Raw genomic sequence first — 260,132 nt, 5'->3', positions numbered from 1 at the left:
AACTCTGAGATACCACTACACACCTGTCAGATTGGCTAAGATGACAGGAAAAAATAATGATGAATGTTGGAGGGGATGCGGGAAAACTGGGACACTAATGCATTGTTGGTGGAGTTGTGAACGAATCCAACCATTCTGGAGAGCAATCTGGAATTATGCCCAAAAAATTATCAAATTGTGCATACCCTTTGATCCAGCAGTGTTTCTATTGGGCTTATATCCCAAAGAAATACTAAAGAAGGGAAAGGGACCTGTATGTGCCAAAATGTTTGTAGCAGCCCTGTTTGTAGTGGCTAGAAACTGGAAAATGAATGGATGCCCATCAATTGGAGAATGGCTGGGTAAATTGTGGTATATGAATGTTATGGAATATTATTGTTCTGTAAGAAATGACCAGCAGGATGAATACAGAGAGGACTGGCGAGACTTACATGAACTGATGCTAAGTGAAATGAGCAGAACCAGGAGATCATTATACACTTCGACAACGATATTGTATGAGGACATATTTTGATGGAAGTGGATTTCTTTGACAAAGAGACCTGAGTTTCAATTGATAAATGACGGACAAAAGCAGCTACACCCAAAGAAAGAACACTGGGAAACGAATGTAAACTATCTGCATTTTTGTTTTTTTTCCCCGAGTTATTTATACCTTCTGAATCCAATTCTCCCTAAGCAACAAGAGAACTGTTCGGTTCTGCAAACATATATTGTATCTAGGATATACTGCAACATATCCAACATATAAAGGACTGCTTGCCATCTAGGGGAGGGGGTGGAGGGAGGGAGGGGGAAAAAAAATCGGAACAGAAACGAGTGTCAATATAAAGTAATTATTAAATAAAAAATTAAAAAAAAAATTCACCAAATGAAATTCTGAGCCGGAAATTCAATAAAAAGTCACAGTGACTTATTTTTCCAACTCAGAGCACCTTACAAGATGAGAAAAGAGAATATTCCAGATATGGTGATATGGGAGTGGGAGAGAAAGCCTGTGAAAATGCCAAGAGACAGGAGATGGAATGTCTTCCTTGAGGACCAGAAAGGCATGATGTTATGGGTGTAAGATATTAAAAAATAATAATAAGCTAGACAAGATTATGTGATAGACGTGATTCTTTTCAACAGGGAGATGATTCAGGCCAGTTCCAGTGGTCTTGTGATGAAGAGAACCATCTGCACTCAGAGAGAGAACTGAAAGTGGATCACAATGTAGTATTTTCATTTTTCTGTTGTTTGCATTTTGCATTTTGTTTTCTTTTTCATTTTTTTCCTTTTTTAATCTGATGATTTTTGTGCAGGATGATAATTGTGGAAATATGTATAGAAGAATTACACGTTTAACCTATATTACTAGACTTGACATCTAATGATGACATATCCAGTAAAATTAAGTATAATATTGAATGAAAAAAATGGACATTCAATGACTTCTCAGATTTTCAGGATTTTGTCTCAAACCAACCTGAACTCAATGGAAAATTTAACATATAAAAGCCATCATCAAAGATAATTTCAACAATTTCAATAAAAACCAAGTATTTATGGCTTATACACGTATAACCATATGGTTTACATTTGTCTAAGACTGGTATTAGTAATTGGGGCAGTAAGATTAGGGTAGAGCTGAATACAAATAGGAATGGAATAAAAAGGGAGGGTAAAGGTAGGAGTGGGAGATGATAATGTTTTTCTGTCTCTTTTTATTTTGCATGTAAGTTTTAAAATTTAAAAATACAAATAAAAATGCCAAATTTTAAATGTATTTTCTACCCATTTATTTATAAAGAGTCAAATATCACAATTATCTTAATGGAAGAAACACATCTCACTTTAAATAAAGCTGCAATAGAATTTTGTTTAGAACAAATTCATTCAAATCAAATCTAGATCTATAGTTACAAATGGTATCACACATAATCTCAATTTTTCCAAAAGCCATTCACTCCTGGCACTTCAAAATAGAAAGACCTTGACTACTTTCAGCAAGTCCATTGCCAAACATTTATGTGGTGATCTTCTTCTCCCCTTTTTGTAGTCAGTGAGGCCCTTCTAAAACAAGGAAATTGCAAATCCAAACTCTATTACATAGAAATGAAAGATAAATGTTTATTATCCAACATAAATATAATATATTCTTCTATTGATCCTTCAAGGGCAGAATATGCTATATTCAAATAATTTTATGCTGCAAGTTTCTTTCAATATTCTTAACTTAGGAGATGTCATAACTCAATTTTAAATCATGATTTATGATTCCAATTATCTACATCAATAAGAATATTCAAACTATGCTCAAAAAGTTATCAAACTGTGCATACCCTTTGATCCAGCAGTGTTTCTACTGGGCTTATACCCCAAAGAGATACTAAAGAAAGGAAAGGGAGCTGTATGTGCCAAAATGTTTGTGGCAGCCCTGTTTGTAGTGGCTAGAAACTGGAAAATGAATGGATGCCCATCAATTGGAGAATGTTTGGGTAAATTGTAGTATGAATGCTATGGAACATTATTGTTCTGTAAGAAATGACCAGCCCGATGAATACAGAGAGGCTTAGAGAGACTTACATGAACTGATGCTAAGTGAAATGAGCAGAACCAGGAGATCGTTATACACGTCAACAATGATGTTGTATGAGGATGTATTCTGATGGAAGTGGATCTCTTCGACAAAGAGAAGATCTAACTCAGTTTCAATTGATCAAGGATGGACAAAAGCAGCTACACCCAAAGAAAGAACACTGGGAAATGAATGTAAACTGTTTTCATTCTTGTTTTTCTTCCAGGTTATTTTTTACCTTCTGAATCCAATTCTCCCTGTGCACCAACAGAACTGTTCCGTTCTGCACACATATATTGTATCTAGGATATACAGTGACATATTCAACATGTATAGGTCTGCTTGCCATCTGAGGGAGGGGGTGAAGAGAGAGAGGGGAAAAGTCGGAACAGAATTGAGTGCAAGGGATAATGTTGTAAAAAAAAATTTACCCAGGCATGGGTTCTGTCAATAAAAAAATAAAAAAGAATATCCAAAGTGATTAAATAAAACTCAGAAATCATGAGAAATCTCTAAACTAATTCTAACATGCATTTCTTGAAAGTGTTCCTAAGTTTATAAATACAAAAATATTCTATATTCTTTTTATCTCAATGAGATTCATAACCTCAAATTGCTCTTTCCATATTCTGACAGAATATTATACTTGCCTTTTTCACTATATTTAAATTTACATTTCCCAGTCATATTCCAAGTTTATCTTAAAAATTGGTTTCTGAAGGGCAGCTAGCTGGCACAATGGATAGGGCACCAGCCCGAAATCAGGAGGACCTGAGTTCAAATGTGACCTCAGACATTTAATGCTTCCTATCTGTGTGACCATGGGCAAGTCATTTAACCCCAATTGTCTCAGCAAAAAAAAAAAAAAAGAAAGAAAGAAAGAAAGAAAAAAGCAAAAGAAAATTGGTTTCTATCATTTCATTGAATCTTTTTTTTTGCAAATTAGCACAAGTTTTCTTATATAGTGCCAATGAACTGCAAATTCAAAATGGAAACTAAGATTCACAGATAGTTTCTCATCTTTGTCAGGTAAAATTTTTGTAATTTGGTTCTTTGAGAGGTTGCAAATATAGTCTATTTTAATTCTTTTTAGGTGACCTTGCTTTTAAAGTATCTATGCAATCAAATTCCGTAAAATCACAAGGAAAAAAAAAAACCACCAGAGGTAAAATAAGACATTGTTCTAAAAGTAAATTTTGCTTTTTAAAAAATCATTTGCTTCCTGATTTGAAAAAGTCTCTTTCTTTCCAAGATGCTTCTTCTTGTTGTTGCTATAAAGGTTAATTCTCCTCCCAGCCCCGAGAGCCCTTGGAGGGGCTGATGGAATTAAATCCTTTCCTTCTCTTTCAGGTACAAATTCAGTCTTTGGCACATCCAGTTTTCAATAGTGCCTTCACCAATATCTTTGTCACCCCAGACAAAACAACAATTCCTTATCATCTTTTTCTTTTTCCTTGCTTTTACCTTATATATTTTGGCAATTCGTTCCAATTACTTAATTTATCTCCCAAGGGACTACCTACCGGTTATTTTCTGATCATTTTTCTCATTTCTCTCTGCGAGGGCTGGCTGGGACTGGGCCACACCCATTGAATTTGGACGGAATCTAAATTCCAAAACACCTAAACACGCCAATTGTTGCCAATTGACTTCAGTTACCGTAGAAGGCCTAGCCAAGCCTATCCTGTCCAGAGACCCAAAGTTTAAGATTTCAGGCCTCACAGGGTCCTGTCCAGAGACTCCTCCAGAGTTTATGACTCAAGGGCCTCACAGGCAGCTTATCTCTGGGTCATTGCGCAACAAATTGCCTGACTGATCTGTCCTCCACCGACCTTTTACCTTTTACCCTGGAGTTTCTCCCTTTGCTTTGCTCTGAGTTTCTCCACTTCAAGCCCACTTTACCTTGAGGAGTAAGGAGTAGCCATGGATGCTGGCGGGCTGCCTAAATCAAGGCAGGGTGCCACCCCGCTAGCATCCCAAAGGTTCATCTACTCATCACAAGTAGTGTGATCCCGGACGAGCCCCCAAAACTGTGTGGGTCAGAAACTATTTAATAAAAAAACTGGAGAGATCTCTAGAAGCAAAGCAAAGTTTATTATACGTTCTTGCGAGTATTGGACGTCTCACCCATCGAGCAGACAATGGAAGGGAGGAAGCACTGTAGAGGGCAGGATCAACACTTTTAATCCCTAACACAAATACCCCCTCCCAACACTGACCCTCATCCTTATTGGCTGAGGATCTTACATTCTAAACACGGGAATTACCCAAGAAATTGAACTTGACCGATAAGTACATAGTTGCCCATATTTGACCTAAACAGAAAGACACTGATGTCATAGGAGGATAACAAAGGGACTTAAGTATGCCTTTAGGAGGATAGCAGGAAGGGGACTTAAGTATGCCCTTGACTTAATGCTTAAAGTCCTTCAGGCCTACTCAAATTTTGAAATAGTTGAAGCCTTACTTTTACAACTGTCTTGAAAGATCTCACCTCATCTCGTTCAATACTTTACTGATAAAACTTTGAAATTAGTTTCAGTTCTGTTTATTCTCTAGTCAGTAAAATCTTTTTCTTCCTTTACAGAACAAATCTGTTACTCTCCTGGAAAATAATAGAAGTATGATACTTATGTGGGAAAGAAATACCAGGTTATTGCAAACCACCAAAACTCAGTAGGGTTTTCTGCATTTATAAAAACATTAAAATCACATTCTATCATAATTTTGGAAATTTACAATAACAGATTTCCTTTCACTTTACAAAATCAGTCTCTAATTAATTTACAAATACTACAAATTTCTGTGAACTAAGAAAGGGGATCTACTTCTCTCTTATCTCTTTCTTTGCACTCCTAATCTGAATTAGGAATTCCACAATCAGAAATACAAATGAGATTATGCATGTGAAAACTTTGAAATTCTTGGGCAGTTTTTCCTGCTAACTCTAAAATTTATCTCTCACTGAAATTTTAATGAAAGGATCAGTAGATCTTATTTATTGGAGAAAAGAGCTTAGCTTCAGAATTGTACTAATAACTGTCTTCAAGAAGAATTGATTTACATATGAAGCTTCAACAATTAATTATGTATGAAATATTTCAAAATCAAAAGATTCTCCCCGGGGATTAAGGATATTTTATTTTAATCTTTACTATAGAGCATACTTTTTTTTTTTTAAACACAGAGTTTAACCAGACTAGAGTCTCCAAATTAGAAGTAGATTTCAGCAAGAATAATTTAGCTTCCTAATCTATGGGCAAATGCCACATATCAGAATTACTAGAACCTAAAAAATATCATAATGATTTCTGCTTAGTCAAAGTGTAGTTATGATAGATTTATATCATTAGCAACAGGGATTCCTTCTACCCAAGAATAGATAGGGAAGGTTGCCAAGACTATAGCATCTACAAATGACAGACAGGAAATCACACAAATATACAAAACACTAACCTATCTCCATAATTTTTCTAAATCAGACTTATTCCTAAGTAAAAGATGGAAATAGTTGTCTGCAATTTTTTTATGTTTTTATGTTTTATGTTTATGTGTACAGTCTCATTTGTATATGAAATCAGGGACCCTAGACCATTAGCTTCAGCAACTTTAAATATATAAGTAGCATAGAAAAATGGAATTTTATGGAAAGCAGAAGGGGAAGATAAAGATAATATGTCTGGAAACAAGTAACAGAAGAAGGAAGATAAAGACATTTGTTAAATGGTCAAAATATGTCTGGGGAAGTTCAAAATAGAGTTGTACATAATGGTAGCAAGAAATCTTTCTCATATCAAAATAGCAGCAAAAGATCTGAGTCATAACTTCTCTTTTTGTGTGTATGTGCATTTTTACCTTTTTTTTTTTTTTAATTAAAGCTTTTTATTTTCAAAATATACACATGGATAATTTTCAACATTCACCCCTACAAAATCCTGTGTTCTTATTTTCCCCTTGGCTTCCTCCAACACCTCCCCCAGTTGACAAGTATTCCAATATAGATTAAATATGTGCAATTCTTCTATACATATCTCTATAATTATCATAATGCACAAGAAAAATCAGCTCAAAAAGGGAAAAAGTGAGAAAGAAAATAAAATGCAAGCAAAAAACAAGACTGTAGACATTGAATATGGATCACAACATAGGATTTTCAACAAAAAGAGTAAAAATGCTATGTTGTGAACCACATTCAGTTCCCACAGGCCTCTCTCTGGTGTAAATGGCTCTCCTTATCACAATACCATTGGAGTTGATATTCCCTTTTGAGTTGGTCTTTTTTTTGGGGGGTGGGAGGGACTGTAGTTTTCATTTATATTGTTATCATTATGTAAATTATTTTCTTGGGCCTGTTTATTTTATTCTACTCCAGTTCATGTAATACTTTCCATGAATCTCTGTAATCATTACATACATCACTTCTTAAAGTACAGTAATATCCCATTACAATCATACATCACAATCTGTCCATTCCTCAACTGATAAGCATTAACTTTGGTTCCATTTCTTAACTATCACAACAAAATGTTTCTATGAATCTTTTGGGATGTCTATAGATTTTTTATTACTTGGGGTATAATTTTCCTTACAATATAAAACCAGTCATGGTGTGGCATTTAAAAGGTTTGAGAGAGAATTTCTGGATAATTTAATTATTTTATTGATAATGCAAACTAAAATAAAAGGATGGTTAATTATCCATCTCTCTCTTCGATCAAAGACAATGAATGGTAGCAGGCTCAGAGTTTATATGTGGTTGGAAGATGGGGTGTTTGGGAGGATGACAATCAACTTGAATTGGTACAATTAATGAGAGAGTGAATATTAAAAATCAGAACCTCATTATTCCATTTACTTCTAAATTACTCCCAACCTTAAGCAATCTATTCAAAGAATATATTCCTCACCCAACCCTGAGGGAAAGGGAGTTTCACCTTAGATTAGAAGTCTGATGTAGTTGGGTAGAGTAGCCATACCCAGAATGAGCAGAAGGCTAATCCTTTTCTTCCATCAGCAGGATCTTTAAGAGATTGGACAATGAAATGGGATAGGGAAAAAAATCTGGGGTCTCCCCTATTTTAATATAGAACAAAATAATTATCTCTGGTTCAAAGGATATGGATTTTTTTTTAGCTCTTATTTGCCTAATTCCTAATTGATTTCCAAAATGATTGTGATCCTTTCACAACTTCAACAATTGTACCATTTCATAACTCCCCCAGCAATCCTTTTACAATCCCTATAGCACTGACTGTTTTCATTTGGGGGATATCATTTTTGCTAATATTCAGGATGGGAGGTGAAATCTCAGGGTTGTTTTGATTCATATTTCTCTTCTTACCAATGACTTGGAATATTTTTCCATGTTGTTGTGAATATGTTCAAATGTGATTTTAAGAACTCATATCTTTATTTGCCATCTATCTATTGGGGGGAATAGCTACTAGACTTATATAACAGTTATGTGGGAAAATAATTATGGATTTTAGTGGACTGAAAATGATATGGGAAAGATTCCTATCTTTGATTCCCAACCTTCTCCCCTAGTTAATGTAATTACCCTTTAACTCACAAATCCTGGTCCCTTTGAATTCCAATAGAAGATCCCAACCTGTCCTAGCCCCACCCGGATCTGAGCCAATTTTGGGGCTACACCCAAAAGCCCCTCGAGCTAAATCTCCCATTATAAAAGGGAGATGCTGGGACCCCCTCTTTGCAGAGATTCCAAACATGCTAGCCATGTGAGGACCCTCTGTCCACTGGACCCTCTGTCCGGTACCCTTCTTATTTCTATCTTTGCCTATATTTTAACCTTGCTTACCCAATAATAAATCTCTTTTATCAATCTAGCTCTTGGGCCTATAAATGTTTTTATTGGGGACTCACACCTCTACTAGACCTCATTTACTGCCATATCTTTGTGCCAAATCCAGGGGGGATTGCAGGGGAGCTCTGTTTGACTCTCTGTATCCCAAACTTGCCACTAGACCTTAACTAAAACTTACTTTCATTTAGGTACCCCAAATCTAGACCTCAACAAAAACTCAATGTGAATCTTCCCTGGGATGTGGCAGCCAAAAAAAAAAAATCTAATGCCATATAGGACCTCATTAAGCGAGAACTAATTTGATGGGATGATATCTAAAAATAGAAGTGAGAAAAATGTATTGGGAGAAAGGGAAAGATAGAATGGGGTAAATTCTCTTACATAATAGAGGCAGGAAAGAATTTTTACATTGAAGGGGAAGAATGATGAAATAGCAGAAAGTTCGAATCTTCTTCTCATCAAAATTAGCTCAAACAGGGAATAGCATACACACTCAATTGAGTATAGAAATCTCTCTTAATCTACCTGAAAATAGGAGGGGAAAGGGATGAAAGAAGGGGAAGGCGGTGGTGATACAATGGATTGGGGAAGGTGGTAGTCAGAAGCAAAACACTTTTCAAGAAGAACAGGGCAAAAGGACAGAGAATTAGAATGGGGGTGGGGGAGGGAATAGGATAGAGGGAAATAGAGTTATTAAGCAAAAACAAAAACAAAAAAAAAAAAACTGGAGCAAGATAAAGGCTTCATTTCTTAAATATATAGAGAAATGGATCAAATTTATAAAAATAAGAGCCATTCCCAATTTATAAATTATCAAAAGATATAATCAGTTTTCAGATGAAATAATCAAAGCTATCTATAGCCATTTTTAAAAAATGCTTTAAATCACTATTGATTGGGGAAATGCAAATTAAAACAATTTTGAGATACTAATGCATACCTAGATATGACAGATAATAGGATAGAAAAGGAAAATGACAAATGTTGGAGGGGATGTGGGAAAAGTCAAACAGTAACACATAGTTGATGGAGTTGTCAGCTGATTAAAACATTACATAGAGCATTTGGAACAATGCCTGCAAGACGCATAAGACCATGTGTACCTTTTGACCTAATTATATTACTGACTATGTCTGTATCCCAAAAGAAATAAAAAAACAAAAAGGAAAAGAGCCTTTATGAACAAAAATATTTATAGGAAGCTCTTTTCTGGTGATAAAGAATTGGAAATTAAGAGGATGCCCATCAATTTGGGAATGGTTGAACAAGATGTGGTTTATGACTGCAATGGAATACTATGACGCTGTAAGAAAAGATGAGATTTACATGAACTGCTGTATACACAGTTAAAGTAATATTGTAAGAGGATGTAAGTGAATGACTTAGCTATTCTCAGTAGGCAATGATCTAAGACAACTCTGAAGGACTTGTAAAAAATATTATCTCTCTCCAGAGAAAGAATTGATGAAGTCTGAATATGAATCAAAGCATATTTTTAAAAGTATTTTTTATCTTGTGTCTACATTTTGTTTTACAACATGAATAATGTATAAATATATTTTGCATGTTAATACATGTATAACCTAGATCAAATTGCTTGCCTTCTCATTGAAGGGGATGGGTACGGAAAGAATTTGGAACTCAAGATTTAAAAAATAAATGTTAAAATTATCTTCACGTGTAATTGGAGAAAAATAAAATACTAAATAAATAATGAGAGAGAGAATTTACTTGTTTAATACAGATTCCAGAATAAGGAGGTGATAATCCCATTGCACTTTGTGTTGGACGAAATCAGATCTCATCTGAAATACTCTTCAGTTATTAGCACAGATTAAGCAGGATATTGATAAGCTAGAGAATGTCCAGGAGTCCATATCATATGAAGATCTGTTGGAAAAAACTGGAGATATTTATTCTGGAAAATACTAGGGATGGGGTCAGGGAAGAAAAGGAGCATAACTGTCTTCAAGCACTGGAAAAATTGCCAGGGAATTTAGTCTTATTTTGTTTGACCTCCATAAGGATTCAGTCTAATACATTTTCTAATTTGTTTGTAGTTTGTAGAGAGCTCAGCTATACTTCTTCCTACTATGCTGCTATCTTCATTTCTCTTTACATCAGTCATCCCTGTTGATTCTCATTAACTTGTCTACAATCAAAATATATGTCAAGGTAGCACTTGAATCGCCTCTATCTATCTCACCATGCTACTTCTTCTAAGGGAGGTATTCTACATATTAGTAATTTCATTTATATAGAAGAGAACACTCTCATAGAAATTCAATGACTTACCAAGGTCACATAATTTCAGAGTTAGACTTCTGATTCATTTGGTTTTTTTCCCACTCAACCAAGTTGCTTTGAAAATTTTCTTTGTCTTTCTACAGGATTCTTAGCATCTTATATAATTCTCAACTAACTTCAAACATTCTGAAGTAGAGAAAGAAAATAGTATCACTACCAATAAATATTTTTTGAAACCTGTGAGTATGAGTATAGGTGTTTTTAAACATAGTAAATTCCAGTCCTTAAGTCATATTAATTAAAATTAAGGGCCAGCTAGTTTAGTTCAATTTTCTTTCTGGGAGAAGAAAATGGTATTTATTTATTTTTATTCTGAATTTAACACCAAATAGAACAGACATTTCCTTTCCCATATACATAGAAAGATACAAAAAAAAAAGTTTTTACATGAAACTGTGAATTCCTCTTTTATACAGGTTGGTTTACTTTTACTTGTAATTCAATAAAAGAATTTTTGAAGCTACATTTCTATGATTCTTTCTGACCTTACTTCAGTTCTTTTCTGTACATTTAAAAATGGTTCTCTTTTATTTTTCTTTTAAGTTTGTTTTTGATTTTTCGCCACTCTCCTCTCCTCATTTATCTTACTCAACACCATATACCCCAGCAGAAAAACACCTTTACAACAAATATGCATAATCAAGCAAAAAAAAAAAAATCCCACATTGGCCAAGTCTGAAAATATGTGTTTTACTTTGTAACTTGATTCTATTCCTTCTATGTCAAAAGGGGGGCAACATGCTTTATCATCACTCCTTTGAAGTTATTGTGTTGATTATATTTTTTAAGTTTTTCAAAATTTTTTAAAATGAGGCTGTTACTACTATATAAATTGCTTTCTTGGTTTTCCTCTCTTAATGCAGCACTAGTCTATTCAAATATTTTCACTTTGCTCTGAAATTATCCCTTTAGTAATTTCATAACAACATTCCATTACATTCTTATATCATGATTTTTTTAGCTGTTCTTCAGCTGATGGACAAATCCTGTTTCTAGTTATTTTTCATAACAAAAAATGCTGCTATAAATATTTTTGCCCTACTATTCATTTCCCTCTTTCTTTGATTTCTTTAGGGTTCAGACCTAGTGGTGATATTGTTGGATCAGAGGGGAACTTTGGGGACATGATTCAAAATTGCTCTACAGACAGTATGAACTAATCTATACTTTCAATAATACTGAATGAGTCAGACAATAAACATTTACTAAGTATCTTGTATATTATTTTTACCATGTTTAACATATATTAGATTACTTGCCATCTAGGAGAAGGGGTGGGGAAAAGGGGAGGAAAAATTGGAACACAATGGTTTGCAGGAGTTAATGTTGAAAAATTATCCATGAATCTGTTTTGAAAATAAAAAGCTTTAATTAAAATATGTATTACATACACCCACCCACCCACACACACACACACATTAAAAAAAGTATCTTGTATGTATTTAGCATTGAGGATATTAAGGAGAAAAACAGAGATAGTTCTTTCCTTCAAGGAAGTTGTAATAGAATGAGGAACAACAACATACAAGAAAATAGAAAAGGGAGGAGTTGGATGAAATTCAAAAGAAAGCAGCCAAATAGGAAATGAGAAAATGGCTGGTGTGAACACTCTCCTTAAATGGGGATTTGAGGAAGAGCTCTTTCCCCTCTATTTTCCAATTAGAGGAAAGGAAGTACCTGGGGGAAATGAGGTGTGTATCTTTCAGGATGATGAGAATCATGGGGGCATGATGAAAAAAGTCTAAAGGAGCATAGCTGGTAGGAAATAAAGAACTGGCTGGCCTGGGTACCCTTCTTAAAGAGAGATTCCAATTCTTTACCTTTCAATTATAGGGGCAGAAAGTATTGATGAGGTGTGAATTCTAGGAGATGATATGATCTTGCATGATGGTGAAATTCCTAGGTCAGTATTCCTATATTCCTATCTTCCCACATCCCATCCAATAATTGAGATTTTCATTTCCACCCCCATTATTTCCCACTGATGTGAAGTTAAATCATAGAAATGCTTTAATTTGCATTTCTATAATTATTGGTGTTTTGGATCATTTCTTCATATAGTTACCAATAGTCTGTATTCTTTTTAAAACTCTGTTTATATAGTTTGACCAATTATTTATGTGTAAATAGCTATCATTCTTACATGTTGAACTAATTCCTCATATATCCTTTGTATAATATCTCCCTTTTCAGAGGAAATTGGTACAAAGTTTCCCCCTCAACTTTTTTCCCTTTCAATTTAACTGCATTGGTTTTTTTTTTTTTTTTGTGCAACAATTTTTAAAATTTCACTAAACCAGAATCATCTATTTTATCTTCTGTGGGTGATCTTTTTAATCCCTTGTTAGGTCATAAAGCTTTTTTCTCATCCACATATGTGACAGTTATTTTTCTCACTTTAATTTGTTGAGATGTGTGACACTTTTATATCTGTCCTGATCTTTCTGGATTGCAATAATCATGATATCTGGTATGAGATTTTGATCTCTATCTAATTTTCACCATACTGTTTACAATTTTCACAGGAATTTTTGTCAAATAGTTAAGTCTTTAATCCAGAAGCTAGAAGGTTTGTAGTCATCAAACTCCAAACTACATATATTCTAGTTGGTTCCATTTGGTTAACTTCTCTATTTTTTAACCAGTACCAAATTGTTTTGAAGATTACTGCTTCATATTACATTTGAAATAATGCTAGGACCTTTTCCTTTTGATTTTTTTTTTCATTATTTCACCTGAGATTTGTATCTCCACATGAATATTATTATTTTTTCTAATTCTATAAAGTAATCCTTTGGTAGTTTGATTAGAATGACACTGAAAAAGTAAATTTATGTTGTATTATAATTTCATTATATTGGCTCAGCCTATCCATGAGCAATTAATATTTTTCAAGTTTTTAAATTCCATATTTCTATAAAGTATTTTATGTTAGTTTCAAAATACTTTCTGCTTATATCTTGTTGAAGTAGATATCCAAATACATTTTGTAGTTTTAAAAACATTTTAATAATTCATTTATGGAACATTTTATACTTCACATGTCACCTACATGAACTCATTTCATACTAACAACAACACTATGAGTTACACATATGAAATAATTTTCCTAGTTAATTACAGAAAATTTTCAGGGAATTGAAACCCCATAGAAATAAAATGCTTTGCCCAGTTTCAACAACTTACATCAGATTTGGCATTCAAACTGAAGTCTTTATATATTTAGTCCAGTGTTTTTCCCACAATATATTACTTCCTGGTTGACGTATATCAGAGCTTTGACCTGGTAGATAGAGGAGAGAACATTTATTATGTAGTGATTTTATTAGTCTTCACTCTCCCCAACCCAGCTCTAGTTTTATTTTTTTGTTTTCAGTTTTATAATCTCTTGATTTTCCAAAATTTCTACAGTAATTCAGTTGGAAATTGTTTATTTCTTGTTTTTTTACTTTTCAAATTACATATACAATTCACTGATCTGCTTTTTTCTCTTTTGTGGACAAAAGTGTAGAATTTTTCTACTAAGGGCCACTTCAAATGCACCCCATTATTGTTTTATTGTCATTTTCTTCAGTAAAATGCCCCCCTCCTTTTTTTTTTGGCTGAGGCAATTGGGATTAAGTGACTTACCTGTGATCACACAGATAAGAGGTGTTAAGTGTCTGAGGTCAAATTTGAACTCAGGTCCTCCTTGACTTCAGGGCTGGTGCTCTATCCACTGCACCACCTAGCTGCCCCCAAATCCCCTATTTTTCATGACTCTTTTTAATTTGATAAAACAACTAAACTAATTTAAAAATTAATTTTACTGAATACTGTTGGAATCTTTACAAACTGTTAAGTCATTAGAATTGATAGAGACAATAATTATCTAATTTAGCATGGTTCAATATCACTGATCTGATCTTACAAGGAGATGTTTTTGGGCCAGAACCTGAAACAAGGTACAAAGTGGAACTGAGAAACAATTATTGTGTTCACAGCTTTACTCATTGGAGTTCATACGTTTGGGAGATTTCAGGATATCCGAATTCACACGTCCCTTGAAGCTCTTAGGGCCAGAGAGCACTATGGAGAAAACCCATAATCCCGCTCTCTGATACATAAGAAAGCAGAGGCCCAGTGAGGAGAGATCAGCTGAATTAGATTGAAGAGGAGCATGCTGGGACAGACGCAGAGCATTCTGGGAGATTGAGAGCCAGCCGCCCTCTCTGGGAGGTGAGAAAGATTCATTACAACTTTTACCTTGGTGCTGGCTGGCGCCAGAGGCAGAAGCAAAGGACAAAGCTGCAAGAGCTCTTAGAACCAAGGAGAGAGAGAGGCCTCTAAGAAAAACTAAGCAGGTTATATTGGAGACAATAAAAGATCTGAACTTTTAACACCTGGCTGCCTTTTGGGTGATTATCACTTTCAACTGAAACTAAGGCTGCCTCCAGAAAACCTCCCTGAGAAACCTGCTCACTCCCAGAGAGAACTATTATTATTATATTTAAAAGAAGAAAATCACCACAAATACCTTTATTAAATAATAACTTATTAAAATGCTATGTGGTCAGTAAAGGGTTTTTAATATTTCTGCTTTTTTACATTTGTGAGATTTTTATGACATAATACAGGTTCAATTTTTGTAAAGATAATGTGTCTAGTATGTAAACTCCTTTTTCTTTCTTTTCAGCAACTCAGAAATATATACTATTTGCATTTTCTAAAGTTTTATTTGGATCAGTTAGGGTTGGTCTGACTCAGGGCAGTATTCTAATAGTCCAGATTTAATGTTGGAACTAAATGAGGCACTCAGAAGTTATTAAAGTTAACAAAACAGATTGATACTTATCCCCTCCCTATCCTTGCTCCTTCTCCTCCCTCTCCCTACCCCCCCCCAAAAAAAAAAAAAAGTTACCATACAGAAAATAAGAACAGTTGAAGAACAAATGCAAGAAATCTTAGACTTTTCCTACTCCCTTCAGAAGGACCACGTTTCAGATTTCAGAGATCTGGGATAATTCTAAATATTTGCAGTTCACTGTGAATCTCACATTGCAGCAGATTACCAGAAGCAATACTATTAGGGAAACAGCGCAGATGACAAAACTTTGAATAGTCATACACAGATTCTTCTCCCATTGTGACAACGAGCAAGAATTATAAGATTATTAGGGATATAGCACAGATGATAATTTCTCTGGCACAACCAATTCTTTATCACCTGTCAGTGTCATCTGTAGAAAGTGACTTTCTACAGACTAAGAGACCATAAACTTCTTCCATACAAGCTATCCAGGATCTAGCTTGATACTGAGACTTGAGAGCTTGAGGATATGACCTGGATGAGGATCCACCAAATGGGATTTCCCTTTTACTCGAGGACAGGCCCCGCAGGAGGGAAGACCTAAATTCAAGGGCCAAGACTCTCCCCTTCACATGGGCGGCTCTTCATGTCCAGGGAAATGAGTGACCCGGCTAACTGGTGGAGCAGGAGTTACTTTGTGCTGGGGCAGATGAAAGTGTCCCCCAGACATCTCTCTCGAAACCCGAGACTGAACAATATGAGATGGAGTATGTGGTAGCAGAAAGTTCATACCTCTTCTCACCTGAGGCCAGAGTTCAGGTGGGAAAAGCATGAGGTAGAAGACAGGCAAAAAACATTGTGTGCTAGGCCCTGTACTAAGTGCTGGAGATACAGGTACTGTTTTTGTAGATGATACAGGATCCCTTTCCTCCAAGTAAATAAACATTTAGCAGTACCACCCACTTTCCCCCAGAGGTTGAAACCATTCCAAAGGAAAGAAATTGAAAGTGAAGTTGTTCAGTGGTATCTGTGACCCCATTTGAGTTTTCTTGGGAAAGATACTGAATGATTTTGCCTTTTCCTTCTGAAGTTTATTTTATAGATAAGGAAACTGAGGCAAACAGGATTAAGTGACTTGCCCAGAATCACACAGCTTCTAAGTGTCTGAGGTCAAATTTGAACTCAGCAAGAAGAGTCTTTTTGACTCCAGCCCCAACACTCTATCTATTACCACCTAACTGTCCTATTGAAAAGGACCCAAGCTATTTCTCCAGGGCATGCAGAGTCCTTGGTTGATCAGGGACCTCAAAAGACTCATGCAAGTTTGTGCTGGGCAACAAAAGAGGTATTGCTGGAACTATAAGAGAAACCCTCCCTAGAGTGGCATTAAGTTAACACAAGCATGATTTCTGGATAGTTAGACTTCTGATCTGGATAGTCAAATGCATGATTATGTGGATACTGATTAACAGGGGCAATGGGCCAAGAGGGATAGGATTCCAGGTGCAGATAAGCTGAAGCCCATTTGGGTGAGGCAGCTACTCCAAAGACAGAAATTCACTTGGGCAGTAACAAGAATCTAAATCTGAGTGACTAGAAGGATAGAGGTACTTTTGACCATAATGGGTAAGTTAAGAGAAGTTGGAGAGGAAAGATCAAGTTCATTTTTTGGACATATTAAGGAATCTATAGTATATCTGAGATATTCAATGGGTTATTGGAAACATAATGTTATGCCACAGTTTTCTTTAACTGTCCTGACTCAGTTTCCCTGTCTCAGTTACCTTAACTGTTCTGTCTCTGACCCAGTAAAACTAAGGATTATTCGCTCTCGGGTTGTAAATTAGCAAGATAAAAGAGTAGCTCTCCTGACTCTTTTATGGATTTACAATATTCCTTTAGAATATTCCAAGACCAACCCATGATATCTTTACTTCTTTGTCTCTGGAATTTTTAGGTTTTATGGCTTCCCCTCCCTGATAAAAAAAACCTACCCTCCCTTTCTCTTCTTTGTCTCCAAAAAGGTATTTAAGAAGTTGGGGTTTTTCCATTCATTGCTGGAGAATGGTGGCTGGCAGCTGTATGCTGGACGCTGGATTCTTTGGGTCCTCCAGCCCTGGGACCAATATGGATTCCTTGGTCCCAGTATACTTATCTCTGTATGACTGGATAATCTGAGACGAGAGTCCTGTCCAGTCAATCTTACTCTCCCATTAATAAAATATTAAAAACTCTCTAATCTCTCTCCTGCCTCAGTTTCTCCGGCATTACAATAAGACTGCAAGGAGAACCATTAGAGCTGGATCAATATATTTGAGAATCATCTGCAGAGAGATGACACTGGAACTGATGAGATCACCGAGAGAAATAGTTTAGAGGAAGTGTTCTTGGCCCTCTTGGGCCCAAAACAGAGATTTTAAAAGAGACATTCCTAGTTAGTCTGCAGGATCTCAATGAATATGCAGCAAAAGAGATTGAGCAGGAGCTATCAGAGAGGAAATGAGATTCAGGAAAGAGCATTATAAGGAAAATCTAGAAATAAGGAAAGTATTAATTTAAAGTGGGTAATAAATAGTATCAGAGTTATCAGAGCTGCAGAAGTCAAGAAGAATGAAGATTGAGAAAAGGCCATTGAACCTGGAAATTAAGAGATCATCGACAATTTTGGAGAGAGGAGTTTGAGTTAAATAATTAGGTCAAAAGGCAGATTGCAGAGTAAGAAGCTGAAAGGAAAAAGAATTGGACTGATTACAGACGGTCTGTTCAAGATGTTTAGTCACAAAAAGGAATAGAAATATAAATTGATCGTTAACTGGTATGGTTAGATCAAATGAGGGTCTTTTTTGAAGATCCAGGAATCATAGGTATGTAGGCAGTAGGGAAGTTGCCAGAAGACATAAAAAGACTGAAGATAACTGAAAGGGTGGGATTGATAAGGTGCCAATCTATTGCAGATAGAATTGCATTGCTTATGCAGGTAGCTTTTGCCTGTTGAAGGAGATTGCCATCTGAATGCTATGAAATGAGGAAGTGAGGGAAAGAAGCTCACAGTGAATGGCCTTAATTTTTTCTTTAAAATACTCATAGCTTAAAAAAAAATACTCATAGCTGACAATATAAGGTAAGTCACTGGAAGTTTGAGGAGGGAAGAAAGGGTTTGGAAAGCCTTTATGTTGGATGGGTTGGTGAGTCAATTAGGAAGAAGTAAAAAAAATTTATTGCATTACCATAATGACGGACCAAATGAGATTATAAAACACAAATTTATTGTGGACCCAGTCAGCAACCAAATTATCTAAGGCAAGCTTGCAAGAAAATGTGATCGCCTAGCTGATTCCATTAGTTTCATTAGTTTCTCCCTCTTAACACTTTTTTGCTTCCTAGATTTGTAAATTGAGAATTTCTCTGCCTATTTACTCTCAAGATTTATCTTATAAGATTGTCATGGAAAAAAAAATCCCAAAGGCAAGCAGGGGATATTAAATTTCCAACTGTCTGTAGGCATTGGCTTATTTTTACGGAAAATCTAGCTATCAATTTATACCTAAGACCCTGTTTCTAAACAAAACCTGTGGTCTTTCATCACTTAAATTTTTAAAAAATGTTCATGAAAACCTGAAAACCATTTGCAGTTTCTCTTAATTGGAGAGGAGGGGGCGGGGAGACTATGCACTTTTAAGCTGGGAGGGATGCGAATAACAAAAAGTTAGGATCCCGGTCGGAGAATCCGAATGCTACAGTCCGCCCAAATGTAAATATACATTTCATCAGCTCATCCAGTACCTCATTTCCTTCTAACATACTACACTGCATTCGTTGCATTGCAAAGTTTGCATTATCTAATGCAAACCTTTCATTTTGCAAAGGAGGTCAGGTAAAAAACCTTTCATTTTGTAAAGGAGGTCAGGTAAATGAAGCAATTCGTCCAAGGTCGGAGTTCAAAGTTTGCATCCACCACCTCGTCCATTCTTTCCTGTCTTCTCCCGCCCCCCAGTCCAAGAGTGGCCTTAGAAACAAAAGGGAAGCTCAGAGTCCAAGGGCGCCCGAAGGGAGACCATCCGGGCGCTGCCAGCTGCCAGCTGCCAGCGCAGCGCTGCCCCGCCCAGTCCCGGAGGTCCCAGGCGCTAACCCAAGCGTTAGGCCCCGGTCCACTAGTATGCCACCTCCGTCTTCCCCCACACCCACCACTTTAATCACTCCGAAAGCGAGGAGGGCGGGAGCAGAGAAAGGAAGAGATTCGGAGGGGGAGGGGGTAAAGCCTCGCCCTGTACCGCCTCCCTCTCGCGTGGCGTGGAAAAGGGAAGTACGGTAACGAACGAGGCAGGCTCAGCCAATGGAAGCGCGACAAGCGAAGCGGAAGACCGGTGATTGACAGCCGCCGGGAGCGGCTCTCTCCTGAGCCCGCCCCCTAGGCTGCAGAACCTGGCCCCGCCTCCTTCCTTCCCGGCTCCTCCTGCTTACTCTTCCCGCAGCCCTCGCTTCTCTCTTCTAATCTGTGGCAGTGGGCGGTTTGTCCTCCTCTGTGCTCCATTTTATCTTCTGTCTGCGCTCGCCCAACGGCGCGTGCTGCTTCCCTACTCCTTCCCTTTGGGTTGTTTTTCCTCCCTTTCTAGTTCTTGGCCCGCCCCCTCCTTTCTTTTTTTTTCGTTCCTTCCCCTATCCTCCTGACCCCCGCCATGAATGAGGAATACGACGTGATCGTGCTGGGCACCGGCCTCACGGTGAGGGCTGGGAGGGGGAAGGGAGGGCAGGAGGCTGGGCCGTAGGGGGTGGGGTGGGAGCCACCCGCGGGTGGGGTGGGGCGGGGGGAGGGGAGGAAGCTTTGCTTTTGGAGGGCGAGAACCGCAAGGTGGGGAAAGGATAGAGGGGCTCCCCTTTGGGGAGCGTGCGTCGAGTGGGGGCTGGGTCCTGTGACAGTGGCTGCCATCGCGTCTCGTAACGCTTCCTTCGCTCCCTTTCCCTGCCCGGGTCGGCGCAGTCGGGCCTGGGCCGTGTACACGTACCCGGTCTCGGGGATGATTGGCGTTTCTGTTTCCGTATTGAAGACTTTGTGGAGACAGGACTTAAGAAGGGAGCAGTTTATTCTCTGATGCTGTAGCTCTTTGATTTAGAGCACACATCTTTTCCCTTTAAACAGTCTGTTGTTGGGGAAAGGGCGCTCTGGACTGATAGTCTCCCCCAGGTGGGTTGAGGACGCTTGAAAAAGCTTAAGGAACCATCCTGTCCCTTTTATAGGAGGGCCCAGGAAGTGGTTTAAATCGTTGAAGGAAGAGGTCTAGATTTTTTACTATTTAAAAAAAAGCTAATTCTCTACTTCTTCAAAAGAGATAAGACTGGTAATTTTTTTTTTTTTTTTTTTAACTAAACAAAACCTCAAACCCGTAGCCTGGAATTAACTTCTCCAGATGGGAAGCAGAGAGGAAGGCTAAGGATGGAAATAGTTTCATGGGTCCTTAAGTTACTAAAATTCCACCCCTTGCATCTGTAAACAGGCAAAGAGATTGTGTGATGTGAGAACTTTCTGTGTGACAACTGTTTGTAAATGTTAGCTAATCCTAAAAAGCTTCCAGTGCGGCATCTAAACAAATGTCCTGAGACTCCGGTCAAATGGATGCCAAATGTTAGTTTTTGGAAAACCTAGCTTCTCCCCACTGTGGTATTATAGGACTAAACTATATGTTTAGAAGCTAGAAATGAGAAAGACTTGATGTTAAATTTTGGATTTTTCTTATTTTCCTGTATTTGGTTTTTTTTCTTCTTTCAATCCATTATTTGGCATTCCTGCTGAGATGTGGGTTAATGGATAGTAAAAGGCCTGAGAACTCCATGACACCTTCTTCAGGGAGTTGAAAGAGAAATCAATAAATGTCTATGTGAGTGTTTTCTTTACTCCATAAATGGCTTTGCCCAATTTGAATTGGTTTGTGTGGAAAAAGGGGACAAAAAAATGCTTCTAGGCCCTATCTTTGGAGAATTCGTTTTTTTTTCTTCCCAGAGATAAACTTTATATTTTAGTATTCCTATTGAATTTTTTTTTTAAGAGATCATGACTGTAAGAAAACATTTTAGGTTGGATAATTATGATCCTAATACTGCTGCAATATAAAAATACTAATAAAAGGTTTTCCTATGACTTTGGCATATTATATTGATCTCTAATGATTTGTTCATACTTTTTGGATAACTGCAAAAAAAATAAAAGGTAAATAAATTCTCAGTTGAATATCATTTTATGTTTTATTTTAAATTGTGTAAATATTTGTTGGTTGAATGAACAAATAAGTATTCATGAGAAAACTGCTGAAGGACAGGGTCAAATCGATTTGAACTCTCACCCCTAAAAATCTTAAAATTTTGCTGTCTTTGAGCTGTATCTTGTCCTAGCATTATGCCTTGTGTTATCTGACTCATCTTAAAATTCCTGAGTTGGTGTTAAGCTTTTATATTCATGAAGCAATATTTGAATATATCAGTTTTCAGTTTGCTCTTAGACATATTCTTACATCAGTATATCACTTTTGATTGATGTTAAAAGAATTTTAACTAATTTGGTTGGTTGACCTTTTACAAAATATTTATAGTAGGTTTTGATATTTGTACTCATCTTTGTCATCTCATTACAGACTAAATCTGTAAACTGTTCCTATCAAACGTAGCTATCATGGGGTTTTAAAAAATTGGGTACTATTATTTAATTGAAAAGGTTTTTTTTAATGATTTTGAATTATAGAGATTGAATTGAATCTGTCTGTCTTATATTGGAAAGCTGCCAGATCTTTAAGAAAAACAAATTTGTGCGTACATAGTTTGTCGTGGATTAGATCAGGTAGCAAGAGCATAGTACTAAGTTCTTGGACTTAGATTCTTGCATGAACCTTCATTTTACTATATGCCTGTGAATTTTCAGTCATCTAGAATGGTAGATGAGACCTAGCATGGGTTCATCAAAAACCATGCCAGACGAAGCTCATTTCCTTTTATTGTTGGGGTGACTAGATTAGGAGTGCTGTGGCCTTGGGGGTCAGGAGAGACAAGTTAGATCACCATCAGGCAATTCACTGAGTTTCAATGTTCTCATCTTTAACAGGACAGATCATTCCTGTAATTTTTAACTTGGGGTTATTGTGGTCTTTAAATGAGATGATGAAAATGCCTGAGATAGATCTTCTGTATTAAGAACCTGGAATTATAAAGATTAAAAAAAAATCAAATATATTGTGCCTTAGGGAGTTTATATTTTATTGTTGTTCAGGAATTTGTAGTTGCATCCAACTTTGGAAGATTTTCTTGGCAAAGATACTAGAGTAACTTGCTGTTTCCTTCTTCAGCTTTGCTCATTCACAGTTGAGAAAACGGAAGAAAAAGGGGCTAAGAGACTTGTCCAAGGTCACAAGTATGAACTCTATCAGCTGGCCTCCACCTAACTGCTCCTACATTTTTGGGAGGAGAGATAGTAGATACAACCTATTTAAAATGTGCCAAACAAATAGAAGGTAATTTAGGAAAATGCTAAGTGTTAGGAGCTGGGGAAACTGGAGAAAGACTTTGTACTGAAGGTGATGTTTGAGCTGAGTTCTGAAATAATAGGAATTTTAAGGACTGGAGATGAGAGGCCGATCCAGGCAAGAGGGACAGCTTATTAATATGACCAAAATTAGCTGTCTTGTTTTAAGAATATAGATAATAGGTTTAACCAAAGTGCATTTGAAGGAGAGCAGCATAATAAGACTGGAACCAGGCTGTGAAGGCCTCCAGATGGGGAGTGTTTAGCCTGGATACCATACCATAGAGAGCTCTTAAATATTTAAAGATGGCCATATAGATAAAGACATTAGACTTGTTCTACTAGTCCTATGTATAAAAATGCTAATGATGAAGGTTATCCAAAATTAGAATTAATACTTTGCAATTCTGAGAGGCAGCCTGGTGAAATGGATAAGAAAGAACATTCTTCAAAGCCAAGAAGATCTGAGTTCAAGTTCTGCCTGTCACACTGAATGACCATGTGACCCCCTGGTACATCACTTAGTTCTACGTGCCCCAGGATGCTCTTTTAGGCTATGTTAAGAGAAGGTGCCAACTCGCATTGGCAGAAAAATTTCCTCATTTAGAATGTTACCTTTATCATTGAAATCACGGGTCCAATTCCTGTCTCTATGTTCGCATCATTAAAGATTGTTAAGAGTGTAATTAAATCCTGGATTTAGGATTTGGGTATATGTTAGATTAGGTGATTTATAAGATCATTTGTTTGGCCATTTTTAGTATAGGTTCATTAATACTGGCATATTAATAAGCCAAATTCAGTTTCTAGTGTTTTAATGTTTTCTGATAGTTGACAAATAAAAGTACTAAAGAATTCCATGAATTTTGTTTCACCTTAAGTTAGAAAGAAATTTACAATATTGTTACATCACTAGAGTTTCATTATTTATCATGAAAAAAGAAACGAAAAAAAAAATTCTGATGCTTTAGTAGTGGGTCAAATGAGTTTTATCTTTATTTTATTTTTCTTCCTAAGGATAATTTACCATATCTGTATTTTAAACAGTTTAGGTAGGTCACTTCCATTTATGTAAGAAAATATGAAGTGCTAAATGGTGGGGGAGTCATAACTTGGATACTGAAAATAGTGTTGTAATTTTGGTTTGACTTTTTGGTATATGTTGTCATTCTGGTCAGCTCTTTGTGGATGTGCTCCAACCATGGTAATTAAAAATGAATAGTATTTGGTAGCAACTAAACTAACATTTTTGACATGTGTTAATTAATATTAGGTAGAAGTCATTAATAAAATGATGAAGCTATGCCATTAAAAAATATAAAGGGATCGAAGATTAAATAAAGGGGAAACTTAACTGAAGTAACATTTTGATATTAATGTTCTTATGTAATATATTTCTGTTATTAGTCTCTAAAATATATCTGTAATAATGCTTTTCCACTTAATATTTTTTTCCAGTTACATGTAAAGATAGTTTTTAACATTCATTTTTGTAAGATTCAATTCCAAATTTCCCTCCTTTTTCTCTTCCTCCCCAAGATAGCAAGCAATGCAATATGGGTTATATGTATACAATCATTTTAAACATATTTCCATACCATCTAACATTTCTGATTGTATAATAGCAAATTTTAATTTTTATGCTTTATTATAAAGGATAATACAATTTTAGGATTTTAAAACATGTAGATAAATTTTGTGTGCTTGTTTTAAATGTTGAAATTGATTTCCTTTATTGCAAGGCTTAACACAAAACCAGTTGTATAGGATTTAGAATTAGTAGGGGTTCAGAAAATTCTTCACCTAAAATTTCTACTAGCACCCTTCACATTTATTGTGAACTTCATAGTTGTAATTTATTCACTAATTTAATACATAAATAATAGTAATAATAAAATAGCTAGCATTTATACAGCCCTTTAAAGTTTGCGTAAAGATAAACAAGTAGAAAGATTAATGCTAATTTAGTCCAATTCCCTCTTTTTAGACATAAGGGGAAAAAAAAGTCCCAAAAGTCACAGTGATATCAAAACTAGGAGTTGAATCCTGATTCTTTGATTCTAAATCCTTTATTTTCTCTACTATTGGGAAACAGTCCTTAATTTTTTTTTTTTTTTTCCCAAGCCTTACTGTTTAATTTAAGTGCTGTGATTTTTTTTTTTTTTTAAGAGTATGTGATCCTATGGATCCATACTAATTTGAATGGAGTGTGAAATGCTGTATATTTTAATAGAGGCGGTGTGACACTTAAGCACTTAAAATATATATGTGGATTTTTCTTCCAAAAATGGAGCCCTGACATATACTTGTGCCATATGGAAAGATGGTTATTTGGGCCCTTAAATGGTTCATCTTTGCATCTCATAGTGCTTTGCAAATAATAAGGATTCACTCAGTATTTGTTGATGAATAGAATGCATAAATATTTTAGAATACATTTTGAATTAGTAATTATTACATTTACAAACTATGATAGTAATTTATTTGTGCTCCTTCTGACTTTAAATCATTGACAACATCATCAATTTTATTTATTTTTTGCTGAGGCAATTGGGGTTAAGTGATTTGCCCAGGCTCACACAGCTAGGACATGTTTAGTGTCTGAGCTCAAATTTGAACTCAGGGCCTCCTGACTTCAGTGCTTCACTGCACCACCTACCTGCCTCCAACATGATCCATTTTAAACTGGTTTATGTTAACTAGAATTGCTGTTTGCATATATCATTTTAACTGTGGATAAGTTTCACTGTATATCTTTAAGGATTTAGATTTCCTTTATCATGTTTTACATAAGGAAAAAATATTATAAATACCATTTCTTCTGTTGCAAAAGCAATGTCTACTCAAATGGACCCAGAGGAACAAACATTGGACTTTGAAAATCTGACTTATCCAGTCCCAGCTCTGTTATCGTCCAACTGTGTGACCTTAAGAAAAGCATTTTCCCCTCTCTCAAAATTTCCTTATCTTTAAACTTAAAAAGGCTTAGGAGTTAGCTTGGTCTAAGACTCATTCTAGTTCTAATGTTGTATGATTCTGTGATAGCTGCTCAGACTGTATTAGAAATGTAGTATTCTGGCAAAATTCTCAAGGGAAATAGGATGACTGTTACTTTCATTTGAGATATTTTGAGATGTTACTGCTAGGTCCTATTCCTCCCTTCTGTGGCAAAAGCAATGTCTACTCAAATGGACCCAGAGGAACAAACATTGGACTTTGAAAATCTGACCCCCCCCCCCCCCTCTCTTTCTCTCCTCTCTCTCCCTCCCCCTCTCCCTCTCTGGGTTAAATGACTTGCCCAGGGTCATACAGTAGGAAGTGTTAAGTTTGAGGCCAATTTTGAACTCGGGTCCCCTCCTGACTTCAGGGCTGGTGCTCTATCCACTGCACCACCAACTGGTACCCCAACCCCATTTGGGATTTTCTTACCTAAGACATGGAAGTGGCCTTCCATTCCTTCTTCATCTGCTCATTTTGCAGGGGAGGTTACTTCGGAAAACAGGGCTAAGTGATTTTCCTTGGGTGGGACAAGCTACTGAGTTGTCTGAGGCTGAGATTTGAATTCTTTCTGACTCCAAGCCTGACACCGGGTCTACTGTACTACCTTTTCCTGCCCCCTTGTTATTTGCTACTAGTTAAAAAAGAGGACGATCAGCTACAATAGATTGTATACTCATAAATACAAGCAAATGCATATATTAAAACAGTCTTTAATAAACTCAAGGCTCTTAAATACTGGATCAAGAATTAACATTTGAAAAAGTTACTGGGAAAAGTGGAAAAGCAATCTGGTAGAAATAAGATACAGACCAGCATTTTATATACTCTAAATGTCTATATTATCTCAAAATGAAATGCCAGATCATATAAAAATGAGAGGAACAAAGGAGAAATCCTTTTTTTTCCAACTACAGGTTTGTGATATTAAAAAAATAGAGAAGAATATAGAGTAGAGAAGATCACAGAAGATAAAATAAAAAATTTGGATTACATAAAATTAAGTTTTTGTACAAACAAAACCAATAGAGTCTAAATTAGAAAAGGAATAAAAATTTAAAGTGAGGGGTGGGAGGTGGAAAGACTTTACAATTAATTACTCTGATAGAAGATTTGACATCCAAGAAAAATGGTTTAAAATATGTAAGAATGAAAGCCATTCCTTAATGCAAAGTTTGGTGTAAACTGTACATAGTAAATATTTTAGGCTTGTGGATCAAAAGGCACAATCAAGGATTATAGATGTTACATAACAAAAGAGGAAAAAATTTCTGGTGTAGCATTTACCTCTTGTCAAACCTCTTTTAAAAACTTGCAAGACCCAAGACTGAGCTGTCCATAAAATTCTGGAATAACTCGATCTCGAATCCCTCAAGAAAATGGCAATATGACCAACTAGCCCAGACGTTTCTTTCAGATGTTTTGAAGAGCCTGGCCTTAGCAAGTGAGGATGGAAGAATGGGCAAATAAAAAGAATCCCACTATTAAAAGCTATTATGGTGACATAAATTTAAAAAAAAATATTAAAAATACAAATATTGCAAGCAATCATAAAGAATTCAGGTACCAAGGAGTTATGGACAGGAAAACCATGTTTGATTTAGCAGTTGCCATCATAAAGGAGTGGAGAATTTGGTAATACAATATTACAGAATTTAAAAGATATAGGCTTACAAGCAAAAATAACTTAAACTCTGAAACATGTAAGTTTAATCCTAAATGGGCAAAGTGGACATTTAACAAAATAGAGCATTTATAAAGAAAACACAGGAGTTAAAGGGAAAAAATAACCATCCGCAAGTAAATTATAAAGGACTAAACAACAATAAAATGTTTCATTCTTTAATACTGGGAGATGATACATGTGTCCCTTCAAATTCCCATCAGGGACAGCCAAGAATTAATGAAGAGCAGAACCAAGAGAACATTTGTTATATGCAATAACAGCAATGTTATTTTAAGAACAACTTTGAACATCCAATGCATTCAGAATACCTGAATCAGGAAGATGGCATTTGAATCCAGAAAGATTACTGTGGTTGTAGGTAATGATCAGCAAGTTGATTCAGAAAAACATGGAAAGACTTGGACTTATGAAGGAAGATGCTACCCACTTCAGAGAAACAGATGAAAAGAGGAAATAAGCATAGTATGGTCTTAAATATATGTGTATGAGTGTATATGTGTGTTTGTTTATAGATATCTATAGATATGTGTGTTTATATCCATATTAGTTGTAGCCTCCTTTAAGGCTATAGGGGAAGAGTAAGGGGAAAAAATGAAAAGTTCATAGCAGAGAACAAAAGAAAAGCTGGGTAGCTTCAGAAATAGAGTATAAGTTATATAGGTTTTTTTTAATTTATTGTTTTAAATTGAATCTTACTGAAAATTACTGTCTTAGGGGTAGGTAGGTGGCACAGTGGGTGGTAGAGCACCAGCCCTGAAGTCAGGAGGACCCGAGTTCAAATTTGGCCCCAAGACACTTAACACTTCCTACCTGAAGCAAGTACCTGACCCTGAGCAAGTCACTTAACCTCAATTGCCTCAGCCAAAAACAAAAAAAAAGAAAGAAAGAAAAGAAAAGAAATTTATTGTCTAATTGAATTTGCTTTGTACATGACATTTTTTTCCTTTAACATGTCTTGTATTCAAATAACAACAAAAACAAAAAAGCATTCTCAACAGTAATTATAGAGGGCAGAGGATCTGGGAGTGGTTGTTAACAGTTTGTCGATCTTAATAAAAGAAGGGAAAGGGGGAGGGCAAGAAAAATATAAGAGAAAGAATAGGAAAACTTCCACATAATTGGGGTATATAACTAGAAGTCTGTGCAAATAAGAAAGTGGGAGCAATTAATAATTGAACCTCACTCATCTAAATTAGTCAAAGGGAAGAAAAATTTTACTCAATTAAGGAGGCAAAAGAGAAGGAAGGAAATGGGAGAAGGGGAAATAAAAGGGATAGGATAGGGAGAGGAGTAATAGTCTTAAATCAAAAACTTTTTTTTAAAAAAATAGCTATTTATGATATTATTGTGATGGAGTACTATTTTGCTATAAATAAGATGAAGATAATGATTTTAGAGAAATCTGGAAAGACATGTATGAATTGATGTAAAGTGTGGTGAGCAGAACCAAGAGAATAGTTTTAATATTGTGACAACCAAATAACTTTGAAAGACTTAGAAATATGGATCACTGGAATAGCCACAATTCCAGAGGATTGATGATAAAATATGCAGATTTAGATTTGTTTTTAGACAGCCAAAGCAGGAATTTATTTTCCATCACTATATAAATTTACAACTGTGGTTTTATCTTTCTCAGTTGGAGGAAGTGATGGTGTGAGGGTGAAGTAGATTTTTGTTTATTGAAAAAAAATAATTAAAAAACAATCTTTTGTTGTTGATAAAGATTAATATATTCATAGCCTCAATACTGCAGTTAGCAAATTCCTAGTGTGTGTGTGTGTGTGTATTCCTTATTATTCCTGGTTTCATTCCTAAGAGTACAGTTATTTTTACTAGCCTTTTGATAGCTTTATCATATAAATTCCATTTAAAACCTTGATTCAGTTAAAATGGTTCCTCGTCTTACTGCCTCCATTAATTTTTTGCTTTGTAAAAAGTATCATCCTAATTATGAAGTATTTGTCAGTGAAGAAGTAGTAGCTAGGAATTTTTGCTGTTGGCATTTGTGACATACCTTTCTACCTTTTAAAATACTTACTCTCTTCATCTCTTCATATAGGAATGTATCCTTTCTGGGATCATGTCAGTAAATGGAAAGAAGGTCCTTCACATGGATAGAAACTCCTATTATGGAGGTGAAAGTGCATCCATTACACCACTGGAAGATGTAAGTTGTAGTTAATAATTCATTTTTGTATTATCAAATGTCAGATTTTTAAAATTATCTCATTACATAATGATGTTGATGTTTACATGGGGATTATATTTGTATAGTATTTATATCCTTCTGAATATCTTTGTTCTTCTGAACAAAAGTTTAGTACTACTAATAGGCTGCTGTTTCATGCAGTTTTTTGTTACTGTTTGACCCGTGATTTTATTATTGTAAGGAAGTTCTGATATTTCCTTTACCAATGCAAAATGGTAAGAATTCGTCAAATACTCTGAAGTACTGAGTAAGATTAGGTGACTTGATTTGGAGATCTAACTTGAAAAAGCATTTTTAATTCTTATTTGGGATTGGAATAATAGAAATTTTGTGACCTTTGATACCTACCATTTGTAATTGATTTGTTATGATTGTCATTTTTATGCTTAATTGATTGTGGACAAGAAACATTGATCTGTTCTTTTGGTACATCTTTCGCATGAAAATTTTGGAAACAACATGCCTAATTCAACATTAAATTATCTTGTTAGTAGAAATTTTAGGAATTATACAGAATTTTGTTTAGTTGCATGCTTATGAATTTGAGAAAGCTGAATAATATGAAAAACAAATTAAGTGAATTAGGCTTCCTTTTCTAGGATAAGAAATAACCTATCCTTCTGTATTATCAACACTTGTTCTTATATTCTTGAATATAATATTGGCAGGTGGCTTTTTTATATACATTATCTCCTTTGAACATCAACGTAACCTTGTTTTATTTGTTTATTTTGAGGGGCAGTTGGGTTTAAGTGACTCGCTCAGGAGCACACAGCTAAGAAATATTAAGTGCCTGAAGCTGCATTTGAACTCAGATCCTCCTGACTTTAGGACCCGTGCTATCCATTGTACCATCTAGCTGCCCTTTGAATATAGTATTTAATATATTCTTGGAAATTGTAAACATAGATTTAAAAAAAAATTGAACAGGTTAATTTGATTTGAACCCATCTTAAAACTATTTTGGCAGCTGAACGAATTAAATCTTGTTTTCAGCTTTTCTAATCTGTAGTAATAGAAAAACTTGCTCTTATAACTTGTTCAGTGAAGAAATGAGTTTTAGATTATTTTTACAAATAAGGGATATTATTGAAGGCAATAGAGTAAATGCAGGTTGCTGATAGTATTTTTTTCTTTTGTGAAGTAGTCCTGGGTCTGTAATTAATGCATCTAGTTCTTGCTACTGAAATGACTGTCCAGTTACTTTCTATAGATTAATGGAAGAGAACTTTTTTTTATAATAAAGGAGATAATCCTTCAGTGGATCTGGACTTGAGCCTTATTAAACAGTCCAACCTGAGAAGGCTTCACATATGAGAGACATCAAGAACTGCCTTCTACTAAAATTTCACTAATTTTAAAGTATTGGTATTAACAGTGCAGAAACTGACAACTTTATCTTTCTTTGAATCTAACTTTACATTGAAATGCATATTAAAATTCAAAGAAAAAATAAATGGGCAATTAAATATGTACTATTTTCTTTTTTAGTTATATAAGAGGTTTAATATACCAGGAACACCACCAGCCTCAATGGGAAGAGGACGAGACTGGAATGTGGACCTAATCCCCAAATTCCTTATGGCAAATGGTAAGGAGTACCAATGATTTTGGTTTTCTCTTTTTTATATCCAGTTTCTAAGTAAAAAAAAAAGGTTCTGAAAAACTTAACACTGGAAAATGTGAGTAGCATTAAACTATTCCTTCTACTTCTATCAGCAATAGGTGTTTAAAATATTGATACTTCAATAACTTTTACATTTACATAGGGGTGATGTCCAAAATCATGGTGTTCCTTTTGCAACAGTGTGTTAAATAGCATGTTATATTCAGATCATCAAGACTAAATATTAAATTGAGAGGATCAGAAAATATCTTCACATAATAACATTAAAGCCTTATGGTATGATGGCAAGCATTCATTACAGATATGTTAGTCATACTTTTGAATTATCATAAAAATAAGTTAAGGATTGTTTGATTTTTAGCCCACATGGTTTTGAATTTTCTCCAAGTAGAATAAGCTTGTGAGTCCATGTCAAGTTATGAAAAAGTTTTCAGAAACCTAAATACTAACTTTAAAATGATCGTTTGCATAAATTATTCACTAAGTTAACTCAAGTCATTTATTTGGAATACTTTTTTCTTACAAGTATGAAAACAATAAATATTTATTTAATCCTATTGTGAGTAAACTGTTAAAAAAAATTACAGGTCAGGAATTAATGCATCTAGAAACAATGGTTATTTAAATATAAATTGAATCACATTTAAATGTAAATTATTTAAATGGTTACTTAAAATATAGACTGAAAGGATTGATCTATAAGTTGTACACCGGCACTTTGTTTGGATAGATGAATTTCCTATATTTTTGCTCATTTCTGAGATAGTATTTCCTAAATACCTAAGTAATACAGGTATGAGAAACTTAGAGAATAGATTCTCACCTATTGATTCTCCCTTAGTTCTTTCCTGTGCCTTTTCTCTGTTGATTATTTTAAATTTCCTCTTTGTAGATTATTTGTAAATAGTTATTTGTATGTTGCCTTCCTCATTGGATTGTATCAGGAAGTGTCTTCTCCCATTTTGGGGGGCGGGAAAGGATGGCAAAGTATCTCTAGCACTTGGCGCAGTACTTGTCACATGATCATTTAATAAATGTTTGTTAGCTAACTTACTGAAAGATTTATAAGGTAAAAATGGATGTTCTAGTGCTCAACTATAGCAAGGCATGATGTGAGCATTTTGTGTAGTTGTTTCTGTAGTAGCAGCGTAATAGTATTCATAATTTTTAATAGGAAGGAGAAAATAATGTTTATAATCTTGAATTTTTTTGTCAGATTTCTTTATTAAGCAAGTACAAATAACAGTTTTGTTAAATCTTTATGATATTAATCTTTTTTATAGGTCAGTTGGTTAAGATGCTGCTTTATACAGAAGTCACCAGGTATTTGGACTTCAAAGTAACTGAAGGAAGTTTTGTCTACAAAGGAGGGAAAATCTACAAAGTTCCTTCCACAGAGGCTGAAGCCTTGGCATCTAGTAAGTAGTTAAACTTTAAATTTTGTTTTCTTAAGTTCACTGAGCTGGGAGGGATCTTAGAGATAAGTCCAGTTCCTTCATATTAAAGATGAGGAAACTTAAGATACACAGAATTTACAGAAGTTATCAGTAAATGCTTATTAAGAATTTATTATGGACTAAATTATTGTGCTAAGTCATGGGGAGGGATACAAAGAAAGGTAAAAATAGTCCCTTCCTCCATGAGCTTATGTCCTAATGAGGAAGTCACATGTAAATAATTGAGTACAACAGAGTAAATGGAAGATAACTAGTAAATGGCAGAGCTCAGAGTACAACTCAGCTTCTAATCCCAATGTTCTTTCCATGAATGAGCTTCTCCATTCAACTTTCTTTTGGCGCCTCCCTACTTCCTCTCCCCTTAATTTGATGGGACTTAATTTTTAACTTTAATAGAAAAATCTCGTTCAAATTGATTTTAGGCACATACTATAAGTCATTTAACCTCTGTTTCCTTTAACTATAAAATGGGGATAACAGTGGCAACTACTTTCTAGGGTTGTTATGACAATCAAATTGTAAATTCTTGCAATTATAAAGCACTCAGAATTCTTAACACATAGTAAATGCTATATAAATGTTAGATATTATTAACTTCCTAGCTATGCTTGCTATTCCTTGATTCAGGAGGAAAAATAATCTGGGGAAGAAGGATGGATTTCAAATTTTCTAGAGAAGTCTGCGGTACTGAAATATCTCACCTATTAGCCTGTTATTCATAGTTTAAATGGTACCACCATACATTGATTCTTTTGGAATAGTCTTTGCCAAATTGCTCTTTTTAAATGAAGTACATTTTTGCTAGGAAATTTCTATTATCATCAACATAAGTTTGAACATCTGCAGAGAATATAACACTGTGATAGAGTTAGATAAAATAGTTTCTTCCATCATGGAATTTTATAGTCTAATTGGGGATATAGAATGTAAACACCAAAATATAAATAGCAAGATCTGATAGCATGTAAAGACCTGTTGGGTTGGGAAGCTCCATTCAATTTATAATAAGATTTTTGTCAATAGTTTTCTTTAACACCACATATAGTTCTAACTTACTCTTATATTTTCTATTTCTGTGAATTTGTACCTTTTATTTCATAATAATCTATATATAATCATATTTGTAATAGAATTATATAATATGATATAATATATAATTATATAATATAATAAATCCCTGAGAAACTAGGGATATTGTTAGGAATTATACCTAAATTCCTGACTATTCATTTCTGAGCCCAAAGTATATGTGCCGATGGACTATCTGTCATAGTCTATAGGTATCTGAGTAGTTAGCTAATTCTTTTGTGACATTATGGACATTTTAGAAGGCTTGGTAATGATTTGGTAATTAATGCCATACACCGTCTATAGGGAGTCATGGAGAAGAATTGGGACTCTGTACTAGGCATTCACTGTGATGTAAACCCTTTTGGCAGGGATGTCTTGTTCTTTTTTTAAAAGCCTTACTTGATCAGTATAGCTTTCAAGAAATTTTTTATGATTTTTAGAAGTTGCTTTTAAGGTGTTATTGCTGTAATGAACCTAATATTTATTTTTAATCAACATGTGTCATATACTTTATATTACATGAATCATATTTTCTATATCTTTCAATCATATGACTTTTTTTTTTCCCTCTGAGATAATTGGGATTAAATGACTTGCCCAGGGTCACACAGCTAGGAAGGTTAAGTGTCTGAGGCCAGATTTGAACTCAGATCCTCCTGACTGTAGGGGTGGTGCTCTATCCTCTGCACCGCTGCCCCAATCATATGATTCTTAAGATGTGATGTGACTTAATGTGAAATATGTTTTCATCCCATCAATCATCAAGGATACTTTTGATGCATATAGAGATAATTCTCATTAAAACATTATAGACATGGGAAGCATATGTTATTTCTTTAATATTTTCCTTTTTTGGTAATAGTAAGATTTGAGATTTTCCACGAGTCTTTTTATTATTCTTCTCTCTTTCTAATAGTTTGAGATCAGTTAATACTTTAAAATTGTGATGTTTCCACTATGGCCTTCCTTTGTGATCTCGACCAACTGCTCTTTTCATCTTTATTTTATTTAGTACTATTTCTACTACCATTTCTAACTGAGGTATTATATAGGACTTGGATGTTAGGCACTTATTGATAGTTTTTTATTTAAAAAATTTCAAGTCCTTTTCCATTTTTTTTACCTCTTGTACTTTTTTTAAAAAATAATTATAACTTTTTATTGACAGAGCCCATGCCAGGGTCATTTTTTACAACATTATCCCTTGCACTCACTTCTGTTCTGACTTTTCCCCTCTCTTCCTCCATCCCCTCCCTTAGATGGCAAGCAGTCCTATACATATTAAATATGTCACAGTATATCCTAAGTACAATATATGTGTGCAGAACCGAACAGTTTTCTTGTTGCACAGGAAGAAGTGGATTCAGAAGGTAAAAATAACCCGGGAAGAAGAACCAAAATGCAAACAGTTTGCATTCATTTCCCAGTGTTCTTTCTTTGGGTGTAGCTGCTTCTGTCCCTCGCTGATCAATTGAAACTGTGTTAGATCTTCTCTTTGTCAAAGAAATCCACTTCCATCAGAATACATCCTCATACAATATTGTTGTTGAAGTATATAATAATCTCCTGGTTCTGCTCATTTCACTTAGCATCAGTTCATGTAAGTCTCGCCAGTCCTCTCTATATTCATCCTTCTGGTCATTTCTTACAGAACAATAATATTCCATAACATTCATATACCACAATTTACCCAGCCATTTTCCAGTTGATGGGCATCCATTCATTTTCCAGTTTCTAGCCACTAACAGGGCTGCTACAAACATTTTGGCACATACAGGTCCCTTTCCCTTCTTTAGTATTTCTTTGGGATATAAGCCCAATAGAAACACTGCTGGATCAAAGGGTATGCACAGATTGATAACTTTTTGGGCATAATTCCAGATCGCTCTCCAGAATGGTTGGATTCGTTCACAACTCCACCAACATTGCATCAGTGTCCCAGTTTTCCCGCATCCCCTCCAACATTCGTCATTATTTTTTTCTGTCATCTTAGCCAATCTGACAGATGTGTAGTGGTATCTCAGAGTTGTCTTAATTTGCATTTCTCTGATTAATGATTTGGACCATCTTTTCATATGACTAGAAATAGTTTTAATTTCATCCTCAGAAAATTGTTCATATCCTTTGAACATTTATCAATTGGAGAATGGTTTGATTTCCTATAAATTAGAGTCAATTTTATATATATTTTGGAAATGAGGCCTTTATCAGAACTTTAACTGTGAAAATGTTTTCCCAAAGACAATGTGGAATGTTGGAGGGGATGTGGGAAAACAGGGACACTGATACATTGTTGGTGGAGTTGTGAACACATTTAGCCATTCTGGAGAGCAATTTGGAATTATGCTCAAAAAGTTATCAAACTGTGCATACCCTTTGATCCAGCAGTGTTTTTACTGGGCTAAGTGAAATGAGCAGAACCAGGAGATCATTATATATCTCAACAATGATACTGTTTGAGGATGTATTCTGATGGAAGTGGATCTCTTCGATAAAGAGAGCTAATTCAGTTTCAGTTGATCAAAGATGGACAGAAGCAGCTACACTCAAAGAAAGAACACTGGGAAATGCATATAAACTACTTGCATTTTTGTTTTTCCTCCCGGGTTATTTATACCTTCTGAATCCAATTCTCCCTGTGCAACAAGAGAACTGTTTGGTTCTGCACACACATATTGTATCTAGGATATACTGTAACCTTTTTAACATATAAAGGACAGCTTGCCATCTGGGGGAGGGGCTAGAGGGAAGGAGGGGAAAAATCGGAACAGAAGTGAGTGCAAGGGATAATGCTGTAAAAAATTACCTGGCATGGGTTCTGTCAATAAAAAGTTTGAAAAAAAAAAAAAAGAAAATGTTTTCCCAGTTTGTTGCTTCCCTTATAATCTTGTTTGCATTAGTTTTGTTTGACCAAAGGCTTTTTAATTTGATGTAATCAAAATTATCTATTTTGTGATCAATAACGATCTCTTATTCATTTTTGGTCCAAAATTTCTTCCTCCTCCACAAGTCTGAGAGATGAACTATCCTATGTTCCTCTAATTTATAATCTCGTACTTTATGCCTAAATCATGGACCCATTTTGATCTTATCTTGGTATATGGTGTTAAGTGTGGGTCCATGCCTAATTTCTGCCATACTAATTTCCAGTTATTCCAGCAGTTTTTGTCAAATAATGACTTCTTATCCCAAAAGTTAGGATCTTTGGGTTTGTCAAACACTAGATTGTTATAATTGACTATTTTGTCTTGTGATTCTAACCTATTCCACTGTTCAACTAATCTGTTTCTTAGCCAATTCCAAATGGTTTTGGTGACTGCTGTTTTATAATATAGTTTTTAGATCAGGAACAGCTAGGCCACCTTCATTTGATTTTTTTTTTTTTCATTAATTCCCTTGAGATTCTGACCTTTGATTCTTCCATATGAATTGTTATTTTTTTCTAGATCATTAAAATATTTTCTTGGGGGTCTGATATAGCACTAAATAAATAGATTAGCTTACCTCTGTTGTACTTTTATGATTAAATTCTTAAAATACCTTTTGGATTACTACTTAACTGGATATGTTGACAAGCATTCTTGTATTATTTTGGATCGGATCTGTGATTTAATTGGTGTAAGGCATTCTTGATGAGCAGACTTCCCTCTGTCAAAGCACATCAGCACCTATTCTGTACCTTACTCTGTGAGAGTTATCCGGGGCATTGAGAAGTTAGATTACTTGTCCAGCGTCTGAGTCAATCTGTCAGAGACTGGTCCTCCAAAAGATTCTCCTGACTAAGGCCAGTGTGCTCGTACTCACTCACACATACAGGCTTACTCTTACTCTTTGCTCTCTCACACTTCACCAAACTTTCTTTAAAATTATCTTTTGTTTGGCAGCTTTAAAAAACTTTTTTTTTATTTTGAGATGATATTACTTATAATCTTAGAACATTTTTTCTATAAGGTTAAAAAGTTTTACAAATAGAATTTATTTTTTTGAGTATATTTATGGTTTTTTTTTAAAACCTTATCAAAAATTTCCCCAGACAGCCATTTTTAAAAAAGAACTTTTTATTTAGAAGTTATATGCATAGGTAATTTTATAGTATTGACAATTGTCGAACCTTTTGTTCCAATTTTTCCCCTCCTTCCACCACCCCCTTCCCCAGATGGCAGGTTGACCAATACATGTTAAATATGTTAAAGTATAAATTAAATACAAAATAAGTATACATGTCCAAACAGTTGTTTTGCTGTACAAAAAGAATCAGACTCTGAAATAGTGTATAATTAGCCTGTGAAGGAAATCAAAAATGCAGGCAGACAAAAATAGAGGGATTGGGAATTCTATGTAATGGTTCTTAGTCATCTCCCAGAGTTCTTTCACTGGTTCAATTCATTCCTGCTCCAGACAGCCATTTCTTACCAAAAAAATGTCCGGGGGGGGGGGGCAGTTAGGGTTAAGTGACTTGCCCAGGGTCACACAGATAGGAAATGTTAAGTATCTGAGGCTAGATTTGAACTCAAGTCCTCCTGACTCAAGGCTGGTATTCTAACTACTACGCCACCTGGCTGCCCTCCCCCCCCCCCCAAAAAAAAAAAAAAGTCATTTTTTTAAAGAAAAAGAAGTGAAAAGTTTTACATTGGAAAAAGTCTGAAAATAGGTGCAGTGTGTATCTTCCAGCTCAGCAAAGGGACAGTGTACGGGGTGTCTTCTTATATCCCTTCTTTGAAGTCATGTTAATTCAAAAGAGCTCATAATCTAAAATAGGATTACTAGTGACTGTCACATCTCTTGTTGGCTGGCTAAAGTAGTTTCTGGCTTTCCATGGATTTAAACTTAACTTAGGAAATATAGTAATAGTTTGTGTTAACATAGTGTTTTACACATGTGTCATTTTTTTCAATGTTAGCAGTTTGTTTAAATAGGTCAGTATGACTCAATTGCATGCCATTCTTCCAGCTTGATATTGATACAATCTTTGTCTAATACTAATAAGAAGCAAAATAAGTAAAAACATGCGAGATGCTTTAAGCCATTTAGTGAGGGAGAGGTAATTATTACAGTTGTATAGGTGAAGAAATAAATGATGGCTTTGTCTTTGGCTGCAGAGTCTGGACTGAAGCTAGGATCATTCTGACTATAAGGCCAGCTCTTTATTCTGACCACCTAATTGCCTAAGACACAGACATATGATTTGAAAATGTTTCCTACATAAGTAGTATGTTTTTTGCTTGTCAAAATATTTTATGATTTATATGATGGTATTTGGTGCTTCTCTGACATTTTCTGTTTGGAAGAAAATATTGATGATATTATGGCATGAATCTGTATTCATGAATCTGTATACAGATTCATATATAGACTGCAACACTTTGACTTGTTTCATTTCTTACTCCTGAACCATTTTTTTAAAAATCATTTTTTGCAGTCTTTCTATAATGCTTACCTTTGTAATGAAGTCATTGAATGTTAAAATATTTGTTGATTTAATTTGGAGAGGCTTATCAAGTTCTTCATAGAATTCTTTTTATTTTCTGCAATTTTTTAGTACATAAACTGCCTTTATTTTCATGATGATCTTTTTTGGTAAATGCTTATCATAAGCACTACCAGATAAGTTGTTCAAATAACACATCAAATGATTTCCCCCCCTTTTAATGTTTGATAAAATCAACATTTCTGGTTCTTTTAAATTACTTCTCCAGGGGAAAAAAATTCTTTGCATTTAGCTGCCCCTTACTTTTTCTTTTATAGTTTCATTTATAGAGAATGTCAGTACTTATGATTTAGATCATAAAATCAGGGGTATATATAGTAAGTAAAAGGAGAAAAAAAGCATACTGGAATTTTGAAATGTTGGCCCGTGCTTATTTTCTGACCTCAATCAGTGGTTCAGCTGCCCAATATCCATTGCTAAAGGAATAGCGGCAAACAGTATACCATAGAGGAGTTTTTTTTTCACGCTATCTGTTACACTGATCATGACATCTAAAGATGTATATTTCATTTTTCACTAATTGATAGTGATTAAAACTTAGAAAGCTTTTATAATTATATTTTATTTTAAAATCTATAACTTTGATTTAGTTGTTGTACTGTCAGTTTTGGGAAGTTTATGAAACTGAGAATGTATTACTTTCCTATCCTAAGACAATCTCTATCCAAAGTGCTTCTTGTAGTATATATTGAAAATTATATTGGATTCCTTATTCCCAATTACTCACTTTGTTCTAAAATTTTCCTCTTGAACACCTTGCTACTCAATTCTCATTTATTTTGTGTTTTTTTTTCCCCCATGTGTGAATATATTTAGGCTTGATGGGGCTTTTTGAGAAACGTCGGTTCAGGAAATTTTTAGTGTATGTTGCCAACTTTGATGAAAAAGACTCCAGAACCTTTGAGGGTGTTGATCCTAGGAAGACTACAATGCGAGATGTGTACAAGAAGTTTGATTTGGGCCAAGATGTCATAGATTTCACTGGCCACGCTCTTGCCCTTTACAGAACTGATGAGTGAGTTTTTGGCATTTTAGTATTCTTAATTTTGAAAAATCTCTACATTTCCCCCAAGGGTTCCTTAATTTTTAAAGTCCTAGAAATGAGCTCTTAGATTAAAATTTCTACCATAACAGTTTAGAAGATGAAATTGTAACCCTCATTGAAAACAGCCTTATTCTCTTCAAATAATAAAAATATGTGAAGAGGTCTGCGTAGGTCATATTTTTTAGAATATTTTAAACTACTCCTTAGTTTTTCATTTAAGAAGCAGCATGGTGTCCTGAGAAAGACAGGAAAAACTTGGGTTTAAGTCCCATATATTAATACATACTGACTTTGTGTCCCTGTGCAAATCAGTGCCCTAGGTGACTTCCTTAAGGCTTGAATTGTCATTCTGCATCATTGAAGGGAATTTCCTCACCGGGAGTTCTTATACCATTGAAATCAGAGATTTATCCCCTTTTTCCTCCAATGTTTGGACACCTAATCCAGATAACCAAGTATCATTTAAGTGTGTTCTACCCCTAAAATCTTCATTGTAAGTTTTATACTATTGTTTAAAGATAAATTTTCTTTTTAGCGCCTTTTCTCAGTGCATTCTTCAGTAATATACCATGTTTCCCCGATAATAAGACCTATCCCAAAAATAAGCCCTCCCCTTACTGTGTAAGATTCCTCGAAAATAAGCCCTTCCCCGAAAATAAGCCCTATTGAGATTGCTACTGTAGTGAAGGTGCTCCCCTGTGCTACACGCTACGTTATGGTACCCTCTGTATGCACCATCCCCTCCCCCACCCCCACCCCCCCTGAAATGCACACAGCGCTCCGAGCTGCATCCAATCAGAGCTGCAGCAGTGAGCGCATCATCCTGTTCTTCCCCAGTGATTTGCTTGCTGGCGCCATTGAGAACATTAAAATAAGTCCTCCCCTGAAAATAAGCCCTCTGGTGGGGTTTTTTTCCTGTCCAAAAAAATAATAAGACAGTGTCTTATTATTGGGGAAATACGGTATCTGTTCTGTGATGTAGGCATTTTAATGAAGCAAATTATATCCTAAAGGTGAAGTAAGTCAGGTATTTAGTTCCAGGATAGTTGAAGAATGAAATTAGTGTTAGAAACAAATAACTAAGTAAAAACCTTTACTAATTGCCATTACTTTTTTTTTTTTTAAGCTATTTAGATCAACCATGTTATGAAACCATCAACAGGATTAAACTTTATAGTGACTCTTTGGCAAGGTACGGCAAAAGTCCATATCTTTATCCACTATATGGCCTTGGAGAACTGCCTCAAGGATTTGCAAGGTAAAAGCTCCCATTTCTGTTGCTTGAGTAACAATGTGGTCTTAAGTTCAATTAGCTGATACTAATGTGCAGCATGGAAAACTTCATTGAGTTGTCACAATAACATAGGCATATATCCTCTTTATAAGATGACCCTGATATGACTTTATTTGAATTACCATAATTCCATGTTATTTTCTTTTGAATATTCTTCATAATAGAAAAACTGTTCTTTAAGAGTGAATTTGATCTTTGGGAAAATCCAGAATAATTCATAGCCAAGTTTAGGGTTAATTAGGCAGGTAATAATATTTTGTCTCAGAAAATATGACTATGATACAAAATTGAATTTTCTTGATCCTGAAGTTCTGAAATTGCTGCCGCATAGTTGCATTAAATACGTGGATTCCCAGAGTGACTTCTGCAGAAATTTAACATTCATTTGGGTATTTTAAGTTCTAAAACATTTTTAGAAAGTCTCATTACCACATAATTTGTGATGACATAGAATTGACGTCTTATTTTGAATTATGGTGTTTAGCAATAATTTTTCTTTTCTCCATAGTAAAGTGTCTTCTTATGGGGACAAAACAAACAAAAAACTTAAAATATCAGAGAAATTAAACTACAAAGGAGAAGTAAAGGATATTACAAGTAAACAGAACTCAAAGTTAATAGAGCTTTGGTTCTGGCCCTTTTTGCCATTTGCTCCTTGTGTTGTCATTTTGGACAGGTTATTTAACCTCTTGGAACCTTTGTTTTCTTCTTGTAAAATGAGGAAGCTAGATCTCTCACTTGAATTCTAAGATCATTAGTGTTGAAGATTTTTGGTAAAGTAGAATGCATATAATAACAGTTCTCTTTAATTTATAAGAGCAATATTAATCATGATCACTTCTTTTTGGCTTTGAAATGAATGTCATCTTGCAGAAATTTTGTATTGAATATCCACTGTGTATTAGACATAAATAAGTGAAAAATAAAAGAGAAAACATATATTCTACCTTCTAGAAACTTCACATCTGGTTGGAAAGCCAGAAGATTAAGCAAAATAGAGTTATGGTTACCTTTAAAATAAAAATAAATACTATTTCATTTTTGTACAGTGATCAGCCTTCTCTCCCTCTCACTTTATTCCTCGAGAAAGAAAGAAAAACAAAACTATACTAACATGTATGGTAAAGCAAAACAAAATTTCTAATTGTTCATGCCTTTAACAAATGAGTATCAGTATGATAGTCTTTCTAAGCTAAGCTGACCACCACCATCTCCCTGCCCTCCCCCTCCAGTTGAACTTTGGTGATTGACTAAATCAGATAAATACTTTTAATTTCCAGCTTTTAAACCACTATATCCTTGATAGTAAGTAGTGTGCCAAAAGTGAAATTTAGAATGAGGGTTTCCCTTTTTTTGTCATAAATGCTTTCTTACTGGGCCATTTGGAATTAACTTTATGTGCATATACATGTAAATCTTGATTATTAAACTTCCCTTTATCTAAGTTGAGATGAGAGCTTTTGTTTTTGACTAGAACTTAATGATGTCATTATTTTTAGTCCTCAAGACCTCTCTTTCTAATTTCCCTATAAATGTTGAGGATCCTACCATCCCACTAGGAAGCATCACTTCCATTAAGAAATTGTAGCATAATTGAAGAAACTTGTTTTTGGAAAACACCTTAGGAAGCTATGTTTTTATTTTTCTTTTTATTTAATTTAATTTTTTTTGCTGCTGAGGCAGTTGGGGGTAAGTAAGTGACTTGCCCAGCGTCACACAGCTAGGAAGTGTTACGTGTTTGAGGCTTGATTTGAACTCAGGTTCTCCCGTCTTCAGGGCTGGTCCTCTAGCACTGCTCCGAGGAAGGTGTGTTTTTAAAAAGAAAACTTTAAATCACTCTTTCTAGCCTATCTCAAAGTAAAGGGGTCAGTAATCTTTGAATTAATAAAAAAATTCTTAGCTTTTGAAAGAGACTACACAACTTTAACTTGTGTTCTTCATTGTTGCTCTTGATGATTTTTTAAGCTTTTATTTTTCGTTCAGAATTTAAACATGTAAAAAGAGAATTTTTATATTCATAGAGCATGAAAGACAATTGTAAAAGAAACAAATCTCCAATTTCTTAGTGCTTGCTTTAAGCAACAACAACATAATTCCACATACTGCTTTAAAAACTGGTTATCTGGATTTCCTTCTGTTCCTCCTTGTCATTCTTTTTTTGATATCACTATTGCTAACTTTCCCTCTTTCTCCTCCTCCCATATTAAAAAATAAAGAGAAAAAATTCCTTATAACAAAAAAGAATTGTCAAGCAAAACAAATCTATATGTTCCACATCCAAAAATGTGTGTCATTTTTCACCCATTGTTCTCTATAAGGAGGTGAGTAGCATATATTATCAGTCTTCTGGAATGTGGCATTCTTAGGTTTTTCACATTTTTTTATTTATAATAGTGTTTTCTTGATTGCTCACTTTACCCATGATTCTTTGAAATCATCTTTTGCACACATTTCTTATGGTTCAGTAATAGTCCATTCTATGTATATGCCATAGTTTAGCTAGTTGATACCCCTTTAGAGTCTAGCTTTTTACTTTTTTGTTTTACTTTTAATTTTCTCAGGATCAGGAAGTTAGGGCTTTCTGGTAACTGTTCCCTCCCCAGCATTATCCCTTTTCTCAAGTCCCCGTTTCCAGTTGGTTTTCTGTTTGATGCATTTCTACATTGTTTATTTTTAATTCATCTTTTATCTGTTTCAATAAGATAGAGGTTCACCTCATGCCCAGTTCACTCTGCTCTTCCATTGTTTTCCTATACTCTTTTCTACACCTCGGTTATGAGCAATGGCAATGTATTTTTTTTATTTTCCCTTCTTTTTTTCCTTTTCAAACTCTCAGAATAGAAGCATTGTACCTGCAGAATCTTTTCTTTCTTACTGAAGTCCCTTTGAACATGTTATGGTTCTGAAGGGACAGTTGTTTCTTCTCTCCCTATTAGTACTAAATCATAAGAAATAAATAAATTTATCTTTCTAGATTTCTCTGGATTTTTGTATTTGTATTTCAAAATTTCTACTTGGCTCTGGTCTTTTTTTTCATCAAGAATATACAAAAGTTCTTTATTCTACTGTTGGTTCCTGTAGGATTATACACAGCTTTTCAGAGTAAGTTATTCTTTTGCCTTTTTGGAATATTGTATTCCAAAATCTCCCTTTTATAATAGAAGCCACCAATTCTTTTGTGATTCTGATTATAGTTTCTTGGCACTTGAACTGCTTATTTCTGGCCACTGTAGTAATATCTTTTCTTTGACACAGGAGCTTTGAATTTTGTTTATGTCATTCCTAGTACTGTTTATTCTGGGATTCCTTTTAATCAGTGGATTCTTTCTGTCTTTCTCCTCTGATTCTAATTGATCTGGTCATTTTCATTTAATGGTTTCTTGAAATACGGTATCTAGGATTTTTTTTTTTTTAAATCATGGTTTATAGGAAATGGCAATGATCCTTAAATTATCTTTTCCTTTACCTGTTTTCTAGGTCAGTTTTTGAGGTCAGACATCTTACCTTTTCTTGGATTTTGTTCTAATATTTCTTGCTGTCTCATGAATACATTGATTTCTATTTGTTCTGTTCTAGTTTTCAGGAAGTCCACTTCTTGGGTAAGGTTTATCACTTTCTCTTCTAAACACTTCTCCCAATTTTTTTCTCTAGAGCTTTTAATTTTTTATTTCTAGCTTCATGTCTTTTAGGTATTCAAGTAATCTTTGTGGAAAAATTCACTTTTCCTACTTAGTTTCTCTCCTTTTGGGTAGATCTCTAGATCTGTAATACATTTACAAAAGAATCGGTGTTTTCTTTGGTTTACTTATCTCCAGCTTTAGTTCTTTAGGACAGAATTTGAAGTATTGCTATGCTTTTGGTTAGGGTGATCTTGCCTGAATCTTCTGGATATCTGTGTTTCTCTCCCCACCCAGAGCTTTTAGATTGAGAGCACTGGATCTTCTGGGCCCTGTCTGATGTCCCAGGCTTGAGGGACATGAGAGCCCTCCTTGCCTGGGGTCTTCTGGTTTAGGTGTGGCTGCCTCCTTCCCTCTTCCTCCTCCTTTCCCCCCCTACCCCCTTCACCACCCATTAGTGCTTCATGAACTATTGAGATCCTCACCCTGGGCCATTTTGACCTTCTTGGGTCTTCCTCTGGGGTGGAGTAGGAAATTGCTATTATCTTTGAACCCTTTTGTTCATATTGGGAGGTTGCTACTGTTGCACACTGAACACGTGTCTGTACTGGTTTTGGTGGCAGTTTCTTTTCCTATTTCCCCATGGCTTCTAGCTGACTTTTTATGCCAGGGAAGAAGAGTCACCTACTGTAGGTTTCCATCTGGTCTCTTCATCTTTATTTGGTCTAGTGTAGATTTCAGGTTTTTGCTGGAGTTGATATGTGGTCACTGTACTTGTTCAGGCAGCCATTTTAATTAGAAGTTTTTATTAACTTTTAAGTCAAAGTCTTCTAAAAGGAAGTGAATAAGTGGATTGATGGAAGTGTCCTTTATAAAAGCTATGAAGAAAGTTTTTAACAGCTATAATTAAAAACTTTTACTGAGGTGTATTTTTTTCCCTTTCATTTATAGGCTAAGTGCCATTTATGGAGGTACCTATATGTTGAACAAGCCAATTGAAGAAATCATTGTAAAAGATGGACAAGTGGTTGGTGTGAAATCTGAAGGAGAGGTATAGTAGCTTTGGATTTGGGAAGACATCTAATATTAAATTTTGTCATTTAGTGAGTACTTAGGCAACATCTATTTAATACTTCTGATAATCACAACTAAGATATATATATATATATATAGAAAGAGAGAGAGAGAGAATACTTAACATCCTGTGTGGAAAATTACTAATGACTATTTTGAACTTTATTGGGTATAAGCTATGACACTTAAGTAGTAAAATATTGTTTTAATAATGTCTCGAGTCATAAATTTTAGATGTGTTTTAATTGTAATCTTCAGAATTATTCTTTACACAAAATGCATTCTTGGCACTAAGTTAGCTTTGTTGGATTTAGTTATGCTTTACTTTAGATGTGTATTGGTGTAGTAGAAAAATTATTTTGACTGGAAGTCAGAGAATCTAGATTCTGAGTCTGAGCTATTAAGGTTGGAGTACATGATCTTTAAGGTCTCTTGCAACTCATGTACTGTGATTTTATAATTTAATCAATGAGGTCATTTGGTTAACACTAATAGCTTGTACTTGTTTAACATATGGTAATATGATATGTTGCTAGTCTTATAATAAGATACTATTAAATTCATTTTTGGAGAAGTCTTTGGATCTTGACTAAAGTACAAATAAACTTGAAAGAGGTAAGTTAGATTATTAGATATTTCCTAATGAGAATGAAGAATGGATGGCACAGTGGATAAAGCACTGGGCTTGCTGTCAGGAATACCCAAGGTTCAATTTGGCTTAAGTTATTTCTAATCGTCTGCCTCAATTTCCTCATGTTATAAAAAGATCTAGAGGAGGAAATGGCATACCATTGGTATCTTGGCCAAGAAAACCCTAAATGGGGTCAAGAAGAGTTGGACATGACTGAACAACAGTGAAAATGAAAGATGAATAGATTTTGAAGGATTTGGGAAAAGGATGTTTATATTAGGCTGCTGTGGGACAGAAGGAAAGGAAGGGAAGAGAGATTATGCCTCTGAGTTGCTGCTTGACTTGCTTTGTAATTTTGTATAGGAATAGCATAGATATTTGAATAGGCAAATCATTTGTTATGTTCTTTTCTCTTATTTAAGCATTTGCTCTCAAGGATCCTGTCCAAATAATTCCTCTTATTTCTTGGCTTAGTTGATTAAATATATTATGTAGGCTAGCCTGCAAACTTGAAGCCAGGTAGGAACAATCTGAAGCTTTAAAATTTATCTTTGTGGTGGTCTTAATAAGGTTTATAAAGGGAAAGGAATATTTGTGTATAACTGTCCTAAGTGGTACCAGGTTTGCCCACATAAGCCTTTATCCTTACTCTTCCTGAGACAAACCTTAATACTGATATGTGCAATTTGATTGTGAAATGGCTTGTAGGACAAATCTTTTTTTTAAATGACCTTTTTTTTTTTTTTTTTGCCCTTCATTCTTTGTTATAATGTAGCCATTTTTTTTTTTTTTTAAAGAATTTCAGATTTATAGTTGATGCTGTAAGAAACAAAAATCTAAATATATGTTTATTGGAAACTTCTGAAATACTATAAACTTAAAAGTTTTCAATTTGTGAGTGGAGAAAGTGACTTTAGGTGTCAAATACTTTTAAGTGGTATGGTATAAAATTCATATATGTACTTGAAAAAATTGTTAAATTGCTGTCAAAGTAGTGCAGTATATTGAAAGAGGCATAGACTGTAAGCCTGAAATTGGAAGACCTGGAGTCTGAGCTGGCGCCTCCACAACCTTTCATTTTCTTCCATCTCCCACCAGCCTTCTAGTTATTCCTATTACTGCCAACTAAATCACTCTAAACCTTGTCACTCAGAGGTTTGCAAGTTCGGCATAATCCTTGACTCTTGCATTCACTCTACATGTACAATCTGTTGAATTTTGTTATCTCTACTTTTACAACATTTGTTTTATAGGTCAACCTTCTCTCCATTGACATAGCCACTATTGCACTTTGCAATAGCTTCAAATGGGTTTTCTTGTCTTAAAATTTTTCCTCATCCCAGACCCTCCATCCTCCACTCAGCTGTGATTTTTCGTAAAGTTCTCTGACCATATCACACTCGTTCTACTTGGTAAACTCCAATAGCAACCTGTTAGCTCCAAGCTTAAATATAACTTGTTTTCATTTAAATCTCATAACAACATGATTCCTCTCTACATTTGTCTTCTTACACATTACTCTCCTCCATTCTAAGATAGAGCTATACTGCTCTAAGACTGTTTCATACCAGGGACACTCCATTTCTCAATTGGCTGTTCTCCCATGTACAGAAGTCTTCTTTCACACCTCTGCTTCCTATTTTCTCTGACTTCCTTCTGGACTTAAATTGTACCTCCTATAAGAAACCTTTCCCAACCCCCTGAGATTACCTTCAATTGACACTTGTGTGGGTGTATCTTGTTTGCAGACAGTTATTTGCGTATTGTCTATTCCTTCTTGAGAACAGAGACTGTGTTAGCGGGTTTTTTTTTTTTTTTTTTAATATCTCTAGAAGTTAGCACAAACACAGCAGATACTTGGCACATTAACTGTTTTTGCCTTTGCTTGTACATGTAGCACCACTTAGCAGTGCCTGTCATGTAGTAGTACGTTGATTTGACTTGACATTACTATGCATTTGAGTAAATCCTTATTTACTAATTTTCCTCTCTGGGTTGTTTTTTCATCTGTAAAATAAAGAGATTAGACTAGATGATTTAATATCTAGTTTGTTAATTCCCAGTAAATTTATTTATACATTATACAACTTCATAATTAGAGCCTTACTTAATTTTTTTCCAAGAAGCCATCATTGGAACTTTTTACACTATTAACTGGTGCTTTACTCTGCTGAACAATATAGTAAATCAGTTTTCCTATTATGTTTCAGATTGCTCGTTGCAAGCAGCTCATCTGTGATCCTAGTTATGTAAAAGACAGAGTAAAAAAAGTAGGCCAGGTGATCCGAGTCATCTGTATCCTAAGCCACCCAATTAAGAATACCAATGATGCCAATTCATGCCAGATCATCATTCCACAGAACCAGGTCAACCGGAAATCAGGTGAGCTGTAAAGATTGGAGCATTATCAGAAGCTGTAACCTTTGCAAATTTTTGTTTCATTATAGTATTTATATATTAGAAAGTGTTATAATGAAAGAAATAAGTTTCTATCATAAATTGGAAATTTTAAAAAGTTTAAGAATTGAAATTACAAATTAAATTTATAGGGAGCTTAAAGTGAATTTCTCTCATTTCCAGACTAATGGGACAGAACTTTTTATGCCAATTTTTGTCTCATTACTTAATTTTATTTGTATGAAATTTAAATTGCTATTCATTAGCAGGTTTCTTTCTTACATGATAAAATCAGGGTTTGACAAAAAGTAGATGACATCTGGCTAACATTGATGTATATAAGCGAGTATGAAAAAATGGAAAAAAAGTGTGGCAGAACCAAATCAAATCCCTTAGGGAGGGAAGTATCTTTTAATCTCTGTTTGGGATCTAGCTTGATCACGACTGTACATAACAGATTTTTATTGCCCTTTTTGTTTACATTATTGTACCAGTTTACATTATTGTACCAGTCGTCATAGATGATATTTTAAAATAGATGTTCACTCTATTTCCATTCATGTTTGTAATATTCATACTCCTTAAAGAGTTTCGGCCATTACATTTATGTATCATGTTTTTAATTAGCACCCAGTTGTTGGGCACTAGATTTTCCCCCAATTCTTTGCTATTATAAAATATACTATTATGATCTTTGACTGCTGTGTGTTTGTATGATGTTTACACTCAAGTTATGTAGTTACATTAATGCCTTAGATATTTGGTTTCAATTATTCTGCAGAATTGTTTGGGGCAGTTGAGGAGTAGGACTTGCTCTTGGTTTTTTAAAAAAATTGAACTTCTTAAAAAAAAAGTTATTGATTTGATGCTAAGTTGGGGGGGAGGGGCCCACGGAGAGAGTAACAGTGTATAACCTTTTTTCCTTAGAAAAAGCCTCTGTTTTTAATTAAGGAAAAATACTCATCAAAAAGAAGGTTTTTGCCCAAGATTGTACTCTAGGTGGAAATATTGATGATTTAGAATTTGAGTCTTTTGACTCCCAGTTCCTTTCATTGATATAGTGCTAAGCTATTTAAAATACTGGCTCAGCAGTACATGTAATCCTAACAAGGAACTTTAAAATGTAAAGAAGAAATTATATGATTTTAAAATGTATAATCACCCAACACTTTTGATGCAGAAAATGAACTTTAATGGTCTGTTATAGATATCTACGTTTGCATGATTTCTTCTGCACACAATGTGGCTGCACAAGGAAAGTATATTGCCATTGTTAGTACTACTGTGGAAACCAAAGAACCTGAGAAAGAAATCAGACCAGCATTAGAGCTTTTGGAGCCAATCGAACAGAAGTAAGTGTCTTATTTGTAAGTCATTCCTCCTAGTTAAAAAGCAGGTCCTAGTAATTCATTCTGCCTCCCATCTTGGTTCCAGATGAGGGCACATAGCTGCTATAGATATCTTTACAGAACATCAAATTTACGTGCCTCTTTGTGCTTTGGCCTTGACTGAAAGCCGTGTCACTGTGTTCTCTTCAAATGTAGGGAATGTTTCTGTTGCCAAGTAATTTTGGGAGCACCAAACCATTCATTTAGCAACATTCAAGTGCCTGTTATGTGCTATGTCCTGGAATAAATATAAAGATAAATATGGTCTCTGCACTCATGCAACTTATATTTTAATCCATTCTCTTTTCAGATTTGTTAGCATCAATGATCTGTATGTTCCAACTGACTTGGGAACAGAAAGTCAGGTTAGTATTTAGAGGCTATGGAAATTTGGGCTTTCCCAGGAGGCATTGCAAAACCATTTATATGTCTTCAACTTTCAACTTTATTTCTCCAGATCTTCATTTCCCGCACTTATGATGCTACAACTCACTTTGAGACAACTTGTGACGATATTAAAGACATCTACAAGAGGATGACAGGGTCTGAGTTTGACTTTGAAGAAATGAAACGAAAGAAAAATGACATTTATGGGGAAGACTAATAGCAGTAATATGCCAATATCCAATTAGGAGAAATTTAAATTTCAACTAATACAGAATTATATCAAGAACCTAATGAACATTATATGAAATCAATATTGTATGGCCTGCTTTTGTAATCACTTCTTTGAAATTGAAGAGTACTGTTGCCCCTAAATGTTCCCTTCTATTCTCCTACCCTTCCTCCGTCCTGTCCCGTTCCGTTTCCCCCCCCCCCCCCCCCCCCTTCTCCCTCCCAGTTTAATATCATGTATTACTGTCTTTCTCCTGGGATGACTGTCTAGAAGTTACAGATTGCTAACATTATGTTCAATTTCCTCAAGTGTGAGAGAGAGAGAGAGAGTGTATGTGTGTGTGTGTATGTGTGTGTGTTTTTAAGAGAAAGCACAGTTTAAACATACATTCATTGAGGCAGACAAATAGAACTTGATACAGTATTTGTATCTTTTAATAGTATAGCTTTTTCAATTGTATGCTTATTGGGCTCCTGTTGATTCTTTTAAGTTCATGTGCTATCTGTTCTCTTAAACATTACTCTAAATTGAACACTCCATTATTGGGCAGCATCCCTCCAAGTTCCATAAACTTCAGTTTTTGTTTTCATGTCAAGTATTTTGACAGTGCCCAAATGTCATAGTCATTAGTTATGGGCGTAGATTTCTAACGGAGCTTTAGCTTTTGAAACTGTTCACATAATTTAGAAGAGGCCTGTGTGCCTAAAAGCTGTTTTGGTGTTTTGACCTAATAAAATGGATTTTAATTAATAGCAGGCAAGATGTGAAAGTAACCTATCCCCCCTTGGCTTTTTGGATGGACCAAACCACTGTAGTGTTAATTTCCCAGAGCCTCCTCCAAGTCCATGATGTTTCATAAAATGGCTCTAAAGGATTTCTGTACTGCAAAGTAAAGCCAAACTCTGGAAAACAGTACCTCTCTGTTTATTGGTCTGTTTGCTTCCCTTTATAATAAGTTGGCCATACCTGCTTTTCCCCCATATTAAGACTTTTTGAAAATAGCATTTTCATGCACAGGCATGTTCCCACCCACTCAGAAATGACCCAGGATGACCTGCATTAACCATTAGGTAATAGTATTATGTTGTACCAACTCTGTAGGATTCTGCTTTTATGCAGTTAAGCAAGAATTGACTATAAAGTTTCTAAATGGACATCATGTGTCAAAATTAAATCTCAGTCAGCAACCATTTCAAGAGAAATGGAAAAGAATGTTTTGGTATGTGGAAGTTAGTCGAAAAACTTTTTTTGTTTGCTTCCAGAAGACCTGTTAGAATTAATAGTGAAAAGACTTTGACCTGCATCTATAGCCTTTTTCCAATGAGTGCACTAAATTCCATGCTTTTTAGTAAACTTCCACCTTAGAAGGGAACCTCCTAAAAGGGGGATTGGCATAGAGTGGGAATGCTCAAGGGGGAAAAGATTGTCAAGTGGGATCCTCTGCTATGAGAAATTGGCCCAAAGCTCTGATTTTAACCTTGGCAACTTTTGTTAAATGTAAAGGCTCATTTATTTTATTTAGGCATAGTTGTAGTTAAAGGAATGATGACTGTAGGTTGATAATAGATGATGGTGGGAAGAATATAATATGGAAGGTGTTATCTTCCTTTTTCTAGTATTCCACCTACTTTCAAGGAAGGAGTTGGTAATAATCTAACTTTGAATTTTCTATCAAGGGATTAGTCTGCTCTTCACTGTCTATAAGCCTAAAAGATGTAATACAGTGGCCTAAAGCTATTTTTTTATAATAAGTCATGTATGGCAGAAAAAACAGCCACTTTAAATTAAAAATTGCCTGATAAATTCATGTAACTACAATTGTGGAACACAAATATTATCCATGGAAATAAATCTGTACCTCAAAAAACAACCAATTTTTTTAAGGGACAGTGGCACTCAGGTTTTAAAATAGTATTGATAAGATATATTCCCAGTGCTAAAATTTTCCTTTTTAATTACTGAGGCAATGTGTTTGTTGGTTTAATATATTCCTTGTCCCTGGATTAACTGTAAAAGTGGATAAGTCACCTCTTAGAAAAGCTCCAGGGATCTCAGGAGATGCTTGAAATAAGAAACACAAAGCATGGAAGTAACCAGCCAGGACATAATTGGGATTTTAATTGGCTAATAAGACCCCCTAGTTATAGATCCTCTTGTGACTTGCCCAGGGTCACACATCTAGGAAGTGTTAAGTTTCTGAGTCCAGATTTGAACTCAGGTCTTCCTAACTTCAGGGCTTATGATCTATTCACTGTGCCATCTAGCTGCCCCTCCCTATAGACATCTTTAAAAAAACCCAAAAAACTAAAAATTGGCCCCAGGGAACAGGACATCAAATCTGGATCCCTTAAAGAGCTAGTTTCTAGTGAAGTAGTTTTTTGCATTTAATTTTTTTATAGAGAATATAATTTTTAAGAAGTGAATAACAGCAAAATTTAAGAGAATGACCTAGTGGGGAGTTTTTGTTTTTAAATGTATTATAAAATCATTCAGGGAAAAATATTTTATTTGTTTTTATTTTTTAAAAATTAGGTATAAAACCTATCCTCCAAATAGATACCACATCTTATACAAAGTTCTGTTTAGCTTTGAAGTGTTCAAAGACTACTATAGAAATTTTTGAAATATCATAAACATATGATTATTATTCAGAATATTGACGCTGTAATGAGAGCTATTTACAAAAACCGAACAATTGCAAATAGGTACCATTTGAGAGAAAAAGAAATTTTAACTTCACGTAGTGTAGCAGTAGACTAATACATTTAGATTAATTTTCTAGAAGATGGGAAATGTGTATAAAAAGAATTTCAGACCATAACATGTACTACTTATGCCTTATTTACATAAACAACCATAAAAAATACACTTGTTAAATGACATTACAGTTTTCCAACTTGTAGCCTTTCAGTAACATTTTCCTATTTTTTTTAATAATGTATGCTACTAGTTTGTTAAAATGCATCCTGTTTAAAAATAATTTAAAACCCTATAATCCAAAGCTTAACAATTAAGTCTACTGTGCCATTCTGAAATAAATCACATTTCAGCAGACTACATTGAAAGGAAAATGATCCTCTAAGGATGTCTGCATTATAATGGAAAATTTATAGTGTAATTGTGAAAAGTGGATTCATTTCTTCCTGAAGGTGTCTGGGGTTGGGGAGGGCAGATCAGGAAGACAGGGAATTTTTTCATCATTGTAGTTAGTCCTGGATCATCATCAGATCTGGTACTTGAATCACCTAGACAAAAATAAAATTCACAATGATTTAACAAAGTGTCCCAGAGCTAGGCAAATTTGGGTACTTCTGTAACAAATCAGAATTAAATTCTTCTAGAAATCAAAGTCCTTGAAAACAATTGTCTATTACTGAGATAAAAATCAGCAATGGTTAGGTGGTAATGCATGCTTGTGAAATTCCTATTCATGGTGAAAGCAACCGTTTTGATTCCTCTAATTCCCTATGAACTTTTTAATGGGGGTTTGTAAATTTACATCTATATGGTTTAGTAGAAATTCACCCTGATGCCTTAATTGTAGTATAAGTTCGCAAAGCCTGTGCTAGCAGAACATAACCAACTCCTACCAAAATTAAAAAGTTTTAATTAAAAAATTAGTGACATAACAAATCCACATTCTGGACCTGTCCATTGTCCAAGATTTAGCTAGTCGTGTCACCACCAAAGTGGTTAGAGGAAGCAGTCTATATTTTCTATATTTAAGGCCCAGAGGAGTTGGAGTCTGCATTTATAGAGGGGGTATCTGAGATAATTTGTTACTCGAACTGAAATAGACTTGCTTGTTTTCATAATCCTTATTAGCCAGTGGAAACATTTTTCTCTTGAAGATGAAGGAATTAAATTTAGAGTACAATTATTAGCAAGTTGCACAAGATTACATGGCCATTTTAACTAGATTTCTAGAATTTTCCTGTTTTGTTTTGTTTTTTTAAACCATGTTTGGATGTGCATATGCGTGTTTAGCATTGATTTTTAAAATTTATTGTATGTTTTTAATCACACAAGGTAGATGGAAAAGGCCATGAAAAAATTATACTCACCAATAGGTTGCCTTAAATGGAGCTGCTTTTTGTACAATTCCAGCAAAATTATTTATATCAGTAACAAGGATTCCATTATTTTCAAACATCTCTCTGCAGGTATTGAGTTTATCTATTTTTTTAAGAAAAATTAAAAACCATTAATTACTTCGTTGCCAAAAAGATCATTAATGCAAGTTCAGTTGCTGTTTCTGCTCCCTTACCAACCCTTTTCCCTAGATAGCGATTGGCAGCATCTTACAGGTCAAGGTTTCTTAAACTTTCTACTTTTTATGTAATCCACAGGAATACAGGTCTATAAAATAGGTATACAAATCAGACACTTTTAATTGTGTGACCCACCCCATAAAGGTGTCACAAATCATGGTTTAAGAAGCTGAATTATGGGTAAATAGCAGTAAACACTAATTCTCAGGATACTTCCAGGAAAGAAAGCAGCTGTAAATTGGCTCCAAATGCAAGCATGCACATTGTGGGTAATAAACTAAATGAAGGCTGAGGCTTGGAATGACAAGGCAAGGATTCTTCAAGGACATCTTATTCAAATAAAACAATAGTAACATATCTAACATATATAGTACTGCTTGCCATCTAGGGGAGGGGGTGGAGGGAGGGAGGGGAAAAATCGGAACAGAAATGAGTGCAAGGGATAATGTAAAAAAATTACCCTGGCATGGATTCTGTCAATATAAAATTATTATTAAATAAAATAAAATATAAAAAAAAATAGGTTAAAAAAGGATGAAGCACTATATATTAATATACTGTAATGTGAAAAAAATCTAGCAGTGAAGAGAAAACCTGAGGAAAGATGAAGGAAGGCTGAAAGAATTATTGTCACATAATATAGATGAGAAATTTGGGAAACATCACAAATCTGGCATAAAGGCATGGGACAACTTCAGTTATCCGGCCATATACTGGGACTCTGTCAAAAAGCAAAAATAAAGAACTGATTTGTAACATGTATAATTAAAGAACAAGTAGATAAGGTTACAAGAGTTTATGATGGAGAAAAGTAAAGCCTTGGATAGAATCTTACAAGCATGCTTTTGTTCTAAGAAAAACTTAAGCTATTGGGAAGAAAAAGATGAAAGGGATATGGTGCATATGGTATAATATTGAAAGACAAAAGGAAGAAATTTCTTCCTCTGAAGTGCTGGGGAAAATTATCCTTGGACAGAAAGGACAGAAAAAGAAAAAGGGCAAATGGAGTTGGGACCAGTGATGTCACCTTGGAAGAAAGTGCCTCAATAACATTGTTATTAATAATTTGGTTTTACTCTCTTCTACAGAAGATAAGCAACATAGTTTCAATTATCTGAAAAAAGCTGGTGAACTGGAAAGATGAATAAGTTTTTGGACACTGGGCATAGATTAAGAGAGTAATGGGACATAAATTGCAAAAAGCCAGATTCAAGCTTGATATAATGGCAAAAGATGGATTATCGTTTGTTGGGTATAGTGTAGAATGCATTCTTTTGCTAGATTTGTGGGCCTAGACATTATCTTCTGAGTCTCTACCAACTTTTCAGAATTTCTGATTCATACTCATGAATTGTTCCCAATCATGAATTTATACCACACTGAATTGCTCTAAAAGTAAAATGGCAAACTTTGTAATTACAGCAGAAAGTTAGTCAGATGTAGTGAAATAACAAACTACCTAATTTCAATGTAGCTATTAAAGAATACATGCATACAGACTAAAAATGAATCCTATTTTGTATGTCACTGGAAATTACTGAATATTACCAAATAGTCATTGTAAACATCTTGTAAAAAAAAACTGGCCAACATCTATATGTTGCTAAATATTCTAACGTTCTAGTGACTATAATAGAAAGGTGAAAGGCAGGTTTTAAATAAGATTTTAACCAAATATTACCTGTTAGGTATACAGCAAACCTGGCATTGATACGTAGAACTTGTAAGTTCAGTAGACATTTCAAATATTCTGATTTTGTCGATGATTTGGAATCACACTGGTGATAATGAAGCACTTCAATGATATTTGCACTCTGGTATGATTTCAATATTGAATTCTTACTATGAGCAACTGAATCTACTCTGAAAAAAGAAAACAGAAATGTTATTTATTCAATTTAGCTGGAAAACATAATCTACAAACTATACATTCATTCCTAAATATTATTCCTCCTGTATATATTTATATTCTAACAACATTACCACATTGTCTCAGACATTTAAATTCCCAAATCATAATTGCTCTTTAAGGGTTACAAAATGATTTCCTCAAAATGACTATGAGGAAGAAAGATCAGCTAGTATTTGTTTTTGAAGTTGTTTCGATCATATCCGACTGTGACCTCATTTAGGGTTTCTTTGACAAAGATACAGGTGTGCTTTGCCATTTCCTTCACCAGCTCATTTTATAGATGAGGAAACTGAGGCAAACAGTTAGAGTGATTTGCCCAGGATCAAACAGCTGGCAAGTGTCTTGAGGCCAGATTTCAACTCGGGTCCTCCTGAATCCTGGTGCTCTATCTACTGTACCATCCCAGGACTCGTCAAAAGCCTTAACAACAATGCTTCCAGTCTAGTGTCCTTGGCCATCAGCCTGAAAAGTGTTCATTGTGTTGAGGCAGACTTAAACTGCTCACACGTGTCAAAGTTACTGAAAAACCAGAAAGAAAGCTCGTTACTAATGTCCTTGGTACTCCAAATGGTTCAATATCAGAAATCTAATCATTTTGTTAAAGGATATAACATTTAAAACACTGAAATCCTAAGGACTATAGAGCTCAGTTTCCCATGTGTTCCTTATTAGAATTTGAGTTCCGTGAGAACTTTTCCATTTGTATCCCTGGTACTAAATGCGTTTGTTTATTCATTTATGTCTGGCCAAAGCTCCAAATCATTATTTGTTTCTGGGTGATTATATATTAAAAAATAATTATATATATATATTTTTTTTGGGGGGGGAGGGGGGAAGTGGGGTGCAGGGAGAGATGGTGATGGTGATACTACCACCTCAGCAACAGCAAATAATACTGGAAGGTGCCTGCTTTATGACTTGAATATAGTACTTGAAAGGATTACCTGAAGAGTGGGGAAAAATGTATCCCCCAACCAGTGATATGTTAAAATTATTTCTGTATTAAAGGAATATATTCCTACCCATTAAGCAGGTCCACATGCAATCAAACCATTTCCCTTATGAAATATATTCTGATTTTAATGACCTTTAAGTGTAAGGTTTGTTCTTCATAAGCAAACAGTTTCCAGCATTATATACCTATTGCTGAAGTGAAGTTATTGCTAACATTCATATACTTTGACACCTCCAATTAGAATATTCAAAGAAAAGGTAAAAGAAGCCACATAAATCTGGTTACTCCCAAATAAAAGTGCTTTCTCTTGATGAACTGAAAATTTTAGAATAAATTTTTAATAAAAACTCAAAAAGCCTTACCTTACATCTTCTTTTAGCTTTTTACTTTCTCTATAATGAAGCAACCATTTCCATCTTCCATTTGCATTTAGTTTTTCCAAGATTTTGACAATTTCCTTTAGCTGAACTATAAAAAGAATTTATCGATTTCAACAGCAACAACCCACTGGACCACTGGACTAGTTATTCTGGCTTACAAGAAGCATACTTCTAGGTATAACTGAACATTACTAATGCCACATTTGGACTTAGGCAATAGCTGTCAATTCTATTCATGTATGCTACATTTGAAACACACAGGCCTTTTGGCCTCAAACTCCATGGCAGCTCCCTGATACTACAAATTATGGGGCAGGCCCAACAGTTTAGTAACAGGAACATTTTATTCATTATAGCATCTGAAATGCTGGGGTGTTGTAAAGCATACAAGAAATTAAATGTTTGGCTCTCAGATACTACACCTTCAAAGGAAGTATTCTCATGGTATTTACAAATACACACTATATACTTGTATTTCACTTCTAAAATCTCCTATTTTGGGACTAGGACAAGGGACTAGGACTGAGTAGCCAGGGCAAGATATGATCATAACAGAGAAGCTTTTATCCTAGTTCTTCCATGTGAGGATTCAAACAAATTTTCTGGATTTTAATGGAATTTTAGCAACCATAATAAGATTCCGATATATGAATAAAATGAGATGATCATGAAAATTGATTCCTTTGAATTGTACTTATCTGCACCCCACCTGAGTGACAACTTTCAAATAAACCATCTGCCTGAGTTCTAAAGAAAAGGGGAGGGAGGACAAACCTAATGTTACAGCTTCTAATACTTTTTCATCGGACACCACGAAGCCTCCTGTACGAAACAGCTCCTGATAGGTACCATCTAGGACATCACCTGGGCTGTCAACTCCAGCAAACATGACACTGGGGAACTGTTTCAGTCTCAGCAAAGAAGGAATCTGTCCAAAACAAAATGACTATCTAGTAAAGGCAGATCCACGGGATTCTGTTTAACAAAACACATTTTCCACTTGGTCTTTTTTCCCTGTCATTTTCTAGGCTTTTATATATGGGTCTAAAGAGAAAAGAACCTGGATGACAAGAACAATTTCACATTTTTAAAAAATGTAATCATAATCACTGAAATGAGAATCCTCTTGATTCAAGTTGGCTATTTTTATAGAAGTGTGCCACAATGTGGAGGTGCTTTGTGAAAAAAATTAAAGACTACAAACTAAAATTTAAGCCATCAAAAGAAGTTTTCTGAACTTCAAAAACCAGAAATATAAAACCATCCCAATAAAAAAAAGGTATGAAAAATAACTGGTTCTCCCTTCCAGCTGCTCACTTCTACTTATCATAATCTCACACATTGGTGCCAGTGATACTTATAGATTTCATGTTATAGTAGGCTTATGGGAGACCACTTGTAGAATGTACCCCATTTGTGTTAAGCAAGCCACATCCCTGAAATATGGAATATGAGACAGCAAATACCCATTTAAAAAGATACAAATGCATTTATCATATATTTTAGATAAGCAAGAATTTTGTAAACTTTGGTTTTTCTGATGCTTTAGTAAAGGCTTACGTGTAAGAATTATGAAAGAAGTATGGAAATTTTGCTAACGGGTGAAAAAGAAACCAGTGTGTATTCTAGGGCAAGCCATGTTTCTGAGTATTTCTTAGCAAAGAGATCCACTAGAAAAGGAAATTCTATAAGGCCTTACCAACATGTTTTGAAAATATATTCTCTGTTGGAATATATTTCCATATTATCAAGAACACTATCCTTTCTCATCATCATTTGACATCTTGAAGTATTTTAAGTCTTTATGATGGATAAAAGGCCAAAAAATAAAAACAAGAATACACAATCACTTTTTAATATATTCCATATGCTTAATAAAGCACAATGTACTATGGTATTTTCAAGGTACGTCACACCCATCAAACTAAAAAAATTAAGCAAAAATAGAAGAAATAAAGTATGTATATAGAAAGTGCATCAAATTTGATGACTTGAATTGGTGAGGTCTGGAAAAATAAGTGTACTCAATTCATATATTGCTAGTCTATGAACACAGGCACCTACCCAGTAACAGCCTATGGAGTATCTTAGGAATTAAAAGAGGATAAGGTTTTAATATTTACCAAGGCAAGGAGGCGTCCCAAATCAACACAGAGGGATCTAATCCTGTACAGAATAAAGGAATAAGTCACCAAGAAGTTCTCTCACAAAACTAGTGGACTGAGAGAATCTGCACTCAGGGTGACAGTCCAGGGTGAGGCCAGTTGAAGACGCTAAGCTAAAGACAACAAGCAAGTTCAACAGTGAGCAGCAACTAAGAAGCTTTGACCCCAGCAGTGGGGTGAAATTTCAGTTCCAGTATGAAACCTGAAGAGAAATCCAAACCAAGGAGAAGCTTCTACTTCTGTTATTCCTTATCTGAAGAACTCTGCAGCATGCCAAGAATGGAATCCAATAGTAGTCTATTGGAAATCCAACTATGGGCAATTGCAAGGTCCAGATTCAGGTCAGGAATCTGCAGAACCCAGATCAAGAAGGCAGTGATTAGATTTTATTCTCAATCATAAAACTCTTGACAGCACCAAAAAGCTTGCAGATCCCTAGGCTGATCTATCTTTCCTTGAAAACCTAAAATAACATAGTACTCTACCCCCAGGATAGCAGTGAAAAGAACCAAGATGACATGATTTCAACTCATATATTCTCTCCAGAAGTGTCAAGAGACTGGATCTGAAAGCCCAAACTCAAGAAGTAGATTAGAGGCTCAATTCCAGAAAGCAAATGATTAGATCAAAAGAAAAAAAAAGTACACAGACACAAATGCCACTAAAAATCCTGGAAAAGATGAAAAAATTTTAAAACCAAATTTAAAAACAAAATTAAAGTACTGGAAAAAAAAGTTGGGGGAAAGAAAGAAGATATGAAAAATAGTTAACAGCCTAAAACAAGAGGTATAAAAATCTTATCAAGAAACTAGTTGCCTGAAAATCAGAAGAGATCAAAGAGAAGTTAATTATTCCATGTGATAAGAAATATTAAAGTCAAAAGACTGAAAAAATAAACCATTAAGAGATAACTCAAGAATAAATTTTTTAAAAAGAGTCTCAACAAGAAATTTCAAGAAATCTTAAAAGACAACTGCTCAGATCATTCAGAACCAGAGGTTTTAAATAAAAATGGAAAGAATCCATTGGTTGACTCTTAAGAGCTCACTCAAAATTAAGCTGCCCGGCTACACGATTGCTAAAAACCAGAGTTCAGAGCTTCTAAGTCAAAGGAAAAACAATGCAAGCAGTAAGAAAAGAAAAAATAAAATACCTAGGAGCTTAAGATATCTGAGAAGGACTTAAGGTCTGTCTGAATTAGGTAGGGGGAAACACAGCCTGGCATGGGGAATAGGCGGCTTTTAGCCCAAGTACAGCAGTACTGGCTTCTTTGCCCTGCTTCAAAGGGCCAGTGGATCATTAGTGAGAACTCCATCACAGTCAGAGAAGGTAAATTGTTAACTCCTAACCCCCTGCATAACAATAGGGGCTAGGCCAACCCAACCCAGCAGAGTGGGAGAGTGTGCAGTACCCCTGCAAATAAAATCACAAACTCTGGGACAGTTTGCCCTGTGCCCCAAGGAACAGAGCTCAATTCTTAAAACTGAGTAAAAAAGAGCCCTTTACTATGAGCTGACAGTGAAGATAGGAACACAGACTCCAAAGAGAACAGCAATGTCGAAATGGCTACATGTGAAGCCTCAAAGGAAATATGAATTGGTCTCAAGCTCCAAGAATTCAAAAAGGATCTTAAAAGAGAGGGAAAAAAAGGGGGGGGGAGAAAAATGAAAGTTAAACAATAAAATTATGAGTTTTTTGGGGAAAGCCAATAGCTTAAAGAAGGGAGCACAGAAATTGAGAAAACAACTCATTAAAAAAACAAAATTGGTGAGATGGAAAAAAAAACACCCCATACTGAACAAAACAACTTTCAAATGGTCAAATGAAAAAGTAGGTGACAAAGTTAAATGAAGAAAATATTCACAAAAATTTAGAATTGGCCAAATGAAAGTAAATGACTTAATGTGACAAGAAATCAGTCAAATGGGGAAAAAATGTACAATGCTTCAGAAGAAAAAGAATCAATCTGGAAAACAGACCCAAGACAATCAATCTAAAAATTACTGGACTACGTGAAAGCTATGATGGAAAAAAAAAAAGAGTCTGGACAGCATTCTTTAAGAAATCAACAACAAACAACAACCAAAAAAAAAAAAAAAAAAAAAGAGAGAGAGAGAGAGAAAAAAAGAAAAACCTGCTCTAATACCCTAAAACCAGAGGGTAAAATAATCATTGAAAGAATCCACTGATGACCTCCTGAAAGAAATCTTAAAATGAAAACTCCAAGGAATACTGTAGATAAATTCCAGAATTATCAGATTAAAGAGAAAATACAACCAGTCAGAAAGGGAAAAAAAATGTTGAGGAGACACAATTAGTATTACTCAGGACACCTAGGTAGCTCCTACAATAAAGGATCAAAGGGCTTGGAAAATGATATTCCAGAAGCAAACAAGCTCATACTACAACCAAAAATCAACTACTCATCAAAATTAAGCATCTTTCAGGGGAAAAGATGGACATTCATAAAATAGGGGATTGTCAATCATTTCTTTTTTTTTTTTTAATTTTATAATAACTTTTATTGACAGAACCCATGCCAGGATAAATTTTTTTTTACAACATTATCCCTTGCACTCGCTTCTGTTCTGATTTTTCCCCTCTCTCCCTCCACCCCCTCCCCTAGATGGCAAGCAGTCCTATATATGTTAAATATGTTGCAATATATCCTAGATACAATATATGTTTGCAGAACCGAACAGTTTTCTTGTTGCACAGGGAGAATTGGATTCAGAAGGTAAAAATAACCCGGGAAGAAAAACAAAAACGCAAATAGTTTACATTCAGTATTCTTTCTTTGGGTGTAGCTGCTTCTGTCCATTATTTATCAATTGAAACTGTTAATCTCTTTGTCAAAGAAATCCACTTCCATCAGAATACATCCTCATACAGTACCATTGTTGAAGTGTATAACGATCTCCTGGTTCTGCTCATTTCACTTAGCATCAGTTCATGTAAGTCTCTCCAAGCCTTTCCATATTCATTCTGCTGGTCATTTCTTACAGAACAATAATATTCCATAACATTCATATACCACAATTTACCCAGCTATTCTCCAATTGATGGGCATCCATTCAATTTCCAGTTTCTAGCCACTACAAACAGGGCTGCCACAAACATTTTAGCACACACTGGTCCCTTTCCCTTCTTTAATATTTCTTTGGGATATAAGCCCAGAAGTAACACTGCTGGATCAAAGGATCACAGTTTGATAACTTTTTGGGCATAATTCCAGATTGCTCTCCAGAATGGTTGGATTTGTTCACAACTCCACCAACAATGCATCAGTATCCCAGTTTTCCCGCATCCCCTCCAACATTCATCATTATTTTTTCCTGTCATCTTAGTCAATCTGACAGGTGTGTAGTGGTATCTCAGAGTTGTCTTAATTTGCATTTCTCTGATCAATAGTAATTTGGAACACTCATATGAGTGGTAATAGTTTCAATTTCATCATCTGAAAATTGTCTGTTCATATCCTTTGACCATTTATCAATTGGAGAATGGCTTGATTTCTTATAAATTTGAGTCAATTCTCTATTTTGGAAATGAGGCCTTTATCAGAACCTTTAACTGTGAAGATGTTTTCCCAGTTTGTTGCTTCCCTTCTAATATTGTTTGCATTAGTTTTGTTTGTACAAAGGCTTTTTAATTTGATATAATCAAAATTTTCTATTTTGGGATCACTAATAGTCTCTAGTTCATCTTTGGTAACAAATTCCTTCCTCCTCCACAAGTCTGAGAGATAAACTATCCTATGTTCCTCTAATTTATTTATAATCTCGTTCTTTATGCCTAGATCATGGACCCATTTTGATCTTATCTTGGTATACGGTGTTAAGTGTGGATCCATGTCTAATTTCTGCCATACTAATTTCCAGTTATCCCAGCAGTTTTTATCAAATAATGAATTCTTATCCCAAAAGTTAGTATCTTTGGGTTTGTCAAACACTAGATTGCTATAGTTGACTATTCTGTCTTGTGAACCTAACCTATTCCACTGATCAACTAATCTATTTCTCAGCCAATACCAAATGATTTTGGGGGCTGCTGCTTTATAATATAATTTTAGATCAGGTACAGCTAGGCCACCTTCATTTGATTTTTAAAAAATTAATTCCCTTGCGATTCTTGACTTTTTATTCTTCTATATGAATTTTGTTATTATTTTTTCTAGATCATTATGTCAATCATTTCTGATGAAAAGACCAAGGAATACAGAAAATTTAAGTTTCAAGTACAAACTTAAAAAAGAAAAAGTAAAGAGAAAAGGAAAAAAAAGGAATTTTTTTGAAGGTTAAAATATTTACACTCTTTACAAGGGAAGATGATACTTGTAACTCTTGAAAACTGCATTTTTGTCAGGGCAGTTAGGAGGAATATATATAGACAAAGAATGTAGGTATAAGTTGACTATTGTGATGATATAAAAAAAGAAATTGGGGTGGAAAAAGATTATACTGGGAGAAGAGGAAAGGGGACAAGGCACAAAAGATCTATTACATTGGAGGGAAAAAAGGGAAGAGGATATTCATTATTTAAATTATAATTTCACTGGATTTAACTCAAACGGGAATAACATGCATACTTAGTTTGGGTATAGAAATACATCTCATTCTATAGGTTAAGTAGAAGGGGAAAAGGGAGGGGGGGGCTAATAGAAAGGAGGACAAATTGAAGTAAGTGGGGGTCAGAAGCAAAACACTGGTGAAGGACAGGGTGAACGGAGAGAGAAAAGTATAGAGGGAAAAAAAAGAGGATGGCAGGAAATCATTAGTAATCTTAATTAACTGTGAATGTGAATGGGATGAACTCACAAAAAAATGGAAGCTGATAGTAAATAGAGTGGATTGTAAATCAGACTCCTACAATATGTTGTTTAAAAGAAACACATCTGATGCAGAATGACACATACAGAACAAAGGTAAAAGGCTGCAGCAGAATCTATTATACTTCAGCTGAAGTAAAGAAAAGTAGGGATTAGCAATCCTGGTCTCAGATCAAGAAAAAGCAAAAATAGATCTAATTAAAAGAGAATAAGGAAATGACATTTTGTGAAATGGTACCATACATATTGAAGTAATATCAGTATTAAATCAGCATTCAAATTCTTAAAGGAGAAATTAAAGTGAGTTACAAGAAGAAATAAACAGCAAAACAATACAAGAAGGGGAATTTCTCTTAGATAAATCTAACCATAAAATAAATAAGAAAAAAAAGGAGATGAACAGAGTTTTAGAAAAGTTAAGCAAGATATACCCTTAAGAAAAACGTGAACAAGAATAGAATGTTTCTGTTTTTCAGTGGTAGATGGCATCTATACAAACATTGACTATGTATTAGTCATACATAAAAATCTCAATCAAATGCAGAAAGGCAGAAATAGTAAATGCATCTTTTTCAGATGATGATGAAATAAAAATTGCATTTAATAAAGATCCTTAGAAAAATAGGCAAAAAACCAATTCAAACTAAATAATATATTCTTTTTGAGCCAAATTCGATGACATTAAGATTCACACTATGCTCATTTCTCCTCCCTTCTTTCCCTCAAATATAATAGGTCTTTTTTGATTCTTCATGTAATATAATTTACTCCATTATATTCCCCTTTTCCCCCAGTACAATCTGTTTTCCATCTTTAGTTTCTTTTTTATAGTTATCAACTCGTGAGATTTTTATGCCCTAAACACATCAACTTATCATCTATCTATACAGATATATAAACTTATTAAGTTTAAAAAAAAAGTGCTTTGTCAATTTGGAACTATGCTCAAAAAGTTATCAAGCTGTGCATACCCTTTGATCCAGCAGTGTTTCTACTGGGCTTATACCCCAAAGAGATACTAAAGGAAAGGGACCTGTATGTGCTAAAATGTTTGTGGCAGCCCTGTTTGTAGTGGCTAGAAGCTGGAAAATGAAAGGATGTCCATCAATTGGAGAATGGTTGAGTAAATTGTGGTATATGAACGTTATGGAATATTATTGTTCTGTAAGGAACGACCAGCAGGATGAATACAGAGAAGACTGGCGAGACTTACATGAACTGATGCTGAGTGAAATGAGCAGAACCAGGAGATCATTATATACCTCAACAATGATACTGTTTGAGGATGTATTCTGATGGAAGTGGATCTCTTTGATAAAGAGAGCCTTAATTGATCAAAGATGGACAGAAGCAGCTACACCCAGAGAAAGAACACTGGAAATGAATATAAACTGCTTGCATTTATGTTTTTCCTCCCGGGTTATTTATACCTTCTGAATTCAACTCTCCCTGTGCAACAAGAAAACTGTTTGGTTCTGTACACATATATTGTATCTAGGATATACTGCAACCCATTCAACATGTAAAGGACTGCTTGCCATCTGGGGGAAGAGGTAGAGGGAGGGAGGGGAAAAATCGGAACAGAAATGAATGCAAGGGATAATGCTGTAAAAAATTACCCTGGCATGTGTTCTATCAATAAAAAATCATTAAAAAAATAAATAAATAAAGATAAATAAATAAATAATTTATACACTAGGGGAAAAAAAAGTGCTTTGTTTTTTTTTTTTTCCCTGTTTATGCTTCTCTTGAATTCTGTATTTGAACATTAAAATTTTCTGTTCAGCTCTGGTCTTTTCATCAAAAATAAACGAATTCCCCTATTTCATTCAATGTCCATCTTTTCCCCTGAAAGATAATGCTTAATTTTGCTGGATAGTTGGTTGATTGTTGGCTGCAGTCCAAGTTTCTTTGCCCTCTAGAATACCATATTCTAGAACCTTCAGATCCTTTAAAGTAGAAGCTGCTAGATTCTGGGTAATGCTAACTGTAGCTCCTCATTATTTGAATTGTTTCTTTTTGTCTGCTTGAAGTATTTTCTCCCTGATCTGCTAATTCTGGAACTTAGTTATAATATTTCTTTGAATTTTCATTTTGGACTCTCAGGAGGTGATCAGTGGATTCTTTCAATGGCTATTTTACCCTCTGGTTCTAGCACATCAAAGCAGTTTTCCTTGATGATTTCTTGAAAGATGTCATCTATGCTCTTTTCTTCATTGTGGTCCAATAATTCTTAATCTCTCCTGGATCTATTTTTCCAGGTCAGTTTTTCCAATAAAGTAATTTACATTCTTTTATTTTTTTCATTCTTTGGTGTTTTTGTTTGACTGATTCTTTTTTTTTTTTAAATTTTATTTTATTTAATAATAACTTTGTATTGACAGAATCCATGCCAGGATAATTTTTACACAACATTATCCCTTGCAATCACTTATGTTTCGTTTTTTCCCCTCCCTCCCTCCTCCCCCTCCCCCAAGATGGCAAGCAGTCCTATATATGTTAAATATGTTGCAGTATATCCTAGATACAATACATATTTGCAGAACCGAACAGTTCTCCCGCTGCACAGGGAGAATTGGATTCAGAAGGTAAAAATAACTCGGGAAGAAAATCAAAAATGCAAATAGTTCACATTCATTTCTCAGTATTCCTTCTTTGGGTGTAGCTGTTTCTGTCCATCATTTATCCAATGAAACTCAGTTAAGTCTCTTTGTCAGAGAAATCCACTTCCATCAGAATACATCCTCATACAATATCGTTGTCGAAGTGTATAATGATCTCCTGGTTCTGCTCATCTCACTTAGCATCAGTCCATGTAGGTCTCTCCAAGCCTCTCTGTATTCATCCTGCTGGTCATTCCTTACAGAGCAATAATATTCCATAACATTCATATACCACAATTTACCCAGCCATTCTCCAATTGATGGGCATCCATTCATTTTCCAGTTTCTAGCCACTACAAACAGGCTGCTACAAACATTTTGGCACATACAGGTCCCTTTCCCTCCTTTAGTATCTCTTTGGGGTATAAGCCCAATAGAAACACTGCTGGATCAAAGGGTATGCACAGTTTGATAACTTTTTGGGCATAATTACAGATTGCTCTCCAGAATGGCTGGATTCGTTCACAACTCCACCAACAATGCATCAGTGTCCCCGTTTTCCCGCATCCCCTCCAACATTCATCATTATTTTTTCCTGTCATCTTAGCCAATCTGACAGGTGTGTAGTGATATCTCAGAGTTGTCTTAATTTGCATTTCTCTGATCAATAGTGATTTGGAACACTCTTTCATGTGAGTGGTAATAGTTTCAATTTCTTCATCTGAAAATTGTCTGTTCATATCCTTTGACCATTTATCAATTGGAGAATGGCTTGATTTTTTATAAATTTGAGTCAGTTCTCTATATATTTTGGAAATGAGGCCTTTATCAGAACCTTTAATTGTAAAGATGTTTTCCCAGTTTGTTGCTTCCCTACTAATCTTGTTTGCATTCGTTCTGTTTGTACAAAGGCTTTTTAATTTGATATAATCAAAATTTTCTATTTTGTGATCGGTAATGGTCTCTAGTTCATCTTTGGTCAAAAATTTCTTTCTCCTCCACAAGTCTGAGAGATAAACTATCCTATGTTCCTCTAATTTATTTATAATGTCGTTCTTTATTTCTAGGTCATGGACCCATTTTGATCTTATCTTGGTATGTGGTGTTAAGTGTGGGTCCTTGCCTAATTTCTGCCATACTAATTTCCAGTTATCCCAGCAGTTTTTATCAAATAATGAAATCTTATCCCAAAAGTTAGAATCTTTGGGTTTGTCAAACACTAGATTGCTATAGTTGACTATTCTGTCTTGTGAACCTAACCTTTTCCACTGATCAACTAATCTATTTCTAAGCCAATACCAAATGGTTTTGGTGACTGCTGCTTTATAATATAATTTTAGATCAGGTATAGCTAGACCACCTTCATTTGATTTTTTTTTCATTAATTCCCTTGAGATTCTCGACTTTTTATTGTTCCATATGAATTTTGTTATTTTTTTCTAAATCATTAAAATATTTTCTTGGAAGTCTGATTGGTATAGCACTAAATAAATAGATTAGTTTAGGGAGTATTGTCATCTTTATTATATTCGCTCGGCCTATCCAAGAGCACTTAATATTTTTCCAATTATTTAAGTCTGACTTTATTTGTGTGAAAACTTTTTTGTAATTTTGCTCATATAATTCCTGACTTTCCTTTGGTAGGTAGATTCCCAAATATTTTATGCTATCAACAGTTATTTTGAATGGAATTTCTCTTTGTATCTCTTGCTCTTGGATTTTGTTGGTGGGTTTGACTGATTCTTACTGTTTCGTTGAGTCACTCACTTTTATTTGTTCAATTCTAGTTTTTAATGAATTTTTTCTTCAATTAGCTTTTTTACCTCCGTTTGCATTTGGACAATTGAATTTCTCTCTCTCTCTCTTTCTCTCTCTTTTTTTTAAATAACTTTTTATTGATAGAACTCATGCCAGGGTAATTTTTTACAACATTATCCCTTGCATTCACTTCTGTTCCGATTTTTCCCCTCCCTCCCTCCACCCCCTTCCCCAGATGGCAAGCAATCCTTTACATGTTGAATAGGTTACAGTATATCCTGGATACAATATACGAGTGCAGAACCGAACAGTTTTCTTGTTGCACAGGGAGAATTGAATTCAGAAGGTATAAAAAATAAAAGAAGAAAAACAAAAATGCAAGCAGTTTATATTCATTTCCCAGTGTTCTTTCTTTGGGTGTAGCTGCTTCTGTCCATCTTTGATCAATTAAGGCTCTCTTTATCAAAGAGATCCACTTCCATCAGAATACAATTGAAACTGAATTAGTTCTCTTTATCGAAGAGATCCACTTCCATCAGAATACATCCTCAAACGGTATCGTTGTTGAGATATATAATGATCTCCTGGTTCTGCTCATTTCACTTAGCATTAGTTCATGTAAGTCTCGCCAGTCCTCTCTGTATTCATCCTGCTGGTCACTCCTTAGAGAACAATAATATTCCATAACGTTCATACACCACAATTTACTCAACTATTCTCCAATTGATGGGCATCCATTCATTTTCCAGCTTCTAGCCACTACAAACAGGGCTGCCACAAACATTTTAGCACATACAGGTCCCTTTCCCTTCTTTAGTATCTCTTTGGGATATAAGCCCAGTAGAAACACTGCTGGATCAAAGAGTATGCACAGTTTGATAACTTTTTGAGCATAATTCCAGATTGCTCTCCAGAATGGTTGGATGTGTTCACGTTTCCACCAACAATGTATCAGTTGGACAATTGAATTTTTAAATGAGTTTTTTGTTCACTTGATTCCCCCTCCCCCACCCCGTTTCACCAATTTTATTTTTTAGGGAGGTGTTCTCTTTTCCCATTTTGCCAATTTTTTGAATTCTTCCAAGAGAGCTTTTGAGTTAAAGACCAACTCATATCACCTTTTGAGGCTTCATCTGAAGATGTTACCCTTTAGTGTCCTCGGGATGGAGGTGTGTTCTTCTCTATCTCCATAAGAGCTCTCTATGGGCAGAGCTCTTTTTGCCTTTTTGCTCGTTTTAAAAGATTGAAGTCTGCTTTTAGGGGAAAAAGGAGACTATCCCAAGCTGCTTCTACAGTGTGAAGCCACGATACTGCTGGCTTCCTTCCTGTGCTGGGTGGGAGTGGCTGGGGTTCAGGGACTCACTATTTGCTTTCTATAGTTGCATTAAGAAGTCTTACAACTAGTCTGCTGATCCAATGGCTTCTGAACCAGATACTTTAAAGTAGAAGCTTCTGTAGCCAATATTGCTATATTTTGGCTAAGAGCAATATTCACCAGTAGGGAGGCCTCTCCGCCCTAGGTCCCTGTGCTGTGTCTGTGCTTAAGGCCGCCTCTCCCTCACCTCTGACTGAGCCAGACTTTTCCTAAAGTTCTTCCAAAAAATCTTCTGCTGTAAACTTGTTACGTTGCAAACATCTGTGGATTCTGTCACTCCAAAACCCGCCCGGCAGCTTCATCCGCCAAGAAGAGCTCAAAGACCTAACTACTCTCTGCCATGCTGGCTCTTCCCCCTAAACTACCCCCTCCCCAAACAAAAGAATGAGTGGGTCAAACAATAAATCATAGAAACAATCTATAAATTCATCAAGAGAAGGACAATAATGAGATAACATATCAAAACTTATGGGATGCAGCAAAAAGTTGTTCTTATGGGAAATTTCTTAGATCTAGATGCTTATACTTGGCTAAAACAGAGAAAGAAGACATCAATGAACCACAACTTGCATCTAAAAAAAGGAACAAATTTTAAAATCCCAATTAAATACAAAGGTAGAAATTCTGAAAATCAAAGGAGTGATTAACAAAAATGAAAGTAAGAAAACTATTGAACTAGCAAATAAAATTGTTTGTTTTATGAAAAACCAACAAAATAAATAAACCTTTGGTCAATTTGATTAGAAAAAGCAAAGAAAAGCAAAATACCAGTATCAAAAATGAAAAGTGTGAACTTATCACTAATGAAGAGGATATTAAAGCATTAATTAGAAGCTCTTTTGCCCAATTGTATGCCAATAAATCTGATAATCTAAGTAAAATGGATGAATGCTTACAAAAATATAGATTGCCCAGATTAAAAGGAGAGGAAAAATATATAAATAATCCCATTTTAGAAGAAGTTATGGGAGGATTCTGGGAAGATGATGTCATAAGTAAATTTCAAGTTCTTCAGATTTCCCTCACAAACAGAACAAATTGGTTCAGCATAGCAAACACAGACTGGAGAAAAATCAAGACAACTTGGGGGCAGAACAAGAGTTCTGTTGGGATAACCCAAGAAGATCTTTAGAAAGACCCCAGGCCAGGGATTAACCAGTATGAAGTATAAACACCTCTGGTCTAAATCCACAGAAACAGAAAGTGAGGAACTTTGAGGCTAGCTGAGTTTGGCTAGAGTCTCAGCAGGAATCACAGAAACTTTCACCTTCTGGATTGTGTGTGGAGTTGGGGATATGAGTCTAAGAAAACTGAAGGAATCTTGGCTGATGAAGAACACCAAGCCCAGCTGTGTTACAAATACATGACCTTGGGTAATAAGAAGCCAGTATACGCAGTAAGTGCAGAAGCAATAGGGCAAGGATGCTGCTGGATATGGGCACTTGCTTGGGGGTGGTGATGCACACTTTGCTTTTTGGTTTCGGGTTCTAGGTCAGAAGGGAGAGTTTAATTGAGGCTAGAGACATCATTCCCTCAGCACACGGTTTATACTGATACTTCTCATTTAAAAAAAAAATGCACAGGCAAAGAATTTGATTATAGAAACTTACTATGGGAATAAGGAAGCCTGGGATTCATTTTCATAGGACACTGAAGAAAGTTTTTTTTTCCCCCTCCCTACCCAGAGAGAATTTATAGAACTCAAAAAAAAATTAAAAACCAAATGAGACATTGAGAAAAAAACAAAAACAAAAAACATCCAAGAAAAAGAAGAGGACTATGAAAAAACTTAACCAACTAGAAAAGGAGATATAATATATAAAAACACATAAAGATGAAAATAACTTTGAAAATTAAAATCAAGCAAGGGGAAACCAGTGAGACCAAGAAATAAGAAAACACTATAAAGAATAAAAAAAAGAACAGGATGTGAATATCTTATAAAATAAAAACCCCAACAGATCTAGAGTATAGATCAAGAAGAGAAAATGTAAGAATTGGACTATCTGAAAGCTGTGACCAAAAAAAAAAAAAAAAAGAACTTGACATAATACAAGAAATAATCCAACAAAAGTATCCTGGAGTGATAGAACATGAGGGGAAAGTAAAAACACAAAAAGATCCACTGATCATTATCTTAAAGAGATCCTTTGTGGAAATCACATAGGAATATTACTGCCTAATTTCAAAACCCTATATCAAAGAGAAAATTTTGCAAAAAACAAGGAAAAAAAATACAATTCAAATATGCTGAAGCTACACTTAAAATTGTACAGGACTTAGCAACAGCCACAATAAAAGACCACAGGTCCTGGAATCACATATGCTGGCAATCAAATGGAACTTTGACCTATGGCCAAAAACAACATATCCAACAAAATTATCTATAGAACATTGAATGGAAAAAAAAAAAAAGGACATTTAATGAATTTGCAGATTTCCTGGACTTTCTTTCACCCAAATCTGAATTCAATAGAAAATTTGACATATAAGAGCCAATATCAAAAATTAATTTCAAGGAACGTAATAGTGACAAATTGTTTAATGTTTTTTGGAAATGTATACCATATGTGTAAGACTGATATCAGCAATTGGGTAGATCAAAAGAAAGAATGGAGCAGAGCTGAGTATGATCTTACTTGAAAAATCAAAACTATCTAGGAAAAGGTAAAAAAACAGCAATTATGTTATATAAATAAGGTCCAGAGAAAGATAGACACAGAGACAGAGAGGAGAAAAGGGCTTGCAGTTCTGAAAACTTAATCATATCAGGAATAAATAGGCAACGCTACATATATATACCATGAAGGATACAGCATTCCAAAATCTCTAAAGAAATAAGGAAGGAATGGGCAGAGAGGAAGCAAAGGGTAAGGAAAGAAGACAAGAGAGGGATCCATGGATGGGGCAGGGGGGGGAAAGGAAGGGAAGGAGATTAAATAATAGTAAGGCAAGTTAAGAAGTTGAATTAATGCAAAAAGGCAGCAGGATTGGGTAAGAAGAAATATACACAAACACTATAATAAGGATCAGGAATAGAATTTATCAGGAAAAAAATGATCTTACACAATGTCAAACTTGAAGATTTAGTCGAAAGAAATCTGCATTATATGCCAGTCATATTAATATTGTTTTAGATGAATGTTTACATATGTATGTATATACACACACACACACACACATATATATATCTGAGCCTATGTAAATATATATGCATATTGCTCTATATATGTGTGTAAATATAGATATATATATATATGGGTTTGTGGGTGGGTGTGAATGTATATGTGTGTATGTGTGTGTGTGTGTGTGTGTGTGTGTGTGTGTGTGTGTGTGTGTCTACCTAACTATAGCCTGCTTGGGGGATGAAAGGGGGAAAAAAAAGAAAAAAAATTTAAAGTACATAGCAAAGAAAAAAAAAAACAAATCTATAAGTAAACAAAGAAAAGAGGGACAATTGTGAATAATTTCTTCTACTATCATATATATCCTTTCTTGAAGTGTAAATTTATTGTTATATATTTTGAATCCTCCCTGATGTTCCTGCTGGGCACATGACAATGTTCTATTTTGTTTTGTTTTTCTGTTTCTTTTTCCTATTCTAGTGTATACACACACACACACACACACACACACACACACACACACACATTATTTTGAAAAATAGGGGAAGAAGAAATCCTACCAAATTTCCTTTATGACACAGATATGGTGTTCCAATCCAGGAAGGATCAAAATAGATACAGAAATTATGGAGCAATTTCTCTAATGAATATTAATGCAAAAAATCTTCAATAAAATATTAGCAAAGAGATTACTTCCTTTTTTCAAATTTATAAGACTACAATTTTTTCCCAACTGATAAATGGTCAAAGGATATGAACAATTTTCAGATGATGAAATTGAAGCCATTTATAGTTATATGAAAAAATGTTCAAATCACCATTTATTGAGAAATGCAAATTAAGACAACTCTGAGGCACCTCACACCTCTCAGATTGATTAAGATGACAGAAAAAGATAAATGATGAATGTTGGGGGGATGTAGGAAAGCTGGGATACTAACACATTGTTGGTGGAGTTATGAAATGATCTAGCCATTCTGGAGAGTAATTTAGAATTATGCCCAAAGGCTAAAAACTGTGCATATGCCCTTTGACTCAGCAGTGTCTCTACTGGGCCTGTATCCCAAGAGATCTTTAAGGAGGAAAAGGGACCCACGTGTGCAAAAATGCTTGTGGCAGTCCTTTTTGTAGTGGTAAGGGACTGGAGAGTGACTAGATGCCCAAAAGGAACTGGAGAGTGAATAGATGCCCATCAATTGGAGAATGGCTGAATAAGTTATGGTATATGAATATGATGGAATATTTTTTTATAAAATGATGAGAAGGCTCACTTCAAAAAAGCCTGGAAAGACTTACATGAACTAAAGCTGAGTGAAGTGAGCAGAACCAAACATACATAGTACACATTAACATCAATATTATGTGATGATCAACTATGATGGACTTGGCTCTTTTCAACAATGCAGTGACTGAAGGCAATTCCAATAAACTTGGATTAGAAAATGCCACCTGCATCTAGGAAAAAAACTACAAAGATTGAATATGCATTGAAGTATAGTATTTTCGCTTTTTAAAATTTTTTTGGTTTGTTTGCTTTTTCTTTCTTATGTTTTTCCCCTCCTTTTGTTCTGATTTTTCTTGCACAACATGACAAATATGGAAATGTTTAAAAGGATCGCACATATTTAATCTATATCAGATTGATTGCTGTCATAGGGAGAGAGAAGTTAAAGGAGGGAGAGAAAAAAATTTGGAATACAAAGACTTACAAAAATGAACGTTGAAAACTATATTTACATATATGTGGAAAAAATAAAGCAGCAATGTGCTTGGAAAATATTTCAGAAGGCAAAAAGATATAAACTTATAGCCAGGAATAAAATGGACATCTAATGATATAGAAGTCTTCCAAGTATTCCTGATGAAAAAACTAGAGCTGAATAAAAACTGGATTATAACCCAGGAGTTTTGATGACTCTAACTAAAGAACAGTCACTAATCATATGATGTCAATATGGAAATAGGTCTCTAGTAGAATGTCCTAGGGATGTGTGTCTGGTTCTATATTTTTAAACATTTTTATCAGTGATAAAAGGCATGGGTGGCATTCTTAAAATAATTTGTATTATTCAAAACCAACACAAATAAATAATATTGGATGACAGAATTAGAATCCCAAAGAGAGCTTGACGAACTATAACAATTGACTATCAAATTCACTTTAACAAAGATAAACATAAATGTAAAGACTTAAAACTTGGTTTCACAAAAACCTGCAGAGTCAATTTAAGTTAAGCATTTTGTTTGGCAGAGAGATGACACTTTTTTCAAGAGAGCCACTGGAACTTTGATCAGAATTACCAAGCTATGTATATTATCACCTTGGCAAGACCTAACTGAAAGCTAATGAAAAATGGAATAAGAAACTATAGGAATTTTGCTTTTAGTTCAGTAAAATGACCTAGTAGTTATGAAGATTAGTTCAAGACTTTAGTGAAGCTAAATCACTCTAATTTTAGACCAGCTTTTGGAAAACAGAAATTACAATGAAAAACCAGTACTGTAATTTAAAAATGTAGAGAACTGTATACATAGGAAATTTAAGACTGAGATAGAAGGCTAAGAGATCCATATCATTAGGGAATGAGGAGATAAGAATCCCATTATACTTTGCCTCAGATCACACCTGAAAAATTATATGCTGATCTGAGTGCTAGGAAGTACACACTGATTAAGTTGAAAATTAGCTACAGAAGGGTGAGCCTGATATCTAATTGCTTCCAATTTATGCCATCCTATAACCGCCTGAGGGAATTGGTGTTTTTTGTCTTGAAGGAACTAAAACTTAGTAAAACTGAGAGCTCTGTTTAAATTCTTATAAGGTTTATTACATAGAAGAAATGAAGACATATTTTGGTTATCTCCAATAGGTAGAAGATGCACAAAGAAAAATTTAGCCTTAATTTAAAGACAAACTTTCAAATAACAAAGCTATCCAAAACTGTAAGGGACTGTTTCAGGGGATTGTGCTTTTCAATGGAAGCCTTTAAGCAACAGGCTAGATGATCACATATTGAGTATGATAAAGCAAAGGAATTCTTGTTCAGATAGCCTAGCCTCTGAGGTCCCCTTCCAATGCTGCAATTCTGTAATTTCACAATTCTATTACAGGTTACAATTCTCTAACAGATATGAAATGTCTAAAGCAAAGTCTAACAAGATTGTTGTCTTTTTATACCATAATGATTTGTCTCTATCAGCATTCTATTTCAGTCTTAAATATATGAAATATGCAGAATTCTCCAAATAAAGTGGCCAACATCCTGATTATTGTGAAACCAACTCAAATTATTTGAAATCAATATTCTGTAAGAATTTTTTTTTAACCTACTTGATGCACATGTGTTGCTATGTCCTCATTTTTAATGATGACTATTAGTGTGTCAGTCTCCCTGTGCAATGCCTGACAGAAATGCTGAGGTTCAATTTCTTTGTGACCCTCTTTCCTCAGTAAACTCTGAAACACAGGAAAATAGCCATGTTAGCAAAAATAACATATTTCATTAAAAATAATACAAATACAATGGTTTACAAAACTTGTCAAATTATGTTCTAGCAAAGAAATATAAATAGCTTTTACTTTTTACTATCAATTATGTGATGATATTATATAAAAGTAACCTTTGATTTAGTACCTTTCTGACAAAGGCATGACTATAAAATATTAAGTTTTTTTTAAAAAGAACAATGAAAAATTTTATAATCAAATGTATACTGTCCCCTTTCAAAGTAGTTATCTTGGAAGACTTTTCGTTCAAAAATTTTCATTATTGCCTTCATAATATATTCAGTTAAATAACTTGCCAATCTTTAGTTATAATAAACCAAATACTACTCATCTATTTTAAGATATCTGGTGCCTATAGGTACTTTCAGAATTCCTGAAATTTAAAGAAAAAAGAAAGTATGTTTCTTATCTTATGATGTCATACCCAATCTACATTATTCCTGTAAAGAATAACTACTGTTATTCTAAGCACAGACCTTTCCCTGAGAGGCCTGCAAAATTCATGTAAAATACTAGAGTAAAGTAATGAAAGACACAACAAGATGGACATGGATGACTAGTTTTTAACAGCCTGCAATAAAAGAGGAACTAAGAAATTAAATCAAATCTATAGTATTTTTTCTCTTAAAAAAATGAAAATAAATTTCTAAACAAGCAGATAGAACTCTTACAACTAAAGATGGAAAACAAATATCCACATGAGAATATCTAATGAATGAATCAAGGTTATTAACTCTTCTACTTGACTGATAGTCTTTTTTTTGCATTATGAGTTTCCTATTCTGGTCCAATTCCACTCAATTGCCACAGTGATATCCCTAAAATGCAAAACCAAAACTACTGGGGAGAAAAAATGGTAGTCCTTCACTGAACTAGACAGATCTTCTCTTCTACAATGGATGAACTGCAAAACATTAACATAATCACAGAGAAAGAGAAAAACATGAAACAGGATAATCTATCAGGGGTCCTCAAACTATGGCCTGCAGGCCAGAAGCAGCAGCTGAGGACGATTATCCCCTTCACCCAGGGCTATGAAGTTTATTATTTAAAGGCCCACAAAACAAAGTTTTTGTTTTTACTATAGGCCGGCCCTCCAACAGTCTGAGGGACAGTGAACTGGCCCCTTATTTAAAAAGATTGAGGAACCCTGATGAAATTGTGGATTATGCAAAGTTTCAAAGCACTGATTAAAAAAATCCAAATATATAATTCACTTATGGCTATTATTGGACACAACAAAGGCAGAGCATTATAATATTAATTAGAGTATTAATCTTTTAACAGATTGTACACAAGACCTTGATTTAGCTAAATATTCTTTCCATATTAATCAGCTCAATATTTAGCTATGTGGCATAATAAAATTTTAAGTATTTTTCTATTTATTTTTTTAGATGGAATAATATAACATCCAAAAATGAGTCTCTTAAAATACAAATATTTACCAACTCTTACCTTTCCAGAACCTAAACAAAACTGTCCTGCTTTAAAGTAATGCTTTCTGTTCCAAAAGGCATATTATGTATTCCCAACAAAGCAATACAGAATAAAATTCTGAAAAAGGTTAAGATTAATAAATTAAATTGGAAATCTGGTTTACTTTCTAGTTCTTCCTAAAGTCAATTCTTCCCAGGATGGAAACATTATTCAGTTACAAATACTCAAAAGGATTTATAATAAGTTAAAGAAAACATTCCCAGCATACAAGAAAAAATGAAATTCAAATTGAAATTTAAAAATGGTGCCAAACACAAGCAATTCTCCATTAACTTTACTAATATTAAACTGGAAGACCTTTGAAGGAAAAGAACGTCTTTTGCCTCTTTTTTGGCACAGTACCTGGCATGTAGTATATACCTCAGCATTATATCTATGTAGATTACATCATCCCAAAGTCATGTCTGGAAATTCTAAAATTCTAATTAGATATAAGTTAGTCAAATTGATGATGCTCGATTTTATTTTTATCCCTGGTATGGATATGTTAAGACTGTCCCTACAAACAGCAGTACCACTCCACTCCACACCAGTTTTCAGAAGAAGCCAACTGCACTACCTAAATTGTATTGTATAATTTGAAATATGTGAAGTAAACAGTATGATTCAAACCAAGACTGTTGAGATTAAATAAATCAAAGTAAAGGAAAATATAAGAAAAAGTTGATGCCTTACCCTTGTTCTTATAAAGAATGAACTATCTTCTGTTTCAACCAGGCAGAACAGGAAGGCGCTTTTACAAGCTTCTTTTATAACATTTTTTAGTTTGACGTGCAAATTGGAACACAAATCTGTAATCATGTGTTCATAGGAAGCCATCCTTCTTGGGAAAGATGCTATCTTCGGCGATGTAGTCTTTCCAGAGTTAACACTCAGATCATTAACTTGGTAGTTCCTTTGGCTATTATTAAGCATCACCTTATTGAATTCAGCATATTCACTAAGAATGAGTGAAATGTCATTCCGAGATTCTTTCAGCTTACTATCATATTTCAACTTATTGAGGTGGAAGGAAGTGGCTGGATCTCTCTCTGCATTTGGAACAGTTCTACTCTGGCTACACTTGTCTTGTCTAGAAGAGGAAAGACTGTTAAAGTCACTATGCTTTTGACTTTTTGTGTGCCAGTTTGAGGTATGTTGTCTTGGTTCCGAGTGTACAATTGTTACTAATAGAGGGCTTCTGCTTCTAGAGGTTGGATGTGTAACTGGAGTCTCAGTTACTTTTGTCAAGGGAAAGACTCCAACAGTTGTCTGAATATGTGATTCCTTTGGCAAAGGATTGGAAGAAGTAGTAGAAAGCTGAGATTTCCCATTCTTTACCATTTGTTTTAGCTTATGTGCAAACCTCAAATATTCTAGATCCAAAGTATTCTGGGTAGGATCATCTGTCACCTGCCAGGTACTTGTCCAGGAGCTGATCAAGCCGCACCGAGCTGTGACACAGGGGTGCTGCTTCAAGTTATGTAAAGTCCTAGTGGTGTCTTTAAGCTTCTTAGTTACAGTAAAATTAGTATAAGTCCTGGGAGTGCCATGAAGATCTCGGATTTTAATGTAAAAGGGTACATACTTATCCCCTTTCTTTAATCCAGTTGACCAGCTTTTTTGTTTGGTACCTCCGTTTGCTGCTTGACCTTTATGAGAGTAATTCCAACTCTCTATGTCACTACTTGTTGTTATAGTTCTACTATCCATCAAAGTATCATAATCAGTTACAGAAGCTTCTTCCACTTCATTGGGATGATTGGTTCCCAAGGGGCAAGGATCATCTAACTGCAATTGGGAATGTTTAATATCCCCAAAACATTCTTGGTCAGATTCTCCAGAAAGTGACTCGTAATAAATTTCAGTGTTCAAGTTCATATCCATATTTCTATCAGGGGATTTTATATCTTTCTCAGTTCCAATTCCCTCTCCTGCACTCTCATGTTCTACAAGCTCTTTAGCGGCCTCCCAAGGAGGTTTCTGAATAATTGAAGCAGAATGTTCTTCCTCTGTGTTTTTGGTTATGTTAGCCACATTTTGATATGTACCATCACATACCAGGTTAGATTCTTTGGTGGCAAAAATGCCACTTGACTGATCTTTTGTTTCACATACTGATGAAGCTTCTTGATGAACCTGTGTGTTCCCTTCCCCTTTTGACAATGATATGAGGCTTGACCCTAGGTTAGTTCCTTTAAAATTGATGGATTCTTCATGTAAAGTAGAAATAACTTCATCATTACTGAGAACTCTAGACTCTGAAATTCCATGCTCTTGAAATGTCTCTTCATTTACTTGTCCTGAACTACTTATATGTGAGGCATCATCCATGGAAATACAAATATCTGGGTTCTTTGAGGGTCTACATATAAAATCAGATTGGTCAACTGAAGTCAAATCCAGAGACGACTTATGTAAATAATCATATTCACTTTGTCCGTGTAAATCCTTTTTACTGTCTGAAGGGCTATTCTTATGTTCCAATGAATTGTTTGTCAGGTTTGATTCAGTTGAAGAATGGATTTTTTCAGCTACAGATCTATTTTCTATTAACTTTCTAAGACAAGGTGGAGATTTATGGGTATCCAAGCCAGTATGTGTTGAATTCAAACTTTTGATTTCCTCACTAGTTTGTTGCAAAGGATTCTCGGATCTTTCCAAATCCTGAAAAGAAGTCTTAAAATCCTCACACTCTGCAATAGAAGTAGTCTGGTTTAATGCTGTATCACAACACTGAAATTTCCCCTGGAAAAATCTAGCATCATCATACTTATTTTGGACTACATGGTCTTCTGCTGCTCTTCTATGAATGAGTAAAAGACTTTCTTTTTGTTCTGTATAATCAATTAAGGGCAAAGCCATTTCAGAAGAAAGCTTTGTAGGCTTTCCCTGTGTAGCAGTCGGCTTTTCTCCTGGTATCCCAGGACTGTCAGATGCGTGATCTTCTTCTCCTGAAGATAAATCTATTGACTGCATCTGGGAGGCTTTACTAACCTCCTGAGATATTGTATCATGAAGCTCTAACATCTGAAGGGGCATATCCTGAGATAGTGGTGTTTCTTTAGATGGCACTTGATCATCAGGAATTGAAGCTGGTGATACTGGCTCAATTAAGGCACCATCAAAGGGTGAGTTAGTGATAATATTAACTTCCTGTCCAATCTCAAGTGCACATGGTTCCTTAGTAAGTACCAAAGTAACTGGATCCAGAACATCTCTTTTACACTCTTTATTTTCTAATGGTTTTGGCAACACTGCAGTATGAAGTGAAGAATAGTCAGAAGAATTAGTTTCTCTCTTTTTGGGGAAAGCTGTTACTGGCTCAATTATTTCTTCAGCTACAACTTGAAGTTCCACATTCTCTAGTGGAACAGCCTGAATCTGCATAATTTCATCAGACTGTGCTTGGTCTCGAGGACTTGTAGGTGGTGATATTGTTAGCGCTAGTTCAATATCTGAATCATCTGATAACTCTATGCTGACTGCCTCTCTGCCCAAAGATATGCAAGTTTCTTTGGTAAATGCCACGTTGACTGACTCAAAATTCATTCTTTCACTGTTTAAGTCACTCCCATTTGTCTCCTTTTCTAAAGAGTAATTTAATTTAGTAGCTCCTGATGAGATATAACCAGCTGAAGCTGTTTTTTTGCTTTCCAAAGGTGCAAAAGTAGGTGTTAAAACAATTTCTTCAACCTGAGCTGACTCTATAACCTCTTCAGAAGATATGCTATAGAGTCCTGGAGTCTGTAGAAATGTGTCTTGAGGTAGTTTCATTTCCTCAGAGGTTGCCTGATCACCAGAACTGACAACTGATGAGACCGCCTCAATTAACACTGTATTAGCTGATGATGTTGACAGTGGAATGGGAACTTCCTTCTCAAGTGAACCAGTTTCTTTAGCAAGAGTCTCTCTAGCAACAGAAGAGGTACAGAGGTATTTAGTTCCTGTTGATACAGATGGTGCCATAGATGGAATATCTTGGAGATCCTGATTTGTAGATGAAGCATTTTGTGCTTGGGCTATTTCATGGAAGGGGATTTGTTGTCTAAGACTTTCAACAGGTGATACTTTTTTAATTAGTTCTCTATCAGAGTCTGGCATTTTATCAACTCCATTAGCAAATCCTGTTTCTATAGGTAGACAGGCATTTTTTTCAAAAGTGAAAGTAATTGGTTCCAAATTGATCATTACATATTCCAAGTCACCATCTTTGTTTTCTAATGACTCCTGACTCTCTGTTACTTTGTTTCTGGGACTACTATGTTCTGTTATGTTCTGTAATGGACTTGCTTTTGTGCCTAGTGCTTCATAGAGAGAGTCTTCTCTGTTTTCTAAAGCTCTGTTCACAGAAATTCCACAGTTCATTGTCTGATCATTGATCCCATTTTCAGAGACTGCTCCTGAGTTAACAAGTTTCTGTGAATTTTCATTTTCATCAGCAATAGAAGGTTCTCTAGTTTGGGTACTTGCATTACTAGAAAGCACAACATTAGGTGTCTCTATATTACTTGGTAATTCCTGTTCCACTCTTTTTCTAATTACCTGAAATGATAAAAGTTTAGAGTTTAGTATGTCAAATATCAAAGGGTTTTATTTGTGTATATGTTAAAGCAGCAAAATGTAAACTGCTTGCAGGCAGAGACAGCTTCATTTTTGTCTTTTTCCCAGCACAATAGCATAAATTAGGTGCTTTATAAATGTTAGCTAAAAAGTAAATGACCATTAACAAGAAAGTTTATGAAAAAATTATGATATATTAATATAATGGAATGTCATTATGTAGCAAGAAAACAACAAATTTCCAGACACACATGGGAGACTTCTTACTAGTGAACCAGGTGAAGGAGAACCAAATAATAATATGAATAATAACTACCTCTTACTATAAACTGTGTAAATCACTAAAAAGGAAGCCAAGTTGTGAGTAATTCACAGATTAAGGATCATGGCTCCCTTTTCATGATAGAGAAGTGGAGGACTACTAGGGTGAAATGCTACATTCATTATAAGATGTAATCACCGTAATAGAAAATTGTGCAAAATTGTTTTCTTTGCCATGATAGAATTTGTTAATCCAGTTAGTGGTGGGAAAAGAAGTCCAAAAATGACTTCCATGTAAAGACAAAAATCTAGAAAAACCAAAAATGTTTGTCACCCTCTGTCTGCTCTGCTTCTACTCATGTACTACTAAACAGAGATGGAGAAAATTCTAAGACTACTGCCTAGGCACATTATAAATTTGTGTTACTCAATTATAACTGGGCCTTCATTGCACAAGCAAAACAATTCTTTCATTCCTCCCTAATTTAATTAATTCCCAACCTCTTGCATGGGAAAAAAATGAAGGCCTTTCACCTTGAACTCTCTCTTCGGACTTGCTATTAGCTGCTGCCCATCCCCACCTCCTGTGATAAGAATGTGATCCATCTTTTTGTCAAGGTAAACCCTCTTCAGATTCACTCAATCCAAACTCCTCCTACCTTTTTCAGTCAAGTGTCAACTCAACTGCCCTTTTCCATATCCTCACCATCTCCCAATTTACTGCTTTCTTCCCTACCTATTCTCAAACATAAGGTTTCTCTAATCCTTAAAAAATGCATTAGACACTAGATACCCTTAAGCTCACTTGCACTCTCACATACACAGAGATATCTATGATCTATTCCGTTCTCAGCCAAACTCCTAGAAGAGTTGTCCATTCAGTGCTTTAACTTCATTCTATCATTCACTCAACCCTTTGAAAATCAGGCTTTTGATCTTGTTACTCAAACAGAATTATCAAAGATCTTTTATTTGCCAAATATAAAGAGCTTTCCTTGCCCCCCAGTCTTAATCCTTCTCAACTTCTAGGCTGCATTTGACACTATTGATCACTTTCTCTACATTTTTATAACTTTCTTGGTTCTATCCTTCCACCTTTCTGGATACTCCTCTCATGCTCAATACACACATATCACAAGCCCCAAATGGTATATTCAAGGCCTTCTTCTCTCTTTTAACATTCATTTTTTAAAATTTTGAGTCCCAAATCCTTCTCACCCATTGAGAAAGCATGAAATATATATATATGTACAAGGTTATACTAAATATATTTCCATATTAGTCATGTTGCCCCCTTCCCTCACCAAAAAAGACAAGATAAATAAAATAGAAAAAAAAAAAGTTTTTGTACTTAAGAATTCATCAATGAATAGATGGATAGCATTTTTTCTTAAAATCAGGAGTCCTTCAGAATTACTGTGGAGCATTATTATAATAATAAAATGCCAAGTCTTTCAAATTTGATTATCATTATATTACTTTAACTGTATACAATGTTCTACAATGTTCTCCTGGCTCTGTTTACTTCCCTTTGCGTCAAGTCATAGAAGTCTTTTCAGGTTTTTCTGTACCTATCCTCAGCATCATTTCTTACAGGACAATAACATTCCTAACACAATCATATTCCATAATTTGTTAAACCATTCCCTAAATGATGGAGCACATTGTTAGCTCTCTTGAATTTAATTATCTTTTTCATGAAGGTGATTCATAGAGCTATATAATGATTCCTATTGAATATTTCAAATTGAGTGTTCTGCACACTTAAGCTCAACACATGCAAAACACAGAACTCATTAATATTTTGTTTTTACCATTTTACATTAAACATTAAAATTTGAGATTTCCTCAGCACTCTCATGACTTAACACTAATTTTACTACAACTAAGAATCTCAAAGACACCTTGGAAGTTAATATTACCTGAAAAGGCACCCCAATTTCAGAGGGTGATGAGACTATATCAACTCCTGGACAACTACTTGTAGCAGCTGAGCCTCCTCTTATCCTTCCATTTTTTGACTTGTATTACTCTGCTCTCTTATCTTACATGTTTTTATGATAATGATTCTGTACCATTACACTTTTTTACCTATAAGACTATAAAGCTTCTGAAATGCCTGAACATTTTAAAAGCACTTCAGTAAATTAAGTACATAAAATGCTTATCAAATTTGGTTTCTGGTCTGTCAAGTCTCTCCCTATTCTATTCTGAATATCAGTAGAAAGAGGGGTAGTGGTATGTCACAGAAGAATAAATAACTCAAAGATACTGTCAGCATTGTGTTGCCCAGTCATTTCAGTTAGCCCAACTCTTCATGATCCCATTTGGAGTTTTCTTGGCAAAGATAATGGGGTAGCTTGCTATTTCCTTTTCCAGCTCTTTTTACAGATAAGAAAACCATGGCAAATAAAGCTGAGTGATTTGTCTGGGTAACACAGCTAATATGTTTCTGAGGCCAGACTTGAAGTTAGGAAGATGAATCTTCCTGACTCCAGGTCTTTATCTACCATACCACATAGCTGCCCTTTAATGCTATACCAAACAAAATAAAAACTTCACAAGCATATACTTTTAAAAAATTTTCCTTCTCGTTTATGACTTACAAAGATCATATTAAAAATTTCTTCGGACAACAGTTAATAAAATATACATCTTAATAAAGAATATTTTTGAATCAAAGACTTTATAAAGTTATACTTTGAAATACAACTGTTTACTCATCATCTATATAAATAAGATTTACTTCTCTATATTCTTAGTTCCTTTAAGATAAACGTCTACAAGGACTATAACAGAAGAGCTCTGACAATACAACATCTTAGAGAATGCTACAACTATGGATTTTAAAATGGTGTCTACCCTTGTCATTTTAAGAATCGTGTTATAACTTTTACATTTATGCCATTTGAGGCTCTGTATTCGTGATACTTAAGGACAGGTAGGAAGGAGAACATTTTCCATGTCCGAAGAACTATTCCATGTGGATTAAAATCTTCCTTACCTTTGCAACTTTCTTTCCTCTCTCAAATGAACAATTTTCTCAAGCACACAGTTAAGATAAGACTTAGCTCTCCCTCTTTTATCCATCAACAATACCTCATTAATTTTGTAAGGAACTATTTTTCACATCTAAAGCTTTAGAAAAACTTTGTTATATTACAGTTCTTACAAACTAATTTAATGCCATATCCTAAATATTTTTACTTAGCAAAACAATGAAAAAAAAATACCTTCTCTTCCTCATAAAAATCAACATTTGTTTTATCTAGTCTTACCTCATTAGAAGAACAGATAGTACTCTGGAATTCTGGGGCATCTTGATGGTCTTCTCCTGCTAAAGCAGCTCTCTCTTCCAAGCCACTTGTAGATGGCTTGATGTTGGTGCAAGCCAATAATATTCCAGTGGTAGAATTACTTGAATTCCAATTGGACTCCAATGGAGATTCTACAGAATGTTGTTTCATACCTAGACATTCTTCACCGACTTCACTGAAATCCAAGGGATCCAAAGTACTATTTATAGAAACATATTTTGCTGGATTGCTATGCTCTACTACTTTTCGAGCTGAGGGTATGACTTTATTTTGATTGCTATAAAATAGGGCTACCCACATATGAAGAATAAGCTTTACTTCTTCTACATTATCTGGCACATCAGCATTCCAGGGTCTGAAGAGATCAAACAAGAAAAAAAAGTCACATTGAACCACTGAGAATAATTTTTGGTGAATGTATTAATGAGCAGAAATTCTTTATTCTTGTAGATACATGCATTTAAAAATATACAAAGTATGAAGCAACAATTCAAAGAAAAATGGAGATGATAGATTGACAAATGAATAATATTAAAAGATTCAAACCATTTCTGTAAACCCACACTGTAGGTCTCTTTCATGCGTGGGGAACTGTCCTCAATATAGGAAGCAGGCTGAATTTGGAATCAGACTCTGAGTTAAAATTCCAGTTCTACTACTTCTACTTAAAACTTAAACAAGTAATTTAACTTTTATGAGCTTTAATTTCTCATCTGTAAAAGAATAGGCTTGACTTGGATATTCTTTCCAATCTTCAATATGAAAGGCTTCTTAATATTCACATTAAGAGCTAGAGACATAGTTTACATATATCCTTCTTGAACAGTTAAGTTGTATAATTACCTTTGTATATGAACTTATTCTTTTAACAGATCTAACTTTATATTTTTAGAAAAGATTAAAATTTTTCTTAAGTTCTGTATTAAGGGTGCTTTCCTTCCAACAGTCTAATTTGAAAAAAATTTTTTTATTCTTATTTTTTGATAAGATCTTTTCAATTTTAACTGAAAAACGTTGGTCCCCTCAAAACATTAAAGTCTTCATTATGCCTAAACTATTCATCTGTTAAATTATTTTTTTTACACTCAGATGAAGCCAGTGGCAGAATCAGGCCTACCATTCCCACACCTAAAATCTGTCTTGTAAATCTGACAGTGACATACTAGTACTTCCAACTCTGGTTTTCTCTTTCCTCAATAGGAATCCAAGGCATACAAACGACTCTTTTGTATAAGTTTAATGTAATAGAAACATACTAAAATCAAGTTTTATCCATACTTACCCATGTAAAGCTCTTATTACAGTTTTCTCCAGTGGATTGTTAGTATATTTACTGTCTAAGCTGAAGACATATTCTGTTTCACATTTGCAAGTAACCTTAAAGGAGCCATCACAGCTAAATACTGTGTGAGAATGACAAAAATCTTCTTTTAAGTTAGAAGGCAACAATCTACTCTTATGTTTTATGACTGGATCCAGCAAAAGCTTTTGAACAGGTGGAGTGTTATGTTGATGCCGAAATGGCATCACTTTGCCCACTGGAGTCCCTGCCTCGGGGCCTTTTGTACCATTCTTTGCAAAGGTAGGACCTTGTGTTCCACGTTGCTGCAGATGTTTCTTTGAATGTTCAGCAGTGAGTAAGGCATAAGAATGTTCTATGGCAATAAAAGAACTATTGCTATTGCTTTCATCTGCAGATTCTACTGTCTCTTTAGGAAGTGCTTCCTGGGTCACAGATATTTGATGATATGGAGTCAAGTTCTTTTCACTCTGGCTATCAGGTACACTTGTCCGTGAATCAATTTGTTCATAAGATGGCTTGGATAGTTCAAGAGAATACAATGCACATCTTTGGTTTTTAGCCAGCCTGTGATATTCATGATCATAAGTACTTTGCAAAGAATTTTCTTTACAGAATAAAATATTGTTTTGTGTTAAGTCAGAGGAGGAAGACAAATCTCTATGAATAGATGATGAAGTGGTAGAGGTAGCAGAGCTTAGAGCCAGATCAGCCAACATATTTAGGGCTTGGGAATCAAAGTGACCAATGCAATTTTCTTGAAGATCTGATTGAACAACAGCAGTGCTTCCAAGTTGAACCGTATTTTCAGTATGATCATTTCCTTGATTATTTGACAGAATTTTAATTGGTGGTTGGGAAGGAATCTCTCTTTTGGCTAAATCATCCAAAACAAAACAAAACAAAACAAAGCCTGTATTGATTTACATGAAATTAAGTATGCTGCCATATAATTGCCTACAAAATTTCATTATGTTATTTCATTATATGCTGTCTATCACCAGTCCCCCAAAGTCTTTCTAGTGGGACAGACCTTTCCAAAGCTTGTATTGTGCTAGCACAATCTTTAAGAAATTATCATTTCCACACTTCTACAGGACTTCAGAAATCCATGGAATAAATGAAAAACAAACAAAACAGTTTTTAAAAAAACTAACAAAAATCTCTATTAAATACTATTATACATTTGTAAGAAATTTTTTTTAATATTTCATTTCTTAAGTTTCTAGGCATGAAATGAAACTAATTTGTTTAAAGTATCTTCATTCTTATCCTCATTAATTTACATTAATTGATCAAAAAATTCTCAAATATTTATTATGCTTTTATTATATGATCAGCATGAGAATGCAAAGATGAAAGTGAGTCAGTTTTTGATCTCAAGAAGCTTACATTCTGAGAATAAAATGCATTTATGAATGTGTTGAGTGCATCTACATATATCTATATCTATCTATATTTATACATACACAAATATATACATATAAATATGTGTCTTAGTATATGCATACTCCAAATAAATAAAAGGGAGTTTGGAAGGAAAGGCATGACTAGTTGGAGGAGTAGGAGAAGTCCTCATACAGGAGGAGATGCCTGAAAGAAGTGAAGGATTCTGAGATGAAGTTGAAGACTTGGGAAATAGCTAGTACAAAATCTTGTAGATGAGAGATGGAGTACCTTATTGAGCAAGGACAAGAAAGTATGTTTGGCTACACTACTGAATTCAAGAAGGGAAATGGTATATAATGAAAAGCATTAAAATTAGTGAAGAGTTGTGAAAGGCTTTAAAAGACAAAGTGTATTTTGTATTGGAAATAATAGGGGAACATTGGAGTTTACTAAATAGGAAATGGTATGGTTAGACTTCTGTTAAAGGAAAACAAAATTTTGGCAGCTGAGAAAATTTAGATTAGAATGGGAAGGGAATACAATTTATAGACAAATGTAATGTCTAGAAGAGAGGTGATGAGATCCCGGACTAAGATGATGAATTGTGAGTAGTGAGGACAAGGATGCAAGAGATGTTGTAGAAGTAGTAAAGGCAACAGATTTGGCAACTGGCTACTTCTGTGGTTGTTTGAGAAAATGAGGATTTCACATCTTAGGAGAAAGACTGGATTTGGTAGGTTATCTGCATAGAGATAAAAAATAAAACCTATGGGAGTAAATGAAATCATCACATGAGAGAATAGAAGAAAAAGAAGACCCACAAGACAGAACCTTGGGAACACTCATGAGGGTGTAATGATCATTTGACTGAGAAGGAAGTCAGAATCAGTAAAAAGTATTATCATACAATTTAGAAGGAACAGCATGAAGGAGAATAATAGCATGATCAACAATGTCAAATGTTAAAGAAAGGTCAAGAAAGATGAAGAGTGAGAAGAAGATATCAGATTTGTTCATTAAGAGATCACTCAATTTTGGAGAGAACAGTTTCTATTGAATAATACAAGTTGTAGGATAAATAGTGAAGGGCTTAAAAGTGAAAAAGAGTGGAAGCAAAAAGGGCAGAAAGTTTTTTAACTTTAAAAGGGAGGAAAGAGAGATAGGACAATAGCTTGGGGAAAATAGGATTTAGGGAAGGATTTTTTAAGGTTGGTAGAGACTAGAATATATATGTACGTTAAATGGAAAGAACGAGTAGATGGTGAAAGATTAAAGGATAAGAAAGAGTAGAGATGTATGTGAGGGGGATATCCTGGAGAACACAGGAGGAATGTTTGTGACCTGGACAAGGAGAAGAGTCAACTGTTATTAAAACAGAGTAATCAATAAAGCAAAAGGAGTTTTAAAGTCAAGAAGAAAAGAGGAGGAAGCTTATGAAGACAAGTCTTTATTTTCTCAGGAAAGTATGAAATGAGTTTCTAAACTAAGAAGGGTAGATGAAGAAAAAGTATGAGAACAAGTTTAGAGAAGGTTTAGAATGGCTTCTATGGGGAATAGAATAGGACAACAATTAGGAGAGTAGTAAAAGAACTTTCTTGCTTTGGTCCTGAGGGCCCAGTTGAGGTTAGGCAACAGAAATCTGTGATGGACTTCATCAGCTATTTTATGTGAAAACTTCCTTGAACTTACTTCAACAGCATTAAAAATTAGAAAGGCTATAGTATTTCATTAATCTCTCTCTTTTGGCAACTTCATTCATTCCTATGATTTCAGATATTCCTTTCAAACTGAAAATTCTCATACCTAGAACTTCAACCCTGATTCATGTTTCTGTTCAGATATCATACTAAAATCTCAATCTCAACTATCCAAATAATACTTTGGGGGCAACTAGGTAGCACAATACCTAGGAGAGTCTGCAGTTCAAATCTGGTCGCAAAGACACTTGATGCTAACTGGCTCTGTGACCACAGGTGACAATGTGATTGTCTTCTCCACCCCTTCTATTACCCCTACTTTCCCGCCCCCAACCTCATCCTAAGATAATTTATTTTTTACCTTAGAATTTGTTCTTTCTTTTGACTTCTCTTGTTGCTATCAGTGGTATTATGATTCTCACCTATTATAGCCATTACTTAAATCCATTACTTCCTCTCCATTCCCACTAAGCTATCCTTAAATAGTCCCTCAAAACTACCATCTGCAGTAACTGCCTATTAGGCCTTTTAACTTCCATTCCCTTTTGTTGTACATTATTGGTATAATTATGCAGTGTACAGAACTCTATTCAAGAAGGCCTGAGTTTGAATTTCACTTCTGATGTAAGCTATGTGAATATGAGCAAATCATTTAATCTTTCATAGTATCCTCTTCTGTAAAATGGGGAAAACACAAGTAATATGGGGATAACAGGATTGCTATAAAATGATGTGAGGCTTATATAAAATAATTTGCTTTACAAACTCTTATGTATGTATCAGGTATTTTTGTTATTGTTATATTAACTGGAATTGCCACAAAAATGTTTTAATTATCATAGAAAAGATAAATTTAACATCCTGATACCTTTATTCAGATATTTTAAAAAACAATTATTTCCTCTAATGGTGTCACAGTCTGTATAATGTTAAATATAAAAGAATAATATCAAGATAGATATTTGTCCCAGGATTATTGCTATCAGAAAAAATACCAGAGAAAAAAGATGAGAATGAGATAATTAAGAACACTAAAGATGTATTCCTTCTACACAGAAGCATTGCAACATGACAGATTAGAAAGCTGCCCTCAAAGTGAGAAAAACCTGGCTACGTGTCCCAAAGCAAGTCAATGAAGCCCAGTGCCCTAGGAAACTTTCTAACACTATGATTTGTGTTAGAATATGCTGACCTGCCCAAGTGGAGGAAGTGCCTCACAAAGAAATTCCTGAGATCAATAAAATCACAAGTTCTATTCTTATGTATAGATATAGCTTATAGCTCTATGTGCCCCAAATCCTACTGTCTAATGACTTCAGCACAGAATTCTTTCTCAGTCATTGAATCTCTTCATAATACAGTGTTATTAACTTTTCCAGGCTTAACTCCTTTCAATATATTCTATTGTAACCAAACTCAAGCTACTTGTTTAATGTCCTATGTTTTCCCACTCCCTTGACTCTGCTTTTAGTCTTCCTAAGTATACCCTAGAATTTAGGGAAGAGATTTGAGCCACATATGTAGATTTATGTGATAAAATCACCTGTAATGGGAATAGATGAAATCATTAAGAGTTGAGAGAGAAAAGAGAACTTATGTCAGAACTAACACCCACATTTTTTGAGCAGGGAAGGAGGAGCATGCGTAGATACAGGAAGAGATAGACATTTAACCCCTTTCTCAGCCTGTTTTCTAATCTGTCAAATAGAAACAATAATAGTACCAAGAGTTCATAGAGTTCTTGTGAAAATCAAATGTGATAATATACATAAAGGGTTTTGCAAACTTTTCAGAGCTATATAAAGATTAGACACCGATATTATCATCAAGGATCTCTAAAATTCATGAATTAGACTTGCTATCTTCCAATTTCTATTTAGTTAGGACTATAGAATTTTATTTCATCTGGATAATACAGTCTTACCAGGTTGTAGTTGTTTTCTCATTCTTGGATTTTGATTGCTTTTTACTATATTTACTCTCTGTTTCTGTGGAGGCTTTTTCATGGCTTGGTTAACCCTTGGCACCGTTTTGATTGGAGATGTTTCTGGTTTCTTTACTTTTTTAGCATTTGTTACCACTGGCACACTTTCAGAAACAGAAGTCTCTTGACTTTTCTGATCCAACTTTGTTGTTTGTATAAACTGTGCTGTCAGCACTTCAGCACCTCAAAAAGAAAAAGAATTTTTTTTTCCTTTAAGGAACTATTGTATCTTCAGATTTAAATCAATATCAGCATGGTTTTTCCTTTTTTTAAAAATGATAAAAACCTGTTATTTATACAGATATATTAGCTCTTTAAAAGAAATGCTAATATCATTTTTGGGGGTTTTCTTTCTAAAAATAAATTTCAACAACAATAAGCAAAACAAAATTTTGAGTTTATCAAAGCAATATAAAGCTATAACTTAAAAGTTCTCAATTAAATTACATAATTTTAAAATTTGTTAAACTTCATCCTGTAAGCCAAAGAATGAGAAATATAAGGATTTGCACAACTATAAAAATAGCAAGTCACAATTCAGTGCAAATTTCTAAATTAACACTATTCTGAGAAAGATGAATCATTTACAGAATGGTGAAGGAAAGAGCAATATAAACAAAAGTATATTGAAATCCATGGGGCATCTAGCACAGTGGATAGAACATCAGACATGAAGGCAGGAAGACTCATCTTCCTGGTTCAACTCAAGTCAATTAATTCTGTTTGCTTTAGTTTCCTCATCTGTACAATGAGCTGGAGAAGGAAATGGCAAAACTACTTTCTTTGCTAGGGAAACCCAAAAATGCAGTTACAGAGAGCTGGACATGATTGAAATAAATGAATCACAAGCATAAAATGTTGAAATTAATCTAGAAATGAAGGAAGAAGGGGAAAAAAGGCATTTATAAGCATTGACTATCTGCCATGCTTAACTTAGAAGGCAGGAAGGCAAACAATCTGCATTCTGATAAATCATTTAGGCTTAAGTACCACAGAGGAATATTTAAGAACTCACAGAATCAGTAAGTAGTAATATCAGCATGACAAAAAAAACCTTAACTATAAAAGAATTCAGTGAAGTATCCTGTGCCCTTATTTTTATATCTCTTCTATCCAAAAGCACTGTTATAATTGCAGTGTGTTAATAATTCAACATCCCTTTGGCTTGTATTTTTCCACATAATCTGGAATCCAGTGATCTCTTTCTATTCCTTGAATACATCTCCCAACTTATTTGCTGACTGGCCCTCACACCTTGAACTTTCCGTCATTTCTATCTTCTGGTTCTCCTAAATTTCTTCAAATTGTAGCTAAAGTTTTACCTTTTATAAGAAGACTTTCACAATCCTCAGTTTTCCACGTTCTGAGATTATCTCAATTTATTCCGCATATATCTTTCTATACATAGTAGTCTGCAAACTGTCCTCTTCCATTAGACTATAAGCATCTTTAAAGTGAGGATTAGCTTTTTGGGCTCTTTATTGTATCACTGGAGCTTAGTGAGTACCAGGCATAGAGGAAGTGAATGATAAATGCTTCTTAAATGATTCTCCCCGGTAATCCAGATAAGTAAATCTCCTGGGTATTCCAGCTTAAAACTGCTTAGGTCACTTAAATTGCCTATTGATATTCACTGATAGTTTAGAATTACATCAAAATGAAACTTACCTCTTTTCCTCTTCTGAGGAAATTGACCTTTTGCTAGCTTAACTGTGGTTTCAATGGTTGTTACAGGTCCTGTTTTTTTGGAGAATGGGCGGCATAAGTTCACCTTTTTATTTTGCATCACGACTGACATACTTGCTTTTCTCTTCGGCTGGATTCTCAGATTTGATGCTGGACACAACTGTAGAGTATTTTCATCCTTACCTGTCCCATCAGAGTTTTTGTTTTTATCTGTTTCATTTTTCACTTGAGCCTCTGAGTCAACAAATTCAGGATCCGGAGGCATAAAGAGAGAGAAGCCAACATCACACATTCCATCAGAAACAGAAAAAGGTGATGGAGAATGACCTGCTAGTAAATCCAAGGCTGTGGTTATTTCCAAAGCATAACCACTTGGATCTGAAAAGTAAGACTTGAGACGAGTTAAAGTCTTCTGAGAACATTTTTCAGAATGAAGACCCGACTTCAATTCACTGGACAATGTGTCACATGGAAAAAATTCTGGTTCCTCAAATGAATTCTGGAAAGGCAATGAAGAATTTTTGTTCTGCTTAGCAAATTCTTGGAAATGATGCTTCACTAACACATTTGGATGAATTTCTTCCTCAGACAAAAATTTCTTCGCTTCCAGTAGAGCATAATGAAGGCTAGGCAAAATGGGTACAACTCTCATCGAAATGTCATCTTCACCTTTTGATTCTTTTCTACCTAAAAAAAATACACAAGCATAAAAATATATATGCATATACACACATAATCTATAATTATATTACAACTAAATGGGACTGACTGGATGAAGTACTGTCTCAGTATTGAGTCACATTGTTCCCTGTTTCCAGAACTGAGACCTTGGGGAGGTCATTTACTCTCTGGAGGAATAAACTTTGAACCTGAGATACAGGAAGTTACAGGAAGTGACATGACCTGTAAGAGGCAGCCAGCATTAGTGATCATTGGTCAAGGATGGTTACATCCTGTTAGTCTATATCCAATGAGAAAGCTCAAGTCTTTTGCTTTTAAACCCTGGACAAGCCAAAAGCAGGTTAGGTTCCAGGAGCACATGGTGGGAGTATGGGATAGGGTTGTGCCTGGGCCTCTCCTTGCAGGGATTAAATAAATGTTTTCTCTTTGTACTTGACGTCTCTGATTAGATAATTGGATTGGGAAGAAGGTTCTGGCATCCACACATCCATAATACAAAACTAATCCTTTAGATTTTATATATTCTGAGATAGTAAAAAAAAAAAAAAAAATGACTGTAGTAATTCAAAATGATATTCTAACCAGTGATAACAATGTGGTTATTATATATCTGCTGGTAGTATCTAAATAATGATAGAGAAAAGAAAATGAGTAAGAAAAAACAAACTTTCAGTAAACTCCCAATTAAACCAGAGAGGAGGGACTGGCACAGACATGGAGACCAAAGAAATGACTCCATTTACAAATGGAAAATCTAGTTAAGTAAATTCCCTCTACTAATGAAGGTCAGCATCTTATCTACAACTAATGATCTTAAATGGTTGCCAATACAACTTACTAAATGCGGATTACTAAAGAACTGCAAGAGACTGATCAGATTTATCACTAGCCGACTATTTTGTAAATTTCCTAAATTCTTCCAAAGCTTTCTCTATGGACCTTCAAAAGTTATAAAAAAACAACTTACCTTGTAAAACTATAGATTGTTCCCATCTGCTAGCTCTTGCAGCTCTTCTCCCTCTGTGCAGCTGCTGCTTCATATAACCCTTAACTTTTGCCACATTGGCCATTTTCTCATTAATTCAGGTTGACACCAAATGGTCAAGTGATTTGCTCAGTCACAAAGCTAGTACACATCAGGGGTGGGACCTAACCTAAGCTCTTCCAGGATCTATGATCAACACTCTATTCTCTCTTTTTCTAAAAGTTATTTTTATTTAAATTAAAGCTTTTTATTTTCAAAATATGTGCATAGATAATTTTCAACATTTACCTTTGCAAAACTTTGTGGTCCAAATTTTTTTTTCCTTCCCTTCTCCCCATCCCATCCCCTAGATGGCAACCAGTATGTTAACATGTGCAATTCTAAATATATTTTCAATTATCATGCTGCACAAGAAAAATAAGATCAAAAAGCAAAAAAAAGAGAAAGAAAACAAAATGCAAACAATTAAAAATGTGAAAAAAATTAAGCTGTGATTCACACTCAGTTTCCACAGTTCTTTCTCTGCATACAGATGACTCTTCTCTATTACAAATCTATTGGAAGTGGCCTGAATCATCTCAATGCTAAAAAGAGCCATATCCATTAGAAATGATCACCACATGAGATGACTGTGTATTTTAAAATCAGCCAGAGTCAGGAATTCAGGTTAAGGGAAAATCTTGGATTTTTATTCTCTGTGGAGGGGTAAGGGGGATTAGTAATGTGAACAGCCATGACAGGAACCCAGTCAGCAGTCTCTCTCCCTCTCTCTTCCTGCCCCTCTGCCTCCACCCACCAAAATCATCTCTACGCCATTTCCTATACAATATATCAGGACTTGACTTGCACAAAGAGTGGGCGGGGGCCATTCTTTCTCCAAGTATATATATTAATAGAGTATGGTCCAATTACTATTTAGTCTCACGTGCTTGGGACCTCAGTGCATCAACTTGAGCCTCAGCCCATTACAATCACATAATCTTGTTACTGGCGTGTATAATGATCTCTTGGTTTTACTCATTTCACTTAGCATCAGTTCATGTAAATCTCTCCAGATCTCTCTGAAATCATCCTGCTGGTCGTTTTTTACAGAACAATAATATTCCATAACACATTCAGCCATTCTCCAATTGGTGGGCATCCCTTCAATCTCCAGTTTCTTGCCACTACAAAAAAAAGCTGCCAAAAACATTTTTGCACATGTGGGTCTTGTTCCGTTTTTTATGATCTTTTTGGTATACAGTAGAAACAATGCTGCAGCAAAGGGTAGGCACAGTTTGATAGCCCTTTGGGCATAATTCCATATTGCTCTCCAGAATGGTTGGATCCATTCACAACTCCACCAACAATGTATCAGTGTCCCAGTTTTCCCCACATCCCTTCCAGCACTCATCATTATCTTTTCCTATCATCCTTGCCAACCTGAGAGGTATGTAGTAGTGGTACCTTAGAGTTGTCAATTTGCATTTCTCTGCTTTTTTTTTTTATATGACTATAAATGGTTTTAATTTCTTCATCTGAAAATTGTCTGCTCATATCTTTTGACCATTTATCAATTGAAGAATGACTTGAATTCTCATAAATTTGAGTCAATTCTCTATATATTCTAGAAATGAAGTTTTTATCAGAACCCATGGATTTGTAAAACTTTTCCCCCAATTTATTGCTTCCCTTTCAATCTTGTTTGCCTTAGTTTTGTTTGTACAAAATCTTTTTAACTTAATAAAATTATCCATTTTGCATTCCATAATGTACTCTAGTTCTTCTTTGGCCACACGTTTCTTCCTCCTCCACAGATCTGAGAGGTAGACTATCCTTTCTTCTTGTGATGTGCTTATAAGATCATTCTTTATGTCTAACTCATGAAACTATTTCCATCTTATCTTGGTATAGGGTGTTAGGTGTTGGTCAATGCCTAGTTTTAGTCATACTAATTTCCAATTTCCCCAACAATTTTTGTCAAATATGCAACTCTCTATTCTCTATCAGCACTCTGTTATCTATCAGCTATCTAAGAGATAATTAAAACCCCAAATAAGAATCATTTAAAAAAAAAATCAGACAAAACGAATCCAAGAAGAGCATTTTATTGTCTACCTCATTCTGCTCTCTTTGATAGAAGTATTAATTTGAAGGCAAACAGCCTGAAAGAAACCAAGAACTCTAAGAAGGATGAGAAGTATTGATGGTCCTCTCAAGTTCTATACCCTATAATCATAAGAGACAGGTTAAATGTTAACTAGATAATCAGCTCCTAGGAATATCATATTTAGTACTGCCAATAATAGTGAAATCCCATCAATCATTAAAACCCCAAGGAAGTTATCAAATTTAATATACAGAAATAAAAAATGTATAATACATCTATTCAGAAAACGCCAAATAAATATAAAAAATTCCTTAGAATATTACTGGTATCTTAAGTGACAATAAATACCTGCTGTAAAATAAGAGAAATGAGATGCATAAAAAGAATAAGAAAAATGTAGTCAAAAATTATTTCCTTTGTAGTTTTTTTTTCCCCCACTTTTCAACTCCCTCTTGAAAATTAACCATAGTGCCCCTATGGGCATAGGGGCATAGCTAGGTGGCATAGAGCACCAGCCCTGAAGTCAGGAGGACCTGAGTTCAAATCTGACCTCAGACATTTAACAGCAGTTCCTAGTTGTGTGACCCTGGGCAACTGCCTCAGCAAAAAAAAAAAAAAAATTAACCATATAGGTCACTTCCAATAGACTTGTGATGGAGAGAGCCATCTGCATCCAGAGAGAGGACTAAGGAGACCAAATGTGGATCACAAGCAAAGTATTCTCATCTTTGTTGTTGTTTGCTCACTTGTTTATTTTTTCTCTTTTTTTCCCCTTTTTGATCTGATTCTTGTGCAACATGATAAATGTGGACATATGTTTAGAAGAATTGCACATGTTTAACCTATATTGAATTTCTTGCTGTCTATAGAGAAGGGGGAATGTGGAGGAGGAAGGGAGAAAAATATGGAACACAAGGTTTTGCGATGGAAAATGTTGAAAACTATCTTTACATGTATTTTGAAAAAATAAAAAGATATTATGAAAAAAAAGAAAATTAACTGGATAGAACAAAGAAAAAGAACAATGTTACACTAACAATAGTTAATAATATAACACATGGTATTTTCTAAATAGTTAATATTTTCCTGAAATAGAAGTGAATTGTGAAAAACTGTTTATACCATAATGAAATGGTATTTTCTAAGTAATTGGTGTTTAAGATAGAATTAAATAGAGAACTGAAAAAATAATGGTTTCCACCTTTGTTCTGTTTTCCATCATGCCACTCGCTTCTCAGTACACACATGCATCTCTATATAAATATAGAGATGTGTGTTTTGTGTATATATAAGCATAAATTTCCTTTTGCCTCAATACAATGTTAAAGGCAAAATCTTGACTGCATTATTTTGATTTTGTATTCACAATGTCTAATGCAGTGGCTGACACACAGTAGGCACCTTAATGTTTGATTTGCTGATGAATTATGTCTATAAATTGAACTAAGCTGGGGATATAGTTATTTTAAAAAATTCTTTGATTTATAATTTTATCTATAACAAAAAAGGAATACTAAGATGGTCTATCATCAAAAACATGAAAAAAGTCTCCTTTAGATAGCTATATAGGCTAATGCCACATTCAAATTATATATTAACATTATATATAAATAACATAATTATTTCATATATTAAGAATTACATCATATATATATATATATAACTAGATAAGGAGGTGGGTTTTTTAAAAGTTTTTTTTCTTTTAGCCTAAATGAAAACAAAAAAACATTCAACTTCACCCTTCTAGTGAATCATAAGCATATATTCCTTAATTTTCTATACCTGTTGATGAGGATGAAGGGAATAAAAACAAGGCATATAGGTTCATGTGTTCATCACCAAAATCTATAAAAAAAAACAAAGACAGAAAGTGTTAAATACTGGGATACTATGAAAACAAAAGAAAACACATTAAAAACATTACCTTCAAAATAGTTCCTCCTTACCTGTGTCCCACAGTAAGGCAGATGACGTAAGTAAAATAAGAAACCCTTGATCTTCTAAACATTTGACAATTGCCTAAAATATATACCAAAAAAATTACATGAAAATATATCCCTCTCCCCATATGCCACACTTTAAGAGACATTTCTGCTCATGAAAAGAAAATGACAGTCCTAGGAAAAATTAAGTACTTACATGTAGATCAATAGAAATTTTCTTTTTTCCCTAAAGTAAAAAAGTTCTAAAATCTCTTATAATTCTGTTAAAACTGCATAAACATCCTTCTTTTCTACAAACTGTTAAACTACAAAGCTTTAAAAGTGTACCATCAGTCATAGTTACACTATTATAATTTGCTTAACTGTCTTTAGGGATGTATTTTTTAGGGAGATTTGTTGGAATTTTGGGGGGGAAAATATTTTGTCAAAATAAATGCATCTTTTTTTTTTTTTAAAGGTTGCACAGTATCATCACTTGGGGAATAAGTTATGGTATATGAATATAAAGGAATATTATTGTGCTATAAGAAACAATCTGCAGGATGATTTCAAAAAGGCCTAGATAGACTTAAACACGAACTTGATGCTAAGTGAAGTGAGTAGAACCAAGAGAATATATTGTACACAGCAACAATAAGATTATGTGATGAACAATTCTGATGGATTTGGCTCTTTTCAACAATGAGGTGATTCAAATCAATTTCAATAGACTTGTGATGGAGAGAGACATCTGTATTCATAAAGAGGTCCATGGGGACTGAATATGGATCACAACATAATACTTTACTTTGTTGTTTGCTTGCTTTATTTTTTCCCTCATTTTCCCCACTTTTGATCTGATTTTTCTTGTGCAGCATGATTAATGTGGAAATATATATAGAAGAATTGCACATGCTTAACCTATATTGGATTAATTGCTGTCCGGGAGGGAGAAAGGGAGGAATAGAAATTTGGAACACTAGGTTTTGCAAGGGTGAATGTTGAAAACTATCTTTGCATATATATTTTTTTAAAATGTATTCATTCATTTATTTATTTTATATGTAACGTTGTATTGATAGAACCCATGACAGGGTAATTTTTTTACAACATTATCCCTTGCACTCGCTTCTGTTCCGATTTTTCCCCTCTCTCCCTCCACTCCCCTCCCCTAGATGGCAAGCAGTCCTATATATGTTAAATATGTTTCTCTGATATATTTTGAAAATTAGAAGCTATTATTAAAAAAAAAAAAATAAAGGTTACAAAGTAGTGCTAAGACTATCTTGTTACCAGTCAAGAACAAACTAAATTGAGATCTCTACATTACATTAAAGCAATTATTTACTTCTCCTCTTTTAAATATTACTAAATTTAAAGATAATATACAACACTGTCATCTCATAGTTAGTCATGCTAACTAACATCTAGTCAAATCATGGAATGTTAACATAGAAAAATTAGGGCTCATCTAATTTCCCACCCAGTATAAAACATACTGATTATAACATATAGTGGTTACCTAAACACCTCCAGAAATATAATGCAACCATTTCTATACAAGTAATCCAGTCTATTACCAAGATAACTCTACATTGTTATTAATTTCTCTTGTTTTTGAACCTAAATCTGCAATTGTCCTTACAAATGGTACTTATTGGTTTTACTTCTACTAAGTACAGCAGTACATTCCCTTAACTTGGGATATGATTAATAACTATTTCAATAAGGAATAGATTAATCACACAATATATTAACAAAGATAACTTGAGATATGAAATAAAAATGCTACACTTAAAAAAAATTAAGTGGAACATTGGACATATAGTATAGATCTCATATTCAATGATAAAATTAAAAATTTATTTGATCTCTCATCTACTTGGACTATTTGCCAAAATAAATACTGCCTAACAAATGATATAATCAAATGTTTAAACACCAATTTGTCACACTTTAAAGAGACCAAGATATCCCTGATTATGACCAAATGGAATTTACACTAAAAATTTTAAGTATGGTTCAATATTAGAAAAACAACAAAATTATTTACACTAAATATTAAAATATCTAAAATTATACAATTAACTCAATAGATGAAGAAAAAGTCTTTCAAAAGATTAGCACTATTTTATGCTAAAAACCTATAAAGCAAAAGCACAGGTGCTCAATATGAAAAAATCACCTATATAAAGTCAAAAATAAGCATACTATAAAATGGGGAAGCACTACCAACGTTTTCTCATCAATATAGGAGTAAATAGGATGCTCACTCTATCTACTAATTATTTAATATAATTCTGGAAATACTAGCAACATCAGTAAAAGAAGAGAAAGAAATTAAAGGCATAAAGGTGAATAAGGAAAAAGTAAAACTATTTCTATATTTTAAACTTTTAAGACTTAGAACTGTCAAATATATATTTTATAGAACTTGATAAAATAGTAACAGAATTCATCTGAAAAAAATACGTTTTATTTTTTACTCAATAGCAGATAGTGTTGATGGTCTGCTGCTATATATAATTAATATAGTTTCAATAAGTATTGTTCTGTCTCCCTGTTGTCCCTATTTTCATCCATTTCCCTTCATGTTCTAGTTTTTGTCTTTCCAAATGAATTCTGTTACTATTTTATCAAGTTCTATAAAATATATATTTGACAGTTTGATTATGTTTTTAAATATTTATAAGCAGCAATCTTTGCAACGGCAAAGAACTGGACATTGCAGGGATGTCTGCTCCCTGGAGAATGGCTGAACAAATTTTAGTATATGATTGTGATGGAATGCTACTGTGCTATAATAAATTAGCAGCTCAATTTCTGAAAAAGATAGATAGAAGTGCATGAAACAATGAAGAGTGAAATGAACAGAAGACAATGTTGTTTACAGTAACAGAAATAATTTTTTAAGAACAAGACACTAAATCATTCTATCATAAATAGGCAAATTAACTACAAAGGACATATAAAGATACTACTTGCATCCAGAGAAAGAACTGATAATTGTATATGTAGAATGATTTTACACACACACACACAGGAAAATATATATATATTGCTATTGCAAGTTATATACAAGCCAGATTTGCGGTTTCAAGTGCAAAATTTTTTTTTTACTATAGTATGTTATGGAAGTGTTTTATTCCATAAATTAAAAAAAAAGATAAGGCTATAAAAAAGTATTAGAGAAGCAAATCACAGACCTATCATAGCAAATCAAAGACCTATCACAACAAATCGAAGACCAATAACAGCTTTAAGTATAAGTTTTATTTCTAAGCAAACAAGAATAAGACACAATTATAAACAGCTAACTTTAATTACACAAAACTCAAACATTTATAATGTATACTATAGCTAGAAGAAAGTGGCCAAAATGTTTTTTTTTTTTTAAAGAAAGAAACAAGGCACCAAAAAGTAATAAACAATTCATGAAAGTACCACAGTGAAAATATGAAACAGAACGAACTTTTTTCCTTTTGCTGACAGTCTTATAGATTATTTATAGCAGCCCTGACAATTTGCTTTCTAAACCAAAACAAAGTTTCACTTTTATTTCCCACATCAGAGGAAAATGAAAGTAAAAATAATTAGGCCTTTCACTGTTCACCTTTTCAATCCTAAATACAAAAGTGAAAGTAAAATTCTTTAGCCTACCAAATAACCCCCCTCCACACACACATATATTAAAAAAAAAAAAAAAAAAAGACAAAGCAAAATAAAAATATCAGTGAATTGAAAGTCACAGATTGTTAGATCCCAGATTTACAACGGGAAGGGATATTTTAAAGATCATCTACTCCAATCCCCTTATTATAGAGCTCAAGAAATTAAGACTCAGAGGGGGTAATTGACTTGGTCAATATCAAACTACAGTTAACAGAACTACAGTATGAACTCTAGTCCTAATACAATGCCCTTTCTAAAAAGACTAAGTGGAAAAATCCTTCTTTTATCTTATGCTCTAAAGAAAAATGTCATTAGAATCTTTTAAATTTCAGAGCTCATTTAACCATTACTACTTACAACTGAGAAAAAGAGGAATTTATTACTATGGCATAGCCCAGAAACCATTCTATCCATTCATGGTTAATACAAGGTATGCTGTTATAAGAAATGAAATCTACCAAAATATATATACCTTAGCTGATTTTCAAGACAAATTATTTATTTCAATAAATATTTCAAAATTATAGCTTCAACTTAGCAAGATTTGCAGCAAGGAACATAAAATTATATAGTACCACCCATAAACTCATGCTAAAGGTTTGATTTTCAAGATAAAGCACAAAAAGATGACATGCAATTTAGACTTAAATTCAAAGGAAACACACTTAGGTCTAAACTAATTTTCTATTAATTTTAATTTCCTCAAGTACTTAAAAGCACTTCAGCATCCATTGGTATGTTTCCTTAAAATAACCAGAAAAATTCATTTCTATTTTGTGCCCAATTACCACATGAACCCTACCAAGCATATAAAATATCACTTAGAAGTTGTACAAATTACTTTTACATTAGCCATGTTTAAAAAAAAAATCATTTACTTTATTTTCCTTCAAAGTTTCTGTAGTTAATACTGATGGGAATATTTAAAAAACTCTAGGCTGACAGAGAACTATCCCTTTTTCCTCCCTTAGCTTCCATCCCCAAATAATCTCTAGTTAACACCCAAATATTACCTCCACTTGTAAATGCACACATAAAGTAGAAACAACCTGGTCTTTATAACATAAGTAAAATAATTGGGGTTTCTTGCAATTCCTTGTAGTTCAATTTGAATAACTTAAGTTCAAGTCAATTTGTACCAAATGCTTTTGAGAATACCAGATATTATGAGGAATTCTAGGAAGTAAATGTTCTAATTAGGATTTTGGGAAAGCCCTTATTATTCTTATATTCCTTAAACACATTTTCTAGGAAATTTCTACAACACAAGTCTTCTCTTCCTATAACTACCAAGATTTAAGACCAAAAGAAGATGAGATTATTTGTCTTAATTAAGAATGCTCAATAAAGACTGAAGAAAAATAAGTTTTCTAATTATCATTGAAATGATTTATTTTCTAAAAAGACTTTGCTAAAAGTGAAGTGTAAGATTTTCAATTATTTAAGAAATAACAATATTAAAATTCATGTCCTTACCAATTCCTTAGTTTTTATATATTCTGTTAGTTGATCTAGTTTCTTCCCCTGTTTGTTTGAGATTTCCACTTCATACATGCTGAAGCATAAACCTTGGTAACAGACTGTAAAAAAGACAAATAAGATGTGTGAAAACAATAGCACATACAACAGATACATGTTTTAAAAGATCTTTCCTTGTTCTTAACTTCACCCTCTCCCCCCAATTTTTTTATTATAGCTTTTTAAATACCAAATATATGCATGGATAATTTTTCAACACTGACCCTTGCAAAAACTTCTGTTTCAACTTTTCTCCTCCTTCCCTCCTCTCATTCCCCTATATGGCAGATAGTCCCATACATGTTAAATATGTTAAAGTATATATTAAATACAATATGTGTATACATATTTATACAGTTATCTTGTTGCACAAGAAAGATCGGATTTAGAAAGAAGGTAAAAATAACCTGAGGAAAAAAAAAAACAAAAATGCAAGCAAACAATAACAGAGTAGAAATATTATATTGTGGTCCATACTCATTTCCCAGTGTTCTTTCTCTGGGTGTAGTTGGTTCTATTCATTACAGATCAATTGGAACTGATTTGGATCCCCTCATTGTTGGAGAGCCACTTCCAAAAGAATTGATCATCATGTAGTATTATTGTTGAAATGTATAATCTCCTAGTTTTGCTCATTTCACTTAGCATCAGTTCATGCATGTCTCTACAAGCCTCTCTGTATTCATCCTGCTGATCATTTCTTATAGAACAATAATATTCCTTAACGTTCATATACCACAATTTATTCAGCCATTGTCCAACCGATGGGCATCCATTCAATGTCCAGTTCCTAGCCACTACAAAAAGGGCTGTCAAAAACATTTTTGTACATATGGGTTTCTTTCCCTTCTTTAATATGTTATCAAAAAACAAAAAAACAAACAAACAAACAAACAAACAAACTTATAGAACCAATTCATCAATCTGCAGGCACCAGAGTGAAAAATACCTTCAAATTTACCTAGATCAGTTCACAGACAATATAATCCATCAGGAGGCCTCTGATTGAAGTTTTTCTAGTTTGGTAGGATCTACCTGTGCTCACCATGCATCTTTCCATTGCTCTTTGAGTGGCCCACAATTTTGATTCTTTGGAAATAGTGCTATTTCATTATTTGTAGTCATATGCAAATTTCTTCAGTAGAATACAAGGTTCTTTTTTTTTTTTTTAATTATAATATCTTTTTATTGACAGAACCCATGCCAGGGTAATTTTTTACATTATCCCTTGTACTCACTTCTGTTCCGATTTTCCTCCTCCCTTCCTTCACCCCCTCCCCCAGATGGCAAGCAGTCCTATATATGTAAATGTCGCAGTATATCCTAGATACAATATATGTGTGCAGAACCGAACAGTTCTCTTGTTGCACAGGGAGAATTGGATTCAGAAGATAAAAATAACCCAGGAAGAAAAACAAAAATGCAAACAGTTTACATTCATTTCCCAATGTTCTTTCTTTGGGTGTTGCTGCTTCTGTCCATCATTAATCAATTAAAACTGAGTTAGGTCTCGTTTTCAAAGAAATCCACTTCCATCAGAATACATCTTCATACAGTATCGTTGTTGAGGTATATAATGGTCTCCTGGTTCCGCTCATTTCACTTAGCATCAGTTCATGTAAGTCTCTCCAAGCCTCTCTATAGAATACAAGGTTCTTGAGGACTACTTTTGTCCTTCAGCTCTTAGACCCATGACTGCCATAAAGCAAGCACTTAAATCTTGTTGATTGAACACTAGAAGAATATTAATTTTTTAAATCAAGTTTTATTTTAGGGAGAAGCTTTGGGTTAAAAAATTTCCAAATGCAATCCTATTCTATTCTCTTCTTGCTATTCAATTCTAGTCTTAGTTGACTGTTCATCTGCAATATTTTCCTAAAATTCTTCCAAGATTTGTAGGCTGTGCATCTGACTGTATATCCAATTGGTATAACAGGCATGTTAAATCCACTTGATTTTTCTTATTGTGGCCTGATAGGTCAAATTCTTGAATGACTACTGATTTCATTAAGGAGGCTGTATAATAGTCCAGGGCTTGATGGTAATTAACACAAATAATATGTAACCCAGAGGACATGGAGAACTCACTATCTAAGAGAACCACTGATTTGTACTATGCACTGGACAACTTCTTCCATAATAGGAGCTGTGCTTCCTTTGGTATTAAGTAACTGGACATTGTACAAAGTCGTATCTTTCAAACATTTCAAGTAATGTTTAACATATGTATACAAGACAACTTGTAGGAAAGAAAACATTTAATGATATCTTTTAACCTTGCAAATTAAATTTTTCTAAAAATTAATCAACAAAAAATAGCATTGTGAGATATTATTTGTACCTGTGACTGCAAAGATGTGGTGTGCTGTTGAATATCATTTAAACAAACAAACTGCCTCATCTTCCCTTCTCATAGTTTCATTATACATAAAGATTATTCTAGAGGTCTTATAATGATTAGAAAATACATATAATAATCAATATATCTCCACCTTTTATAAATATTTATGATCATTCCAAATCATTTGACATCTCTCCTGCTGATAAGTGATAAGAAAAAAAAAAGACAAATCCCAGCTTTCAAAGAATCTATATCATACTCAAGGGAAACGACATGTTCACAAATAATTAAATACAAAGTAATTACAAGGGGAGGGAGGAACAAAAACCAGAGAAATTAGATAAAGTCTCTTGTGTTAGATGGCATTTGAGTTGAATTCTGAAGGAAGCTAGAGATTCTAAAAAGGAAAAGAGATGAGTATTTCAGATAATCTTAAATCGTAGTAACAGATTGTAAACAATCTGATAGTTTGTGCAAAAAGCACAGAGCTTAAAAATACGATGTAAAGAGGAAGGGAAGAAGCATTAAATAATACCCATTATATGCCAAGCATTATGCTAAGAGTTGTTTATAGACAATAAACAGGTCTGCTTGACTTAAAAGAAAAAAGTTAAAAGGAAATACACAATGAAATTGGAAATATAGCTTGGAGCTAGCCTGTAGATGGTTTAAATGATAAGAGTAGTCTGTATTTTATCCTAAAAGCAATAGAAAGCATAGGAATCTCTTGATCCACAGTCAAATATGTGCTTTAGGAAAATTAAATTGCCAGCTATGTGGAGAATTGGGTTAGAAATAGGACAGGAAACCACTCAGGAGATATAGAGAAAATGAGACAAAGGTAGGAGATGGGGAGGAGGTAGAATCAGTAAGATTTGGTAAATTATTAGCTATCTTGAGATTCCAGAAGATCCTCAAAATTATGTAGACTCCAACACAGAACTCCTCTGCTGATATAGCAGCTTCCCCCCCCCCCCATCTTTGCGTTCTTTATTGATAGTTCTACTTTGTCATACAGCACGTTGAAAACTGTGATGTTAAGAGGTTCAATTGTAGTGGTTTTACTGCCATTGGTGGAGAAAACATTGTTATAGAAATTGGTATTTTTCCCCATTTTCCATTAGTTGTTTTCCCATTTTACAATTGCTCTTGTAATCATCTCATGCAAAGCTTTCTGTAAACTTATTTTTCCCTTAACTAATTCTTGATACTTCATGAAGCAATGCTATCTATACCTTTTTTGGTAAACTGCAAACAAGTACTACTTCTGACTGTCATGTATTTCTATTTGGCAAGATCAAGTATGTGCTCTTTGAGTTTCTTCCTCACTGAACTATTTTATGTCCTGAGAAAAAGGTGACAGTCCATGTTGATGACCATTCCTTCATCCATTTTTCATCTTTTTAACATGAAAAGCTTATTTAAGTAGGACAATAGTTGTTTGACCTCTTGTTATTTTTACTCCTAATTTCATTGGCATTTTGATTCTTGCTACGAAAAGGTGATGTTCATACTTTATAAAATCACTAATTCAGAAATGGCTCCCACATATATAAGCAGTTATTTCTGTCCTTTTTTCTCTTTTGAAGGAAGATTCAGGACACTAGGCATAAGATTTCGGTGTAGTTTACAAACCTTCTGACCATTTTTGTTTCTTGACCCTGAGACATTTATCAATATTCTTCTATATTCACCTTCACATAGATCAAATGAGATAACACACATAATGTTAACAAACAGTACAGAATCTACAAACATTAAATGTTTTATTTGGAGGGTTTTGTTAATTTCTTAATAAATTTCTCTGCTTGTTCTCTGGAACTAATGTTAGGGCATAAACTTCAATTATTTTCCTGAAAATGTTTCTTTGCTTATGGACACTAGGATATGATCTCATAAGCTGTCCCGAGATGAAACCAACTACTAATTTCTTATCTGTTGCTCTAAAAAGAAATGTTAAGTCATTCTATCATTTAGTTTTAGCTTCTTCTATCTTCTAATTTTACTTATAATTCAAATGTCATTATTGATATATGATTCAGTTCTTTCAACAGTAAACCAACTTCTTAGTTGCTGGACAAAGATCTCAATTTTTGTGTAATAATAGTTAAAATTAATGTTTAAAAACACTGTGATTATTACCTTCTGGTTCCTTTTTCATTTCTTTTTCAATTCAAAACAGAAATACAAAAGATTACAAAAAACTGGAGGTCCCTTCATGTCATGTTTTTGTTTTGTGGATTACTATGGCCAAAGAATTTATCATCTAAGTTTAGTTTATTGGAGATAAATTTCTAAACTAAAGTATGGTTCTTAGGTAACAGTCATGCTGGGACTGAAAACTTTGGCTAGTTCTACCATTCTTGCACATGTTTTGTACCCCCCAAAAATTTTGAGTACAAAACATGTCCAAGAATAGTAGAACTAGCCAAAGGACTGAAAACTTTTTTGAGTTTTGAGTACAAAACATGCCCAAGAATGGTAGAACTAGCCAAAGTTTTCAGTCCTCAGGAAAAGTCTTAAAAGAGAAATTATGTCCCTCCATAATGAAACACTGGAGTAGCATTAAATGAGCACAAAAAAGTGTTATTATTTCAAACATAATGCTTTGTCTTTATGATGAAAATGAATGATATCCTCCAAATATCAATTTTTTTAAAATGAAGGTTTTTTTAAAGTGGTTCTTTGTAGAATCTTTTTCTACCAAAATTACAAAATTAATCAGAATTGCTTTCTAGTAAACAGATGATGAATTCTTCTTTTGGTACAAAAGTACAGACTTTCACAGGTACATCAGATGTAGTATCTGTGATGAACAGTTCTGTTTATATTTTTTGTGCCAAAGGAAGCTTCAAAGAACTGTTTGAGGTGTAAAAAATAAAGATATCAATAAAACTTAAAAAAAAAATAAACTAGAACCATGGTATTAATTTGTTCTGGCATCATAACTAAATGAAACGGTACTATCTGATATGAAATACAAGAGTTCTTTAAAAATCACTGCTCTCTGTAATAACACAAATGACCATAGAAATTTCCTGTTTTTTTTTTTTATATTTTTTGTTTTGTTTTGAGAATAGACTTTCTTTCTCATCTAAAGAATCAGAAGTATATCTGAAGAATTATACCCTTATGAATGCTAATTTATTCCCATTTATCTATGTCATAATTCAAGACTGTCCAATAGGAAAAAATAAGAGTACTCAAAATTTCCTACCTTGAATGTAGTCATATTTTAACAGGTAGACAGAGAAAACTTAGAGTAAAAGATTCTGAAACAAGTTTCTGTATAAATATACAATTAGGGTCTGGGGGATGAAGAAGGAAGAAAAAATAATAATACTGTTTGGATACCTTTTTTTTCCAAATAATTGCTTTTTCTAAAAGCAGATTCTGGTAGCTTCTTCTTCAACGTAGATAGTTCCATAACATACTTAGCATCTAGCTGCCGGGGTCTATCAAAAGAAAATAATAACAATCATCAATGACAAATATACTTTTCAAATCTCAATTCTGAACTTAGATTAAAACAAAATTCTATCTTAACTATAATCCTTAGGATTGAATAATTTGCAGATTCAGCAATTTTTGAATTAAGACATGTCTATTATAGGAGTTGATATATAAATTCTTTTAAGAATATTCTGAATATTTAAAATAAATTCTAAGAAGTTATGTAAAAATATTAGGAACATTTTAAGTATGACCAAATCCTTTTTCCTGTTACAATTCTATCTTGAAAAGTTGTGGTGATTTTTAAGCTTTCTTTATTCAAAAACTTTGGTTGTAACTGACAACCTTTAGGAATGAGCCACAAAATGAGATACAAAGTTTTTTGAATACTTAATTTTCCAGTCATCTTTCCAAAATAAAGGTCAATTCCATCACTGTATGAACAAAATTAATTTTCTATAAAGTACTTACCTAGATTAAAATAACCCAATTGTAAATCATCTTAATGTTTTTTATTATTATAAACAGCAGTACTGCTACCAAGTGCTTTAAACAGTGTTTTTTTATACAGTACTTTTATTTTTAAAAAGTGTTTTATATCCCAGATCCCCACAATTCTTTCAGGAAATACTATTAGTACCTATTTTATAAATGGAGAAACTGAGGTTCAGCAACATTGTGACTTGTTCAGGGTCACATAGCTGGGAGTCTGAGGCTGAATTTGAACCCAGATCTTTCTGTTTCCATGTCCAATATTTTATTCATTACTATAAATTGCCTTTCACTAATGGGAAGAGGAAAAAAAAATATTCTGCGACAAATGAAAAGTTGGAGAGAAATAATCAACTTACTAATTATGGCTAGTAAATAATTAATATAATGAGGGTCAGTGGTCTCTTATGAAACAAAGAGAAAACCTGGAGGCCGTTGAATGCTTGTATTTAGAGAAAGAGTTGTACTTAAGAGGGTGGTAGAGGGTACCAAAACCCTGATGAGAATTTCAAATATCCAGATTCACAAACATCTCTGTATTAATTCTCTAAAAGTCAGGCACATCTCCAATATGAATAAAATCCAAGTTTCAAAATATTTATCTTTTTAATATTTCACAAGTATCAGGAGAAAATAAAACTAAAGAGTTTCAATGAAATAAAATGGTCTTGGTGGGTTGAATTTTTTGAGCAGAGTTAGAAATGTCCACGAAAGGTTAGATTTTGAGGAAAAAGAAGGGGGGTAAAAAAATTGGACCCTCATTATAAGTGGTTATAAATAATTATTTCTCTCAGTTCTTTCATTTATCTTTACATTAAAACCTACACTTTCAACAACTGGAATATGAACTAAGAGATTAATGGGAAACCATACAAATCTACTAGAAACTTCATAAAAACATGACTTTCCTTCATATGCTATAGACATGATAGATATAGATATAAATTCAACGACATATTTTGAAGGCTTCAACAACCTGTTTTATATATATTGATAATTATCTGCATGCATGCATGCCCACACACACTCACACACACAATATGCTAATTCCAAGCTTTAAAATAATGTTTATGATAGAAAGATGCCTCTTTTACACATGTATTATTTTCTATATTAGATATCTTTCCCCTATCATGTGACTTTTACTGCTGTGCTTGATGATGATCTTTATTCTTCTATATATTATGAAGACCATAACTTCCTGGGTAGAAGGCTTGGAAGTAAGAAGGCAAATACACAAAAAGATCTGGATAAGATTTTTTATTTGTAAAGCAAACAACAACTTACATTTCTATTACAACTTTAGCATTCCAAAGTCACTTTACTTGTTATTTGGTCTTAACCTACAAATAATTACCTAAGATTGGCAGGGCAAACATTACCTAATAGAGCAAGGAACTTATATGTAGATCTTCAAAATGATTTGCTTAATCTCACAAAGCTAGTTAGTAGAAGAACTAGTACCAAAACCCTGATGAGAATTTCAAATATCCAGATTCACAAACATCTCTATATTAATTCTCTAAAAGTCAGGCACATCTCCAATATGAATAAAATCCAAGTTTCAAAATATTTATCTTTTTAATATTTCACAAGTATCAGGAGAAAATAAAACTAAAAACTTACAATTGGGCTGGAATTCCTGCACCATGAGGAGACCAGAGTGTTAAATCACATATCAGTTGTCCCTGAATAATTAGTTGCCCTTTCCATGGGGAGATGAGGACTTTAAAAAAAAGAGAAAAAAGAAAAATTGATAATTACACTCAGAATTAATTAAAAAAAAAAGACTCTAAATGAAGGGTCAATTAAACATTCGCTTACCTTCATCATCAAATTCAATCCTTTAGGAAAAGAGGGAAAAAAGAAAGCAATTTAAAAAATAATAAAGAAATAGGATGATTCAAACCATAAAAAATAACTGAATATAATACTTACATATTTTTATGAGCTACAGTTGACATCGTGTTAGGTTCACTGTACTGAAAAGCTACAATTACGTAGGGAAGGATTTGCCTGGGTCGTTTAACAACACTGTTGCCTAAAAATTCATAGAAGTAATACTAAAAAGAAAAACAGAAATATTATTATCAAGGTAATAGTACTGAATCAGTTATATACACACTTTACTTGATTTTTAAGCCATCCATAAATATGCTACATTATATACAAAAATGTTTATTATAATTAAATTTATTAATTGTCCATTTTAAGTGACTATACCTGACTTAGCTCAAAGGCTCGAAAGTGACTTGTCTTGCGAGAAACCTTGCTGATATTTGCAGCCACATGGCAATCATAGCCAAAGGATGGACTGGTATAGTTAGTTGTATAATTCTCAAGTACAGCCTTGACTTTTCCCTAGGATAAACAAAACAATGCTAAACAGAAGCCTTTAAACAACAATAAACTACAACTGAAGATATGTAGTTCAGTTTTATTAAGAACTCAATTCTACACCTGGGTTAAACAGTAAAATTGGCAAAAATCAATGCATATGTATTTTTAGTTAAAATTTTAACAAGTTAACTATATAGTTATAAACTCATCTGAAACAGCATAGAAAGCAAAGGAACAAAATATGTAAGAGGTGAACTTTTATTATTTGTTTAAAAAAAAAAGTTTGAGGAGCCACAAGAGGAAAGATACCAAAGAAATTACATGCAAAAAAATTTACAACGCACATGACAAAAGACTCCAAGTGGCCTGAAATAAGTAAAGTTTTTAAGGGCTTCCAAATCCAAACATTTATATCTTAAAATTGAAGCGTAAGCCATTTTTACCAACAAGCCAAGGTATATGAATAAGAATACTAGGTAAACTGTTTTGAAATCTTAACAATGTTGGATAGAGTACTTAACATATTACCTGCTCTTATGGAACATTAATAGGCTACCACCAAAAAAGACCCGTTTCTAAAAGAAAATCAGTACTATGGTGTTTTTTTTTTTTTTTTAATCAACTCTCATGTGAGAAACATTAGACAGTGATGTTTCTATTGGGAGAAAAACCATAAGTCTAAAAGCAGTATTAGTCCAGAGGAGGGGAGCAGGAGAGTTCCTGAAATCTATTGAAACTATATAAAACTGGACAGAACTAGTTGGATAGCTTAAAAAAAAAAAAAAAAAAAAGCTGAAATTAGGTCAAAGGTCATAGCTTAGCTAGAATATGCATATTTAATTGCTTCATAATATTAACTTCTCCAGGAGGACCTAAGTTTCATTTTAATGTCATACAATATATGTGGTAGGAGGAGAGACCTAAAGGGTAAAGGGTATATGTCTCTGGAAAGAATGTTAACCTCATTACCCCAGCCATTTGGGAGATGAGGGAGGGCCTTTGCACTGGGAAAAGGGCATATAAGGCTATGTTCTTGACTCTGTAAACTCAAAATGAGTTTCATACCCGCTTCCTGCAGGAACATCTTAAAAATTGAAACTGCTCACTCTTACTGAGTTTGTCATTGTACTGTGCCCTTATTGGGATTCAAAATTTTGTTTCCAACACACCTATTTCAGTTGTGAGAAAACTAGGATATATATGTACTACTTTTCAAGAGAAAAGACATTGCAGATTATCCTGTTCATGTTGCTGAATTAAAAACAGTAGCGTTATGAATATTAGAACCAAGTAGGCAAAATCCAACCAGTAATTTTTCAAGTGACTACATTTAATGTGATCCAGCAAGGTGATCTGTGTATAGCGAGAGACAAAGAATGATTATTTCAGTAAAATTTCATAATGAATTAAAATACAAATATGGAAAATATTAAGTTGACAATAAGGGGAGGGGCTGTATTTTAATCATTTCTGTACCCACTATAATGCTTCCCCCAAAATCTGCCTTGTATATCTTAGGCACTCAATAACTATTTGGTGAATGAATAAAAGTGACAAATGAGCTATGAATCTCACTTCCTAAATGAATCATATTTTCACAGCCATTACCAAGAGAAATTCCCACAAGGTAATGATATTCTAAGGAGATTAACTATGCATTCTGCCTCTCTAGATTTACAAATTCTTCCATTCTTACTAAAGGGACAATTTGATTCACATAATCTTTAAAGCTGAATTGAGTATTTTATGAATTTCATTCTCTCTAAAAAATGCGTTTTCCGAAGCTCATCTCTCTAACTTGGGGAAGTAGCATAGTACCTTGGAAAGCATATGGATTAAGATCAGGGGAGGGGGGTTTTGTGGGGATTAAAATTATCTGAGAGGTCTGAGCCAATGACACTTTATTAAAGAGTCCATATTCTCCTCTAATGAAGTGGAACTCAGATCTTCCTCACAATCTGAGATGCTTTCTATTCCAGTCACTCCGGAACAGTTATACAAAATACAGAATAATTCCACTGATTGACATATGATACATAAATTAAAATAAACAATATGTCACAAGGTCACAAGTTGGGTGAAGCAAGGACTATCTCCATATAAGATAGACAGACTTCTCTTGAATTTGGGCAGAAGGAAATGGTATAAGCCACCAGTCAGTGACCCAAGTGTCATAATATGGTTACCTGTTCCTGTTGGACAAGGGGTTGGTCTAGAGATACAAAAATATTTTAAGGGACTTTCCATGTAGTTGCCACTTCTGCCACACTTGGCTTGGTCATCATCACAAGGCAAAACAAGGGAAGGAAGACCTTCATTTAACTTCCTATAAAGTAAACTTACGAGCCTGCAGCTAACAGTTCTGGAGCCTTATATTTAGAACTTTAATATGACTCTATCAAATTGATTAATACTGATTGGAATACAATAAAGGTCCAAATAAATTAATTCTCTCAGTTGGAATCTTGACTCTGCCTATTATGTGGCCTTGGGCAAATTAACTGATTTCTCTGGGTTGCAAGTACCTTGTTTGTAAAGTGAAGGAGCTGGACCATGTGACCACTAAGGTTCTATTTAAAACTAAATCTATGATAAAGCTCAATGACTCTAAGCAGCCACTGATTTAACTGTAACCAGTAATAGATTATAAATAAAAATCTATTTTTTTATTTTAATGTTTATAAAATAGCAACAACATTTTTTCTCAATTTAGGTAATCTCAATTTTCTTAATTCTCAATTTACCCTATTCTTTCTAATGATGCCATGTAACAATGGTCTACCCTTCTGAAACATAAATATAGGGAAATAAATGTTAATAAATTTTTTGCAATAAAAGTATATAAATATATAGATTTACCTTAATTAGATTGAAAATGACAATGTAGCCCGATTTTCCATGATACCAGGGTCTTGGATGAAGATAGTCTGAATATTTGGAAATATATACACCTATAAGTGTGCAAAAATTAACAATCTATTAACTGATGCTAAAGAGATTATTTAAAGTATAAGAAAGATAACATAGGTATTCAAAACTTAATTTAGCCTAGTCAACTTGAGGACAGAAAATGAAAACAGTTTAAAATTCAGTTCCAGAAAAAGTAAATAAACAGATTAGGTTATATGCATCTCTACTTTTGTTAGAAAATCATGACACTGTTTTAGACTATAACCACAAAAGTAGGGTTATGAATATTAGAATCAAGTAAGCAAAACCCAACCAATAATTTTTCAAGTGTCTACATTTAATCTGACTCAGCAAGGTGATCTGTGTATAGTAAGACAACGAATGAGCACTTCAGTAAAATTTTATAATGGATTTCATTTTTCATGTTTCATAATGAATGTTTTTCCCCCAAAAAACAATAAGAATAAAGATGCTACTGATTAGAAGTGGAACACTTTTCAACAGTCTATATTTTTTAAAATGCAGATAGAATATAGTTAACTAGATTTAGTTTAGAAAATAATCATAATGTTTAAAAATTATGAACTATAATCTAGTAATTGTTCAAAGAAATCATTAAATCATATTAAGCATGACTCACATTTTGTATATAAAATACATTTAATAAAGTAATTATCTGGGCTTCAGTATCTTCATCTGAAAATGGATAGTAATATTTACCATTACAGTTTCTTCACTATGATTATTAACGAGAGTCATTTCAGATATTTATAAACAATGTGCTAGGAAAGTTCAAAATGCTATTAACTACATTTCAATCTGCAGATACCCTTTTCTGAAAAAGCTATATAAAACAAAATACAACACCTAACATTAGAGAACTTTCTAGAATATACATGATAAATCTTTAACAGTCTTTGTAAAACAATTTATTTAAAACACAAAGGATGGCTAATTTCATTCATGAAATTTGGAAACCTATTACATAAAACATGAAATGAATATCGTTATATATAATTCACTAAAAGAAGTGAGAAAAAAATAACTTAAAATAATCTGTTTATTAGTCTTCACAAACAGGATGCAGTTAACAAGTCAATTTGCAAGCCTCCTGCTATAGAACTAAACATGTTTAAGTGAACAGCTTAAGCCTGGCACCAACTATTTTCAATAGGAAGGAGCCATAAAAAGAAAGCTGTGATTCTATGTGGCTAGGTTTAAAAAGGAAGAGGGATGAAAAAGTTAAATAAAATCATACACCTAACCAAGATTATTTCCAAAAATCATTCAACCAGAAAACAATTAGATATCTGATTCCCAGGATATTTCAATGTTTTTTTTTTTTTTTTTTTTTTGGGCTGAGGCAATTGGGGTTAAGTGACTTGCCCAAGGTCACACAGCTAGAAAGTATTAAGTGTCTGAGACCACATTTGAATTCAGGTCCCTCTGACTACAAAGCTGGTCCTCTTATCCACTGTGTGATTCCCAGGATATTTCACAACTAATATATTAAGTATATTAAATTATTACTTTTATGCCCCCAAATTGAGGCAACTAAAAACCAACTTTTAATGCTACATTTATCTTTATGCAAAACTGTAAATCCTTTGGTTCTATTTTCTTGCCCTTACTCTAACATAAAGAAGCAGTCAGAATACAGGGACATATTGAGTTCAAATACAGCCTCAGACACTTAATACTTACTAGCTGTGTGACTCTGGGAAAGTTACTTAATCCCAATTGTCTTGCCAAAAATAACAAGGAAAAAATCCCTACAATAATATTACAATATTACAAAAAAAAAAAAAAAATCCACTCAATATTTGAATTTAAATATTAAGCTTTTCCTAGAAAAACCAAGACATATCAGTTGTCACTTCAACTTAGAACTTAGAGATTTCTTAAAATCCCTATAGCCTTTCAATTTGTTACCTTTACTTTCTCTGGCAGTCACTGTATTGCCTGCCAATAACTTGTGTTCTTGATCACAAAACTAAGGTGTTTTTATGAAATTCTCCAATTTGTCCTACAAGAATTAATTCTTATATTTAAAGTCATGATAATTACTAAGTCTGTAACAGAGATAAAGCTTCCCTATACATAGATTCCCTGTACAATTATAGATTTTATAAGAGTAGGCAGCCTACGAAACAAATCAACATCAACAACCATCATCATCCTTCTTACACTCCTCTCCTTAGGAGGCCTGCCACCTCTCATTGGCTTTATGCCTAAATGACTCATCCTACAAGAACTAATTACCAATGGAAACATTACAATAACCACAACAATAGCCCTTTCAGCCTTATTTTAAATAGCCTTACTACCTCAACAACAGACAGCATCAATTAGATCTACTTTAAAACCTTACCTTTTGCTGGATCACCCAAAGTAGTGAAGGTACTGCTGCCTATACACAGTCCAAGTTGACATACTAGTTTAGCCTTTAAATAAAATAACAAAATTATTACCAATAGCTTAGCTTATATTATCAATAACATACTTTTAACTCTGGAAAAGGTCTTTGAAGACAACCTAATCCATCTCTAAGATTTTACAGATGAGCAATACTGTGGTCATCCATACAGAAAAATTAGCAGTGGGAATGGGAAGAGAAGTAACCTGATACTCCTGAGCTAATTCAATTCTTCTTTCCCCATAGAACCCAGCACTTTCTCTGATGAGGACATGCCATGCTTGGTGGTGCTGTGCCAACGTCTCCCATGTCATACAATCACTTCTAAAGTTTTTGAGACCTTAAGAGTGTCCCTGTGTCACTTTTCCTGACCACCTTGAGAGCACTTGCCCTATCTGAGTTCTCCATAAAATAATCTTTTTTGTTCAAATACCAAATGTATGCTTGCCAATTAATGTACCAGCCCAATGGAGTTGTGCTTCAAATAAATTGCCAAATATATCTTGATTGTTGAAGCATTGTCTTGGAATTTTTCACCATTACCAAATAAAGTAATATATATATTTATAAAGTTATAAACTTCTGTAGACATATAACCTGAACAAAGCAGCACATTCTCCTATACTTAAAATACTAATTCTCCTACACTTTCAATACTAATTATAAGTAGTAGTTTTAGATTTTCAAATTTGGATCCTGAATTCTAGAAAGTGTATCCTAACCTGAAAAAAGCCACTTATTGTACAAAAAAATCTCAAAGTTATCAAAAGACACTTTTAAATTAAAAAAAAATGAACCAATTTCTCCTCAATAAAATGCAATACTAATATTGAGCATCCCCTGTCTCCAGCCCCCCATTGCCTGCCTCTCAAAGGTATAAATTTACAAATGTACTTCAGGGTGGAAACTGAGTTTACATTGATTGTTTTTCTTAAAGAACATTTTTGAAAAATTTATTTGCCTTGCCATTAAATAAAGAATGAGGAACTAAGCTTAAGGACAATCTCAGAGATATGTATAGAATTGTACATAAAATACATTTTGTACATAAATAACTTGAATTTCAATTTTTAAAATGGAATATATTGTCTTACCTGTTTTTCATTGTCAAACAGAAGAAAACCATAAGTTTCATAAAGTTCCTCTGGAATGTAGTTGCTTGCTTTCTTTTGTTGATAAAAAGTTTTATACTGTATAAAAGAGAGTGAGCATTAAAAGCTATAATATGCTATTTTATTTGGTAAATTAAGTATAGCATATTTGCCAGCCACCTTTCTTCTAAAAAGACAGACTTGAAAGATGAATAAAATTTGATTCCTTCCCCCTCCCTCATTTACTAGTATATGATAATATTGATAAGGCAACATGGTATTAGCCTAAAGCTAGAGTCAAAGTCTTTTAAAGCTGACATATATTGGACGCATGACCTTCAAAACTAATTTGCAGAGAAGCTAATGATCTGCATTGGTAGAAGAAATCCCTGGAAACTTTTCTATGCCAACAAAAACCACAGGTCTTATATAAAATTATATATGTGTGTACATACACACACACATATACACACACACACACACACGCTTGCATATGTGTGTACATACTTACTTTCTATATATACCCATGCAGCTAATTAGATTAGTATCTTCAAGACTGTTGGATTCAAACTGAAAAGCTAAAGCTCAATTAATAAAAAATGACTAATATATTTCTTTAAAAATTAAAACAAAATACCTATACAATTCACCAATTTCCTCACCTCCTTTAAGAAAATTTCATTTTTCACCAAAGTCACTTCACTGTAGTGAAAACCATTCCCAGATGTAGAGTCCAAGTAAGAACTATGCAGTACTGAAATTGTTCTTTGGAAATCAGAATCTGAAGTCACTGATAATTTCTGAAAAACTGTAAAATACACAAGGAAATGTCAATTGTTTTAGATAACACAAAGACTATGATAAGAGACTCTAAATATCACTATTAGTATTTTGCCACTGATATCACTAAATATTAATAATTCCCATATACAACTATTCAATATAAAACATGTAATTTGTCTTAAATAATTTAACTTGACAAATTTAACACAGACAAATTGCAGGAAGATACAAAGAAAAACAAAACAGTCCCTGTTTTCAGAGTTTACATACTCCCATGAAGTAATGGCATTCACCCATATGAGTATAATGAGGTGAGAGGAAACTCTAGTTAACTAAAAAATCCAGAGGAGGTAAATTTTCAATCATTCTGAATTCAGGCTAGTCCAGTGAGTTAGATTTGGGATTGGAATGCAATGCTACAGTCTTGGAACACCAAATGCAACAAAAACAAATTTAGTATTAAAAATGATACAATTCCTAGGTGATAAAATATCATTTTACCTCTGCATTCACCACTAAAGACAAAATTGGGTTAGAAAGACATCTCCATAGAGCAGAAGAAATTCCAAGTATAGTAGTACAGGCAGGAATAAATAAGACGCTGAACTAGAGTAGAAGAGCATGAATGTGAGAAAGGTTAAAGAGATAGAATCAATGAGACCCAGAAATGGACCGAACATGAAAGAGTGGGGAAAAAGAAGTTAAGGATGACTCCAAGATTGTGAATCTATATGACTAGAAATATGAAGACATCAAAAGAAACAGCACTTCTCTAAAACAAGATGAGGTTTGAAAGCAACAAAAATTGATAGTCAAATGCTGCAGTTAAACGTTTGCAAAGGTTCTAATTATATACATTAGCACATTTTGAGTTTCACAAAACAATGATAGTAATAGTAAAATGCTATCTCATTTATTCTCATAACAAATATACTAAAGTGGACGCTATTATTATCATTCCCATGAAGATACTGAGGTTGAATTGCTATGTGCTACTATGAAATAAGATTTGAATTCAGGTCTTTCTAATTCCAAGTCCATGATAATACCTTGCTGCCAATGACAACCTGAGAAATAGGTATTTTCAACCCTAAGACTGCACAAGAAATTGGCCTAAAAACAAAGATTAAAAAAAAAAAAAAGAGTGCTGCAAGGAAGGTCAACCCTTATGATATACGATAGTATTATAATTGGGCTCGAGGAACTTTTTCCTGCAATGCTCTATGTCTAGGGACCCCAAAAGATAAGGGCACTTGTAAAAAAAAGCCCAGGGACCCTGAAAGCCTCAGTAGAGCAGAGGAGAAACCTTTAGACTAAAATACTCTAGGATCAAGGAAAGTACTTTTTCACTCTCCTGAGATAACAGAAAGAACACCTGAAGATCCAGCATTCTGAACCTCAAAGATTCAGGAGAAACTAAAATCTGTACAGGGACTTCAGTGGGAAATCAAGCAGAACCAACCACACCATCCAAAAGTACAAGAAGGACCAAAGCTGGACTCTAGAACAAAGTTCCATCTCCAGAACTAAAGCTGGAGATGAGTAAATTTTTAAAAGTACTAATCAGTATGAAAATAATTATAGCTCTAAAGGTTCCCCATAAGAAAGAGCAAGCACTTCTACACTATATAAGCAGAGATTAAAAAAAAAAAAGATGAATTTTCCACAAGGACTATATGAAGTACTAAAGCAAGAGATTTAAAAAATGAAATAAAAACTCTGGAGGAAAAGATTAAAAGAAAAGTAAGTTTACTCAAGAAACAGATTTTCTGAAAACCAAGAGACCAAAAAGTTCAGAGATTCCATGAAACAAGAAATATTATAACAAAAGTAAAAAGCTTGGGGGAAAAAAACCCACTTCTCTGAAAACTATGTTGTTGTCATTGTTTTGTTGTAAAAAGATCTGGACATTATATTTCAAGAAACAATAAATGAAAACTGACCTTATGTATTAGAAATAGAAAGCCAAATGATTTTATTTCTTATGTGCATATGCATCATAGAATTTATTTCATATTAAAGTGGGAATATGGGAATAAAGAAAGAAAAAAATAGAAAGAAGACAATGATCATTTACTAAAAGGAATCTTATAAGTTAAAATTCCAGGGACTGTAACAGATAAAATTTAGTCCTACATTGGTGGAAAAAATATTTCAAAGTAGCCAGAAAGTAGTTCAATAAATAAGACGTCAGAACCACAGAGGCTCTGACAACTTCAACTGTAAATAAAAGGAGAGATTTTGTAATACAATATTGCCAAGTAAAAAGATACTGACTTACAACCAAGAAAATATACCTTAAATAAAATAGAGGGACTTTAAACCACTTTTGATGAAAATATTGGAATCACCAAGTATTTTGAATTTTGGAATACACACAAAAAATACATATTGTATTATTATTTCATTCAGTCAGACTTCCCACATTAAGGCTTTGTATTAAAACCAGACTCAGTACTACTTCTGGAGGGAGTATAAAGATCTTGTCTGGTCTTATTTTTTTTTTTTTTAGTGTCTTTCTGTACCTTTCTCCAGCTGTTGAATGCCAATGTCCTTCAATGACAAAGGTCTACTAGTAAAAATATTAGGACTTCAAGAAAATATAATGAGTCATTTTCCTAAATCATGGAGCTGGAAACAGATTTGACCTTAGAAATAGGACCTATGGTTAGCAAACAGGGCTGAAAAGGAAATGTGTTTCTGGATGGTGAATGGTTATGTTTCCAGCAGTAACAAAAAAATCTAGTAGAGCTACAAGGGAAGTCAGCCCATAACTCGGCCACTTACCATGGACACAGGAAGAGATCTGAAGCTAGGCACAAAGACTGACCTATGGCTGTATTCCAAGGATTAGTCACTCTTGTAGAGATCCACTCTGACCTAATCTGAATCAAGTCCTAGATAAGGATCAGGAAGAACATAAGTTAGCAGCAGTCCTGAGCGAGGTTGTATACACAGTTCCCAGATGGACTGCAGTCAGCAGCCAGGCCAGGGAGCTCTAAGGGGAACTCGAAGGTTCTAGTACTCTGAACTTGAAGAACCTTAAAACAAACAGATGGGTTCTAGGGACACAAGTTTACTGGAGTTCCAATTAAGAGATTCCCACACTTATGTGGCCCAATCAATCCTAAGCCAGGGTCAAGACCTTGCAAAGCTCAGGTTAAAATTAGAACAATGATCAATCAATCTTCACCTTAGCTCAGACTCCTTAGGACACACTACAAATTTACAAAACCCTGGCTTTCCCTAAGACTTTGAAGGACATGGCATTCAACAACTGGAGAAAGGTACAGAAGGACCCTTAAAAAAAAAAAATAAAAAAAAAAGACCAGACAAGATCTTTATACTCCCTCCAGAAGTACTGAGTCTGATTTTAATACAAAGCCTTAATGTGGGAAGTCTGACGAACAAAATATTAAAAAAAAAAAAAAAAAAAGATTCCCACAATAAAGAACTATTATGGTTCCAAAGACTCCCATTAAGAAAACTTTTTTTTTTTTTTTGGGGGGGGGGAGGAACAGTTACAAAACATTTACAAGCAAGGCATTAAAGAAAAACTCGGCCTGGCTACAAGTTCAATTAGAATTCCTAGAAAAAATGAAGGAAGACTATTAAAAAAAAAAGAGAGAGAGAGAGAGAGAGCTCTTAATGAGGAAGAGATAGAAGTTTTCCCAATAAGATCAAAAATACAACATCAAGGATGTCCATCATCATGACTTTAGTTCAACATAATACTAGAAATATTAGCTATAACAATCAGAAAAAGCTATTGAAGGAATTAAGAGAGCAGGTAATGAGGAAACAAAATTATCACTTTGAAGATGATGTCATTCTCAGAAAACCCCAGAGAATCAACTAAAAATTACTTTAAATAACCAACAACTCTACCGAAGTTGCTGCATATAAGATAAAACCACACAAATCATCTGTATTTATTTATATAAGCAACAAATCCCAGCAGAAGAGACAGAAAAAAATTTTCATTTAAAATAACTATAAATAACAAATTACTTTTGTAATTTACATGCTAAGTTAAGTCTACATGCTAAGAAAAGGCCAGAAACTATGTGAACACAATATAAACCACTTTTTACACAAATAATGAAAGATCTAAAATGGAAAAATATTAATTGCTCATGGATAGGCTGAGCTAATAAAATAAAAACTGCAAATCTTGCCAAAACAAATTTACTTATTGGTGCTATGCCAATCAAATCACCAAAAAATTATCTGATAGAAATAGAAAAATATATCAAATTTCATCTGAAATAAGAAAAGTTCAAGAACATCAAGGGAATTGGGGTGGGGGAGAATAAGGTAGCACAATAATACCAAATCTGAAACTATATTATAAAGTAGTAATCATCAAAAGTATCAGGTATTGACTAAGAAATAAAACTGTAGATTAATGGAATAGATTTGATATATAAAACTAAGTAATCTTATACATTTGATAAACCCAAAGATTCCAGCTTTTAGGATAAGAACTCATTATTTGACAAAATCTTCTGGTAAAATTGGAAAATCAAAGGAAACAAACATTTCATACTATATAGGTAACCAAGATAAAGTCAAAATGGATGCATGATTTAAAAAGCTTTTGTAGAAACAAAAAAATGCAACCAAGATTAGAAGGAAAACACAAAGCTGGAAAATAATTCGTACAATAAGCGTTTCTGATAAAAGGCTGCCTTTCTGAATTATATAAAGAGAGAACTCAATCAAATTTATAAAAATACAACTCATTCTCCAATAGATAGTCAAAGGATATGGACAGGCAACTTTTCAGATGAAGAAATCAAAGTTATCTGTAGGCTTAAGAGAAGAAATCTAAATTACTTTTGATGAGAGAAATGCAAATTAGAATAACTGAGATAACCACCTCATATCTATCAGATTGGCTAATATGACAAAAAAGAAAAGTAATAAATTTTGGAGAGGACATGGAAAAAATAGAAGGCTAATGCACTTGTTAGTAGAATTGTAAATGATTCAACTATTCTGGGGAGCAATTTGGAATTATGTCCAAAGGGCTATCAAACTGTGCGTATCACTACTGAGTTTATATCCCAAAGAGATCATAAAAAAGGGAAAAGAATCTACATATGCAAAAATATTTATAGCATTCTTTTCTGTGGGTGGCAAAATACTAGAAATTGAGGGGATGCACATCAACTGGGGAATGGCTGTAATAAGCTATATTATATGAACATAATGGAAATAAGAAATATGTAGAGACTTCCATAGATACAGATAAATATAAAGTAATAGATATATAGTAAATAGATATAAAATAAAATGAACAGAAGCAGGAAAACACTGTACATAGTACCAACAACATTGTATGATGATAAACTATGAATGACTCAGTTCTCAGCAATTATCCAAGAAATGTGAAAACAACTCATGAAAAAAAATGCTATCTATATCAAGATTAAAAACTGATGGAGTCTGAATGCAGATCAAAGCATATTTTTTCATCTAACTTTTTCTTTTCTCTTTTGATGTTTCTTTTTTCACTTAAGACAAATGTAGACTAATTTGGTGATAATATGTAAATATGTTTTACATGGTACCATATGCATAAACTATATCAAACTGTCTACCATCTTCACAAAAAAATCTAGATTTTTTGGTAAAATTTTGCAAAAAATAAATATTAAGTTGTAAATTGAGTAGATGCCCATCAATCAGGGAATGGTTGAATAAGTTATGGCATATGAAGTCAACAGAATACTATTTTGTTCTATAAGAAATGAGAGGATAAGAACGCATTACTTGACAAAAATTGCTGGGAAAATTGGAAATTAGTATGGCAGAAATTAGGCATTGACCCACACTTAACACCATACACCAAGATAAGGTCAAAATGGGTCATGACCTAGCATAAAGAATGAGATTATAAATAAATTGGAAGAGCATAGGATAGTTTACCTCTCAGACCTGTAGAAGAGGGAGGAATTTATGACCAAAGAAAAACCAGAGATCACTATTGACCACAAAATAGAAAATTTTGATTATATCAAATTGAAAAGTTTTTGTACAAACAAAACAAATGCAGACAAGATTAGAAGGGAAACAATAAACTGGGAAAACATTTTTACAGTCAAAGGTTCTGATAAAGGCCTCATTTACAAAATACATAGAGAATTGACTCTAATTTATAAGAAATCAAGCCATTCTCCAATTGATAAATGGTCAAAGGATATGAACAGACAATTCCCAGACAAAGAAATTGAAACTATTTATAGACATATGAAAATATGCTCCAAATCATTATTAATCAGAGAAATGCAAATTAAGACAACTCTGAGATACCACTACACACCTGTCAGATTGGGTAGAATGACAGGGAAAGATAATGGGGAATGTTGGAGGGGATGTGGGAAAACAGGGACACTGATACATTGTTGGTGGAATTGTGAACACATCCAACCATTCTGGAGAGCAATTTGGAACTATGCTCAAAAAGTTATCAAACTGTGCATACCCTTTGATCCACCAGTATTTCTATTGGGCTTATACCCCAAAGAGATACTAAAGAAGGGAAAGGGACCTGTATGTGCCAAAATGTTTGTGGCAGCCCTGTTTGTAGTGGCTAGAAACTGGAAAGTGAATGGATGCCCATCAATTGGAGAATGGTTGAGTAAATTGTGGTATATGAATGTTATGGAATATTATTGTTCTGTAAGAAATGACCAGCGGGATGAATACAGAGAGGCTTGGAGAGACTTACATGATCTGATGCTAAGTGAAATGAGCAGAACCAGGAGATCATAATATACCTCAACAACGATACTGTTTGAGGATGTATTCTGATGGAAGTGGATCTCTTCGATAAAGAGAGCTAATTCAGTTTCAACTGATCAAGGATGGACAGAAGCAGCTACACCCAAAGAAAGAACGCTGGGAAATGAATATAAACTATTTGCATTTTTGTTTTTCTTCCCGGGTTATTTATACCTTCTGAATCCAATTCTCCCTGTGCAACAAAAAAACTGTTCGGTTCTGCACACATATATTATATCTAGGATATACTGTAACCTATTTAACATATATAGGACTACTTGCCATCCAGGGGAGGGAATGGAGGAAGGGAGAGGAAAAATTGGAACAGAAGCGTGTGGGATAATGTTGTAAAAAATTACCCTGGCATGGGTTCTGCCAATAAAAAGTTATATTAAAAAAAAAAAAAAGAAAGAAAAAAAAGAAATGAGCAGGCTCATTTCAGAAAAGCCTGGAAAGATTGACATGAACTAATGCTGAAAGAAGGGAGCAGAACCAGGAGAACATTGCACATAGTAATTATATGATGATCAACTGTGATGGACTGTCAGGAATCCTAGTGAGGAATCCCATTAAGTCTCAAGCGTGCCTTTTTGTAAATTTGTTAAGAATTTTGAATATGCTTCTAGTTTTAGTCTCAGGAAGCATTAGGAGGAGCAGTTGTTCTCCTGATGCCTTAATTAATCAATATCCTTTATGGCAGGCCTATGTTTACCTTATGAATCTGGCCAGTTCTTGGAGTAAACAATATCTTCCTAAAAGAATAAATTATTTTTGATTGGTTTCTTGTGATGGAAAAATCCTGTACCTGAGGGGATTACTTTGTCTCAAGGGTCCTGTATTAACTGAGAATATTTAGTTGAGAAAATAAAATTCTTTAGTGGAAAGACTTTGAAAATTCAATTAGTAAGCTTGGTATTATTTGCCTAACAAAACCTCCCACTTGAGATTCTGGAGAGCTGTGACCCGGATTCTCCCAGACAAGGAATTCACTGAAGTTCTTCCTTGTAATGGTTATGATGTATGTTGTCTGTCTGTCTGTTGTGTCTGTTAATTGTGTATTACTTTTATACTATAAATTTCCCCTTTTCTTAATCTTGTTCAAATCAAGGTTATGAGCAATAATAAACATATATTTTCTCCTTTTAAAATCTGTGCCTGATGAATGTGAAATCCTCCAAACTGGTTAATCCTACGTGGACTTGCTCTTCTCAAGAATTGTGTGATTCAAGTCAATTCCAATAGACTTGGGATGGAAAATGTCAACTGCATCCAAAGAAAGAACTATGAAGACTGATGTGGATCAAAGCATAGTATTTTCACCTTTCTATTTATTTGGTTTTCTTTCTCGTGATTTTTTTCTCCCCACTTTGGTCTGATTTTTTAAGGATAACATGAAAAATATGGAAATATTTTTTAAAATGGCAGTATTTAACATATAAGATTGCTTGCTATCTTGGGGAGAATGAAGGCAAAGGAGGAAAATTTAAAGCACAAAGTTTTACAAAAATGAATGCTGAAAACTACCTTTATATGTACTTGGAAAAAAATAAAATACTTTTTAAAAATGAATATTAAAAATTTTCTGAACATATAACTGGGGAAAAATAAAATACTATTAAAAATAAAGAAATCTTTAAAATAGCATTATAAAAGAAATTAAGAGTCTTAAAGGAGATAAATTGGGGAAAGGCAGAATTTTGGAGAAAAGGCTTAAATAAAAATTTAACAGCTTAGAGTAACAAAGTATAAAATCTTACTCAAATAACCCAAATTTAAAAATTGGAATTGCTCAAAAAGAAGTTGATGACTCCATGAGACAGCAAGAAATGCTGAAAAAAGCTAAAATGAATTTTAAAAAAAGAATTAAAGAAAATATAAGCTATCTCAAATTGGGGAAAAAATTGATCAGAAAAATAAATTGAGGAGAAACTAAGAATCACTGGACTTGGTAGAGAGAAGATAGTAGACTAAAGGTAATGATTTTCCTGAGTCCTAAACTCTCCCCGAGTTAAACGCATCCAAGTAAGTTTATATAATTCCTCTAAATAAATTCTAGAGCAGCAGAACTCACAAAAAGAGGGGATAAAGAATTTCCTAGCCTGAGACATCTTAGAAAGTTGGCATTAGGGGTAAGAATAGAACACACTCCAGTGCAGCACAGACCAGGTTCCTTCTGGATTATATAAAGTTACTTGGATGCAATAACAGGGCAGTAGTGACCCTTCTCACATTTCCATGGCAAAAAAAGAGTGCTTGTTGTCACTCACAGACCACACAACAAGTCAGGAAAGGAGCAAAGCTACTTCTTGGAAAAACTGAAAACTTACAGGTCCTTAGAAGTATCTCTGAAAGCAGCTGCCCAGAAGTCCTAAAGCTCAAGATAGTGCATGCTTCACCCTGGAGGCAAAACCCTACTTTAATAAGGAGTTCAAAGTCAAATAATAGGCTGGAGAAATGAGCAAACAACAGGAAAAAAAAAATCTGGCCCTAGAAAGCTACTATGGTGACAAAGAATATCAAAACACACAGAAGAAGATAACGAAGTCAAAGCTGCTACATCCAAAGCCTCCAAAAAAAAAAAATTAAAACTTGTATCAGACCACGGAATAGCTCAAAGAAAATTTTGAAAATCAACTGAGAGAGAGAAGGGAAAAAAATGGAAAGAGAAATTAGAGCAATGCAAGAAAATTATAAAAAACAGGTCAATGGGGACTACCTATGACAAATGTTGGAGGAGATGTGGGAAAACTGGGACACTGATAACATTGTTGGTGGAATTGTGAATGCATCCAACCATTCTGGAGAGCCATTTGGAACTATGCTCAAAAAGTTATCAAATTGTGCACATCCTTTGATCCAGCAGTATTACTACTGCGCTTATATCCCAAAGAAATCTTAAAGAAAGGAAAGGGACCTGTATGTACAAAAAGGTTTGTGGCAGCCCTTTTTGTAGTGGCTAGAAACTGAAAATTGAATAGATGCTCATCAATTGGAGAATGGCTGAATAAGTTATGTATTATGGAATATTATCGTTTGATAAGAAATGACCAGCAGGGTGATTTCAGAAAGGCCTGGAAAGACTTGCATGAACTGATGCTGAGTGAAATGAGCAGGATCAGGAGATCATTATACACACTTCAACAACAATACTATATGATGATCAATTCTGAAGGACATGGCTCTCTTCAACAATGAGATGAACCAAATCAGTTCCATTTGTTCAATAATAAAGAGAACCAACTACATCCAGCAAAAGAACTATGGGAAATGAATGTGAACCACAACATAGTATTTTCACTCCTATTTTCATCCACTTGCATTTTTGATTTCCCTCTCAGGTTATTTTTACCTTATTTCTAAATCCGATTTTTCTTGTGCAGCAAAATACTATAGAGATATGCATGTATTGGTCTACCTGCCATCTAGGGGAGGAGGTGGGGGAAAGGAGAGGAAAAGTTGGAACAGTAAGTTTTGCAAGGGCCAATAATGAAAAATTACCTATGCATAGATTGCATATGTTTTGTAAATAAAAAGCTACAAAAAAAAAAAAAAAGAAAAACATTTTGAACTACCCTTTGAAGAATTTCTCATATTATGCAGTAAATGCTAAATATCATTACGTACATCCTCAAAATTAAAAAAAAAAAGTCAATAGGTTGGTAAAGGAGACACACACACACACACACACACACACACACACACACACACACACACACAAATCCTGAAGAAAATAACACCTTGAAAAACAGACTAGGCCAAATGATAAACGACATACAAAAAGCCAATGAGGAGAGGATGCCTTAATAAGTAAAATTTGCCAAATGAAAAAAGACACAAATATTCACTGAAAAAAATAATTCCTTTAAAATTAGAACTGAGGTTTTGTGATGAAAAGAGCAATCTACACTCACAGATGCCTGTGGGGACTGAGTATGGAACACAACATAATATTTTCACACTTTTTGTTGTTGTTTGCTTGCTTTTTGTTTTCTTTCTCATTTCTTCCATTTTTGATCTGATTTTTCTCGAGCAGCAAGATAATTGTGGAAATACAAAGAAGAATTGCACATGTTTAACACATCTCTCTAGGGGAGAAGGTGGGAGAAAGGGACGGAAAAAAAAAAAATTTGGAACACAAGGTTTACAAGAGTGAATGTTGAAACTTATCTATACATGTGCCAAAATGTTTGTGGCAGCCCTGTTTGTAGTGGCTAGAAATTGGAAATTGAACGGATGCCCATCAATTGGAGAATGGTTGAGTAAATTGTGGTATGTGACTGTTATGGAATATTATTGCTCTGTAAGAAATGATCAGCAGGATGATTTCAGAGAGGCCTGGAGAGACTTACATAAACTGATGCTAAGTGAAATGAGGAGAACCAGGAGATCGTTATACACTTCAACAACGATACTGTATGAGGATGTATTCTGATGGAAGTGGATTTCTTCGACAAAGAGACCTAACTCAGTTTCAATTGATAAATGATGGACAGAAGCAGCTACACCCAAAGAAAGAACACTGGGAAATGAATGTAAACTATTTGCATTTTTGTTTTTCTTCCCGGGTTATTTTTACCTTCTGAATCCAATTCTCCCTGTGCAACAAGAAAACCGTTCAGTTCTGTAAACATATATTGTATCTAGGATATACTGCAACATATTTAACATATATAGGACTGCTTGCCATCTAGGGGAGGGGGTGGAAGAAGGGAGGGGAAAAGTCGGAACAGAAGCGAGTGCAAAGGATAATGTTGTAAAAAAATTACCCAGGCATGGGTCTGTCAATAAAAAGTTATTATAAAATAAAAATTTTTTTAAAAAAAGAAAGAAACTTATCTATACATTTGTTTTGAAAGTAAAAAACTTTAATAATGAAAAAATTATAACTAAATAAATGGATGGTAATGACTTTATGAAAAATCAAGAAAAAATAAAAAAAATCATAAGAATGAAAAAGTAGAAGATAACATGAAATATATTACTACAAAAACAACCAATCTGGAAAATACATCCAAGAGAGATAATTTTAAAATTATTCGATTATCTGAAAGATTTAATCAAAAAATGAGCCAAGACAACATCTTTTAAGAAACTAAAATCATCCTAATATCCTAACAACTGAGGCTAAAGTAGAAATTGAAAGAATCTACCAATTACCTCCTGAAAGAGATGCCAAAATAAAAATTCCTAGAAATATTATAGCCAAATTCCAGAGTCAAGGAGAAAATATCACAAGCAACCAAAAAGAAACAATTCAAATATCATGGAGCCACAATCCAAATAGCACAATATTTAATAACTTCTACATTAGAAGACCAGAGGGCTTAAAACATGACATTCTGGAGGACAAAGGAGTTAAGATTACAACCAAGAATCACCTACCCACCAAAAATGAGTATAATCCTCCAAAGGAAAAAATTGACATTTAATGAAATTGAAAACTATTCAAGCATTCTTGATGAAAAGATCAGAGCTGAATAGGAAATCTGACTTTCAAATACAAGATTCAAGAAAAGCATAAAAAGGAAAACAAGAAAGGAAAATCATGAGGGAATTAAAGATAAATTGTTAACATTCCTACACAGGATGATGATGCTTGTAACACATAAGAACTTTTTCATCATTAGGGCCATGAGGAATGTGTGTGTAAATACATACACACACACACACAAAAGGCACATATTTGAATTGAATATGAAGGGCTGAGAGTGGAGAAAGAGTGAGTGAACCTTTCACAAGAACTGGCTCAAAGATGTGATAATATATTCAACTGGGTACAGAAATCTATCTTATGCTACAGAAAAATTAGAGAGGAAAGGGATAAGAAAAAGGGAGATGAAGAATAGAAGATAGAGCAGATTGAAGGAGAGGGGTTGTCAGAAATAAAATACTTTTGAGAAAGGAGAAAGTGAACAGAGAGAGAACGGAGTGGAGTGAAAGGAGAGATAGGATGAAAAGAAATACACTTAGCAATAGTAACTGAAAAAAATTTGAAGCAAGTTTCTTTGATATTTCAAACATATAGAATCAAATTTTAAAAATAAGAATCATTCCCAATTGATAATCAAAAGATAAAGAGTTTTCAGCTGAAGTAATCAGAACAAGCTATAGCATATGAAAAAAATGCTCTAATTCATTATTGATTAGAGAAATGCAAATTGTAACAATTCTGAGATACAACATCATACCTATTAGATTGGCTAACGGGATATTTGAAAAGGAAAATTACAAATGGTAGAAGGGACATGGGAAAAATGAGACATTAATGCACTGTTGGACAGGGAAATACTATTATCATTCCTATTTTACAGATAAGGAAATAGGCAAAAAAAAAAAAAGTTTAAGTGATTTGCCAAAGGTCACAAAAACTAGTGTCCAAGGTCACATCTGAACTCAGATTTTCTTAACTCCAGACTTGACATCCTATTCACTTCAACACTTGTATTGCTGTTGCTGTGTAAATTTTTCTATTGATTTTGCTCACTTCAATTTGAATCAAGTCATCTGAGTCTTCCTAAGATTTTCTGAAACTATTCCCCCTTCATCTTTCCTACAGTACTATAGTATTCCATCATACACACTTGCCATAATTTGTTCAGGTGTTCCCTAATTGATGGGTACCTCCCATAGTTTCCAATTCTTTTCCATCACAAAGAGACACTATATTTTTTATACATGAAATCTTTTTCCTTTCATCTTGTTGGGGTATATATTGAGTAGCTAACCACATACTTTTCCTTTCATTTTGTTGGGGTATATACTAAGTAGCGAAACATATACCTAGTTTAATAGCTTTGAGGTAATAGTTTCTAATTGCTTTCCAGAATGGCTGCACTGCACAGCTCTACAACAGTACATTCAGTGTACCTACTTCCCCACATCCCCTCCTAGCATTCATCAATTTCCTTTTCTATCATCTAAACCAATCTGATGGGTGTGAGATGACACCTCAAAGTTATTTTAATGTGCATTTCTCTTATTTAGAACATTTTTCATGTAACTATTTCTGAAAACTGCCAGTTCTTAAATGTTGACTAGTTATAAACTGGGGAACAGCACTTTGGTGTTCAGTTCTTTTTCAAGCATGTTGAACTCTTCAGGATTTCATCTGGAGTTTTCTTGGCAAAGATATTGGAGTAGTTTTTTATTTCCTTTTCCAGTTCATTTTACAGACTGAGGCAAACAGGATTAAGTGAGTTGTGTTCAGGATCACAAAGCTATTAACTGTCTCAGGCCAGATTGTGAACTCACAAAAATGAGGCATCTTGACTCCAGATTTAGCACTTTATTCACTGTGCCACCTAGTTGCCCTTGAATGGCTCTTAATCTTATCATTTGGCTCAGTTCCCTATTATTTGAGAAATGAGATCATTAACAGAGAAACCTGGTGTAGATTTTTCCCAGTTCCCTGCTATTTTCTAATTTTGACTGCACTGATTTTGTTTGGGGGCCATATAGCTGAGAGGTAATTACTTCCAGATTCCACTAAATTGCTTATATCATTTTTTTATGTGTCTAAATCATGTACCCATTTTGAGCGTCTCTTGATATATGGCATAAGATTCTGGTCTTTGGCCAGTTTCTGTCAGTCTTCTTTGTACTTTTCCAAGTAATTTTTGTTTAATAATAATTTCTTAACCTAATAATTGGCATCTTCAGGTTTACTGACCACTGTTTCTGAGCTCATTTGCTTCTGTATATTATAAGTCTCATCTGTTCCATCCATTACCTTCTCAATTTCTTATCCAGTAACAAATTGTTTCAATGATTACAATTTTGTAATATAGTTTGAGACCTGATATTCTTTGAATTTTTTCCTTCCCATTTCCTTCACTTATTCTCTTCATATTCATCACCTTGTACCTCCAAGATGAATTTCATTATTTTCTTCTAGCCTGACAAAGTAATTCCTTGGTGACTTGATTAGCATGATACTGAATAAGTAAATTCATTTAAGAAATATCCTGATTTTTATTATTCTGGTTCAGCCTATCCAGGTATAATTAATGTTTCTCCAATTATTTAGATCTGTCTTTTTTGTGTAAAGAATGTTTTGTAATTGTATTCATACAGTTCTATTTTAGGTCTCAGTAGGGAAATTTCAAGTATAAGATGTGTTTACAAATGGGATTTCTCTATCTTTTCCTACTGGACTTTATTGGTAATACAAAAAAATGCTAATGATTATGCGGACATATTTTGTATCTTGAAACTTTGCTGAAATTGTTGTTTCAAACTAGTTAATTTTTAATTGTCTAGTGTTCCATCAATAAATCATCCTATCATCTACAAAAAGTGATAATTTTATTTCCTTATTGCATAGGTGTATTGCTTGTACTTATTTTTTCTTTTCTTATTGCTATAGCTAGTATTTCTAGCACTTTAAGAATAATGAATAATAAAGACAATAATGGATAGTCTTGCTTTACTCTGATCTTCCTTTTAGTTTACCTTACCTTCCTTACAGATAATGTTTGCTCTTAGTTTTAGACAGATAGTACTTATCATTTTAAGTAAAGTTCTATTTACTCCTGTTTCCTAGTGTTTTAAAAAAGAATGAGAGTTGGGGCAGCCAGATGGCACACTGGATAGAGCACCAGACCTGAAGTCAGGAAAACCTGAATTCAAATTTAGTCTCAGATACTTATCACTTCCTAACTGTGTGACCCTGGGCAAGTCACTTAACCTCAATTGCCTCAGTTAAGAAGGGAAAAAAAAAGAAAAAAAAGAATGAGAGTTGCCCTTGACCTGCCAATCCCACTACAAGGTATGTATTCCAAAAGAGATAAAAAAAACAAAAAAGAAATAGGACCTATATGGACAAAAATATTGATAGCAGATCTTTTCTGGGGACAAAAGAGTTGGAAAATGAAAGGGTGCCTCATCAATTGGGAAACAAATTATAATATGTGATTAAGAATAATATTGCACTTTTAAGAAATGAGAAGCAGGATGCTCTCAGAAAAACCTGGAAAAACTTCTATGAACTGATACAAAATGAAATGTACTATGTGCAAAGTAACAGCAATAAAGATGATTATCTGTGAATGACTTAGCTATTCTTAGAAATACAATGATTCAAGAAAACTTTGAAAGACTTATCAAAAAATTGTTATCTATACCAGAAAAAGAACTGATAATGTCTGAATATAGACTGAAACATATTTTTTTTCTTTTAACTTTGTTTAGTCTGCTTGAGCTTTTTCATTAGTTTTTTACCTTCACAAGATTTGTATGGAAATGTTTTACATGACAACATATGTATAACCTATACGGAATTGCTTGCCTTTTCAATGGGAGGAAGTTGGGAGAGTAGGAAGAGAGAAAGGAAGAGAATTTGGCACTCAGAAGTTTTAAAAATAAATGTTAAAAATTGTTTTTACATGAAACTGGGGAAAAATAAAATACTAAAGTAAAAATTTTAAATACTAAATTTTAAATTAAAAAAAAATTTTAAACATTTTATGAAAAGATTTTTTTGCCTATGAAATAATCACATTCTTTTTCTTCTTAATATAGTCAGTTGCACTTACTAGTTTTCCTAAATGATGAACCAATTCTGAATTTCTGATATAACTCTAGTCTAGTCACACTGTATGATCTTTGTGCCATACTGCTGTATTCTCTTAGTTATTACTTAATTTAAAAATTTTGCAATAATAGTCATTAGGGAAACTGGTCTATAGATTTTTAAAAAATCTGTTTAGGCTCTTTCTGGTGTAGATATCAAATCTATATTTGTGTCATAGAAAAAATTTAGTAGGATCCCCTCTTTACTTACTTTTAAAAGTTTACACAGCACTGGAATGTCATTTAAATGTTTTAAGAGAGAATTCACTTCCAAATCCAACTGGCCTTGAGTTTCTTTTTTTTTTCCTTTCTATAGCTCATTTGTAAGCTTACTCAATTTTTTTTTTCTAAGATAGGGTTATTTATTTCCTATTGTATGTACAATTTGTCTTTCTTTTGCTTTTTTATTTATGAATGCATTAAGTGATATAAATTTTTACGTAAGTATTGCTTTCACTGCATTCCGTAAATTTTGTTATGTCTCACTGTTATCTTTCTTTCTTTTTGATTTTTTGTTTTTTTGTTGAAGCAGTTGGGTTTAAGTGACTTGCCCAGAGTCACACAGCTAGGAAGTGTTAAGTGTCATGTTTGTGGGTTTTAATACCATAATACATCATGAATTTTTGTGAAAATGCTGTGCATAGTTGAGAAAAGGCATAATCCTTTCTATTCCTATTCTATACTCACCAAAGGTCTATTATAAAACTCCAATTATGTTCTTAAACTTCTTTCTTTTTTATTTTATGGTTAGATTTACCTAGATCTGAGAAGGACAAATTGAGGACCCCATTATTATAGTTTGAATATCTACTTATGGTAATTCATTTAACTTTTCACTCAAAAATTTAGCTCTTATGTCATTTGACACATATATGTTCAGAACTCATACTAATTCATTGCCAATAGCATCTTTTAGCAAAACATAATTTCTCTGATTATCTCTTTCAATTAGGTCTACTTTTTGCTTTTCATAAAAACTTTGTATCTCTTCCTATTTACCTAATTCTAATGTTTAAGATGTTATTTTTCTTCATTATTTTTTGGTACTTTTTTTTTTAAACCATTTCAATAATTTTAATTTGGGGATAGTTTTTTTTTAGAAGTATTTTTATACCACTTTAACCATGCTGTTAATTTTCATTTCATAATTTTCTTACATAGTACTCACCTTTTCTCCCAATTTATCATCTTTGTTGTTGTTTAATCATTCAGTTAGATACTAATTTTTTGTGACCTTATGAATGAGTCCCTTCTTTCCTCCATGATTTCTCAAAATCTGTCCATGCTCATGTTAGTTCTTTCCATGACATTAACTATCCATTTCATCTACTACTGTCCCTTTCTCCTTTTTGCCTTCAATTTTTACTGACATCAATTATTTTTTTCCAATGAATCCTGTTTTCTCATTATGTAGCCAAAGAATTTTAACTTCAGAATTAGAGTTTTTTCTTCCAAAGAAGAATATTGACTGATTTGATCTCTTTTGTTATATCCAAAAAACTCTTAAAATTCTACTCTAGTATCACAATTCAAAAGCACCAATCTTCCTCTACTGATGTTGATTTTGAAAACAAAAATTCTAAACTCTTTAGAAATCACTTTAACTCTTTTAAGAGTTTTTTTTTGATTTTGATTATATCAAATTAAAAAGCCTTTGTACAAACAGAACGAATGCAAACAAGATTAGTAGGGAAGCAACAAACTGGGAAAACATCTTTACAATTAAAGGTTCTGATAAAGGCCTCATTTCCAAAATATATAGAGAACTGACTCAAATTTATAAAAAATCAAGCCATTCTCCAATTGATAAATGGTCAAAGGATATGAACAGACAATTTTCAGATGAAGAAATTGAAACTATTACCACTCACATGAAAGAGTGTTCCAAATCACTATTGATCAGAGAAATGCAAATTAAGACAACTCTGAGATATCACTACACACCTGTCAGATTGGCTAAGATGACAGGAAAAAATAATGATGAATGTTGGAGGGGATGCGGGAAAACGGGGAAACTGATGCACTGTTGGTGGAATTGTGAACGAATCCAGCCATTCTGGAGAGCAATCTGGAATTATGCCCAAAAAGTTATCAAACTGTGCATACCCTTTGATCCAGCAGTGTTTCTATTGGGCTTATACCCCAAAGAGATACTAAAAAAGGGAAAGGGACCGTATGTGCCAAAATGTTTGTAGCAGCCCTGTTTGTAGTGGCTAGAAACTAGAAAATGAATGGATGCCCATCAATTGGAGAATGGCTGGGTAAATTGTGGTATATGAATGTTATGGAATATTATTGCTCTGTAAGGAATGACCAGCAGGATGAATACAGAGAGGCTTGGAGAGACCTACATGGACTGATGCTAAGTGAGATGGCAGAACCAGGAGATCATTATACACTTCGACAACGATATTGTATGAGGATGTATTCTGATGGAAGTGGATTTCTCTGACAAAGAGACTTAACTGAGTTTCATTGGATAAATGATGGACAGAAACAGCTACACCCAAAGAAGGAATACTGGGAAATGAATGTGAACTATTTGATTTTTGATTTTCTTCCCGAGTTATTTTTACCTTCTGAATTCAACTCTCCCTGTGCAGTGGGAGAACTGTTCGGTTCTGCAAATATGTATTGTATCTAGGATATACTGCTACATATTTAACATATATAGGACTGCTTGCCATCTTGGGGGGGGGGGGGAGGAGAGAGGGAGGGGAAAAAAACGAAACATAAGTGATTGCAAGGGATAATGCTGTGTAAAAATTATCCTGGCATGGATTCTGTCAATACAAAGTTATTATTAAATTAAAAAAAAAAAAAAAAAAGTTTTTTTTTGGTCTTCTGTCCAATTTGCATTTTACTTTGAGTAATTGTCTTTCGTGTCTGTGCCTTGAGTTTTCCAGGTTTTTTCCCCCATTGTATGTTCATTCATTTTTCCAACCTATTAATCAATTTTGGATTTTATATTAGTGGTAGGTACTCTCAACCTGTGGAGAGGTGTCCAATCTGAGCTTCTGCCTTTTAAGTCATTCTCTTGTTTTCACACCTCAGTACAGCCCTGTAAGTTCTCAGTGCTCCCAAATTGATGTGATCTAGGGATCTGTTTACTGCACCTTCCCCCCCCCCCCCACCCTGGTCAGCATTCTGCAAACTGAATTGCCACAGCTTGAATTGCTGACTTGTGTGTAGCTGAATGTAGAATGCTGCTAGACTCAGTCAAAGAAAGCCCATTGGGAAATTCTGCAGGTTCCAAACAACTGAACAAGTTTCTACTTGGTTCTGGACTCCTGCCTTGTTTTTTTCCATTATAGGTTTATGCAAGTATATGGGGATTTTAGGAAAGACTAGCACCTCTGATGTGAGGACTTACCAAATCCTTTTCGAGCTTTGCATCCACTTTCACCCAAGATTCATCTGTGACTCCAAAAAGCTGTAGCATACACAGTAGCCACAATCTGATAAACTGCCTCAGCAAGTGGGCCAAACCAGGTTAAAGGTAACCAACACACTTCAAACCTGTCTACTCCAAGAAGCTATCAATGCCAAACATGTGAAAACTTTCCCTGATAGAATCGACAGATGAGAATAGTTTGTTCCACCTGCCATAAAAGCAGCTAGCAGGCACTATGGAGCACTAGAACTTGGTCAGGTACTGAAAACATCAAAGTCATCCACTACAGATAGGGTTATTGCCAGTCATATTAACTTTTGTCTTGCCATTGGAGTTTGATGATTCAGGAAGAGAGTGAGGCTGATTAATTTGTGCAATTGTCTCATTTAAACTCGATATGTCACTAGTCTTTTGAAACAAAAGACAACCACCAGGTTTATGTGTGGGGCTAAAAGTTAAAGCAGCCCCAACTCTGTTCCTGAGCTCAGATTCAGATAACTGTTTCTGGAACTTGTTCTTAGTTCCCTACCCTTCTTCATGAGTCTGCCCTGGAACTGATGACCACAAATTCATTCCTGCTCCCAGTGCCAATACAGGCCTGGAGATCTCTGTTTGCTCCCCCCTCCCCCCAGCTGCTGCTACTTCTGCACACTTCTATGCTAGGCTTGGTGATCCTGGCCAGCCCTCACACTAGTGTCCTCAGACTTCTCTTTCTTCCTAAGCCATTCTCAGCAAGAAAACTTTTTCTTGGCTTTTGCTCTCAGAGTTCAGTTGGAAACACTTTATAGGTCATTGAAGAAAAGGTTAAAATGAATTAAAGCAAAATTGCTAACTCCCTCTGCCATTTTCATTTTATGCCCAGAATCAGCTTTAATCACTCACATGTTCTTATTTGACCATCAAAGAATTGCAAGTGATCAAAGGTTGTGACAGACTATCAAGAGCTTGAGGATTCTAAGACTGATAAACAGACTGGTTTTAATTTCAAATCCTCTTCTGCATTATCTCCTAACACAAGTATTAATTTTTTTTTTTTGTATTTTAAATACAAGATGGGCTTTTCTTTTGGAAGAACTTTGAGTTTTTAAAGGTATCCTTTTGCTAAATAAGCTTATTCAATCATGTTAAAAATTTATTAATGTATCTTCAAGATTTAGCTGCCAAGTTTTGCCACTGCACTACTGCCTTCATAATAATTTTAACATCATAAAACTAAACTCAATTTTAAAAGGAATGTAACCCAATGCTTGCTGTTTCTTCACTATTTATTCCATTTTCATTTTCTTTCACTGCCTTATTAAATAAACCCAAACTTTTAAAATGATTGTTCTGTTAAAAATAATGCATTTTTAAAAATTATCATCATCATTTAATACAGTTAAAATATGCTCTACTTCTATCACCAATCACTATTCATTTTAACTGTTTGCAAACCTCAAAAAGCTGATGCAATTTGCACTTTCTCTTTTTTCTAATTCTTATAATATTCTATAATGTAGATTCAAGCACTTCAATATTTCATCCTATTTTACAATTACTATGACCAAATTCATTATGCTCAACCAAATCTTTGTCCAAAAATAAGAACAAGCTGCTTCTTTTTTTATACTAGCAGTGTTTCCATTTGAAGTATTATTTCTTTTGTTGATTTTGTTAAAGGTGCTTTAAAAAAATTGATACAACTTTTGGTAACATAGTACATAAAATGATGGACAAGTAGAGATTGACATTATGGTGATACATTAAAACCCTCAACTAACTAATATGACATTAGCTGAATTTTGGCTCACAATAAATAAGACCTAGTACCATTTGTGCTAAATTATTGTACATCATTTGAACTTGAATCAATTATGACTTAGCTTTGAAGGTAAATATCATTAAAGAAATAGTACCTAAGAGGAAAAGATTGTAAAGAGAAATAACAATTTAAAAACACAAAATCTTACTCAATTTAATAGACTCCCTCAAAAATAGAATGGACTAAATAGAAGTTAAAGAGTCCAGAAGATAACAAGAAATATCAAGACAAAAAAATGTTTTAATAGAAGAAATAAATCTCATATCAAAAACAACTGACCTAGGTAAAAGAAAAATTAAGAATTATTGAACTACCTGAAATCCATAACAAGAAAAAAAGAAAAAGTCTAGATATATTTCAAGAAATTATAAAAGAAAATTATCCAGAAACATTGTAACGAGAAGACAAAAAGAAAATATTAGTAACATTGATTAAACATTGATTATATTCTGAAACATCAAAATGAAAACTTCTCAGAAATGTCAGTGTCAACTAGAACCTTCAGAGAAAAGTAAAAATAAAATTAGCATTCAGAATCACAGGAAAAAAAGCATTCAAATATCCAGGAATCACAAGCATGGAATGAGATATTCCAAAAGACAAAAAGACATAAGTCTAAGACCAAGAATAACTTACCCAGCAAAACCGAGAATAATCCTACAAGGGAAGAAATGGACCATCAATGAAAGACAGGACTTCCAAGCACTCCTGATGAAAATAGTGGAGCTGAATAGGAATTCTGAAATACAAATATAGGAATCAAGAAAAAAATATATATGTAAATACAAGTGAACAATCAGATGGAACTTTTTTTTAAAGGTTGAATTATTTACATAGATTCTAATAGGGGTAAAGAGAAGATTCAAGAGTTTTTTCAGAACACCCACATCATGAAATATAAAGAGAGTCAAATGAGAGACAGATTAGCAGTGGCTTTGTTATGTTTGTATGACATTAACATAAATACCGAGGTGAGATATAAGAGAAAAAAGAAAAGCAAGAAAGGGGAAATCCTTTATCTCACACATAATTAAAGTACACAAGTAGAGTCCATACAAATGTGGAAAACATGTTAGATAACAGGTATCACATGAAATTCACTTTCATTTAAACTAATCAAAACAAGAGCAGAATACAAATATACACACAGTTTGGCAAAAAAATATTCAACCAATAGGAAAACAGAAGGGAAGAGGTGAAGGGGGAAATAACAGAGTAGATTTGTGACAAGATTAGACATAAGCAAAATAAACTAACAGCTTAGATATGCAACATGGGAGGTGGAAGTAGGGAAGGGGGTTAAAGGAAAGAAAGCATAAGAAGCTACAATATAGAGAAGAGAGAAAGAAAATAGAATGGGATCAAAGTGATCAACAAGATGAAGACTAAATATTTCTTAGATCCTTACAATCTTGCAACTCTCTCTTAAAAAGGAAATTATACACAAGAAATAAGGTTATCTTAGCCGATTCTATGTCTAAGACATTAAGCACTCAAAAGAGTTGTAAAACCCAATGAATGAACAATATTACTTCACTTTGTTCTTCCTCCCACTTGCATACAATAGAACTCTACACATAAATCGTACCTCTTCCCAGAGTCTTGGCAATCTAAAAAATTTGCTTAGGCTAAAAGAGCAGAATGGAAGTATTCTGGACCACAATAGTGATAAACAGGACACAGGAGTAAGATATGTGAGACTATAACAAAATTTACTTGCAAATCAGGTCATTTCCATCCCTTCCCAGAAGTTACTGAGGGCAGAAATTGGGACAGATTTAGAGTGAATTGTCCATCATATGAAAAGGCTGAGACAACATTAAAGTCCAACTCCCAGGCAAAGTACATTCAAAGGGAAAGAGTCAGAAAGGGAGCAATAACGAACAATAAGGGGAGGGGTGGGAGAATCAAATGGGCGAAAATTTCAGGTAGAACAAAATTCAATTGAAGACTTTCAGCAAAAGCAGATAAACCAAGAGGGAAGATATTAATAACAAAAAGTAATATGACCTCCATAACAGGTTAAAGCAATCAGATATTTATGAACAAATACTGCAAGACAAAAAAAAAAAAAAATTAACACTTCATAAGGATGAAGGTCCTGTGGATTCAAGAATAGAAGACTATTCTGCACTCCCCAGAAAGCAGAGGGAAAAAAGGCATTATATATTCTAAAGAGCAAAGGGACTAACTCAAGATACAGTCCTAGGTGACAATCTCCTCTTGAGAGAACATTGTTATTTGCCATTCCCTTGACCATTTTAAATAAATGTCAGAATTTTATATCCAAGGGATCTGATAAAAATGAAAGATCTCATTTCTAAAATATATAAAGAACAGACTCAAATTTATAAGAATACACGTCATTCTAAGATGACAGGAAAAGATAATGATGAATGTTGGAGAGGATGTGGGAAAAATAGGACCCCAAATATATTGTTGGTGGAGTTGTGGACTGATCCAACCACTCTGGAGAGCAATTTGGAACTAAGCCTAAATGGCTATCAAACTGTGCATACCCTTTGATCCAGCAGTGTCACTACTGGGCCTGTATCCCAGAGAGATCATGAAAAAGGAAAAGGGATCCACATGTGGAAAAATGTTTGTGGCAGCCCTTTTTGTAGTGGCAAGAAACTGGAAATTGAGTGGATGCCCATTAATTGGAGAATGGCTGAATAAGTTATGGTATATAAATGTTATGGAATATTATTGTTCTACAAGAAATGATCAACAGGAAAATTTTAGAGAGGCCTTGAGAGACTTAAATAAACTTAAGTTAAATGAAATGAGCAAAACCATATCATTATACAAGGCAACAGCAAGATTATATAATGATCAACTTTGATGGGCATGGCTCTTTTCAACAATGAGATGATTCAGGATACTTCCTATGGTCTTGTGATGAAGAGAACCACCTGCACTCAGAGAGAGACTGTGGGGACTGAGTATGTATCACAACACAATACTTTCACTTTTTTTGTTGCTGTTTGTTTGCATTTTGTTTTCTTTCTCATCATTTTTTTCCTTTTTGATCTGATTTTTCTTGTGCAACATGTTATTTGTGGAAATAAATATAGAAGAATCATACATGTTTATGATATATTGGGGAAGGGATGGGGGCAGGGAAGAGGGAGAAAAAAATTTGGAACACAAGGTTTTGCAGAGGTGAATGTTGAAAACTATCTTTGCATGTATTTTGAAAATAAAAAGTTATTATTTGAAAAAAAAAAAACCTCCCTACACAAAAAAAGGTATTCAAAACATTCTTAGAAAGAAAACTGGCTATGAAGAAAGTGTTTGCTTCTCAAAAACCCCAGACTATAGACATACAAAGAAAGTAAGAAAATGCACCAAACAAGGAAAACTGCAACAAAGTGACAGAAACCATTGAGAAATATGTTTCTATGCAAACACAAGATGCCAGGGGTGAAAGTAGATATCAAAAAGAAATGATGATGGACAAGTAGACCTGAAACAACATGGAATAAATCTTACAACATTCTACCACCAAAGTGAATTAAATATTTTTTGTGGGACTAAATACAGAAAATGGGAAATGGGAAAATGAGAAAGAGAAGAAAAGAGAATATGATTTATTCTTTTTTTTTTTTAAAGCCAAATTCTAACAACTGAAGGGAAAATAATTCCAATTGTTTCTCAGGGGAAAAAGAGCTACAGGAGACTGGGTTTTGAAGGTCCATTAATGAATGCTAGAATGAGAAAAGAGAAATATTCTACAAAGGAAAATAGGGATGTTAAAATAGGAATAATTCTTAGATACATGTTATTTGGAGAGAATATTCGGCCCTCAGGAAAAGAAGAATAAGAATTCATGAGAGTAACTAATAAGAGTAGGAGAGCACAGAATCATGGGAGAGATTTTGGGGCAAATGGAAAAAAAAATGGGGAGGGAAAATGCCAATAATGAATTATGTTATCACAGACAAAAGACAATTCCTGTCAAAGCATAATATTCTTATCACATGAAGGAAGTGATATTTCTAAGACTTTGGCACAAAAGAAAAAGAGAATAAAGGCAAGATCTACAAGAGAGTAAAAGAAAATTGTGTAGAGGAAGGAACCCAAAAGAAGCTTTAGTTCCATGAGGAATATAGAGAATAAAGAAGGATTAAATAAATACAAAGGGTAGAAAAGAAAGATAATGAAAAGTATGAGAAAAGAAATTCTTTATTTTTTAAATTTAGAAAAGAAAAAAAGCACAGAAAATGAACATTTAAAAACTAATAAAATAGGCTTAAAAAAGAGGAAAGGGGATTTTACTTGAGTATTTAATACTCAAAGGGAAGGGGGAAGAAGAAGAAAAACAAGAAAGAAAAAGGAATGAATAAGCAGATCTTCTTAGGCAGCTATCTGGTAACAATGATAGATTTCTATGCCTAAAGTCAGGAAGATTTCAGTTCAAATCCAGCCTCAGACACTTACTATCTGGAAAACCTCTGCCTCAATTTGTTCAACTGCAAAATTAAGATAATAATAACATTTACTTCACAGGGTTGTTGTGAGGATCAAATTATATATGCCAATTTCTTCTCCATCCCCTAAACAAAATTCCAAAAATAGGGAAAGGGACAATAAACAAAGGAGAGATTGCAAATGAAGGGAAGAAAATCAGTGAAACTAAGATTGTCTTAAAACAAACAAACAAAAAATGAAAGAAATACTATTGTTTTTACAGAAGGGAGAAGAGGGTAGTGTTAATTTGAGTGTCCGGGGAACCCATTAAAAAAAAAAAAAAAAGGAAGACTATATAAACTTGTTTTGGCTTTAATCCAATAAAATGAAAAAGACTGATAGATCGGATAAGGGAAAAAACCTACAATACTATAATACAATACTATAATACAATACACTTTAGGAACAACAAACAAAAATCAAAGACCAAAATGGAGAATTTAACAATGAAATCCTGAATAATAACTGAATCAAAGAACAATCATAGAAATAATAATTACGTGAATGATAATGATGAAACAACATACCAAAATTTCTGGAATGCAGATAAAGCAGTCCTCAGGGGTAAATCATATCCCTACAAACATATATCAACAAAATAGAAAAAGAGAAGATTAATGAACTGAATACATTTTAAAAATTAGAAAGTCAACAAATAAATTTAAAAGAAGCATAAAAGCTATTGGAAAATTAGAGAAATAGATAATGAAAACCAAAGACTAGAAATAAATAAAAATAAAAGCTGGTTCTTTGAAAGATCAATAAAATTAATCAACTTAGCCAATCTGATTAAAAAGGCAGAAAATCAAATCAACAAGATAACAAATGAATTAGATGAAATCACAATAAAACTAAAATAAAAATAACCAGAACCTATTATTCAAAGTTATATTCTAACAAAATAGAAAACAATAAAAAAACATAAAATATCCAAACCAGAAGGCTACCAAATAGGGAACTTAAATAACCCAATCTCATAACTAGCTGTAAATGAATTTCCAAGGGGAAATTTGAAGATGGAGAGAACAAAAACCCCATGGTTCTGATGATTCACAGGAGAATTCTATCAATCTTTTAAAGAATAGGTAATATTCATAATAAACAAGTTATTCTCAAAAATTAAGAATACAAGCATCTTCAGATTTATTTTATGAGACAAATTCACAATACCTAAAACAGGGAAGGCTAAAGACAATACTATGAACTAGTATCATTAGTGAATATTGATTTTAAAATTTTCAATAAAATCCTGTCAAAATAGACTATAGTAATTCAGTTAAGAAATCATTCGTCATTATGACCATGTTAGATTATACTAGGGATACAAAGAGGTTTAACAACAGGAAAATAATTAACATAATTAAACATATTACAAACAACAACATCCAAAAATACATAATTCAATAGATTTCAAAAAATTCTGTGACAAAGTACAACATACATCGCTAAAAACAAAACAAACAAAACTCAAATCTTATAAAGTGTAGGCATGGAGGGAACTTTTTTTAATATCATAAAAACCATCTATTTAAAATTGAAAACAAGAATCCTATGCAAAAAGATAACACTAGAATCTTTTCCCAATAAACAGAAAAGTAATACAAGATGCCCATTCCCTGATAAGATATGATGTTAGTTCTGGAAATGCTAGCAATAATACCAGGAGAAAAGAGAAAATAAAGATTTGAAAAGAGGTTCAGAGGACATTTAAAAGTATATCTATGTTTGATTTTCTTGGAAAAATCTTAAGAGGTATTGAGACAATTAACAGTTTAAGCAAAGTTTCATTCTACAAAATAAGTCCCCCAAAACTCACTGCATTTCTATGTAACAAACTACAAGAAGTAACTAATAATAGAAATGTAAATCACATGCAATGATTCAATTACAAAGTGCTCTTTGAAGAAATAAAGTGCTTAAATAACTGGAGATATTTAATGCTCATTGCTGAGCCAAGCCAAAATAATAAAAATTATACAATCATTAAAATTAATTTACTTTTAATACTATACCCAATCTAATTATCAAAGGAATACTTTATAGAAATTGATAAAAATAAAATTAATTTGTAAAAATATAAGCTCTAGAAAAATTATGGAAATATGAAAAGAGATGTGGGAATAACTATATTATAAAACAACAGTCATCCAAACCATCTGCTATTGGTTAAAACATAGGTAAATCAACTAAACAAGAGAAAATTAGAAACAATGGAATCCAACAAACCAAAAAACGTAATTACTTAGAAAAGAACCTCCTGTTTGATTTTTTTTAACTGTTGAAAAAACAAGAAAGCAATCTGGCAGAAATTTAGGCTTAGATCAACACCTTATATTATATAGAACTATACATTCTAAATAGATACATGAATTTAATATTAAAGATTGTACTATTAAAAAATAATCATATATTTCTTACAGCTTTGGGTGGAGATGTATTTACAACAAAAAAAGAGAGAGGAAATTTAAAAAATAAATAATGACTGATCACATGAAAAGGAAAAGCTTCTACACAAAATTAATCCATCTAGCAATCTGTTAAATGGGGTTAATACAAAGAATCTTTGTATTAAATTTGTCAGTTAAGTGTTTTGTATCATAGATATGTAAACAATTAACAGATATAAGACCAAATGACATTCTTCAATTGATATGTGGTCAAAGGCTATGAAAAGTTTTCAAAAGGAAAATTATAACCATGTGAAAGAATGATACAAATTCAAAACAACTGAAATTTCATCTCACATCCTACAAACTGGTAAAGATGACAACAGAAAAAAATAATGAGTTCCAGAGATTTGTGGGCTGACAGGCAACAAGGAGACATAGTTGTGGAGTTGTGAATCAGAATAACCATTTTGAAAAGCAATTTAGAATTATTCAAATAAAGTGGCTAACTGTCCTTACTCAAAAATCTTAAGTTCCATTACTGAGCTTATATCCTAAGGAGGCCATTGATATGAAGAAAATTCCTATAAACACTAAAAAACTGATAGGAACTTTTTTTGGTGACAGCAAAGAATTGGAAATAAAATAAATGTCTGCCACTAGGGTTTGACTAAACAAATTATGGTCCAAGAATGTAAAGGAATATTTATGTTGTAAGAAATAATAAATGTGATGAATATAGAGAAATATGTAAAGATCTACATAAACTGATGCAGATTGAAGTAAGCAAAGTCAAGAAAATATAATTATTACAACAATGTAAAGAAAAAGAAACATGAAAGCCAAAAGTGAATGGTGAAAAATTATCAATAACAAGTATGTCCTTAAAGAAAAAATAAGAAAACACATTCACCTCACCCTTTTGCAGATATGGAAAGCCCACAAAGTGTTGTACATTGAAACTTTTTTCAGATTTTTTTGATATACTAATCAGTTATATTTTTTCCCCTTTTTCTGGGATGGTGGTCTTCAAAAATATGACTTGTATACCTCTGTAGAAGGGAGAAGGGGGATATGGGAGAACCATGGTGATAGAAAAACAAAATACATAAATAAAACTTTTTAAAATAAAAAAAGAATAGAATGGAGGGAAATAAATTATCATAACTGAATGAGGATGGAATAAAACTCATAAAACAAGGAAAAGAGATCAGAACAATTAATTTATAAAAAAACATTTGAAACAAAGGCTTACATTAAGTTAAAATAAGGTATTAGAGGAAAATCTATGATGTTAGTTACTTTTTAAAAGCAGGCGTAGCATTTATAGTAGAAGACAAGGAAACATCCAAAAAAATTAGAACATATAAACATACATTTTTGCAAGAAGGTATGAAAGACAATGAATTAACCTCATATTTATAATGCATCAGATGGCCTAGAATCTCCACTCCCCCACCCCGAGGCAATTGGGGTTAAGTGACTTGCCAGAGGTCACACAGCTAGGAAGTATTAAGTGTCTGAGGTCATATTTGAACTCAGGTCCTCCTGACTTCAGGGCTGGTTCTCTAGCCATTGCACCCCCTAGCTGTCCCTAGTACACCTTAAAACTTAAAAAATAAAAGTTAAAGGGATTAGTAAGACAGTAAAATTATAATAGTAGGAAATGTCAATTTTCTTCTCAGGATTAGAAAAAAACTAAAAAAAAAAGAAAAAAGAAAAAGAAATAAACAGGTTCAAAAACCCTAACAACAAAGAATGAGAACTAGAATAAAAATTTTTATAAAGTTAAATATGAAGTACTTCTTGCATACATATTTTTCCATCACTTCAAGTCTGCATTTTCATCTTCCATTTAGGTAGGCCCTTCCTTCCTTTCTTAGCCTATCTTGGATCTAACACAACCAATCTGTAGCCCTGATGGTGCTCTCATTATTTGAAGCTTTCAAGTCTACTTGGGAGAAAATAACAAAACTGAGCTGATGAGGCTCACTATAAATTTGTTACCTAATCTCAAACTGGACCCTCAATGAGTTAAATGCATCTTTTGATGTTTCCCTAATTATTCTATCTACCAAAGTGGCTCTTCCAACTTTTTAAATCCCTGTTCAAACTTCCCAGGGCTCACTCTACCTAATCACTTAACAGAGGACTTATTTGAGTGAAAAAATTGAAGCCATTCAAAAAGAATTCTCTCTTCTCTCCTCCTCTAATACACTCCCATACAGTGCCTTCTGCCACTATCTCCCCCTTCACTCCTGACTCACATGAAGAAATGGCTCAAAAAAGTTCTCTAACTCTATTAAATGATCCCTTTCCATTCCAAATTTTCCTCTCTTCCTTCTCTCTCTCCCCTGGACAGCAAGTAATCCAGTATAGGTTAAACATGTGCAATTCTTCTAAACATATTTCCATATTTATCATGCTGCACAAGAAAAATCAAATCAAAAAGAAAAAAAAAAAAAAAAACAAGCAAACAACAAGAAAAAGTTTCCTTGCCTAGCAGTAACCTGAAGCACCTGGTCTCTCTAACTTTTTCCTATAAATTTACCATCTTGCTCCCCGTTCTTTGCCAGATTCTTTTGGAACTTAGCCCACTTTAACTAGTGTTACAATTATAACAAACTTTATCCCTTGACTTGGAGATGGGTTTGAGTCTGCAAATTCTTTTGAGACACCTCATGACATCAGTTTGGAACCCCAAACTTTTTGGGGTCTCCTCTGAACCACAACAGGAAGAGACAGTCATGGCATCAGAGACAACTAGGTAATAGAGCTGGCTGGAATCAGGCTTATAAGATAGATGCCATCCTCAACTGAGCATTCTCTTCTATACCCCCTTATATCCACTCTAATGCCAAGTCCTTTCAATTATATCTTCAAAATACTCTTGTATAAATTACAAAGAGAGATATATTTTAGGACGTAGTCATTTTTTTTTTTTTTTAAGAGACAAGTGCAAAATTTTTGTAGCAGCTCTTTCTGAAGTGGCAAGGAACTGAAAATTGTGTGGAGGAATGGCTAAATAAGTTCTGGTATATAAATGTAATGGAATAATATTACTGTTTTTTAAAGAAATGATGAGCAGGCTGATTTCAAAAAAGCCTGGACTTACACCAACTGATGCTAAGTAAAGTAAGCAGAACCAAGAACACTGTACATAAGAACATTAATATTATGTGATAATCAGGTGTGATGGATGTGGCTCTTTTCAACAAAAGTTCCAAAAGATTTGGGATGGAAAGTGTCATCTGCATCCAAAAAAATTATGAAGACTGAATGTGGATCAAGACATGTTTTCACCTTTTGTTGTTATTTTTTGCTTGGTTGTTGTTTTTTTCTCTCATTTTCTTCCCCTTTTGATCAGATTTTTCTTGTGCAGCACAACAAATATGTTAATATGTTTAGAAGAATTGCACATGCTTAACTCTTATTGGATTGCCTGCTGTCTTGGGGAGGAGGAAGGGAGGAAAAATTGGAACACAAGGTTTTGAATACTGAAAACTCTCTTTGCATGTATTTGGGAAAAGTAATAATATACTATAAAAAAAAAAAAAAAAAGGGTGGGGAAGGGGGAAAAGGGGAATAAGAAACACCAATGGGGAAGAAAAAAAAGGCCACTGAAACTTTTTTTTAATGTAGAGACTAGAAGTAATTCCAGATAAGCATAACAATTGAAAGTATGCACAGAAATTATTATATGCTTTCTTAAAAATCAGACATTTTTCTTTTGGAGTTTCACATATATATCAAAGTAGATTTTTTTTGCTTTTTAAGTTTAAAAATTTTCATATAAAAAGGGATTCTTACTGGATTTATATTGATTTAGAAAAGAACAAATTATATCATTATTTATGTTGTATTTTTATTTTGTTAAACATTTCCCAATTATGTTGTAATCTGGTGGTAGCAGTTATCATCTGACACCTCTGCTCTGTAGTAATAGGGAACTTGAGGGGGGGGTCAGGAAAAATTTGTGGGAAAGATAATGGCTGTTTTGGACATACTGAGTTTAAAATGTTTGCTGAATATCCAGTTCAGGATGTCTATAAAGCAGCTGGAGATGAGAGATTAGAGGTCAGGAAAGAAGCTAGATTGAATAATCAGAAACTCAAAGAGTAGCAAAGAGATTTGAGACAGCTGATGAGATCCCTAAGTGAAGTAGTATAAAGGGAAAAGAGAAAGAAGCTTAAAAGAAAGAGTCCTGTAGAAAATGTATAGTTAAAAGATATGTTCTAGAAGAAGATCCAGTAGAGGAGATAAAAAAAGGACGGGTCAGAAAGGTAGGAGAATGAGGAGAGAATGGTGTCCCAAAAACCACAGAAAAGAAATAATCAAGGAGAACAGTGTCGAGGACTACAAAGAGATCAAGGAGAATAAAGTTGAGAAAGGGCCATTGGATTTGTCAACTTATTTGCAAAAATCTGACTATTCCATGATAACTTCTGCAGACTATTTTTATTTACTTGCCATCAAAAGTCAAGGAACACCACCAAGTAGTCCTTTCAATAGTCAAGTGTTTCTAAAACTTGTTTGTGGAGATGGGCAAAGAGACAAGGAGTTTTTACTCATGTATATGTGGGTATTTATAAAAATATACATACATATATGTTTTTAAGATATATATATATATATACACATATGCACAAATTTATATTCTTTTAAGAATTATATATTCACAACTGGGACTAATATAGAAATATATTTTACATGACAGCACATGTGTAAACTAGATCAAACTGACTACCTTCTTCAGAAGAGAGGAGGAGGAAAGTAAACAGGGAGAGAAAAACTTCATAACTCAAAATATTGCAAAAATGAATATTATAATTTTTTGTCATGTATCTGTGAAGGGAAAATAAAATTCTATTACATAGAAAAGTATCTACTATGTTCCAGGCAATGTGCTAAACCAACAATGTCTGATAAATTGTTTGTCTTGAGAAAAAAAGAATTATATACATAACATTGAATGCGTTTATGTACTAAATATAAATCATATTACAGATCTTAAATATGTGTAGGCATTATATGTATGCAGATATAATTTTTTTAAAAGAATGTAAATTCTTATTATATTAGCAATATACTAAGGGCCATTCAGTTTGAAGAAAGGTAGGTTTAATGAATTTTGGAAAAAGAAATACTTGACACTGAAACAATGTTGTTGTGGGTAGAAGACTTCAATTCTTTGAATCTTTTCTAAAGCTTTTTGCTTTAGTTAACAAGAGTTAACAAAATTTTAAATGTCCTTAAAAAAACAACCCAACAAACAAACAAACAAAAAACGTAAACTATTTAAGGGCAGACTGTCTTTGTTTTAGCTTGTATATATATATATTCCCAGTCCCAACACAGTATCTGGCACATATTAATAAATGCCTGTTAACTTGAAAGAAAAAAATATATATTAGGTCATATGGGACTCAAGCTCAGGACAGTCCAAGACTCTTTATTCCATAATATCTGTTCCTGGGAATAATTTGCATATAAGAATTAATGAACTCACCAAAAAAGAGATGTATACAGAAACCCCAAAACAGAGCTCAGGAACTGAGTCACAGATAGAACATGATAGGGATCAGCAATGGAGACTGAGAAGGGGCAGTTTGATTGGTAGAAATGTTCTGCTGTAATGAGGTGTTACAGGTTAATATTCGATGACATAAAATTTTTTGTGGGATGAAGAAAATATGGGAGGTAGACACTAACATAATCAACAAGAAGGGAGAATTATCCTGCAGGTCAGTAGGTGAACAGATATCAAAACCTGAACTGAATGAAAAAGGGGATAAAGTGAACCTGAGAAAACATGTGCTTAACTGAATGATCACAGTGCAGATGGAGACCAGAAGTGACACTGGGGAGCCAAAACCATTCTGACAATCTCCAGGGAATCAGCAAAGTACCACCAAAAAGACCCAGGGTAGATAGTGTCATCAGGGAGGAGCCCAGTCTCAGTGAGAATCACAAGATGGAAGAAGTATAAGAGCAAGAAGTATAAAATGAATCAATAGTTTAACATTGGGCTGAAGGCTCCAGGACACTGGTCAAGTCAGACTGAGGTAAAACGAGGTAAAGGAGCAGATAAGAGATGGAGAGAGGGATTTATTCTTAAGTCTGGGATACATGATTACTGAGAGAAGAGTACAAGGGTGACAGACTGCCACCCTTTGAGCAGCAGCAGATGGAGAAGTGGGGTTTCCCCTAAGGGACTTTTGGTATCCATGCCCATAATAGCAGCAGGCCAGTACAAGCACCACCACAAGACACAGGCCCTCATCATCAAGAGCTGTAGGAGCCTTCCAGGCAAGTGATGCCAACAAAGAGAGAGAAGAGTGTGGCCTCAGTGTCAGGATGGAGCAGCTCTAAAATTCTCTAACTTTTGACAGAAGGACAGGTGTATCCATGAAGGTCATAAAATGATAATATGTATAAAATATATTTCTGCCAAACATGAGCTGCATGTTCTAGACTACTCTGCTAGAAAAAATTAGAATTATTTTTAAATGGTGTAAATTGTTTCATTTATTTCCCCATTTTTAACATGGGGATACTTTTAAAAACACCTGGTTCTTTAAAAATATCAAAAATGTTTAACTATCATGGCTCTTTCCCAGTCCCTCTTCCCACAGAATGCTATAACAGTTAGGAGCAAAAAATTGACACAATGATCATGCTAATAGCCTATATTATCTCACTTCAGACTTTTATCTCCTCTCATATTTAGAGGAAGATGTTTTTCATCAGTACTCTGCAATTTTCAATGCACTAATATGAGTTTTATTAGAGTGGCTTTTCTTCATACTACATAGTAATTGTATAATATTGTTTTCTTGGTCTTTGCACTCTCTTTCCACAGAAGTACTCACAATTCTGCCTCTGATTGATAGCTTTGAACAATTCAGTTGTCTTCCCAAGAATTCAACTTTCATTATCAATAAAATGAGAGGGTTAAAGAGTATTTGAGCTCTCTTCCAATTATAGTTCAATGACTAACAATACTAAATTTCCTCTGCAATCTTTATTTTCAGGTTTTTGGGGTTATTTTGGGCAAAGTAATATTCCTTTATATAAGTTTGTTCAGTCAGTCTCAACTGATGAATATAACTTTGTTTCTAGTTTTTTGCTGTTTTCACAGAGATAGATAGATATAGGATATTTTCTTCAGTCTCTGATTTTACCCCTACCCCTTCTCACTTAGGTGTAAACAGATATCAAATGGCATTGCTGAGTCAAAAAGCTATAAACAATTTAGTCGTTTTGCTATTATGCTTTTCAGAATGTTTCAACCAACTTACATCTTCACCAATATGCTGGTATGCTTCTCTTCCCCCAATCTCTCTGCTGTTGACTATTTATATCTTTTATTATCTCTGCCACTTGATTTGTGAAGCAAAACCTGATTTATATTCATTTGCATCTCTCTTACTATATTAGAGCATTTTTCTATATGATCACTGATCATTTGAAACTTATGTGGAAATTTCTTGTTTTGGCTTCTTTTTTTTTTTTTAATATCCTTTAACCACTCATCCACTAGAAACATTCATGGTCTTATATTATTCTCTCATGTCTTATTAATTCCCTATGTCTTAAATATCAAGTATTTATCAAAGATACCCGATAAAAATTTTTTGCCCACTGTTGCTCCTCTTACATTCAATTTGTTCAGGAAAACGTTTTTGTTTTATGCAGTAAAAATCTATTTTTGTCTTTTGTGACTTCTATCTCATATGTGATTAGGAAGTTTTCCCCAAATCATAAATCTAAAAAATCCTTTCTTCCATTCTCCTCTAGTTTTTATATGATGTAACCATTTTCATAAAGTTTACTTATACATCTGGACCTTATTTTGGTATAGACAGTTATTGTTTTATGTAAGTAGATCATTCTGTAGATTATATAGCAATTTTTATGTAATGTGTATGGAGAGAAGAAGCTAGCCATATGGTTCAAGGATACATGGGGGATGGGGGCAGACAAGTGAGAAACATAGGCCAGAGTCAAGAGGGAAAGAACATTTGGGGAGGGAGGCTGGATACTGACACAAACAGGAGAGGGTATATGACTCCTAGGGGTGAAGAAAGAGGTGGGGGTAAAGGGTAGTGGGATCCAATTGTAGCAGCTGTGGGCGGTGGTTTTTCTTCACTTCCTTTCCTCTAGAAGAGTGTGGGTTTTTTTTAAGGGAGGGGGGCACAGAGTACTACACGATAAAGTCCACACAGGTGTTTTTAGGTCTTTCACAATACTTTACATAAAGCCAAATTTTCAGAATGCAAATTTACATAAAGCAATTAGTGTCTGCCTATAGTACAATGTATTTGTCTAAGCCTTGTTGAATTGTTTCAATCAGTCCATTTGGGGTTTTCTTAGCAGATAACTGGAATGGTCTGCCATTTCCTTCTCTAGTTCACTTTATGGTAAACTAAAGCAACAAGGTTAAGTAATTTGCCCAGGATAAGTAAAAATTGGTGAAATGAAAAATAAAACAATTCTGAGATTCTACATTAGATCCAGCATGTTAACGATAATGACAAAAAAGAAAATTACCAAATGCTAGCAAGGATATGATTTTTTTTAAAAAAAGGTACACTGATGCAGTTTGTAGAGCTGGGAATTAGTACAGTTATTTCAGAAAGCAATTTGGAAGAGAGCCTCTCTACATATATAGTAGTTCTTTTAAAAGAAACTAAGAATTGTAAATGGGGGCTGGGGAAGGGCACCAAGGAGATGGTTCTTTATTAGGAAGTAGCTAAAAAAATTTATGGTATAAAAACAGTATGCGGCAGCTAGGTGGTGCAATGGGTAGAGCACCAGCCCTGAAGTCATCAGAAGATCTGATTTCTAATCTGACCTCAGACACTTAACTGTGTGATGTGACTCTGGGTAAGTTAGTTAACCCCAATTGTCCCAGCAAAAAATAATTAATTATTAGAAATAATAGAATGTTATTTCACCATGAGAAATGAGCAAATGGACAAATTTCAAGTAAATTAGGAAAACTTGGTGCAGAATAAAGTGAACAGAACAATTTATACAAGTACTACAAAATTATAAAGAAAATTAAGACTGATTAATGCAGTGACAAACCATGATTCCAGAAGATCAAAAATAAAGCATGGTACCAGTCTTCCTACTAGAGATGACAGATTTAATATGCAGAATAAGACAAACATTTTTTGGACAAGGCCAATGTGGAAATTTATTTGATTTGATTATGCTTATTATCTGTTGTGTTTTTTTTTCTTTCTTTCTTCCTTTTTTTAAAACTGAATTCATTATCTTTCTCCCTTAAACCCACTGAATATCCTTATTTCCATAGAGGATAGAAGAACTACACTCCCAATCCTCCAAGTTCACAATTTAGGTCTCTCAGACTTCTCAGTCTCTCATCCCCAAAGATAGGAACAAGAACTTCATTACGCAATTTTCTGAACATATCAAAAAGGAAAAATTTAAAAAGCTGGATGGCGATGGTTTGTATGGGTAGAATCATTTAAATCTTTCAAGACTCAGATTAAGCATAATAACCTAGAGGAAATTCCTTACAGATACAGCTAACCATTACCCTAACTATTAGATCCTTAACTGTCTGACAGGTATTTTCCATTTATTCTGCATACATCTACATATGAATATGTCAATTAACACTTAGTTAAGTGCTTACAGAAAGATTACAAAAACCCAGGGTGTAAAATGTAAGGAATACAAATATAAAGACAGTCCCTGGCCTAAAGGATCATACTAATGAAAGAGACTACACATAAAAGGAAACTGAAAAGCAAATGACTCAAATATATTTGGGGGAAGAGGGGAAGACCAAGGCTGAAGCACTAGAATTAAGCAGTCTGGAAAGAGAAAAGACTGAAGAGGACACCTCCTACAACAGAGGTTCTGGGAGGAGCCATCCACTAAGAGAGAAAGGTTATCAGGTAAGAAAAAGCAGAGGAAGTCTGTAAGGGAGCCTGGACATATCAGCATATTTGTCACCCAAATGGATGCAATACAATGCCAGGCACACAGTAGGTGCTTAATAAATATGTGGTCACTGAAACAGATTTAACATCAAATCAGTAAAGCAGTCCCAAACAAAAGACTACGCTATAATCTGGATCTAAACAGATACTGGGAGATTTCTGGGGGGGGAAGAGAGGGAAGAAGGAAGACAAAGATTTTAGGTTGAGAACAAGAGAAGATTTTCTGCCTTATCCAATCTCCAGTTTGTCTAAACAGTCTTAAGAGAACAGAGAGCCTGACCAATGGAATGGGAGAGGGAGTGCAAGGAGAAAATGCTTGGATAATTCTAAGTTACTGAGTTACAGATAACTCCAGTAAAACTTTCCCAGCTATGACAGTGGAGGAGTAAAGGAAAGTACAAGTATTCCAGGCTCAAATACTCCAGCCAAAACCACCACACCTACTTTAAGTGCCCCAGACTTCAAGATTGCCTGAGGGGACAAGTTAAAAAACGGTATTAAGAGCCAGGATTTTAATTGTACCCTCAACTAAGGGATTAGAGGGAGGTCAGTAAATCTCTACTCCTACCTAAAATCCTGCACTAAGGGACAGGAGTTAACAGTAACTCCAACAGTTATATATGCAAGATAAATCTCAAAATAATAAGTAGTATTTTAACCTACTATCCAAAAACAACAAACTATTGTCATAACAAGAAAACGCCTAATAAAATGAAAAACTACTTTGAGATTACAAGAATCCTTAGATATAATTCCAAAAGGAAAAAAAATTCTGCAATACTTATAAATAGGAAGCCTTTCTCCCCTCAAAAAAGAATTGGCTACAAGCTCTCAAAAGAGTGATAGGAAGAAATGAAAAATAAATATTAACAAGAGTTAAAGAATGAAATTAAAAGCTCTTTAAGAAAGACAGTAGGCAGCTAAGAAACTGGAAAAATCTTACCCAAGTGAAGGAAACCTTGAAAAAAACTGGTGTCACTAGAACACAAAAATTTAATGACACAAAAAAATAGAACAAAGTCAAAAGAATGAAAAATTGTATTACATGAAGTGAATTTTTAATATATTTTTATTTATTGAGCTTTCTGAAAACTATGCCAAAACCAAATCACCTGATAAACATATTTCCATTTAAAAAAAAAGACTGAAATTGGAGGACAAATTGAAAATAGAAGGGCTCTTTAAATTACTATCTGGAAAAAACTCACCAATTTAATCATTCAGAAATTTGATCAGCAAATTCCAGATCTTTCAGATGAAAGTGAAATGACTGCATCCAAGAAAGTATCAAGTATCAAAGCACCACTTTCAGAATCACAAAATATTATGCAACAAATAAGGAAAGGAAAATTTAGAATAGCACATCAAAATGCAAAGTAGCGTACAACTAAAAATGACATCCTGCAAAACTGAATAAAATCCTAGAAAAGATCAAACATTAATAGAATCAATCATTTACAAGCCATCAGTTGAGGAAAAAAAGAACAAGTTGGAATTTTTTTTAAACAAAAAGGAATGAAACTACAAAGATAAACAATTTAAAGTAATTTAAATGAATTAAATGATAAAGTGCTTATTTATAATCTGAGAAAACAATCATTCCTTTAGAGTGCAACTATCTTATCTTTATGAATAAAACAGGGAAAAAACTGTTTTAAAGAAAGGAGAGAGATATGCCTGGAGAATGCCTGAATAAGTTATAGTACATGAATGTAATGGAATACTGTTGTTCTATGAGAAAAGATGAGCAGGATGACTTCAGGAAGGCCTAGAGAAACAGATGAAGTCCTGTTGAGTAAAGTGAGTAGAACCAGAACACTGTCACAATAATAGCAAGATTAAGTGACAATCAACTACGATTATACTTAGCTCTTCCTAGCAATAGTGAGCCAAGACAATTCCAACAGACTTGGTATAGAAATTGCCTTTCACATGCAGAGAGAACTACGGAGGTGAATGTGGACAGAAGCATACTATTTTCACCTTTTTGTTTGTTTTCCTCATGGTTTTCTCCTTTTGTTCAGATTTTTCTTTTACAGCATGACTACTATGAAAATATGTTTAAAATGACTACACGTACAACTTACTGTGTCAGGAAGAAGGAAGAAAGGGAGGAAAAAAACTGGAACTCAAAATCTTACAGAAATGAATGTTGAAATCTATCTTTACATGTAACTGGAAAAATGAAATATTAATTTTTTTTAAAGGAGAGGGATAGAGGCAAATACTAAATACTGTATATGGAATGGAAGAGGGTAGAATATCATTATTTCTCATAATTTGGGTACAACTGGGAAGATTTTACAAACGTAAAGATATGAAGAGCAGATACCTTGTGAACCTGAGACTTGCAAGAAAGGTTGAGGGGGGGAAAGAGTAATGCATAGAAATACAAAAATAAGAAATTAGGCAAGAACAAATTAAGAAAACAAAGTAATACCTCTTTTTTAAAAAGAGGGTTGAGGGGCAGGTAGGTGGTGCAGTAGATAGAGCACCAGCCCTAAAGTCAGGAGGACCTGAGTTCAAATTGGATCTTAGACACTTAACACTTCCTGGCTGTGACTCTGGGCAAGTCACTTAACTCCAATTGTCTCAGCAAAAAAAAGAAAGAGAGAGAGAAAGAGAGAGACAGACAGACAGAAAGAGACAGAGAGGGTTTAGTTGATGGAGGAAATAATTCCAAAGGTCTTGATTTGTTGAATATATTATAATGAATGTTATTTCATATATTGTTTGAATAAGAAAACAAATGAGATCCATTTCAATCCCTAAATTCTGTGATTCTATGAAAATAAATCAACTATGAATTAATACTAATGAAGACTTAAAAGAATAGTGACAAAAGCTAAAATTTAGTAACCTGGAATAGGGAAAGAGGAAATGGTTGAAATCCGACAATTCAAATTACATATTGTTCATCTTAATCCTAATCAGTTTCGTTGCCCTTTTGAAAAGCTAGGGATGAGGACAAAGAGATAAAACATTGTAATATTAAGATGGAAGAAAAAACTAATCTATCAAATCAAAAATGTGAATGATATAAACTCATTCAATATACCAGAAGAAATTAAGGAATGAATCATAAAGGATTAAAAAAACCTAAATAATTTATCCACAAGAAATATCCCACATATATAAAGATTCAATAGACACAATTAAAAATGAGGGGATGGATAGATTCCTAAATTGGGGTGTGCAAATCTACATTCCCCAGAGATTCTGTGAGAAGCCTATCAAGGTGGTGAAACAGTATATGGCAAATAACTATGTCATCTAACTGATAAAAAAACCAAACACATCAATCACTATTAGAAGGATTCCCTTTTTCTGAAAAGGCTCTGGAAAATTTAGAAAGTTTTTTGGCAGAAATCAGGCTTAGAGCAACTAAATATCATATCACATATCACAATAAGCTCAAAATAGACATATGTGCAAACAACTGATTATAAAAGACCACACTACTAATTTTTTTTTGGTAGAAAATTATATCTTTTACAATTATGGCTAGGAAAAGAATTTTTAAACAAACAAAAAAACACATCAATGAAGATGAAACAGACAGCTACATAAAATTATTAAAACTTTTGCAGCTATTAAAACAGAATTAGAAGAATAATGGTAGTGAGAAGAACTATTTTCATCAAATATAAGGAAAGTGATATCCAAAAGACAAAAGCAACTGATGCAAATATGTAACACCAAGAGTTATTTCTCAAATGTACAAGAGGTCAAAGAATATGATAAAGTTTTTAGACCTCCCAAAATACAAATTATAAATTACATAAAAAGATATTCTAAATCTCTAATAGTAAATGGAAATTAACAACTGAGGCTTTACCTCACACCATACAAATTGGCAAAGAGAAAACATGGTAGGAACAGTATGCATTGGAGAGGGCTATAAAAAAAGGCATACTGATTCATTGTTGCTGGAACAGTGAAATGGTCTGATCATTCTGGATTTCAGTTTTGAATATATACAGTAAAAGTAAATAAATTAAAAATTTTCAAGTAAGGAATCCCATACAGGGGGTGTGTGTGTGTGTATATATATATATGTGTGTGTGTGTGTGTGTGTATATTATTTATCAAAATATTCATATATTCTTTTTGGGAGGACACTACTGAAAAAAGTGGCAGTTGCCCATCAACTGTGAATTATATGAGAAAATATTGGCATATGGATGAAATGTAATATGACTGTGCAATAAGAAATGACGAATAGATGGAATTCAGAGAAACATGGGAAGATCTGGAGGAACTGATACAGAGTATAACAAGCAGAGCTAAGAAGACCAGACAACATTGACTACAACAATGTCAATGAAAAGGTCAGCAATATAAATTAAAAGGAAATCAAACTCTGAATAAAGGAAAATTCAATGATGGTTCCAGAGAACAGATAACAAAACATACCTCTTCCCTCTTGGCAGAGAAGTGGGGGACTACTACAACAGTATATTGTATAGACTGTCAGATGTAGTCACAGTATTGGATGTTTTTGCATATTTGTTCTTTCTTTTTTTCACAAGGGAGAGTTCAATCTGGAGGAGGGAGTTGAAATAACTCTGATGTAAAGACAAAAGGCATTAATAAGATGCATTTTTAATTAAAATAAAAGACTTAATGAAGTGAATTGTCAAGTATGTGTCCAATACTTGACAATTATTTGCTTGAACAATATTTGCTCAATAAACAGAATGTAAAGTAGGACGGGAACTAGAAATGTTATTGTTGATACCAACCCTCCTTTAATTTGAAAATCATCAAAGGTTTACCAGGCTTACATTCATGCATAATGCAAATTATCAAAACATTAATTTTAGTTAATAATAGCTAGTATTTATATAGTACTTTAAAGTAAAAGCACTGTACATATCTCATTTGATAAATGCATTATAATAACTTATTGCTCACATATAGCAAATCTTACAATTTTTGACTCACAACAACCTAAGAGATAATACAATTATTGTTACACCCATATACAGATAAAGAAACGGGTTAAGAGAGCTAAGTGATTTTCTCAGGATCATATAGCCTAATAAAAACTTGAGTCAACTGGAATACAGGTTCTTGCAGTCCAAATTCAAGATGGACTAAAGTCATAGTTTGGGCAAACCATATGTTAAGTAGGCCTGTATTAAGATATGATATACTATGGGGGCAGCTAGGTGGCCCAGTGGATAGAGCACCAGTCAGGAGGACCTGAATTCAAATTTGACCTCAGACACTTAACACTTCCCAACTGTGTGACCCTGCACAAGTCACTTAACCCCAATTGCCTCAGCCAAAAAAAAAAAAAAAAAAAAAAAGTATGATACTGCAGAGTGAGGGCACCCAAAGAAAGGGAAGAAGGGAGAGAAATGACCTGACTCTGAGTTTACTTCGGAAAATTTACATAAAAAGTGTTTGTACATAGCAAAAAGATGGTAGCCAAATGATTTTTTAAATTAGCAATGTTTAGCCAATGTGGAATATCTATAAAATAAAACACATATGCATATTATTTTGTATTAATAAAGAACTCTCCCTCTAATCCTCTTTTAGAAAATTGTTTTTTTAATAAAACGAAGCGCTTTCACTGTCTCCAAATATATAACCATAAATTGTCAATTCTAAAAGAAATACTGACTCTACATAAACTGCAAAAAATCAAAACAAAATATACACAACTATTTAAGCTCAATGATAGGAATGATCACTATTTCTTGTCATATTTATAGAATGCAAATTATCTTGAATTGTAGACAGTTCCTTATCAAAATGTCTCTCATTTATTTATGAAATGATTAAAAAGAAGCTATCCCTCTCACACAGGTTCACAAGGCAAAGATGTATTCATTTGACTTTTTAAACTCCAAGTACCACACCTATTTGACTGTGGTGCTTAAAAGACATCCGGATAACACTTTACGGTGGGTCTGGAATTGGTAAGACCTGAGTTCAAATTCAGATTTAGACCTTTCTAAATTACCCTAGACAAAGCTATTTAACCTCCATCAGTATCAGTTTCCAAACCTGTAAAATGAGTGTAACCTCAACTGTAAAATAACAAGGTTGTTATGAGATTCAAATTAGTCAATATTTAATAATGCATATTGTTTTCCTTTGTTCCCAAGTAGAGTATGCTGGTTGAAAGTTAAATTGAATTTGTATAATAACGGACAAAGGTGGTCATCCTCCCTGGCCCTGTCATCTGATACCATTACTGACCTTTTTTTCCTCCGCAAGCTTCGAAAACAATCCAAATAATCAAGTTATACAGGTGTAAGCCCAAGTCTCATCCCGTACCTTGTGAAAGGCAAAAAAGCTCCGGGTTCAGAATTACAATCAGAAGTCCAACGCTCATCCTAAGATTACAGATTTAAAGGTGAAAGGGACTTTAAAGGCCATTTGGTCCAAACTCAATTTACAGATGAGAAAACTGAGGCCCAAATCGGGTACAGGACTTGTCCAAGGCCAGACAAGAAGGCCGGACTGAAGCCCGGGTCCTCGGCAAACAAAACCTTCGTTTTGTTTTGTTTTTCCAAATGGACCACGATTTTTCTCCGCAACAATCCAATCACAAAGACACCAAACAAAAGCCACTCCTCTTAAAAGGGTCGGACAAGTCAATCTAAGCGGTACAATGAAACCCAAGAGGCAAAGCCGGTGCTGAATTTGTCTTTAGTGCCCCAAACCCCCCAACTACGACTGAGAAAAGACCGTCTCCGACGTCAGCAGGTCGGTCTTTGCGCCTCTTCGCGGCCTGCTCCCAAGCAATGCGGTTTTACTCGGGCCCTTCATCCACCTGCCACAGGGCACACATCAGCGGGCCCCACAAGCGCCAGGGATCTCACCTGTCTCGGGTGCCGTTAGCGCCACTGGCGAGGTGCCCCTAGTCTCCAGGTCATTGTTCATTTCCTCTCCCAAGCTGTTAGGTTTCATTACTTCCTTCCTAACATGCGCACGCTGTCTCGTGGCTAAAGGATGAGACTTCTTTCTCTCTACTAGAAGACGAGTTTCATCTCCACAATAACCAGGAGGCGCTCCACGCGGCTCTCCAGCGTTTTCGTCGAGCCTCGGCTTTTGTTTCTAAGGCTTCATGGGCCTCCCTCCCCCTTCGCGTCTCCCCTCTACGCAGGGCCAAGCCCCCAGCTGCCCTCCCCCCGCCGGCCCTTCCTCCACTCTCGTCCTCTGTCCAAGGGCGCACGGGAGCGGAAGATGGGGGTGGGGCGGCGAGGACGGAGAGGAGCTGGGGAGTTTCAGCACCTGGGCTGAATCGTGGCTGCCGCGCGATCCCAGCAGTCGGGACGATGGATTGTCCCAAAAAAAAGGAGTCGACACGAAATAGACCCAAAGATTGGGAGAAGGAGGGTGGCGAGGAGACGGTTTTGAAAAATCTTCCGTTTTCAAGAAAGAGAAAGAAAGCAAACCCTTTCTTCTACCTAGCCAAAGGAAACATGTCGACCGCCTTTGGGAGGGTTGGCTTGGGTGCCACTGAGCAACCGGAAGTGAAACCTTCGAGACCGGGAGTAGGGAAAAAAAAGAAAGTGAAAACTGAACTGTGGCGTCATGCGTGGGCGGGCATCCCAGCGCAACAGCGCGCTCCCGACGCAGGGCGGGGCTCCCTCGGCGTCCGACCGAGCCCAGCGGCTGCCAAACTGACCCCACTCCGCCGGTCTTGCTCAGCGAACCGCCACCGTTCCTCTGACCCCAGAGTTGTTTTCCTTCCCCTCCGTAGTAGGGGGTTATCGAAGCTCTGGGGCTCAGCCCAGGTGGGAGGGGGGAAGGGGAGGAGGGGGATAGGAGAAAGAAAGGGAGAAACAAAAGGAGAGGAGGGCGGAAACGGAAGCACAACTGTCGGAAAAGGAAGGCGGAGAGTGGGAGAGTTGCCAGGAGACCAAACCCAAAAAAAGCCTCTTTGTATAGGGATTTCATCCTTCTGTCGCTGCGGACTGGCGGCTGCCAGAGCCCAGCTTGGCTGCCATAGGGTCTCGTATTCCCCCATTTCCCTATAAAGTAACGGAAAGTGAGTGTGTCAGGTGCTTATTAAAAATCTGGCCCCAACATAGGACGGGTCGCCGTGGGCGACACAAAAACTAACCCCACGGGGCCTCCTCTTTAGGTGGTTACAGCGGTTTTGAACATGTAATCTTTTCACCATACATATAGGTATTATACTTACTTGATTTTTTTTTTTGAATGTATAAAGGGCAAGTATAGAAGTACCGAATTAGAAAGAGGCCTTATACATTATCAATTCTGAACACCTCATCTTGGAGATGAGCAAAAAACAAACCAGCGAGCAGAAAATTCGAACCCCTCCCCACACACATACATAATGCACAAAGAAGTGACGTTGGTACTAATAAACAAAAATATGTTAACTTACTGTGTGGCAGGGTACAGGCTCTGGGAGTATAAATTGTTGAACAGCATCCCAATCTTCAAAACCTTTTGGGATTTTCTTGGCAGACGGTGGAGTGATGGCTTCCTCTCCAGCTCATTTAACAGATGAAGAAACTGAGGTATTCAGAGTCACGTGGCTTGCCCAGGGTCACGTGGCTTGTGTTGGGTCACACTGCAACTAAGTGTCTGAAATCAGATTTAAATTCGTGAAGATGAGTCTCCCGGGTTGCCGGCAGAGCACTCTGCTCATTTCGCCACCTAGCTGCCTATGGAGACTATTAAGTAGAAAGAATGAAACAATCCCTACTTTCCCGGCGCTTACAATCTACTGGGAAAGGCAGGTACTTATTTAAACGTATAAATATAATTAAGGTGGTAGCTGTATGAGTGAAAACAAGGGATCAGATAGAGATGTTATGTAGAAATGGAAAGATTTGGCAACTGATTAAGCATAAAGGAAACCGATAAGTAGTCCCAGATAAAGCGAAGGGTAAGCAGGGAAAATTGGAAAATTGGTGAAGTCTTCCATTGAATTAAAGTTTGGAAGAGTTCACGGTTTGGAGGGGAAAGATAAGTTCAATCTTGGAAAGCTGAATTTGTGATGTATGGGGAACATCCAATTTTGATGTGATTTTGATGATGCAGAACTGAAGTTCGGAGACTGGTATAGATAAGTAGATGGATAGATAAGATGGGACAGATAGATAAATGGATGGAAAGACAAATTTGGTTACACTTAATAAATACTTTTTAAACTGTACCCTTGGAGAGATTCATAATGGTATGAAATGTTTATGCTTGTTAATGTTTAAAGTTCATAATAAAATGTATAAAAGTGAAAAGACAAACTTCTCGCATTTTTACCCCTCAAACCAACCTTATATTCATTATCGCAGACATGCTCACCCCTAGGGGCAGGGGCAGCAGCTGGCCCCAGGTCCAGCAGCTCACAGCTCGGTGTATCTAAAAAGTTCGTGGGGCTGGGCTTGATGAAGATACCCTCCATAACTTTCCAGGAGTTGTGCTGGTTGGGATTGGGCATGCTGTGGACCGACCTCTGCCCGCGGATGGGGTGCCCGTACAGCTCCCCCGGTGATGGACAAGTAGACATAGGTGCAGGAGAAACACCTAGCATTTAAGTGACTTAACCGAGATCACCCAGCTTGTGTGAGTAGATACTGTCAGTAATAGAAACACCCTTCTCACCTCAAGGCCCAAGCTCTTTGTTTTTCTAATCACAGGGGATATATTTTAAAAGTCAAAATAGATCTGTAAGTGATCCAGGCAAGTCCTTCATTTCACTAATAAATGGAATGTGCCCAGAAAGGTTAGGTGATGTGTCCAGTGGCACAAGTGGCTAAGCCAGGATTAAAACAAAGGTCTTCTCACGCTAAATTCAGTTTTCTAACACATGGCCTGGTGATCAAATGAGGGAGACCTCATTGCAAAGGGAGAAAAAAGTTTTCATAGACAACATACTTAAATCACCCCTGTGGTATGGTAGCCTCAAAAGCTAATGGCAGTTTAGGCTGTAGTAATAGAAGTTAGAGTTCTAGAATTTTATATAATAATATTCTCCTATACTTATCAAGCTATACCTAGAGTATATTATGTTGAAGTTTGGATGCTATATTTTAGAAGGGAGATTGACAAACTGAAGCACATACTCTTTTATAAGATTAAAATAGGGCAGGAAATTCACTCTAGGAGTTAGCTGAAAGGACTAAAGAAAACTTAGAGACATCTCTGTCTTCAGAAATTTACAATCATATATATGAGAGAAGGATCAAATATACTGATTGTTTGGCTTCCCTGGGCAAAAGTAGGCCCAGAAATTAAAAGGAGAAAAATTTCAGCTCAACATAAATCTAGCTATAGTGGTGTGTTTCCCTAATGAGCAATCAGAGTTATCAATAACTCATGCTACACTATTCTACCTTTTCTTTTTTTTTTTTTTAGGTGTAGCTGCTACTCCAGGTGGACCTTTCTCTTTAGCTACCCACAAATTCCCTCCTCATAGGACTAGATTTGCTCATAAGCCAAAGCCAAGAAGAGAGCAGATATAGCCCATTTTAATAACGGTTTCTATTTGCTATTTCAGCCGTTACTGACTCAATTGTTAGAGCAAAACTTATTAAACTGTGGGTTGTGATCCCATGTGGGGTCGCATAATTGAATGTGGGAGTCACGAAAAAATTGGCAACAATAAAAGGTTTCTGAATGCAACAATCAAAAATTAATTTAGAATCAAAGATGTAATGAATCCGAGGTGTTTCTGGCAGCGTTTGACCATATTAGCGTCTCCCGAATTCATTGCAGCCTTTCTTAGGAACACACAATCGGCAGGCAAGAGTACTGCCAGAAATAACTAGATTCAGATTTAAGGTGGGGTCCTGCAAAAATTTCTTGAGTGAAAAAAGATCCTTAGTGGAAAAAGTTTAAAAAGCCTGAGTCTAGAGGAAACTGCCCAGGAAAAGTTGTGAAATTAAATCAACAATTCTCTTTTGTGGTTCTGAGCCCCAAGCCAAATTTCAAGCTTTGACGAATGCTTCATTTTAAAATCTAACTCCCCTCCGGGGAAGTTCCCTTAATAACTTATCCTCCTTCCAACAGTAATACAGATTAGCCTAATGAGTACTTAACAACTTTTATCACAATTGCTGGTTTAAAAAACAAAGTAAATGCTTATTGAAAGGCAAATGATTGCTTTAAGAAGTGGACTTTCTCTAAATTTCAAGGAAAAACAATAGGCTCCACTTTCAGTTGGAAAGGGAACTGCAGATGCTTTAAATGAAAAAATCAATATGGAGAACAGGGGATTCAGTGACACAAAATATATTTCCACACATCCTGATCATGATTAAACTACGCAGCCCAGAGTTTAGAATTGATGATCTTGGGGTTACTACGCATCTGCCACTTTGTATTGTAGACTGCCACAGAGTTTCTTTTTTCATGAAGTCACAGGCTTCATGTGACTTTTTTTTCTTTCCTGCTATACCAATGGACTGATCAAAGGCAGTCCTGCCTGTCCTAAGGTTAGGATAAAATTAAAAGAGAGGTATCCTGGGAGATGGTCACTTAAAATAAATCATCAGGCACTTAATTCCTTTATGACCTGAATGACCCCTTGCCTCGGTGTGGCCAAGACTGTTTTATTGCATTTATAAATGGATTTTTTTTCCTCATTGATAGTTTAATTTCTTTTTTTTCCTCAGTGGTATTTTTCCAAATACATGTAAAGATAGTTTTCAACTTTCATTTTTGTAAGACTTTGTGTTCCAAATTTTTCTCTCTCCCTCCCTCTTCTCCTTCTCAAGACAGCAAGAAATCTGATATAGATTAAATATGTGCAATCCTTTTAAACGTATTTCTATATTTATCATGTTGGACAAGAAAAATCAGACAAAAAGAGAAAAAAATGAGAAATAAAAAGTAAACAAAAAAGATTTCATTATTATGCTCCAATCTACATAGCTCTCTCTATATGGAGACGACACTTTCCATCCCAAATCTATTGGAATTGTATATAAATGAAACTTTTGAAGAAATTTTGCATCATGACATCTGCAAATATATATTGCAAAATATATAAAAATAAACTTCAGCACTTAACAAAACAAGATAGATCAACCCAGTATCTCAAGCTGCCAGTTTTTCCTAGCATGAGAAATACATACATACATACATACATATGTGCGTATATATATACATATATGCACATCATCAGCACATGCAAGAGACATAGCACAATGTAAAGCATTACTTAACAAGTTAACTTCTATAATTATAGGTCTAAATTAGATACAGGAAATAGGTTTACATATCATAGCAATACATGTTTATCCAGCAAGACACAATAAAAACACAAAAAATTTAGGCATATATAATAGTAAAATATACAAAATATCAGTACTTGTGCACATAATAAACTTTGCATAACTGACATTTCCTCTCATGTGTAATGCTAGCTTACTTACAAATTGTTAAAAACAACAAAATAATAAAATAAATATTTAAAATACGTAGTAGCATGTACATCAATGAACACATACAAGACCCACATATAGGTAAATGTTAGTTTTATTATCTGGCTACATGTGTACCCATTTCTCCAGTTTCCCTATGACATTACAACTTTGTCATATCACAAGTCAAAAAAGCCTAAGTCTTTTGTAACTTGTCGTCTCTTCCCTACTACCTGTGTTTATTGATGGTATGACCTACTCATAGTTCTCGTCAGAACTAAACCTTTGCATGTTTAAATCTAAACTTGTGGGTGACCCAAGCTAGCTGTCAATGTTCCTATGCAATCTCTTAGGTCTAGAAATCTCTACAGCTGAAGTTTTGAGTTGGACAGTCTTCTCCCCTTGTCTGAACTGGTTGTTGGCATAGGGTGCAACATTTTATTCACTTGAAATGTCTTCCGAGTTCTTGTCTGATTTAGATGGTCTTTATACAAAAACTGGTAGTTTTGGACCTAGAATCAGGCAATGCAAGCATTTAACACTTGTCCCCACAAGCTTATCTGAATCTATTTAATTCTCCCAAGAGTAGTAAGTGGTTGCAATGAATTGTCTTTACAGAGTCCCCTCTAGTCCCTGGGGCTATTCTATAAACCATAAAGATTCCCACTCCCTTCACAACTAGTTATAGAACAGCTTTCCATTGAGTTGCTCATTTTTGTATGTTCCCTAATATCAAGATCCCTCAACAAAATTCTCTTTTTTTTGTTGTTGAAGTCCTGAGAATGAACTTAGAAATCATTCCATTATTTATTTCTATCAGCTCTCATGAACTGGAATCTATTCTAGTAGTTGGTAAGGTTCTTTCAGTTTCTGCTGCTCTTCAGACTCCAGAGCACAAGTTAGGCAAGCATGGCTATCAGCCCCATCAGGTATTACCATACCTGGCATGTGACATAGGAATCACAGGAACATTGATTCCAGCAGAATAATACTTTGTTAGGTATGAGGTGGAGTCTCAGGGTTGTTTTTTTGTTTTTGTTTTTTGGGTTTTGTTGTTGTTGTTGTTGTTTTTGCTGAGGCATTTGGGGTTAAGTGACTTGCCCAGGGTCATACAGCTAGGCAGTGTTAAGTGTCTAAGAACAGATTTGAACTCAGGCCCTCCTGATTTCAGGGCTGGTGCTCTATCCACTGCACCACCTACCTGCCCCCCAACGTTCATTTTTGTAAGATTTTGTGTTTCAGATTTTTTTCTCCATTCTTCCCTCTTCTTCCACCTCTCCAAGACAGCAAGTATACAATCCTTTTAAACATATTTCCATATTTGTCATATTGTGCAAGAAAATCAGACCAAAATGGGGGAAAAAACATGAGAAAGAAAAAGCAAACAATGCCCCATCTCAAAAAAAAAAAAAAGGTAAAAAATACTATGCTTTGATATATATTCGGTCTTCATAGTTTTCTTCTATGGATGGTATTTTCCACCCCAGTCTCTTGGAATTGTCTCGTTTCACCACATTGCTGAGAAGAGTCAAGTCCATCACAGTTGATCACATAATTTCGCTGTTACTGTGTACAGTGTTCTGGTTCTGCTCACTTAAGTCACTCAGCACCAGTTCATCTAAGTCTTTCCAAGTTTTTCTGGAAAAACCTGCCCATCATTTTTTATAGAACAATAATATTCGATTACATTCATATACCATAACTTTATTTAGCCATTCCCCAACCAGTGGGCACCCACTCAATTTCCAATTCCTTGCCTCTGTAAAAAAAAGAGCTTCTACAAACATTTTTGCAAAAGTAGGGTCTTTTGCCTATTTTATGATCTCTTTGGGATACAGATCCAATAGAGACACTGTTGGATCATAGTTTCAAACTGCTCTCCAGAATGGTTAAATCCTTTCACAAACTTCCAACAATGCATTAGTATTCCAATTTCCCTATATTTCCCCCAATATTTATCGTTATCTTTTCCTGTCATTTTAGCTAATCTGATAGGTGTGACGTGCTACCTCAGAGTTGTCTTAATTTGCATTTCTCTAATCAATAGTGATTTAGAACATTTTTTTTCATATGACTAAATAGCTTTAATTTCTTCATCTGATAATTGTCTGTTCATATCTTTTGACCATTTTATGATGAACATTCTTACATCTTACAACATTCTTACATTGTGATATCCTATACATTTTCTAGCTCCTGCCATTTGATTCCTTATTCTCGACCCTCTCATCCCAAAGTCCTGACCGAACATCACCTTCACCTTCCACTGTGCATATTGACTGTCCTTTAAATATCCTAAAGACTTTGTTCCTCTCTGTTCACTGACTTTCTATAATCTACTCCTCTATTCCACCTCAGCCATATTCAAAGAAAATGACAAGCTTCATCTTGCCATCACCCATAAATGAACCACTTTAGCAGATTTGGGCAAGGAAGAAAGGATTATTTTTAAGCAAAACAAACTAAGGATGTACAAAAATATTTATAGTTTTTTCAATAGTGGCAAATAATATGAGAGAGGGAGTATGCATCAATAGGGGAATGGTTGAATACATTATGTTATGTAAATATGATGGAATATAATTTGCGGTAAAAAAAAAATTATGAAGGGCTTGAAGATTTCAGGGAAACCTGGAAAGACTGATTCCTGGGAAAACATATTTACTTTCACTTATATTAAGTGAAGTGAACAGAACCAGGAGAACAATTTATGCAATAATGACCATATAGTAAAGGCAAACAACTTTGAAAGAATTAGTTATTTCAATGAGTATAATCAGCAATTATGATTTCAAAGAATTAATGATGAAATACATTACCACTTCCTGATAGAGAATTGAGGGACTCAGAGCACAGGATCACACACACACAGCAGTTTATTTTTCTTGGCGGTTACATGGTTGTTAACAGAGGTTTCGTTTTTTCTTTAATTTTAATTGGAGAAGAGGTGTGAGAAAGAAAAGAGAAAGTGGACTTCTTGATTGAAAACTACACACACACACACACACACACACACACACACACACAATTCCATGTTGGAACCTAACAAAGCCTCCTGTATCAGTGCTAAGCTCTACCTATCCTGGCCACTACTCCTATCCCTTTTCCTACAGAAATAATTTATTATTAACCAGCTAATGATTAGAAAAAAATGATCAGTTACTTCTCTTGGAAAACCAAAAACAAAAGAAACATGGAGAGATGTAAAGCCTTAAATACTTTTCTAAAAGAGAATGGTTCTAAAAAAATAAAATCAACCCTGACTGGTGGGAAATTTTTTTTTTTGGAATTTGAATATTATTTTCTTTTTTATGATTATTAAAGCATTTTACTTTCAAAACATATGTACAGATAATTTTTCAACATTGACCTTGCATAGCCTTGTGTTCCAAAATTTCTCCTCCTTCTTCCTCCTTCCTCCCCTAGATGTCAAGTAATCTAATATATGTTATATATGTTGAAATATATGTTAAATCCAACATATATAAAAATCAGATCAAAAAGGAAAAAAAATGAATAGGAAAACAAAATGCAAGCGAACAACAAAAAGAGTGAGAATGTGATCCACATTCAATTCCCACAGTCCTCTCTCTTGGTGTAGATGGCTCTCTTCATCACTGCACAAGTGGAACTGATTTGAATCATCTCATTGTTGAAGAGAGTCATGTCCATCAGAATTGATCATCATATAGTATTATTGTTGCCTTGTATAATGATCTCCTGGTTCTGCTCATTTTACTTGGCATCAGTTCATATAGGTCTCTCCAGGCCTCTCTGAAATCATCCTGCTGGTCATTTCTTACAGAACAATAATATTCCATAACATTTATATACCATAACTTATTCAGCCATTCTCCAATTGATGGGCATCCATTCAGTTTCCAGTTTCTTGCCACTACAAAAAGGGCTGCCACAAACATTTTTGTACATGTGGGTCTTTTTCCCTCCTTTAAGATCGCTTTGGGATATAAGCCCTATAGAAACACTGCTAGATCAGAGGATATGCATAGTTTAATAACTTTTTGAGCATAGTTCCAAATTGCTCACTAGAATGGTTGGATCTATTCATAGCTCCACCAACAATGTATCAGTGCCCCAGTTTTCCCACATCTCCTCCAACATTCGTCATTATCTTTTCCTACCATTTTAACCAATCTGAGAGAGGTGTAGTGGTATCTCAGAATTGTCTTAATTTGCATTTTTCTGATCAATAGTGATTTAGAGCACCTTTTCATATGACTAGAAATGGTTTTAATTTCTTCATCTGAAAATTGTCTGTTCATATCCTTTGACCATTTATTAAATTCTTATAAATTTTAGAAATGAGGCCTTTATCAGAACCCTTAAATGTAAAAATGTTTTTCCAGTTTATTGCTTCCCTTCTAATCTTGTCTACATTAGTTTTGTTTGTTTAGCTTAATATAATCAAAATTATCTATTTGATGTTCAATTATGAATTTCAGTTCTTCTTTTATCACAAATTCCTTCCTTCTCCACAGATCTGAGAGGTAAACTATCCTATGTCCTTCTAATTTGCTTGTAATATTATTCTTTATGTCTAGATCATGAACCCATTTCCTTCTTATCTTGGTATAATGCCTAATTTTTCCATATAAGTTTCCAATTTTCCCAGCAGTTTTTGTCAAATAGTGAGTTCTTATTCCAAAAGCTGGGGTCTTTGGGTTTGTCCAACACTAGATTGTTATAATTATTGACTGTTTTGTCCTGTGATCCTAACCTATCCCACTGATTGACTAGTCTGTTTCTTAGCCAGTACCAAATGGTTTTGATGACCACTGCTTTATAATACAGCTTTAGGTCTGGCACAGCAAGGCTACCTTCATTAGCATTTTTTCATTAATTAGATTAGTGGAAATTTAATGAGGAGATAGCTGGAGTCTTCAGCTCCTCCTGCTGAGAATATGGCTTGATTATAAGACTTAATCTAGACAAGGGAATCTATCTCTGAATTATCTCTATCCAGACCACTCTGGTTGGTTTTCTCCTTTTTTGAACTGAATCACTTTAAATTCTTATAGATAGGTACAAGTTCAAGGGCTGTTCTCCTTGGGGAAAGAACTCAACCAAACAAGCCCTATCCTAGTTGGATAGAATCTGGTCAAAGACTGAAAAGGATGTTCACCCAGGGGTAATCTCAATCAGCTATGTCTTTCAGAGGCTGACCATGCACAGGAGCTGGACTTCAGTGATGAAACAGAGAAGGAAAAAGCTGAATCCTAATCTAACATTGATTATTAATATAAAAGGAAAATAATTTCCCTCACAACTCTGGGGGGAAGAGGCAATTATTATCCTCATTTTATAGTGACTTAGTCCTTCCAAATAGCCTTGTACTTCTGGTCTTGTTTTCCTCCACATTCTTTTACTTCTTCAGAAGGCTGTTACATTGCTAAATGTCATTTTTATTGTCTTTCTGTTTTTCTTTATCTTTTATTATTTCTCCCATTAAGCTGCATGCTCCTTGAAAACAGAAAGTGGGTTTTGTCTTTTTTTGTGTCCCCAGCACTTACCATAGTCCCTGGCACATAGTAGGTATTTAATAAATGAATGGCTAATTTTCTTGGCAAAGATATTGGCTTGATTTGACATTTCCTTGTCCAGATCATTTTACAGATGAGATTAAATTACTTGCCCAGTTATCACATAAATAGTGTCAGAGGCCAAGTTTCAGTTCTTAAAGATGAGTCTTCCTGACTTCAGACCTAGTGGTCTGTTCACTGTATCACCTAGCTGCCAGTAATTATATCGTATTAAATGTTAAACATACCTTTGAAAATCAATAAGATTTTTTTCTCAAACTAGCCTTGAGAATAGCCTATAAATTGTTGTTGTTGTTTTTAAAGAAAAAGGCTCTCTCCCTCCCTCCCAGTTAGCAAGTATTTTAAAAAACTAATCTGTTCTTCCCATTATCTACCACCATTGAGTAAATTGGAGGAAAAAAGTTCCCAGAACAGAGCTGCATAATTTAGCAAAATAAATTCTTATATTATCAGTGTCCAAAAATGTTACCTTCTTTATTTTTAAGTTAATCATCTCTTAGTTAAGAGGCGAATGGTATATTTTATTTTCACTTTTTTGGATTCATGGGTTTTTCAATGTGTTGTTCAGAGTTCTAAAGTTTTTCAAGAATTTTCTCTATATCTATACATATTTTCTCCATATCAATACATATATTGTTATATCTGCTCATTTTAATCTGCATTAGTACCAAAAAGGTCTTCCAAGTTTCCTCTTTAATGATCTATTTTGTCATTTATGATGTCACAATGATATATCATTGCATTCATATATCACAATCTAGTTAGCTATTTTCCAATAGGATAACATTTCTTTAATTTCCAATTTTTGTTTACCACCAAAAAAAAAATCAACCCTTGCTATAAATATTTTTGTGGATTATTTTGGAGAGAGAGAATCAGTCTAGTTAAGGGAAGGCTACAGTCCTAATGGTATTTTAGGTGGGACAAAATTTGACAGCTTTCTGGGCTTGGTTTCAAGAGTGACTGGACTAATTCACAGTTCCTCCAACAGTGTACTAATATATCTGTTTTCCCACATTCTTTCCAAAATTCTCATTGTCCTCTTTTGTTATTTAATCTAAAAAGTATGAGATAGAACCTCAGAGTTGCCTTAATTTGAATTTCTCTATTAGTGAAAGTGTTTTGTTTTTTTTCAAATGCTTGTTGATAGCTTGTATTTCTTCCTTTGAGAACTAGCTGTTCATATTCTTGGGTTATTTAACTTTGGGGAAATCATCTTAGTTTTATAAATTTGAATAAGTTCCTTATATATCTCAAATATGAGATCTTTATCAGAAAAACTTTTTTGTCATAATTGACAGTAAGGTAAATGGGAACACAAAAATTCTGAACATGTTCAATGTTCTTGCTAATACATTGAATATATTCAGAATTTTGTGTCCAATAAAAAGGATTTCTTGACTCCTCAGTCAAAAGATCAGGAGGTAGAGGCCATTAGCCTTCACATAGTTTTGGGAAGTACAGGGCAACAAAAACTAGGAAGTATAAAACAAGATGATTGGTTATAGAGTCTGAAGCATCACAAAAAATGGAAAACAATATGACTAGATGGAAGTCTGGGATACAGGGCTAGCAACAAATTCTTATTTTTAGTACTTTGGAAAGCAACATGTCACAAGTTGCCATTATTAGTTAATGGCACAGCTGAGAATCACAAATAACCACGATTGGTGAATAACTGATAAGCCAGTAGTGAATTCTTCCTAGTTAAAAAGAGTTAACTAAAAATAGAGTTCAAAAAGATTAAGTTGAATGATAAAGAAATTCTAGTTGTAACCCAGGGGACCCAAATTAGCCTAAGGGACTTTTAACCTGTGCAGGCTAATTATTGTTTGAGAAGCTTTGTCATTGTTGTCTGTGTGTCTGTCTTGTGATGATAATCCATGATTTTGATTTGAAATTGCTTTTAGAAAATTGAGTTAACAAAAAAAAACCCTTGCCATCAAAAGCTTCTGTCTCTGTGTCTTGTAAATGAACTTATTTCCACAAAAAAAAAGTATGTGAACCTTTGTCATAAATTCTCCAAGTCTTCAGAAAGATAGTCTCCCGTTCTCTCTGTATTTTTAAGCTGTGATCAAGTTTTAGGCGGTGCAGACTTAAGAGAGTTAAGAATAAAGGGAATCTTTTCCCTCAGACAATATAATTTTATGACTAAACTAAACTGAGATTGTGACTAAGATCTAAGTTCTAATACTGGGAATTTCCAAACAGCAATTTCAATGTTTTTATAAATGCTGAAATGTTCTAATGAGTTTTTGGTCAATAATGTCTTCAGAATTTATTTTAAGGAACTTAATGGCTGTAACGTGAATATTACATAGACCGTTTATCATTATTTCTCTGGAAAGTGACAAAATTGTTTTAATTTAGGGGGAAGATTTCAGAAAAAAAGGGAACTGGAGGTAATTTGAAAATAGTAGGGGGAGAGAAGAAAAATAGATTGTGTTTTGCTGAAAGAACTTGGACTCTTCTCTCCTGAGCCTCACTAGGCTTCCTGCCATATGTCCTGTTACAGACCTGTTACACCTCTGAGTGCTCCCACTTTTGCTACTCCTTCTAACTGCATTCAATATAAGGGGGAAAAACCCTTATCTTGTAGCATTATAAGTGTATTAGAAGTTGGATAGGTCTGGGTATTTTTATAAACTCTTTAGACTCCAAAAGGCAACAGTAGTGTGCAATTAATCAGAGTTATGGAGAATGAGTGTGTGTGTGTGTGTGTGTGTGTGTGTGTATATAAATATTTTTTTTTAAACTGAGGCAATTAGGGTTAAGTGACTTGCTCAAAGTCACACAGCTAGGAAGTATTAACTGTCTGAGGTCAGATTTGAATTCAGGTCCTCCTGACTTCAGGGTTGGTACTCTATCCATTACACCACCTAGCTGCCCCTAGAGTAACATATTTTTAACTAAGAATTATTTAAAGATAATAAAATTCTGTCCTTGAAGGAATTTTAGAAAAGTACATTCTAGTAGTTATTGAGGAATATAAAATTCTCTAAAGGAGATGATAATACAAGACTGCCACTTTAAATCTTTGACAGCAGTCTAACAAAGTAGTGGAATATTGAAAGTACATGGCCCTTGAAAAAATTGACAATTTTGACTTTGTGATTATGTAAATCCAGATTTAATGTTATGAAGGTTCATTCTGAAACTCAATTTTAATGTAATTTGGCATTTTAAGGGAAAAAGCAGAAAAATGTGATCAAGAAAAATATGAGGTAAAAATCCAGTCTCTGTAAATGTGTTGGCTATATGATTTTTAAACAAGTAATTTCATCTCTACATCTGTTTTCTGATCAATAAAGGTGAAAAAAATAGCATCCATCTCCCAAGATTGTTTTGAGAATCACATGATTGCAAAATACCTAACACAAGACCAGGCATATGGTTCACACCTTTTAAATGTTAATTATTGTTTTTTTTTCCTTAATTGAATATAACTACTCTTTATTAAATAACTCTGTACTGGGTTTTTAGTGCAATTGGTATAAAATGTCAAAGATTCCTATATCGGCTTTTGCTCCACCACCAACAGCAATGACTTGTAACTCTCTTATTCATATACTCACAACCAATTCCTTATTTCCCTCCACTCCCTATATGATTGTGTTATCATCAAGGATGTTGCCTCTCATTACCATAATGGAGCGGTTGTCTGTCAAAATTGCTTGAATCATTTTCATAAATACGAGAGGTTTCCAAGACCTGTTCTTGGTACAATGCTTACACTGCTACATTTGGAAAAAATGCCCTCTGTTTCCCCAACTTACAGATCTCCTAGGACATGTTTAACTAAGAGATATCTGTCCCTTGTGGTTCTTGGTTAGTGAGAAGCACCTCAGACTTTTAATGTTACATTTAACATATTATGAGTTAGTATTTAATCCAATGCAACATAATCAGTATGGTTTATTATGTTCCCTTTCCTCTTCACTAATGTCACAATCACCCAAAGAAAGACTGTAGTCTTTCTGTGAATTGAAAGGGTAGGATGAAAGAAATGTTTCATTGAAGACCCCCACTCAAACTCTGATCGGTATTAGGTCATTATGATTCTACAAGGGATAATGAGTGTTAACAATTATTTAACTTTTTTTTTTTTCCCTGAGGCAATTGGGGTTAAATGACTTGCCAGGATCACACAGCTCATAAGTGTTAAGTATCTGAGGAAAGATTTGAACTCAGGTCTTCCTGATGTCTGTGCTGGTACTCTAACCACTGCTCCACCTAGCTGCACCAACAATCATTTTACTATAGTTATTTAGTAAAATGTTTAGTCAGTCACCTAATAATAGATATAAGAATAAGTAGTATATTAATCCACATTTTGTATAAATCACCTAGGTTGCAATAGAAGGTCTTCTAAAATAGACCTCAACTTTTGAATGTAATGTTCCCTACTTGTTACCAGCAATGGAGTTTACTTGCATAACTGCAAGAATGCTGACATTTCCGTCTTTTTTTGCTCAAATTCTATGACCAAACTAAGCACGAGAGGCAAGGTATGGAAAGTGCCCTCCATCTGTTCTTGGAATGTATCTTATACTGTCTCCTCTTACCCAACCTAAAGAGGAACATCTATCTTGTGATTATCGAATTGGTAAGGATATTTCTGGTTCATCCAACCAGTGACCCTGCTGATATACCACTATGTCATGTGTCAACCAATGAGATTTTGTACTTTGCATAGCCTCTTTAGAATGTTCTGGTAATAAATCTGGTATTAAGCTATATAAAAATAAGGCACTGGAAGGAGGGTGAAATATACTATGAAATTCCTGAGTAAGTTATGCAGGCTATTGTTATAATGTTACAACGTATGAAGCATTTAATTGGGTATATTTTAAAAGGGAAGAATAATAATTGCTTACTTAATGAAAAAAATGGAGAGGGAGACTTATAAAATCTCTTTATTTATAAACTTCCTAAGTGTTGAGACCATCCTCTTGGAAAAGTCATAAAATCTTCCCTGTAAGAGACCTTGTGACTTGGTTTACTGAGAAAATGAGATTCCCTTTGCCATTACAAATGTTTCTTGAATAAAGGGAGAGAATTTACAAATTTGTTTATAGTGTTGAAGTAGTTTATGTGAAAATTTGTGATTTAAAAAATTATGAAATCAGACCTGGAATAGTATATTATGGAGTTATATCTTGAGCCAACTTTGTCTCAACAGACTACAATATTAAAAGATTTTTCCCTTAAGGGCAAAATATATAAGACATATAATATAGTATACAATACCATAAGAGATGAATATATCTTAGTCTGGAAGTTTTCTGTATTTAGCCAGTGTTTTTCTGGTTTGCTTGAGGTTTTTTGAATGAATGATTATACATTATCTATGTAGAAGTTTAAAATGTAATTATTTCCTTGATCGCTAATGAATTTTTTTTTTTTTTTACTACAGAATGAGTTTAAACTTAGAGAAGAAAAAGAAGAAAAGGATGTTGAGTGATTGTGTGTGTATGTGTGTGTGTGTGGGGGGGTATTGTTGTTGTTGGGGTGCTATGCTAAAGCCTGTTCTAATAATTCACCACCCCTCCTTCAAAAATCCCTTATATTAATGTTCATTACTGATAATGATTATGCTAAAATTCTATAGAATTAGTTTGTAAATAAGTGATCTTTGGGAAATAAAGCTATTAATCAAATGGGAGATTTAGAAAATCAAATATTGATTTAGTATTTCATATTTGATTTTATTCTGTAATTGATTCTATTCTGTAACTCCTAAGCCACATTATTTTATTGCTACGTTCAGTAGTTCAGTATCCCTCTTTATTTTTTTAATTAAAAAAATCTAATTACGCATAAAGATAGGTTTCAACATTCATTTTCTTTATAAGATTTTGAAGTCCAAATTTTTCTCCTTCTCTTCTTCCCCCTTCTTTTCCTCAAGGCAGCAAGCAATCTGATATAGATTATATATAATAGGTATATATATTTGACATAGGTTATATAATCATACTAAACATATTTCTACATTAGTCATGTGTAATGTCTGGGTTAGCTTTCTGGAGGATCTCTGGATGGGCCTTGGTTCTTTAGGTGGAGAAGTGATGAAGGTAGGAGAGCCACCATGAGGCTGTTCAAGGATGGAATCCGGAATCTTGAGTCTTCTCTGTGTCTGTGTCTTAAGACTTTCTTATGTCTCCTCTGTGTCTGAGACTCCCAGTTCCCAGTCCTCTCAGCCCTTAAATAACTCAGTACCATATCATCACTACAGCAACTGAGCATTTGCCAACTGTAGAACATTACATCACCATATCACACTTAAGTATATGCAAACTAGAATGATTACATCATTACATCACATTAAATATATCTTTAATTAGAAAACTATTATCCCATCAATCACACTGAGTAGGTGCTAAACTATAAACACCCTGCTATCCTTGATTCAAGTACACTTTTCCAGAGTTCCAGCCCTCTATAGTCATGTGAAAGAAGAAACAAAGCAAAAGGGAAAATTCATGAAAAAACAAACCAAATGCCTCAAAATTAAAATAAAACTATGCTTTGATTTGCATTTAGATACCATCATTTCTTTGAATATGGATAACATTTTCCTTTATGAGCCTTTTGGAAATTGTCTTGGATCATTGTATTGCTGAAAAGAGCTAAATCTAACATGTTGTTACTGCTGTGTTCAATGTTCTCATGGTTCTAAGTTTAAAGTTCAGTTGTCCTGGAGCAACTAGGTGGCACAGTAAATAGAGCACCAGCCCTGAAGTCAGGAGGACCTGAGATGAAATCTGATCTCAGACACTTAACACTTTCCTAGCTGTGTGACCTGGGCAAGTCACTTAACTCCAAGTGTCTCAGCAAATAAATAAGTTCAGTTATCCTATAAGTTACCTTAATTCAAAGAAAGAAATTATCGCTATACAGACTTGCATGCCCATGTACAATTAAGGGCAATCTATTATCTCACTAACAAACTGTGAAAGTTGCATCAGGGCTGGAGGAAGTCCACTGTCTCTGCAAACTATCGTTCAAGAGATTCTAGTATCTTGCAGGTGGGCACTGCCAATAAGTGTTCCCTGGCAGCAGGATGGGAAAAGGAGTTATTACTAGCCCTGCATTCATGACTAGCATGCAACTATTTTATTGTCTGTGATCTAAGATTCTTAAGATCTTGTTACCATAAGTTTTAGGCTTATTGTTCCTTTGTATTCCTGTACTTCCCAATACCTCATAGTCTTTGAGGAATCTAGAACCCTCTTTTATTAGTAATTGCTATACTTATCACTAAATTGAATGTGCTTGAAGCTTTGTGTCTATTTACCTTAATTTCAATTGTGACATTATAAAGCTCTTTCCCGTTATTTGTTTTTCCTCTCCTTTTACTGCATTATACGTATTTATACAAAACCTTTTACATTTTATGTAATCAAAATTGTCTACTGTATTTTTATGTTTCACTTGTTTAGTCATGAACTCTTTTCCTTTCCATAAATTTGAAAGATAATTTCTTCTTTGCTCCTCTAATTATGATATTTTTATTGATAGGTAATAGATTCATTTGGAGCTTATTTTGTTATTGGTTTAAATATAATTTCTGTCAGATAACTGTCTGGTTGTCTATACAGTTCTGACCTTTTCAGCAGGAATATCTGAAAATCCTTTGTTCCATTAAAGATCCATTTACCCCCATAAATTAAATATTTAGATTTGCCAGACATTATCCTTAGTTATAAATCCTTATCTCTTGTTTTTTGAAATACTGTATTATGAGCTCTCCTCTTCTTTCCTTTATAGGTAAGTTTCTAGGTCTTATGTAGTCTTATTGTAGTTCTTTGATACTTGAAATTCTTCTTTTTTGGCTGCTTATAGAATATTTATCTTTGACCTAGAATTTCCAGGTTTTGGCCATGATGCTCTTGGGAATTCTTATTTTAGGGTTTCTTTCAGGATGTGACAAGTAGATTCTTTTTTTTTTTTTTAAATAACTTTCTATTGACAGAACCCATGCCAGGGTAATTTTTTACAGCATTATCCCTTGTACTCACTTCTGTTCCGATTTTCCCCCTCCTTCCCTCCACCCCCTCCCCCAGATGGCAAGCATTCCTTTACATGTTAAATAGGTTACAGTATATCCTAGATACAATATATGTGTGCAGAAGCGAACAGTTCTCTTGTTGCACAGGAAGAATTGGATTCAGAAGGTAGAAATAACCCGGGAAGAAAAACAAAAATGCAAGCAGTTTATATTCATTTCCCAGTGTTGACAAGTAGATTCATTCTATTTTTACTTTGCTCTCTGATTCTAAGAGTTCTGGGAAATTTTTGTTTATATTTTCCTGAAATATGGTGACCATCCTTTTCTTTCTAATCATAATTCTTCATTTGCTTCTCTTATAACTGATTCATTTTTTGGACTTTTTATTTCTTATATTTAATTATATTTTCTTTTTAATCTTTTATTTTTGATTTTTTTTTTATTTTATTAAAACTTTTTTATTTACAAAACAAAAAGAGTGAGAATGCTATGTTGTAGTCCACATTCATTTTCTATAATTCTCTCTGGGTATAGATGGTTCTCTTCATCACTGAACAATTGGAACTGGTTTGAATCATCTCACTGAAGAGAGCCACATCCATCAGGATTGATTGTTGTATAGTCTTGTTGCCATGTACAATGATCTCCTAGATCTGCTCATTTCATTTAGCATGAGTTCATGTAAGTCTCTCCAGGCCTCTCTGAAATCATCCTGCTGTGTTGTGATATGGGAACCATTTGCCAGTGGCTGCTGGAGGTCTAACTCAGATCTGTAGAATGGATCTCTTCATGTGAGAGGATGTTGATAATACAAGGAGACTGAGAGGCAAAGGACTGACCTCTTTTCTCTTCCCTCTTGACTCTAATTTATTTCATTCTCAATCCACAAGGAACAACTCCTTCAAGTGTTATGATTCACAGCTGTGGAGGCTCTCAGAGAATTGACCTGCCCCTCCGTTTAGACATAGTCCTTAACATTGCTTGTCATTTCTTATAGAACAATAATATTCCATAACATTCATATAGTATAATTTATTTAACCATTTTCTAATTGGTGGGCATTCCAGTTTCTTGCATTAGTTTTGTTTTATTAAATTGTTTTTTCCCTAATTCTAATTTTTAGGGCATTCATTTCTCCCCCCTCTCACTTAATAGCATTTTATTTTTCCCAATTACATGTAAAATAATTTTTCAACATTTATTTTTGATTAGATTTTGATTTCCAAATATTTTTCCCTTTCTCTTTCCCCTCCTCTCTCTCTAAGATAGCAAGCAATCTGACATAGGTTATACATGTACAATCATGTTAAATATGTTTTCACATTTGTTATGTTGTAAAAGAAGGTATTCATTTCTTGAGTGATTTTCTGCTCACTTCCTGAGGGTTCCCTCTCGTTACAGGTCTTTTAGAATTCTACCTGTATGAGGTTTGTCCTGCGGGCCCTTCCTGTACTGGTTCCCCGTCTCCCAAGCTTCAGGATCTCTTCAGGCTGGATTTTGTCCAGAACCTCACTCCCAAACTTGAACTCTGGTCATTGATGCCATCTGGAATCTGTTGGATTGATCTAAGGCTGCTCACTAGGCTAGATTTGGACTAGGTTACAAGGCTATTGGGACTGGGACTCTTTGACTTAAGTTGGGCTTCCCTTGATTTACTGATTTCCTTTGCTCTATCCCCAATTCCTCTGTCTGCTTTCTCTCACTGAACTGACAGCCTGTTGTGGGTTGGGGGAAAGTTTGGGCTGGATGCTAGGGCTGTTTGGCTCAAGCTTAGAGTGCTGCAGGGGACCTACCCTGGATGCCCCAAAGTCTATGCATCTGGCAGTCTTACAGGCCGCAGGGTCACACCTGGATATTGCCCAGTTCAGCCAGGAAGAAGTAGAATTCTCTGAAAGGCTCCAGGACCCCATGTACTTACCCTCGACCTGCCTGAGTTTATACAGACAAAAATTTCTATAGAATTCTTGGTCACTCTGTAGTCCCAAGGTTGGGTGATAGAATCTGAAGGTTATTTTTATCTTTATGTATAGTCATATATCTCTAAGTTTCAATGGAGTGTTTTTGGAACCTGGGATACTGAGAGTGCTGATAGTCATTTTCCCATAATTCCTTCATTTCCTCTTACAGTAAACTGTGGACAGTTCTTCCCAACTCTTATGTTCCATCAAATTTGATGCAGTCTCCAATACCAGTGATTAATCAGGAGCTTCTGAATTTCTTTTAACAAAATTTTTGAGGAACATTATGTAAATGTAAAAACATTTACCATATATCAAGTGAATGCAAAACAAACAAATAAAAACAAACAGAAGTTTCCTTCTTGCTCTCAAAGCAAAACATACAAATACAAAGTGAATAAACAAGGACATTATATTATCCTAAAAGGAACAAAAGAAAACAAAACATCAGTAATAAACATATGCTTCAAATGTCCTAGCACCCATATTAATAAAGGAAATATCTGAGCTTCAAGAAAACATAGATAGTAGTTCCAAATATAAGATGAAGTTAAAGATTTACCTATGTACATCAGAAGTTCATCGTGGGAAAAGGGACTTTGAAAAGAGGTTTTTGGCAAGTGGTGGTCATGTGACTTATTCTCTTCTCCTATCAAGAAGAAGCCACGTGGCTTCTTCTTATTATCAGATATTTCTCAGATGATCCTGTTTGTATAGAGTGGCTATGAGGATGGAACTCTTTTGTCTATCTCTCAACCCTCTGTGCATCTTTAGACAACCTCTGAGATATAGATTAGCACATTTTTAGACTGGTCTGAAACCTGGTCTGCCAGGTACATGTAAGTAAAGCTAAGAACTCAGAAGGAGGATCAAGGAGCCAAATGGCATGTACCTGGCAGACCAGGTTTCAGACCAGTCTAAAAATGTGCTAAAAATACCTGCTTATGATGATGATCTTTGCTAAGAACTTGTCTTTCATATAATCTCCCATTCTATTTCATACATACCATTTCTGGTGTCTGTTGTGTCCCTTCATTTTGTCTCTAGCCTTTACCCCTAAATAAATCTACCTTTTGCCAAAGAGAATGTCCTTTGTGAATTTGTCACATGTTTATTTTGAACTAGTAATTGCTACTCCAACCTCATTCACATTGGTCATGTACTTTAAGGCATATTGATAATTATTTTATGATAGCTAGCATTAAGGGTCACAAATGTTTCCTATTTGATGTGACCCTTATTACAACCTTGGTAGGTGCTATTATCATGATCCCACTTTATATGAGGAACCTGAGACCACATAGCTATGAAGTGTCTGAGTCAAAATTCAAACTCAAGACTTCCTGGTAGCATAGGAATAAAAGGACTTTTCCTTAAAATAGTCAGGAGCATATATTTAAAACCTTCAGTAAAGCATCATATGCAATGGGGAAAAACTGGAACTTTTCCCAGTAAGATCTGGAGTGAAGCAAGGTTGCCCACTATCACCATTATTATTCAATATTGTATTAGAAACACTAGCCTCGGCAATAAGAGTCGAGAAAGATATTAAAGGAATTAGAGTAGGCAATGAGGAAACCAAACTATCACTCTTTGCAGATGATATGATGGTATACCTAGAGAACCCCAGAGATTCTGCTAAAAAGCTATTAGAAATAATTCATAATTTTAGCAAAGTAGCTGGCTACAAAATAAATCCCCATAAATCCTCAGCATTTTTATACACCACCAACAAAATCCAAGAGCAAGAGATACAAAGAGAAATTCCATTCAAAATAACTGTTGATAGCATAAAATATTTGGGAATCTATCTACCAAAGGAAAGTCAGGAATTATTTGAGCAAAATTACAAAAAAGTTTCCACACAAATAAAGTCAGACTTAAATAATTGGAAAAATATTAAGTGCTCTTGGATAGGCCGAGCAAATATAATAAAGATGACAATACTCCCTAAACTAATCTATTTATTTAGTGCTATACCAATCAGACTTCCAAGAAAATATTTTAATGATCTAGAAAAAATAACAACAAAATTCATATGGAACAATAAAAAGTCGAGAATCTCAAGGGAATTAATGAAAAAAAAAATCAAATGAAGGTGGCTTAGCTGTACCTGATCTAAAATTATATTATAAAGCAGCAGTCACCAAAACCATTTGGTATTGGTTAAGAAATAGATTAGTTGATCAGTGGAAAAGGTTAGGTTCACAAGACAGAATAGTCAACTATAGCAATCTAGTATTTGACAAACCCAAAGATTCTAACTTTTGGGATAAGATTTCATTATTTGATAAAAACTGCTGGGATAACTGGAAATTAGTATGGCAGAAATTAGGCAAGGACCCACACTTAACACCATATACCAAGATAAGATCAAAATGGGTCCATGACCTAGGCATAAAGAACGAGATTATAGATAAATTAGAGGAACATAGGATAGTTTATCTCTCAGACTTGTGGAGGAGAAACAAATTTGTGACCAAAGATGAACTAGAGACCATTACTGATCACAAAATAGAAAATTTTGATTATATCAAATTAAAAAGCCTTTGTACAAACAGAACGAATGCAAACAAGATTAGTAGGGAAGCAACAAACTGGGAAAACATCTTTACAATTAAAGGTTCTGATAAAGGCCTCATTTCCAAAATATATAGAGAACTGACTCAAATTTATAAAAAAAATCAAGCCATTCTCCAATTGATAAATGGTCAAAGGATATGAACAGACAATTTTCAGATGATGAAATTGAAACTATTACCACTCACATGAAATAGTGTTCCAAATCACTATTGATCAGAGAAATGCAAATTAAGACAACTCTGAGATATCACTACACACCTGTCAGATTGGCTAAGATGACAGGAAAAAATAATGATGAATGTTGGAGGGGATGCAGGAAAACGGGGACACTGATGCATTGTTGGTGGAGTTGTGAACGAATCCAACCATTCTGGAGAGCAATCTGGAATTATGCCCCAAAACTTATCAAACTGTGCATACTCTTTGATCCAGCAGTGTTTCTATTGGGCTTATACCCCAAAGAGATACTAAAAAAAGGAAAGGGACCTGTATGTGCCAAAATGTTTGTAGCAGCCCTGTTTGTAGTGGCTAGAAACTGGAAAATGAATGGATGCCCATCAATTGGAGAATGGCTGGGTAAATTGTGGTATATGAATGTTATGGAATATTATTGTTCTGTAAGAAATGACCAACAGGATGAATACAGAGAGGCTTGGAGAGACCTACATGGACTGATGCTAAGTGAGATGAGCAGAACCAGGAGATCATTATACACTTCGACAACAATATTGTATGAGGATGTATTCTGATGGAAGTGAATTTCTATGACAAAGAGACCTAACTGAGTTTCAATGGATAAATGATGGACAGAAACAGCTACACCCAAAGAAGGAACACTGGGAAACGAATGTGAACTATTTGCATTTTTGATTTTCTTCCCGAGTTATTTTTACCTTCTGAATCCAATTCTCCCTGTGCAACAGGAGAACTGTTTGGTTCTGCAAATATGTATTATATCTAGGATATACTGCAATATATTTAACATATATAGGACTGTTTGCCATCTTGGGGGGGGTGGAGGGAGGGAGGGGAAAAAACGAAACATAAGCGAGTGCAAGGGATAATGTTGTAAAAAATTACCCTGGCATGGATTCTGTCAATACAAAGTTATTATTAAATAAAATAAAATTTAAAAAAAAAAGAATTAAAAAAAAAAAAAAAGACTTCCTGGTATGTTTAGTGTTCTATGTTTTGTGCCACTGATGTGACTTACTCTTTTCCCCTGTTATAACAGTCAAAAGGTACCAAAAATTGGGGTTTGATCATGTGAAGAACTCACAATGGCCATTCTCTTTGGCAAAAGGCAGGTTTATTTAGAGAAGAAGTTACAGATAAAATGAAGGGATACAATAAGATGCCAGGAATGGTAAATATAAAACAGAGTTGGGAGAGCATAGGAGCGGGTTTTAATAATTAATAATGGAAAGGGAAAATTCCCTAGTGAAACTTGCTATTTACCAAGAAAAAGGAAATACCCCATGAGGTTGGGGCCCTTAATTGACAGGCTCAGTCCTAAAAAGGACTTAGCACTCCAAATGAGTTAGCTAGCTGTAAGGAGAAGTGAGGTCAGAAAAGACATAAGTCATGGTAAAGTTAGGAGAAACCATGTGGCATGGGGGAAGGGGAAAGACACCATGAGGAGGGGGACTGACCCAGAGTAAGGGGTGAGTATGGCATGGGCATAAGTAGATTTTATAGAGAAAATTTAGCCTCAGGGATATGACTGGGATTGGTTTTTTTTTTCCCTGAGGCAATTGGGATTAAGTGACTTGGCCCAGGGTCACACAGTCAGTAAGTGTTAAGCATCTGAGACTAGATTAGAACTCAGGTTCTCCTGACTTCAGGGTTGGTGCCCTATCCACTGCCCCACCTAGCTGCCCCAATGATTGGGATTTCTGACAGGATATGGCAAGGTGAGGCTGCCTAAGAACCCTAATAGAAGCTAGGCCTCAGGGGTTTGACATATCTTAGATTTCTGACTGGAGGAGCTCCCCAGAGGGTAGAACCATGAAGTTAAGCTGATCTCTATCAGTGCCTCAGGGATCCATTCTTCAGTTTCTCTCTGCCCAACATACCCACCGTGATGATCATATTAGCACCCTGGATACCTTAGAATCAGCTGGAATCAGGATAAGCAAAAGTCCTTAGTCTTTATTCTTGGTCTTTATTTTATTTTATTTTTAAATAATTATAACTTTTTATTGACAGAGCCCATGCCTGGGTAATTTTTTACAACATTATCCCTTGCACTCACTTCTGTTCTTTTTCCCCTCCCTCTCTACCCCCTCCCCCAGTTGGCAAGCAGTCCTATCCATGTTAAATATGTCACAATATATCGTAGACACAATATGTGTTTGCAGAACCGAACAGTTCTCTTGTTGCATAGGGAGAATTGGATTCAGAAGGTAAAAATAACCTGGGAAGAAAAACAAAAAAAACAGTTTGCATTCATTTCCTAGTGTTCTTTCTTTGGGTGTAGCCACTTCTGTCCATCCTTGATTAATTGAAACTGAATTAGGTCTCTTTGTCAAAGAAATCCACTTCCATCAGAATACATCCTCATACAGTATCGTTGTTGAGGTATATAATGATCTACTGATTCTGCTCATTTCACTTAGCATCAGTTCACGTGAGTTTCTCCAGTCCTCTCTGTATTCATCCTGCTGGTCATTCCTTACAGAACAATAATATTCCATAATGTTCATATGCCACAATTTACCCAGCCATTCTTCAATTGATGGGCATCCATTCATTTTCCAGTTTCTAGCCACTACAAACAGGGCTGCCATAGACATTTTGGCACATACAGGTCCCTTTTCCTTCTTTAGTATCTCTTTGGGATATAAGCCCAGTAGTAGCACTGCTGGATCAAAGGGTATGCACAGTTTGATAACTTTTGGGGCATAATTCCAGATTGCTCTCCAGAATGGTTGGATTCGTTCACAACTCCACCAACAATGCATCGGTGTCCCAGTTTTCCCACATCCCCTCCAACATTCATCAGTATTTTTTCCTGTCATCTTAGCCAATCTGACAGGTTTGTAGTGGTATCTCAGCATTGTCTTAATTTGCATTTCTCTGATCAATAGTGATTTGGAACACTCTTTCATATGAGTGGAAACAGTTTCAATTTCATCATCTGAAAATTGTTCATATCCTTTGACCATTTATCAGTTGGAGAATGGCTTGATTTCTTATAAATTAGAGTCAATTCTCTATATATTTTGGAAATGAGGCCTTTATCAGAACCTTTAACTGTGAAGATGTTTTCCCAGTGTCTTGCTTCCCTTCTAATCTTGTTTGCATTAGTTTTGTTTGTACAAAGGCTTTTTAATTTGATATAATCAAAATTTTCTATTTTGAGATCAATAATGATCTCTAGTTCATCTTTGGTCACAAATTTCTTCCTCTTCCACAAGTCTGAGAGGTAAACTATCCTATGTTCCTCTAATTTATTTATAATCTCGTTCTTTATGCCTAAATCATGAACCCATTTTGATCTTATCTTGGTATACAGTGTTAAGTGTGGGTCCATGCCTAATTTCCGCCATACTAATTTCCAGTTTTCCCAGTAGTTTTTGTCAAATAATGAATTTTTATCCCAAAAGTTGGGATCTTTGGTTTTGTCAAACACTGGATTATTATACTTATTGACTATTTTGTCTTGTGAACCTAACCTATTCCACTGATCAATTAATCTATTTCTTAGCCAATACCAAATAGTTTTGGTGACTGCTGCTTTATAATATAGTTTTAGATCAGGTATAGCTAGGCTACCTTCATTTGATTTTTTTTTAAATTAATTTCCTTGAGATTTCAACCTTTTGTTCTTCCATATGAATTTTGTTATCTTTTCTAGGTCATTAATATATTTTTTGGGAGTCTGATTGGTATAATATTCTTGGTCTTTAGAGGTAGGATTGAATTGGATGGAAGCAGAATCTCTGCAACCTTCCTTATTTTATCTCCCACCCAGAGTGCCCTGGCACTTACTCCACTCCCTAGTCCCTCCTACAATTCTCTGTATACACCAATTATTGAGCCAAAACAGGATAGTGGGAAGGGCCATTTTCCAAGTATATGCTTATAGAGTATTGTCCAATCGGTAATTAGCCTTAAGTGCTCGGTTGCCCAGACCTTAGTGCATGAACTCAAGAGTTTCAACACTCTACATCTCCCACTTTCTTTTGTTTTAGAACACAGGTGATCACACCCTCCCTGACATCTCAGAAAGGGAGATGAAAAGCACCAAAAGGAAGTGGGGATTGCTAGCAGGTTTCTGGGCTGAAGGGTCTTATTAGAAACAGGTATTCACAAACCTATCATCATGGGAGATATTACAAAGCACATAGCAATAATACACAGGCTATTAGTGATGACTCTCTCCACAACCAGTGTAAGCTCAATGTGGTGTAACAAACAGGAATTGTACATGCAAATAGTGATATAACAAACAATATAAATCAATATGGTGTTGTAAAAGATTTCCAGAAGTCCTAGAAGGAAGGTATATAAACAACAGTCACACATACTTTTTCAGCAGCCAAGAGATAGTACAAAACCAATCTATTGTTCATTGCTTCACGTATCAGGGAATCCAATGATCCCCATAAGTTTTTGAAGTTGTGAAACAGTCTTTTTACATGTTAGGGAATCCAATGAGTCCAGCAGATTTTGAGTCCTGCAACAGTCTTATCATTTCTCAGAAAATCCAATGATTCCTGAGGGTTTTCAAGTCCTACAACAGTCTTATCATGTCTCAGAGAATCCAGTGATTCCTGAAGGTTTTCAAGTCCTACAACAGTCTTATCATTTCTCAGAGAATCCAGTGATTTCTAAGGGTTTTGAAGTCCTACAACAATCTTATCATGTCTCAGAGAATCCAGTGATTCCTGAGGGTTTTCAAGTCCTATAACAGTCTTATCATGTCTCAGAGAATCCAGTGATTCCTGAGGGTTTTCAAGTCCTACAACAGTCTTATCATTTCTCAGAGAATCCAGTGATTTCTAAGGGTTTTGAAGTCCTACAACAATCTTATCATGTCTCAGAGAATCCAGTGATTCCTGAGGGTTTTCAAGTCCTACAACAATCTTTTCATGTCTCAGGGATTCCAATGATTCCTGAGGGTTTTAAAGTCCAACAATTTTTGATGTCCATGAGTCAAATGCCATAACTGCCATGCTCATTCAGTGGTGGGCACAGTCAGCAACAGAACCACCAGATGTTTCTTGGGTCTTCTCCTTCATTTCAAAGGTCTGCTCTGTCTCTCTCCGATGGACAAGGCAAATACAGCAGGCACCCATCTGATTCCTTCTCCATCTGTAGAGATACAAGCAAACCTCTTCCCCAACCAGTTAACCTATCTGGTCCCTTCCATTCATCACTTTCTTGGTCTCTCCACATCACCTGGGGATTATCTAAAGATAGTGGAGCTGCTCGCACTGGACACTGCCCTTCTGGTGGATTATAAAACCTGTCTGCCGGAGCCAGTGCATCTTTATCAAAAATCAAGAAGTTAATAGTATAAAGAGCTAGATCTAGAAGTTCTCTAGGGTTACCTGTGGCTCCCCCTTTCTTTTGTTTTTGGAGGAGCGTTTTACTGTCTCTATTTCTCCTCTCTACTATTGCCTGTTCTTGAGGATTAAAGGGTATGCCAGTGATGTGTAAAATCTTATATTGTGCACAAAAGTGTGCAAAATGTTTAGAAGTATATGCAGGTCCATTGTCTATTTTTATTGTTTGTGGCACACCCATAATTGCAAATGCTTGTATAAGGAATTCAGTGATCACTTGGGCTATCGCTTTTGCTGACGGTATTGCAAAAGTGAATCTTGAAAAAGTGTCTACCACAACGTGGATAAAAGACAGATGACCAAAAGATTCATAATGGGTCACATCCATTTGCCAAATTTCAATGGGTCTCAAACCATGAGGGTTTTTGCTTGGAGGCAGTGTAGGAGCATGGAAAGGAGGGCAAGCTGTATAGGCTTTTATTATGCTCCTTGCTTCCTCTCCTGTTATTCTAAATTGTAAATGTAAAGCTTGAGCAGCCTGATGATATTTAAAATGAGATTCTTGGGCTTCTTGAAATAAAGGAGTATTGGCCAACGTAGTTAGAAGGCTATCTGCCTTTGAATTACCATCAAAAATAGAACCTGAAAGCCCACTATGAGAGTGGACATGCAAGATATAAATCTTACCTGGATGCTTTCTCACTTGCTCTTGAAATTCCTTAAAGAGCTGATATATATTAGAGGCTACAAATTTTATTTGGGCTGTGGCAATTCTTTGTACCACACCTAGTGAATAGGCCGAATCAGATATTATATTTACATCTCCTGGATAATAGTAAGTGCTAGAATGATTGCATACAATTCATTCTGCTGAGTGGACTGAAAAGGAGTTCTGAGTACTCTATAGTTAAGTCACGAGAGTATACGGCGCAAATATTATGTTTGGATGCATGTGTAAACTTTAGAAACCTTTTCTTCAAAAATCCATCGCCAATTATGTAATAGTCTGGTTATCTTTAATAGAGACCTGTGTGTAAAATTTGCAGCTATGGCTAATAAAATTTGCCACTCTGGGATGGTTTCACAGCATACATTAATTTGTGCATTAATATAAAAGGTGCATATCTTGTAGGTCTTATCCCAGATAATTGTACTGCTTGCTTAATGGCCTTTAATAAAATTCTAGCTACAAGCCCTGGGTAAGGAGTAAGGTTTTGTTTTGGTTGTGCTGGGAGGTTCACCCACTCTATCACACTGTCTCCTTGATGAAGGACTGCTGTGGATATCTCTTATGTAGCAAAAAATGATATTTCCAAGTGTTTTTGAGTGACTCTTTCAACTACACTGGATAAAGCCAGTTCCACTTCTCTCAAAGCCTCTTGAGCTTCTTTTGTAAGCTGGCATGGTGAATTTAAAGCACTGTCTCCCCTTAAAATGTCATATGATGGTTGTTATTGATAGGTAGTCAAGCCTAACACTGGACGCATCCATTGGCTATCTCTTATCAATTTCTGAAAGTCATTTAAGATGTTTAGCTTCTCTGTTCTTAAGGAAAGTTTTTGTACTAAGCACCTTAGGATATATTTCATATCCTAAATATTGAAAAGGGGCAATTTCTGGATTTTTGAATTTTTTCTGGAGCTATGTACAATTGTAGTTCCTTAGTGTTTCTATGGTTTTTGGTAGATATGCTTCTAACATTTGTTCCTCAGGTGCACATCCCAATATATCATCCATGTAATGTAATAGCATAACTTTTGGAAAAGCTTTTCTTGAGTAAGAGCAGCAGCAACATACGTTTGACACATAGTAGGGCTGTTTTTCATTCCCTGTGGCAAAATTGTCCATTTATATCTTTTATAAGGCTCAGCTAAGTTAATGCTGGGCACTGAAAAGGTAAATCTTTTCATATCCTCCTTATTTAGAAGGTAGAATAGAAACAATTCTTAATGTCTATAACCCAAAGAGGCCATTCTTTTTTTTTTTTAAATTTAAATTTTATTTTATTTAATAATAACTTTGTATTGACAGAATCCATGCCAAGGTAATTTTTTACAACATTATCCCTTGCACTCGCTTATGTTTCGATTTTTCCCCTTCCTCCCTCCACCCCCCCCCCAAGATGGCAAGCAGTCCTATATATGTTAAATATGTTGCAGTATATCCTAGATACAATACATATTTGCAGAACTTAACAGTTCTCCTGTTGCACAGGGAGAATTGGATTCAGAAGATAAAAATAACTTGGGAAGAAAATCAAAAATGCAAATAGTTCACATTCGTTTCCCAGTGTTCCTTCTTTGGGTATAGCTGTTTCTGTCCATCATCAGTTAGGTCTCTTTGTCAAAGAAATCCACTTCCATCAGAATACATCCTCATACAATATTGTTGTTGAGGTATATAATGATCTCCTGATTCTGCTCATTTCACTTAGCATCAGTTCACGTGAGTTTCTCCAAGCCTCTCTGTACTCATCCTGCTGGTCATTCCTTACAGAGCAATAATATTCCATAACATTCATATACTACAATTTACCCAGCCATTCTCCAATTGATGGGCATCCATTCATTTTCCAGCTTCTAGCCACTACAAACAGGACTGCTACAAACATTTTGGCAATACAGGTCCCTTTCCCTTTTTCAGTATCTCTTTGGGGTATAAGCCCAATAGAAACACTGCTGGATCAAAGGGTATGCACATTTTGATAACTTTTTGGGCATAATTCCAGATTGCTCTCCAGAATGGTTGGATTCATTCACAACTCCACCAACAATGCATCAGTGTCCCCGTTTTCCTGCATCCCCTCCAACATTCATCATTATTTTTTCCTGTCATCTTAGCCAATCTGACAGGTGTGTAGTGATATCTCAGAGTTGTCTTAATTTGCATTTCTCTGATCAATAGTGATTTGGAACACTCTTTCATGTGAGTGGTAATAGTTTCAATTTCATCCTCTGAAAATTGTCTGTTCATATCCTTTGACCATTTATCAATTGGAGAATGGCTTGATTTTTTATAAATTTGAGTCAGTTCTCTATATATTTTGGAAATGAGGCCTTTATCAGAACCTTTAATTGTAAAGGTGTTTTCCCAGTTTGTTGCTTCCCTACTAATCTTGTTTGCATTCGTTCTGTTTGTACAAAGGCTTTTTAATTTGATATAATCAAAATTTTCTATTTTGTGATCAGTAATGGTCTCTAGTTCATCTTTGGTCACAAATTTGTTTCTCCTCCACAAGTCTGAGAGATAAACTATCCTATGTTCCTCTAATTTATCTATAATCTCGTTCTTTATGCCTAGGTCATGGACCCATTTTGATCTTATCTTGGTATATGGTGTTAAGTGTGGGTCCTTGCCTAATTTCTGCCATACTAATTTCCAGTTATCCCAGCAGTTTTTATCAAATAATGAAATCTTATCCCAAAAGTTAGAATCTTTGGGTTTGTCAAATACTAGATTGCTATAGTTGACTATTCTGTCTTGTGAACCTAACCTTTTCCACTGATCAACTAATCTATTTCTTAACCAATACCAAATGGTTTTGGTGACTGCTGCTTTATAATATAATTTTAGATCAGGTACAGCTAGACCACCTTCATTTGATTTTTTTTTCATTAATTCCCTTGAGATTCTCGACTTTTTATTGTTCCATATGAATTTTGTTGTTATTTTTTCTAGATCATTAAAATATTTTCTTGGAAGTCTGATTGGTATAGCACTAAATAAATAGATTAGTTTAGGGAGTATTGTCATCTTTATTATATTCGCTCGGCCTATTCAAGAGCACTTAATATTTTTCCAATTATTTAAATCTGACTTTATTTGTGTGGAAACTTTTTTGTAATTTTGCTCAAATAATTCCTGACTTTCCTTTGGTAGGTAGATTCCCAAATATTTTATGCTATCAACAGTTATTTTGAATGGAATTTCTCTTTGTATCTCTTGTTCTTGGATTTTGTTGGTGGTGTATAAAAATGCTGAGGATTTATGGGGATTTATTTTGCATCCTGCTACTTTGCTAAAATTATGAATTATTTCTAATAGCTTTTTAGTAGAATCTCTGGGTTCTCTAGGTATACCATCATATCATCTGCAAAGAGTGATAGTTTGGTTTCCTCATTGCCTACTCTAATTCCTTTAATCTCTTTCTCGACTCTTATTGTAGAGGCTAGTGTTTCTAATACAATATTGAATAATAATGGTGATAGTGGGCAACCTTGCTTCACTCCAGATTTTACTGGGAAAGGTTCCAGTTTTTCCCCATTGCATATGATGCTTACTGAAGGTTTTAAATATATGCTCCTGACTATTTTAAGGAAAAGTCCTTTTATTCCTATGCTCTCAAGTGTTTTTATTAGGAATGGCTGTTGAATTTTATCAAATGCTTTTTCTGCATCTATTGAGATGATCATATGGTTTTTGTTTGGTTGGTTATTGATATAGTCAATTATGTTAATAGTTTTCCTAATATTGAACCAGCCCTGCATTCCTGGTATAAATCTTACTTGGTCATAGTGTATTATCCTGGGGATGATTTTCTGTAATCTTTTTGCTAATATTTTATTTAATATTTTAGCATCAATATTCATTAGGGAGATTGGTCTATAATTTTCTTTTTGTGTTTTCAGCCTACCTGGTTTAGGTATCAGTACCATGTCTGTGTCATAAAAGGAGTTTGGTAGGACTCCTTCAATCCCTACTTTTTCAAATAGTTTATTTAGCATTGGAGTTAATTGATCTTTAAATGTTTGATAGAATTCAGATGTAAATCCATCTGGTCCTGGGGATTTTTTCTTAGGGAGTTGATTGATAGTTTGTTCTATTTCTTTTTCTGAGATGGGAGTGTTTAGGATATTTACTTCTTCCTCTGTTAGTTTAGGCAAGCTATATTTTTGGAGGTATTCTTCTATTTCATTTAAGTTGTCGAATTTATTGGCGTAAAGTTGGGCAAAGTAACTCCTAATTATTGCTCTAATTTCCTTTTCATTAGTGGTGAGTTCTCCCTTTTCATTTTTAAGACTAACAATTTGATTTTCCTCTTTCCTTTTTTAAATCAGATTTACTAAGGGTTTGTCTATTTTGTTGGTTTTTTCATAGAACCAACTCTTAGTTTTATTAATCAATTCAATAGTTTTTTTACTTTCAATTTTATTGATCTCTCCTTTTATTTTTAGAATTTCAAGTTTAGTGTTTGACTGGGTGTTTTTAATTTGTTCCTTTTCTAGCATTTTTAGCAAAGAGGCCATTCTTTAGGCAATTGAGTAGGAGATGGAAGAGCAGGCTGAAGAGTTCCCATAGTTTCCATCTGTTCATTTACCTTTCTTAAATCAGTCAACATCCTCCATTTTCCAGATTTCTTTCTTTCAACAAATACTGGGGAATTCCAAGGGCTAGAGAAGGTTGTAAGTGTCCTTGGCCAAGTTGCTCCTATACTATATCTAATAAGGCCTGAATTTTATAGCTACCTAAGGGCCACTGTTCTATCCACACTGGTGTATCAGTTTTCCATTGAATAGGAACAGGTGAAAGTGTTGGCAGGCCTTTAACAGCAGCCCTGACTAAAAAACCAAAGTACTCATTTTTAATCCTAATTGTTGTAAAATGTCTCTTTCCCACAGATTGATGGGGATTTTTTCAACTATAAAAAGAGTAAAAACTTCTGTTTCACCTTCAACTATCCATCTCAAAGGGGTAGCACTAATTTCACCTGTTATTGATCCTCCTATGCCAGACATGTAGTTTTCTGCTTTAATCTTTGGCTAGTGACTGGGCCAGTTGGCACCTTTAATGACTGTATGATCTGCACCAGTGTCTACCAATCCTTCTAATGGTATGCCATTTATATAGATTGTAAGTATAGGTCGGTCAGCTGTCACAGCTGCTGTCCAGCATATTCCTGGATTTTGTTGCTTGGAGTCAGAATCTGGGTGACTATCACCTAATTGCGTATTAGGAGTCTGTATCAGTATACCTGATGCTACTACTTCTCCCGGTTGATAAGTCACACATTGTCTACCTGTATTAGTGACTGGGATATTATCTATGACGGGGATATTATCTACACATTCCCCAGTTTCCCACATCAGTGTATGGATGGACACTGTTTTGTAAGTACACTCACGAGGTGAAATGGTCAAGCCTACTGTGCCTGGAGGCAAGGGATCCATAGGTTGGAGAGGAACAGATTTCACCTCTCCAGGGAGTATCTCAGTATTCCCAGCTGCATACAACTCTATTCTCCCCAATTGTAATCCCTTTCTTCCATCAGGTTGCTTCCTGGCTGGTTGATTGTCTAATATCCTTCTCCTATCAGAAGGCTTCCTGGCTGATTGGTCATGTCTGGATACTGGACTTCTAGGCATTCTCTGGGTGTAGCATCGGCTGCCATCATGCCCCAAGTATTTTTTGCCTTGGGCCCTAGGGATAGGCCCCTCATCCCTTTTCCCTGAATCAGTCTACATTCTGATGCCCAATGGAAGCCTGTGTTGCATTTTGGACATGGGGTTTTGGGTCTTGTTCTTCCTCCCTGTTTTCTCACTCTGTCTCTATGCCAACATTGAGCTTTCACATGCCCTACTTTACCACATTGAAAACATTGATGAGTCTCTCTGGAAGTCCCTTGCCAAAAGCAACCCTGTCTTCCCATGCTGGGATCTTGGGAGGTCTGCGTCATAGCCTGGCTATAAAAGGCATTTGTGCCCACTGTGGAACAGTGTCTTATGATCTCCTCTAAAGGAACATCCTTGTGCAGTTCTAGTATAATTCTACAAACCTCATTAGCATTTTATTTAGCAAGTTTCCTTATCATAATGTCTGTTACTGCATTTTCACCATTAGTTCATATGACAGCTGTCTACAAACGTCTCACAAAATCAGCAAAGGGTTCATTTGACCCTCGTGTTATTTTTGTGAAGGCCTCACTCTTGTCGTTTTCATTGTGGAGAGAAGCGCACGCTTTGATAGCAGGAGCAGCAATTTGCTCATATGCTGCTTTGGGGTAATTAATCTGTACTGAAATTTCTGCATAGGAACCTACTCCTGTTAATTGGTCATAGGTGATTGGAGGATTAATTCCACTATGACTATTTTGTTGGGCTTGTATCCTACAGAGCTCCCTATATTCAGAAAGCCACAACAAGTTTTGTCCAGGTTCTAAGTATGTCCTTGCTATAGATTTCCAGTCCCTAGGGGTTAAGACTTCATAAGCCAAATTCTGTAATAACATCTTAACATAATCTGATGTAGCCCCCAAAAAAGTGCAAGCCTTTTTCAGGCCTTTGAGGATTTCCATATCAAAAGGAGCGTATCTTCTACTTTCTTGACCTGAAGAGTTAAACTGTTGAATCACAGGATACATTTCCAATGTCAAATCACCTAAATTCTGCCCTTCTTCTATGGCTTTAAGTACTGCCTTTTGCAATCTAGTCATAGAAGGGGGTGATTGCTGGGGGGAGGTGCTGGTGAAGTCACTGTCCCTTCCACTACTATTCCTCCCCCTCCATCCAGGAAGGTGAAGTTGATGGGGGCGTGTCAAGAACCAGTTCCAGTTTAGGGGAGGTTGAAGCTGCCTTGTGAGAGGAGAATCACCACGCCCTTCACCACGCCCTTCATCCTCATTTAACTTCTCATGCCCTTCAGTGATATAGCCATTAGTCTGTTCATTGTACTCCTCTTTTTCCTCACACTTCCTTATCTGGCTGTTCTGAAATTTTTTCTTTTTTTCTATAACTTGCAGGATTCTTCAAGGCCCAATTATATTATGTTGTATATATAGAATGTTTCCTTGGAAATTGAATTTATCATTGAACTTTATCATTTAATGAACTTTATCATTGTAATATTCACATAGTTGATCTCCTACCAGCTTCCAGTTATCTAGCCCTATCTCTTCTTTTTTTTTTTTTAAGAACCAAGGGGTACGTGCCTTCTAATGGACCCAAAAGTCTAGCAATCTGCAACCAAGTTAAAATTAAGCCTTGTCCCTTGATCAACTTAAGCATCTATAGCGTCCCCTTGGGGTGGGAGTGGGTGTGGGGCTGGTGCTGGGGGAGAATCTTTTCCTAACATCTGCCCCATTTCAGCTAGAAAAAGTTACTAATTTAGCCCTTAACAAAGTAAGTTTCCTGTTTGTCTATTAAAATACTCACCCTATTTCCTCATCACCGGGGACTTCTTCAGTGAAATTAGGGTCCTTGGCCCCTCATTGGGCACCAAATGTGATGACCGCATTAACACCCTGGATACCTTAGAATCAGCCAGAATCAGGATAAACAAAAGTCCTTGGTCTTTATTCTTGTCTTTAGAGGCAGGAGTGAATTGGATGGAAGCAGAATCTCCACCACCTTCCTTCTTTGTCTCCTGCCCAGTGTGCCCTGGCCAGTCTTAATCTACTCCCTAGTCCCTCCTACAATTCTCTGTATATACCAATTATCGAGCCAGCACAGGATAATGGGAAGAGCCATTTTCCAAGTATATGCTAATAGAGTATTGTCCAATCGGTAGTTAGTCGTAAGTGCTTGGTTGTCCAACCTCAGTGCATAAAATCAAGAGTTTCAGCCCTCTACACCCACCATTCAGGACCTTATCATTACTATTTCTTAACTATCTCTATTCTTCCATTCATAGAAAAAGCAATACTTCTGCAGCTCACAAAAAATCAATATCCTCTGATTCTATTTTCTATAGCCTTCTGTAGGTTTTTAGTCCAACCAGTCAATCAAGTCAGTCAACAAGTATTAAGTATCTACTATGTGCCAATCAATGTGCTAAGTGCAGAGGAGTAAGAAAAAAAAGAGGTTAAAAAACAGTTCCTGCTTTCAAAGTGTTCACAGTCTAATGGAGGAGACATGAAAAATATAACTATGTACATATTACATATACATATATATTTATATACTTTTGCTGGCATACAAACAGCTGAAATTTTTTTTTTGTAATATAGGTTCTTTTTCTTTGATATCTTGGGATAAAGACCCAGTAATAGTATTGGTGGGTCAAAGGATATGCACAATTGTATAGGCCTCAGGTCTTAGATCCAAATTGTTTTCAGAGTGTTATTTAATCCATCAATCAGTGAGCATTTACCTATTATATGTCAAGTACTCTGTAAGCATTGTAGATACAAATACAAAGAAAGAACACTTATTCTCAACGGGCTTACATTCTATCAGGGAAAATAACATGAACATAGATGTGTAATGATACATAATCCAAATGTTAAAGGGTCCCCTGACTTTGTCTTTTTGAGTTGCCATATTTTCCAGAAACACTGGTAAGCAGAAGGCCCTAAGTGTGTCAAGGATGAAGCTTCCTGTCCTGAATGTGTTGTTTGCATCCTAAGCTGAAGCCCCTGTGTGTCCTTGGGAGTTCTTAGAAGACAGGCATCAGGCAATCTGCATGGGGCTTAGAAACTGCTTGTGCAGCTAGGACCCTGTTGATAACCATACCATCATATATTCATGGTTTAGCAATTCCTAAGGGGGAAAGACTTTTGCCATCGTCTGCTTTTTCTTTTAGAAGAGGTTTTATCTTTTCCCCATTTTTACTGCATCTTTCCCCCACCATGCCATGCCCCTTTAGATTGAGATTTTCGTTTCTACTTCCTTTCTTTGCTGTATTGTTAAAAATATGCAAACTTCTGCGTGGATTGTGAACTAAGTTCCCTATACATGTTCATTTCTCTTGTAATAAACCTAGTTTTCATGTAGTTTCATGAAGTTGTTATTGCTTGCTGATACTACTAAAGGGTTCTTCTTAGTACTGGAACTATGCACATGGCCTGAGTTTAGTTCTTGGGGGAACCTAGTTCCATAGAGCAGATAGACTATTTTTTCTCAAACTCTGAATCTTTGTGCCCTATTCTGGAACCCTGAAGAGAATCCTTAAAAACTTAAATCCTTAGTTCTTAAGAAAACTTAAAACTTAAACTTTAGCTCATATACAAGTTCTCCCTGAGAAGTGAAGATCAGAAAAATGTTCAATATATCACATAAGTCAAGTATAGGAAAACTATTTCCTTCACAGGAAAAAAAAAAAAAAGCTTAATTACAAGGGATTTAAGAACACCCATTTACAAAGTCTTAAATAAGCAGCAATGACTTATAAGCTACTATTAGGTTGGAATTTAAACAGTAAAATATGATGGAATTTGAGAGTACTGCTGAAACAGCTTTTCACATTTCGCTCCATTCTGAATTGTTTCTGAACTCTAAAATAGTCAATAATCTTCAGACAAGTAGAGCCTGTACTCATGGTTTTTCTTACTGTCCAGGATCATCTTCTTGAAAATTTCTCTTCCTGCTTTTAGTCAGTTCCAATTAAGGGGACCAGGAGCTCTAGATTTCTTGAACTCATGATAATTAAGTCCATCTCTGGATCATTATTTAAACATCTATGCCCAGGGAAGAAACACAAAACAGAAGCAGCAGCCACAGGCTCCCAGGCTGAAGTTTACCTAAATTAAACACATCCTTTAGGGCAGTGGTTCTCAAAAGCATGGTCTAGAGAATCCTGGGGATCTCTGAAGCCCTTTTAGAGGGTCTACAAATTCAAAAACAGTTTTTATTTTCAATATGGTAAATGTCTATAAATATAATCTAGATAAAACTCTTTGGAGAGATCCTCAATAATTTTTAATAGGATAAAGATACTGAAAACTAAAGTTTGAGAACCACTGCTAGGATGTTATATAAGCTGGAGCCTAAGTATCACATTTCCATCCACAATGCTTCAAACACTTGAAGATACTTATTGTGTCTCCTCTTAGCTTTTTCTTCATAGAGCTAAACTTTATAGAGCAAGTATTGAAAGTGGACAGCCTTCTATGTCTTATACGGAGAAATCTTTACACCGGGCCATGATTATCCTGCTATTGATGAATTCTAGCTAATGTTTCTTCTAAACTGTAGGGCCTCAAACAGCCCCATATTTCCTTTGTGAAGAGAGACAGATTTTTTACAGCAACTCATTGCAATGTAAGTGGTGAATAAATGACTCTTGAATACCGAATTAAGGAAGTCAAACTCCTCCACTAAAAACTGCAGGAGTTTTCAAAATGCTGTAAAAATTTAAATACATGTCATGTGTCTATATATTCATATATATAAGTATACATGTATTTGTATGTGTGTGTATACGCACATATATATACATACACACACATTCACATATATACACCCATTTTTCCATCAATGCAAACCTTGCCCGCTTTTTCCTAGGAAGATTACGCTTGGCAGTTATAGACATTTTCTGAGGACATACATTGATGGTCCCTTTTTTTATTTTAAACAGCAAAATATCAAAAGTCGACATTGGACCCAACCGCTAGAAGGCAGTGGCTCACCCGCATATGCCGCTTCCATCAAAACCCGGGTTAAAATGGAAGGGCACTCGCCCCGCGTGGGAAAACTACAAGTCCCAGCGGGCACCAGGAGCGACCTTTACCCGAGATGCGCCCCAGATTCGGAGTTCGGCTATAGGCACGCGATCGGCCCCACAGCGCTGCCGGCACGGTCATCCTCACGTCCCCCCTCCCGTGCCAGGTGCTCGGCTCCGGCGAAGGGAAAACAGTCAAGGTAGGAGACCCGGCGGACAAGATGGAACTGCGGAATGCTGACGGCTCCTTGGGAGAAATTGGTGAGTGCGCCGCGGGTATAAAGAGAGGCTGGGAGGGAAGCCGGGCGAACTCCGCCGGGCTGGGGACCGGCGCGATGGGGCTGCGGGAGCTGAGCTCGCCCGGGCTCCCTCACCTGGACCGAGACGTGCTCAGGGACGACGGGAAGCCTGAGCTCCCCGCGGCCAAACTTTGCTTCCAGTTCGTTATCCGAAGGAATTGTGGTCCCCGTGAGCTGTTAACGTCCGTGTACGCTGGTAACCGCATCACAGCTGAGCTCCGGAGGCGGCGGGGCGGGAGGGGAGCCGGGAGCGCAGCCGGGTTGGTAAAGTAGGGGAGCCTTAGAGGATGCTCAACGAGCTCTTACTACTCCGTACGTGCAGGCCACGCTATGGTCCTGAAATACAATTTCTCAGCCTCAGTTTTCTCATCTGTTAAATGGAAATTAACAGCACTTACTTCACAGGACTGTTTGAAGGACCTAATGAATTAGAATTGTAAAGGGATTCTCCAACCTTAAAAGCACTGTGTAAATGCTAGTTATTATTCTGATAAATTTGGCATTGGGCTTTGTCTTTCCCAGATGCCTTACACTTAAATTCTTTTTGAATTCACGTGCCTTATGACATAATACTGAATTATCTTTTGCCATATGAAAAATATTTGTTGCATCGCCAAATCATTTTAGACTATCACCTCTCTGGAGAAAGGGATGTTCCTTCTTTAAGAAGGAAGCATGGTGTAGTAGAACTGAAAATCCGAAGAACTGGGTTTGGATCTTATTAATACTGCGGGATTAAATGTCATTTATCTAAACCTCTTAAGAGTAGTCTCCTGATCTGTAAAATTGAAATATAATACTTGACACCACTCACCTCAGTGGGCTCTTGTGAGGAAACGGCTTTATGAACCATAACTATAAAAATATGACTAATAACCTGTTTATGTTTGATACTCATTTAAACAAGTTAACATTGTAAACTATGTGAGAAAGGATTCATATAGGGAGAAATGAATGGATGTTTATAATACATAATTTGAAAATTAAATGTTTATCTTCACATGCAGTTATAATTTTATTACTTTCACCTTTTCTCACTAACGGAGCAGATGAGAATTTTCTGAACTTGTGAAGTATAATGTTCAATTTATTTTTCTTGAGTTTTTTGCTTTCCCATTTTTACTTCTTGATGCATCTATTCTCCCCCAAATGCTGCAGTACTCAACTGAAACACTCAAACTCAGTCATGCTGATAAGTATATTTAACTCAGGAAAAAATATGGAACAATTTTTATGCACATTAGCTATGAATAAACAATATATGGTAAATTTGGAGTAATATTTCTAGTACAATAGGAATCACTGCCAAGTCAACCAGCACTTAAGTAAGCCAGCAGGTTTTATCAACAAGTGCCTACTATGTGTCAGGTGCTTTATTTAAGCCTTGGGAACACAAAGACAGACAAAAAAATCTATACCAGCTTCCAAGAAGTTCCATAGTCCAATGGAAGAGACAACATGCAGATATGTTGTACAAAACAAGATATATTCAGGATAAATTGAAGATAGTATCATAGAGAAAACACTAAGATTATGTGGATTGGGGAAAGCTTTTTGCAGAGATTGGGACTTTAGCTAAGACTTAAAAAGCAAGCCAGGGAAGCCAGGATCCTTGGAGCCAAGAGGTTGAATGTCTTTGTTCAAGAAACAAATCAGGAGACCTGTGTCCCTGGATCATAGAGTCTATAAAAAAACTGGAAAGAGAGGAGGGGAGGAGGTTATGAAAGATTTAAAAACTAAATAGAACTTTATCTTAGGCTTGGGGTTGATACAGAGCTAATTGAGTTTATTAATTAGGAGATGAAATGATTGGACCTGCCTTAGGAAGATCACTTTGATAGCTGAGTGGAGGATAGATTGGATTGGGGAGAAATGTAAGGTGGCGGGGGGAGCCGCTGGTAGCCTCTTCAAATAGTCCAAGTGTGGGTGATGAGGATCCGCATCAGGTGGTGACTGTGTCAGAGCAGAGCATGGGTGGAGTCCAAGAGACTGGGAAGGTAGATTTGGTAGAAGTTGTCAGTTGGATATGGGAGGTGAGAGAGAGAGAAGATGACTCCTGACTCTAGGTTGTAAGCATGGATGCCTGGGAGGAGAAGGATATCCTTGACAATAATATGGAAATTAAGAAAAGGGGAAAGTTTGGAGGGAAAAGATATTGAGTTCAGTTTTGGACAGGTTGAGGAATATTCATTTATGTTACGAAATCTTCAAATTGTGTGGGCTGTATTAGTATCCTGAGTTGTTTTAAGTGCTTCATGTGTTTCTGCTGCATCCTCTGACCACTTAAGGAAAAATATTTCTTATCCATATAGTCCCTGACAAAGATAAGACAATGACATTCCTATAGTTTAGCATTGTCAGCAAGAAGTAAATGAAATAAATGTTCTTTTCTTAATATTTTGATGTAGAAGGGATCACATTAATTTGGATTCTCTCTCTACCAGTGCATATCACCACCCATACATAACATCTTAGCATTTGGCATTCTGGTCTCATTTTCCTATAAATTGCAGCCTGATGGAGGTTTTCATTTAGGTTCCATAGATATGTTTTAAAAAAATATTTAGTCCTAGGTATGTTATTTTATGCATTTAAAATATTCTGTCTGCGCACAGTGATTCATATCTGTAATCCCCTCTTTCTGGGGAGTATGAAGCTGATGGGTTACATGAGTTCATTTCTCAATTAACAAAAAGGCTAAAGCTGATTGGCTATTTTTGTCCTAAGTTTGGCACCAGTATAATAGCCAGCATAGGTATAGTGTGTCCAATATTATTTCATCCTCACACCTATGAATGGCTATTAGTTATACTTCTGGACCTGAATGACATAGGGAGATCAAGTCTCAAAAAACAAAGGGATTCCCAAGGGGCCCATAAGTTTTACTAGTCCATCAAAGGAATGCTGACACAAAAAAGGTTGAGAATATCTGTTCTTGAACATTTCTAGATATTTTGATGGATTCATGATCTTACCTAACACAAATTACGTATTTATGATGAGTAACTATAAGATTGGAAGATCAGTTATCTTTGAAGCAGAAAAGATCAACGCACCAGATATTTATTTAGTACCTATTATGTCTTTTGGAAGCATTTTTATTCTGAACTTAAATACCCCCAAAATATTTCTGTACATAAAGCAGAACCCCAAGAGGATTCTTTATGAACCTCTGACTTTTCATTTCATGCGGATTACATATATATAATGTATGTATATATGTTTTATACATATATATTTGTTTTTATAAAATAAATTCTACCCCTAAGTTTCAAAATTGTCTCTGTCAATACTTCCTTCTGAATTTCCTTCTCTTTCTTTGTGTTTTAAACTATGTTATGGTGGCGCCACTCTCCCTTTTTTTGGTATCACTCTCTCTGACTTAACCCTGCCTTAGAGAAAATAAAGACAAAAATAAATCCTTATAATGAATTTGTATAGTCAAGCAAAAGGGATCCTCATAAAAAATTTAAGTCTCCAAACCCTGTGTGTGCTACAGCATCTCTCTGACATGAGGTAGGTAACATGTTTTCACAGAAGATCCTCTAGTAGATTGTTGTTGTTGTCTTTAAAAGTTGTTTTTCTTTACGATGTTGATGCTCTTGTAAACAGTGTTCTCTTGGTTCTTCCATTTCACAGTGCATCAGTTCATATTACTCAGGAGTCTCTGAAAATGTTTCTTTTAAAATTTCGTAGCGGGGGGCGGGGGGCAACTAGGTGGTGCAGTGAATAAAGCACCAGTACTGAAGTCAGGAGGATCTGAATTTATATTTGGTCTCAGACACTTAACACTTCCTAGCTGAGTTCCCCTGGGCAAGTCACTTAACCCCACTTGCCTCAGGAGGAAAAAAATTCTTATGGTACACAACAGTTCTCCATTCTCTTCATTTGCCACAATTTGTTCAGCAGTTTCCTACATGTCTGAGAGACAATCTAGAGTATTCTTATAAAATCTAGTTCTTTACTTTTCTTCTCCCTGTTTATGTTCCCTTTTTAATCAGAATCAGAAAGTTTGTTTGTGATTGTTACTATTTCCTTTCTGTTTTTATCCTCCCCCTTATTTCTTTGTTGGGTCAGCTGTAGTTCCCTATCAAACTTTTGAGTGTTCAATTCTTTTTTTTTTTTTTGTCCTTTTTAGAAAAGAGTGAGATTTATCAATGTGTACTTATCCCTTTCTCCACATTAAACATTCCAATTACCAGAAAAAAGGTTCCATTGTCTATTTCCTTCTTTCTACATTCGTGTATTTCTCTTAGCCTTCCCTTCTTCTCCACCCCCCCCAAGACTTTCAGAATAAATAAATGTAATGACAATTTCAGAAGTCCAAAGATGAAGTGTGCTACCTATTTTCTGACAGAGAATTGATGGGCTAAGGATGCAAGACAAGACTTGTTTTTTGGTCTTGGTTAATATGGAATTTGCTTTGTTTGAACATACCTATTTATTATTGTGAGGGCTTATTTAATACTGTTTTTGTACAGTTGGAGTTCAGGGAGTAGGAGAAAGGGAAAATAAATTCTCACTAAATGAAAAGAGACACTACATTTTGAAGGTAGATATCATCATACAGCCTCTTCAGTTGTTCAAATAAATATATCTTTTCTGGTTTTCTCTGGACTTTTTATTTTTGTATTTCCGAATTCCTATATCAGCTCTGGTCTTTTGATCAGAAAATTCATGAAAGTTCTTTATTCTCTGTTTGTTCCCTCCTGCCCTTAGGATCATACTCAGCTTTGAAAATTATCTCTGGTTGTTAATCTGTTTCTTTTGCCTGTTGGAATATTGCGTTCCATGAACTTTTGATTTTAGTCGAAACTGCTACATCTTTCTGGCTGCTCAGTGTTTTTTTTTTTTTTTTTTTGTTCCCATTGATGGGAATATTGTATGTGACATTTCTTCTGGGAAATTTTCTTGTTGAGATTCATTTCCAGACACAATTGGTATTTGTCTCTTCACTTTGCCCCTTGGTTCTAATAGATTTGGGCAGTTTTCCTTAATTTTTTTTTTAATATAGTGTCTAGAGCTTTAAAAAAATAATAATTTTCAGAGGGTGCAGTGATTTTTTTCCTTGACCTGTAGTTTCCAGGTTAGGTTTTAAAATATTATTTAAGTGTGGCAGAGTTGCACGTCAGCCTTACTTTTTCTTCCAGAGACATCGAGGTCAAGTGCCAAGATAAAAGTCAAGATGTCTGATGATGGCCCAGAATACAGTGAATGAGCGCAGCATCTTTCAGGGCTCCACAGCGCCCTTCTCAGCCACCTTCATGGCCACTGGGACAATTTTCTCTCATTCTACCAGGGGAAAGCTTGGAGTAGAGAGCATCCTACCTCACCACAAACTGGTTTAGCCTGCCCGCTGAGACGGTTTTACTGGGGTGTGGCTGCTGGGGGTGCTCCAGTTTCTCGAAGCCACAGGGGAAAGCAGAGCTCCAGAGGGATGCTGCGGGCACTGTTACCCTGAACACCCTGGATCCCCCCCGGTACATTTTAGGCACTTAGTGAGTTGACTGATTAACCAACTCAAAGGCTTAATGTAGTCAGGGCCCTGCAGACTTGGAACGTGCTCCAAACTCTCTGAGTCACCACATGTCTTCTGCCGGACAAGGTGATGGGGGTCTGTGTTTTGCTATGTTATCTTCTTATGTCATGGCTAAGCTTTCTTTTATTAACTGTTGATCTATATATAAAAATGTCTCCTTTTTTCCTGGATTGCACCCCATTCAGCCAGAATTAGACCTAGCCAGGGAAAAAGAAAAAATTTATAGTTATCCAATTGGGTTTGCTTGTGTGATTTTCTTCATCTCTATTAAGTAGTCCATGAGTAAGGGTAAGAAAGGAGATTAACAGTGAGAATTAACTAGGTTTGGAGTTTGGCAAGGTATGAGTGTCAATAAGAAAAAGAGGCAAGGGATTCAAAAGTAAAGAACAGTATAATGAATTACATGGCTTATATTAGAAGGGAGAAAAGTGAAATTAGAGTAAATCTAAGCAGAATAAGGCTAAGTTTACCTTCTTACAAGAGCTAATGAAATTGTCTTCTGTAGAACAAAATCTTATAATTACTGGGAAATTCTGTAATTCCATTAGTTAAAGCTTTCAAAGACATTTTATTTACTTATTGCTTACAATGAATAAGCAATTGTATAGAAGAACGAGATTTTTTTCTGTTGTTTCTATCATATCTCTATAATACCATTAAATGCTCATTTTAGAACGATAGTCAAGGATAGTATAATCTCATTTTATTACTAGACTCCCTGAAAGAAATTAATTAGTGTGGAGGGCTATTTTTACCATCTTCTCAAATCTTGAGGAAGAAATAGTCACTTTTAGTCTGGAGATTCTGGGAAGGCTTTCTGGAGGAATGGATTCTTGTATGAAATAGACTTAAATAGGCATAAATGTGGAAGAAGGGTATTCTAAATGTGGTAGGACATCCTTCAGTAATGTGTGGAGAGTTGTAGAGTTGAGGTTAAGGAAATCGAGAATGATTACTGCATTTGAATGTAAAGTATTTGAAAAAGGAGTAAAGAGAAATAAGGCTATTGGAATTAGCAACTAATAAATTGGAAAGCTTTGCACTATTATAGTTTTCCATTTTGTTTATAGGCCTTTATTCATCTAAGTCTTTTCATGCTTTTCTGTAGTCATCATGTTTGTCATTTCTTACATCACATTAATATACTTTTACATTCATATGCCTCAATTTGTTTATCCATTTTCCTCTTGATAGCCATTTTCTTTGTTTTCAATTCTTAATTACCATGAAAAGCTCATCTACAAATATTTTGGTATAAATGGAACCTTATCTTTGGCATTGACTTTCTTGAGGGGTTTCTAAATTATTTTTGCTCTTATGTGTACATACTGTCTCTCTACCTCTTCTAGTATGTAAGCTTCTTGAGGGCAGATAGTAGTTTTTTTTGGTATTTTCTGTTTCGAGCACCTAGTGGCATCTGGCATATAATAGATGCTTAATAAATGCTTGTCCCATTTCCATTTTTAAATCTTTACATTCTCTTTTTTATGATGTTTTTCACTTAAAACAACCCCCCCTTAATATGTAAGGCATTTTGCAAAACTGATATTTTGTGGACAGTACCTGCAACATGTAGTAAGTAGACATGACACTGGAAATCAAAAATAAATTTTGCCTCTATTTCTAAGGGTTAGGGTATGTGTTTTTCATCTCTAGAAAATATAATGAAATAAAAGAAATGTGGTTATGTGTGGAAAAAAGAGTGTTTTGAGATACAGTTAAATTGTGTGGCCAGTATTTAAGGGCTACTTTTGCTTTCTAGGTTTCTGGGTGGATAGGACACCTGTTCATGAAGCTGCCCAACAGGGTGAAACCTTGCAGCTACAGCAACTGATTGAGAATGGTGCTTGTGTCAACTTGGCCACCGTGGACTCCATCACACCTCTGCATGAGGCTAGTCTTCAGGGTCAGACACAATGTGTGAAACTTCTGCTGGCTGCTGGAGCCCAGGTTGGTTATTTTTGAAGGGAGACATTTTTTCAGGAGGGGTGAATCTGCAGTATAGAAGTTCATTCTGGGTTACTTTACCTGTTCCTGAGGAGGAGATGCTTTTGATACTAGTTCTTTTTTGAATCTTTAATTTGAAAGTTCATTCAACTCATGTACCACTTTCTTGTGTCAAGTCTTTCCTGATGACCTATGAAGTAGCTTGTTGAAATGAAGGAATAGTTATGAAAATTGAAGAGGTTGATGAACTGGAGACAAAGATATTTGCTTAAGGGTTTGTGGTAGAAAAAGAACACTATAAATTGTGTTCTGATCTCTTTGAAAAGGGAGACAGTATAATCAAGAACAAATTAACCTCATTTCCTTTTTTGACAGTGGCTAATAGATAAACAGAGGAGGGGAGTGCTGTAGATAGTTTATTTAGATTTTAGGAAAGCTTTTGATAAAGTGTTCTTGTGTAGAAGATAGATATGGATTAGATGATATTATAGTTAGAATAGTCAGAACTGGATGAATGGCTAGACTTGAAGTAATGGTTAATGTCTTGGTGTTTATATGGAAGAAAGCCTCCATTAAAATACCTTAGTTCTTCATGTTTGACCCTATACTATTTTGACATTTTTATCAGTACTTGGATAAAGATATAAATGGTATACTCCTCTCCTTTGAGATGACACAAAGCTTGGAAGGGATAGCTAACATGGTGGTTTGTCACAGTTGAAATGATTTTGACAGACTAAAACAATGAACCTGATGTTATCAGATGATTTTTGGTAGAAATAGATCTAAAATCTGGCTCTTGAACACAAAAAATCCAATTTCACAAGTGAAAAATGGGAGAACTATATTAGATAGATATTAATCTGTTCTGGAAAATGTGAGTCAGCAATGTGATATGGCAGCCAAAAAATGAAATGAAATCTTGGGCTGCTTTAAGATGGAGCATAGCTTCCAGGAAGAGGGAGATGATGATCCTTCAGTACTTTTCTCTCTTTAGATCTCATCTGAAGTATTTTCAGCTCTGGAAACCAAGTTTTAAGAAGAACCATGTTAAAGCTAAAGAATATGCAAAGGAGGATATCCAGATATGATGAAGTGTCTTGAATTAATGCATAGGAAAATTGGTAGAAGGAATTGGGCATGTTTAACTTGGAAAAAAGAAACTCCTAGAGGAAGTCTTCTTTTTAACTATCTTTTAATTTTAACTCTTACCTGATTTTGTTTTGTTTTGTTTCTGAAGTGGTATTTAGTAGAAGAGGGATTAGATTTGTTTTGTTTTTTCTTGAAGAGCCAAAGAAGTAGCAGGGAATGGAAGTGACAAAGAGGCAAATTTAGGCTCAATGTTAGGAAAAATTTGCTGACAATTAGAGCAAAAATGTCCAAAAGTGGAATGGCCTACCTTGAGAAGCATTATTAGGTTCACCTTCCTTGAAAATCTTCATGTAAAGGCTGGACAGTCACTTGTTCAAAATACATAATGGTGCTTCTTTTTTTGTGTACTAGTTGAATTAGATAGCCATTGAGATAATTTCCAACTCTCAAATTTCTGTGACCTGGTAGATTATAGCAAATTAGTGATTTAACAACCTCAGAGGACAGGTTTCTGAGTGATGGCAATAGAGCAAGGGTTTTGAAATAACAATAAAGAGCAAGGAATCTGCTCACCTTTCCTCTTGGCCTAATGTATCTGAACATGAAAAAAAATATACCCCATACTAAGAAGATGGCCAGGGAAGTATGAGAATATGAAGAAAATAAAGGATAAAGGGGAGTTTATTTACAAGAGCTTCCAGAAGGCAAAGTAAATGGGGAGGGTGGAAGAAGAAGGGCTATGGGAGGCTAAGTGGAATGGAGGTATATAAGGAATGATAGCAGTGTAAGGAGGTTATAATTTTAGTAAACACTGGATCAGAGAAATTGAGGGACAGAAGATGGGAATTTGCTAGACAAAGGAGTATTGGAGTATTGACTCACCAAGGTCATGGGAAGGCAAAAGATTGTTAGTGTAGGGGCAGTGTATTCTTTCACTAGATTAAGGAGATGGAAATGATTGGGAGAATTTACGTTGAGTATCAAATTAAGTAACTACTTAGTGATTGGGTTCTTGGAGTCAGGACTCACCTGTACTGAAATGACTGTACCACTAGTCTAGATCAGGATTACTACTGAGATATTGTTGCTAACCTATGGTCATGTAGCTAGTAAGTATGAGGCAGAACTTAAACTCCACAATAGAGTTGTAACTACAAGCCACTTTCTTGCCTTTTTAAAGCCAACAGAGTTATAATCAATATTTTTTCAAAAGGATTGCATTCAGGATGCCTTGGCACTAGAAGGTAAGATAGTACTGTGGCAATAAAAAGAGAAGAGTTATTGAATTCCCTCTTATCTCTCTTCAAAAACAGCAAAGTCTTTCAGGAAATTTGGTTTTTGTTTGGGTAATGAGAAAAGACAAGAGTTTAATTCCTGGTTCTTTGCTTTCTTGGTTAATAAGCTAAATTCTATATTCATTTCTATATTCTTTTCCACCCAAACTCAAGGGTATGCTAGAGCAAGCTCAAACTGAAGCCAATTACTAAATTTTCAGTATGCGCATTTACCTAAAAATTGGCAAATAAAAAATTAGATCTTGATTTATTGTTTTGTTGATTGTCTAGATTTAAGAAAGTGATGAAGACAATGTTAATAGTACAAGTTAAATTTAAAAGTGTGTTGTGTACACTTTTTTTTTGTCTTGAAGAAGTAATTGTTAAACATTTATCAGCATGCCATTGCTTAAACTCCTAAACTTAATATTTCCTTGACCCTTGTTGCGCTCTTTAAGTCTTTAATTTGATCAAGGAACAAAGCTGAAATTACATTTCTTAATAAAAGCATTTTCTAAATTTTGATAAAATAAGTAACTAAGCTTATTGTCAAAAGTTTAAATCTATACTTAATCATTCACTTGTGTGACTGTAGGCAAGTTACTTAATTCATTTCAGCAAGCATTTACTAAGTGTCTAATGTGTCCTAAGCTCTGTACTGTATATGTAAGCAAAAATGAACCAGTCTCTGCTTTTAAGAAGTTTATAGTCTGCTTAATCTTTCTGATCCTCAATTTTCTCACTTATAAAATGGTAATATTAGGGCACTACCTATTTCATAAGGTTGTTGTGAAAAAAGTTCTATGTACTGTAAAATATCACATTAATATTAGCTATTATTATTTATTATAATTTAGGAGCCTCTGCTGGACGAATTTTGATCATGTATATAATATATGGTATTATATAGTAATTATATGATAAAGCACTTTGTACTATAAAGTACTATGCAAATAAACTTACAAAACAAGAGAGATCCTTGACTATAGTGACATAGGTATTGCCAAGAGTTGTTTTCCATCAAGTGTTGTGTGTGTATGCGCGTGCGCTTGTGCTTTTTTTCCCTTTTTGAGGTGGATGCCCGGAACATTGATGGCAGTACCCCACTCTGTGATGCCTGTGCCTCAGGCAGCATTGAATGTGTGAAGTTGCTGCTTTCTCATGGGGCAAAGGTCAACCCACCACTGTACACTGCATCCCCACTACATGAAGCCTGCATGAGTGGTGAGTAGTCTTCTGTAGCCTAACTGGCCTGATTTTCTTTCATATTCTTTTTGTTTAAGGCTCCATGCTAGTCAATCAATAAACATTTATTAAGGCCCTACTATGTGCTAAGCATGGGACTAAGGATTGGGGGTACAGAAGGAGGCAAAGGCAGTCCCTGCCCTCAAGGGGACTTATCGAAGGAGATAAAATGCAAATACATATACACAAAGTTATATACTGGATTATAGAAGAAATTTGAGGTTTTAGAGCATTCCAGCCAGAAAATGGTTAGAGCTGAGAGAGAGAGGGGCTTGTGGAGCAGCCAAGAGGCCGCTGTCTTAGAATCAAAAACTCTGTTAAGGAATGAGGTATAAAAACCTGGAAAGAGAGTTGAGGCTTAGGTTATCAAAGCTTTGAATGTCAAATAGTAAAACCACATTAGTGACTGAATAGCAAATGATTGATGTGGAGCAAGAACTGAGAACCCAGCACCAGGCTGTTGAAGCAGTCCTTGTGAAGGGATGAGGGCATCCCCCGGAGCGCTGGCGTGTCTGAGGAGAAAAGGGAGCTGTTAGAGAGGCCTTGGCAACAGGGGTACAAGTGAAGGAGGAGAGATCCCAAGGAGCCCAGGACCACTCTGGGCTGTTCCCATCAGTAACGGGGAAAGTAGGAATGGGGAAAGTTTAGGAGCAAAGTGAGATCTGTCTCAGACTTAATGAATTCAAGATGTCTGAAAGGCATTGGAGGTGCAAGATTGGAGGTCAGCAGAGATTGAGACAGGATAAGTAGATTTGAGAATTATCAGCATAGGATTGGTAATTGCAACTTTTACAGGTGAGGAAACAGGCCTTCAGAGATTAGATCACTTGGCCAGAATCACAGTTTTCATAGAGGTGGGAGTCAGAGCCAGGTCCTCTGATTCCAAAGAATGAGGTGGTTCAAGTAGTGATCGCTGAGATTTCTTCCAGCTCTGTATCTTAAATGGAAAAGTTAGTGCACAAAGACATAGAGGTAGAGATATGCATAAAATATTAATGGAACAGGAAATAAGTCAATGTTAATAGAACAGAGGGATACATGTTTAGAAAATAATGGAAGATAAGGTAGAAAAGTAGCTAGAAATCAGATTGCAAAAGAATATCAATTCTGATTTGTGAAGGAAGAGATGTACAATTTTAGACATGTTTTGAGATACTGAATTTTTTTGTTAAATTGCTATCTCATGTTGGATTTGAATTCAAAGACTCTGGGTTCAAATCTCTGTTCCACTAATTACTCCCTGACCCTGAACAACTAATCTTAAAAAAAGGAGGGAGGGGTAGTCCTTTTCATAAATAAATCAAATATTTTATCCCTGACACTCCCAGTTTCTGAGTTTGGTTGTTCATTCTCTGACCTCTGCAGCTTTGGATGCAATTAACCACAGTCTTTTTGGATTATTTTTTCTTCCTTGATTTTCATGAAATTTCATCCTCCTAATTCTCTTTCTACCTTTTATTCTATTTCCAATCTCCAGGTTATATTTTGCCTCTTCTCGTACATTCTGTCTCTGCATTCTTTCACTTGGTGATTTAATCTGTTCCCTTGGCCTTAATGTGTGCTTCTATTGAGATAATTCTTAAATATATATTTCTATTCTTGAGCTCTCCTTTGATCCCAGTTCATATTGTATTTACCTACTAGAGATCTACACCTGGATGTACTGCTGGCATCTTAAACTCAACATGCCTAAAGTTGAAAACACTGTCTATTATCTGAAAACTTCCTTATATCTTATTCTGCATTATAGTTATGTATGTGCATGCCATGTCTTCTACTGTGGATTGTAAGTTTCTTGATAGAAGGTACCAAGTTATATGTATTTAGTGACTAGCACAATAACTTGCACATAAAAGATGTGTATTATGTTTGTTGAATGATGGTGACAAGACATCAAGGTAGAAAAGTCCATCAGTCTCTTAGAACTGAAACCTAGAAAAAAGTTAGGGCTGAAAATCCACAAATGGATAATAGTTAAAGCCAAGATAGTGAAAGAAGTCTCTGAAACTGAGGATATATATAGAGAGAGAAAGAGAGAGAAGAGAAAGGGACTAGGACTAAATATTGGAGCAGGCTCATTTTGGTCAGTAGACAAAAAAGAATCAGGGAGGGAAACAAAAATAAAGGAAAGAGAGCCAATATAATGTTAGTGGAAGGTTGGTAGAAGATTCATCCATAGCATTTTGGAGATGCCAATACAAAAATGACTGCAGGACTCATAATTTCTCTAGTGTTTCTTGAAGTTAGAGGGAGACAGTGGGGTAAAAGATAATGAATATTATCTTTCGCAGTCAGGAATTCCTCTAGGAATAATAAAATAGGAATTGTCTACCTATTCCCAACAGAGAGGAAATTCTCTATCTAGTTTCTCTAGTCTAGCTGTTATATAAGCATGATTGAATAGTTTCTCCTGTGCTTTGGTTTAGAAACTATTGTTTCCTTAGAGTCACATGATAAATATGAACTACTTGCAAGACTAGGACAGAATTGTGGTTTTGTCTTTTTAAAGAGAACTTGGAATTCATTTTCTATCACATTATTATTTACATAAAAGAGAGTGGTCTACATTTGTTAACCTCCATGCTTCCTTTTTCATTTATTTAAAGGAAGTTCTGAATGTGTGCGACTTCTTATTGATGTTGGAGCTAATCTAGAAGCCCATGACTGCCATTTTGGTACTCCATTGCATGTTGCCTGTGCAAGGGAGCATCTGGATTGTGTGAAAGTGCTGCTTAATGCAGGTAAGTGGTTCTTAACCAGTACAATATTGTTTGACACATTACATTTGGGACCTTAACACAACCTCTGCCTACTGGGGCTGATTCCTAAATTGGGTAGAGAAAAAGTTTTAGGATGAGGCAGACAAATCAAATCTAAGGATATGAATCATAGTGAAACTTCAAAACTGTATAGAATTCAGTTAATTCTTAGCATTATCAGACATCCTCACAAAGTTCAGAATGTGCAGTTTCCCAAGATGGAAAATAAGGAATACATAGAAAACTTAAGATTTTTATATATTATAGTTTTAATTGCATAGTCAGAGATTTCAAACCTCCTTAACTTTCTATAATATCTAAAATCATTCTTTCTAGAAAAAGGCTTCCATGTTTTATTAATTCAATACTTTATGGAAGTTGTTTTAAAAAAGTTTTACATTTTATCATTTTACTATTTTGATTGTGTCTTGGAAGTAGTCACATGGAACTGTCAAGAAATAGAAAAGATCATGTTTCTTACCTTACCAGCCTTCTAAAGAAGATGGATTTCCAGTTGTTAAGAGCTTTTCTATTTTCTTTAGTATCCTTTTTTCAATTGTTACCATAGTAGTTATTTTTTAAAAGTAGTTACTGGAATAAATTTATTTAATTATCTATTTATGTAAATATGGAGGAATATGAATTCTGTTGAGCTTCTGAAATTAAACTTTTTTTGCCCAAGTGAAGGGAGGGATTCCTGACTTAACTTTTCATTCTTAGTGTAGTCCACATCAAAACAAAGCATACAGCCTAGATAAATTTCAGAAATAGTTTCCACAGACATAGGCCCATTAAGTGACCAGAGAACATAACTCTTTAAGAGTGACAAAGTTTTTATAGTTTTTACTACATTGATGTCAAGTGTTGTAGGACTCTGGTGGTAGTTTGGGAGTAACCACATTGTGCAGTAGAAGAGTCCCAGGTCTGGAGTCAGGAAGACTCATCTTTGTGAATTCAAATCTGGCTTCTTGCTAGTCACTTTCTGTCTGTGTGACCCTGGGCAAATCACTTCACCCTCTTTGCCTCAGTTCCTTGCCTGTAAAATAAGCTGAAGAAGGAAATGGCAACCACTCTGGTATCTTTGCTCAGAAAACTTCAAATAAAAACATTAATGAAAAACAACAAAAGGGTGGTGTGTTAGGAGCTAAAAAAGCTCAGATCCCCCAATACATCCCTACAAAGCAACCAAAGAAATAATAAAGAAAACCAAATGAAAATAGCTGTGTGTTGCTTCATCAAATTTAGGATTGTACAAAAAATCTACCAGAGTCCTTCAGGGGCTCTGAATGAAGAAAAACCACAAAGTAGGTGAAAGGCAAAGTGTACAGATAGATTCAAATCCATAGCAAAAGACAAGGTGAGAGGATACCTCAGGCTCAGTGTTTGGGGAATCCTGCCTTGGCCAGAGGAGGAGGGATGGGCCAGATGAAGGTCCAGGGCAAGCCCAGGCAGCCTTTGCCTGAATACACCGCACAATGGCTGTTCTTGATGCTCAAAGAAGACCACAGTGACATCAGTGTTAGGGCCAAAGAGTGGCGGGTCTGACTGTGGCTCATCAGACCAGTGTGAGCTTGTCAGGTACAAGGGTCCATATGAACATTTGGAACGGATATGTCTTTAGATTTGCACATCTTTTGAATTACTACAGTTCTGCTTTATTCATAGAGCACAGTGCTTTCTTTGATGTGAGCTTGCCATGCTGGGCCAGTGTTTCCCATGTCTCTCACAATTGATTCCAGAGTTCTTCAGAGAAACCTTGAGTGTCCTTGTATCCCTAAGCGCCTGCCTTATGTGAGTTCTTCTTCAAATAGTCTTTTAGACCAGTTCTGTTTGACTAGCCCAATGGAGTTAGGCTCTCTGCAGCAATTGGAATGCTTGGCAGTTTAGTTAGAGAAGGACCTCAGTATCTGGTACCTTATCCTGCCAGGTGATTTTCAGAATCTTCCTAAGACAATTCAAAGGAAAGTGATTCCGTTTCCTGGCATGGTCCTGGTATCTTGTTCAGGTTTTACAGGTATACAAAAATAAGGTTAGCACAATGACTGTCTACCTTCAATTTGGTAGGCAGCCTAATACCTCTTCTCTCCCACACTTTCCTTTAAAGCCTCCCAAACACTGAGCCAGCTCTGGCAGTGCATAAGTCAACCTTATCATCTATGCATGTTTATCCCTGAAAAGTATACTGCCCAGGTAAGTGAACTTATCTATATTGTTCAAATTTTTTCCATTTGCTTTAACAGATAGTTCCACATACAGATGGTATGGTGCTGGTTGGTGAAGAATCTCTATTTTCCTGGTGTTAATTGAGAGATCAAAATTAACATAGGCAGCAGAGAATTGGTCCATACTCTGTTGCAGCTTAGTCTCAGAAGGTGCATTGAGTGCACAATCATCTGTGAACAACAAATTGAGCACCAGCTTTCCCTCCATTTTAGCTTTGGCTTGTAGCCTATTCAAATTAAATAATTTACCATTAGAGCAATAGCTTACCTTGATGCCTTTTTCATCCTCATTGAAGGTGTCTGACAAGATTGCTGAAAATATCATGCACTAAAGCATGGAAGCAAGCACATAGCCCTGCTTTACTTCATTGATCATTGGGAATACACAATCCATTATTCATAACCTATGGAAGTGGTGTACAGTACTGACGAACTTCTCCAAGCAAGCAGATTTTGCCTTGATCTTCCCACAAGCCCTCACAACTGACAGTATTAGTCTAGGTCAAATGGCTAAATGTTCGATACAGACCTTCTTTCTGCTCCTGGAATTTCTCTTTGGCCAGCAAACACCATTTTGACTTTTCTTTCGCCCTTTCTGAAGCCACACTGGCTCTTGGGAGAATGACTGTCTTCCAAGTAAAGGATCAGTCTATTAAGAAGGACTCTGGCAAGAATCCTTCCAGCAAGGACAAGGAAAGAGGACTCTCTTCACCCCCACCCCTGTGATAGTCATGGGACAACCTATTTCTCTTTCCTTTATAGAGATGGACAGTTGAGTCATCCTTGAACTCCTAGAGGATAACTTCCTATTGCCATAGAGCCAGTAAGATTTCAGTCAACTTTGGCATTGCAGTGGATCTGTTGCCTTATAAATCTCAGCTGGAATAGAGTCAACAGCAGGAACTTTGCCACACAAGAGGAGCCAAATGGCATTCAAAATCTCTTCAGTTGAAGTTCTGCTAAAGAGGGGTTTACTTTACCTTGAATAGGCAATGACTTCAGCATTAGCTGATGGAAGTGTTTAGCCCATTTCTCTATGATCATGTCCTTATTACTAATCAATGTGGCTTCCTCAGGGCTGAGTAGTTGAGAAGCACCATAGGTCTTTGACCCATAAATAACATTCAGGGCATCATAAAAGCACTTTGGATTGTTAGCATCAATGAAAAACTGAATTTTATTTATCTTCCTCCTGAACTAAAAATCCTACATCTCTCTAAGCTTTGTTTGCACTTTACTTTTGATTAAGTTAAATGCTGCCTTCTTAGAGATAGATGAACTATTTTGTTGGTAAACTTGTGAAGCTCTTATTTTTCACTTGGCAGCTTCTAAAGCTCTCCATCGTTTTTGTCCAACCAATCTGGATGTTTGTGGCTTTTCTGGCTCAGATAAGTCAGTGCTGTTTACCATATCTCTGAAAACTGCCAACTCTGCTTCACTGCTGCCATCTGTGGGTTGGCTCAGCTTTCTCTCTACATTAGCAACAAACTATTCCCCCACAGAGAAATGATCTAATCTTTTGACATTAAGACTTCTGATAAGAAGTCTTATATTGTCCATTTCTATTTTATATTTGTTAAATTCAGAATAAAATAAATAACTTTTGGGAAAATGTTGATGGATCACCATCATTAGACTAGTTAGATAAATAAAATACTTATTTGCTGCATTGGTAGACTAGTTAGATAAATAAAATTCTTATTTACTGTCATCGGTAGACTAGTTAGATAAATAAAATTCTTATTTGCTGTTTTATAACCTGAATATTGGATAAAGCTATTTCTCACTGATTTAAGGAACCTATTTAGAATGAACCACAATGTGTATTACAATATAGTACACAGTGAGGTCTATAAAATGGAATTGAAAGTCTTAAATCAAAAAGGGTTTTTTGTGCTAATGACTGAAAACCAAACTGATATATAAATTGTACTTGGCAACATACTCATCTACTCTTTCTTTTCAAAGGAAAGGGATAGGAAGATAAGAGTTGAATCTTTATTGCTTACTTGGCTTCTTGTAATAAATTGTAATGGTATAATTCTTTGCTTTGAGTTTTTGGAAGGAGTTAAATAGAGATGAATTAAGAAAATGCTCCTCCTATCCTTTTAGCATAATTTCAGTGAACTTTTCTTTAAATTTGTTCTCATATTATTAATTTATTTTCCTGACTCTCCTTTGGTTAAGACTCTAGATATCTTGAAATTATAAAATCAATAGATGTGATTTCATCATAAAAGAGTAACCAGGTAATAATAAATCAAGATTTATACCCTTTACATCTGCATGCTCATATACAGGTTGTCTCTTGTTTGACTACAGTGAGTAACGCTAGGACCAATGGGTAGAAGTTTTAGAAAAGCAGATTCAGTTTAGTGTGAGAAAAATCTTCCTAATTAACGATGAGAACTATCCTAAAATGTAATTAATTTATTTAATAGGCAATAAATTTCTCATTCCTCAAGTTATTTAAACAAAAAAAATTGTGAATGATTATCTGTCACAGATATTGTAAAGAGAATTCATATAAAAATGTTTCTCAAAGATACTTTTGTTCAGAGAACCAGGAGGAAAATGAATTCTCTACAGATGGTGAGGTCTTCAAGGTTTTTAGGTTTACAAGTGACATTGTGTTAATATCATGAAGTCCCAGAATGCTACAGTGTTTCTTTAATCAAATTTTTCTTTTAATCAAATCAAATCAAATCAAAAGAGATCAGCTTTGTATTGACAATGGGATCAGATTTTTATCGACATTTTTTGTTTTTATGTTGCCTAGATTTTTCCCTTTATCTTTCCCCTTCCTCTTCCTAAGAAAGGGAGCCATATAATAAAGAATTTTTCAAATTATAGAGGAAGAGAAGAAAAAAAGTCCAGCAAACCAGTCAGTATATTGAGAGGAAAAAATAATGTTTTGTTCAGTGTTCCTCACTTGAGGATTTCAGAGATGTCTTCTTTTTTCTTGTCTTTGGTGCCAAACTTATTCTTTATGATTTTGCAGATTTCACTTTTGACTGTTTTGTTGTTCTTCCCATTTATACTCTTGTCCATGTGCATGTTGTTTTCCTTTTGTCTCAGTTCATCATAAATCTTTTCATGCTTCTCTAGATTATCATGTTTGTCTTTTCTCACAGAACAATAATGTATACCACTAGATTCATAGTTATAGGATAGGCCAATTCTTTGCTATTAAAAAATGTTGGTATTCATCATTTGGTGTAGGTAGGCCTTTCTTTTTGTCAGTCACCTCCTTGGGATATTTGCCTAACGGAGTATGGACATTTTAGAAGGGTAGGCATATTACAGTGTTCTCCTTTTAATTTTTGGATAATACCTTTGGTATGTATCTTTTGTTTCTCCTCACATTTTAGGAGCCAATGTGAATGCAGCAAAATTGCATGAGACAGCTCTTCATCATGCAGCCAAAGTAAAGAATGTAGATCTCATTGAGATGCTGGTTGAGTTTGGAGGCAACATCTATGCCCGGGACAATCGAGGAAAGAAGCCTTCTGATTATACTTGGAGCAGCAGTGCCTCTGCTAAATGCTTTGAGTATTATGAAAGTAAGTCTAATTGAAGTCTAAATGAAAACATATGTTTTGTTAACCAGGACCTGGATTTATTTATTTGTACAAAATTTCTAATCCTTCATTTTATAATTATCTAAGTAGCCACAGTTTAAGTATTTGTTCACTAGTCATACTACGCTGTTCTTTATACAGTTAACCAATTAACAAGTATTTATTTAGCCTCTATTATGTGCGCAGTGCTTTGGTAGGAACTGGGGAAACAAATACCATGAATGTAACAATTCCTGTTGTTTGCAAGAAATTTAGGTTCTAATCTGTTAATCCATATGTGCACAAGAAAGTCATAATATTTACATAGTTTTTTTTTAACTGTGGCCATGAGGCTTGTGTTGATATACTCTGAAGTTTCTTGTTATCCAGTCTGCCTTTTCATGATAGTTAGTAGTTAGTTGTCCCAAGTTAAAAGGTTAAGTCTGACCTGAAACAAGAGTGGAACTAACTGTCCTTTATGAGATTAATCCTTTAACCTTAGCTTCATTAGTTCTATACTCTTAACTAGCACATGATCTCCGAAGTTTTTGATTGTATATCTCATCAGTTAAAAAAAAAAAAAAAAAAAAAAAGGAAAAAAAAAGAGTACTACTCTGATTCCCAATATATTTAATCCTTTTTTATTTTTTACATGCTATACATGATTTTAAGTTTAGTTTATTTTGATACTTGGGTTTTTAATTTGCTGTCATTCCTGAAAAGGATATTTTCCAAAGTTACATAATTTCAAATATGGTGGTTATGTTTACTAAATCGTAAGACTCATTTTTTAGCCCCAGTTATCAGTTACACAAGATTTTTGTTAAAATTCAGCTAGTAAATTTCCATTACCTCCAATGTCAGTGATCTTTGCAAGCTAATCTAAAAGGGCTGTATTTATGGGTTTGTTTTTAAACAAATGGGTTAAAAACTATTTGAAATATTTGAAATTAGAAAATTGTTTCCATGTTTTCAAAGTATGTAAATATTAGAATTTGTATAGGTGAGATACATAGTTTTTAGCAACAAAAATCATAGAAACATTTCCAAACATCCATTTTCAAAGTGTACTTTCCATAGAAAGAATTTTTCAAAAAGCAGTTATTTTTCCCCCTAATTGTTAAAACTTAACCTTTGTTTTATATCAAGCTATTTAGGAAACGAAAACAAGTATATAACACCAAAAGCCATTTTCCACTGGATAAAAGATTTGCACAAACAAGTTTTAAAAAGAATTATATACTATTAACCATATGAAATATAGCTGCAAATTACTAATAATAAAAAATGCAATTCAAAACAACTCTGAAGTTTTATTCCATACCCAGCAAATTGTCATAGATAACAAAATATGCCTATAGTCTGCTATACTAAGGCAGTGACTAAAATACTCATAACTTTTGATTCAGACATCCTACAGGTAGGTAGTAGATATACCCCAAGGAGGTTAAAGTTTAAAAAAAAATAGGTCTTACATCTATGTTTAATATGACTTTCTATAAGAAATCTATGTTTAATATTATTTTCCTATAAGAAATGATGAATGTGAAGATTTCAGAGAAGCTTGGGAAGAGTTAAATGAACTAATACAAAATAAAGTAAGCAGAACTAGAAAAACAGTATTCACAGTGACTATAGCAACATAAATTAAAAGCAACAACAACAAAAAAAGAAAATAAGTGCTATGTAATTATAATGACTAAACTTCCCTGGAAGAGATACTACTGCTACTAGTTAGCATTTAAATATATATCCCTTAAAGCTTTGCAAAGAGCTTTACATATATTATCTCATTTTATCCACAATAATCCTGAAAATTAGGTGCTATTATTAATCCTCATTTTACAGATGAGGAAACTGAGGTGAACTGATTAAATGATTTGCCAGGGTCACTCTGCTTTCAAATAAAAGTCAGATTTAAACTCAGATCTTCCTGATTCTATGCCAATGATTTATTCTTATTCTTTGTTCCTTGACTCCCCTCATTTACTTAAAAGCTTGGTGGGGTCACATGCCCATCTTTATACTTCCCAAAGTGTACAGACATGAGAATTCGCCTCTTTTGTTTGCAGAGGTAGGTAATCATAGGTGTAGTACATTGAGACATGTAGGATGGCTCTAAGATTGTGAACCTAGGGACTGGGTGGTGCCCTTGACCAAAATAGGGACATGTGAAAGAAAGAATGGTCTTTGGGGAAATAAAATCAGACCTGTAATGCAAATTGCCACCTATGCATGCCTACTCTGCGCATTCACAGCATCCTCCCAAAAACGAGGCAGTAGGTCCAAGCTTTTACTCAGTCATAGAGTCCCTGAGGGGAGCTTTAGTCATGAGGTGTCCTGGAGGGATGGAAGGTCACCGTTTCCTTCTCTTCTTCTCCCCTCCTCTCACTCCCCTTGAGTTTATTGGAAGAGGAAGGCAGTTTTTCAAATGGTGCCTACTGGGGATGTCTGGATAAGAGCCAACACTTGGTGCAGAAAGTGAACATTTGGAGCTCGCAGAGAGTGGGGAGAAAAGAGACTTGTGGAGTTCTGGGTCACAATAGGCGAAAGTCATGGTGGGGTTGTGTTGGAGATATCTTCCTGATTGGGTAATTTGGAAGAATCTTCCCCTGATTATTTAGTTATTTAGTGTCCCCACTTTGGAGATCATTGCCCTAGGAAATGAGTTAATCATTTATAGAGTAATGTTGCCTTATCTGATAGGTCTGGATGACCAATTAGAATACCATGGGTCTCAGAAACCCAGGATAAAATCCCTGTTTCTGTTCTTTCTTCCTTGACTCCATGTTATTTATTTACAAGCCTGATGAGCATACATGTTCATCTTTGTACCTCTCACAGAAAATAATGGGTATTCATTAACTATTTGCTGAATGAATTAAAATCTTCTTGCTTTCTACTTGAGACTTTTTGAAAAATAAAAGTATAAGGCTTTAGAATTTTATCTGTAATCTTTTGGGGTCCATTCACCTGTTTGTTGTTCCTTAAACTTGACTCATGTATGTCCTTGTCTTCTACTTTTTCCAGAAACACCTCTGACTTTGTCACAACTTTGCAGAGTGAGCTTGAGGAAGGCTACTGGCGTCAGAGGGCTTGAGAAAATTGCCAAGTTGAATATTCCTCCAAGGCTAATAAATTACCTTTCATACAACTAAGACAAAGACATGGAAGAAAGAAGTGGTCTTGGGATTTTATCCTGTGTTGCTAAAATTAATTTTCCCAACATCTGGCAGAGAAAAATGATTTTTGTGTCTGTAGTGGTATTAATACCATATGCAGAACATTTCCACTTATCTCTGTTCTGTCAGAGAAATTATTTCAAGTGTAATAAGAAAGCACTAACTCTTAACTCTTTATTGTAGACATGCTTCTCGAATACAGCACTTTAATCTTGTCACTGTCACAGCCAACCACATTAGTGAGTGGAAAGGGAGTTGCTATAGTCTGGGCTTCCTTTATTTGATGAACTTTCCCAAAGTGATTTACAGTATAAAGTGTGACTCAGAGCAGAGAGGGAAATGACAGTTGTGAATCTTTCTATGGAGACTTCTGAGCCTGCCTTTATCTGGTAAGAGCTCATGTTGATGTTTGGAACTCTAGTGTAACTGATTCCATTTCACACGTAACTTCTTTAGGATTATATGTTTATAGATAGGTGTGAGTTTTGTAGTTCAAATGCCTTGGAAAAATTAAGGGCAGTCCCTTTAGATCATTGACAGCAGGACCCTGAAATAATTGCTCTATAAATACCCTTCTGTTTACATACTCTATTTTGCACAGTAGCAAGGCATAAAAAAAGCCCACTGAGGCTAAAGGGATTTATGTTTCTCAGGAAGCTTTTTATGGGTCTGAGTTGTGGAGAATGATGACTGCAGCCTGGTAATGATGTTTGTATTGATTGTAAGGAGTTCAGTCTACCACTAGTTTACTTAAAGACTTGAAGGCCTGGTGAAGAATAGCATACTATTTACACAGGGGGAGGAAGAACCCACTGCCTTTATAATAGCTGAAGATTTAGCTTTTTTTTTTCAAGGTTCCCTACCTCATCATAGGTAAAGTTAAAACTTTCTCATTTGGGCAGTCTTTAAAGCCTAGTTAGTTCATTGTTATAGGAAATGATATAATAAATTCTTTGTTTGTGTTTAGTCCCTTTCAACTCTTAACTGAAAACTCTTAAGCAATTAAGTCTAATAACATTTGCACATAATAAATTCCTATCTTCCTCAACCCTTCCAATATCCCCAAATCCAGATTTCAATAAAAGCTGTTGGTCAAAAAGAATAATATTGTATTCCATAGTCTTTTTTTTCCTTATGAACCCAAAATACAACAGAATTCCAGGGTGGGGGGTATTTCTCAGGATATTCCTTTGAAGTGAGGAAGAACAGCTTTCATATTAATTTTTAGAAAGAAAATAAACTATGAAATCTTTAAAGGATTCTAGTGTTTTTGCCTTTTCAGTGTTTGTTTTTCTACTATTATAATGCATACTCTCAGTGCCACTGTGAATTAACAACATAGAATGGGAGTCAGGAGACCTGGCTCAGTAACTAGTAGTGTAATTTGAAAAAAAAAAAAAGCCCACCTCTCTGGGCCTTCTTTTCCCTATCTCCAAAATGAGCATAATACTCTTCCACACAGAGTAGGTATTTTATGGTAAAGGATGTAAAAGTTATTTTTTTAAAGTATGAAATGTAATACTAGAACAAAGTATTTGCAAAAACTGCCACATTTAACCTAATTAATTTATTTTTATTTAATATTACTATTTACACAGTGTATTATTTCATTTAGTCTTCACAACAACTCTGTGGGGGAGTGCAAATTTTATGCCTACTTTACAAAGATCTAGAATCAGGAAAGTTGTGAGTTTTAAATCACAACTAGTATGTATGTGATAGTAATACTAGTTTTTTGCTTTGGGTTCCTCTCTTTCAAACAGGGGGTTATAACTATCCATTTCATGAATGGCGTATTGTGAAAAGTCAGCCTGCTTATAAAGTGACATGTAGAAAGTAGTACAAAAGAACAGAATTATAGAAATCTCAAGAGATGGAAGGGATCTCACAAGTCACAAATCTAGTCTAGCTCATACCTGAATAATAATTTTTGAGTCAAAGGATGTGCTTTTAGCCAGCTTTTTTTTTTTTTTTTTAGTAGTGTAATTGCAAAGTGTTGTCCAGAATGACTAAACTAATAGTTCCAATAACAGATATATCTGTGTGTTTGACTTTCCATTTGACTTTCCATGCCCCCTCCAACACTGCTTCTGGTCTTGATGTCCAATGAAGACTACATGCCATTTCCCCAATGAAAAGCCCCTTGTACTTTTGGATAACTCATTGTTAGGAAGTTTCTCCTTATGTCCAGCATGAGTTTTCAATTTCCTTCTACTGCTTCTAAATCTATTCACTTGGGCCAAGAAGTCAGTTCTCTTTCAAATTATAGCCCTTCATGCATACTTGACAACTTCACTTAAATCTTAAAAGTCACTGAAACAGAATTGGAAAGTAAGAAGGGACCTCAGAGACTCATTTACAAAAGGAATTCTTGATATCGCATAGCAATAAAATAATCTAGCATCTACTTGAAGACCTCCAAGGAAAGGGAGCCCATAATTTCTCAAAGCAGGTCATTCCACTTTGGGAGTTGGAAAATTGTTGCAAAATTTTTCCTAAATAAAGTCTAAGTTTGCCTCTCTGCAACTTCTACCCACTGCTCCAAGTGTGGCCCTCTTGAGACCAAATGGAACAAGTCAAATTCCTCCTCTGTTTGACAGACAGCCCTCCAAATGAAACTTCTCTCCAGGTTAAACATGTCCAGTTCCTTCAATCAATGTTCATATAACAGAATCAGGGCCCTTCACCATCCTGGCTACCCTCTACAAATTCTCCAACTTATACAAAACTATTATTGTTTCCCAGAAGTGACCACAACAGTTTGGATGAGAACTGATTGATAGGGCCCAGTTTAGGGGACCATTACCTTATTTCTGGGAGCTATGTGCCTTCAATATAGCATAAAATTAACTTTTTTGGCAGCTAACCACACCGCTCATTTATATTGAGCTTGCAGTTCACTTTAAAGCCCCTAATTTTTTTCAGAACAATTGCTACTTACATATGAATATCCCATCTTATACTTGTAAAGTTGATTTTTTGTACCAAAGTTTTAAGATTAAATTTATCCTTACTAAAATTCACATATTATGAATACACTTTAATGATTTAAACTGTCAAGATCCTTTTGGATCATTTCTGTAATCCTGTTAACTCTTTAATCTTTGTCATCTGCATACTACCTAGGCTTTTAAAAATTAAAAAAAAAATGTCAAAAGAGCACAGGGCCAAGCTAACATCCCTGGAATACTCTACTGGAGACTTCTACCACATTGACACAAAAGCATTAACAACTCTTCTGCAGGCTGAATATTCCTGGTTCTTTTAACAGATTTTTATGTAATATGAACTTGACACATCATCCTGGTTGCCCTTGTCTAACTATTTTCCTAATTATCAATGACCTACCTAAAATGTGATGCTCATAATTGAACATGATATTCCAGGTGTGGTCGGATTGTGGCATGGTGGTCAATGCACAGCATCTCATTCTCTTCCCCACCTGAATTCTCCACAAATTCCAGAAGTCCTTCCCCTCTTCGCTTCTCCAACACAACTATTACATCTGTAGTTCTGATTGCTTTGTCTTAATGTAGCCTGAGATTGCATTAGCTTTCTTTGCTATCATCTCATGCTGTGGCTTCATATTGAGCAAACAAAACAAAACAAAAATTGTATGTTCTTGGGCATAAACGGGATTCTATTTAGAAATGTACAAGAGTATCAAACCTGGCATTTCTAGTTAAATGAAGCCAACTTTTCTTTCAGTTGATAAAGTCTTGTATTTTTCCAAATATAATAAAGATCTCTTTGGTTATTGTGATTTTAAAATGAGAAATGGGTTAAAAGTGCTTCTCATAGACTCAAAAAATGGCAGTTGTACAAAGGACCTAGAGATCATTTAATTCAATCACATCATTCAAGATTATGTAATTAGCACTAAATCTATGAGGTATCTGTGGCTTAGCTCTTAAATCTAACCACACCACTCTTTGATAATATCATTCAATTAAATTTAGTAGATATTAAATGCTTGCTATGTGCTGAGCTCTTATTAAATTTCTTTTGTAGGTTATGATTTACTCTCTGACTCAAAGGGTATCCTCTTGGTATTTTAAAGTGTAACTTGTGAGAAAAGACTTCAATCTTCATGCTTAACCCAAAACTCTTTAATTTGGAATCAATTTTAAGGAAGAAAACTGTTTTGATTAAAGTGAGAAACAGCTGTTTTCCTCATTTCTTTGAAGCAGAGTATAAATGCAGCATCATTTTTGTCTTTTGAGTGCCCTCTGCAGGCAGAAAGGAAAGACTGGCCAGATTCTAACCACAGTATCTTTTTTCTCTTTTCTCACCTACATTCCCTGTGAATGCTAGAACTCCTTCCTCTCTTTGCCCTCCAAAACCCGGTTTTTAAAAAAAGGAACTAAAATTTTATGATTCCCATTTGGCCTAAAGAGGGTTTTGGCCTCAAAAGGGGAAAGGAATAAGTAAATAGCACCTACTATGGGCCAGGCACTGTGCTAAGGACTTTGAAAATATATTTAGCTCTCACAATGCTTTGAGGGAGGCACTATTATCCCTATTTCACAGTTGATTAAGCTGAGGCAAACAGAAGTGGGTAGTGGGGTGCCCCAAGCCGCATATCTAATAAGTGTCTGAGGCTGCATTTGAACTTCAGATCTTGACTCTGGTGCTGGGCTGTATCTATTACACTACTTTGCTGCCTTTGAGACAAAATATGCCGTATACACATCTAGCATATATTTTTTCTAATTGACATGTAAGATTTTGTTTTTTTCTTCATCCATTGAAGCCACAACAATCACTTTTAAGAAATTCATTTCCTTTATTTTTAAATATGAGGTGGCACAGTGTATAGAAAGATGACCTCTGAATTAGGAAGATCAAGGTTTAAGTCTCACTTATAAATTTTACTGGCTATTATGATTATAATAGTCAAATCCCTTGTCTTCTCAGTTACAAAGATTCTGATCTGCAATGGTAAGAGAAGTTTCTCCTCTGGAGATCCTTAAATCTATGAAATCAAAGGTCATAATAAATCTTTATAAATCACATATAATAATATATCTATAATATATATAATAAAATAAACCATAATAAAGATTTAAAAAAAAATTCAAGTTCAGTTCAGTGTTCCTTAGCATTTTTTAATGTCTTTACTCATGACCTAAAAAGCATTTTCAGAATCCAAGGACTTTGCTTTTTAACAAAGGCTAATTGATGTTGACCCCAATCATAAAGATTGCCACGAGACTAAGCCATCTGATCTAAAGCAGTTTGGATAAAAATGTGTTTTTACTTGGATCAAACTTAAAATATCTTCAGAGAGCATTGTATCTCAAAACAAAATAGCGAAGGGAAGTATCTATGTCTCTTTTTCTTTTCTTTTTTTTTTAGCATTTTTCTCCAAATATGCTATTCTTTTCTTTACAATTTTTTATTTTATTATTTATTATATAATCATATTATATAATTATTTATTTTAGAATTAGGGAGAGGATTTTTCTGTCATTTCCCTAACTTCTATCAAGATGAATAGTTCAGGGATCTCTAAGTTGGGGTATACACGTACCCAGGGGATTAAAAAAAGGTATGTTTCAAGTTCAAAAAAGCAAAGTGCAGCTACTCCCTAGTATTAACTTTAAATTAATCTCCATAATGTCTCTGAATCCTATTCTTTCTTATCAAGCAGAGGACTGAGATGATAGGAATATTAAGGCATTTGTGAAGCAGAAGATGAAGAGGTGACTTAATTTTAAAAAATACTAAAACTAAGGGCTTCCCAACAGAATCCCCAAATGTATTGTGGGGTAGTCCTGCTTATACAATGCTCACCATATTTTAAAAGAAAAATATAATTGAAAGATGTGTATCTCTTTCCCCTTGGTAAGAAGGGGATACACTAAGTGTCAAATAACATCTACCCTGTAATGCACAGCCAAAGAATTTCTTTTGATCATCTGTACTTCTTTGTTGTGCGGGACAGTTCTAAGTATGGGTTGGTAGGTGAAGAATTCTTGGGACAGCTAGTAAAAAAACAAAAAACAAACCAAAAAACCCTTTTTAATTAAATCAACCCTTTCTTACTCTTTCCTTCCTCTCTCTCCCCCTCTCCCTCTCCTTCTTTTCTCCCTCTCCTTCCCTCCCTCCCTCCCTCTCTATTTATATTGGTCTTTTCCCAGGAGTCTTCTGTGGCCCTTTGCACATTTTCCCTTGGCAATTTTATTCACTCCTAAGGTTTCAAAAATTATCTCCAAATTCTCTGTCTTCATATATACATATTTAGTGTATAAATTTTCAAAATATTGTGTATATATCAAAATTAACAAAATATTGTGCATGTCAAAATATGTATATAATCTTAAATATTGTATGTATCAAATTACTGGATATATATCTCAAAATATTGCGTATATATACAATCTCAAAAAATATATATTAAAATATTGTGTATGTGCAACTTGTAAGGTTTCAAAAATTATCCCCATCAAAATGACATATATAGATATAATGCAATATTTTAATATATATCTTTTGAGATTTTGTATATATATATACAATATTATATTTCCAATAATTTTATACATTTTAAGATTATATCCATATTTTGACTATTTTGTTAATTTTGATATATACACAATATTTTGAAAATTTATACACTAGGGGACATATAGGGGAAGAGAAGGAGAAAGAAAGAACATTTTGGGGCCATTTTGATGGAGATAATTTTTGAAACCTTAGGAGTTAATAAAATTGCCAGGGAGAGGACTGGGAAGAGGAAGCAGGGCCAAGGAAGCTCGAGCAAACCAAGTTCGGCATTAAGGTTCAGAGTTAAAGGGGATTTCAATAGCGCTATATAAACACCAGAAATTATTTATAATCACCATCGTCATTAGTTATTTTACACATAAGATGACGAAATTAGACCATGGAGAGGGAGGGAAAGCCTCCCCGGAGAGGCCAAGAGCAGTCAGGATTTAGGTCCCGTGACACACAAACCAACGCCCTTTCCACAGCGTCCGACAATACCCGTCAGGCAGCCACGACTTCGGGTTTGTTCCAATGTTACGTGCTGCAGAGGACTAACAGAACGAGGAGGGGGGAGTGGGGAGGAGGAGGGAGAAGGGGGAAAAAAAAGACTATTGAGCTTTTTGCTTATCTCACGGGATCCGCAGGAACCCGCGAGAACTCCTTAGAATCTCGCGTCCTTTCCCCCAGACGTTCGCTCCCTTCCTTCTTCCTCTGCACCCTCCCCCTTCCTGTCCCTTCCCTCGCCCTTTCTTCTCCCCTCTCTCCTTCCTCTTTTTCCATTGGCCGAGGGGCGTGACGCCATCGGCCGGCGCCGTTAGCGCCACAAGCCGTGGGCGCAGCGGGAGCTGCGTTGCCGTCGCAGTCACCATCGTAGTTGCCGTAGCTGTTTCCTCGGTTCGTCGGGAATCATGGCGACTTCTCTGTGGAAAGGTCTGGTGGGGCTGGGCCTGTTCGCGCTGGCCCACGCCGCCTTCTCTGCTGCGCAACATCGTTCTTATATGCGCTTAACAGAAAAGGAAGACGAAGATCTGCCCATCGATATCGTCCTCCAAACGCTGATGGCCTTTGCAGTTACCTGTTATGGTATAGTCCATCTTGCAGGGGAGTTTAAAGATATGGATGCTACTTCAGAACTGAAAAATAAGACACTTGACACATTAAGGAACCACCCATCTTTTTATGTATTTAATCACCGCGGTAGAGTGTTGTTCCGGTCTCCAGATATGGTGTATTCTTCCAACCAAGATGCTTTGTTGTCGAGGTCTACAGTGAAGTTACGAAAACTTGAACCTCTGCGTCGTTAAAATTATTCATGTTACAATAACCCGGAAAACGGAGATATAATATCGGAGTTTGGGGTATAAACCAGTTTTTAAAATATCTACCGCAGACTTTATACTATTAAATATAACCAAGGACTTTGTTTGTACACTGTTAATGAAATGGCTGAATTGTGACTTGGCAATGCAGTATATAAGTTATTGCGACAATTATGCTGTGAAACGTGACTGACCTTTCATACTTTAAACACTGTTTCAGTTGATTTTTTTTCCAGTTAAAAAACAAACTCATTTCTAAAAGTCAGACACTTGAAAAATTTCATCGAAGAACAATGGGAGTGTTTTATAGCAATTTATTTCCTATGGTTTGCTTACACGACAATTTTAAGGATTTTTTGTGTGTATGTGTGGAAATACTGTGTGGACTACTGAATTTTGCATCAAAAGGTTGGAAAAAGCTGTTGGTCTTCAGTTTTTAGGGTTAAATGTGCTGTAACTGCTTAACTGCTGTGGTCCTTTGAAACCAAAATGGTGGCTCTTCGAGTTTTTTTCCCTGACCCTTCAAAAGTGGCTAACCTTAAAGTTCCTTTCAGTTTTATCAGTGACTTTCTTCTCCCTTTTCTCACCTCCAAGCTGCACCTCCATCAATCGAAGATAACTGTCATGTTATTCTCTAACCTCTCTGGAACTTTATTCAAATATGCTATTTTACTGGGCACTTTTTTGGCAGAGATTATTTGCCCTAACAGAAATTTATCTAACAAGCGCAACTTGCTTAAAGGTACTTGTGTTGCTTTCCTTCTTTGTAAAAATACTCACTAATTGTTTATGTAATATGTGTAGTAGCTGATAAGTCCTTAAAGATACCATCATTTAATTAAACTTACTTTTTCATAGTTCAGCTGAAATCAGTTTTCCCCTGTTCTTAATTTTAAATATTATAATATATTATTATTTTTTAGTTTACTAAATTAAAATTAAAAATAATTGGGATGTTAATTCCTTGGATTTGGAACTAACATTTGCACTTCAGTTGCACAACTTATGATTCATAATAGGCTGATAGATTTTTCATCTTCATTTTACATATTTAAAGGTGAAGGTGAATTTAACTTGGTTTCTATTTCATATCATAAAATGTTCTCTTGAGACAAAACTAGATCTCTAGTTGTTAAGTTTTGCATCAGCCTCTTTTCTCTATCACAATATTTTTTTCAATGGGTCTTATAGATCCAAATAAAATTATAGGTGGAAAGTTTACTTTCTTGTAGGCTAGGGTCATTACTTGATTCTTGATAGACTATAGATTTAAACGTGAAGTCAGCAATAAAAATACAGCTTTTCAAATGAGACAATATCAATGAAAGTTTTCTGCTGGCACAACTCTGTCTAATTTTCTTATATGAACCAAACCAGCTGTAATTCAGTTATAATACCAATGAAATGAGTTTAAATTTGAAATATGAGGCTGAAATGTGGTAATCACATCAAAATAATGTGGAAAACAAATTTTTCAGATGAAGTATTACTTGATAGAAGAAGAATCATTAATTTCTTTCCTTTGCTTTAGATCTCAAAGAGATGCCAGTTTCTGCTATTATGTATAATGAGAAATAAGAAAGAAATAATAGGAATCCATTATTGCAATAAAAATAAGTGATTGTTGGTAACTTCACGAGTAGGTTTGATGTTTAGGTGTTCTACTTATTTTGAATTGTTTCTTTTCCCATTCAAGTGATGGCCAATCTCTTAATACATTTTGGGCAGTCTGTATAATGGGTCTTATGCCCACTTAGATTTACTAAGTTTTTAGGAAAGGGAGACTGTTGAACTTGAAAACCTTGTAATGTCTTTATTTGAAGACTGTCTTAAACTTCTAAATTGTTTTGTATTCAATCAACAATTTTTTATTAAATGCCTGCTATTAACCAAGCAAAGTTAGAAACTTGAGATATAGATACAAAGAATAAATTGATTTTCTCAAGGAACTTATATTTTATCAAGGGAGATACATTTAGAAATATAAACATATATAGAGTAAATATAAGATAATAAGGGAAGCAAGCCACCAATAGTTGGAGGGAATGAGGAAGAGCTTCTCGTAGAAGCTGGAGCTTGAGTTAAATCCTGAAGTAAGGGATTTTGTAAACTGGAAGAAAGGAAGATGTACTTTATAGGTATAGGAGACATTCTATGCAAACCCATGGAGTTTAGAGATGAAGTGTTCTATGGGAGGAAGCAAGAAGGCCAATTTAAATAGATCATACATAGAATGTTGGAAGGGTAATAATATATAATGAGACTATACTTGAGGCCAACTTATAAAAGGTTTTAAAAGTCAAACAATAGGGTTTTTAAATTTTAAATTCTATTTTCAGTTCCAAATTCTCTTCCCCTCACTTTTACCTTCCCTATCCATTGAGAAAGAAATAAAAATAAAACAAGTTACAATTATGTATAGTCAAGCAAAACAAATTCCCGCATTAGCATGTTCAAAAAAGAAAAGGCTTTTTTGTTTTCAAACTTTCTGTACTCATCACCTCTGTCTGTGATTGGTTCCATTGTGTTTATCAGAGTAAATCTTTCAAAGTTGTTCTTACAAAGAAAAAAATAGAGTTTACATTGGATTTTGATATAGGGAGCCACTGAAGTTTATTGGGCAGGGAAATTGTATGATCAGAAACGCTTTAGAAAAATTGCTTTGACAGCAATTGAGGGTGAATTAGAGTGCAGATGAAGCTTGAGGCAGGGAGATCAAATAGGCAAGAAATGATGAGGGCCTAATGTAAGGTGGTGTGGCCAAGATGGCAGTAGATATAAGGGATGTGGAGGGAGCAGGTGAGTGTGATGCTAAAGTGATGTCAGCTATCCTCCATAGAAATCGGGAAGTTCAGAGTGAAGTTTGGTGAGAAAACAATTCTGTTTTGTTCATAGTGAGTTTGAAATGCCCATGGGACATCTAATTTGGAATCTAGGAAGTGTTGGTTATGCATGGAATTGTCCATCAGGAAAGAGATAGGCTAGAAATACAGATCTTGGTAGTCATCTACCAATGGGGTTTCACTGAGGGAGTGTATTTAAAAACAGGATAGAGTCTTGATGTATGCCTACATACCTACAGATCGCCTATGACCAGATCTCTCTAACTATAGGAATGGATGAATAATGACGAACAAACGAGACTGGGAAGAATCAAGATACTAAACAGTGTCAGGAAAGGCGTAAGAGGATAGTCAACAAGGTCAAAATCTGCAGAAGGATGAGGACTAAGAAAAGGCCAGTAGCTTTGGTAATAAAGAGATCATTCCTAACTTTGAAATAATAAAGTCAAATTGAAAGGTTTTGAGAAGGAAGTAAGTAGAAGGAAGAGGAATTAATGGTTTTTTCTAGGAATTTTGCTGAGAGAGGGAAAAAAGGATCCTATAGAACATTGGACTTTGAACTGGAGGGGAACTTTAGATGCCATCTAGTGAAGCTCCCTCATTTTACTGATGAAGAAGTTGAAGCACAGAGAAGTTATCTGACTTGCTAAGTCACACAACTATTAAGTGTCTGGGGCAGGATTTGAACAGGTCTTCTTGCCCTCTAGTACAGAAGTCTATCTATTACTCCATGTATCCTGTGTAAAAACTTGAAGGGATGTCAGAACCTAGTCTAGGTATTTTTTTTAGGGTGAGGTAGGGAAGAAGACAGTAGAGGGGCAGCGAGGGGGTATAGTGGATAGAACACCAGCCCTGAAGTCAAGAAGACCTGAGTTCAAATCTGGCCTGAGACACTTCACACTTCCTAGCTGTGTGGGGCAAGTCACTTAATCCCAATTGCCTCAGCAAGAAAAAAAAAAATGATGTGAAAATAGTAGATAGAAAGAACCTGAAGATTATAAAAGGAGAAAGGGAAGTGAAGAAGCGCTTAGGAAGTGCCTGCTCTGTGCCACATTTTTTTACAAAAATTGTTTCATTTGATTTTCATAACAATCCTGGAGGTAGGTGCTATTATTCCTATTTTACAGTTGAAAAAACTGAAGCAAACAATTTAACTTGCTTAGGATCACACAACCAGTAAATGTCTGAGCCAAATTTAAACTTAGGTCATGGCTTTAGGCCCACTACTGTTCACACTACTATTTGCTTAAGAAAACAGGAGAATATGAATCAAAGGTATATGTATAAGAATTGACCTTGTCAAAGAGGAGGGCCACCTCTTCAGAGACTGCAGTAGAGAACAAAAGATTGAGGAATAAGGGATTTTGAGATGAAGAGAAGATGAATAGGATGATTACAGGGAATGGTTTCTATTTTTTGGTAAATATGAGGAGAGATCTTCAACTAAGAGAACAGAAGGGCAGAATAGAAAGGGAAGCCTTGGGAATTTGGAAAAGGAAATGGTGAACCACTATTCTTTTTAAAGAAAAGGTTGTTAAGAATCATTGGTGACTTTTACAAGATTTGCTTCAATTGGCTTTATGGTTGAACATCGTATATAATTTTATCGTCACGTATAGACTAGTTTTTTTTTTTTTTTTTGTAGTAGACATCAGGCATAGACTACTTGTGCAGGAAGTATGGGCACAAGAGGCAAAAGATGAGATGGAAACTGGTTAAAGTAGAAAATTAAAAACATGACTATGTTTTTAAGTTTTGGGGAAATACTTTGGTGTATTTGTAGGAAGAAAGAAAGGAACCAGTGGATAAGAGAGACTGGGTAAGTATAATAGAGTAGAGAGGTTCTAGAAGAAACATGAAGAGATGATATCAGAAACAAAAATAGATTATTTTTATTTTACACTAAGGCTCTTACTGTGAGATGGGTGAAGAATGATGATAAGGCAGCAAACTCAGTGAATTCCACTGACATATATTAGCTGTTTGACCCTTGGCAAATCACTCAATCATAATTTCCTCCTCAGTGAAATGGGAGTAACAGGCAGTTTGCTAGTGGGTAAGACCTAGGATCAGATCTTGTTTCTTACACTTACTGGTTTTTTGATTCCAGGCAAATCACACTGAAACTCTCAGGTGTCCTAAGTAACTTAGTAAGACTAAGGTTTAGAGCAGGTGCCAGTCAGCATTGATAAAGGGAATTCCTCTCTAGGAGCTACCTATCTCTGAAATCACAGCCTTCCTCCCCCCAAAAAATAGCAGAGCTAGTCAAAAAATATTGGAAATAATAATGACAACACATAATTTGCAAGCTTTGAACTGCTGTGTTTGTTAAGTATTATTATTATTAGAAGAGTTAAGGCCATTCACTTGCATCAATCTCATTGGTGAAGTCATAGTCTATATATTAAGTGCCCACTGTGTGCCAAACACTGTTGTAAGTGATAGGGTTACAAAGAAAAGTCAAATCCCTCCACTCAGATTCCTAATTTCTTCTCTCAAGGAGCTCACAATTTAATGAGGGAGATTCTTAGAAAAATATAAGTGTGCTATATTGGAGATAATGGACAAAGGAAAGACAAATTAAGATGGATTGGGAAAACGTTCTTATAGAAGGTATAATTTTAGCTGGGACTTGAAGGAAGCTAGGGAGGCAGAGATGAGGAAGGAATTCTAGGCATGGGAGACAGTCAGGAAAAAATGCCCAGAATTGGGAGATGGATTATTTTGTTCAAAGAACAACAGGAGATAAATGCCACTGGATTACAGTGATAAGGGAAAGAGTAAGATGTAAGAAGGTTTAGAGGTATTAAAGACCTTGAGTGCCACAAAATATTTTGTTTGATCTCGAGATGATAGGAAGACATGGTTAGAGAATGGGCTCTGTGTGTATGAGTGAGTGTGTGACATGGCCTGGTCTGTGCTTTAGCAAGGTTAGTTCAATAGCTGAGTAGATTGGCTGGATAAGGAGAGACCTGAATCAGGGGGACTGGCCAGCAAATTGTCGCAGTAATCTAGGCATGAAGAGGTAAGGGCCTGCACCAGGGTGCTGACAGGGACAGGAGGGAACAGAAGGATAGTGTGAAAGTAGACTTGGCAATTGATCAACTGTAGGAGAGAATGAATGAGTTGAGGGTAACACCTTGGCTGTGAGTCCAAGTGACTTGAAGCATGGTGAGGTCCCTTTTGATAATAAGTAATAGGGAAATTATGAAGAAGGGAAGACTTAGGGGGAAAGATAATGAGTTCAGTTTTGGACATGTTGAATTTAAGTTGTCCATGGGGCATCCATTTTGCGATATACAATAGGCAGTTGGAATTTTGAGACTAGAGATCAGGGAAGAGGTTAGGGCTGGGAATCAAAATAGGGATGATAATTGAATCAATGGGAGCTGATGAGTTTACCAAATTAAAGCATATATAAAGAAGAGAAGAGAGCCCAATACAAAGTCTTGGCAAACATCCATGGTTAGTGGGCACAACCTGAATGAAGAGCCAGCAGAGAAGACTGAGTAAAAGCGATCAGTAATGTCATGAAAATCTAGAGAGAAGAAAGTATTGAGGAGAAAAGGGTTATTGATCATGCTAAAAGTTGCAGAGATCAAGAAGGATAAAGAAAAAGTCATTAATAGGTTGTAATAGACTTATCTACTCCTGAAAATAGGGATATATGATGGTAAGGTGATTGGATGGAGTTTTGTGAGCTTGATGAGAAAGGAAAGTTTGGAACAGAATTGTGGAGACTTAAAACATGAATTAATAGAATACTATTTCAAAGCTGTGGTTGTGAACTACAATTTAATTGTGGATAAAATCAGCTTAGTATTTTTACTCTTTTTTAATTTTTATTTTATTTTATTTTTTATAAAGCTCAACAACTTTAAAGCAAAAGTGGAAAGAGGAGATGGTGGAAATTGTCTAGAATTGAAGATTATCAGTATTGTAGGGAATGGCAGAAAGTTTCTGTTTCTAAAATGATGGTGGTGAAACATTAAAGTGACATGGGATTAAGGCTTTGTGAAGCAAGAAAGTTATAGTGGGAGATTAAAATTGGGAGAATGGGAAAGACGTAAGACACTAGAGATCATTCTAAAAACGACTTTATTCAAAGTTAAAGAGTGAGAAAATGAAAGAATAAGAGGTTGTTTGGAAAATAAAATTATAGAATAAAGAATTTTGGAAATAAAGTGGGAGTGGAGAGAAGGTTGTCAGAATTGATGAGGTTGAGTAATTAGGTAAGTGACCAACATTAATATTGCAATTCCAGAGGATGATGACTGGAGTGAAAATAGAGGGGAAAAACTACAAAGTAAGTGCTTAAGTTAATGAGATATATTTGGAATAATTATAGGTCATTGATGACAACAAAATTGAAGAAAAGCGCTTTCATTGAATTGCATGGATTTTGAAGAATGAAATAATATTGTGGTATTATAATAGAAAAATAGCTTGAGAGCCTTGGTTGGGGAAATACATTGGCATACTCTGCAGTCCCTCTAAATCCTATGGAAACTTGAGAAGTTTGGGGCTTCCAAAGAGAAGGTTGCAAAGATGTTGTGTCTAAATGGTTTAAATGAGGGTTGCAAAGGTATTGTATCTTCATAGTTTAAATTGGTAGGTGAAAGAAAGTTGGAGATAGTTTTCGAATGTAGAGGGAATTATTAAAAATCAAAATGTTCAGTTCCCTCTTTGGGCTTTTTCAAAGGATTCTTCAACATTCTTTTGTAGGTTTACAAACCTACAAGGGACTAAAAAGTCATCCTTTTCAAATTTTCATTTACAGATGAGGAACTGAGATCTGGGGGGACCTCCTACAATCGAGAAGTGTTAAGTGGTAAGAGCAAGGCTTCCACTTCACTGTACCATGCTGCTTTTCATTGAATCCAGTTTGAGAGGCAGTATGGTATAGTGGAAAGATCATTTACTTAGGAGTTAGAAGAACTTGATTCAAATGCCATTACTTATTTACTTGGATGACTTTGGACAAGACATTTAAATTATTTGGACATCGGTTTCCTCAAATGTAAAATATGGAGATTAACGCGTTATATGGGCCTTTAAGGTACTTTCCATCTCTAAATGTGATTTTATGAGTCTTGAGGTGAGATCTGGAATTGATATCTTAAGTAGCATTATACTTCTCCTTCCCACCTCTTCCTTTTCATTCCTAAGGTCAGACTCCTAGATCAAAGGCAAATTAGAAAACACCAAGAACATTGTATGTCATGTCCTTAGATGCGGCAAACTGCAACTGATCTTGGGGCAGGGTGTGTGTGTGTGTGTGTGTGTGTGTGTGTGCGTGTGCGCGCGCGTGCTCCATTTGAGGTCTTGGGTCACTTGTGCCCTCTTCATGTTTTGAACTACCATTAGTCTTAATAGCATCAGAGAATGGTGAGAACTGCTCTTTGTAGCTTTCCAGAATTTGGTCCTTTAGATCTCAAAATGTAGCTAAGCAGGAGCTTCTATTCTGTGACCTTCCAACTCCATCATTTCGGGTCACTTCATTTCCAAACAACTAGCTAAGGCTTGAAGAAGCCTGTCCTTCTTTCTTGAACTCTCAGAAACAGCTCTTTTTGTTTTGTTTTGTTGAGTCGTTTTTGAGTAGTGTCCAATTCTTTGTGAGCCCATTTAGGGTTTTCTTGGTGGAAATACTAGTGTTTTGCCATTTTCTTCTCCAGTTTATTTTATAGATGAAAAACTGAGGCAAACTAGGGTTAAGGACTTGCCCATGGTCACATACCTGGTAAGTGTGGATTTAAGGAAGGCTAGATTTGAACTTTCAAAGATGGGTCTTTCTGACTTCAAGTTCAGCACTCAATTTACTGTACAACCTGGCTGCCCAAAGCTCTTCCTACCTAGGTCTAAAGATTCATGGATTATCAATGTATTCCCATACCTGCCTTTCCCTCCTCAAAAGCTGGACAGTATATTTTACTGAGTTATACATTTTACTACTTCCAAAACTGTGTATATATAGATAGTAGTAATAGTTAATATTTATATAATACTTTAGGGTTTGCAAAGTGATTTATGTAACAGTATTGGGAATGTGGTCATTATTGCTGTCCCTATTTTATAGATTAAAAAAAAAAAAACAGACTGACTTGGCTTTGGTCAGGTATTAAATACCTAAGACAGGATTTGACATGAAGTCTTCTTGATTTTGGTCCACCATTCTAATCAACATGACATGATATGATATGCCTGATAGGAGTGCAGAGGTAAGCATGGGATGGTTGGTTTAAGAATATTACAGGGAAAAGGAAAAAAAAGTCTATAATAGAGCTTAGCATGAGATTTACCTAATTAATTTATACTATATAAATGAAACCAGGAGGACCACCACTACATTAAATGAAACTGTTTATTTGGTGGTGTTTTCATTAGTGAACTATTAATACACTTATAACTTTGAACACTTCAATATTGGTATAGTATGCAAAACCATGACAGTGGTGCTTTAAGAAGTTGAAGAATGACTCGATATGATGAAATATGTGCATAAAAAACTAAATGTGGCAGCTGATAACAGTTTTAAAGGCATTTAGGGATATATTTTCAAGCTATCTCAGAGAAGAAAGTTTCAAGGGTAAAAATAGAATGTTTCTTCACCCCTTTTGTCCAAAACAAGATTGCAAAATGGTATCACTACTGCCAATCTTTATTCTTACTTTCTCATCATTCAATTTACATACAACACTGAATGAATCACTAGAGCTAAAAATCACCTATATTACTATCAATTTTCTCTTAAACATATATAATTTCAGAGTATTCTAGGTAAGCATTAAAGGTTTTCTCTTCAAGTAATCAAAAAGTCCTTCTCTTTATCAGACCTCAGTTAGCTGAACTTCTTGAAATTCAATCTGTCCTATTTTCTGAGTTGATATTCATTTTGGTGGGGAATCACTGCCCAAAGAAAAGGTCGATAGCCCTGGAACACTGAAAGTTTGTGAGAGTCTCTCTCTTCAGCAGGCTTTTCCATCAACTTCAATCCATCCTTCTCTCATCATGAAAGCTTTAAGAAAAATAGTTAGCTCTTAGTCAGCAGTGAATGATTTAATAACTGATTGCTTTCTCAGCTCTAAAATCTTTGAGTATGGCATGTACAGATAAGAAGTTTTTTCTTTGATGACAGCATAAACAAGAAGCATGTAGCCTTTTAAAATGATTTTCTTTATAGCATATCACTTTATGCATTCTAGCTGAACTGTATATTGCCTTTTTTGTTGGTGTTGCTTTAAAAAAGCTCAATATATTTGAATTAGTAAATCAGTACAGTCATAAAGGTTATTTTAAAATGTGGTATATTCCATACATGTATTAAAATTATTTTAATAATTAGATTCTTTGTTGGCATCGATAGCTTGTCACCATGGAGATAGCTTTTTATAATGCTCCACTTGACATCAAGGAATAAAACAAAGAGACATACTTAGAGATGTGCTGCGATATATTGAATAAAAGGCTAGTCTTGGAGTCAGGATGAGTTCCGTCTTGATCTTACTATCGATGTGATGGTGGGATCAGTCATTTAACTTCAGCCTTAAGTAATCCTCTAAGACTGTAAATTACAAAGGAGTTGTTGACTTGCATTGGCGAATGATGTTTGCAAATCATGAGTTCTCTACTAGTTAAATCACAGAACTAGATACAAAAAAAATTTATAATAATTTGAAAAATATTCTTAACATCTTCACTTGCAAAACAAGTAGATGAAAAACACATGTAAGAGTGACAGGGACCTTTGTGTAGGTGGCAGGAACACTAGGAAAAGACTGCTGGCTCCATCCTCCTTGGGGCTTATGAAAATTTGCCTGAGCCAGGTGTTACTATAGGGCATGGGAGGAGTTGGAAAGAATTCCCTCATCCCACTCCTCTAGAAATGAGGGCTGGAGACCTTTGTTGGGAAGAGGGTGTGAGGGGAGAGAGATGAAGGCCTGCCGAGCCACCTAGGGCCCTTGCGTTCATCCGCCATGCCTGAGGAACAAAGAGTTGAAAATTGTTCAGTCTTGAGCGCTGTTGACACCAGTAATCTCACTGTTTCCTATCTCCCTCCACTCAGTAGAATAAGCAGCTGAAGCAGAAAACGACAGCCCCAACAACCTGCAGATGGCAGCAGCAGCTTGGCAGAGGAGAAGGCCCTGTTCCATGTTGACATGGTGCAGAGGGGATGGAGCAGCTGCTAACATGGAATGGAATGGCAGCAGCATGGGGGACTCTGGGAGCACACTGAGGAGACACATATGGAACTGAGAAGCAGAAGCACAGCTATTTGCTGGGAGACAAAACCTGGAGACGTGTTCTAGCTATAATGCAACCTTCCTCATCTTGGAGTTCCATTTGTATTCCCTTCCCCACCAGAGTGGAAATCGGAGATAGTGTACTTTGTGTGTATGAAGGGTGGGGCTGAGATTGATTCTACTACTTTATTTTCCCTTATTTTCTTTGCTTTTCTTTTCCAATTAAATGCTTTGCTATTTAGTTTAAATGTTCCTGTCTGGTCTGTTAGTAGGGAATATATTTGTGAAATTTTTTTCTCAAAATCCTTACAAGTATGGGTTTATATATTGTATTGGATGGAATTAAGGATACTGCAGGGATCCAGTGAAGTTTTTTTTTCCTTGAATTTTTTTTTTTTTTGACGACTAGGCTAACTGATGCATACATTTGTACATTAGTAGACATGCAACAATAAGTTACATTATTTAAGTTGTTTATAGTAGAAGCATTAAGGATTTATTTTTTTAAATGTCTAAGTTATAATTTGGCAGCATTTTTGTTATAGTTTTGAGGTCTGTTAGCAATCCAGGCACCAGATAGTATATAATGGTATATAATTTTCAGTGTCAAGTACATTACATGAGGAGTTGAAATGTCATTGCTTACTCTACTGAAGCAACAGTACCATCAAGATAATTTAGTTATTGGAAAGCTTATGTTCAGTGGTGAAATTTAATTCTCATTTGTGACAGTTGATTTCAGGGGGGTACCCCAAATCTTTGGTGATGAGAATATTAAAAAAAATCTTATATTCTTTATGTACTTGTTGTAGGGGAAAGGGAGCAAAACATCCAAGAAAGAAGACAGAATAGTTCTTGTACTTTGCGAAATGTGCATTTTCAGATTTCTAAGGAGACAATAGACAAAGGGGAATTAGGGAATCAGTTATTAAATCATTCACTACTGACTAACTACTTTTCTTAAAGCTTTCACGATGAGAGAAGGATGGATTGAAGTTGATGTAAAAGCCCGCTGAAGAGAGGGGACTCTCACAAACTTTCAGTGCTCCAGGGCCATCGACCTTCTCTTTGGGCAGTGATTCCCCATCAAAATGAACATCAACTCAGAAAGTAGGACAGATTGAATTTCAAGAAATTCAGCTAAGTGAAGTCTGATAAAAAGAAGGACATTCTGATTACTTAGAGAGAAAACCTTTAATGCTTATCTAGAATACTTGGAAATTATACACGTTTAACAGGGGATTGGTAGAAAGAAATGTAGGGGATTGTTAGCTCCAGTGATTCACTCAGTATTGTATGTGAATTGAAGATGTAATGCCTGCTTGATGTTTGTGGAAGCTAGATAGCCAATATGGTAGTGTTAGTAGCAAAAGTCCTCTGATTTTTTCCTTAGGTTGAAGAAGCTGCCACAGAGGGTCATGGTCAAGTGTTTAGTGTTTGTGGGAGCACATGGACCATATTTAGCTAACTTTTTACTTATGCCTTAAGGAATGCCTTCCCCTCTAAGATAACCTATCTACTCTGTAGATACCTTGTATGTACTTAACTTATTTACATGTTGTGTTTCCCATTAGAATGTAAGCTCCTGAAGGCAGACTGTTTTTATTTTTTCCTTGTATCCTTAGTTGCTTAGTACAGTGCCTGACACATAGTAATAGCTTAATAAATGCTTGTTGATTGATTGATTGATTAATTAATTAAGTGCTCCAGGGTACTATTTATTACAACACATTCTTGGTGTACCTAAAACTGCACCAGCAGCAGAAATATCACCAACCCCACCCCCCAGCTACTCAAAACTGATTCATTCAATTTGGGAAGTAGAGAAAGAGCACATAGACCAAGATTTCTGAGACAACAAAAAGTGGCCCTATAGGACTCTAGGCAAGTGGGTCATTGACAAGTGATAGTTGACTTTCAGTTGCAGTATGGACCTGGCTTGCTGTTTACCGAATCTTTGTTTAATTATTTTTTTCAGAGAGCAAGGAAGTTTGACTTTGAAGGTTGATAAAAGCCCAGTTCAAGAACAGTAACATAACAGTAAAAGAAGCAGTATTGTGCTTTGCTACACCTGTGAGCAAAATAAGTACACATATTGCTGCGGTCACAAGAGAGTATATCGTGAATCTTCTAGAAATTTAGGAACACCAGACTAGCATTTTGAATTGAGACAGTATCAGAAGTGGGTACTAGTGAAAAGTATGGATATTAGAGAGTTCATTAAGGTAAAATCAATAAAACTTGGCAAGTGATTTGTTATGGGGGAGGAAAGGATGAGGGAGAGGAAAAAGTCCTGCATGAGGACTTTTAATTAAAATGGTTGGTCATGGGAAAGATTATAGCCAGTCTCAATAAACACTTCATCAAGTATTTAAAAAGTCGATAGAAGAAATAATTGACCAATCAAACTAAAGGGAAATTCCAGTAAGCCTTTCCGTTTAGTTTGGAATTACACAAGATTCTGAGTAGGGTGTTTCCAGGGTAACTGGTAAACTGCTTGAAACCAATTACATATTTGCAGGGGTGGGAGAGAGGGAAGGAGGTGCTGCTGCTTGAGCCACAGTGGGAGAATGAAGTCAGCCCTTAGTAGATCAGTGTACAGGGAGAGGGTTCTGGACAATTAGCATACCTGGTATTCCTCTAAGAGATCTGAATCTAGATCTTGTTAGCATCAGAGATGAAACAAAATTTCTCTTAAAACTTCCAATATTTTCTAGGCTCCTTCCTTCTCTTCAATCTCTCTTCCTCAGTGGGCATTAAGGAGCAGTTTCTCAATTATGGTTTTCCCATTGTAATTGAGGTGATAGAGATGAAAAAAGATTATAAATGATAAAGTACAATAGTTGTCTTTCCCTCTGTGGACTTAAAAAATCTTTTAACTATCTTATTGAATAAGGTAATTATTTCACTGGAGCTGTTATAGTTTATATTTTTAAAAATTTAATAGAAATCTATTTTCTCTCTCTCCCCATCCTCATTGGAAAAAGAAAAAAAAATTCTTGTAAGAAATGCATAGTCAAGCAGAACAAATTTATTTATTGACTGTGTCCAAAAAATATGTCTCATTCTGCACACTTGAGTCCATCACTTTTCTGGTAGGAAGTAACTAGCATATTTTCATCATTAGATCTCTGGAAGCATAAATGACCATTTCTTCACTGATCAGCACTCTTAGGACATTTGAAGTTGTTTTTTCCAGTATTGTGTAAATTATTTTCTTGATTCTAATAATTTTTTCTTCATCATTTTGTGTAAGTCTTAAAAATTGTTCATTTCTACAATATTGATGTTATAGTATGAATTATTTTATTTCTGCAAACTTCATACTGCATCAGTTCATACAAGTTTTTCCAATTCTTTTTGAAATCATGTATTTCCTCATTTCTTTTAGTAGTTTATTCCATCATATTCTTAAAGCACAATTTGTGTAGCTATTTCCCAATTGATGGGGCTTTACTTTGCAATTTCATAACTACAAAAAGATCTGCTATAAATATTTTTGTACATATGAGATTTTCTTTCTTTGATCTCTTTGGGATATACAGCTGGATCAAAGGGCAAGCACAATTTAACTTTTTGTATAAAATTCCAAACTTCTTTTCAGAAAGGTTGAACTTGTTCATAACTCCACCAGTAGCACTTCAGTGTGCCAGTTTTTCCATGTCCCTTCAACATCATTTCCATTTTTTTTTTTTTTGATTTCTGCCAATCTGATGTGCAATTCCATAGGTATAAGGAATTGTGCTGAGGAAATTCCCTCTACATTCAATTCTAATAGGTACCTGTTCTGCAACTACAGTCCTAGGAAATAGCTCAAAATATAGAGTTGATTTGACCAGCATCACACCATATGTTTTCAGAGGCAGGACTTGACTCTCCAAGTCTTTCTAGTTCCAAAGCTATCCATCAGGCCACTAATAATCCTAATAAAATTTGGAAATTATTTTAACAGGTGAAGCCATACCAATTTTGTCTTTTTTTTTTTGTTTTGTTTTTTTTTTTGTTGTTGTTTTGCAGCAACATTTTATAGAAATAATAGAAATGCACACATGGATGGATAAAGAAATTGATCCAAAAATGACACTTTTGGTTAGTGCAGGGAGAACTAGGGATAGAAAGGCCTAAAAGCTCCCTCTGGCCTTATGCAGAAGAATCAAGGAAGAAACAGAGATTCCAGGCTCTGAGTCCTTTCCTAGGGACAAGCAAGGGGATAGAAACAGGAAGCAATCCTTCAGGTTTCTGTTGCCTTTCCTTAGAGACAAATCAAAGATCCAAAAAGGGCCAGAAGCCCAAGGCTCTGCTGCCTCAGCAGCCAAAAGAACAGGGAGATTAATGGGAGATGGTTATTATGCACAAAGAAAGCAATACAACCAAAGACCTCTACTTATATCAGGCCACCACAAAACAGAAGTTGGGGGTTAATTCAGCTGTTTCTTTCAAAAATACAGTGGCAGCAGCATTCAAACTTAATAAGTGGTAGGATTAGTCAGGACCTCCCCATCTACTCCCAGAATTTATAAGAATGTAGAACCTGACCTTGGCAAAAAAGTGTTAGTTTGGGAAATAAGACTGTAGAAATAAGTGAACATGCGAAAACTCCCAAGTGCAATGAAGAAATACTACAGGCTAAGAAAATTCCAAGAGTTAAATATGGAGAAAGTAACTCCATAATAATTACAATTAGAAGCTCATGTTAAAAATGCTTAAGTGACAAAAATGCCAAGAATATGTGAAAGAAACCAAATCAGAAAAAATGAAATGATAGTTCATGAAGACATTTTTAGAAGGAAAATAAAGAGTAAAAACCTAAATAGTAGACTCCTTCATAAATAGTATTGAACAAATAGAACTCAAAGATTTTATGAGACAAGAAACATTAGGACAGTTGAAAGATTGAAACAGTAGAAAAACATGTAAGGTATTTACTACAAAAAACCTAAACAAAACGAATGTAAAAAGTCAAGAAAAGATTAAGAATCATCAGACTTGGAGAGTATTTTGGGAAGATGAGAGACCATGTCAGAAAACTTTAGATTCTCCAAATACTCTATATAAAAAAAGACAGACTATCATCTCAAAGCAGCAGGAATAAACACAGGATAAAACAGTTATCCTAAGACTATTTGAGAAGACCCTAGGAAAGACCCAATCTGCTAGTAGAAGTTTTGTCTTCAGGCTGATGCTGCAGAATCAACCAAAAATAAGCCCTGGAAACAGCTGGGTTGAGAGGCAGCCTCAGCCTTAGACTATTTTTTTTTCTTAATATTTATTTTTTCCAATTACATGTAAAGATAGTTTTCAACATTTGCTTTTGTAAGATTTTGAATTTCAATTTTTTTCCCTTCCCCTTCTTCCCTAAGAAGGCAAGCAATCATTTTAAACAATTTTCTATATTAGTCATGTTGTAAAAGAAAAAAGGGAAAACCCACAAGAAAGAAAAAACAAGAAAAAATAGTATGCTTCATATGTAATTTCAAATTTGCAAGCTGTTCTCTTGGTTCTGCTCATTTCACTCAGCATCAGTTCATGTCAGTCCAGGCTTTTCTGAAATCATCCTGTTCATCATTTCTTCTAGAACAATGGTACAATCATATACTACAACTTATTCAGCCATTCTCCAACTGATGGGCATTCATTCGGTTTCCAATTCCTTGCCACCGCAAAAAGAACTACAAACATTTTTCCATACTTCCCATATACTTCCCAAGGTAAACTATTCCTTGTTTTAATTTGCTTATTATGTCTAAATCATGAACCCATTTCGACCTTATCTTGGGGGAGGGTCTGAGATATTGGTCAATGCCAAGTTTCTGCCATACTATTTTCCAGTTTTCCCAGCAATTTTTGTCAAACAATGAGTTCTTATCCCAGAAACTGGAGTCTGTGGGTAGCCTTTAGAGCTTTCAGCTAGCAAATAGTTCAGGGGGTGAAGGGAAGGAGGAGGAATACTTGATGACTGAGTAGGAGAGAATGAAGGACATTGCACTGTGGAGGGAAACCGCTTACAGTTGTGCAGACCAGATTCCTCCTGAGCTTGACTGAGCCTAGGAGCTGCCCCACACTTGGTGAGCATGGTATAAAAGGGCAGGGACACTTGCAGGAGAGCAGAAACCTTGGCTTCAGTTCTGGGGCAGAGAAAAAATCTCTGTTTGGCAGTCACGGGACAGACTGCAGGGAGCAAGGTCATTTGTAAGTTGGTGTGAGTTGGTGCCCTTGTTATGGCTTAGGAGGTGGGTCCTGGGAACAAAAGAAACCTGACTTTGGGGACATCATTCCCCATAACTCAGGACTAGAACTTAATAACACTAATAGCTGCTAAAAAACAAAAGAAAACAAACAAAAATAAATAAAAATGAGTAAGCAAAGGAGGAAAAAAACAACCTAACTAGAGGTACTTATGAGGATAGAGAAAATCTGAGTTCATATTCAGAGAGAGATGATGAAGCTTAAAAATCCCACTCCTTTTTCAACCAGAAATGTAAAATGGTCCCAAGCACAAAAAGAACTCTTGGAAGAACTTAAGCAGGACTTTAAAAATCAAATAAGAGAGAACAAGAAAAAAATAGGGGGAAAAAAGGGCAATCCAAGAAAATCAAGAAAATTATGAAAAGAAAGTCAACTCAAATAGAGAATCAAAAATTTAAGGAAGAAAATAATTCCTTGAACATTATTAGAATTAGGCAAAGGGAAGCTAAAGATCAGAAGAATGAAAAAATAGAAGAGCATGTAGAACACCTTATCAGAAAACAAAGTTATCTGGAGAACAGATTGAGCAGAAATAATGTAACTAGTTAAACTACCTGAAAATTATGAAAAAAAATAAGAATCTTGATACAATAATACAAGAAATTATCAAGGAAGTTCTAGAACAAGAAGGCAAAGTAGAAATTAAAAAAAAAAAAAATCCACTGATCACCTCCAGAAAGAGATCCCAGGAGGAAAACTAACAGGAATATCAAATTTAAAATCTTCCAGGTTAAGGAGAAAATACTGAAGCAACAAGAAACAATTTAAATATCATGGAGCTACAATGAAGATTACTTAAGACCTCGCAGCTACTATGTTAAAGAACCATAGTCTTAGAATACTATATTTCATTGAGCAAAATAGCTGGACTTATGACCAAAGGTAGTTCTGTAGGGAGAGATCAAAAAAGAGTAATTATTTCATACAAATGAGGCATAAAAGGGAAAACTGATATAGAAGAAACTAGTGGAGGGGTGGGGGTAGTGCTGAAACCTTATTCTCCTTGGAAATAGGTTTAAGAGAGAATAAATAGCCTACATATCTTGAAGGTTACAAAATTTCTTCTAAATTCAGAAATAAGAGCTTAAAAAGGATGGGGAGGAGAGAGAGCATAAGTGAGAGACTCTTAAAAGGACTTGGATTAAAAGGACAAGCTATTTCCACTAGCATATCATCAACTTTAGGAATACCTTTATCCTCCACTCAAGAGAGATCAGCAACCCGCCATCTGAAGATACTCTATCCTTCAGAGCAAGCCCATAATCTACGGACGAACCTTAATTCCCCTAACTGGCTACTGGTTGCTACTTCAGGCCCATTCGTTCCTATTTCAGCTCAACCATGCTTTTCGTCAAGGCATATGTGATGGTAACAGTGCGGTTTGGCCTCATATCGCAGCATCTCCAGCGACTACGACCGGCATAAAAGGATAAAAGGATTAAGGAACAGGAAACCAAGGTGGTGGGTAGAAGTAAATCAGAGGAATGAGGAGGGATAGGGTAAATAGGATGAGAAGGAAAAATAGGAAGAAAAATGCACAACTAATAATTGTAGCTTAGAATATGAATGGGACAGATTTACCCACAAAACAGAAATGGATAGATTAAAAATTTGAATTCAACAATATGTTGCTTTCAGGAAACATTGTGAAAATGAGAGATACAAACAAAAATAAAATAAAGAGAAGGAGTAGAATTTAGGATATAAAAAAAAAGCAGGTATACTAATCATGATCTCAGACAAAGTTAAAGTTAAAATAGATTTAATTAAAAGTGAAAAACAGAAATTACCCTTAATGTGTCAATAATATTATTCAATATTGTTTTAGACCATTTAAAATATCTAGACAGTATAAAATATCTCAGCGTATAACTGCCAAAAAACTATATGAATATAAACATAAAACACTTTTTATACAAATAAAATCAGATCTAAATAATTGAAATAATATGTTTTTCATGGATAGGTAAAGCCAATATAATTTCTCAAAATGACAATTTTACCTGATAATCTATTATTCATTGTCATCTCACATTACTAAATAAATTTTTTTACTGAATTAGAAAAAATAACATTCACTTGGAAAAACAAAGTTACGAATTTCAAAGAAAGCAGGGGGAAAAAGATGTAAAAGAAATAGATTTGGGAGTATCAGATTTTAGACTATCTTATAAGATGAGAACATTGTTGAAGTATAAAAAGGATAATTTCAATTATTTTAAATTAAAATTTTCTTTTCTAAACAAAACCTATGTAGTAAGAATAGAAGGAATGCAGAAAATTGGAAGAAAAAACTTTCATAGACATCTCAGCTAGGATGTGATTAGGTTGGAATAGTGCTGTGATGTAGGAAATGATGAGCTGATTGATTGAGAAAAAACATGGAAGGACTTGGACTTATGAAGGAAAATGCTGTCTTCCTTCAGAGAAACAGATAATAGGAAGAAATAAGCATAGTATGGTCTTATGTTTATGAGTGTATATGTGTGTGTGTGTGTGTGTGTGTGTGTGTGTGTGTGTGTACACTTAATTGTAGACTTCTTTAGGATGGTGGGGGAAAGGAGGGAGGAAAAAAGTAAAAAATGCACAACAGAGAATAAAAGAAAACTAAGAAAATAAAGAAAAATGGGCAGCTTTGAAAACAATGTGTAATATTATGTAGGTTTTCTTGAAATGGAAATTTATCTTTTTATATCGAATATTCTCTTATGATCTAATCTGTACTTAGCATTTTTTCTCATTTTGAATTTGTTTAAAATAAAAAAAATTTATCCCCCTCTCAAGAATCATCAGATTCCTTGAAAACCATGAGCAAACAAAAACTCTGCATATCATATTTCAAGAAATCATAAAACAAAACCGTCTAGATGTATTAAAACGAGGGTGAAAATAGAACCCATTCATCACCTCAAAAGAATTCCTTAATCACTCCCTGAAGGAAACCCCAAGCTGAAAACACCAAGGGATACTGATAATTAAAATCCTGAGCTTCCAATTCAAAGAAAAAATACCTCAAGTAGCCAGAAAGAAAAAGTTCAAGCATCAAGGAATCACAGGAAAAACAACTCAGAAATATTTCCCCAAAGTTGTGCACATCCTTTGGTCAGCAATAATACAACCATACACCTTAAAGAAGTCAAAGACAGATGAGAAGATCTATATATATAAGATATATATATATTAAGCACTTACGTCCCGTAAAGGTTAAGTCTATAGCTTTAGCAGCGTATGCTAAAAAATGGGAATTCAAATGCAAGCAAAAAGGATAGTTTCCCGTCTTT

The 260,132-nt window shown here is 34.8% G+C and overlaps 4 protein-coding genes across 6 annotated transcripts; 3 read left to right on the top strand and 1 right to left on the bottom strand.

The window, feature by feature from the left end:
* Nucleotides 1-19,921: 19,921 nt before the first annotated feature.
* GDI2 (GDP dissociation inhibitor 2) lies at nt 19,922-52,503 on the top strand. Its single transcript, XM_051961855.1, has 11 exons — nt 19,922-20,204; nt 29,734-29,841; nt 31,375-31,474; nt 32,794-32,928; nt 40,343-40,541; nt 41,698-41,829; nt 46,434-46,533; nt 49,398-49,569; nt 50,792-50,936; nt 51,283-51,337; nt 51,430-52,503. The coding sequence occupies exons 1-11, from the start codon at nt 20,160-20,162 to the stop codon at nt 51,574-51,576; spliced, it is 1,338 nt and encodes a 445-aa protein (XP_051817815.1). The 5' UTR covers nt 19,922-20,159; the 3' UTR covers nt 51,577-52,503.
* A 1,583-nt stretch (nt 52,504-54,086) lies between these two features.
* Nucleotides 54,087-168,323, bottom strand: TASOR2 (transcription activation suppressor family member 2). Of its 2 annotated transcripts, XM_051961851.1 has the most exons (24): nt 168,074-168,318; nt 122,717-122,862; nt 122,058-122,153; nt 120,919-120,991; nt 118,497-118,588; nt 115,521-115,658; nt 115,236-115,360; nt 115,122-115,141; nt 114,924-115,023; nt 112,707-112,807; nt 106,970-107,073; nt 101,846-101,918; nt 101,682-101,744; nt 96,127-96,831; nt 94,399-94,641; nt 89,371-90,265; nt 88,050-88,443; nt 80,644-84,492; nt 78,292-78,417; nt 59,881-60,034; nt 59,089-59,194; nt 57,541-57,722; nt 55,653-55,764; nt 54,087-54,833 (listed from the first exon to the last, which is right to left on the bottom strand). In XM_051961851.1, the coding sequence occupies exons 1-24, from the start codon at nt 168,159-168,161 to the stop codon at nt 54,830-54,832; spliced, it is 7,989 nt and encodes a 2,662-aa protein (XP_051817811.1). In that variant the 5' UTR covers nt 168,162-168,318; the 3' UTR covers nt 54,087-54,829. The 2 variants fall into 2 exon arrangements, with proteins under 2 accessions (XP_051817811.1, XP_051817813.1); XM_051961853.1 differs by lacking the exon at nt 54,087-54,833 and having other exon boundaries at nt 55,649-55,764; nt 168,074-168,323.
* Nucleotides 168,324-169,611: 1,288 nt separating this feature from the next.
* On the top strand, nt 169,612-232,816 carry ASB13 (ankyrin repeat and SOCS box containing 13). 2 transcript variants are annotated; one of them, XM_051961857.1, is made up of 8 exons: nt 169,612-169,966; nt 170,522-170,792; nt 208,509-208,853; nt 216,193-216,380; nt 219,817-219,967; nt 222,595-222,729; nt 228,341-228,532; nt 231,560-232,816. In XM_051961857.1, exons 3-8 carry the CDS (start codon nt 208,814-208,816, stop codon nt 231,685-231,687), a joined length of 834 nt encoding a protein of 277 aa, XP_051817817.1. In that variant the 5' UTR covers nt 169,612-169,966; nt 170,522-170,792; nt 208,509-208,813; the 3' UTR covers nt 231,688-232,816. The 2 variants fall into 2 exon arrangements, with proteins under 2 accessions (XP_051817817.1, XP_051817818.1); XM_051961858.1 differs by lacking the exon at nt 231,560-232,816 and adding an exon at nt 224,852-224,937 and having other exon boundaries at nt 228,341-228,474.
* Nucleotides 232,817-239,050: 6,234 nt separating this feature from the next.
* MMGT1 (membrane magnesium transporter 1) lies at nt 239,051-250,846 on the top strand. Its single transcript, XM_051961864.1, has 2 exons — nt 239,051-239,561; nt 250,428-250,846. Exon 1 carries the CDS (start codon nt 239,112-239,114, stop codon nt 239,505-239,507), a length of 396 nt encoding a protein of 131 aa, XP_051817824.1. The 5' UTR covers nt 239,051-239,111; the 3' UTR covers nt 239,508-239,561; nt 250,428-250,846.
* The last annotated feature ends 9,286 nt before the right edge of the window (nt 250,847-260,132 follow it).

The sequence above is a fragment of the Antechinus flavipes genome, chromosome 5 (assembly GCF_016432865.1).
Source record: "Antechinus flavipes isolate AdamAnt ecotype Samford, QLD, Australia chromosome 5, AdamAnt_v2, whole genome shotgun sequence".
Classification (NCBI taxonomy): Eukaryota; Metazoa; Chordata; class Mammalia; order Dasyuromorphia; family Dasyuridae; genus Antechinus; species Antechinus flavipes.
Note: the sequence above shows the minus strand (reverse complement) of the source record. Positions and strands in the feature narration are given on the sequence as shown.

Excerpts from the sequence above, each read along its gene's own strand:
- GDI2 (XM_051961855.1), top strand. The coding sequence starts at position 20,160 with ATGAATGAGGAATACGACGTGATCGTGCTGGGCACCGGCCTCACG. Across the intron at positions 31,475-32,793 it reads CAAATTCCTTATGGCAAATG|GTCAGTTGGTTAAGATGCTG; the intron begins GTAAGGAGTACC and ends TCTTTTTTATAG. Across the intron at positions 51,338-51,429 it reads ACTTGGGAACAGAAAGTCAG|ATCTTCATTTCCCGCACTTA; the intron begins GTTAGTATTTAG and ends TTATTTCTCCAG.
- TASOR2 (XM_051961853.1), bottom strand. The coding sequence starts at position 168,161 with ATGAAACCTAACAGCTTGGGAGAGGAAATGAACAATGACCTGGAGACT. Across the intron at positions 101,745-101,845 it reads TGCCTTACTGTGGGACACAG|ATTTTGGTGATGAACACATG; the intron begins GTAAGGAGGAAC and ends TTTTTTTTATAG. Across the intron at positions 57,723-59,088 it reads AAGCTAAAAGAAGATGTAAG|AGTAGATTCAGTTGCTCATA; the intron begins GTAAGGCTTTTT and ends TTCTTTTTTCAG.
- ASB13 (XM_051961857.1), top strand. The coding sequence starts at position 208,814 with ATGGAACTGCGGAATGCTGACGGCTCCTTGGGAGAAATTG. Across the intron at positions 216,381-219,816 it reads TGCTGGCTGCTGGAGCCCAG|GTGGATGCCCGGAACATTGA; the intron begins GTTGGTTATTTT and ends TCCCTTTTTGAG. Across the intron at positions 219,968-222,594 it reads ACATGAAGCCTGCATGAGTG|GAAGTTCTGAATGTGTGCGA; the intron begins GTGAGTAGTCTT and ends ATTTATTTAAAG.
- MMGT1 (XM_051961864.1), top strand. The coding sequence starts at position 239,112 with ATGGCGACTTCTCTGTGGAAAGGTCTGGTGGGGCTGGGCCTGTTCGCG.